Source organism: Canis lupus, chromosome 19 (assembly GCF_048164855.1).
Source record: "Canis lupus baileyi chromosome 19, mCanLup2.hap1, whole genome shotgun sequence".
NCBI classification, from domain to species: Eukaryota; Metazoa; Chordata; class Mammalia; order Carnivora; family Canidae; genus Canis; species Canis lupus.
Genome location: NC_132856.1, coordinates 25,950,451 through 26,223,962, shown reverse-complemented (window position 1 = coordinate 26,223,962; position 273,512 = coordinate 25,950,451). Strand labels below are relative to the sequence as shown.

General features: G+C 38.2%; 1 protein-coding gene and 2 long non-coding RNA genes across 5 annotated transcripts; 2 read left to right on the top strand and 1 right to left on the bottom strand.

Moving 5' to 3' along the window:
- The first annotated feature begins 49,314 nt into the window (after positions 1-49,314).
- On the top strand, positions 49,315-52,966 carry LOC140610022 (uncharacterized). 2 transcript variants are annotated; one of them, XR_012011807.1, is made up of 4 exons: positions 49,315-49,422; positions 49,534-49,749; positions 50,016-50,233; positions 51,598-52,966. It is a non-coding gene; the product is annotated as an uncharacterized lncRNA (long non-coding RNA). The 2 variants fall into 2 exon arrangements; XR_012011806.1 differs by having other exon boundaries at positions 49,363-49,749.
- Positions 52,967-114,453: 61,487 nt separating this feature from the next.
- LOC140610020 (uncharacterized) lies at positions 114,454-215,390 on the bottom strand. Its single transcript, XR_012011804.1, has 3 exons — positions 215,007-215,390; positions 204,629-204,720; positions 114,454-115,832 (listed from the first exon to the last, which is right to left on the bottom strand). It is a non-coding gene; the product is annotated as an uncharacterized lncRNA (long non-coding RNA).
- KBTBD8 (kelch repeat and BTB domain containing 8) lies at positions 172,180-183,892 on the top strand. 2 transcript variants are annotated; one of them, XM_072785459.1, is made up of 4 exons: positions 172,180-172,338; positions 172,979-173,189; positions 176,824-177,938; positions 180,600-183,892. In XM_072785459.1, exons 1-4 carry the CDS (start codon positions 172,323-172,325, stop codon positions 181,061-181,063), a joined length of 1,806 nt encoding a protein of 601 aa, XP_072641560.1. In that variant the 5' UTR covers positions 172,180-172,322; the 3' UTR covers positions 181,064-183,892. The 2 variants fall into 2 exon arrangements, with proteins under 2 accessions (XP_072641560.1, XP_072641561.1); XM_072785460.1 differs by lacking the exon at positions 172,180-172,338 and adding an exon at positions 172,543-172,815.
- Positions 215,391-273,512: the final 58,122 nt, after the last annotated feature.

The following is a 273,512-nucleotide window of genomic DNA, read 5'->3' as shown; positions in this document are numbered from 1 at the left end:
TATTTAACATTCCTGGAACATCACATCACATCTGTTCATATAACTGGGCCAATTCAATTGTCATATTGAGGCCCTATCCTGCCATACTGGTGGGAATCTTCATCTCAGTCATTTTTGGGATTCCTGACTCTTCCATTCCCAGGGCCTACCTCTGAGCCGAGGGGTGGTGTGGTGGGGGTGCCTTCTGGCTGTCAGACCACAGAGATGGTCTTGGGCATACCACTATCGCCCACTATACCCCCAGTGGCTGGTTCTGAAACTTGTGACTGCTTCAGCAGGAAGCTTGGGACACAGGGCTCATCTCCACTGATGCCTCGATGCTCCTCTGAGCCAATTTTCTCTGGGATTCTGAACCCCGGGATTCTGGCCCCATGGCACTTTTGCCTTCAGGTTTCTCCAAGCTCACTCTCAACACTACCCTCTTTGCCTCTGCTCTCAAGAAGGTAAGTTCTCTCTGCTTTCTGCCTTGCCACAAAATTGTATTGGGGGCTCCGAAGCCCAGAATCTGCTATCTGCTTAAATGAGGGAAAAGAGTAAAAGAAAACTGTACATAGAAAAAAATGAATTCATATGTTAAACTACTCTCCAGTCCCACAAACAGGATTTTGCTCCTAGATAGGACTTTGAAATTATTCATCCTATGCCCCTTATTTTACAAACCAGGACATGATGTTTAGAGAGACAAAGTGATTGAACTGATCAGTGTAAAAGGCGGGATATAAAAGAGGGAAATTTCATGTGAATCAGATCACATTTTAAATGTGTTTCATAGCTCATGCTTCAACAAATTCCAGGAAAAATTTTGCTTTGAAGCTAAAAATAAAATAATTCACTTCCTTTTGTTAAGTGAAGGAACATCCCCAATTTCTACCTATTTTATGTGCTTATATTTAGGCATAGAAGGTTTTCTTAGAGTAGGTTCACCTGTTTCCTAAAGAATTAGTTTTATTGGATGTAGCGTGCTCTTTAATTTTTTTTTTTTTTTGCTTTTTAAAAATATTTATTTTATTTATAGAGAGAGTGTGCACTTGAGCAGAGGGAAGGGCAGAAGGGGAGGGAGAGAATCCTCAAGCAGACTCTCTACTGAGCACGGAAAGGGCTCCCACAACCCTGAGATCATGACCTGAGTCGAAATCAAGAGTCACACGCTCTACTGACTGAGCTGCCCAGGATCTCTGATGTAACATGATCTTTGAGATTATTTTCCTCAGTGATGTTGCCATAAAGATGAATTAATGTTCTGTTAATGGTGCAAACAGGTATTGAGATGTGTCTCCTTGCAGAGTTGTTTTCTTTGGTGCTTTCACTACTCAGATGCCAGCATCTCTCAGTAATAATATGAGAAACCCTATAAACTCCACTCCTTGTCCTAGATGGGCATTTGATATTTAATATCCATTCGTCACTTCAACTCACTTACCAATTTGGTGATCTGAATGGAAAACATGGATGTAGCAGTTTGCTTCCAAGTTCCTGGGTGTGCACTTCCTCTGAAGCTAAGATGGAATCCAAGGTGGGAGCCACAATAGGCCTGGAAGATCCGGGCCATATCATTAATACCTCCAAAAGGACACTTGTCCCTTTGTCTAGAGAGGTGGGAGGGATTCCAGGATAGAGCTCCCAAAGCCAAGGGAAGAGAGAGTGTGGTAAGAGATGGTAGTAAGAACAAAATCATGCTTTTTCCTCAAGCAGCCAGCTAGGCTGTGAGAACCAGGGCACATTCCAGGCAAGAACTTACTAGATAGCTATGGATACTTCTAGTGGACCTGATATGACTAGCTTTCTCCTAGGTCAGAATTAGATATAAAAATAATAGATGCCAACTTTTATTCTGCACTTTATTCAGTCAGATACTAGTTAAAAGCATGATCTTTTCAGCCTTAACAATCATCCAATGTTTGGCACTGTTACTATTTCTAATTTATAAACAAGGAAGCTAAGCACAAAGAAGTTGTTACTTGCATTAGGCCAGAGCAGAGCCATTATTCAACCTGAGACTCTGTACCTACCCAGGCAATGGCAGCCTTCACCACCACACTAGATTACCTCCCGCTAGAAGTATTATGGGAGGCCTCCAGGTTGACAAATTTAGTTGTTGATAGAGTCAATGTGAATTTGATACCGAACTCCTTGGAGTTCAGACTTAACTACATGTGCCATTACACTTGGGGGCATCACAAAAGAGTGTTTCTCAACTCCACTTAATAACAGTTTGCACCTTAAAAACACCTCGTAGGTATTCTTTTAATGACTTCCAACATTGACATCTGAGACGATGTCCAGAAGGATGGAGGGAAAACTAAAATTCGTGTGGAGAATGGAGAAAAGCACACTGATAACATTTACCTGGCATGCATAAGGACATAGTGGCCACCCTGTATAAAAATAAACATTAGACCAGTGTGGGGACCCCATTTATAGAACTATCCTCCCGCTCGCTCAACCGTTTAGTGATTCAACAACTCTTTACAGAGTGCCTATCATGTGCCCAATACCGCAAGAGACAGCAGAGCGTGGCAATCAAGAGTGCAGACTTGACCCAGGCTGCCTGGGTTAGAAACCTGACTCTGCAACATATCATCTGCATGGCCTTGGGCACATTACTTCCCCTTTTGTTGCCTTATTTTTCTCATCTGTAAAATGGGGATAAGTCTCCCTATAACTCTTATAGTCCCTAATTCATAGGGAGGATTAAATGAGTTAATACCAAATGAGTTCATATATGTGAAGTGCTTAGAAGTGAACATGGCCCACTGTAAACACTATTTGAGTCTTTCTTATCATAAGAAAATTTACCCAGTTGCTGAGACCAAAATCCTAGGAACATCCTTCATTTTCCTCTTTTTCTCGTCTATACCTCTCCCTTCGGAAAATATTTCATAAACAAGTCCTTGGATCTTTATCTCCAAAATGTATCTCCCCAAACTACTTTTCTCAGCCTCCTCCGCTACCGAGTCTATGTCACTTTGCTCTCCGTCCTGGACCACTGCAATGGCCATGCTCTTACCTCTTTATCATCTATTCTTCAAAATAATCAGAATGATCTTAGTAAAATACAAATCATCCCACTGTGCCTCTGAAAGCCCTACCATTGGCTTCTCGCTGCAGACAGAAAAAAAAAAAAAAAAAAAAAAAGCAAACTTCTTACTCTGGGTGAAGAGTTTCCAGACAAAAACATTTAAATGTGAATTTCAGGAAAATAATAGTTTTTTTTAGTGTAAGTATGTCTCAAATATTGTCCCTGTCCATAGCCTGTGTTTTTATCTTCCAAGCTGCTAGCCACCAAATCCTAGGTAACCTCTTCCATGTTACTCTTGATGGCAAAATTGTTTTGTTATGTACACACCACATATCATCTTCTGAAACACTTGTTTATTATGGACTTCCTCTCACGAGAATTCACGTGCCACAGGGACATGGGCCTTGTCTTTCTGGGTCACCACTGTTTTTTTCAGGACTTAGATCTGTGCCTGGCACATAATAGGTACCCAACAAATACTTGTTGAGTAAAGAGTAATAACACCCACCAATACTCTCTTAGTGCTTGTGAGGTTCTCAGCATTCTGCTAATGACTTTCCATGATTTGCCTCAGTGAAACCTCAAAATAATGCTGTAAGGGGGGTTCTATTGTTACATCCACTTAATAAGGATGTGCTAACAATAATAACAAAGGCTGGGCTGGTTATTAAGCTATTTTAGCTCCAAATCTATACTCTGCTAGTGACTCTGGGGCCATACCCTACAAGCTCCACTTCTGTTTTGCCAGCAGCTTCCCATTAGGTTCGCCCATGGGGCAGGCTAGAGAAAGGATGCAAGGAGGAGAGAGAAGAGACCTGCTCCTGCTGGTTTTGTGTGTTGTTGCTGTCAGCACCTCTCCAGCATTGGGTTTTAAACTTGGCAGCATCCATTGGTTCCAGTTTCAGGTCTTTCCATTCCCAGAACCAGACGCATCAAACTCTTTAGAGATTCTACTACCAGCAAGCACCAAAGCCTCTAAGGACTTAGCTCCAGTGAGGGCGAGGGTGGGGGGGTGGGGGGCGGGGGTGGGGTGGGGTGGGGAAGGGCTCCTCTGCCAAGACTCTTACTTTCCCTCCTTCCCATTCCTTCCCTTCTTCCCACTCTCCTTTCTCCTAAGGGTTTCTATTAAGAGGTAATAACCCAACCTTTTCATTCCCCTAACACCTGGGATGGCAGCAAGCTTTCTACGCTTGGTACCTCTGTGATACCTTAGTGTCCCTTTTGTGCCTTTTTGGTTTCCTTATGCATGGTTAATGGTCCTTTCTGTTAAATTCTTTCTGATAAAATGTTTGAGATCTTGACTGATGCCAGAAACTGAACGCAGAGGATTAACAATCGTATTGCCTGACGGCCAAGCAGGAGTACAACGCTTACACAACTAGCTTCAATAAAAGAAAGTTAGAAATGCCCCTGGAGAGGAACAGACAAAACGAAGACCAATTTGGCAGTATCTATATAACTCTATCATAATGATTCCCAGAAGGCAGGAACATGTTGTATGATCTTGGCAACTACCTCTTGGAGCTGGGCAGGGTCAATTCTTAGAAAAGTGATGTTGGATCAATGATCCAACAAATATTCTTTTCACCATTGTTTCAGATCCAACCCGTACTGCTTCCTCCACAGAACCTGTGGCAGATACCCTCAGGGGCTCCCCAGTGCCACAGAGCTCCTTTTCCCTACCCAGGATTCCATGATAGGGTGGAAAAGTCAGGGTCGAACTCTCACAGCACTCCTCAGGGTGGAGGAGCTTATGACCCATTCTGGCCAAAGAACTGTAAGAAGAAATGACTGAAGGAGGCGTCTGGGGAAAAGTTTGTCCAGAGAGATGCCAAGAGACTGTCTCTCATTAAAAGCCCACCCCCTATTCTCTTTGCTGCCTGGCTACCTCCTGCTTCCTGCTATCCAATGTGGTTGACATGCTTGGAGCTGTGACTGCCATCTGGACAATGTGCGACAAGCCCAACGATGAAGGGTTACTGAGGAGGACAGGAAAAACCTATGTCCTTAATGACATTGTTGAGATGCTGAATCCACTTAGGAATAGCCAGCTTCAGACTTCTTGCTAAAAAATTAAAAATTATGGTTTCAGTCGCTGTTAGTTTTCTGTTTCTTGTGTTTTAACACATTTTACCTGGTATATCTTCTAATCCCCTAGCTGGAAGCATCTTTCCTTTTGGCTCATGAATCCTTCTTTTGAATTTCCCTATAATTTTGTCCTAGAGTCTGTTTAATTTTTATACATGAAAAATATTTATAAATGCATTTTCTTTTTTTCCCCTACTAGACCTCAAGCTATCAAGGCCAGGAACAACTCTAATTCATCTGGATATTCCACACTGCCTCGAGTAGAGCACCTAACATAGGTAAATACTTAATAATATTAAGTATATATCTTGTACCTCTACTTTAGGCAGAAGAGGTAGGATGATGTCTACAGCTTATATTTGCGATTTAGAATTTGTACTGTCAGAGGAAAGTTATCTAAAAGCCCCCAACTCTGGATTCAGATGGAACTGGATACCTACCTTGGCTCAGCTCCCTATTAGCTAGGTGGCTCTGGATAAATTTTTCTATCTTTATATTCCACTACACTCCAAATTCTCATTCAAATACCACTTTCTACATGAAGCAGTCAATGCTCTTGCTCTCTGTCTCTCTCTCCCAAATTTGGAAGTATTATTTTCCTCTTCTTTACTCAACATTCCCTTTTCTGAAATACCGAATTTTAAATTAATTTTACATACATATGATCGTTCTACATACATTTTTTTGCTATGTGATTCTTTTCATTTAATGTGTGTTTTTAAAATTAAGTCAACATACAATGTTTCAATGGTTTCAGGTGTACAGCACAGTGATTTGACAAGTCTATATATTATGCTCTGCTTACCACAAATACAGCTACCATCTGTCACCATACAATGCTATTATAATGGTATTGACTATATTCTCTATGCTGTACCTTTTATCTCCATAACTCATTCATTTCATAACTGGAAGCTGTATCTCTCTCACTTAATGTGTTTTGAAGATCTTTTTAGTTCTACACATATAGATTTACCTTATCAGTATAGCATTTAATGGTATAGGCTTATTAGAATATATTTAATTATTCCAATATCAATGGATATTTGTGTTGTTTCCATTTCTGCACACTATATAAAATTCTACAACTAATGTACATGATTTTTTCCACCAGTGTGAAAGTATTTCTCTAAGAGAGACATCCAGATGTACACTGGCAGATGAATACACATTTAGAAATTTAGCAGACTACACCGAATTCCTTCTAATTAGGTAGTAACCGTTAATAGAAGTCAAAGTCATTCAGGTGATCTTTCTTTGACTTTACTCATCTTCTCAGATTTTGGGACAAGAGCAATTTGGGGCCTTTCAGCTAGTCCAGTGTGTTGCCCTGTTTTGCTACCCATTCCCCTCTATACCCCATCTCTGGGGCAGTGTCAAGATGAGGAGGGAAGAGGACAGGTCTCACAGGCCTCTACATGGCCCTGCCACATTCCAGCTGTGTCACCACAGAAGTGGTTCTAGACCTCTCGGGGCTCTTGGCTGCTTATTTGTGAAACTGGATGAGAAGAGTTCTCACATACTGAGGAGGCAGATAATGCTGAACAACCTTTTCCCCTCATGACCTTCTTCTCCCTTCCTCTATCTTTCTCTGGCATTCTTCAGTTCTTGGAGGTCTATGGGGAGTTTATTGTATTTATATTCCAAATAAGGACCAGTGCAATAAGTTTGAAATAAAGATGAACATTGATCTTCGGAAGAGAATTTCATCCTCTGAGACTCTTTGCTTCTACAACATGAGTGGATGTGTCACATTCATCTTTGAATCGGCCAACATTCTGAGCAAATCCTACGCATTGTAAATCCCCAATTAATAATGGTGGAACAGATAAATCAATTCTCCTTTAACTGCAGCAGTTCCATGATGAGACTCTTCTGGGGACTAGGGGTTTCCAAAAAAATATAAATAAAAGCAAAACCAGTCCCTGTTCACCATTGTGATGACATGATGGATGCTTGAGGCATTATCACTTTAATCTAGGGATGCAAACTTCTCAGCAAAACAAAAGAAAATTTCTGATATCAGCACTAAAAAAAAGAAGAGTGAAACTCAGAAGGATCCTTTGCAATGCCAAGGAGGAAGAAATATATGCCATTTGTTAGAGAGGTCAGATTGAAGAATGAAACTGACCAGTGGGTCTGATAGCAGATAGAGTCCTTCAAAGATGCAAGAATAATAGAAGCATTTTAGAGTCAGGTGCCATACTAAGATCAAGTGAGAGACGTCTGGCTGAAAAAGATGACTTTACAGCCCTTACAACTCTGTGGAAAATGCAACTGGTCAGAGAAGCACTCTATGCAGACAGACAAAATGCACAGACTTTTCTTGAAAAACATCAATACATTAAGAAAAAGATTCAGGGGATCCCTGGGTGGCTCAGCCGTTTAGCGCCTGCCCCTGGCCCAGGGCGTGATCCTGGAGTCCCGGGGTCCAGTCCCATATCAGGCTTCCTGCATGGAGCCTGCTTCTCCCTCTGCCTGTGTCTCTCTGCCTCTCTCTCTCTCTCTCTCTCTGTCTGTCTCTCATGAATAAATAAATAAAATCTTAAAAAAAAAAAAGAAAAAGATTCAGCAACAGCAACGTTCAACTAGCTGAATACTACTTGGGTAGAGGTTGAAAAATCTAGCATATTATGGAAAAACTCCCTGCTGACATTTTAATAACCTCCATATTAAAAATGATTACTTCCTTCAAAGGGAAATCTTTTAATGTAGATTTTTTAAAAACCAAGAATTAGAAAACTTTTCTTAAAAACGATCAAACCACCTCAGAGTGTCAGTTAGAACTGAGCTTACATTTTGAGAAACAACTTAATTTAATTGTACATTTATTGAATACTTAATAATAATAACTGTAACATGATACATATAAACACATAATTTATATAACATATATGATATAATTATACATGATATATAATATGATATAAAATAATAAAAAATAATATAATTTAGTTTTGTTATACTAATAATACCTAATACTTATTTATTTTTCTGATAATACCTAATAATTAGGAAATGCTTCTTATGCTCTGGACCCTTAAGCATTAAAACAGGGAGATACTCTTAAGTCTACACAAGAAAGCCAAGACTTAGAAAGGTTGCTAACTTGCTCAAGGTCATGCACTTCGTAAAGGAGGAAGCTGGGACTTTAATCAGTGTGATGTGACTCCAGAACCCATGCTTTTAACTGTTTGGATGTGAGGTTCTACCTTGAGCGTTTTGATGCACATATGATGCAGACATTAAGCTAACCTATTCTGAAAGATGCTACATCTCATTGGTGAGTTACACACAGACATAAGCAACACCAACACCAGACAAAATAGATAATGTACCAAGCCAAAATTCGGGTAGCAAGCAACAGAAACTGATCACCTGATTTACGCAGTAAAGGAAATTACTGTAGGGATGTTGATAACATCACAGAGTCACTAGACAGACTGATGACCAGTATTAGAGACTAAATGAGACCATCTGAAAGCAAGATGTTCATCAGTGATCTTCCTTCAACCGGATATAACTATGCTTAATACTGAAAGAAGAAAAAAATTGAAAATGTAAGGATTAGTCTTTCTTGGTTTGTTAAACATACAGTATCTAGTGTTAACCTCACTGAGGATGGTTTTCAAGTTTTTTCACTTGTTTGTATAATGGAGAATAAAAAGGAGTTGTAAAGGTCTGGTTGATTTTCACACAAGGGTGTTTTAAGAGGATATATATATATATATATATATATAATTTATGATAGTCACACACACACACACAGAGAGAGAGAGAGAGAGAGGCAGAGACACAGGCAGAGGGAGAAGCAGGCTCCATGCACCGGGAGCCCGATGTGGGATTCGATCCCGGGTCTCCAGGATCGCTCCCTGGGCCAAAGGCAGGCGCCAAACCGCTGTGCCACCCAGGGATCCCAAGAGGTTATATTTTGGATGTCTTATTAGTATCATGAAACTGTCAGAGTTTTCTGTATTTGGGGAGGAAGTAAAGCAAAGCATACAGGAAAGCTACCATCATAGCCCCCCAAAGAATATTAGTGTCTAAATAAGTCTCCCTGACTTTAGTAAACATCTAAAAAATGTCTCCCAGTATTTATAATGGTAAGTCACAGGCCAAATCTGTGATCTTTTTGAGGTAAGAATTTTGTTTCTTTTCAGAGATTATTATGGCACCAGGATGATTGATGCTCAGGAAACTTTAGCAGACGACTCAGGCAGAATGATGACATCAGGTAAATGATTCTCTCCTTGACTTTGAGTCTCTGCCACCCTGGCCATCATACATATTTTATGGACCTGCCAACAGCACCTTCTTCCTTTTTTGAAGAGTATAAAGATTAAATTCACTTCTCTTTCCTTGAGCACACACAGATGGCTTCTCTGTTTTTTTCCCCCCTCTGGGGTTTTAATTGTGTTTTCAAGTCTCCACTTGTAACCTCTCAAAAACCTATCTAAAAATAATCACCAAAGCTGCAAATCCAGATTTTCAGATCAGGAAATATTCTCTGATTTATGAACTGTACAAGTTGGGTGTAACTGACAAAGCCTCGTCACTCATCACAGATTGTTTGTCTCCAGCTCGCTTCTCTCTCCATCTATCTCTGTGCATGGCTCAGAAAATCCATTTAAGATGAGATTACAACATAGTCTCATTAACCTTGGCAGCTGGGCAATCAGCACTGGCCTTTGGTTCTGAGGCCAGCCAATAAGCTCCAATGCCTGGCTATATTGATCGACATGATGTTCTTCCCAACCCAGAGCTGCAGCTTGAACTGCTTTTGGTAAAATTCCATTCCAGGCAAACACCTGGATTCATGCCACTGATTGGACCTGTGCAGACATTTGTCTATCATCTGAGAATTATTCTTCAAATGCTGGAAGACATCAAGGTTTACATATCTCCAAATCCAAAATGAAAAATGAGATCTGGTTTATGTGCTGCAAATTGAAAAGGCCTCCTATCCCTCATACCTGTGGGTCCCTAATCAGAATAATAAGACTTTCCTCCCTTCCTTTTTCTTTTGCTTGATGACTTTATACTCTCTCTCTCAAAGTTTCCCAGTCAGAAGTATACTCAACTTAGAACAACATCCTGCTCCTGATAGGAAGAAAAAAGGCTCTTTGCTTCTCCTGTGGTAAGAGGAGATGAATCTCCCAAGGAAAGAAAAAATCATCTGTCTATGCTTCCCTGACTTGAGAAAGAGCATAACTGGGACACAGTATTCTGACTTGGAATCCATTAAATACACTGGACTTGCAAATTTAATTATCCACAGCAGCCAGATGGGTAATATAAAAAGTGAAGCAGATCATATTTGTCTAATAATGGCACCTGTGGCCAAGATAGTTACTGCTCATCAGATATTCTGTGTGCTCCCTTGGGGTTAGGTCAGGGCCATGTGACTATTTCTGACCAATGGATTGTACATGGAAGCAATTGTATCACTTCTAGGTCAGGGCTGTTAACAGCTGTGTGCCAACTCTATTTCTCTCTTCTTTGCTCTTGTGACTTTGGATTTCAAATCTTCCATGTAAAAGGGAGATAGTCTCTGATCTACATTCGATATTATGCAAGGTAGAAAGAAATCTTTATTGTTAAGCCACTGAGATTTTTCAAGTTTGGTCCAGAATAGCACTAATGCTAATTACCCAAATGTGACATCTTAAATTGTATGTTTGAATACAGATATGCTTTGTTTATCGAACATTTAGACATGTTCCTCACTGTCCCAATGAAATATTCTGGCTCTTACTTTTCTTTAAAAAAATCTAATATTTGTAAACCATACATTATATATGGTGTCCATATCCAAAATACATAAAGAACTCCTATAACTTGGGACATGTGGGTGGTTCAGTCGGTTAAGCATCCAATTCCTGATTCCATCTCAGGTCGTGATCTCAGAGTTGTGAGATTGAGTCCTCAGTTGGGCCTCATGCTGTGCATGGAGCCTGCTTAAGATTCTCTGTCTCCCTCTGCCTCTCCCCACTCATGCTCTATCTCTCTCTAAAATAAATAAATACAATCTTTTTTTAAGAAAAAGAACTTATATAACTCAATAACAACAACAGATTCTATTAAAAAATGGACAGAGGGACTAAATAGACATTGTTCCAAAGGAGACATCCAGATGGCAATAGGTACATGAAAAGATGTTCAACATCACTTGTCATCAGGGAAATGCAAATTAAAACCACAATGTGGTAGCACCTCACACTTGTTAGAATGTCTATCATTAGGAAGACAGAGATAACAACTGTTGGTCAGGTTGGAGAAAAGGGAACCCTTGTGCACTGCTGATAGCAATGTAAATTGGTGCAGCCAGTATGGAAAACAGTATGGCGGTTCCTCAAAAAATTAAAAATAGAACTACCACATGATCTAGCATTCCACTTCTGGGCATATATTCCCACAGAAAAAGAAAACAGGATATTGAAGTGATAACTGTACTCTCATTTTTGTAATAGCATTATTCACAATAGCTAAGATATGAAAACAATCTAAGTGTCTGTCAACTGATGAATGGAAAAAGAATATATATAAATATATAAAAGGAATATCTATGTAAAAAATATATATAAGATGAAATATTATTCAGTCTCAAGAAAAGTAAATCCTGCTGTTTGCTGCAACATGGACAAACCTTGAGGGCATTATGCTGAGTGAGATTAGTCAGGCAGAGAGAGAGAAACTCTATATGCTATCATTTATATGTGGGATCTAGAACAGCCCAATTCCCAAAAACAGAGAGTAGAATGGCAGCTACCGGGGCTTGGGAGATGTTAAGGTTACATACTTGCAACCAGTAGATAAGTGAGTCCTAGGGCTCTAATGCACAGCCTAGTGATTGCAGTTGACAATATTGTATTATAAACAATATTACATTATAAACCTCAAATTGGCTAAAAGACTAGATCTTAATTATTGTAATCACAAAAAAGAAATGATAATTATGTGACACAATAGAAGTGTTACCTAATGCTATGGTGGTAATTATACTGCAATATATAAATATATCCAATCAGCACACCTGGAACCTTCAACTTACAAACTTTACATGTAAACTACATCTAATTGCAAAAGTTAAAAAAAATAATAATGAAGTTGGCTAATATTTGTTTTGTCATCACAATGTCCCTTTATCATCTCTAGTTTACAGAGGAGAAAACTGAGACACAGTGAAGCTAGGCAACTTGCCTAAGGTCACACACCAAGTAGAAGTAGAGTTGGTAGATTTAGCAAATAAAAATACTTGGGACATACTTACACCAAAAAAACAAAACAAACAAACAAACAAAAAAAACGATTCAATGTTTATCTGGAATACAGTTGTAATTGGCTTTCCTATTTTTTCAATCTGGCAACCCTAAGTAAGGAGGGCCTATCAGAATTTGAACCCAGCAGTCTGACTCTAAGTCCACGAGCTTCACCACATGCTACTCTACTTCTCAGGCTATTTTTGGTTCTATACTTTTTATTAAAAACATGGATAAAGGTAGTATTTCGTGTTCCTCTCAACTCTATTCTTGACAGCAAAGAAATGTGAGTGGAGTAAATAAAATGAAAAGAGGCCAATGTGTTGGAACCACAAGATCAGTCATACAACAGGGAGTGGTAGGGACTGTGACAAATTTGAGACAATATGCTTCATCTAAAGAGAACACTTTCTATTAAGTGTTGTAGATTGTTGCCATGTGGGAATTCAGGCTTCTCTAAAAGAAACCAGGAATCTAGATTTTTCTGGGTGATGTTCTCCTATGTTAAGATGTTGGCAACTCAATTAAAGTAATTATAATCTTGCATGAGTCCACATAGTTCAAGCCAAACAGAACAGGTCTACAGGCTGGAATCAAGCTCTGTGTCACTAGGTGTGATTTCTGCATTCACAGAAAGAATGCAGAAATCCGTTGTTGCATTAGATTGCTGGGAACTTTCACCCTCTACATCTACTTTCTTCCTTTGGAGAAACTAGTGTTGAGACTATAATATAAAAATTGCTGTCATAATTATGTGGATATTTCTAAATTACTATACTAAACATTACTATACTAAATTACTATACTAAATAGATATTACCATACTAAAGCCAATGGTTAGTTATTGAGTTTCTGCTCAAGGCATTGGGCTGAGCACTATAGGACTGTGGACACGAGCAGGTTACATGCTCATCTTCTCTCCTATTCCAGAATCCTAAATCGAACACTAGGACAGACTGGGGTGGGGGTGGGGGGTAAGCCATAAAGAGAGGGACAACCCAGCATGAAGTGTATTCAAACAAAGGAGAGGCACCTGATTGAGCCAATTTGGAATAATTTCATAAAGAAGATCTCATTTTAAAAGACTGTGAAGAGGCAGGATTTCAGTAAACAAAGAGGGTTTTTTAAAAAGGGAGCAGTATAGATGAAGGCATGGACTTGAGAAAGCTTTCAGTTTGGCTGATGCAGGAAATGGTTCTAGCATTTGGAGTGAGATCACATTGGAATAGGAGATTGAGGACCAGGCAAAGGGAGATTAAAATCAAAATAGCATGCTTTCATGATATATTTTGAAACCTTGTATCAGGCCGGTTCTCCATATAATCCAAAGTGCTCAATGCTTTTTTTTCTCCACTTGTCCACATGGGTAGCGTAGCTGCTCTGCATCTGGGAACACTGAGAGAGGTTTAATTAGTTTCTTCGAGGTAACGGAGAAAATCACAAAGGTAAGATCAACGTAGAAATCGTCTAGGTTAAGGGCTGGCAAACTTCCTGTCAAGCACTTGGATAACAAAAACTTTCAGCTTTGTGGGTCATTCTGTTTCTGTTGCAACTACTTAACTCTGCCTTTGCTGGGTGAAAGCAGCCACAGACAATCCCAACAGATGGTTGTGGCTATGTGTCAATAAAACTTTATTCATAAAAACAGGAAGCAGCCTGGATTGGGTCATGGCTATAGTTCACTGACACCTGGTCTAAAGTTTTTCATAATATGGTGTCATAGGTGATTTAGGAATGTTTGCTGATTGAAGAAATTCATGTTCCCTGAAACGTAACATATCCATTCACAACCTAATGCAATGCATTTGCTCTGAGAGGCAGCCTTTCTATTGCCTTCTCCTCTGGCCATACTCAATTGCATCAAGTCCCATGGATGATTTTTAAATACCTTTCTCCATATCCATGGTCACTGCTATCATTTTTCATCTGAATGATTCTATCAAATGCTTAGTGTCCACACATATCCACTCCTGTTGCCATCTAATTCAGCCTCAACATGGAAGCCCAATCTAAGAGCAGATACACTTTGCTTAAAACTCAATGGAGGGGGATCCCTGGGTGGCTCAGTGGTTTAGCGCCTGCCTTTGACCTAGGGCGTGATCCTGGAGTCCCAGGATCGAGTCCCATGTCGGGCTCCTTGCATGGAGCCTGCTTTTCCCTCAGCCTCTGTCTCTGCCATTCTCTCTCTGTCTCTCTCTCTCTGTCTCTCATGAATAAATAAATAAAATCTTTAAAAAACCTCAATGGAATACCACTTTATTTTGAATAAAAGCTAAGTTGTTAGTCTAAAGAGTCCACTCATAATCCAGAGGCCCTTGAAAACTCTTTCATCTCATTTGTGACATCCCTGTACCCTTTCCATGCCATTCACTTTGGTCTCTTCCCAGATGAGATGACACTTTCTTGCCACAGGGCCTTTGCACAGTCTTCTCCTCTCCATTCCCCTTTCCTCCATTTGTCTAGTTCAAAGTTCTTTTTGTCTTCAGAGTTCAGTTTCCTGGCTCTCTAAACTGCTCTCTCACACCACCCTTAGAGTCCTTACTACATTTATAATCAAGTAATGAATTACCCAATTCACTGTTCAATGCCTGTCTTCCTGTTGCTTTTGTTCACCCATGTATATCTTAGTACCCAGCACAAGTGTCCTCCAAGTAGCAGGTATTCTATAAGTACTTGCTGAATGACAGTACAGAATCTTAGGTTTGGAAAAGACCTCAGAAATTTAATTAATTGAATCTTCTGTTCAAAGCAACATTCTCAATAATTTCAGGGGATTTATAAGGTACTTGACTTATCCCTTGGCTTCAGTGATCTAAAGCAGCCCCATTTTATTTATCTGGTGAACTCCTTATAGGAATCTTTGTGAAAAATGCTAATCAAAACCCCCAAATGTGTTCAGTCTTATGCAACTATGGGTATCTCCCCTACAGCCAGTGATTTTTCTCCCTCCATCTTCCACTTTTCATGATTTTCCAATTTTTCTATAATGACCACGTGTTACTCTTATGAAGAATAAAAGTTCTACGAAGTCATTTTGAATTTACATATTGTTTTTCCTTCCAGAGACAGTGATGTTTTATTAAAACATTATATAATGTTTAATTATGAAATATTTCAAAAAAAAAAAAAGAAATATTTCAAACCTAAAAAAAAGAGTGAAAATAAAATTTATTAAAACCAAGCCTGGTGTTTTTAAAATGTCTAGTTTTGGGTTTATCCTTATATAATAAAGGAGCAGAAATTATATTCAATTCCATTTTACAGATGGATTAATAAGTCAAGAGAGTGTAGAGGACTCTTCATGGGGATAGAGTTGGAAAAGGAAGGAACTCCGGCCATGTTCAACCCAATTGCAGCACCCATAGGCTGTACCATCTTGTACTCTCCCAGACTCTGCATTACACAAAGAGTAGCTCTAATTTCCAGTTACGATATTGCCAAAAAGTGGTGAAAATTCAAGTCCTCCTGAGGGCATTCTATAAATTGACCTTGAATGGAAAACAGCCTCTTCTCTTAAGATAGCATCACATACAGTGATTCTCTGGAAGGAAGCCACTGTTACTTCTAACTCGTGAATGCAAAAGAAAAACAGAAGCAAAGCACATGGCTTTCTCTGGATGCCAAGATGGCATTTCTAGTAGGTGACTTAGAGGCCAGTTAGCCAAAAGCCTAACTGGTGTTCAGTTGTATATAAAGGGAAAATTTCAACCCTGAATTTAAAATTTCAGATATTAACATTACCTTAAGTGAACTAAAGGACAAAAGGAATACTCTTTATTGGAGATCTATTCACTTTCTTTCTATAGTCTTTTTCTCCTTATCAAGAGGCTAGGGCCAGTTTCTGAGAGGCTCGTTAGGGTATCTTGCAACCGTGTTTGAGGTGCTGAGACGTCAGGACAACCTCCAAGAGTGTAAGAGAAACTTGTTGATAAGTGGTTAAGTACGATTATTCTCACCCATACAAAGTCCGCCTGTTGGAGTTGTATTAACCCTAGCTAAACACACTGGTGCCACCTATTGGAAAAACATATTTTAATAAAAATAAGTTGCAGGCTTGAAGTCTGCAATATTGGAAAAATGTCTCCCTGGATGGCAATTTCCCGTCAAAGGAAAACAGAGTTAAGCCAACTCGCTGAAGGAAACTTACGTGAGCTCTAGGTATTTTGTTTTTTTGGGGGGGGAAAAGGCTTTCATTTTTCACCCTGATAGCAAAGAAAATATTAAATAATAATGAAATAGAAAGCCAACAAATACCATAGTCCAAGAATGTGTTTTTCTGCTGGTTGTCTCATGGGCACTCTCAATGGGAGCTGACTGGGCTCTCTGGGTTCTAAGCACAGATGGCCCTTCCCCTGGGCTAAAGGGGCTTTCTTTCTTTTTCTCTCTCTTTATTTTTTTAAAGATTTATTTATTTATTTATTCATGAGACACACCGAGAGAGGCAGAGACATAGGCAGAGGGAGAAGCAGGCTTCCTGTGGGGAACCTGGTGCAAGATTCCATCCCAGGACCCCGAGATCATGCCCTGAGCCAAAGGCAGATGCTCAACCACTGAGCCACCCAGGCTCCCCTGGGGCTTTCTTTTTTGAGCTGTTATTGAAGGACCCAGATATCTGGAGAAGAGGCAGAATGATCATATCTAACTTCTTACAGAAAAGAAGAAGCACTCTTTTCCCTTTCCTCCCTTCTACTAATCAAGAGCACCATTTATCTGATCACAAATTATAAAATGTTCCCTTTTGCCCTTCTCCCTACTGCCCTGTACCACCAATACCACCAAAGTACTTTTAACACAGTAGTATGGAATCTGTACAAACATCCTGCAGGGCAAAAATGGAACAATGAAGATAAGCAACAAATAGGACAGATTTATGTATGACCTGTTGTGTGTCAATTTGAAGAAGAAAGGGCACCTGGGCGGCTCAGTTGATGGAGCATCCAACTCTTGGTTTTGACTCAGGTCATGATCTTAGGGTCTTGAGATCGAGACCTGCGTGGGGCTCTGAGCTCAGTGGGAGAGTCCACTCGAGATCCTCTCTATCTTCTCAGCCTGCTCTTCCCACCCCCATGCTCTCACTCTCTGTCTCTCTCTCTAAAATAAATCTTTAAAAAATATTTGAAGCAAAAGAGGTGGAGGAAGATGAAGAGGAAGAAGATTGGGAGGAGCAAAGGGAGGAGAAGAAGGAGAAGAAATGAAGAAATAATTCTGGCAAATGGCATAAGCAGTTTCCTGAAAGAAATAAAAAATGAAATGATCAACATGAAAATCTATGCATTGAAGTTACACTTAGGGTAAAGGGGGTTGGGAAGGAGGATTTTTGCATTCCAGTTCATGCTGCTTTTTTTTTTTTTTTTTAAAGATTTTATTTATTTGCTCATGAGAAACAGAGAAACAGAGAGGCAGAGACACAGGCCAAGGGATAAGCAGGCTCCACGCAAGGAGCCTGACATGGGACTCGATCCTGGGTCTCCAGGATCAGGCCCTGGGCTGAAGGCGGCGCTAAACCGCCAAGCCACCCGGGCTGCCCCAGTTCATGCTTCTGTGCTTTCAAATTTTTCTGGCTATATACCTAATCATTTTTGTTAATTAAAGGAAAGGAATGCTGAGACAAAGCTCATCTATGCTGGGAAAAGTCCAGATCAAGCTCGCTCTTGGAAAAGGGTAGTGCCTAGAAGTGGCCAAGGGGACTTCTGGGAGGTTGCTGATGTTTCTCTAGATCTGAGAGCTGGCATCTGTAACAAAGGTGTGTTCAGCTGTGAAAACCCATCAAGCTGTATATTTCTCATTTATGCACTTTCCTGCATGTGTGCTCAGCTGGAATAAAAGTTTCAAAAATGATGCCAGGAGGAATTGTTAGGTAGTAAGATTTTAGACCATTTGTTTCTTTCTATTTCCCTGTATTAAGGTTAACTAATGAATGTTATAAAAGTCAGTGAAAATAGACTCAATTTTGATATTTTTTCCCAAATATATGTTTCAAATACATCTGTCCACACATTGTTGAGGTTAGCAGAGTTAGGAAAAACTCAATACCATCCCTGCTGACACTTTGCTTCTCCCAAGTAGGAGCTCTCCTGGGAAAGTCTGGGAGAGAGCCCCTTGCTAGTGGAGTGTGGTCTTAGAAGTCCTGGCAGGAAGACACACGGCGGGCTCCCTGCCCACATGCCCAGGCTTTCAAGAACCAACGTAAAGATTTCTGCGTCCATCGATGGAAGCCTGTTCCGGGCCCAGCAGGCCTGGTAGCCACACTTCAAATCAGACAAACTCCCTCTCCCTCCCTGGCAAGAGAGCGATTGCTCCCTGTCTGCAGGAACCCAGGTTCAGATTACCTGTTTACCAGTGAACATTTGATGGGCTTGCAGATATCCTGGCAGATAAGTTTTCAAATGATTATGCCTGCCATGCCCTTTATTTGGAAGAGCCACAGTACACCGCTGCAGCTGGCCAACACGTGCGGCGCGTTTCCTATCAGCTTCTGATAAGGGTGAGGAGCGCTGAAGACCCAGGTAGGGTTACGGGCGAACCGTGTACTTGATAAACGTCACAGTGTCAATCTCCCACTTTTTTTCTTTTTTTCTGCATAGTATTATGAATAGTCCAAGAATGTGCTTTTTTGCCAGTTGTCTCATGGGCACTTTCAATGGGAGTGCCCATAGTATTTTTTTTCTGCATTCATAGTATTATGAATTGTGCTGAATGTACAGGTCAGAACTTTCATCTGGTTCCACTCAGGTGGCAGGTAAAGTTGGTGTGAAACCACTAAGGGCTTTTTCTATTATGACCCCCCCCCCCCCAAACCAGTGTTAGGGGCTAGACACTTTGCTTTTGGAAATTTCCACTGCTGTTTTCTTCTAAAAACCAACTGATTAAATTTTAACATGCTCCTGTTGCTGGCAATAGGCATTCCAAAGTGGATGTATAGATTTTACTTATCTTAAAATCTGGCAGATTAGGAAAAAAATCTAGAATTAAAAAAATAATAATGAGGGATCCCATTATTATCCCTGGGTGGGTCAGGGGTTTAGCGCCTGCCTTGGGCCCACATCATGATCCTGGAGTCCTGGGATCGAGTCCCACATCCGGCTCCCTGCATGGAGCCTGCTTCTCCCTCTGCCTGTGTCTCTGCCTCTCTCTGTCTGTCTGTCTGTCTCTCTCTCTGTGTCTCTCATGAATAAATAAATAAAATCTTAATAATAATAGTAATAATAATGATCTATTTCCTGGCGTGGTTTCCTAATTTTCATTTAAAAACAGTGTGGAAGATGGACTTTATTTCAATAACAGTAAGGATTAGAAGCAGTACTAACTAGAGCAGTGGTCATTTTAGGAGCATTTGTTAGCCACCTACCATGTGCCATGTGCTGATGTTCTATTGTAGTACGTGTTAGAGCATTTATTTTTATTTGTTTATTTTCAATTCTTTTTAAAATTAAAGAGAGAGAGAGATAAAGTGTGCACCCTAGGGGTGAAGGGCAGAAGGAGAGGGAGAGAGAGAATCTTAAGCAGGCTCCATGCCCAGCCCGGAACATAATGGGGGCTCCATCTCACCATCCTGACATCATGACCTGAGCCGAAATCAAGAGTCAGAGGCCCCATGTTGGAGCATTTAATTTCCACTATACATTATTCTTACCATGCAAGAGAGGAAATAAGTCCCAAGACATTCGGTAATAACCTGCCCACATGCATCACACAGGTGGCATGAAAGAGGCAGAGGTGGGATTTGACCTTAGATTTTTTTTTTTTTTTTTTTTTACTCTGAGTACCTGCTTGCTTTCTTCATCGGTTATACTGATATATTGTCATTGCCCTTGTCACTTGGAATATTTGTAGCCAAACAGTCTTTGGCTAACTGTTGGCTTATTAGGTACATACGTGTGGGAAACATAGGAATTGGCTTCTTCATAACCAACTCTAGGAAGGTGACAGTTTATTTTATTTATTTATTTTTTTAGTATACTTTTTTAATTGGAGTTCGATTTGCCAACATATAGTATAACACCCAGTGCTCATCCCATCAGGTACCCCCCTCGGTGCCTGTCAGAGGGTGACAGTTTTTGAGCCCAAATCTTTTAACTAGTTCAAGGAACCCTGGTGGGGTTTTGTGTGGTTTTGCCATTTTAGATGCTCATGGGCAGAAAGAGAAGAAGTTCTTACAAAATTGACTCTGCTGGTCTTTGTGGTGATGGTAGTGGGGTGATTTTATAGAACACAGACCTATTGGCTAAGATTGGAAGAGCTGGCTCAAGCCATGTCAGAAGTGTTCGGGAAACCATCTAGTGAGGGAATTCCATTTTTCAGGCTGTCGGCGAGGTGGTGCTGGTGGTGGGAGTCTGTTTTATTTGTTTCCTAAATCTCCAATCTAAAAGCACACACTCCAGGCCCAACTATCTCCTCCCTGGGATTAAATGGTACATATACCAGAGCTGGATATCTAAGGTGAACAGAAGTGTATTAATCTGAAAATGGTGTGTTTTTAAGGTTGTGGTCATTTTTGATAGAGGCTGGCTATCTAACAAGCCAGCAAATAAAAAGGAGAAATGGGAAAACAAATACTCATTCCACTTAATCAATTCTTGGGGAATGGGACCTGTGTGTGTACATATTTTACAGTATTTTCGTCTTGGCTTGGCTTGGCATCCAAGCCGGTGGCGGTACGAACGTTAAGGTCAAGTGGTAATCGGTTCCAGAAGTAGCCATAAGACTACAGCTGCCCACGGAAAGATGAGAGTTTTGAATACAGGATTCCCCAATGCAAGAGGTCATATGAGGCGGACTTTACAAAGTTTACATAACAAAGAGCAATTCTGTTAACTAAAATGATTAATTCCTGTCAGTACACATCAAACAGAACTGTTACAAAACAGTATTGTCTGGGTTCACATTGCATAGTAAGGGTTTTTCACAAATTCCATTTCCAATAACTCTTTTGACAAAGCCAGAGATTTTTTTGTTTTGTTTTTCTGAGGGGGTGGTGGTGAGCGGACATCAATTTCCCCAGGAATCCGTGAATGGGGTCCGAGGAGGCTGCCGTCTTAAGTGTGAGATGTGTCACACTGATGTTGTGGCAGGAAAAAGACAACAGCCCTTCTGAGGACTGGAGGCCTTCCAGGGAGCAGGGCTTGATGAAAAATGTCCTGGCAGTACAAAGCCCGGATTGTCCTTCTCCTCAGAGACAATGGGGTATTTAAAAGGCTCACAGCACCAGAATTTGAACTTACTCCTTTAAGGCATTTTCAAGTTTTATGTCTCACAGATGACAGTAAAAGTGAGTAGAAAAAGCCCGTTTTATAAACTCTCTTGCAATCAAGTAGGCGGCCTTATTTTGAAGATGCTATTTGCCTGCAAGTGTGGTTATTCTTGCAAGTCCTAACAATTTAATGAGCTCATTTTCTGCTACTTAGAAAGTCGCGACGGGGGAGGGGGCTAAGGAAGGGGTGCCCTGAATTCCCAGATGGAAAGGTCTGGATTTGAAGACTGATTCTGTCAGTGTGGGTGACCTTAAGCGTAACAGCTAAGTTCTCCTCACCTCTAAGAAATGGTATCTGTCCCCGAGTCTCTTCTCAGGGCTGCTGTGATAAACAAAGGCAGTGGTCTATGCAAAATTAGTTTATTATGAAGGGTTTTAGAAACGGAGATCATCATTATCACCTAATACTCCTATAGGGACAATTCTGTCCCTTGGAAGATGATTTGGAGGAGGAGGGTTTCAACAGGTAAGCCAGGGCCTTTTTCCTCTGATGAGTCCCCTTCTAGGACTGTTGAATCTATTCAGCTTCTGGGTTATTGGGTGAAATTCCTTGTCCTGAAGTTGATGGCAATAATAGAATAAATTTCTCGAATGAATTCAGTGAATCTTTGGGTGGGAGAGGGGACCCTTATCTCCAAACAGACCCTTGAGTTACCCTCATTCTCCAAAACTAGTACAACACACGCGGATTTCCTCTCTATTTTTCCTCCCGTTGGGCCAACTTTGTAAAAGCAAAGTTGTCAAGATCAAGCGTGACTTTCTGCATGCAAATGAACTGCATCGGCCTTAGCACCAAGGACCTCACAACTCAGTTGCACAATTAAATTTCTAAAGCTGGAAGAAAAATGCTATTGACATTTAAAAGCTGCAGTTTTCTCTTTTGATGCCAGAATATCTATGGCCAGTTATACGGCAAGCAAAACAAATGGTGCATTAAATTTGGAAGCATGTTCCACGTATGTTGTGTGAATCTACATTCGCAGAGCTTCGTAAGGGGAAAGGAACCGACACCAAGTGGAAGAACTGACACCAAAATGGTGCTAGCCCTTAGTTATTTAGAAGTTCTTCAGGAATTGTTTTCTCTTCTCTCTTTCTTTGGCCAGGCACCTTCAAGAATCGAGTGGAAATACCACACCAGACCCTAACTTTATTTCTGGTAGAAATGCACTACCCTCCCCGTGGACCATAAATGGGAAAGTAGAAAGTTTTCTATTTAGGATTTCTAGAATGAATTATGAAAGATGCCTGGGATAAGTCTGAATAATTGTTCAATGTCCTGGCTCTAGTGGAAATGATCCTGGGGAGTCACCTTGCTCAGCATTCAGAAGGGAAGTTGCCTCTAAGGTGAAAAGCAGGTCCCCCCCACCCCTGCCACCCGCCACTCTTTAAAAAAGATTTTATTTATTTATTCATGAGTGACACACACAGAGAGACAGAGACACAGAGACATAGGCAGAGGGGGAATCAGGCTCTCCACAGGGAGCCGGATGCAGGATTCCATCCCAGGACCCCGGGATCACGACCTGAGCCAAAGGCAAGACGTTCAACCACTGAGCCATGCAGGCATCCCTGGATGCTCCCCTTTCTAAGACGGTTTGCAGGCATTTAAGGCGGTCTTCCTAATGAGGTTTTGATAGGTTTTTCCTAATAGGTTCACCAGTGTTCACAAAGGGGGCATAAGAAAACATTTTGTTTGAGAAGTTCTCAGGATCGTAGAACTGACTTGTGGGCAGAGAGGTTTTTGGGGTTTCTAAAAGGTGATAGATGTTTGTACTCAGTGTTGGAGGACTAGCTTCCAGGTTGGGTAATGGCTGAGTGTGTGAATGGTGGAAGTTTTGCTGTAAATGGTCAGCTTGATGACGTCCCTTTAATATCCAGACTAGCTAGGGTCCCCTGATACGGCCTATGGGGGCTTGACTCACAGGTCAATGCTCCCTCTTGTGGTGGTTTGTGGTGTGTGCGCTCAGACAGGAGGTGGGGAGTGGGAGTGAGGGGTCTCCAACATACACCATCTGCAGACGAATATTGGGCCCCCCCAAACCCGAAGGAGGTGGTGACATTCCAGTTACATGTTTATTCCAAATAGTACATATGGCCTACTCCTTTAACTTTGAGGTTTTGTCTTTTTTTAAATTTATTTACTCATTAAGACACATACAGAGAGGCAGAGACATAGGCAGGGGGAGAAGCAGACTCCCTGCGGGGAGCCTGATGTGGGACTTGATCCCAGGATCCCAGGATCACGACCTGAGCCAAAGGCAGACACTCAACCACTGAGCCACCCAGATGCCCTGTCCTTTGAGGTTTTTTTTTGTTGTTGTTTGTTTGTTTGTTTTTCCTTTGAGGCTTTTGAGACAACTGTCACACCGGCTGTTTTAAAATTCTCATGCTTTGAAATTCTTACCTGAATTCTCTCCACCTCACAAATACCTTTTACTGGTTCCATCTCTAATTTGGGGTGAGTGGAGATGAAGTGATGGCCCGCCTGCCTGATGAGGGTCTGAGGTTTCACCAGGTGTCTCGCCAGCTGAACAGCTGGACATGGGTTTTCATGAAAACAAACTATAACGTCCCCAAACTTAACTTCTTTGTTTCTTGTAATGCAATCTTACTTCCCAATATGTTTTAAATGGTTCTGGTGCATAGTTTAAGGCTGTGGGCTATACCTATGCAGAGGGCACTTATCTCATGTTTATTTAATCACAGAAGCAGCTTCCTTTGAAAGTGGAATCAGTGATCAAGTATACCACCTATGGATCAGTTCCTCCAAGTCCTCATTCTGTTTGACCTTACGCCGTGCCTGCCAATATTCATAACAGTTGTTCTAAGCAGCACCGAGACTGTACTAGATGAGAGATAAAGCATATGTTTGGTCTATGACCTTGATTATGACATGCTTTGATGTGAGATATGGATTTACCTTGACTGACATTTGTTTGACCACTGCCACAGATGCTGTTTCAAATCAGAAGAAAATCATTTACATGGTGGGGGGGAAACATCTCATGAGTTTGAGTCAACACTTTGGAAAGAAACCACACTACAACTAGGTGTTTTTTGGTTTTGGGTTTTGGGTTTGTGTGTGTGTGTGTGTGTGAAATCACATAGTAACAAGTCCCATGTCACAAACATGTAACATCAGGGCTAGTATATATATATATACTAGAATATATATATATATATATATATTCATTTCAATTAAGCCAAAATCATTTCTAAGCATCTACTCTGTGGAGGAGAAATCGAAGAACCTTGGTAAACATTGCTTCTTATTGTACACAGCACAGTTTTAGCAAGTGCCAATCAGTATTTGTTTTCCATTCATTAAACACCGAAAGTTCTTTCAGCATGCCATGCAATCACACCTTAATATTTGCCCTTCTCTAGGTTTTACAAAATGTTTCAGACACAGACTATCAAACACTGAGGACTATACAAATGTCTCCCTCTGATATCAGGACTTAGTGGCGACTTGAGTGGCTCCAAGTCCTGGGAAAGTTTCCACTGCCTCCCCAGTGCCCTCCCCGACAGCAGGAACTTGGAGGAGATCCATTGAGTAAGACCAAGGTGACTGTCTTTGTCCTTCCAGCAGGAGTCCTTGGACGGCCCTGTGCCAGCGTTGTAGGGACAGGAGCTTTATGACCACCCATTACCTTAAAGCTCCATTGCCCTCTAGCCCAATCCATTTCTATTACAGCTAGGGAAATTGAGGACCAGAAAGCAGTGCCTTGTGCAAGTTTACACTGCTAATATAGCTCTGTGCCACCAGCAGAGTCCCAGTACCACCGGGCCTACCGCTTCTTTCTTTTTCTTTCTTTCTTTCTTTCTTTCTTTCTTTCTTTCTTTCTTTCTTTCTTTCTTTCTTTCTTTCTTTCTTTCTTTTCTTTTTCCATCTATTTGAGAGAGAGAGAGATCATGAGCAAACAGAGGGGCAGAGGGAGAGGGGAGAGGAGCAGAGGGGCAGAGAAGCAGACACCCCTTTGGGTAGGGAACCCGACTTGAGGCTCGATCCCAGGACGTGGAATCATGACCTGAGCTGAAGGCAGATCTTTAACTGACTGAGTCACCCAGGCACACCCCCAGCCTCCCATTTTTATCCTATCCTTCCCTTGATCTAAGTCCTCTTAATCTCTCAGATTTCTGCATGAGCTATGTCATCTCCATCCTCTGAGTTCTTGCAGACAAGCTGTTCTATCTGCAATTCCACCTTCTCCCTTTTCTACCTTGGACAAGCAACTGATTTATTCTTAAAATCTTAGTTAAAACACCACCTCCTCTAGGATGCCCTTTCTGATCCTCTGAGACTGAGTTAGGTGCCCTTCCTGGGTTTTCTCCTACCATCCTGTACCGAAGCCAATTCCACCATTTCTCACCCTACAGAGGAATCACTTAGGAGCAGCAGGCTCAGTGAGGACAGAGACCTACATCATGCCAGGCTGCATTTTCTGATGTTGAGCAGCACAAGGCCTGGGACTCCCGAACTGTATTGTGAATGGATAAATGAACCAAGGAGCAGGTGTTCTCTCTTAACAAAGCAAGGGCAGAAGGAAAAAAACTAGTGATAGATGGGGATCCAGTTTCAACAGGTGGAGAACTGATAGAAAAGGAAATGGTTCTGTGAAGTCCAGACCCCAGCTAAGCCTTTCTCTGGGACTACTCCTTGAATCTTAGCATGTCTGCTCCTCAAATTCTAGGGATTTGGAGAGGCTTGCCACAGAGCCTTGAAGAATTTAGGAAGGAAAAGAAGAAGAGAAAGAGAAGAACAGCATAATAGGACCCCACATACCACCCAGTTCTCTCTGGGTCTGTCAGAGAACTTCTCCAAGGAGAGACTCAGTTAGGGCATTCTCAGAGGCTCCTCTGGGTTCAGGTGGAAGTGGAGGGGGGGCTTTTACTGCAGGTATGCTGGTTGGTGCCTACTTTTTAAAAAATCCCTATGGATGGTGGGTTCTTGTTCCAACTCACTACCATGGTGGAGCTCACACAGGAAATGAAAGAAAAATATATTCTGATGCTAACATAACCCAGGTGCCCTTGGGGTTCCTAGGATGGGCAGCTTAGTCCTTAGCAGAAGCCTGGACTTTCAGGGTGCCTCTTGGGGCCAGCTGGCCAGCAGGATCATCTTACGTACCTTTTCTGGAAGAATTCTGGCTTTGAGGTTGGAGAATGGGTGTTTTTTGCTGTTTCTAGAGCAGGTATCTTGTTCTAGAGATCAAGGAATCTGAGCTTTTTTCTTGATGTCTCCAGAGGAATAAAGCTCTTGTCCCTGTGGTAGACTTTTTAGCAGTGGCTCATCCATACTTCACGATCGCCTCTCGAAGCCCAGAGTGCTCGAAAAGCCAGGCCTGTAAGAGGAGCCACTGAAATAGGACCATTACTTAGTACTAGTGTTTTAGAGAAAAACACAATCCTTCCTCCCCAAGTGATTTCCCACATATTACTTAGGGCATCAGTTTTCTCATTTGTAAAGGGACATACTTGAGTGAAACTACCTTTAAAATCCATCTCCTAAAATTCTTAGATTTTTATAATCAGAGTTGCTGGTTCCTCTCTCAAAATATTGTCTCTAAAATGCTAGTTTCCCAACCTGTGTGGACATGCCCAAGATGTGCCAGAGGAGAGAGAGAGAGTCCTGAAAGCTCAAACTGAACAGCTCTAAGGGTCTTGTCGTTTCAGAGTCAACTTCCTGTTGTATTATACGAATGACTCAGCGTCTGGCCCTCACTTGTGCACACAGCACCTCCAGCTTCTCCCCAAAGCTTTCCCCACAGTATGTAAGGGAAGACTTTCACGTCCATGGTATCTGAGTGGCTCTAAGCACTTGTCTTGGCTCTGCTGAGTGGGAAGCTCTTCTCCTCCCTCCAGGCCCTGTGAAGTCTGACCTGCTCCTCAGGGATCCAGGTTCTCACCCTAGAAATTTTTAAAAGAGTTTATTTGACATAGAGAAAGAGCAAGAGAGGGAAGAGAGAGAGAGAGAGTAGAAGCAAGTGGAGCAAGAGAGGGAGAAACAGGCTCTCCGCTCTGAGCAGGGAGCCCAATGAGAGGCTCGATCCTAGGACCCTGAGATCATAACCTGAGCCAAAGGCAGATGTTTAACCAACTGAGCCACCCAGGTGCCGTTGCCACAGGATTCCCTGTAAGAGTTGCACTGAGCCCTCCGTGCAACAAAGTTGTGTAACACCCTGGGGTCAGAAGAGAAGAACAGCATATTCTCATTTGTGATGCTCTGTTAATCTAAGGGAGGCCCCAAGGAGGGAGTCTCAACTACTGATTTGACCCCCAAATTTAGAGAAGTAGCATTTTCAGCATCTACTCACAGCCCCTCCCTCTAACACTTGGCTGTGCAGTCAGAGGGCTCCTCCAGAGATGTCACTGGAAGAATGGTCAACATCATTGACCCAGAATCTTTCTGACTCTCTGATGACTGGGTTAATTCCTTTGTTATGCTACTTTTCTTTTTATATTGAGATGAGTCCTCTCAGAGGAAGCTAAAAAGTCCATTCAAAAGAAAATGTACAAAATGAGTTTGACAGACAGGCCCCACTGTATTTGGATCCCAAGAGTGGACACGAGTATGATTAACACTCAAGGCAGAGCCTGGTGGCATCAAGATTTTGGAACTTCTCACAGATTCATAATCATGTCCACTCTAGATCTGTATTTCTTTATCCTGCTCTTCTGATAAATCCCCCATTCTGCACAGTAATTTTCCTTCAGTGACTGATAGACCAAGGACTCATTTTATTCGTTTGGCCACAGGCCTCAGGTGGGTGCCCACGTAAGGTATTCCATGGACCTTTGGAGAAGATCTTGCCACTGGTCCTGTCCTAGAGCAATAGGAGTGAGTGCTTAGAATATGGCCCCACACTTTAGGAGACTAGCCAGTCCTAGAAGGGGAGCATAAGGAAGGGAATGGATATGACTTTGATGTGTCAGCCACAGAAATGCCCTGCTCTAAAGAGTCTTTACATGTGATCATTACTGATTGTAATGATCAGTACTTGATTCACTCATCCAACGAGTATCTGTCAAGTGCCCACTCTGTGCCATCATGGACTGCATTATTGTTCTAGGTGGAAAATAAGATGTGCTAACAAAAACTGGAAATCCAAGGAGGTCTGTAGTGGAGGAAGATCTTGCTGTTGGACTTCAGAGAAGTTCAGTTATGTCAGTGTAAATGTAGAAAGATTACCAACGTGCAGTATTTTACAAGAGAGTCATTCCAGAACTGTGAATATGGGGCCTTGGAAACTATTGCCTGAGGCGACCACATCTAACAGGAAGCACATCAGACAGAAATCTCTGATGTAGGAGACGGATGAGATATCATCTTTTTAGGGAAGGAGCCTGGGAAATCACCTTCATTGAGGATCCTTAAGGAGTAGCATCAGGCTGGGATCATTGTTCTGGCACGTTTTTCTGCTTATGCCAGGCTGTGCTGCCGAAAAGCAGGGTAAGGGCTCTGCACTTGTTTCTGGCAGTGCAAATGGGGTGTCCTTAAGTTTCCTGCCACTGATGACCAATAGCCGAGCTTTCAAAATGGAGGTGAAGGGTGGATTTATCCAACCAATAGGTACAGAGAATAGATTTAACCCCATAGCACTGACTCCATAGATACCTTCAGGATTGCTTGCTGCAACCTCAAAGCGTGCCTACTCATAAGAACTGCTCAAGAAGTGATATAAATGATTGAAAGTGAGGGGAGGCGGAGGCCTTGGGGACATGTACACTTGAAAAATGCTTTGCTGATCAAAGTCAACCGAGTTTCTTTCCCACAGGACTCCTCAGCGTCTTTAATGGGAACATGCACTTTTTGAAGCAGTGGGGTGGAGGACAGGACACAGAGCCTGGAGCAATTTGCAAACATATTTGGAAAAATGGAACCCTTCCCTAGAGGCGCATCACATGGGGCCAGTGTTCTTGGAAAATGCTTTGGAAAACACTGGCTGAGGACTATGCTGTCATCAGGCCCGAGCTATCATTTAGAGCAAAATTAAGGGTGATCTTTGCCTTTTTCTCCATTCACTGAGACTTGCATTTTCTTTTGAAGAAACTTATTTTCTTTAGCATTTAATATTTTTCAAACTGCCATGCTACCCAATAGGGAAATGATTTTAAGTAAAGCACAACAAAAATGAAAAAAAAAAAAAAGCAAACCCAAAACAATCACCACCTTCCCCTCAGTCCCTTGTATTTCAAAAATCCATGTTCCTAATAGGCTTAATAGGGGTTACGTAAAACCTTAACTTTGTTTTTTTAATTACCTTCCAAAAAATATTTGACATTTTTATTGTGGGGAATTTTTTTTTTGAAGTATTGTGGGGAATTTTTTAAAGTTAGCTCGATTCAAAGATCTCTATGTCCATCTATATTTATAACTATGCATTCCTCTATGTGTTTATCAATTATGTTATATAGTCCATAAAGTAAACTTAGTTTAAAAAAAAAAACCAAAAGACATTTTAAAAAGGAAGAAACATACAGACAAATCAGTCTATTTAAAATATAAAGATGGTTTTATGATATTCAAGCCATAATTATTAATGTATTATTAATGATTTGGTAAGACTAGATCAATTTTAAAGCCATCTGGGTGGCTGGTTAAAGGTATCATTTCCTGGGCCTCAGTCCCAGAGATCTGATTCAGTGGGTCTAAGGGAGGCCTGGGAACCTACAGCTTTAATAAACCTCCATGCCCCCGGATAGTTCAGATGCATGGGCATTACCAGGAGAGAAATAGGTTGGAGGGTAAGAAACAATATGGGTTACTGATCCTTTAGATATAATGAACTTGACTACATGCAAATTTAAAGTAGCCAATATATTTTTTAAATTTATTTTCTCTTTATTTTTAAAGATTTTATTTATTTGAGAGAGAGAGAGAGAGTGAGCTGGGGGGGAGGTGCAGAGGGAGAGGTAGAAGCAGACTCCCTGCTGAGCAGGGAGCCTGACATGGGCCGATCCCAGGACCCCAAGATCATGACCTGAGCTGAAGGCAGACTCTTAACTGATTGAACCATCCAGAAGCTCCATTGAAAAAAATATTCTAAAAATATACTTCATTATAAAATATTTCTAGGGAGCTTGGGTATTCTGATGGGTGTTACAGAATAAGCAGATACGGTGGGAGAAATAGTCTGACCATGTGTTTCTCTGTTATTCTTCCTTTGGTGACACAGGATATGTTTCTTGTGTCCCCAGTTTATCTGCTTGGGAGCAAAAGACATTGGTCAATATTTGCAGTTTCTGGAACATTTTGCATCTGCTTCATGTGTTGAGTTTTATGATATACAATATTACAAAGCATTTTCCTCCGTAAACACAGTTATTAGGGCATATTAGATTGGCCCTTCAGACAGATTAGGCAGGTTTTCATGTTAGCCTTTGATGAAATGCAGCAAAGAGCACAAGGGACGCAGTTTTTAAAATATCATCCTAATAAAAGTTTCTGGAATTAGGCCTGGCTCTGCCAGCAGCCATGAGAAGGTTAACAAGTCGCTGGCGCATTACCAGCTATCAACAGCAGTTACTCTTCTGCGCAAGGACGAGGAAAGAGCAACCCCTTTTCTCCTAGAAGAATGGTCGCTGCTGCCTTGTATGAAGGCATCCTACAGCCATCAACCAAAAAAGGAGATACTTGTGAGAACTCAAGGTCGTGCACCCTCCAGAGTGAATCGTAGGTGCCCTCAATTTTGAAAAAGCTTATAAAAGCAGCTTCCTACTCCCCAGTTATACATCTTTGCTTTTCTTTCCATCTGATAATAATGTGAGAAGAAAGGTGGCAGCAGGAGCAGAGAAGAGTTTAGCGTATAGAAGGTGGGAAAAAAGGACTTTAATGTTGTGCTCCCCACATGAGTGCCTGCGCATGCTGATCAGGGACTTCGTTTCATGTGTCATCCGCACAGCCTGGCAAAATATTTTGAAAGCATGATAACGAAGAGAAGATTTGTGTTTTCCCGGCATTACCATTTTTATTTTCCAATACTGTAATTTTTGTGGCAATAGCTCAAAAAACCCATCTACTTTGGAAATTACATTTTTCCCCCCATTTGCCTTAGGGAACTGTTATCTCAGATGATTTTGATCAACTCTTCCACCAGCCATAGTCTCAAGACATGGAAACAACCACTTGGCAGATACTATGCTAGAAATTTAAGTCTGAACAAGAAGAAAAATATGGCTAAGGGTCTGAAGACATATTTAAATTTCCATGCACTGACTAGCTACATTGTTTGAATTCTTTAGCCACTGTTTATATATCCTTTTAATTGAAACTATTGTGAAATAATTGAAGAGTCACATTTGGTTGTAAGAAATACAATAATACCAATTCTGTGTACACTTTGTCTACATTCCTCCAATGTTACAAGAATCTAGTGTAATACACGACAACCAGGACACTGACATAGATAGAATCCACCATGTTCAGATTTCTTGGTTTCACCTGGCTTCATTGTGTCTCTGCATATGTGTTTAGTTCTATACACTTTTGTCACCTGTGTGGGTTCATGTCTCCATCACAATCAAGATACTAAACAAGGCCAGCACCACCAGGACCCATCAAGTTGCTCTTTTGCAACTACACTCGCCTCCCTCCCATGGTTATAATCCTCCCCCTACTCCCCGGTCACCACTAATACATTCTCAGTTCTTTTTTTTTTTTTTTTTTTGAGATTTTATTTATTTATTTATGAGAGACACACAGAGAGAGACAGAGACATGGGCAGAGGGAGAAGCAGGCTCCATGCAGGGAGCCCAATGTGGGACTTGATCCCGGAACCTTGGGATCACGTCCTGAGCCAAAGGCAGATGCTCAACCGCTGAGCCACCCAGGTGTCCCCATTCTTAGTTTTTAGTTTTGCCACTTCAGCAATTTTACATAAATGGAAGCATCAGTGTGTAATCTTTGGGGATCCCCCCCACTCCCGCACTTAGCATAACTCCCTAGAGATTCATCCAAGCTGTTGCTATATCAACAGCTGGTTCCTTTTTATTGCTGAGTAGTATTCCCTAGTATGGATGGACTACAGGTTTTTCCCCATCTATCTGCTGAAGGACACTGGGTTGTTTCCAAATTGGGACTATTATGAAGAAGGCTGGCATGAACTTTCATGTACAGGTTTTTTTGTTTTTGTTTTGTTTTTGTTTTTGTGTTTGAGTGAAGATAAGTGTCTGGTCTGTTTGGGCTGCTATTACAAAGTACCATATGCTGACTGGTTTGTAAACAAGAGAAACCTATCTCACAGTTTTGGAGGCTGGAAGTTGGAGTTCAGGGTGTCAGTGGGGTGTCAAGGAGTCAGGTTGTATTAAGGGCTCTCTCCCGGGTTGCAGAATGCCATCTTCTCTCTGTGTCCTTACACCGTGGAAAGCAAGGAGGGGCAAATGCTAATCCCGTTCCCTGGAGGACTCTAATCCTAATTACTTCCCAAAGACCCTGCCTCTTAATACATTCACATTAGGGAGTAGGGTTTCAACATGGGACTTTTGGGGGTACACACTCAGTCCACAAGAGTAAATTATCATATCTCTGGGATTAATGCCTAACAGTTCAATTTCTGGGCCACGTGGTAATTTCATGTTTAGTTATATAGGGAGCTGCCAAATTGTTTATCAGAGTGAGTAGTGTATTTCCACTAGCAATGTGTGAGTGAACAAGCTTCTCCTCATGCACCTCGAAATTTGGTGGTGTTGCAATTTTTTTTATATCAGCCATTCTTTTTTTTTTTTCCTTTAAGTTAAAAACAACAACAACAGAAGCTTCACTATCTTAAATATACTTTCCATGGGTTCCCCTCTTTTTCCCCTGAACCCTTGGTAATCACTGATCTGTTCACTGTCTCTGTAGTTTTGTCTTTTCCAGAATTTCATGTAATTGAAATTATACAGCACATAGCTTTTCCAATTGGCTTCTTTCATTTAACAATATGCTTTTAAGATTCATTCATATCTTTAAAAAAAAATATTTGAGAGAGAGCAAGCATGAGTTGGGGGAGAGGCAGGGGGAAGGCGGGGAAGAGGGAGAAACAGGCTCCTCACTGAGGCAGGAGCCCAATGCGGGGCTCAATCCCGGGACCCTGAGCCACTCAGGCACACCAGATTCATCCACATCTTCTTTTGGCTTGGTAGCTCATTTCTTATTGCTGCTGAATAATATTCCATTCTATGGATGTGGTACAAAATGTTTATTCATTTACCTATTGAAAGACATGTTGGTTGCCACCAACTTTTGGGAATTATAAATAAAGCTGATAAACATTCATGTACAGGTTTTTATGCGGGCCAAGTTCCCAAATCAGTGGGATGTATAACTAGGAACATGATTGGTTGATTGTATCGTGAGACAGTATTTAGTTTTGTAAACAAACTACCAAAATGTCTTCCACAATGGCCATTCCATTTTCCATTTTCTCCAGCAATGGGTAAGAGCTCTTTCTGCTTCACATTCTTGATGGCAGTTATCGCCAGTTTTCGGTTGTAGCTATACTGATAGGGGTGCAGTAGTATTTCACTGTTTAAACTTGCAATTTCCTGATGACAAATGATGTCGAACATCTTTTTGTACACTTATTTGCCATGTGTATACTTTCCTTTGTGAGGTTTCCATTCAGATCTTTTGCCCATTTCTTAACCAGCTTGTTTGTTTTCTTATTGCTGAGTTTTAAGAGTTGTTTGCATATTTTGGATATAAGTCCTTTCTCAGATATGTGTTTTGCAAATATTTTCTCCCAGTGCGTCTTGTCTTTCATAGACAAAAAATTTTTAATTTGAACAAAGACCAATTTAGCAATTTTTTCTTTCAAATATCTGTGCTTTACAATGCTTTTGTTATTACTATTGTATTTTTGAAGTCATCAGCATACAAGTTTATGACGACTTTCTACTATGTTGTATCAAGAAGTTTTAGAGTTTCATATTTTATATTTAAGTTTATGGTCCATTTAAAGTTTCTGTCTAAAGCGTAACATTTACGTCTAGCTGGATTTCATGTATACATCTATCTCCAATACTACAGCATTGTTTGTCAACATGATTATCCATTCTCTATTAAGCTGTATTTGCTCTTCATCAAACATCAGTTGGCCATATTTGTATGGCCTGTTTTGGGGCAATCTCTTCTGTCATATAGACCTGTATATCTATTCTTTCACTAATACCATCCTGTCCTTTTCAGGTGTTTAGTTTGAGTCTGGTTAGTTAACATACGGTGTTATATTACTTTCAGCTGCACCGTTTTAGCCAACAGGTGTGTAGTTGTAGTTGCATCTCATTGGGATTATAATTTGGACGTCTCTAATGGTCGATGATATTGAACATATTTTTGTGTTCTACCTGTAGATCCTCTTCAGTGAAATGGCTCTTAATGTTTTCAACCTTTTTCTAGTTGGCTTCTTAATTTGTTTTACTGTTGAATTTTGAGAGATCTTCTTGCATTCTAGATGTCTGTTCTTTGTTAGATGTATCCCAGTCTGTACCTTGTCTTTTTTTACCTGCCTTCTCTGGGCTTTACTTTATATTTTGAAGGTTTGCCTCATATACATATATATATATATATATATTTTTTTTTTTGCCTCATATTTTAAAAGTGTCTTTCTGGGGAATTAAAATAACTATGATAGCTACCTTTTTCTTGTGTTAATTAACATTTATTGTTGTTTAAGGGGCTCTCTGCTTGTCTTTCTGATCTGTAACAATAGAACAGAAAGAACTTTTCTCTTCTTCAATGGCTGTTATTAGAGAAATAATATTGGAACATAATGAGACATCATTTTCAGTGAATTTAATATGCTTTAGCAGAGCCAATAAGGAATGTTCTTCTACTACAAAGAAACAAAATGGAAATAATTTCAGCAGAGGAAAACATGCTCGTGTCCCAGACTTTGGGATGCTGGAGATACTGTATAAGGAGAAAGATCTGTATCACAGGAACAACACAAGTTCAAATGGGGTGGGGGGCGGCTTGGAGAGAGAAAAAAAATCTGGTAGTGAGCAAAAAACTGAGAAAGGGCTAGTTATCTAGAAGCTAAGCAATCCAAGGCCTCAGAGTCATCACAGCCATTACTTGGGAAGGAAAACCGATTCTAACAAAGCAGGAAAAGCAGCTAGTCCCTGCTAAAGCATTGAAATTGCTCTGGATTTGGGGACGGAGACTTGTAGAGAGTTTGGTTAACCTATTCGAATTTTAATTTTAATTTCTTGTCTCTTAATTTAGGTTCAAGATTGCTAAAGGATATCTTATTAGATTAATGGCTAGAAAAAAAATCAAATTTGTTATATCATCCTTACCATCCACTCTATGGAAATGTAAGCACATACACACTTATATCCTGCATATCTGGATGATTTTAATACTTATGAGCTTCATTAATAATAGAAAGAATACAAAGCATGTTCAGGTTGTTCTAATATAATTTCCTCACTATGTGAAAGGCTATTTAGAAGAGGTGTCAGTCTGTCTTCCAGACTTGCTAGTTCTCCCCATTCTTTCTCAATGTGAAGACTGCCCTCTAGTGTTCTATCTTTTAAAAATTACTAGATTAAGCTCGTTTGTGAACAATAGCTGGCCCCAAGTAGAGACTTATATTTATATACAAGCTGCTTCAGAGGTGAATTCCACAAATATCTGTCATACACCTACCATGTGCTGATCCCTGATGAAGAAGATCTGTCTTATTCCAGAAATACTTCAAACAGTGCCAGTTATTTCAAATAACCTCTAATAGAGATACATTATCAGACGGGAGAGAGAGTAACAATAGTTAAATGTTTATTCTTGCAAGCCACTCTGTTCAGAGATGAGTTCCCAACCAAAAAGAGTTTCAAAAATATAATTTCTAAAAGATACCAAACATTTAGGATAGTAGATGGGAGTTTTTCATGAGGATGATCTAATGAGATTTTTCAAACTTTGGAGAAAATCGCAAACATTCACAGGAGGAGCATGGCACCCCAACCCCCTCCCACTGCCGCCCTCTGTACCCACTGACCAGCTCAGTCATTGTGGATATCCTACCAATCAAATTTCAACTGCACTTTCCCCCTTCCACTCCAAATCCTTTTACCTCAAGTGATATTTTAATCAGTTTAACTAACTGCCATATTTTGAACATCAAAATCCATTTTTTCAGTGCTTAAAAACCTCTTGCAAAACACTCTCTGATATTCTGACCTCTATTTGCCTGAGGGAAGAAAAATGAAGTTACAGCAGATTTGAAGGCAGTAAAAGTAGGGTGCTATAAAGGTGATATGCAAGTTAGCCTTTAGGTAATGATTAACTATTTATTACTCAGGCAAAAAAAAATGTCATCAAAAGAAAGACAGAAATAGAGAGAAGCACACAGCAAGATGAAGGAAGGGAGAAGGAAAAGAAAAAAGAAAGAATGAAGGGGGGAGTGCCTAAGAATGAACCAAAAATGTTATTTGTGCAGCGACGTCCTCCAAGAAGCCTTCCGTAATGGTTGGAATTAACTGCCCTTTTCACAGCTTGCTTTCTATTGTTTCATTCTGCTTTGTTTTAAATAGAATGCTGCAAAGATCTGTTTTCCCAAGAAAACATTTAGCTGTATATTTGGTGAGAGCTTGAATTATATCTTCCTCTCTGTGTATTGCTTTCTCCTCCTTGGCTCATTCCAACAGTCTTCTTAAGAAGACTCCCTGAGTCTGTTCTTGACCTTTACCTTTACTATTTCTCAGGTAGCAGTCAGAATGATCCTGTTAAAACCTGACTTGGGTCACATAACTCCTTTATTCTAAACACCATGAAGACTTGCCATTTCACTCAGAGTGAAGCTCAAGTCTTTACAAGGGCCTCAAGCAGTCTAGGCATCCTCTGCCTCAGGGCCTTTGCACAGCCTGTTTCCTCTGTCAGGAACATTCTTTCCCCAAATGTCTCCCTAATTCACTCACTGTTCTCAAGTTCTTGCTCAAATGTTATCTTTCACTTCCTTGTTCCAGTACTTCTTACCCTACCCATACCGTACTCTCTTTTTCTCCAAAGCAAGTATCACCAAATGGGTCTGTCTGCCCCATCAGGAGGGACATGGGCTCCACATGCAGAATGTGTTTCCATTGCGTTGCTTAGAGCTTGTCCCCTAGTAGATACTCTCAAAGTATCCATGGGACAAATAATGAATGAATCATGTCCTACATGGTGTGTTGTAGACAGGAGGCACACTTAATAATAAATGAGCCACTAAATGAATTCTGACCCAAATTTGTTCTGAATAACCAAACTGCCTGAGTAAACAGGGGAGAAATACTCAAAAAGTTAGGGCAATTGGAAGTAAATTTTATAACGAAGAACAAGGCAGTAGTTCTATTAACTTTGAAAAATGTAGCTGTGAGCATGGAGTAGGAGTTCTAGAAATCAAATAGAATGTTCTCCCCAGTTCTGTTTCAGCACCCACTTGTCATCCTGAAAGTTGCACGCTAAGTTTTTTCTCCAACCTCTCGCTCTGGTGCAAATCTTTTGAAAAGAGAAGTTAGTAACCCCCATCTCCCCCAAAATTGGCATACCTGAAATCGGGTGTTTCAAAGTAGGTTTCTCTCCTACTAGATGTATTCTGTTTAATTGTTTCTCATGTTAAATGGCAACATATACCCTTTTGAGAAAAAAAAAAAAGGTTTTCATCTTGGTCACCCTACAGCAATATTCTTGGGAACAAAGTAAGTGCAGAAATATCAAGGGAAAAGCACAAAGGCTCTTCTTAAGTGGGTGGTCAATATCACTTTAATTCTTCATTGTAATCCTCACAAACCCAAAGCCCTGTGAACTATTAAATTACTATGGGGATTTCCTCTGGGCTCCTTGCCCCAGCTGGTCTCAGGATGTTCTGGGCAACAGGCAGCTTGGGTAATGTTCTCTGAACACCTGTCACCTGCTTCATACAATAATCTAAATAGAATGTGAATACAAAAGGCCTATTATCAATTATGCAATGATCAGTTTGGCTCAGACTGCATGTCTGTGTGGCCTCCTTTAGAGCATGTTGAACATTCCCTTAGCAGGCACATCAAAACACGTGAAACAAGAAAGGGCATGAAGAGATGGTTGCTAACTCTACTTCCAGTTTCGGTTAAATGAGTCTGGGCATATGGAGGTGATCAGTGGGTAGAGGCAGATGTTTGTGTAATGCTAAAGACAGGGACTGGGCAAGACCTGTGTTATCCAAGCTCTGAAATGTGTGTGCGCCTTGTGTGCGTGTGCATATATTTTGTGAGTCGTTCTTTCTACGCTGAAGTTAGACCAAATGGTATTCAAACCCTGTGTAATGAGACCCTGGCTTCTTACCTTTGTTACCATTTTTATTTAATGCTTGGCAAGTTTGGGGTGACCAGCTGTCTCTATTGCATAGACTGAGGGGGCATGGCATTTGCAGTGTTCAAACTGGGAAAATCTTGGGTAAACTGGGACAAGTTGGTCAACCTCTGTCATAAGTGCTCCATATTTATTTGCGTGGAGTCTCTTGTTTCACTCACCAGTATATACACATGATTCTAAGAGGGATTAAAATCAGTATGAAGGATATTATAGTGCATATTAGAAGAAGAGGCAAGACCCCAGAAGGGATACATATGAAGCCAGTGGTATAGCAGGGGCGGAGGCAGTAGGAGGAGCTCCTCCAAAAACAGATGATAATGGAGTGCACTGTCTGTAGAGAAATTTTACAGCAATGGTAAAACTGGCTAGAAGTCAGCCTGCTTTTAATTATCAGCCTGCACCAGCAATTCTAAATGAAGTCATAGATAAAATGCTCCTCCTGGCTGGGGCAGATAACCCCCACTGCACCTCTCACTCCTGGGTATGTCCCTGTATGGAGCAAAATGTAACCTATTATCTGTAAATGTCTTTTTGTTGTTGTTGTTGAGAGCTTGCTATGGTTATGTTGAGCCCTTTGCATGCTTTTCTCATTTAATCGTCTCACCAACTTGTAAAGAAGATCCTTACTTTAGCCTTTTTGCAGATGAGGTACTAAGACAGTAAGCTGACAATCTGAATCCCACACCTCTCTGAGGTCAAAGATAGTGCTCTCGACCCAGGTACTCTGTTGCCTTTACTCCATGAGGACAAATCTGAAAGCTGAGTCTATAATGGTGCTCACCAATGTCATGGGCAAGGGGGTGGCATTGGTGATTCAGAGATGAGCTGCCTAAAATATATTTACTGAAACACTGAGTGAATGAATGACTACATTGAGTGAAAACTCATGTCTTCATAGAGTTATCAGAATCCAGAGAGCTTAGTGTTCAAACAGGGCAAAATTTTTTGGATTTTTTTTTTATCAACTGGGGCTTGCCAGAGTCTTAAGACTTTAGAACACAGAAGACTGATCTGGTTCCTGTCCTGTCATTCTCCTTTTGGGGGAGATGCTTACATCAATGGACATCAAGTGTTGGTAGATGAGCTGCACCATGAAACACTAATGTCATTGCAAGATTCTTTTTGTTTTTTAAGATTTTACTTGTTTATTTATTTATTGTGCCAGTGGAGGGAAGGGCACAGGGAGAGGGAGAGAGAATCTCAGGCAGACTCCTCCTTGAGTGCAGAGCCCGACACGAGGCTTGATCTCACAACCTCGAGATCATGAGCTGAGACTAAATCAAGAGTGGGATGCTTAACTGACTGAATGCCCCAGGTGCCCCAAGATTCTTCTTTCTAAGATTAATTTATTTCAGCTTATAAGCCATGAAAAATAGAGAACCCAGAACTGAGGTGGATTCTCAAGGCCCTCAAGGCATTGCTCTCAACGTACTGAGGCCATCATTAATGGGGTTCCCAGAAATCCCACTGTGTGTGAATCTGACCTGATGTGCAATGAGGGTGATGCTCCTTGTTCCTACTGGGACAGTCTAATTTGGAGATTTTTCCATGATTTTAGGAATGGGCTCTAACCTAGCAGTTTTATGCTAATATTCTATGGCTGTGTACGTGTTTCATTTGGCCTGTAGTGTTCCCAAATTTTTGAATTTGATACTTTAAAGAATAGGAAGACTTTGCATAAACGCTTGTATTTCTGGTTTTTCCTCAAACATTAGAAAAGCTAGCTATACACCTGCTCAGCAGCACTGACTGGCTGCCTCTTCAACAAGGCATGAGTCTATGAGTCCCACTGTGGTCGATCATTCACTCAACTCACTTCATTCCTTTATGTCACCTGTCTCCTCCCTGCATGAAGCTTGTGATCTCTGGATCTACACTGGCCAATACAGTAGGCACTAACCACATGTGGCTAAAAGTTTGTGTTTAAATTGATTAACATTAATAATATTTAAAATTTGCCTTCTTGGTTGCAGTAGCTATACTTTAAGTGCCTCTTAGCCACATGTTAGTGGCTGCCATATTGGGCAACACAGATCAGAACATTTCCATCACCAAGTGGAGTCTACAGCACTGCTATAGACATGAACTATTTCAGAGTCATGACTGGCACCGCTAACCATCCACCCAATGGATTTTACCCTGAAAATCCTATTATAGCAAGAGCAGAAGGGAGAGAAGGAAAAGGAAGAGGAGGAGGAATTGTTTGTAGAGTACTTACTCTCTGTCGAGCACTGTAATAAGAACATTCCACAAATTAGCTAAATTAATTGCTTAAACAGTCCTATTTGATAAGGGAGATAACTCCTCCTCATTCTAAAGATGAAGAAATGCAGGCTTAAAAGTTAATTAAATTGCTGAAGCTCACATCATTAATATATGGTAGTCTAGGATTTAAATTAAGGTCTGTTTGGTCTTAGAACTGATGTTCCTCACGATCATTCAATAAAGTAGAAATGAATCCACAGCCCATTAGCAGTGAGCCGACTGAAAAGCCAGAGAGGAGGGATGTGGTGTCCTGGTTCCACTGGGATGAGGATTGCACCAAAATAATAAAATTAGATAGCATATTCTTGACCAGCCCTAATGGCCATTTCAGCGAAAAACAGGAAATTGTCTATTTTTCAAGAGGGCAATTATTTTTTTCAGTTGCCTTTGGTTCTAAAGATTTTATTTTATTTTGAGAGAGAGAACACATAAGCAAGGAGAGCCAGATGAAGAGGGAAAGAGAAAGAATCTCAAGCTGAGTGCAGAGACCCATGCAGACCTGAGTTCAGGAGATCATGGGATCACGAGATCATGACTTGAGCTGATATCAAGAGTCTGATGCCCAACTGACTGAGCCACCCAGGTGTCCTACTTTTTTTCATTTCTGTAGCAATTACATTGTACTTCTTTTCCTTGACTGAGAATTCATAGCTGCCAATTACAAGCTGATTTTAAATACAGGTAGCTATTACGTGTATTCATCAAGAAGAGAACATATCTTGACATTCAAGTGAAATGACATTTTTTCCTTTTTAAGGGGGTTTATTGTTAAGTGTGTCATTCCATTCTTATTTAGAAGTGTCATTTTCACAGACTGCACTTAATAATAGCATTGTATGCCTAGAATGGAAAGAAGAAAAACACTTCAGCTTTTGTCTATTATATGGTATCATAAATCACTGATCACTGGAAAGAGGGAGGTGTTGGACTAATTAATTTCATTTTGGGTAAGACTTTTTATTTTATTTTCATGTCTCTAGGCAAAATAATTATGCTCCAGGTGCACAAACATGTTTTTGTTGCTTCTGTGCATTACAAATTCTTTTTGATGATTCTCTTTTTTCCTGCTTTATTTGCAACTTTTTACTATCCCGTGGTTCTTTTTTCACTGGCATTGTTTTCTATTTGCGTGCTTCTTTTTTTTTTTTTTTTATTTATGATAGTTACAGAGAGAGAGAGAGAGAGGCAGAGACACAGGCAGAGGGAGAAGCAGGCTCCATGCACCGGGAGCCCGACGTGGGAGTCGATCCCGGGTCTCCAGGATCGCGCCCTGGGCCAAAGGCAGGCGCCAAACCGCTGCGCCACCCAGGGATCCCTATTTGCGTGCTTCTAAATTACAATTTCCCTTTAAAGAATGCAACATGTAAAATTACATCAAGAGTTACCATTAGCTGGACAGCCACCTGCAGAAGAATGAAACTACACCATCCTCTTACACCATACACAAAGATAAACTCAAAATGGATGAAAGATCTAAATGTGAGACAAGAATCCATCAAAATCCTAGAGGAGAACACAGGCAATACTCTTTTTGAACTTGGCCACAGCACCTTCTTGCAAGACACATCTATGAAGGCAAGGTAAACAAAAGCAAAAAAGAACTATTAGGACGTAATCAAGATAAAAAGCTTCTGCACAGCAAAAGAAACAGTCAACAAAACTAAAAGACAGCCTCCAGAATGGGAGAAGATATTTGCAAATGACGTATCAGATAAAGGGCTAGTTTCCAAGATCTATAAAGAACTTATTAAACTCAACAGCAAAGAAATAAACAATCCAATCATGAAATGGGCAAAAGACATGAACAGAAATGTCACCAAGGAAGACATCCACATGACCAACAAGCACATGAGAAAATGCTCTGCATTACTGGCCATCAGGGAAATACAAATCCAAACCACAATGAGATATCACCTCACACCAGTGAGAATGGGGAAAATGAACAAGACAGGAAACCACAAATGTTGGAGAGGATATGGAGAAAGGGGAACCCTCCTGCACTATTGGTGGGAATGTGAACTGGTGCAGCCACTCTGGAAAACTGTATGGAGGTTCCTCAAAGAGTTCAAAATAGACCTGCCCTATGACCCAGCAATTGCACTGTTGGGGATTTACCCCAAAGATACAGATGCAATGAAACGCAGGGACACCCGCACCCCGATGTTTATAGCAGCAATGGCCACAATAGCCAAACTGTGGAAGGAGCCTCGGTGTCCATCGAAAGATGAATGGATAAAGAAGCTGTGGTTTATGTATACAATGGAATATTACTCAGCCATTAGAAACGACAAATACCCCCCATTTGCTTCGACCTGGATGGAACTGGAGGGTATTATGCTGAGTGAAGTAAGTCAATCGGAGAAGGACAAACATTATATGGTCTCATTCACTTGGGGAATATAAAAAATAGTGAAAGGGATTATGGGGGAAAGGAGAGAAAATGAGTGGGAAATATCAGAGAGAGTGATGGAACATGAGAGACTCCTAACTCTGGGAAATGAACAAGGGGTCGTGGAAAGGGAGGTGGGCGGGGGTTGGGGTGACTGGGTGATGGGCACTGAGGGGGGCACTTGATGGGATGGGCACTGGGTGATATGTTATATGTTGGCAAATTGAACTCCAATGTGTATATATATATATATACAAAAAAAAAAAAGAGTTACCATTAGCTGAAGAAAAGTGAAAAAATTTTAATCAGGTAAAATTATTTTTAAATGTAGAGGGGATACATTCATTTGGTTGGTGTCAACCTTTTATTTTTATTCTATATGTGAAATCATTTTGTAGTTTCCTAAACTATAAACATTTATCAGAAACATTTTAGGACAAGATTTGCTTTGCCAGAACACATAATTATCATCAGCTCTGCTTGCCAATAAAGAAGAATGCTTTCATCTGGATGAATTTATGCATAGGATGTGGATGGTAAATTCGTTTTTGAAGGAGATTTCCATCTATAGCCTAGAGGCTGAGGGAAAAGCTTTTTAAAAAAGTAGACAGAGAATCTGATTCATAAAATTTCCCATTTCAATTACAACCAACATGATGCTGGTTCCTCTACAAATGCAGTGACTGATATTGGTGATATTTTCCATTTTTGGGGATAGAGTTTTAAAAATCTCTGCTTTTCCATCCAGGACCTTATTTGCCAAGCAAATCTCCCACCAGCTTAAGTAGCATTTTCTTAGGATGAAATACAGAAAAAAACAGATGTTAACATTAAAAACTGAGAGGAAAATGATTTCTCATTGCGAATATACCCCCACTTAGTGGTAAATGTTAGACTGAAGAATTTATTTGCTCTTTTAATTAGCATTTGCCATTTGCCCATGATGTGGCCCTCAGTGTGCTTTATGGCAGTACTTATCAATTTTAATGTGCATATGAATCACATGGGATATTGTTCTCATGCGGATTCTGGTTCAGGGGATCTTGGAGATTCTCCATTTCTAATAAGTTCCCAGGTGAAGCCAGCTAGTAAATCTGCTAAGAATCACACACTAAGTAGCAAAACTCTTGGAATCAAAATAGAGATGAACAAAATAAAGCCCCACAATAGGCTCTTCAACAAATGGAAGAGTTGGGTAACTTAAGACTTAAAAAGGAGTGGGAAGGTTCTGTTCTTCTAATGGAGAGGACTATCAACTCAGGGCAAACCAAAAACAAAACAAAGCAAAGCAAAGCAAAGCAAAACAACACAAAACAAAAAACTAACATCAAAAGACATAGGAGAACAACCAGAGGAAGGTAGATACTGTAGGGGAGGTGACAGGACAAAAAAGGAGTGACAGGTGGTCAGTTTCCCATTTTTTAATGGCTTTAGCCAGAAAGCAATCCCAACTGTGCTATGTGGGTTGACTCAAACTCAGAAAATTCTGCAATGTACTGGCTTAATAACCACATGTCAGAGTTCAGGTTATACACAGCAGCTGGAAAGTAAGGAAAGAGAGAGTGAAAGAAGAAAAGGGAAGGAAGATAAAGGAGGAAGAGAGATACAGAGAGGGGGTCCCAAATCTGGTGTGTAAACTGTCCCAATCTGTGGCTAACCTCCAAGTCACATATGCATGAAGACTAGAGAAGACTCTAGGCAATCTAGCTAAGGCTAAAAGAACTGCAAAGATTGCAGTTGCTCCTGATGGCAAAGGAGAAAATGTCTGCAGTTTGAGTTCAGCAAATTAACTTCCTGTTTACAAAAATAATCAATATTTTTCAAAGGAAACTAACAGAATCCAGAGATGCTTTAATGTATTAACCCCAGTGCCTAGGATACAATCAGATTTTATTGTAATATGAAGAAATAGGAAAATGTGACCTATATTCAAGAAAAAAGAATATCAAGATCAAACTGGAGATGAACAGGTATTGGAAATAGCATATTTTAAAGCACCTCTTATAACTATGTTTGAGGACACAAAGGAAAGTTATGCTAAGATAAAAAAAAAGATAGGAAATCTCAGTAGCAAAATAACAAAAAAACAACTATAAAAAAAGACCAAATAGAAATTCTAGAACTGAACAATATGGCATCTAAAAAATAGAATATTCATTGGATGGTCTTAACACAGATTGAAGATGACAAAACAGCCAGTGTGAAGACAGATAGACAGTATCCAATCCAAGAACTTTAAAAAGTGAGCAGACTCTCAGGGATCTGTAATACAATATCTAAGGAAATCACATGTTTATAATTGGAATCCCTGAAGGAGAGGGGTAAGAGAATAAAGCAGACAAAAACATCTGAAGAAATAATGGCCCAATACTTTATAAATTTGGTGAAAGACATGCACTCATGAAGTCAGCTCCAAAGAACATAAAAACAAGACGATCACACTTAGGCCCACCAGAGTCAAACTGCTAGTTATAATGGGAAACAGCATTCCTAGTGCCTGAAAGTACAGACTCTGAGTCAGAGAGCCTTGCCTGGAAGCCTGCATCTGTTGTTTAATGTCCATGTGACCTTGGGCAGATGACTCTAAGTACTGAGCAGATTTTTGGCTCATAGGGTACTTAAGAAGTTAAGAATCAACTGCATTGCTTGTAGGAGTGCAAACTGGTATAGCCACTATGGAAAACAGTATTAAGTTTCCTCAAAAATGAAAAATAGAATTACCATATGATCCAGTAATTCCACTACTGGATATTTACCCAAAGTAAATGAAAACAACAATTCAAAAGGATATATGCATCCCAATGTTTACTGTGGCATTATTTACCATAGCCACCATATAGAAGCAATCCAAGTGTTTATCCATAGAGGAATGGATAAAAAAGATGTGAGTACATATTTAAACACACACACACACACACACACACACAGAGGAATATTATTGAGCCATAAAAGGAATGAAATCTTGTCATTTGCAACAACATAGTTGGACTAGAGAGTATAATGCTGAGTGAAACAAGTCAAAGAGAGAACGGCAAATACTACATGATTTCACCCAAGTGTGAAATTTAAGAAACAAAACAAACAAGCAAGCAAACAAACAAATAAACAAAAAACCCAGACTCTTAAAGAGAACAAACTGTGGTTGCCAGATGGGAGGCAGATGGGGGGAATGGGTGAAACAGGTGAAGGAGATTAAAGAATACATTTATCATGATGAGCACCGAGTAATGTACAGATTGTTGAATCATTATATTGTACACCTGAAACTATTGTAAAGCTGTATGTCAATTATATTTCAATTCTGAAAAAAAATGACCATTAGAAGGATATGGAAGAGAGAATGGGACTTTGGGATAAAAAAAAAAAAGGTAGAAATCATGGAGAGGTTGGTTAACCTATACTTGCTGCTAACTCTGGATCCAAAGACTGAACCAGCATAAATTTATTGACCCAGTTCTGATAGGTTCTCTCCTGCCTAAATTGTCACAAGTTACCACGTGGTCAACTAAAGATCGCCAGGGACCAGTAGCTCCATGAAAGTGACATTATTTCATGACATATGTTCTCTCACACTAACTATGACTTGAAACAGTCATCTCTATTTGTGATGTAGCAAAACAAGAGTGGAGTGATGATATTTCTGAAAGAGTAATTGATGACTTCCCCCCCCCACCTTTCCTGCTTTGCTTTTGTCCTTGCTTTCTTTCATATATCAAGGTGAAGTGAGGCCACTTGGGGCTCATTGATGCAGGGAAGGGACATGTTCCCTGGATGGCAGAGAAAAAGGTGGTTCCTTCCAGGTTTTGACATTTAAAAGCCTGGGTCTTTAGGGAGAGGTCAACAATTCAGGGCCCAGTCCACAGATTTGAGAGACCACGTGATCATTGAAAAGAAGACTATTTTTTTTTAAAATAGGTTTTCTTTTTCTCTTAAGATTTTATTTATTTATTCATGAGATACAGAGAGAGAGAGAGAGAGAGAGAGAGAGAGGCAGAGACATAGGCAGAGAGAGAAGCAGTCTCCATGCAGGGAGCCCGATGTGGGACTCAATCCTATGACTCCAGGATCACACCCTGGGCCGAAGGCAGACACTCAACCACTGAGCCATCCAGGCATCCCGAAGAGAAGATTTTTAAACCTCCAGTTCATAAAATAATTTTGTGCTAAAGTTAAAAAATCTTTGAAGGGGAAAAGCTGAAAACTTGGAAATGGCAGGTCTTGGCACATCCTATCATGTCCATTGTTTTCACCTTACGTCAGCAATCATGATGTCTTGCTTAGATTATTGTGATAGCTTTTCCCAACAGGTGCACCTGCTTCTGCTCTTGCCCCTCATCTGCCCTAGGCCAATCTGCTTTCAGTAGAACAAAGTGTTTCCTGTTGTAGCCTATGTCCTATCAGGCCAATTCCTCTGTGCACAACCCTGCAAAGGCTCCCTGTGGTACTCTCAGTCAAAGCCAAAAAGACCTTTGCAAGGATTACAAGACTCTACACACATATCCTAGTCCCCTTCTGACCACAGTCCTTTCTATTTACACCAGCTTTTCTCCTGTTGCATCATAAATATGTCAGGCATGCTACTGTCTTGGGTACATTGGAATATTCTTCTCCCTGATAACTACATGGCTCACCTCCTTCAGGTTCTTATTAAAATATCACATCCTCAATAGGTCTGCTTGAGACCCTGCATTCCCAATCTATTGCTCTTACTGTATTTTGTTCTTTTTCTATTGTACTTTTAGTATATAATTTACTATATATTTTTAGAATATAGATAATTTACTTAATCTTTTTTTGCTATTATTTATTGTCTGCCTGTCTTTTCAGAATGACAAGGGATTTTTTGTTTTGTTCACTGTGTATCTAAATAGCCTAGCACAGTGCCTGCCATTTGGTAAAAACTCAATAAATAATGAATGCATCCTGGACCTCTTCCCTTTCTTGTCCAGGTTGAGTCCCAAAGAGGGAAAGCAGGACTGGCAGATAGGATCAGGGGATGTGTGAGCAAATGTATGTCCTTTCCCAACCAGGATGTTGTATTAGCAGCATATCGTAGAGAAGAAATGCAGTGTCTAGGTTATGAGTATTTGATGTTGCTGCATGGAGTTTCTATAAATACCTGTGAGCCCAAGAAGGACTGAAGGGACAGAGAGCTTTGAATGATACCCAGAGAGTTTCCCTATTGTGGAGCAGGAGTAGCAAAAATGATTGCAGCAATAGCAGGGAGAATTGCAAGACCCAAAAGAAACTTCTAAATGCAATAAGAAGTTGTACATCAGCTGATGTCTGTTATCTAAGTGGAAAGGTAAATATGTCAGAGGCTACAACCATAACACCTGGAGTTTATACACTACCCCAACCCCTGTCTTTACCAAGGAGTGGCAATCTTTTTCTGTAAAGGGTCAGATGCCAAATAGTTTAGATTTTGTAGGCCATGTTTTGTCTCCATTGCCAAGTCTTGTTTCTTTTCTAAAACAACTCTTTAAAAATACTTTTAAAAACCTCCTAAGCTTGCAGGAAATACAACAACAGGCGGCCCATAGACTGTAGTTCGCTGATTCCAGAAAAAGGGAAAGATTCTCTGATGACACATGTAAATGGAGGAAAAGCTTAAAGCAGAAGTTGTTTGGGAAAAATAAAGACAGTTAAATTTCTTACATATTAAATTTATGGGTTGAGTTCAAATTATGTAGAGTAGCTTCAGGCTAAGAAGGATGTTATCCTTTGGCTCAAGCAACCAGGAAGAGGTATGGTCAGCTGCTTCTCTGGCCCCAGCTTGGCCCAAGGGAGGAACTATGTTTTTTCTGAGGATCTCTTGAGATCCACCAGCCCATGGTAAATTCTGGCAACATTAAAAATGTTCCATTTATTAACAAATAACCGCTATATAACAAATCACTCCAAAACATAGTGTCTCAAGACAACAACCATTTTATTATATTCCAGAATTCTATGGGTCAGGAATTTGGATATGGTTTGACAGGATGGTTCTTCTGCTCTCTGTGGTGTTGACTAAGATCACTTGGTGGTGATACTGGCTGGCAGATGGGCTGGAGGTTCACGATGGCCTTATTCTGTGTGCCGGGAGCCCTGGCTGGAAGGCTGAACTTAGCTGGGACATTGCAAGGAACTCCTCCACATGGCTTCTCCAGCACGCTCAAGGTGAGTTGGATTATTTCATGGTGACTGTAGGCTCCAAGAGTGAGTGTTGTAAGAGAAAAGGTAGAGCTACAGGTCTCTTCAGCACTGGGCTCTCAGACAACAGGTACAGCCAAACTCTCACCAACTTCTCTTGGCCTAAGCAGTCACAGAGCCCAGCCAGGCTCGAGGGAGAGGAGAGGAATCACAGAGCCCAACCCATCTCCCTCTAGATTGGAGAATTATCAAACATTTTTGGCTATCTTTAATTTTCTTTTTTTTTTTTAAAGATTTTATTTATTCATGAGAAACAGAGAGAGAGACAGAGACACAGGCAGAGGGAGAAGCAGGCTCCATACAGGGAGCCCAACGTGGGACTCGGTCCTAGGTCTTCAGGATCACTCCCTGAGCTGAAGGTGGTGCTAAACCGCTGAGCCGCCCAGGATGCCCCTATTTTTAGTTTTCCATCAAGTGAAATCAGCAAAATGTTATCAAAAATAAAATCCTGGTGAGTACTGTTTCCAGGAATGACATTTACCTTCCCTGATGCTACCAAGGCATGGGAAGAATGCCATTTTCCCAGGAAACATACATTTTATTTTCTTAGCCAAAAAGTAAGTCAAATATTTTGTTTCTCCACGTTCTACTGTCATTCTTGACAACTGCCAGTGGGGTAGAAAGAAAGTAGAATTAATTTGGATTGTGATTGAAATTGGGAAGAAAAAGGTAAAGACAAATAAAGAATTTGGTAAAAAGTTTACACAACAGGGAGGGCAGAACAAAATCATTTATTTCAAAGAGAAGCTGAGAGTGTCCTCCGCAGAAAGAGAGGTAAAGCAGCTAACTCATCATAGGGGATACACAGTGGGAGGAAGCAGTAGAGATAGAAAAATAATTTCCAAGTCAGCTGAGTATGGGAAAAGAAGAGATCAGGGCACAAGTGTGCTTGAAGCCAAAGAACAAAAATAAGGTCAAACTTTGGTTCTAAAGATTTCAATCGAATTCGGAATTCTGTAATAGGGGAGAATAAATTCCTGCAAAACATACAGCTAAACTTGAGCAATGTTCCTTTCAGTATGAGTGAATAGGACAAATGTTCCATGTTACAAGAGCAGTTATAATTATTATGTATCTACAGTGGAGGATGAACAACATAGAAACAGCTAGGTTTCCAATCCAATCCAATTTTGAAATACAGAAATGAAAGGACCAAATGCAAACAAATAAGCGCGCCCCCCACAACACACACCACCGCCAAACACTCGACCCATATTTTGTGCAGTCTCACTTTAAAGTCTGTCCTCACAGACTTTCACGCACTGTGAAAAAATGAGGGGAAAAAAATCTATTTTCTGTCTGCCCTATAGGAAGAGAGCTGTTGCTGCTGCATTTTCTTGTAGATGGAAGTGTTTTGTTCTCTGGTGCTCTTAAATATGCATTAGAGCTGTGAAGCCCAAGAAGGTTGGGACAAAAGGACTTTCCCTCTGAAGTGGCTAACACACAGTAGGGCCAGCACAATTCATCTAGGAGCAGCGGGGGTGGGGCAGCCACTGGAACAGCCCCAGAGAGGACAAATCATAAGCAGACAGGCAGTGAGATAGAAAATCCATCCTGAATTCAGAAGAGCTCTGAAAAGGTGACCCAAGTAGGGAGGATATATTCATTTCCGGAACGAGGCACTGTCTGAAATAATCAATGTATGTATTCCTATGCAATAATTCCCTTCACACTCTAATTTTCTCCCTCCCCTTACTGCAGTCCCCTAATATTTTCCCTCAGATCAATATTCAGATCTGAGTGTTTTAAAAGCTTATAATATGCTGGGTTTTTCCACTTCAAACTAAGAGTTTGTGTCTTTTTTATTTAATGCAGAAAGTACTACTACTGTCCACTGCAATCCAAGCCTGTAGCATAAAATCTGACATGTCAAAGGCAAGAGAAGAAAGGAAAGGCAATGAATGTACCTATGGAGGGAAGGACTGGATGTCACAGTAACAGCATTGTGCCTTGGACACAAAAGGATTTGTAGAAGCGTGAAAGCCCCCAAATAAATCTACATGCAAGTAATTTACTAAGTGGCAACCTACAGCCCAAAGAGCTCAATGTGACTCCTACAATTCCAGAAAGAATAAATTTCTCAGCTACAATCTGTATTGGTCTCCAGTATTCCAGTTGGAGACTGGACTGTGGTTAAATCCAGATGGAAACTCATCTATTTTGTGGTAGCAAAAGCAGTTCTGTTTCATATGACTGATTCTTTGGGGGCAGCCCCTAAATGTGATAATGATGGCGTTTTGAAAGACACTGTTATGAATCAGACAGATGAATAAATCAAGCAAATATAAGGAATGGCCTTATATATAGAGCTTATGTACTGAGAGAACCTTCTTCATAAAAAATACTGTATTTTTATAGGTATGAACTGATTCCATGACTCTTTATAAAGATTATCTTTGTAGGATTTGCATAGTATGTCTACTTGATAAACATGACTATCATTTCCTAAGGAAGTGGGGTATGGGTAGGAGAGGAGCATTTAACAGGAGAAAATATGATATGGGGGTTTCAAAGAATTAGAGAATGCTGATATCGGGAAAAAGGGATCTTAGAGTTAATGTAGCTCAGTCTAATATTACTTAAGACCAGAGGTGGTTATTTATTTTCCCAATGTCACACATCTAGTAAGTGTTCAAGCCAAGATTTGAACCTGGGTCTACTGACTCCAAATCCAAGGCTCTTAGACTATCTTAATATTTTAGTCCCAAAACTTACATGATACTGACTGCTTATAGTCTATTAATTGGGCTAGGTAACTAAAAGATTATACAACAGATCAACTCTGAAGTCTCAGAGGTTCAGCAAACAAAGCTCATGTGAAGTCAAGTGCAGCTAAGTGGGGCTTCCCTCTGTCCAGGGAACTAGATGACCAGACTGTCTCTTCAACTTGAACCACCTCCATATCACAGGAGGCTTTAGGTCACTACATTAGTGAAAAAAAGGAATGTGGATTATCACACAAATTCTTAAATGCTTCAACCTGAAAGTTGTATATATTACTTCCACTCACATTCCATTGGCTAGAATTAACTCTAGGGCTCCATCTAAATCAAATGGTTTTGGAAAGTATAATCTCCCCACCATGTGCCCAGGAAGGAGATGAGAAATAGGTGAATACTTTTAACCTCTCTCCCATGTGCATACCTCGTTTTCAAGAAGCAGAGAATAAAGTAATATTACTAAATGAAGTATGAAAATTTTCTGGGTGATCAGGAGGTAAGAATAATACAGTTACTCTTTCTGCTAAACTCTTACTAAAGTATGAAGGCCTGGTAAGAAATACTGAGGACTTATGAATTCATATCTTTTAGTACAGTCATTCTAAATCCCCAAGTCAGACTTCACAGACACTATGATCCAAAATATTGGCCACCTGCTTTATCTGTAAAATTTTACAGATCACAACTCTAAATTGCATCTCTCTTTCCAGGGCATTTGGTAGCTTTCAGTTGGCCCCATGTCACAGGGAGCAGTGCCTCCAATAAAATGGATACAAATATTTGTGAAGCTCATCCACGGCTGCTCCAAAACCAGGCCAGAGCCAGGCCCTGGAAAGCATGTGTTTTGCTGGCACATGGCAGGTCCTACTGATATGGTCCAGGGAGCACCTGGAGACTTTCTAACTCTAGAAAACTGCAGAGATTAGCCATGGGCTGTTACAACGAGTCATCTGCTTCTTGTTTTCCTATTTGTAGTTTTTAGGGCAACATTTGTTCCCTTCTTACCCATTTTGTTGAAGGGAACACTGTAGTTGTGGTTTACCAAATACTAGAATAACAGGAATCTAACCTTTCTGATACAAATGTTTATTGAGTTGGTTGTGATATTGAAGACTTTCACATACGCACACTATAAACTTCTTTAGACTGTAGCTTTGCAATCCTCAGCATGTAAACACTTGCGGGGGGGGTCTTGGTTAAATTCAGATCCTCATCTAGAAAGTCTAGGATGGGTCCTGCAACTGTCTTTCCAACACGCTCAAAGACGATGTCAGTGCTATGGATCTCTCCAGGGGATCTCCTGGGATTCCTTTTTACCAATTTCAGTGTGTCCATTCCCTACTGGTTATCTGTTCTACTGTTAAGGTCTCTGTAAGATTGTCCCTTGGCTATTGTTTATGTATCCCCATTCTCTGAAGTTAGTACCCAGTGACTCACAGGATGGAGAGGCAAAAGCCTAGCCCCCTTGCCAAAAGATGGGAGAGACCCTGGATTGCCATTTCTGCTTCAGGGATGAGGCTGAAGCTAGACTTTACCTAAAACCACATCTTTATCCTATCCTGCTTCCTATTCTTTCTTAAAGGTTTTCTTCACAGAGCACTGCCTTGAACAACCCCATCTTAGGCTCTGCCTCCAGGAAAACCACTTAAGGCATTTGCAAACCGTGCTTTGAAAAGCTAGTTTAGAGTGTTCTAGAATTAGCTGAAACAAGATGTTGACTTGGGATCACACAGATTGGGTTTTCAAAATTTAACCAACACTTTTTTTAGCTTCTTGGATAGAGGAGATGAGGGGCCAAAATTGGTGTCACTGATGGTTGGCCAACTAAAGACATCATGGCATTTGAGAGCTTCCATAGGCTCATGTTTCTTGAGAGTGACTATTTGGTGCTTCATGGATATTTAATGTTTACTTGGTCCTTCCACCCCTTCCTACTATGTTCAGCACGCATGGGCTGTACTTACATTTTCTATATCTGATGCAGATCATATGATACTCATTTTTAATCTTGATTTCAGCTATCTTTTTTTACTTGCTTCTTTACTTTCTTCCTCATAGCAGGTCTGAATGCACTTAAATGATAGGAGCACAAAGAAGGACTCTGACATGTACAAATTAGTTTATAAGAAAGATATTGGCAAAAAAACGAGGTAAGAAGATCTGAAAATGGGATAGTGAGACAACTCAGGGATTAGGAAGAATGGAAGCATCTACTCACCCTAAGGATGATGGACAAGGCAAAGGGCTGCTTGTTCCCAGGATGCAGGAACCAACCTAGCTAGAGGAGGGATGATGGAGGAGATAATTTCTGCTGCAGAGAGAGAGAAAGAGGCACCCTGGCATCCGCCTTTCTCCTATTTCCTTTCTTGTCAGTGCCTGACATGGGCTCATAGAACCAGAGGCCAGTAGGCAACGGAGCCTGAGGAATGTAATTTGCAGAGGCAGACTCCTACAATACAGGGCAGGGCAAAAGAAGCCTGGCGAATGAGGACCTGCACAGTAGCCCAGCGAGGGTTACTGTCAGTGACAAGGTAAGGCACACTGAACAGGGGAACCCAGGGAAACTCTGGCCTTTCTAGATTGTAAACTAAGTATAGAACCACTAGCCTAAGAAGTCAATGAATAGAGCTAATGGCCTACTATTAATGACATAATAATTATTTTAAAGCCAACTGGGTTCTGCTCTGTGTCAGAGTAGACTCGATGACATCTAAGATTTTTATCATCCTGTGATGTATCTCCAAGATTCTGTATTGAATAAAAATTTAGGCACGCCTGCGTGGCTCAGTGGTTGAGCGTTTGTCTGCCTTTGGCTCAGGGTGTGATCCTGGAGTCCCTGGATCAAGTCCTACATCAGGCTTCCAGCATGGAGCCTGCTTCTCCCTCTGCCTATGTCTCTGTCTCTCTCTCTCTGTGTCTTTCATGAATAAATAAAATCTTTAAGTAAAAGAAAAAAAAAAAAAGAAAATTTTACCCTCAAACACTAAAGGAGATTTTTTAAAAGCTGATTCACATATTCATTCATGGTGAACCATTTTACAACTGAGAAGAAATCACTATTTTGAGAAGAGATCATTCAAAGAAATTAAATGCTAGTAGGAAGAAAACGTCTGGTTATATTTATTAAGAAAATAATTCCAATATTAGCTACAGGTAAAATATGTCTTGCATTTAATGATTATGTAGCAATTGGCTAAGGAGACAGAAGAGGAAATTTGAATTTGTGATGAGAACAGCTTCACTTAATTCAAACAAACCAAAATAGGGCAGCCCGGGTGGCTCAGCGGTTTAAGTGCCTGCCTTCGGCCCAGGGTGTGATCCTGGGGTCCTGGGATCGAGTTCCACGTCAGGCTCCCTTCATGGAGCCTGCTTCTCCCTCTGCCTGTTTCTGCCTCTCTCTCTGTGTCTATCATGAATATATAAATAAAATCTTAAAAACAAAGAAATTTTCCAAACAAACCAAAATAATGACAGTAATGATTCACTGGATATATCCTATGTGTCAAGAGCTGTGCCAATTGCTCTAGAGCAGGGTGTTTCAACTACTACATTTTTTAATATTTTGGGCTGGATGATTCCTTATAAAGAGGGCTATCCAGTGCATTGTAAAATGGTTAGCATCAGCCCTGGCCTTTACCTATTTGATGCACTCCATCCTCCAATTGTGACAATCAAAAAGTGTCCAGATATTGCAAAATGCTCTCCACCCCTGCTCCCAGGAGTGGGTGGGCAAAATCGCCCCTGGTGAGAACCACTGCTCTAGAGGCATTAGCCTATAATTACACCCAAGGCACCAAAAGAACAAATGAGGCTTACTAAGGTTAAGTGAACTTGCCCAGCCGCATGCAGAAAGTGAGAGGTGCAAGCAGGATTCAAACCCAGATCCAACTCTAAATCTGCTACTTAATCTCAACGTTGAATCTCCTTTTGTTTTACTCTTTTCTTCCAATTTTCTGAGAAGTATTTGAGAATGTATTTTTTAGTCCAGAGAAAAATATCAGGAGGAGAAGCAGTCATTTTTGGATCTGAATCTACAGCAGGAGAGTAACTGGATGTCTGATGAGATGGTGGTTTTACACTGTTCGAGATCACAGAAATTCAGAAGCGTAAGAAGCCTGGGAGCTCTTCTGCTTCAGAAAATGCTATTGTGGACATGCAAGCCCTTAACAACAGCATCTGACAGCACCTGGTTCATTTCAGCTGAAGAGACGATGTGCTGCAAAGCCTCCCTCTTTTCTGTGTGCTCTAGTTCCTGTTGAATCTCCTTTTTTGTAATGTTGTACCACTGCAGTAAATGATCAATTTCGACTTCATGCCGCCAAGGTCAGGTGTGAGGGAACAACAGGCTCTCTACTAAACCATGTAGGAATGATTTATTGCTTTTTCCAGAAGAGGATTCTTGACATTTCGAAAATGTAATGGAGTGCAGGAGTAATTAAGCCAAAGGTAGACTGCTGCACGATTGATTGGCATTGTCAGGGAAGCCTGATTAGCTTAGATGCTTCAAGAACTGATTTTGCCAGCTATGAATTAAAGGTTAGTAATTAAATTTATGGGCCATGGCCACTGTTTCCAGGTGGCATTTCACATAGGAGTACTTGTGTTTTGAGAGGACAGGCAAATAAAGCAAACATCAGTTGCCTCTTTACTAAGGGCCTTTGCTTAAAATGTCTCCAGGGGGAAAGGAAAAATAATATTGAATCAAACTTGTCTGTAAGTCAAGGTATTACTTATTACATTCAATGTTTTTTAAAAAGCAAGCTGTAGCTTCCTTCCAAATGGCAAATCAAAGAAGGGGAGGACAGTTTAATAAAAGACACTCACATCCATTGTATTTACCTACCAGTGGGCTCTGTGTGAGGGAATATTTAGTTATGGGTTATCTGTTGTTTTCTCCATCCAGCCAGGAAACAACTTTCTGAAAACTGCCCTCTCCCTTCCCTTCCCCATCCTTCCACCAAAATACTTTTGGAAGCAGACAGATTCAAAACACAGCCCAGGGCAGCCCTGGTGGCTCAGCTGTTTAGCGCAGCCTTCAGTCCAGGCCTGATCCTGGAGATCCAGGATCGAGTCCCACTTTGGGCTCCCTGCATGGAGCCTGCTTCTCCCTCTGCCTGTGTCTCTGCCTCTCTCTCTCTGTGTGTCTTTCATGAATAAATAAATAAAATCTTAAAAAAAAAAAACAAATACAGCCCATCTAAAGCATTCAGAATCCTTCCTTAGGGTTTTTTTTTTTTCTCATTCAATGTTTTTTAGTAGATTCATAGCCTATACAACCATCACCAAAATCAACTTCAAAACGTTTTTTTTCACCCTCCAAAACAGCCCATGTCCATTATCAGAAACTCTCCTCTTCTTCCTCTTCCACCTAGGCCTACCCATTTGCTATTGTGTCTCTGTAGATTTGCCTATTAGACGTTTCATATAGGTGTCATCATACAATACTTGGTCTTTTGTGACTGCTTTGTTTCAGTCAGCATGGTTTTGAGGTTCATTTAGGATGTAGGATACAATAGTATTTCATGCTTTTTGTAGCTGAGTAAGATTCCACTGTACAGATGCATCATACCTTGTTTGCCCATTCCTCAGTTGATGGACATTGGGTTGTTTCCACTTCAGGGCTACTGCAAATAATGCTGCTCGCCATAAATATTCATGTATAAGTTTTCATGTGGACATATGTTTTTATTTGTTTTAAGTGTATATCTAAGATGTTGAATTGGTGGGTTCTATGTTTTGAGGAAGTGCCAAACTGTTTTCCAAGGTGGCTGCTCCGTATTAAGCTACCTTCAGCAATAAATGAGGGTTCTAATTTCTCCATGTCCTCACTGGCACTTGTTAGTGTCCACCTTTTTTATTTTAGCCCTTTTAGTTGGTGTGAAGTGGGTTCCTATTGCAGTATTTCTTTGTAGTTCCTTAATAACTAATGAGGTTGTGCATCTTTTCATGTGGTTATTGGCCATTTGTCTACCTTTGAAAATAAATGTCTATTTTAATTCTTTGCTTGTTTTTTGATTGGGCCTTTTTGAGTTATATGAGTTAATTAAAAAAAGAGTTATTTATGTATCCTTGATACAAGTCTCTTATCAAATATGTAATTTGAAAACAATTTCATTCTTTAGTTTGTCTTCTCACTTTCTTTCAGCAGAGAAGCTTAGGTTTTGATTTAGTCTAATTTATCTACTTTTAAATGTTGTCACTTAAGCTTGTTGTGTTTCATGAAGAAACTATTGCCTAACTTATATACTCAGTACCATTTGTTGAAAAGACTACTCTTTCACAGTGAAATTATTTTGGCATCTTATAGAGGGTTAACCGTTAATGTACAGGTTTACTCTGGATTCTAAATTTTATTCCATTGAAGTATATGTCTACCTTATACCAGTACCACATTGTCTTGATTATTGTAGTTTTGTAGTAAATTTTAAAATCAAGAAGTGTAGTCTTCTAACTTTGTTCTCCTATTTCAAGATTGTTTGGGCTATACTGGGTCAATTGCATTTCCATATGAATTTTAGAATAAACTTGTCAATTTGTGCAAAGATGGCATCTGGGATTTTGACAGGGTTTGTGTTAAATCTGTAGATCCACTTGGGAACTATTGCCAACTTAGCAAATATCAAGTCTCCAGATCTATGAAGACTTGGAGGAAGATGGGATGTCTTTCCATTTATTTAGATCTCCTTTAGTTACTTTCAATGTTTTCTAATTTTCAGAGGACAAATTTTTTCATCTTTTGAAAAATTTATTCCTAATTTATTCCTTTTTGAAGCTATTGTAAATGACATCCTGGGAATTTAAATAAGGATTAAGCAATCCCAGGCTCTGTTTGTCTAGTGTTTTGAATGGCAGAAATGTAAATCTAGCTAATGTTGGGAGCCATTTTCTGCTTTGTATTAGAAATACAAAAGCCATAATATAGTCTTAAAAAAAACATGAAATGAGAGATGAAGAAGACTCTCTGGATTTCTAGTGGTACTGAAGACTTTAATTTTAGCTCAGTTTTTAGGCCAGCTGCATCCTTATCCTTTATGACAATCCTTTGCTTTTGCTTGAACTATCTCTAGTGCATTTCTGTCTGCTGTGCTCAACCAAAAACCCAACTGACACACTATCAGCAAGCAGAAAACAGAACCTGCTCTTGTTGTTAGGGAAGAAATGGGTTGCTTCAATGTCATCCCCCTCTCTCAGCCCTCAGTTAATTGCTCATTTTTATCTCAAGTGAAATAAACAACATAATATTTTAACAGTCATCATTTATCCTGTGAAATTACCCAACCACATTAAGCTTTTTGGCACTCTTACTGTGTTAAACTACCCAAATTATAACAGAAGTGCCTAAGCTATGAGAACTGATTTATAGAATTGAACACAGGGTTTGATACTTACCTCTGTTGGAGAGATAGCTTCCCAGAATGTGAGAGTTTTTGGAAATTAGCAATATAAAGTAAAATGGCTTTAGAAATCTTTTAGGAAAGCCACACACCTAAATCCTCTGGTGCTACTGGGCTCTAGACCAATAATTCCCAAACCTGATTTTCATACATGTCTCATCAATTATCTCAAAGGATATTATGAAATTTCAAAACACATCTTGGTATACTTTAATTATTTTAATATACATTTGTAATGTATAGATAATACTTTGGGGGTATAACATAAATATTAAGTCTGATATGTGATTCATAAAACCAGAAAAATACCATTCCAGCCAATGGATTTTATAGAAGCTCAAAAAAGCTTGGATCTTATAGTTAGTGAACACTTCAAATATCTATTAATAAAGCTATATCTGATAGTATTTAAGATTATACTGACCACTCTTTGATATAGTACTCCTATTTCTATAAAATTATTCTAGGGAAATTATCATAGATGTGCATTGAACATGTTTAATATTGCATTACTAATAACATCAAAAGTAGAGAGACTTGGGATGCATGGATGGCTCAGTTGGTTAAGTGCCTGACTCTTGATTTCAGCTCAGGTCTTGATCTCAGAGTTGTGAGTTCAATCCCCATGTTGGGCTCCATGCTGGGTATGGAGCCTACTTGAAAAAAATGTAGAGAGAGACTAAAAGTATAGTAGATATTACATGTATTAACTTTAGCTCATTCACATGATAGAATATTAAAGAGCTATTAAAAGTCATATTAATGACTTTTTAAAAAAATTTTTATTTATTTATGATAGTCACAGAGAGAGAGAGAGAGAGAGAGAGACAGAGACACAGAGACACAGGCAGAGGGAGAAGCAGGCTCCATGCACCGGGAGCCCGACGTGGGATTCGATCCCGGGTCTCCAGGATCGCGCCCTGGGCCAAAGGCAGGCGCCAAACCGCTGCGCCACCCAGGGATCCCATAATGCTATTGCATTCTTTTTTTTTTTTTTTTAAGATTTTATTTATTTATTCATACACAGAGAGAGAGAGGCAGAGACACAAGCAGAGGGAGAAGCAGGCTCCATGCAGGGAGCCGGATGTGGGACTCGATCCCAGGTCTCCAGGATCAAACCCCAGGCTGCAGGCGGCGCCAAACCACTGCGCCACCAGGGCTGCCCATATTAATGACTTTTAATGACTTGGAGAAGCTTTCTCAATACAGTAAATGGAAAAAAGGTAGTACTACATAATATTCCATCTTGGTAAAATAACATTTCCCAATAAATAAAATGCCCCAATATTTATGCACAGAAGAAAAACCAAGAAGGATAACAAATTATAGGAAGGTTATTTTATTCTTGCTCTTTTATATTTTTTTACATAGCATTTATTACCATTCTCATAAGAAAAAGTGAATGTTATCCCCCCAAATTTATTTTTTAAAAAGTGACAAATAATGTAGATGACAACAATCTCTTCAGGAAGCAGAGCACTGTGTTTGATTCTATCTGACTTGAAGGACACAGTGTCCTAGACTTGGCTTAGTTACTGAGAAAACAAAAAACAACTTTGTCTTCTTACGCATGAATTTCCTGTCCTAATAATACCTGTCCTATCTTCCTTTCAAGGATGTATCAAGGAGCCAACTTAAGAAGCTACTTTGAAAAATATAATAAAAGTATAAAATACTATTAATTACCATTTATGGAATAACAAGTAGTAATAGTAATGTAACATTAGTGATTATTTAATAGGCAAGCAGGCTATTATAATTACACAAATCAATCTCAGAAATAATTTTATAAGGCAAGCTAGGTTTTTATGAGTGTTTTGGCAGAATAAGCCTTATTTCCCTAAGATTATTGAGGTTAGAAGAACAAAGAGATCTTGGTCTTCCTTTGTTCCCTTCCAAGGCCAGGGTATTCTCTTGCTTCCTAGGACAAATTTTGTCTCCACAATCCAGACCAAACACAGAGGACTTTTTCATCCACTGCCATGGCCCCACATTAGTGAGAGAGGACACATCAAACAGCCTACAAATCCCTTCCTTTTGGTCTTCAATGACAGATTATGCAAAATCACTTCCAAAGGAGAGGAAAATACTTTCCTTTTTTAGGAATAGTATTTCATCATATTAGGTCATATTGCATCATATCATGATATAATATCAAATCTCTCGCCATGAATCAACAGTCAAGATTCCAGTGTGTGGCAGATCTGACCTCAGATCTTTACATAATTCATATGTCGCCACCAGACCACTGTACCAAATCATCAGTATAAACAAATTACATAAATTCAAACATTTAGTAATAGTATATAACTGAGTGCTAAAAATCATTAAGTTTTTTTTCCTTTTTCAGATGAGAAAACATCCTTTTCTTCCTTTTCAAGAGACCCAGGAACACTTGCCAAAGGTCACACAATTTATGATCTGCAGAGAAAGAATTCAAATAAAGAGTAACTTTATCTTCATGTATGTTTCACACTACTCTTTACACTGATTTTGGGAAACAGCCTGATAGAGAAAGATATTTATTTCTTTTAGAAGGAGATGAGGTGATTTTACTCTGCAGCTGGTCAAAAGAGCAAGGCCATGTATGTTTAATAAATTATCTAAACCAAAAGCCATCTGAATATCCACTCCTAAGTTTCAGTTAGTAAGAATATCAATATTTCACTGGGCTGTAGGGAATTTGGAATTTATTCCATGCAATGTTATAAAGGTTAGATGACATTCAAGGATGTGCCACAACAAGAAGAAAATGTGAGAGTACCATGTGGATTCTCAACACAGTGATAAGTGAATATGTAGAAAATATAAATTTTAAAAAGTGTCAAGTGTAAATACATGGGTTCTGATTCTAGTAATGGCCATTTATCTCTTAACCGACCAACCTTCCTGCCTAAGTAGAAATATAAAAAACAAGTATCTGGAGGCACTAGAAAGTGATGAAAAGCAGGTATATACTGAAGGAAAATCACCACTTGGCAGAAAGGAACAGTAGTGTGAATTTCTTAATCTTTTATAGCTTTCAGCCTGCTGACAAGCTCCAGTTCATGATTTTCTGGATGGTGGAAATTCAGTTAGAATACACCTGCAGTCTTCAAGGTTTGAAGAAGAAGTGAAGGACAAAATTGAAAGCAGTTTAGGTGTTGGAAAATGGTGAAAGAAATCTCCAAAGGAAAGATTTAGAAGGATGATCACCAAGTTTTATATATAAATTCTGCCCAAATCTCTGACCTATCCCTGACTATGCATTTGTAGGACAGATTCCAAAAAGCTTAAGTGGATCTACAAAAATAGTTCATTAGAATTTCAGCCTCAACTCACTGCAGAGGAAACACTTCACGGATTGAGTTCAATCAGGTTACATTGCTTTAGGAAAAAAGAATCAATACTTTTCAGAGGAACATAACAGAATGTAGGGCTTTCTTGGATATAATTTACAATGCTTATAATACTATCTAAAATTATCCAAGATATAAAAACATGAGAAAACATGATCTACTCAAGAGAAAAGAAATAATCTATGGAGATCAACCTCAAAAAGACTCAAATATTGAGTTTAACAGACAGAGTGATAAAGGAAATTCTTTTATTTTAAATATTTTATTTATTCATGAGAGACACACACACAGAGAAGCAGAGATACAGGCAAAGGGAGAAGCAGGTCCCCTGCCGGGAGCCCATGTGGGACTTGATCCCAGAACCCTGGGATTATGCTCTAAACCAAAGGCAGAAGCTCAACCACTGAGCCACCCAGGCATCCCAATAAAGAAAATTTATATAATAAATAAAAGAAAAGGAATCTAGCAGAAGAAAAGGAAACCATAAAAATAAACAAAATATACTTTCAACAATGGATAGATTATCCAAACAAAATTAGTAAGGCAACATTGGACTTAAATTACACATGACGTGAGATGGACAAAACAGACAGGTACAGAACATTCCATCCAAGAACAACAGGATACACATTCTTTTCAAGCACACATGGAATATTCTCCAAGATGGGCCACATGTTAGGTCAAAAGCAAATCCAAATACATTTTAAAAGACTGAAGTAAAATCAAGCAACTTTCCTAAACACAATGGTATAAAACTAGAAATTGATTACAAAAAATAAAACTGACAAATTCACAAATATTTTGACATTAAACAACATGCTTCTGAATAGCCAATGGTTCAAAACATTTTTTTAAAAAGAAATAAAAAATATCTTGAGACAAATGAAAATGAAAATGCAACATACTAAAACTCGGGAGATGCAGCAAAAGCAGTCCTAAGAGGGAAGTTTATAGTGATAAACACATATCTTAGAAAAAAGAAAGATCTCAAATAAACAACCTAGCTTTACCTCTCAAAGAACTACAAAAAAAAAAAGAACAAACTAACTACAAAGGTAATAGAAAAAAGGAAATTACAAAGATCAAAGCAGAAATAAATGAAATAGAAATTTAAAAGATAATAGAAAAAATAATTAAAGAGCTGTTTTTTTGAAAATCTAAACAAAACAGACAAACCTTTAGCTAGACTTACAAAGAAAAAATTGACAAGACTCAGAAAAATAAAATTATAAATGACAGGGGAGATGTTACAACCAATACCACAGAAATATAAAAGATCATAAGATACTATTATGAATAACTGTATGTCAGCAAATGGATAAACTCCTAGAAACATACAATCTATCAAGATTGAATTATAAGTAAGTAGAAAACATGAATGTGATTAGCAGGAATAGAGATCAATTCAGGGATCAAAAATCTCTCAACAACAATAAAAAAGTCAAGGACCAGATGGCTTCATTGGTGAATTCTACCAAACACTTAAAGAAGAATTAATACCAATCCTTCTCAAACTCCCAAAAAGTAAGAGGAGGGAATTTAATGAAGCAAGTAGTCAAGAACACTACAAGAGAAGAAAATTATAGGCTAATTCCCTAATGGACATAGATGCGAAAATCCTCAAAATTTTAGCACATGAATCCATGAGTATGTTAAAAAGATCAAGTGGGATTTATCCCTGGGATGCAAGTATAGTTCAGCACCGTCAAAGCAAACAATGTGATTGATATACCACATTAACAAAATGAAGGATAAGAACCATATGATCATCTCAATACATGCTTAAAAAGAATTTGACAAAATTCAGCATGTTTTCATGACAAAAACTCTCAATAAAGTGGGTATGGAGGAATGCACCTCAACATAATAAAGGCCGTATATGACAAACCCATATCTAACATCAAACTCAATGGTGAAAGGCTGAAAGCTTCTCCCCTAAGATCAGGAACAAGACAAGGATGCCCAATCTTGCTGCTTTTATTCATTATAGTACTGGAATTCCTAGCCAGAGATACTAGGCATTAAAAAGAAATAAAAAGCATCCAAGTAAGAAAGGAAGAAATAAAACTGTCACCATTTGCAAATGACATGATATGTTATACAGAAAACCCGAAAGACCCTATCAAAAAGCTGTTAGAACTAATAAGTGAGTTCAGGATACAAAAATCTAAAAACAAAAATCAATAGTGTTTTTATACACCAACAATGATCTATCAGAAAGAAAAATTAAGAAAACAAACTTATTTATAATAGCATCAAAAATATATACTCAGGAATAATTTAACCAAGAAAGTGAAAGAGGGATCCCTGGGTGGCGCAGCGGTTTGGCGCCTGCCTTTGGCCCAGGGCGCGATCCTGGAGACCTGGGATCGAATCCCACATCGGGCTCCCGGTGCATGGAGCCTGCTTCTCCCTCTGCCTGTGTCTCTGCCTCTCTGTCTCTCTCTCTCTCTGTGACTATCATAAATAAATAAAAATTAAAAAAAAAAGAAAGTGAAAGAACTATACATTGAAAACTTGAGACAATGATAAAGGAACTTGAAGAAGACAACACAAATAAATGGAAAGATATTACATGCTCACAGATTGGAAGAATTAATATTGAATTAAGATGTCCATATTATTCAAAGCAGCCTACATACTCAGTATAATCCCCTATGGCATATTTTATAGAAATACAAAAAACAATCCAACATTTATATGGAACCACAAAAGATCCTGGTTGGCCAAAGGAATCCTGAGAAAGAAGAACAAAGCTGGAAGCAACACATTTCCTGATTTCAAACTATATTATAAAGCTATAGTAATCAAAACATTATAGTATTGGTATAAAATAGACACACACGTAAATGGAACAGAATAGAGTCCAGAAATAATCCCATGCATATGTGTTCAATTAATTTTTGACAAAAAACAAAAAATATATGGTGGATAAAGGATAATCTCCTCAATAAAGAGTGTTAGGAAAAAATGATTTCAAAAGAATGAAATTGATCACCATCTTACACCATATACAAATCAACTCAAAATGGCTTAAAGACTTGAACATAAAATCTGAAACTATAAAACTTCTCTAAGAAAAAGTAGGTAGGGGTAAGCTCCTTGTCATGGGCCTTGGCAATGATTTTTGGATTTGACACCAAAAGCAAAGGCAACAAAAGCGAAAAAAAATGAGTAGGACTACATCCAACTAAAATGCTTTGCTCAAAAAAAAAAAAAAAAATCAGCGAAGTGAAAAGGTAACCCATGAAATGTGAGATTACCAAACCACAAATCTGATAAGGGATTAATATACAAAATACACAGGGAACTTATACATCTTAATGGCAAAAAAATAATAATAATAATCCAATTTAAAATGAGCAAATGACCAGAATTGACATTTTTCCAAGGAAGACATACAAACGGCCAACAGGAACACAAAGAGTACTCAATATCACTAATCATCAGAGAGAACCTGAAGGGCATTGGGCTAAGTGAAATAAGACAAACAGAGAAAGACAGGTACTGCACGGTATCCCTTATATGTTGAATCTGTAAAACAAAAAAGTTGGACAGTAGAAAAGTGGTTACCAGGGAGGGCTAGGAGTTGGGGAAAATAGGGAAAGATTCATAAAAGGGTTTAGTCAGTTATAAAGTGAAAAATGTCTGAGGATTTAATATATGACCTGATAACTATAGTTATAGGTAACACTGTTGTTATATAACTGAAATTTGCCAAGAGAATAGAAATTAAATGTTCTCTCTTACATGCATACACACACAAAAGGACAAATATGTGACATGATGGATGTGTTAATTGACTCAACTGGGGACTCCTTTCACAACGTATCTCTGTATCAAATCATGATACTTACATACATATATCAAATAAAATTATATGTATACATGTATCAAATCATGTTGTATACTTATATATTGGACAATTTTATTTGTCAACTATACCTCAATAAAGTTTGAAGAAATGAACCAAATATAAATTCTATTACTGAAAAATGTCTTATCTGAAATAAAAATTCACTGTCAGAGCTTAGAAGCATTTTGGAGATAACAGAAAAAAGAGTAAATGGTCTTGAAATTTATCAATAGAAATTACCCGCTAAGGAACAGAGAGGGTTGAGCATATGACCTTGGCTCAGGTCAAGATCTTGGGGACCTTGGATCAAGCCCTGTGTTGAGCTCCATGTTCAGCAGGAAGTCTGCTTGTCCCTCTCCCTTTCCTCTGTCCTTCTCTCTTCCTATTTGTGTTCTCTCTCTCTCTCAAGTAAATAAAAAAACTTTAAAAAAAAAAGAACAGAGAAAAAAATAAGTGGAAATATATAAAAAGAACAGAATTTCAGGGATATGTGGGACAACATAAAACTATTTAAAATAATTTGAGTAACATAATTTGAGTCACTGAAGGAAAGGAAACAAAAGGACAAGGATTTTTAAGAAAATAATTATTGAAATGTCCCCAAATTTGGTGAATGAGGATCTACTTATTCAAGAATGTCTGCAAACCAAATGCAGTATAACACACACACACACACACACACACACACACACACGAGGCATATCATAGTCAAACTGCTGAAAACAAAAAGAATGAGAAAATGTTAAAAACAATCTGACAATAATATGTTAGCTACAGAGGAACAATTGTTGACTTCTCATCAGAAAAAATGAAAGCCATAGAATTTCACCTTTAAGTGCTAAAACATTTGAAAAAAAATTCTAGAACTCTAGAGCCAGCAAGATATTCTTCAAGACTAATGGTAAAATAATGACATTCTCAATAAATAAAATAAAGAGATTTGATAGCATCAGACCTATATTATAAGATACGATAAAATAAATTAATCACACTGAAAAAATGATTTTAAGATGGTAAATTAGATCTTCAAGAATGAACGAAGAACACTGGAAGTAGTCTATTTTTCCCTATTAATTCCTTTAAAATACTATTTTTGCATTATACTTTTTTAAAAATACATCTTTTTTGTTTAAATAAGAAAGTATAACAATACCATGAGGGTTGTAATGTGTGTACATATATAATACATAAGTCAATTATAGCATAAGTGATGAGGATGGCAAGGTAAGTATTGCAAGATTCTTATTTTTAATTATATATTGAAAGATAAAATATCACACTAGGTAGACTGAAAAGTTAAGGATATGTATTTTAGTACCTGAAGCAGCCCTATAAAATGTAAAGAGATATAGCTAACAAGCCAATAGGCAAGTTAAGATAGATTTCTAAAAGAATATTATCCAATCAATTCAAAATAAGGCAAGAAGGGCACCTGGATGGCTCATTGGTTGAGAGTCTGCCTTCGGCTCAGGTCATGATCCCGGGGTCCTGGGATTGAGTCTCACATCAGGCTCCCTGTAGGGAGCCTGCTTCTCCCTCTGCCTGTGTTTCTGCCTCTCTCTGTGTCTCTCATGAATAAATAAATAAAATATTTTTTAAAAAAGAAGACATTGATTATGTTGTCAGAAAACTTCAAGCCCAGATATTTTTATAAATTACTTAAGGAAGAAATAGTGTCAATTATACACAAATTATTTTAGTAAATAGTCAACAGAATACTCTTCAACTCCTAAGTCTAGCAAAACTTGTTAATAAAAACCTGACAAAGACATTACAAAGAAAAAAATTGCAAAGAAATCCATCTCATGAATATAGATTTAAAATCATTAACATAATATTAGCAAATTGAATCCAGTAGAGAGAATACTACGTTATGGTCTATTGGGGTTTATTCCAGGAAGGCAAGGCTGGTTTAACCTCAAAAAATAATCAATTACTGTAATTCACTATATATAAGTTAGGTGAGTGGCTTTTCTATGACAGAACATTATATAATCATTGAAAAGACGGCACGTGATTTCTATGTATAATCCTTAAGAGGCAATTTTCATATATTATTAGGTGATAAAGGAGAAAAATAAAATAAGATTTACACAAAATAAAGTCTCACAAGTTAGTATTTATTATTGCTGCTGTCATTAATTTACTAATAACATGTATGTGGAAGAGCTGCCTCCCCTTCAAAATCCAGGTGTATTTTCAGCAATTCGAAGAACATTTATTTCTAAAGGATCTAAAATGATTTGCAAATGAATTACTGCCTGTATGGCATGACTAAAATCTAATCTTTCAAAAAATACTTATTTATTTTCATTGGAGTTCACAAAGAAAGAATTCAAGTTTCTAAAAATTAAAGGCTGATATTGATATACAGAAAGAAAGCAATGTTTCCTTAGTGCAATATGAACAAGTGTGATTCACTTCTCAGAGGAATTCATTCTTTCTTATCTGGTACCAGCTGCTGGTGAAAAGGACAGAAAAAAATAACAGTAACTGATTTATGTACTAATCTGAGCATTCTATATGCACTCATTTCATTTTTCTGTATTCTCACAACAACCCTAATGCCATTATATCCATTTTACAGATGTAGAAAGTGAGGCACAGAGAAGTTTAGTAACTTGCTCAAGTTCCCACAGCAAGTAAAATGGCAGAGCCAGGGTTTGAATCCACACTGCTGGCTCCAGACCCTATGGTGAAAGCAAAACTAACAGTTAGATGTGACTCTGAAAAACATTTTATCCGTGATATTCACATGTCTTTGGTAATTTGGGAATATGTGTTCCCTCAAATTGTAAAAACTAAAGTGTATTATTTTGAATTATAATAATACTCTATCAAACAAGTAATTTAAACACATCTATCCAAACATTTACTTGAGAATGAAATTAACACAATCTGCAACAGGAGTGGTTAAAAGAATGATAAATGTAAGGTGAAATATTTGAAGGAGGCAGAAATGAAAGAAAACAGCTTCCTTGGGAAGAAACTTAAAGAAACTCTGTGAAAGGCATAAGCATATTATAGCAGACTCTTAACTTTCCCAAAGGACAAGGACTGAAATCTTTCAAACACCTCCATTCTATAATGCCACCATGGCCTTTCCTGCAGTCAAGGTGACCAGTCTTTAGAAGTTCTTTAAGACACAGCGGAGTTGATGAAGTCAGAGCGACTGGGTCAGCAGTAGGGAGAGATGGGGATACAGAAGAAAACAATCAGGGTTTCAGTTCAAGAGCAATTCCCTGTTAAAGATGACTTGCTGTTCCCCAAGGCATCTGTGAGGTGTATATTCAGAGTCTTTTAGACATCAGGAATGTATTATCTGCATTAAAATCACTAGGTGAGTTTCAGCTTTCAAAACCATGGGGTATGAGTCAAAATTGAATGTTGGTATTACATTGGGTTTGTGTCTACATTAAATATTAAGATCACATCATTAAATAGGAATTATTCCTTCCCTAAGATTTCTGGTCAACCTTCAGGTTTCAGCATAAGTATAACTTCTCATTATTTCCTTCACAATCTTTATTCAAGTTTACAATTATAGCACCATTTGTCTTATTATCATTTACTTCTTTATTTTTTGTCACCTTTGCACCAGAAACCTGCCAGTCTTATTCAGCACCGTATCCTCCTAACAGCATCTAAATCCTACAACAGTGCCTGGTTTTTACCAGGAGGAGCTTAGCATGACCAAAGGAATGAATGAATAAGTGAAGGAAGGAAGGAAGCAAGGAAGCACAATTTAAAGGTGGATGTAGGGTGATCAATGAGCCTTAGTCACTAGGTAATTGACTCATGCACAAATACTACTTTTGTGGCATACAGTATAATTCTACTGAACAGCTCAGCAAAGTTATAAGAAATTATATTTATATGCCTGCTTCCATAAATTGAATTTTTGAAAGGAAAGATAAAGAGTGTAACTTCTGAAAATTGTGTGTACAAGTTAAATTCTAGTGCATATAAGAATTACCTGGGGAAATCTAAAAACATCCATTCCCAGACTCCACTCTGTCAATGATACATTCAAGTGAAATGAACACCAGACAGAGTCAGGGGACCTGGAATCAAATCCTGATTCTGGAAAGACTACATGAATCTGGGCAAGATGTTTTTCTTTTGCGTGCCTCTCTGCATGAGCAATATGAGAAAAATAGTCTAAATTAAGATCGACTTCCTTTCTTGCTATGGCATTATGTAATTCTGTGGGTCCATATGTATTTGAGCAGTATGTGAGGTCCTGCATGGGATACAAAGATATGTAATTTATAGACCTTCTTCTTAAATAGTAAATTAAACAATATAATAAATCACAATGCCAAATGACAGCTTATGGTTACTACATTTCTTGGGTTCTAAGATGCAAATCTTTCCTCCCCCACTGAATGTTTTAGAAACTAAGACATATCTTACAATAAGTATTAAAAAAGAAAGCTTCAAGGAAGAGGAATAAATTGTGACATAGTTATATTCCCTTGCATATTAAGTGAACAGATCCATTTCTAGAAGGTATACCTCAGGTAGGGTCGTTTGAATTTTACCTGGAACTGGGACACTAGACAGTTGCCTAAAATGTCTTCTAAAATGATAATACTGTGATGTAATACTTCAACAAAATTTTATTGAATAAATCAAGAACTGTCATCTACATAGCAAGCAAGACAATGGGAGGATAATCTACTGAATTTGATAGGAGAACTCGTAGGAGTTCAAAGTGAGGAGAGATTGGCATGTTTGATTATTTATCTTGAAAGGCCATTATGCACTTGCTGAATACCTATCCATCAAAAACCCCTCCCACTTTTAAGGGAAGCTAAATACATAATTAAACACAGGGGAAAGTAAAATGATATGCCAAAAGAAAGACAAATACCATATGATTTCACTCATATCTAGAATTTAAGAAACAAAACAGATGAACATGGGTGGAGGGGAAGAGGGGCAAACCAGAAAACAAGCTTTTGACTACAGAGAACAGACAGAGGGTTGCTGGAGGATAGGTGGGTGGGGAATGGTTTAAGTGAGTGATGGGTATTAAGGAGGGCACTTGTTGTGATGAATACTGGGTGGAATATGTAAGTGATGAATCACTAAATTCTATACCAGAAACTAATATTACACTGGATGTTAACTGGAATTTTGATAAAAACTTGAAAAGATGCAAAGGAACCCCCAATATGTTTCAGTATAACTCAAAATTATTTTTGTTGGGAGGCAACTGGATGGCTCAGTTGGTTAAGCAGAAAGCTCTTGATTTCGGCTTAGGTCATGATCTCTGGGTCCTGTGAATGAACGCTACACCATACTCTGCTCAGTGGGGAGTCTGCTTGAGGATTTTCTTTCCCTTGTCCTCTCCTCCTCCTCATATTCTATCTCTCTGTTTCTCTCTCACTCTCTAAAATAAGTAAATACATCTTTAAAAAAGAGAGAGAGAGAGAGAGAGATTATTCTGTTGGAAAGCAGGCCAGTGGTTGTCTGGGCAGAACTAGTGGAGGGGGCAGAGTGGAAGGGATGACAAAGAGGTACAAGGAAACTTTAGGGGTAATGAAAATGTTCATTACCTTGATTGTCGTTATAGTTTCAGGGGCATATACATATATTAAAGTTCACCAAGTTATTTACCTTAAATATGAGCACCTTGATATATTACAACTACATCTCCAAATACTGAAAAGGGGCTTAGTCTGTCAATAATAGAGCTCATGGTCATGAGGATGGATTATCAAATGCAGCATGGCATGAAATGTCATGCGAAAGTGATTCAGGATAATCCTCAGACTGAGTAATATCTAAATATCACCACCACCTTAATCATCAACACTAGCATTTAGCAAGTGCTTAGTCTTCCCAAAACAGTCACTCTACAAACAAGTTTACTTAAATTATCTCATTTAATCCTTATAGGCACTCTAGGTTTATCATACTATTATCCCCATTTTACTGACAGAGAAACAAAGCTACATAACGATTAAAACTTGACCTGACTCACAGAACTAGTGAGAAGTATATGTAAGATTTGAACTGCTCAGAATCTGTGCTCTTAAACCACTATTCTAGGTACCCTCAGGAATGGGAATAAGATACTTAAAGGTCAAGAGGTACAAGGAAACTTTAGGGGTAATGAATATGGTCATTATCTTGATTGTGATTGAACTTGGTAGGATTTTTCATATTGATACTGAAGGAGAGAATAAGTAACAATGATATTTCTTAAGAAGTTCTGTACCTTGCAGGCCTGCAAAAATATATCAAATCTGAAGAAATAACAACTATTGGCCAGGATGTGGAGAAAAAGAAACATCTATGTACTGCTGGTGGGAATGTAAGTTAGTACAGCCATTGTGGATAACAGTATGGAGAGTCTTCCAAAAATTAAAAATAGAACTACCATATAATCTGAAAATTCCCCTACTGGGTATTTCCCCCAAGGAAAAAAACACTAATTTAAAAAGACACATGAACTACTATGTTTATTGCAACACTACTTAAAATAGCCAAAATATGGAAGCAACCAAGTCCATCAATAGATGAACAGATAGGGATGCCCGGGTGGCTCAGCGGTTAAAGCGTCTGCCTTTGGCTTGGGGCGTGATCCTGGAGTCCTGGGATCAAGTGCCTCATTGAGCTCCTTCCATGGGGCCTGCTTCTCCCTCTGCCTATGTCTCTGCCTCTCTCTCTGTGTCTCTCATGAATAAATAAATAAAATATTTTAAAAAAATAGATGAATAGAAAAAGATGTGGAATATATATATATATGAATATTAACCATTAAAAGGATGAGAGTTTGTCATTTGCAACAACATGAATGGATCTAGAGAGTATTATGCTAAGTGAAGTAAGTCAGACAGAGAAAGACAAACAGCATATGATTTCACTTACATGTGGAATCTAAAAAACAAAGTGCATAAGCAAACAAAAAGCAGAAACAGACCCATAACTACAGACAACAAACTGATGTTTGCTAGAGGGGAGGGAGGTGGGAGATGGGCAAAATGGATGAAGGGGGATGGGAGATACAGGCTTCCAAATAATGGAATGAGTAAGTATGGGAATAAAAGGCTCAGTATAGGGAATAGAGTCAAAAATACTGGAAGAGCAGTGTATGGTGACAGATGGTAGCCACACTTGTGGTGAACATAGCATAATGCGCAGACTTCTTGAGTCACCATTTTGTACATCTGAAACTAATGTACATTGTGTGCCAACTCTCCTTCAATAAAAAAGACATACCAGCTTAAAATAAATAAATAAATAAATAAATAAATAAATAAATAAATAAATAAATATTCAAGTCTGTGGCATATTGTAGGGTAACCACAGATTGAAAGTTTATCTTGAAAACAGTACTTTGTGACTTTTGATGGGTCTGTGGTTTGAGCAGTATGTAGTTAGGGTTTCTAGCTGTGGTGAACAAGGGACAGAACTGCCTAAGGTTTGATTTGGTTATTTCATTACTTTTTTAAAAGAAAGGGTGGTGAATCAGAGCCTGGAGGACTGGGAAACACTTAACATTTCCAAACCTCATACTCTGCGCAAAGTGTATATTCATGACAGTTGCCCTGTTTTATTTTTACTGCGGTAAAATATCCATAACATAAAACTTACCAGTTTAACTATTTTTAAAATGTATAATTTAGTGTCATTTAATACATTTACTGCCTTATTTTAAAAGGTAGTATTTCATTCTGAGGAGACAGCATGCATGGTGGTTAAGGCATGGGTTCTGGAATCAGAGAGATTGGCATTTGGTTTCCATTTTAGCCTCTTACTAGATTATGACCTTGGACAATTTAATAACCTCTCCAATCTTCAGTTTCCTCATCTGTAAAATGGTGATAAAAACCTACCAGATAATACGGTTGCAAAGATTAAGGAATATAATATATGTAAATTACTCAATATAATTCCTGGCATGGAGTAAAGTCTTTCAATATGTTATAGGAAATGTGGTTAAATTTTTATCCAGCATCGCTGCCAAGTCAGAGGTTCTTAACCTGGGGAATGTGAACCTTAGGGGGTTGCAGACTGGGTTTGAAGGGATCTATGAGTATTCTAAATCATAAATCTTCTCTAGCTGAGTGTTTAGGAAACCGGTTTATAGTATTCATCAGATTCTCAAAGTGTTCAGAGTACAAAGGAAAAACCAGAAAACTCACCAGAAAAATACCTATAATCAGATCAGCCTTGTTTCACCTGCTTCTCAGAAGCCTTTGACCATTGACCTAAGTTCTCCTCTCCTCTCTGGAGATTACAGGTGAGCAGGAGAGCAAAATGCTTATTCTTTCTCGGGGCCACGGTATTGAACCTATGAAGGTAAGAGTCACACTCCCTGGAGTTGTGGCCAGCCGTCTGCTTAAATCCACTTACCCGATGCCCCTCCCCCCAACTCTTGGCACCTGTCACTGTAAGCTAAGTGTCCCAGGGACACAATGCTAATTGCCAGCAGGGTTCCTGTGGGAGTATGAAAGACAAGGCAAGGGGCTCCCAGAGCTCAGAAGGCTCTGCTGCCCTGTGCCCTCATGTTATGCCCTTCTGTACCCTACCATTACATACTACATTGCACATGCTTCAAACAGCATTTTATGTGCATTTGAATCACCTGGCAGTCTTGTAAAAATGTTGACTCTCACTCAGTAGGTCCCGGGGGTGGGGCTGAGATTATGTGTTTCTAACAAGTTCTCAGGGACCACACTTTGAATAGTGAGGCTCTAACCTCTTCATGTTGTCATTATTAGTTTACTTGCCTGTCTCATCAGCTGTCTTCTGGGCAAACTAAAGGCAGAGAAGGGACCTTATTTGATTCTATTTCCCAGGGGTTTAGTACAGACAGGACACAGAGAAGTTGAAAGTGAAAGCTTAATAAGTGAATGGTTGAATGAATGTGAGAGGGAGGAGAACTTGTCACTGCAAAACATGCATTTTTGGCATAAGGATTATTTTAGGCTGATTATAAGAAACAGACATAGGAGAGGCTCTGAAAATGAAGCAGAAGTTGCCTTTTTTTTTTAAAGAGACATTTACATTTATAAGGGAACTTTCTATTTGTAAGGCTGTCTTCCATGCTGTAGCAGGAAGAGGATGACTATATTTCTAGCAACTCTTATCAAAGGCTAATTGGCTTAAATCTGTTTAATGACCATAACCTTGTTTACTGTGCTTTGACTAGTAATTTCTCATAACCGGCTTGCCACTCCACCTGTCTTTCTTTTGTCTTTAACTGGAGATGGCATTTAAGCTGGTGGTGTGGGTCATTTCTGGGAATTAGTTTACCTAGGTCTCTCCCATGTATATAGGAGGTACACAAGCTATTAAACTTCTGTTTGCTTTTCTCCTGTTCCTCTTTTATTAATGGAGGAGGGGATTCTCAGCCAAGAACCTAGAAGGATAAAGGGAAGACTACTTTTCCTTTCCTACAAGTGAATGAATGAAACACATCCTAGAAAAGAAAGGAGCTTTTCTCCAGGGGGCATGAAAGTACGCAGTTTGTCACAACTGGACCCATTTTCCAACTACCTTTTTGCCTTGAAGATAAAAGTTCCCTTCCTCTCTGGGCTTAAGAAAAGATCCCCATCCTGAGCCAGCCAAAGAGATGAAAGAGAAGTCACCATTCTCACCACAAATTAAGATACTTACTTTAGTTAGACACCAATTTTGAGAGAATAAGAACATTTACTGTGTAATGAAATTCACTATGTGAAACCTGCCCAGAGCATAAAAATCTACAGGACATAGATATTCATAAGGCCATTTTATATACCTGATTTTAGTGTAGGCTCTTTGACACGCATTACAAGGTTTAATTTATCTAGTTATTTTAGCCTTTACTACTAATGCATGGAAAATAAGGACTCAGGAAAGAAAGCAAAATGTCTTGGGAAGGTGCTTCACCAAGGCAGACACAAAGTGTGGTTGAAAATCCCCATCAACTTGTCACTTCTATTACACTAGGTGGGAACAGCTATAACCCCAGGTGTGATCACGCATTACCTTTCCTGTTCAGAGTCACTGCTACATTGACTTGCAAGCAGATCATTTTGCAGAGAGACAGAATGTGAGTGCCATCAGTGAGAATGCTGTACCCAGATGTCACACTATTTCATCAGGCAATGATGAATCACACTGGAGTTCTCACATCTACTTTCCCATGACCTCTGAGCAACAAGGGAAAGCTGAAGAACAATTCTGGGCATTCGATTTCCCTAACAAAGCAACAGAGGGCCCAGATTAAACTGGCCTCTTTGAAACTTAAAAGGAACCACCATTTGTCACCGTTTAAGGGGGCAAACTGATAAATGGGCAGTGAATAATCACAAGACAATTCAGTGATTAAATGTACGGCCATTGTAAGCGCAGATTCAAACCCCTGGAAAGAAAGAAATGCAGACCCATCTCGAGTTCAGCTGAGTTTGCTTGTAAGTTCAGTATGTTTAAAGAATGTAAAAATTGCAAAAGCAAATTTGAGGAAGCCCTTATGAGACACGTGGGGAAAAGCAACCTTTCAGCACAAGTTGTAAATGCAGTTAGCCTCCTAAACATGGTCTTGTTTGTTTCAATCTACCTGTTCCAAAAAATGGCTACAAAAGCTGGAGAAACAACTCCCCTTTACCAAAATGTCAACACTGACTCAGGGTGTGATGATGGTGATGATGAGGAGGATAGCTAGATTGCCATCAGCTAGGTACTTGAAGCACTCTTCATATATTCAATTGTTTATTCTTCAAAACAATGTAAAATAAATGATTATTTAACTTCATTTTAACAAGGTGTATAGAGCTTAAAATACTTGCTTAAAGTCACACAGCTAGTTTATTTGGGTAATCTGGCTCTAGCCCATGTGCTTCCCACCCCCTCAAGTTTTATTGAGATATAGTTCGCATGTAACATTATATACATTTGAGGTGCAGTGCTGATTTGATACACTTAAATATTGCAATATGATTACCATTGTAGCAGCTAAATCTTTATCACATCACATTATCAGCATTTGTGTGTGTGTGTGTGTGTGTGGTGAGAACTTCTGAGATCTATTAGCAACTTTCGAGTATAATACAGTTATTGTTGGAACACCTGGGTGGCTCAGCGGTTGAGTGTCTGTCTTTGACTCAGGGCGTGATCCTGAGGTCTGGGGATCGAGTCCCACATCGGGCTCCCTGTGAGGAGCCTGCTTCTCCCTCTGCCTATGTCTCTGCCTCTCTCTCTGTGTCTTTCATGAATAAAAGAATACAATCTTTAAAAAATAATAATACAGTTATTGTTATGTATAATCACAATGCTGGGCATTACATGCCTAGAACTACATCATTTTCTAACTGGAAACCTATACTCCTTAACCAACATCTTCCCATTTTCCCTGCCATCCCCCACTTCCCTGCCCCCCAATCCTGTTAGCCACCATTCTATTCTCTGTTTCCATGAGTCTGGCTTTTTTAGATTCCACATATAAAGGATATCATACAGTATTTGTCCTCTTCTGTTTGCCTCATTTCACTTAGCATAATGCACTCAAGGTCCATTCACACTGTCATAAATGGTAGGATTTACTTCCTTCCTACAGCTTAATTATATTACATTGTATATTGTCATATGACAAAACCAAATTTAGTAATGAGTTTGATGCCCTTTATTCAAGAGGAAACGCTCAGATTGGGGAATACAGTGCTTCCCAAACAGTGGCATATTCCTAAGAAATTCTGGGAAAGATTGAATTTTATGAGCATTATAAAAGGCAAGGAGGAAAAGGGGCAGGCTTGACTAGGGGGTTGGAAATTTCTTTATAAGGTTAATAGGTCCTGTTTTCTTGGGTAAACTAGCTAAAGCTGAGTTGGAGGGTTGTGACTGATATGTGTTAGGTTTCCTGGCAGGGAGACATTTCTCTTTAGTGCAGGCTAACTTAGATTCAGATTTGTGATGTGGGCCAGGCCACTAGGGTGGCTTCCTTTTTGAGTCCCAATACTGAATTAACTTTATATATCTTTTTCTGTATATTTATAGATATATCTCACATCTTTTTCCATTCATTTGTTGACAGACACTCAAGTTGTTTCCATATCTTGGCTATTGTGAATAATGCTGCAACAAACATGGGTGCAGCCCATGTGCTTTCAATTCCTCCTAGCATTGATAATGATGACGCTAGCACACTAAAGGCTGCATTTGCATGGCATTGCAGATTCCAGAGTATTTACTTGAACTATCTACAAAGAAACTTGTCTGGTTCTAGTATTCCTGAGACCATGAGCTTTAAAAGGTTATTGAGTGGTTCAGTCCATTGTAAGTAATCAATCAACTAATGAGTACCAAGTAAGTCCTTGTTGCACAATTGAGGAGAGAGGGTGATGGGAAAGTAATAAAAGACACACAGAATGGGGTCCCTCTCTTCATGCCCCATCTTCTAAAAGATATGTTTGAACCAAAGATGCTTAAACCTTGAGAGTCCTTACCAAGATGATGGTATGGTCACCATAAGGGAAGCCAAAGGTGGTGGTGGTAATTTTTGCTGCTCAGCATTCTCTCATACTTCCATTGGTAATAGCACCCTGAACTTTTTTTGAAGCATCTTATCTACTGTTTCCTTATGATGCATAGTCTTGTTCTGATAAGAAGGGGCAGGCAAGTGGCCTGAGTTATGCCACTTGGAGTTACCCTGTTGGGAATTCAAATTTTGAGTAGAATAATGCAAGGACACACACACACACACACACACACACACACACACACACACCCCTCAACATCAACATAAAGTACATACTTATTTGGAGAAGCTGTTGATTTAATTCTGCTACCCAAATCTTCAGATCCTAAAGCTACTCTGGTTTATACCTTTTTGAGTCTTGTTTTTCCGTGTTGCTTAGATTCTGTGTGATCTCCTATATGCCTCTACAAATTCAATTTGGGTCTAAGTTGCCCTATTTCTGCTGCTTGTAACTATATAACCCTAACTAATACATCAAGGCTATATACTCAGTTATTCTATAGACCAGTTAATATTAAACTATGCATATCTTAAGTCACTTTAGAGAAGGACTCTGTAGGTCACATAGGTGAGTGATTAGGTAGGATTTAAATAAACTGACTAATGTAAGTCAGTATGGCCCTATTTTCTTTTTTTTTTTCCTTTCTATTTTAAAAAAATATTTTATTTATTTATTCACAAGAGACACAGAGAGAAAGAGACACAGGCAGGGGGAGAAGCAGGTTCCATGCAGGGAGCCCGACATGGGACTCGATCCTGGAACTCCAGGATCATGCCCGGGGCCAAAGGCAGGTGCTAAACCGCTGAGCCACCCAGGGATCTCTGGCCCTATTTTCTGAAAGACAGATACCACATTATAAATATCCTGCAAACTTTTTTTGCAGTCATTTCATTAACTGTACTAAGCACTGAATCAAAAATCAGAAGTCCTTACTGCTTGACCTAGTTCTGCTACAAAACGGCTATGTATTTGTGGACAAATTACTTTCCTTCTCTGAGCTTATTGCATATCTGTAAAAGTAAGGAGGTGGGGGATCTTCAAGTATTCCACTCATAGGTTGGAGTTCTAAATGGAAAAAATGGAAAAAGATGCTTTGATAATTGAGTAGATGCATCTCAAGACCTCTTTTTCTTGAAAATAATCATTTCCCTCAAATGGATTGGTAAGATGGAATTGAGTTCCATCTTGACTCCTTGAAGTAGACATCTTATGGTATGCATGTTATGATGGAGGATCCAGCACCTTTTTTGTACCTCTAATGATCTTACCATTCAAGAGGAGAGCTCCAAAGGTCAGGATTATTAAATAGCTCTCCTGTCATTTAACTGAAATCTAATTATGGACCAATTCCAAAGAGGTCAGCAACAAATGTAATTTATTTGTTAGCCATTATAAATGAGTTTTAGATTAATTCGGATTGCCAAGGAAAATTTGCGTCAAATAAAAATTCATCATAAATTTTATTGGATTTTTCTTTTGCTGGCAACTATTCAAATTTTCTAGTTCCTAGGTTCATCTGTATAACCGAAGAAGCACAAAGAAAAAATAGATGTCTCATTTAAAATAGTCTGAGTCCTGAGATGTATTTATCTTTTCATCATAGCTCCTCATCTTATATTCCTCTGACCTCCAAAAGCCACCCAAACCACAAATTTTCTAAAGTTACTCCTGACCTATTTCTGCTTTTTCTACAGTACATCTCTTTTGCAATTTAATGACATCATTTTGCAGCCCTGCGGTCAGTGGCCTTGAGCTGAGCACAATGGTCAGTTCATGTGGTGAAAGGGTAAATATCAAAAGATTCAGACCAATTCCCTCTAGCGTTCAATTCATCAGACACAATGAGAATACATAATTAATGGGAAAAACTTACTTCCTCCATGTATCATGGAAACTTAGACATACAAACTTCTAAAACATAAATACTAAGATGTGTATTGGCTATATCAATGTAGTTTTTCTTACAAAAATAATTTCAGAACACATTCCTTCCTCAATTGCTATTTTAAGAAATTTTATCAGTTGGCATCAAGATTAAGGTTAAATGAGATAATATATGGAAAGCCAGGTAGTGCAACATTGGGACTTTTGTACAGGTGTCAGCTCTTGAGGTTTGACACTGAGTTGGGCACTGTTATGAATTATACTCATATCACATTATCTGATACTTACTGTCCCTTAAAATAGATGCTATCATAACTGCATTTTCCTAACAAGGAAATGGAGGCTCAGAGAAGAGTATAAGCCCACAAAGAGCCAGGGAATGGCAGAGCTAGGGTTCATATCAAAGTCTCCTATCGTTCATTCTTTTAACTACCTTACCATGTTTATAATTTCATGGTGAATCTGAAGGAAAAAGAAAGTAGACTGTGGTTTCTTGAAAACTTTGAAATGTTGAGTAAGTATTATGCCAAATGGGGGGGGGGGGGATGTTTTTCTTCTTTTAAATGGCATTGTTAGGAATTACTGCATATGTACGTATGATACCTGATTGTCTTGTCTGTAAGCCACCAGCATACCTCATGATCTTATATTGGAACTGATAGGCTGGGGTCTTCCTGGTGGTGTGGTTTAGAGGGGAAGAGAAGTCACTATCAAAAATGTTAGTTCCTTGTCATTGAGAGGTAAAATCTAAAAGGGTTGTGATCTAAGCAAACATCTTTTTGGATAGCAATCACCACTGGCCTTGCCTAGGGAAGAGATTGCATCCATAAGAGGATCCATCTGTGCTGTCTCCTCAAGAAGGGTCACATATTTATCTCCACACAATTTGACATCAGCCATTTGTCAGCCATGGTCACACGTGCTTGCTGTTGCCACGCTTTATCCTTTTAGTCAAAGCAGTAATTCCTTGTTTTCAGAGAGCAACTGTAGGGTGCCAGGTGTTGATATTTTAGAAACAAACAGCAGGAAGGACAGCTGTGGTGGCAGATTTCAATTTTTGAAGTCAAGCTGGTGACAGCATAGTATGCCCAATAAAATTAAAGAGTTTCAGATGTGAAGTCTTTGCATCTCCACAATAACGTATGATTTGTGATGACCTTTCTCAGAGGCACCCCCTCTGGAATTTACCTTGATTCTGTAGCAGGGAGCTTCAAAGAGTGGCTTCAGTAAGGTACTTACACCTCCTGAAGGCTGTCAAAGATCCTTCACATTTTCCCATGTGGAGGCCCTCTGCCATTGTGCCTGCTCTCATCATCATCATTCATCAATACACCCACTTTCGTGTCAATTCAAATTCAATGTGACATTTGCTTTCACTTTCCTTTGTGGGTCAATGTCCTTCTGAGCCTCACAAATGCTGGCTATGGCATAATTATTACTGCTTTGGCTCATAATCATTTGTTGGTTCTGATTTAATTAAAATAATAATTCAAAGTGGTTTTTATGGAATCTTTTGTTTCTCAGGTAAAAGCAGCACAGAGCTAACAAAATTCAGTCCTCTAGACTCTTCAATAAGTGGTTAAATCAGAACCACAAATAAAATGAAATTACAGTTCCCTATAGGAGTAGTAGGACATTACTTTGATATTTTATTAATAGCTCTGTCTAATGGTTTTAGGAAATGCTGTGTTCACATTGGTACCTGATTTCTTTGAGAATCTTATGAAAGCCATGGCCTCTTCTTAGAAAAAGATGCAAATATGTTCAAGGTTTTGTACATATTTTCAGGTTTCCCCGGATCCAGAGACAGCTTTACAATGTGTGCTCTAGATCTGTGCTGAGAGATCTTTTTGTGATAAAAAATATTCTCTATCTGTACTATCCAATATGGCAGCCACTAGCTACATGTGGCTATCAAGTAGTTGAAATATAGCAGGTGCAAAAAGTTTTGAATTACATTTTGAATTTAACTCAGTTTAATTTAAAGAGTCACATGTGGCTGGTGGCTACTATATAGGACAGCTAGCTAGCCTTGCGTAAGTCATTCTTCATTTTCCCCAATCTCCCCTAGCTCTAGGTGACCATTAATTAATTTTTTTCACCATAGATTTGCCTATTCTGAACATTGTATATAAATGGAATCATACAGTATGTGATCTTCTGTTATTGGTTTCTTTAGATCATTCTGTAAGTAGTTCTTATAATTCTGTTAAGGTTTATCCATGATGTAGTATCAGTAATACTAATCATGACATATTAGTACTTTATCCCTTTATATTGTTGTTGAATAGCATTGTATTATATGAATAGACCACATTTTGTTTATCCATTTACCAGGTGACCAACATTTGAGGTGTTTTCACTTCTTGGCCATTATGAATGATAATGCCATGAACTATTCATGTACAAGTATTTGTATGGATGTATATCTTAATTCTTCGGTATGTACTGAGAAGTGGAATTGCTAAGCTTTATGGTAACTCCATCCATAATATTTTCAGGAACTGCCAAACTGTTTTTCTAAGTAGCTATACCATTTTATATTCCTACCAGAAAAGTATGAAGGGTGCAATTTGTCCACATCCTCAGCAAGGCTTATTTTAGCATCCTAAAGGGGATGAAATAGTATCTTATTGTAGTTTTGGTTTGTACATCCTAAATAGTAAATGATGCTGAGCATCTTTTCATGTGCTTATTGGCCATTCGTGTATCTTCTTAGGAAAAATATTTAGTCAAGTCCTTTGTCCTTTTTTTGATTGGGTTGTCCTTTTATTATTGAATTATATGAATTCTTTATATGTTCTGGGCAAGTACATATATATATATATGTAAAACTATATAAATGTATTTGTAAATACATTCTTTCATTCTCTGGATTGTCTTTTCACTTTTTGAAGTACAAAAGTTTTGAAGTACAAAAGTTTTTAATTTTAATGAAGTCCAGTTCGTTCTTTCTTTCTTTCTTTCTTTCTTTCTTTCTTTCTTTCTTTCTTTCTTTTCTTTCTTTCTTTCTTCTTTCTTTTTTCTTCTTTCTTTCTTTCTTTCTTTCTTTCTTTCTTTCTTTCTTTCTTTCTTTCTTTCTTTCTTTCTTTCTGCAATTGGTGTCATATCAAAAAGAAAAGAACGTTGGGGCTCCAGGGTAGCTTAGTTTTTTAAGTATCTGCCTTCAGCTCAGGTCATGGTTCCAGGGGCCTGGGATAGAGCTCCATGTCAGGCTTCCTGGTCAGCGATTAGCCTGCTTTTCCCTCTCCTCCCTGCTCATGCTCTTTGTTGCTACCCCTGTTTCTCTCTCTCTCTCTCTCTCTCAAATAACTAACTAACTAACTAACTAACTAAATAAATAAATAAATAAAATCTTTTTAAAAAAGAAAAAATGTTGTCTGATACAAGGTCATGATGATTTACTCCAATGTTTTCTTCTAACCATTTTCTAGAATTAGCTCTTTTACTCCAGTCTATAATCCATTTTGAGTTCATTTTTATGTATAGTGTGAGGAAGGGGTCCAACTTCATTTTTTGGATGTGGATATCTATTTGTACCAGTACCCTTTCTTGAGAAGACTATTTTTATTTTTCCTGATGTCCCTCTTGTCAAAAACTACTTGATCATAAACATAAGGGTTTATTTCTGGATTCTCAATTCTTTTCTACTGATTTATCTTAGGCTGGTACCAAACTACTGTAGCATTTACTGAGTTTTGAAATTGGAAAGTATGACTTCTACAGCTTTGTTCTTCTTTCTTCTAGATTGTTCTGACTATTCTGTACCTTTTTCATTTCTCTATGGATTTTAGGATGCATCTGTCAATTTCTGTAAAAACAAATTCAGCTGGGACTTTGATACAACTTTCATTAAATCTGAAGATTAATTTGGGGAGTATTGCCAACTTAACTGTATTGTCTTCTGATCCATGAACAAGAATTCTATATACCCAAATATATTCAATTGAAATTCTTCTCCAGACATCCTTTTTCATTCACTTCAAACTTTTTTATATCCTACTGCTAACATGGAATCATTTTCAAACTCTAACATTATAATGGTATTCATTATGATATTATTTTTTATGAAACCTCAACTTATTCTTTATTTATCTACTCAATACTTTTAATGTGTTTCTATTATATTCCCTGTACTTCACTGAGCATTGACAATTTTAATAATTTTTATCTTTTCTCTCCCCTACCTTTTTTCCTGATTAGCTTAGCTAAAGGAATGTCATTTTGCTGATCTTTTCAAAGAACGAACTTCTAGTCTCAGTCATTTTTTGGCATTATTTTCTAGTCTTTATTTCATTAACTTCTTTATTAATCTCTATTTTTTCCTTCTTCTTGCTTGCTGTAGGTTTAGTTGGCTCTCCTGTTTCTAGTGTCTTAATATGGAAAGTTTATTGATTTGAGATCTTTCTTCTCTATCACTATAGATACTTACAGCTATAAATATCCTTCTGAAAACTCCTTTAGCTGCATCCCATAAGTTTGGTAGGTTATGTTCCTTTTCATTTATCTCAAAGCATTTTCTAATTTCTCTTGTGACATATTTGATCCATTGGTTAATTAGGCATATAGGTTCATTTTGAGGTGTAATTTGGTTCAAAAGATTAATTATAGAAGGGAAAAATGCTAACTTCTCAGCTGCTATGTTTCGATTTTTAAAAACAGGTCATTTGGACTTAGCAAATAAACACATTCTGTACTCATCATGTTAATTTTCATTACTATACCTTTACATTGCTTCTCAAGTTTTAATATGGACATAAGTCACTTGTGGATTGTGCTCATATACAGATTCTGTAGGTCTCTTGGAGCTCTGAGATTCTACATTTTTGACACATTCCTCAGTGCTGCTGATTCGGATGCTGCTTATGCAAAGAACACATTTGGAGTAAGTAGGCTCTATGCAACTGTTTACTCTTTGTGATTAGGTTCAAATGGCCCTTTCTCCCAAACTCCTGTCCTCTGTTCCTCTAGTCAGAGGTGGATATAGGATTTCCTATAACTTCTAATACCTTCCTCATACCTTTTATTTTTTAAGATTTTATTTAGTTATTTATTTGACAGAGAGAGAGTGCCAGAGGGCACGAGTGGGGGGCAGGAGGTGGGAGCAGGAAACAACAGAGGGAGAAGGAGAAGCAGGCTTCTCACTGAGCAGGAGCCTGATGCAGGATGAAGGGCTCTATCCCAGGACCCTGAGATCATGCCCTGAGCTGAAGGCAGATACTTAACTGACTAAGGCACCCAGGTGCCCTCTTCCTCATACCTTTTGTCTGCACTTGTCCCATTCTTGTAATCATTCTGTATGTATTACTTTCTTCCAAAGGACCATGTGACTAAGGAGATCAGATACACTGTTCCTTTCTGTTTCCTTTATCTCTACTGTTTTGGTTTAGTGTCTGACAGCTCAGATTAGATGCTTATTAACTATCCCCTAAACCAGTAATGAAAGTTAACACTTATTGTGTGTATACAATGGGTCAGCACAGTGTCAGATATCTTGTAGTCATCGTCTCATTTAATCATCAGACTAGCCCTATTTGGAAGGTCCTATTATTATATTCATTTTGCAGATGAGAACTGAAAACTTATCCATACCTATGATCAGTCGAGTTTGTCCTGGCTCACTTAGAAAATTACCTCAGTCTCATTTAACTACACTGGCCAAATCTCCGAGGAACATAATACATGCTATATTTTATTTGTGTGTACTTTGGCAGCCAGTTCAGAAAAAGAAAAACAGCAAAAAAACCTTTTCCTCTTTTGCCTACATGGGACAGGGAGATGGGGTTGCAGCCACATGGATATTGATACTCTAGCTCTGCTCTCATTTTTTCTTAATTGGTCAGTGACTTTATCTCTCATCTTATATCTTGCCTTAGACCCCTCTCTTCCATGTTTCCTCTAAACTGTGAATTTGGGGATGCCTGGGTGGCTCAGAGGTTAAGCAGCTGACTTTGGCTTAGGGCGTGATTCTGGAGTCCCAGGATTGAGTCCCACGTTGGGCTCCCTGCATGGAGCCTGCTTCTCCCTCTGCCTATGCCTCTCCCTCTCTGTGTATCTCATGAATGAATATATAAAATCTTAAAAAAATAAAATGTGAATTTGATTATGTCAATGGTTGAAGTTTTTAGTAACTCATAGTTGCCCTATATTATCCAAATCCACTAGTTCAACTGTAAATGCAGATTGTGAATCCTGCAGGCAATTTGTCTAACATCTCTGCCTGCTATATACTTATGCCACAGTATTTCTGGAATCTAGGCTGACTATCCTTTCCTCAAACAGAACATACTTTACTCCTTCGTGTCTTTGCACAATCTCTTCCCACTGCTCTCAATTGTTCTTATCAACCTGCCCCTTATTCACTCATCCTTCAGGAATGAGTGAATTACTGAGAAATAACTGAGAAATAACCTCAGTCCACCCTGGGCTTTAGGCTTCTTCTTTTTGCACTTGTTTAGGATTATATACATAACTCTGATGCCATAGTTGCCATATTGTATGATAATCTATGTCTCCATTGCTAGTCTGTGAGCTCCTTAAGAGTAAGGAATGCCCATCTTCATATTTCTAGCATCTAGCACAAGACTTATCACTCAACAGATGTGGTTGAATAAACAAATTTGTTCAAAATATAAATGGTTTGGGACGAAGACACCAACTGTTAACCTTATCTACAGAGTTCATTCCCATGCATTCCCAAAGCTCTCCATGTGCCCAGTTTCTGCAGTAAATATCACATCTGCTTTGAATTAGTGTGGATTTGTACATGGGATTGTGAGCTCCTCAAAGGGGCTGGCATTGCAGCACCTTCATCTCTGCAGGTCTCGGCTCACATAGGATATTGTCTTGCACACAGAAACCATTCTGTAAAGATTTGCAGAGCTGAAATGAGTTTAAGTAGCTTCTTGGGTTTTAGCTAAGTTATTATAAAGCCTCCCACCACTCTGGGGAAACAATTATCTCCAACACAGGAGTGAAGGATGTATCGCAATGCTGTTTGATGTTTTGTACTCTCACATTCCTATGGCAGGAGAAATCTTCAAACAGATGGGCATACTGTCTATTCTGATTACATTGGTCAAACCTGACACAGATAACAGCAACAGTGAGTGTAAAAAGACGGGAGTCGTTTTAGAAGGCAAAAGTCAATGGAAGAAGTAGTAATGATGTATAGAGGGAAATATATTTCAGTTTAAGACTACGTTCCTAATTCCATCCTCTTTTTCTTTTGTTGTATCAGAAATAAATTTGTGGGTGACTATCAGAACATGGCTCTCTTAAATGACTTCTTCACATAGCCGACTCTGGCTATCTCACACTTATTCTTACTCGTCAATCTGCAAATGTTTATTGACCATCAGCTAAGCAGAAAGCACTGTGCTAGGCACCACTAGGACAGAAGATTAGGTAGAAAAAATACAGAATCAGAAAACCTTATTGGGTACTTTAAAATATCTTCAATATCAAATTTAAGAAAGATTATATGCAAGCAGCAAGATTAATACCAGGCAATATGGGTTTTTAAATTTAAACTTGCTGCTGGATATTGCAAAATCAATGGCTGAGATAATAATTCTAATGGTTATATATTATCAACATTTGCTGCTCTAATTGAAATGAATGCACCTGCTCCTGGGATGAAAACAAATATTAATATGGCCACTGCCTTGTTTGCCAACCTCATCTCCTACCACCAATCACACTCCTCCCCTCCTCCATGCACTTCAGCAGCACTGGCCTTGATTCAGAGTCTTGGACACTTCCTGCTTCCATGATAAAGTTTGCTCATACTGTTCCTTCTGCCTGGAACATTCTTATCTCCCTTCCCCCATTCATATGAGTAATCCCTATTTATCCTTTACATATCAGCTCAATGTCACTTCCTCAAAAAAATGTCACTTCCATGGCTTACAGTTTATATCTTCCTCTTTTTTTTTTTTTTTAAATATATCTTCCTCTTATACACACTCCCTCAGTACCATAATCTCCTTCAGGGTATTTATGGCAGTTGGAATTTTGCTTTTTTAAAAAAAATTCTTGTTCTTTTTTTTCTCATCTGTCTGTCACCTCTTCTAGACTATAAGTTCCATGAAAGTAGGGATATGATTTCTCTGTGTTTACCACTAGCTCCTCAGTGCTCCACAAAAGTGCAGGGATGGCACTCCATAAAAACATTGTTGAATAAATGAATAAAAAATAAGTTGAGGTGTCTTGAAAAATAAAGTTACTCTAGTGATTACTGTTATTATACCAAAGTTTAAAAATGATTCTATTTTAGCAGATAGAGATAAACAGGTGTGAAATGAAGGACAGAAAAAAGCTATGGACAAGATTGTTGGAAAAAAATCTCAGATGACTATATTCAAAGATACAGATTCAATGTGAATTCTGAAAACATGAAGAATGATAGACAAGATGCCTTATATACAAAGGTAATTGATAAATTATAAGAAGCTTCTCCAAAAGCTGTGATGGTAAGAAAAATATGGCCACAGATATTTCATGCTCTAATGATAAGGAAACAAAAACAGGCAAATCATCTTCACATTTATGGTAGAAATGTAGACTTTTCCAGGATTGAGTCAGAGACCCAGAAAATATAACTACTTCAGAGATCAGTCAATCAAAACTGTATCTGAATCCACCCTGGAGACTTCACCAATGTGAACTATGAACTAAGCACATAAATTATGTATCCAAGAGTGAAGTGATGGTGTGAGTATGTGGAAATGAAAAACTGTGATTAATACATACATCAAAAATTAGAATGCTTTGCCAGTTGGTGATTTGCCTTAATCTCCTCTCCCTGAGAGCTCATGTTGCAAAAGATGCCAGTTGTTCAATTTGACACCACCATTTGTTTTTGGTGGACCACCTAGAATTGGGCCTTAGACTCCATTCTGCATTGAAAGAAATAAGGAAATGGCTTCTTTCTTAGCCTCAAAGAAACCATTGAGCTGCCATATGATATGCATGGCCAGGTGAAATACTTAAGTTCATAACTAAACTCTCCTTTATGAAAACAGCCTGTAGAAAACTCTTGGCTAGGAGTGGGGTAGGTGTTTTCCAAAGGTGACTTCCAAAATCTACAAGGACCTAGCACAAAAGAACCTGGTTCCCTCCTTAATAAAGGAATCCCTTAACAGAATAGGCTTGTATTCTGATAAGCTAAACATTGTTTACCTCTGCTTACCAAAAGGAAGCAGTTTGGGGGATTGCCACAATGTGAAGTTCCCAGACCCATGGGAACTGCTTGCTCTGAAAGAACATTCCAAACTGTTTTCTCTGCTTCCGTTCATCTTTATCCTCCATCGCTTCCTAATTCCTGGTACCATGTGTTTTCCTGGCTCTGTTAAGTGGTAGGCTCTTCTGCAACATGACTCTTGTGAAGAGCCCATGATTAATTATGGAAGAGACTAAAGCTTGGATAATCAATTGTGCAATGCACCTGTTCATAACCAATTTCATGGTTGTTCTCACCCTCTTAATGGCACATGGCCAAGTTCTTCAAGGCCTTTGGTAAATCTGAACATGTGGGGTCTATACAAAGTCCTCTGGGCATAATGTTAGTGGTAACAGAGAGTTACTTGGCTATACAATACTTACTAGAATGACAGAGAACCTCTTTTTTTTTAAAAGAAAATTTGGCAATATTCACCAAGCATTAGGAAATGTTCATAGCTTTTGACACAGCATTAACAGTTTTTTGTAAAAACAACTCTAAATAAATAATCCATATACTGAGAAAAACTATATACACAAATACAGGTATTGCTGCACTTGTGTAATAGCAAAGAAATAGAAACAAATCAAATGGGAAACAGAGGAATTGTCAAGTAAAATGTGCTATCTCCACTTGTGGAAATTAAATCCATCATCAATGGCAGTTATCAAGATGAGGAAGCAAAATGAAAAAAAAATCACTCATGACTAATGTGAAAAATGGAATAAAAATTTAAATGTAATTTAAATAGAAACTTAAATTAAATATATATGCAAATTATAAATAATAAAATGTACACACATAATTATAATAAAATGCAAGCAGAAGGCACATTAAATTGTCCCAGGAGACTTTTTAAATTGTGGAATTGCTAGCTGTTTTAATCTTCATCTTTATTTTCTAAATGTACAGTCTTGTGTGATTTTTTTAAAGAGCATTTTATAAAGATATAATTAATGTACTATAAAATTCATTCTTTTCCAGTGTACAATTCAGTGGTTCTTAGCACATTCATAGAGTTGTGCAACTACTACCACTATCTAATTCCAGAACATTTTCATAAGGCCTAAAAGAAACTTGGTACCCATTTGCAAGCATTCCCCATTTTGCCCTCCCACTAGCACATAGCAACTAATCTCCTTTCGATCTACATATATTTGCCTATTTTGGAGATGCTGTATAAATGAAATCACACAATACAGACCTTTGTGCTTGGCTTCTTTCACTTAGCATAACGTTTTGAAGGTTCAAGTTTGTATCACGTATACAATACTTAATTCCTTTCATGGCTGAATAATATTCCATTATATTGCTACAATGCATTTTATTTATTTATTTTTCAGTTAATGAATATTTGGGCTGTATCTGCTTTTGGCTATAATGAATAATGCTGCTATGAACAATCAACTCAGGTGATTATTTTTATTTATTTTTGTTTTATTTATCATTGGTATATATTTAGGGGTAGAACTGCTAGGTCATATAGAAACTCTATGTTAACTTTTGGTGAACTGCCAAACTCTTTACTAAAGTAGTGGCACCATTTTACAATCCCTGCCAGCAATATGTGAAGGTTCCAATTTCTTCACATCCTTGGCAACACTTGTTATTGTCTTTCCTTTTAGCCATTCTACTGAATGTAAAAGGATATCTCATTGTCATTTTGAAATGTATTTCCTTAATGTTTAATGACGTTGAGCACTTTTTCACATGCTTATTGTGCAGTTGTATGTTTCTTTGGAGAAATGTCTATATAAATTCTTTACCCATTTTGGGGCAAAGGTTATTTATTCAGTTTTATTGTTGCATTGTAAGAGGTCTTTTTATATTCTTGATGCAAGTCCCTTATCAGATATATGATTTGCAAATATTTTTTCCACTCCATGGGTTATATTTTCACTTTCTTCATAATGTTCTTTGAAGCCCAACTATTTTTAATTCTGATTTATTTATCTATTTTTCCCTTGTTACTTGTGTTTTTGATAATATATCTAAGAAACCATCACCTGATACAAGGTCTTAAAGATTTACTCCTATGTTTTTTTTCCTAAAGTTCTTATAATTTTAGCTCTTAAATTTAGGTATGCCATACATTTTTATTTAATTTTTATGTATTATGTGAAGAAGGGGTCCAACTTCATTCTTTTATATATGGATATTCAATTGTCCCAGACAGTTTGTTGAACAGATTTTCTTGGCACATTTGTCAAATATCAACTGACCATAAATTAAAGGGTTTATTTCTGAATTTTCATTTGTATTTCACTGATCAGTAATGTCTATCCTCATGAAACAGCATACTGTTGTGAACACTGTAGCTTTTTTTTCTTTGAGAGACTGAAAGAAAGCACGTGTATGGCAGGGGGAGGGCAGAAAGCGAGGGAGAGGGAGGAGAGAGAGTATTAAGCAGACTCCACACTGAGCATGGAACCTGAAGCAGGGTTCAATCTCACAATCCTGATATCATGACCTGAGTTGAAACCAAGAGTTGGACACTTAACTGACTGAGCCACCCAGGCACCCAAACATTGTATCTTTATAGTAAGTTTTGAATTTATGAAATGTGAGTTCTCTAACTTTGATCTTTTTAAAGATTGCTTTAGCTATTCTGAGTCCTTGTATTTTAGGCAAATTTGAGAGTAAGTTTAGCAATTTCTGCAGAAATGGCAGCTAAAATTTTGATAGGGATTCCAGTCAATCTATAAATCAGTTTACTACCTGAGCAATATTAAGTCTTTTGATCCATCAGCCCAGAGGTTTTTTTTTTCCATTTTTTTCATTTTTCTGAATTTCTTTGAATGATTTCTTGTAGCTTTCAGTGTACAAGTTTTTTACTCCTTTTGGTAAATATATTCCCGGACATTTTTATTCTTTTTGATTCTATTATAAAAGAAACTGTTTTCTTAGTTTCATTTTTGAATTATCCATTGTTAGTAGATAGAAATACAATTAATTTTTGTATTTTGTTCTTGTGTTCTATAACATCACTGAACTTCTTTAATATGTGATTTTAAAATCAAAATGAACCATCTAAGAAGAAGGGAGATTTGAGACCCCTTAAATCTTACACAAAGGATGTGGGTACTGTAGGAACCATCATCTACAAGTATGTTGCCTGCTGGCATGAGAAGTAAGTGGGAGCCCAGGAACCTTATTGTGGTGGCCCGATGGTACACTCAACTAGTGTGTCTAGAAATAGTGGATAAAAAGATAATATAACTTGTGTTATGGATTGAACGTTTGTGTCCCCCTCAAAATCTATCTTGAAGCCCTAATTCCCAATGTGATGGTATTTACAAGTGGTGCCTTTGGAAGGTAATTAGATTTAGATGAAATCATAAGGCTAAAGCCCCCTTGATGGGCTTAATATCTTTATTAAGAAGAGACCATGTTCTTTCTCTGCTATGTGAGAAATGAGAATGTTGTAGCCATACAATGAGAAAGTGGCCAACTCCAAATGAGGAAATAGGCCTTCACTGGACATTGAATTTGGACTTCCCAATCTCTAGAAATATGAGAAATAAAATGTTGTTTAGCTACCCAGTCTATGTTATTTTATCATAGCAGCCAGTACTAACAAATTGTTAGTGTATGGCTGAAATTGTAAGAAAGAAGGGCAAATCCCCAAGTTGAAAAAATAAACAACACAGAGTCCAGAGTATCAAACTGTCAGGCAAGTGAGATGACCCTGCACCAGCCCTGAAAGATTCCTGGGCTACTGGGGCTCTCATTTGGCTGTTTATGCTATAGGAACAGAAAATGAGACCTGCGACTTGATAAGGAAGGAAGAGAGAGGCAAGACTCTCAATAAAACTGGGCCTTCCAACAGTAGGACTCTGATGCAAATAGAACAGATGATCACTACCCCAGCGCAAGGAAGTAACAAGGGAGCTTATTTCTGTACCTTGGCTTTAACTGGGAAAAAGTAAAATTAAATTTTCCTGAGATAAATCAGAACTCTGAATTTGTACTCCTTGTGGCTTTTAGAGTCAAACTATATATGACTCAAATATAACAGGAACCCTACCAAATGAGAAAATAATAGAAACTTGTATGGTCAAGTGATACTCCTGGTCTGCCTGAGAAGGGACCATAACACCCACCTTGAAATGACATTTTGGTTACCTAGACCACTACATGGAATTTACATACACATACATAAAACAATCTATAGATAATACAAATACATAGCCATACCTAACAAAACATAAGAAAAAATGATCCATCCTGAGCAAGAATCAGCAAACAAACAAAAACCACCACAAAAACGAAACAGAAGGATTAGAACCATGGGGACTTCTGATAAGGCTACTATAGGATAAAGTAAATCAAATATATTGAAAATGAATTCAGGGATAAAACAAGGAATAAAAATCAAAAGGAAAGCATAATGCACAAAGAAACACCAAGAATACAAGAAAAATAACCCAGTTAAAGACAGGAGAGTAGACTCCTAACAATATGGAGAGAGCAGTGGGTGGAAGGAGAGAAAAGCCATCTAGGCTTATGAAAATGTATCTCTTTCTCAGCAGTCATGTTTAAGTTTGAAGGTATTAAGAAACACAATGTGCTTTTTTGTAAATGGCATCATATTTAAATACTGATGCTCTTCTCCAAATAACTCAAACAGCTGTATTTTTTCAACCATTAGCAATGAGTTCTATAATTAGACCGTCATAATAGAACCTGGATCAGAAGTCAAAAATGGGTAATCAGGTGTCACAATCACTTAGTTCCTCATGATTTGGACATCACATATGACTGAGAATGTCTCCTCACCCCTTTTAATGGCCCAGTTCACCTCAGTTCTGAATATCACTGGCTGAAACCATTCTATTCCTACCTTGCTACTTTCTATTTTGGAAATTAAACAAGGCATAGATGGTGCTCTATTTTTGAGTAGCTTCCTCTTTTAGAAACTGGTACCAAGTCTCCCAACTTGGAAACATATTCAGGTTTCCATTTCAGTATTTTTGTATTTTTGCAACTGATGGAATTCTTCAATGACAGTGATCTGTGTACAGTGATTTATAACCCCTTTTGGCTATTCAGGTCGTTGTCACACATGTCAGTAAATCTGACTTTTTTTTCTTTTACTTTTTTTTTGTACTGTGAATGCTACCACCTTGTTTCTTATATTCTCTTTCCTTTCAAAGTCATTCCAGTCATTTACTTTCTGTTCCAATTAAAAAACAAAAACCGAAAGGACACAAATGCTGGCTATTCTTCAAGAAACTTGTAGTTTCTTATAAATGCATGGAATGTATTTTTCATTTAGAGAAAACCTAAATTTCCAAGTGTTTATTACTGGACAAATCTTAATCCATAAACAAGATTCTCAGCATTTACATTCTCACATTATTTTTCTTAGAAATGTCCCTCTAACAATTCAAATTAATAGATCCTCAGAATTGGTTTCATTATACTTTAAATGAAGACAAAATATATTCTTTCTCCTTAAAAGACATTAAATTCCCTAAGAGTTACAATCTATACTTTTTTTTCCCCCAGATCTTGGTGATTTTCTTATTTTAAAATAAGGCACAGAAGCTAATTGTGTGCCAATGATCAAGCCCATGAGGGTTGAGTATTTGCTATCTGGAGCTAGATTTCTAAAGAACATTTTTGCCCATGGGGCACGCAAGTCAGGCGTTAGGGATCGTTTAGCAACTTGTCCCTACTTTAAAATCATTAGAAGTCACTAAGCTTTCTACTCACAACTGAGTCTTTTCTTTAATCCAACAAGAAGTGGTCCTATTCTGTCAGAGAAGGGCCTGGGTCCTCATGAATCACTTCCTTTGTTTGGCCTATGAATGCATCTGTTGGACCAACTGGTTTCAGACTGTAAAAATAGGAGCACCTGCATAATTATGCTAAAACAAAATGTAGTTGCTTCAATTCTCCATTTAAAAATAACCTGTATAAAAAACTTCCAGAACGATGAAGAGTAAAATCCTCTGAAAATATGTTCATTATAAAACCAATGAGAACACTGGCAAAAAGTGTTCAAAATCAAATTTTCAGAACTCTGGAAATTAACCAAAGGCTTGCAACAATTCAAGGAGCATTTATGCAAGAAGAATGGTGGATGCTTAATTAAGAATATTTTATCTTGCTTCATCCAACCCCCACCTCGGACCAGTTCAACAGTAGCCTTGAAAATTAACAGCCTCACAACTAAGGTAACTGTGAAAATCTGTAGCATAGCAGTCACTGGAGGGGATAGAAAGGGTTTAGAACTTCCCAAATCCTCATTCCTAGAGAATTTTCTATATCTGACCTGCCTGGCATCTTCCTGAGAATCCCCACTTCCAGAACTCTTCTTTATTTGACCTGACTCAGAGCTTGCTTAATGCAAACAGCCTTAGCCCAGAAGCATTTATTGAAACAATCAGTGGTAATTGTTCAACATTACAGCTCTCTGAGGTGAAGGCATCAGTTGGAGCAAACAAAAGAATGACCAAAAAATGTAAAAGGAAAAACAGAAGAATGAGATGTTTCTTGGGGGTTTTAAAGGGTTCCAATATAATTCTAGGAGATCTAGAAGGCCACATATATGTTTAAGGCTGTACTTCTGCACAGAAGAAAACCTCAGAAGACCCTATTCTCTCATCTCTAGTTGACCTTGAGGCTCTTCACAAACAGGAAGTGAAGGTTCAAACAAGGTTGTTCATTGCTTGCTAGAGCATTGAAGGCATGCCCCAGCAAGCATACAGAGCCCCTCAGCAAAGGCTGTGAGATTTGTTTGTTTAAAGAAGTTAAGAGAATTTCTATCTAATCATTAACTGACTACTAAGTTAACCGAGAGAGATTTTTTAAAAAATTTTTATTTATTATTTATGATAGTTACAGAGAGAGAGAGAGAGAGAGGCAGAGACACAGGCAGAGGGAGAAGCAGGCTACATGCACCGGGAGCCCGACGTGGGATTCGATCCCGGGTCTCCATGATCGTGCCCTGGGCCAAAGGCAGGCGCTAAACCGCTGCGCCACCCAGGGATCCCCGAGAGAGATTTCAGTGGCCACATATAACAAAGAATACAAACTTCGTAGCATTAGTTCCAAAAATTACTCAACAAACAACAACAACAGAAAGAACAACAAATAGTAACAAGCAAAGACTCCAAAAAGAGAGAGTTGCCACATTACATTACTCAAAGCATCCAGTTTTCAACAAAAAACTTTATGACATATAAAGTAATAGAAAAGTATGGCTTATACATGGGGGAAAATGTCACTAAAAATAGTCTTTAGGAAGATAGTGGACTTGCAAGACAAAAGGTTTAACTCAGCCAATCCAAATAAGTAAAAAACAGTATCCAAAGGACTAAAAGAAATTATGTGGATAGTGTCTATCAGACAGAAATTATCAATAAGGACAGAAAAATCATTTTAAAAAGAAAGTAGAAATTTTGTAGTTGGAAAGCACAAGAATAAATTTTTAAAAATCACTAGAAGAATTTGGGCAGTCCAGGTGGCTCAGCGGTTTAGCGCCGCCTTCTGCCCGGGGCCTGATCCTAGAGTCCCGGGATCAAGTCCCACGTCAGGCTCCCTGCATGGAGCCTGCTTCTTCCTCTGCCTGTGTCTCTGCCTCTCTCTCTGTGTGTCTCTCATTAATAAATAAATAAAATCTTAAAAAAAAAAAAGAGTCACAGGGACCAGTAGCATACTGCCATGTGTACCAATATATGCATAATGGGAATCCCTTAAGGAGAGACGGGAAAGAAATGGATAGAAAGAATATCTGAAGAAATAATGAATACCTCCCAAGAGGTATTCCCAAGAGAATACCTCCCAAGTTTGATGAAACATGTTAGTTCATACACTCTAGAGGCTCAATGAATCCTCAATAAAATAAACTCAAAGACATACACACTTGGTATGTCATGGTCTATCAAAAGCCAATGACAAAAGTGAAAAACATAAATTGTCAAAAGATAATGACAAAAAATTTTGAAAGTAACGAGAAGTGATTCATCAGAAATAAACAATTCCTAGTAATAGCTGATTTTCATCCAAAGCAATGGAGTCCAGAAGGCAGTGGGAATTCATACTCAAAGTGCTGCAAGAAAAAGACTGTCAACCAAGAATTCTATATCTGACAAAATTATCCTTTAAAAAAAAAAAAAAAAAAACGAAGACATCAGACTTTTTAAGTGTTGGAATTCCTTGCTAACAGACCTACAAAAAATCCTAAAGGCAGTACTTCAGGCTGGAATGAAGGGATACCAGACAGCAGGTTGAACCTACAGGAAGAAATGGAGAGCACCTAACTACATAGATGAATATAGAAGACAGCCATGAATGAATTATAAAAGTGTGTTGATTGGCTTATCATGTATGAAGATGTGATTTTTATTACAATAATAGCACAGAGGAGCAGGGAGGAAATGCTGCTATAAAGGAAAAAAATGTTGTATGCTATTGAAATTAAATTTTTATTATTCCAAACTAGATTTTTATGTTAAGATGCTAATTATAATTCAGGGCAATCACTAAGAAAATTAGGCAAAACACATAATGAAAGAAATAAAAAATTAAAATGGTACACTAGAAAATATCTATTTAACACAAAATAAATCATTAATGGACAAATAGTGAAGTATAAAAGGACATAAAACATATGGAGAGTAAATAACAAAATAGCAGATGTAAATCTCATCGTATCAATAATGATATTAAATATAAATGGGCTAAATGCTCTTATTAAAAGGCAGAAACAGGAACAGGAAGAATGGACAAAACATTATAATCCATCTGTATGCTGCTTATGGGAGAATGGCTTTCAAAAAATGAATAGGTTGAAAGCAGAAGGAAGAAAAAGATATATCAAGCTAACAGTAATAAAAAACATTATTGGGGTTATAGTATTAAAGTAAGTGTTTAATATAAAAAAATATTTTATGACAAAAAAATGTTATTATAGGGGCACCTGGGTGGCTCAGTTGGTTAAGCGTCTGCCTTCAGCTCAGGTCATGATCCATGATCCTGGGGACCTGGGATCAAGCCCCACATCTGGCTCCCTGCTCAGGGGGGAGTCTGCTTCTTTCTATCACTCTGCCCTACTCCCCACCCCTTGCCCACTCACACTTTCTTGCACACATGCTCGCTCGTTCTCTCTTTCAAATAAATAAATAAAATATTTTTTAAAAAGCAACTATAGTGCTTGCTTCAGCAGCACATATAAAAAGCTACTATAGAGCAAGGACATTTTATAATAATGAAGTGATCAATTAATCAGCAATACATAACAATTGTAAACATAATATGCATCTAACAAAAGAACCTTGAAATAGATGATACAAAAAGTGGCAGAACTGAAGGGAGTAATGAATAATTCCATGATAATATTGCAGACTTCAGCTCTTCACTTCCAACAATGAATAAAACAACTAGGAAGAAGACAGAGAAGGAAAAAGAAGACTTGAAAAACACTATATCAAACTAGGACTGTCAGACACCATGCAACATTTCACCCAAGAACAGGAGAACATACATTCTTCTGGAAAGCACATGAAACATTTCCAGGATTAACTGTGTGTTAGGCCATAAAAAAACCTGAGTAAATCAAAAAGGTTTAAAAGTATGTTCTCTAATCACAGTGCAATGTAATTGAATCAATAACCCAAGGACATTTTAGAAGTTAATAAATATGTGGTCATTAAACAACACAGTCTTAAATAGACAATGGATCAAAGAGGAAATCACAGGAAAACTAGAAAATACCTTCAGAAGAACAAAAATGAAAACCCAACAATACATGAAATGTACTTAACAGGAAATTTAGAACTGTAAACGCCTTATTAAAAGAGAAGGCAAGTCTCAAATCAGTAATCTAACCTTGTATATTTAAAAAAATTAAAAAAAAAACGTTAAGACAAGCAGAGGGAAGTAATTAATAAAGATTAAAGTGGAGATGTATGAAACAGAGAATGGAAAAACAAATCAACAAAACCAAAAGTTGGCTCTTTAAAAAGACAAGCAAAAATGACAAGCCTTTAGCTAGATTGACAAAAAAAAAAAAAAAAAGAGAGAGAGAGAGAGAGAGAGAGAGAGAGAAAAGACTCAAAATACTGTATTGGGAATAAAAGAGGGACAACATTACCACTCTTAGAGAAATAATAGGAATTATAAAGGAATACTATGAACAACTTTACACCAACAAATTAGGTAACTTAGATGAAATAGAATAATTCCTAGGAAGACACAAACTACTGCAATAGAAGTAGACACAAACTGAAGCAATAGAAAACCTGAAGGGTAACATAACAAGAGAGAGAATTAATAACCCAATAATTTAATGTGAAAAACTAAGGCTCAGATAGCATTACTGGTGATATCTACCAGATGTTTAAGGAAGAATTATCACTGATATTCACAAACTGTTCCAAAAAATAGAAGAAGAGAGAACACATCCCACCTCATTTTATGTGGACAGCATTACCCGAATACCAAAACCAGATAATGATATGACAAGAAAACTATGGACCAATATCCCTTAAGATTTAAAAATGGAAAAATCCTCAACAAAAAACTAGGAAACCTAACCCAGCTAGATATAAACAAGGATTATACACCACAACAAAGTGCAGTTTATCCCCCCAGGGATGGAAGATAATTCAACATGTGAAACATCAGGGTAATACACTATATTAATAGAATAAAGGACAACACTCACATGATCATCTCAAGAAACACAAATATTTTTTTAATTTTTATTTATTTATGATAGTTACAGAGAGAGAGAGAGGCAGGCTCCATGCACCGGGAGCCCGATGTGGGATTTGATCCCGGGTCTCCGGGATCGCGCCCTGGGCCAAAGGCAGGCACCAAACCGCTGCACCACCCAGGGATCCCAAGAAACACAAATATTTGACAAAACTCAACACATTTTCAGGATAAAATATTGAACAAACAAGAAACAGGAGGCAATTTCCCCAATATGATAAATACTATCAATGAAAAAGTAACAGCTAACATTATACCTAATGGTTAAAGAATGCTTTTACACTAAGATCAGGAACAAGACAAGGATGTTCATTCTTGACACCTTTACTCAATATTGTACTGGAAGCTTTAGTCAGGGCAATTAGGCAAGAAAAAGAAATACAAGATAATTCAAATTAAAAAAAGGAAAAAGTAAAAATATCCCCATTTGTAGATCACGTGACCTTATATATAGAAAATTCTAAGGAATTCATTAAAATTTTATTAGATCTAATAAGTGAGTTATAAAGGCTGCAGAATACAAGCTCAATTAAAAAAATTAATTATGTTTATATGCACGAGTAATGAACAATTATAAAATAAACCACTATATTTATATTGGCATCAAAAATAATAAAATACTTAGAAATACATTCTTTAAAATATTTATTTTAGAGAGAGTGTGAGAGTAAGTGGGGGAAGGATAGAGGGAGAGGAAGAGAGAGAATCCTCAAGCACAATCCCCATGAGCATGGAGCCTGACTTGGGGTTTGATCCCAGGACCCCAACAAATTAGTTGCTCAACTGACTGAGCCACCCAGGCACCCCTATACTTAGGAATAAATTTAATAAAAGAAGTGTAGAACTTAGCACTGAAAAAACCATAAAATATTTTTCAAAGAAATTCAAGAAGACTTAAATAAATGGAAACACATCCCGTGTTCATGGATCACAAGACTTACTACTAAGATGTCAAGACTTTCCAAACTGATCTAAAAATTCAATCTAATCCATCTGTTGCAACTGTTGCAACTGCAAAAATGGACAAGGAGATCCTAAAGTTCATATGGAAATGCAAGGGACACAGAATAGCCCAAATAATCTTGAAAGCAACAATATTTTGTGGTTATGAAATGTTCTGAAATTAATGGTCATAGTTGTACTCTGTGTACATACTTTAAAAACCACTGATTTTTACACCTTAGAAGTTTGAATTTTTTGGCATGTGAAATATATCTCAAAAAAGCTGTTTTTAAGAAAACCTGTGACAGATAGAGCAGTCTAAATGTATTGATCATGGGGAATTTAGTTTGCTTTCCCCCTATTTCTTTCACAGTAAGAGATGTGCAAGTATTTATACTTTACTTGGAATCATTTATCAAGAGTTGTTTTCTTGAAAATAATATTCAATGTCTGAATTCAGGGTAATTGGTCAGTGAAGAAATGGGTGTTTCTAAGGATGTTTTAGTTTGGCCATAACGAGCAACATTCACTAGGTGTGATCATTTCTGGCTTTGTAAATGTTCAATGAAACAATGATTTTAAGGATCTTTACAAAAATTATAAGAGGTCTTCTGATCGCCAAATGTCCGGTATATGATATGACCTTATCAATAGAAGGTCAGTATTGTTACAAGTAGACCAGCTGTCAAGGTTTTTAACCCTCTTGGTTAAAATCAAGAAAGCACATGCAAGCATCTTCTTTATTCTTTTATGCCAGATGTTGGTCTTCGTAAGATCAGCTCATCTGGATTCCTAAATTATGGATTGCTGACTTTCAAAACCCTAGGCTAACAAGTTTCCAAGGATAAGTAATGAAATAAATATTTCACCATGAAGAGCTGCAGGCCTCGAACACTAATGCTAATTTCAGATTCCATTTCCCTGTTTGCTTTCTTTTTGACTTCTTAGATTAAGTAGATGTGAAAAAGAAGAATGAGGGGAAAAAAAGCCTAAGGCTATTTGAAGAAACCAGTTATCACATATTGAAAAATCTTTTTAAGGTGCCTTATGTCTTTTGGAGAAATTATTGAAAGAAAAGTGTTTTGCATACAAAATTTATAGTGGAAATAAACCAATAATCAGGAGTTAGCCATTTATTTTAGCTCTTGATCTTTGGTAAAAATGGTACTGACTTTGAGATAATCCACCCAAACCCCTTTTTTGAGGACAACCGGCACCAGGATCAGAATTGCCTCATAAGACATAAAATTATCTATCAGGAATACCATCTGTATCAGCTAAGGCTAGTGGTGGGGTACATAATCTCAGGAATGAAGGCTGGAATATATATATTCATATATAAATATATATATTCAAATATAAAGTGTGGTATATGTATATATTACCTTATGTGGTAGACGCCATTGTGTCCTTTTTAAAAAGAAAGAAATTGAAGTTTAGGGGGACTTATTAACTAACTCAAGGTAACCAAGTCAGTAAGGTTTTTCTGAGATTTGCACCAGGATATGAGCTTCTAAAGCCCATGCACTTGACCATAATCCTACATTGCCTCCTCAAATTAAAAACAATCTATCATCCAAATAAAAATGGATAGCATGCAGTGAAGACCACTATTAAAAGGACAAAGGCAGAGCATCCTTCATTTGCTTGCCTTTTCCAAGTAACTATGAGTACTGTGTACAATATTCTTTCTTTCCACAAGTATGTATTATGTGCCTACCGTGTGCTTGAAACATACTCTTCAAACCTGTGTTTTAATTGAATGGAAAATTGAATAGGGTGAGAAGTCAAGAGAAAGTGGATTGCATCATTTTAACTATTTTGAGTAAGAACTTTAGCTGGACTTCAAGATAAGAATCTTTTTTGCAGGGATCCCTGGGCTCAGCGGTTTGGCGCCTGCCTTTGGCCCAGGGCGTGATCCTGGAGACCTGGGATCGAGTCCCACATCAGGCTCCTAGCATGGAGCCTGCTTCTCCCTCTGCCTGTGTCTCTGCCTCTCTCTCTCTATGTCTGTCGTGAATAAATAAATAAAATCTTAAAAAAAAAAAAATCTTTTTGCAGATAGGTTTATTACCAACTGCCAAACAAACATATTGATAAGCAAAATAGTCATTTCTGTATCATAATGATTTTTACATATAAATGTCCTCATGTTCACTTGGGTTGTTACCTAAACATGAATCGTTTTCGGCTCACTTTTTTTTTTTTTTTTTGGCTCACTCTTAAAGGACCGCTATTGGTCTTCTGATAGCATGTTAAAGGCAGTCACTAAAAAGAGGTTGATAAAAAAATAATAATAAAATAAAAAGAGGCTGATAGCATTAGCCAATTCTCCTGCAGAGTACCAGCTAAAAGCAAACTGGATACTTGACAACCTTTATTTTGACCATTTTTGTTTTTCTCTATTTCAATTCCTGATAAATGTAAGAGGAAAAATTCTTGGCCCAAACTCGAGCCTGAAAAGATGGAAAGTGCTTTGTGGTGAAACAGGAACAGAAATAATTCACTTATCCTCCTTACAACCCTCTACAGCTTGGAAAACTTCTCACGCACACAGCGGAAGAAATCCAGCTTTTATCTGACAAGCTGTTTAAGAAGTTTGACCTCTGGCTTTCTTTACATTGCTGGAACTTAACTTTTTCATGTAGTAAGTGTCCAGCACATTTTTTTTTCATGCAAATTTTCTTGTCAAAACTACAAACGGACATTTGATCAAAGGTCAGCCCTCCTTCGTATTCCTGTTTGATAAAGAAATTTCTATTTCATCTTTGGCTGTCGGACCAGTTTAAGAACGTGTTACCTGCCAGAGAAATTACTGATGCATTTCTTCCCAGTCCTCTTCAAAGTTTTCCCGCCTCCCCTCATTCTCTTCCTTTAAATTTAATGGGTGTTTTAATTTGAATATATTTTCACTTTTTTAATGGGGTACTTAAGTTAGCTGCAGAAGGAATCAAAGTTTTGCTTGTTAACTGAGGTTAAGTTGCTGATAGAATAATCCTTAACCTTTTTTATCAGCTGACTTAGGACACAGGGTAAAACTTGTCGTTAGATATGCCTAAAGAAGGTAAGTTGTTACCTGGAGCTAGACAAGGACTTTGGTCTCTCCAAATACTCTTTTTGTCTTTATTTCAGATAAGAAAAAGTAAAACAATAAGGAAATTCTTAGTTTCTATAAATATGCTATTATTCTGCAGTCAATTCACACTGCAAGCTCAAGTTGAGCTCAAGTTGAGTTTACAAAGAAGCCGTTTAATCATTTAGGGCATGGGAGTTATGGAAGGGAAGGTTAACGATGTGATCCTGCTCGATGGGCAAAATTCCACTTGAATTTTCACAACTGTCTCAGCTAGTGGTAGGTGGTGTAGAGCCTTGAAGACTTAAGTTGTTAAAGCAGAGCTATTGACAAATTATATTGCAGAAGCAACACTGTAATGATCATGGCTGAAGAGAAAAAGCTCTTGATTATAACAAAACTTCAGACAAAGAAGAAATCACTGAGTGAAAATTGGGTGAATTAAGTGACACTGTGCCACGTAGGATACATCACTGCTTACAGGGACAATGACCCCTGGAAAAAGACACTTTGGAAGGAGACAGATGGGTTTGAACCCCAATTTTGCCAAATCCTAGGTATTTATAAATGAGTTTTCTGTGAGCCAACCAGCTCATTTTTAGGATGAAGATAAAGTTCCTTATGTAGGAGAACTCAGTAGATTCTATTCCTTTCTCTTTTACATATAATAAATATATTTTTATGTAGTAGGTACGTATAAAGCAAATACGGTAATAATGTTGTGGGAAAGGTAGGTGAAAGATTTGTCTTCTTTATCCATGTAAGAAAGGGAAAATGAGAGAGGTTAACTGACCTGCTCAGCATTCCAGAGCTAGGACATGGGTCAAGCCTTCATGCTCAGACCTTCTCTGTCTCTAAGTCAACAATCCCTCTATTAATAGAAACTGGCACAGAAGGACTTTAAGAATTCCTGTGCAATGAGGACTCAGAAACCCTTCTCCAACAAAATACCATGGTTTGTTTACTTATTCAACATCCATTCTAGAAGTTTCATCCACTTAGGTGGAACCTCATGAAGCAAGGTGTTATTGGTCCTGTTCAGTCTTTCTGATTATGAAAATCAGTGCACCAAAGAGAAACCACTTCCCTTTAGGGAAAGGACTGTGTCCTTATATTTTGTCCCCAGGATTCTAAAACCCTCTGCTTGCTACCTAAATACACCACCTAAATGCTTTTAAACAGATCCAAAGGATACTCTTAGGAAGTACTCTAGTCAGTCTCAAGGCAGGGTGGCAGGCAGAGACCTGATGGACTCACATCCCAGCAACTGTCGAGAGCTCAAATCCCTTATTTTTGTCTTTCAAAGCTCAGGAATATAGAGGGACTTCTGTTGCACACCACAATATCCCTTTCTTCCTTTTCTGCTTGCCTCACTTATGCCTCCATGCCACCATGGCGTTCCCTATATACCCTCATCCCCCCACCACCTAGAGGATCTTGCTTTTCTTTTCCACAATATTCCCTTTAGCCCTTTCTCTGTCCTTTATTATGTAGATTTACAAGGCATCTTTTCTCTCTACAGAGTGTTAAGTAGGGAGAACACTACCTATAATTCTGGGATTCTCTTCTTCATGAGCCAGGAGTGTGGGGGAAGGCTGAGAAAAAAGTCCCTTCACACAAGATTGATACAGCCCTTCTGTGCTGCTATATGCATCAGATCTAATTCTGTGAATAAGAAGGAAAACTGCTGGGGATAAAGGTTGTTTAGGACAGGGAGGCACCCTAGAGCAGTCATGACTTAGGAAGGTCACAGGTGGAGAGAAGTCAGGCATTTGCCTCTGCTTAGATGTTTAGGGAGAAATTAATCAAGATATTGAAGTAATAGGGCCAGGAGAAGCTGATACTTAATGGTCTTGCCAACCTAGTCATCTTTCTTTTGCTTGCTGCCCCTCCCCTGGGTGAGCCGAGGCTCATTTTGAGTCCAGATTTTGAGTCCAGATTTTTCTTTTTTTTTTTTTTTTTAAAGATTTTATTTATTTATTCATGAGAGACACAAAGAGAGGCAGAGACATAGGCAGAGGGAGAAGCAGGCTCCCTGCAGGGAGCCTGATGCAGGACTTGATCTCGGGACTCCAGGATCATGCCCTGGGCTGAAGGCAGGAACTCAACCGCTGAACCACTCATGTGTCCCATACAGTCCAAATTTTTCAAAGTTGAAAGGTGTCCTCTCTATCATGTGGCTTCCCTATGGTCAACACATACTGGAAAGCAATGAGCAGCATGCTGGTGGTGGACTGAATTACCCTGCACTTCTTTTCCCATTTGTTTTTGAGAATTAGGACCAAGAGCGTGTACTAGGAGGCAATGTGGTCACTGAAACTGCCTGGAGATATCTGAATGTGGTCCTCTAATCAAGACCATTACTATCACTGGCAGGCATTCAAATGAACCATGCTGCTTTCTTTCAGGGAGATGATTATCTTTCCTCACTTTTTTTTTTTTTTTTTTTTTTACAAGTGACAGAAGAATCTGGCTGCACCCAGAGCTGCTTGCAGGCTTCCTAGCTAATGGATCTTGGTATCCCTATGCCTGCTCAGCAATAACCTAAAAGGCAATACCTCTTGGAACTCCAAGTCCTGCAGCGCGCAAGTGGAAACTAAACACCACTTTATGAACAATTAGTGGCTGTGAATTTTATAAAGAGCAATGGCATTTATCTGCCACTTCCTACATGTTGTGGTGTGTTAGGTTGTCAGACAAATAAGCGAAATACCTCTAATGGGGTTCTTCTTCTTCCATCACAGATTTATTGAGAATATAATCCATATATCATTCAATTCATCTATTTAAGGTACAGGATTCAAAGGTTTGTTTTTTGGTTTTTCTTTTTAGAATATTCACAGAGTTGTGCAAAAATCACCAGAATCAATTATAGCACATTTTCATCACCTGAAATGAAATGAAATCTTGTACCCATTCACTCTTCATTACTCTCTAAGTCCCCAGCCCTAAACACCCTCTAATCTACTTTCTGTCACTATATAGTGGCATTCTTTGAATCCTTGCTTTTTAAACCAATGAAAGAAAATCTCTATTTCAGTGCTGAGGAATCCAGACGGTGTTAGGACTAGGGTCAGAGCTAGACGGTCTTAGTGAATTGAGTAAGAGCTCAGCCTCTAAGGAAGACAGACCTGTCTTTGTGCTGTGTGTCTTCAAATGAGATAACCTCTCTGAATTGATTTTCTCAACTACAAAATGGGAATAACAACGGCTCTCATTTCATGGGTCTATTCTGAATATGAAATGGGAATGCATAGAAAGCACTTAGCTTCAAGAGCTTCCAGCATTCTTGGAATAGCACAAGGGCTCATTACCTGTTAATTCATATTATCATAGTTATTCTTGTTAGACACAAAGCTTTCTGCAGAATGGATTCCAGTTTATGTAACAACTGCTACAGCTTAACGGTTCCACTTTACTTCTTCTGAAGTGACTGGAGTGGTCACTTAACAGTCCCCGTGAGAATGGCTTTAGAGCAGTGGAGACAGATACTGCAGTACAGCAGGCTGGGGCCAGAAGAAAAGCCGAGTGCATGCAGGCTGCAAAAGCAGACGGGTCTATTGAGAAATTGGGCAGCAGCCTCAGGGGGAGTTCTCTGTGTGATGAGGGTTTGCAGGAATCAGAAGACCCTGAGAAGGAAACGATGAAAGGAGCAAGGCTGGCAATGGCACAGAAAGAGGGTCAAGGTCACTAGGACAAGTAAACAGTCAAGACCATCCTGGAAATGGACATAACACAGGAATACAAGGGATTGGCCTCCATTATACAATAATGCCTCCTTCCTCTATGGTGCTCAATTTTACCAAACCTTCTGAGAATCTCATAAAACACATTTCAGAACTGCCTACCTATGGGCAAAAAGGGAAACGTTTATCTCTCATCTCCCTTTCTCCTAGGTCAGAGATGGTTCACTGGATAACTCCTCTGCCTTCCTGGGCTGAGAAACTGTGAATGCCAAGCAGGTTCCCAAGGGTGTCTTCACAATGTGGCTTCCAAGAGGCTTCAGGGCTGAAAGCAAAGGTACAGGGCTCTGGCCCAAGTGTAGGGCTGTGCCACTGTACCTGGGCAAAGCCTGTCAAAACCTGCACGGAGCTGTCACCAAGCAGTGGTGGGGTGGACAGTCCAGGCTGACAGGATACCATAGTAATAGGCAAGAGATGCCCCACATGGGGAGCTATCTTTACTGAACATTTATTATACAGTAGGAACTATTTGAAGCATTTGATATAGCTTGTAATCCTTGCAACTACCTCTCATTGCAAATGAGAAAATTAAAGCACATATCTGAGTGTCCCACTCAAGGTCACATAGCTATTAAATAGCAAAACCAGGGGTCAATGCTCAGCATTAAACTCCTAACCACAGGGCAGCCCTGGTGGCTCAGGAGTTTAGTGCTGCCTTCAGCCCAGGGTGTGATCCTGGAGACCCGGGATCGAGTCCCATGTCGGGCTCCCTGCAGGGAGCCTGCTTCTCCCTCTGCCTGTGTCTCTGCCTCTCTCTCTGTGTGTCTCTCATGAATAAATAAATAAAAATCTTAAAAAAAAAAAAAAAAAAACTCCTAACCACAGCACTGCATGTCCTCTCATAGAAGCAGGCTGGTTGCAGCTGGGGTAAGAAAGTATATTTCTACATGAGGGTTAGGTATCCCACTCATTCACATTTCCCTCACCCTTTCTGGTCAACAGTCCAGACATGACTTCTCCTCACCTCTAGGTTTAATTTACTCCTATCTAGACATTCCAGGATTGTGCTGACTAAATTCCCCAAAGTTGCTCAAAGTAGAAGAAAGCTCAAAAGAGACCTAGCTTGCGGACTCAGGATTAACTGAGTCCCTGTGAGTTGGAAGTTTTCCTGCTCACTTGATCTTCACTGAGTTCTATTAAAATCCTTTGGTCATCACCACCAAGAGTCCCTTCCAAAGTGTGTGTAAAAAAAATTAACTTAAAAAAGAATTGAGGGGCAGCCCTGATGGCTCAGTGGTTTAGTGCCTGCCTTCGGCCCAGGGCATGATTCTGGAGACCTGGGATTGAGTCCCACGATGGGCTACCTTGCATGGAGCCCGGTTCTCCTTCTGCCTGTGTCTCTGCCTCTCTTTCAATCTGCCTCTCTGTGCCTCTTGTGAATAAATAAATAAAATCTTTTTTTAAAAAAATATTTTAAACATTCAAATACACCTAGAACAACAACAACAACAAATTTTTTTTAAGGTAGTCATAGCTACGTTTGACTACTGAGCCCTTGACATGTGGCTAGTTCAAACTGAAGTGTGCTATTAGTGTAAGATACACATCAAATTTGAAGGATTTAGTACAGTAAAAATAGTAAAGTATCTCATTAGTATTTCTTTTATTGATACATGTTCAAATAAAACTGTTAATCGATTGATTGGCGAGGGAGAGAGAAGCTGGGTGTGGAGCCTGACGCATGGCTTGATTTCACAACTCTTAAGATCATAACCTGAGCTGGAATCACCTGAGCCACCCAGGCACCCCCAAATAATACTATTTTAAATATTGGGTTAAATAAAAAATATTATTGAAATTAATTTCTTCTATTTATTTTCCCTTAAAAAATGTAGTTTCTAGAAAAGTTAAAATTGCATATGTGGCTCATGTTATATGTTTACTGGACAATGACATTCTACATAATCCATCTTCTGCCCATTTATTCTCTTTCCCAGACTTATATTCTCACTTTCCCTGTCAATACACTTGTTCTTCTTAAAACATCCAACATGTTCCTACCACAGGGCCTTTGTAGTTGCTGCTTTTTTGGCCTGGAATGTTCTTTCTCCGTGGCTTATTTCTCTATTTCATTCTTGACTTCTTCAGAGGAACATTCCTTAACCCTTCTATGTAGACACTGTCTCTATATGCCTTTACTCTGCTTTATTTTTCATTTCAATAGTTAAACTAGGATTTTATCCTCTGTCATTGTTCTGCTTATATTATAGTAGAAATAAGTGGACAGATGAATGGATGGGTAGAATGAGTTTTTGTATTTTCTCGTAACCCAAGTTTTGGATAATGCCCAATTTAAAAACAAAAACAAAAACGTTTGCCCACCTCAGTGGACTACTTCATCTCTTGGCCTTGACATTTCAAACCTACCTTAGTTCCATCCATATTTGTACCACATAGTTCAGTTAGGTTGAAGCTTAAACAGGCTAGTAGTGTAAAAAACCTTATGAGGTCTTTTCCCTTGGGAAGGATGTGGCCTTGTTTGGCCTTGCAATGAAGTAAGGGATAGGGAATTCCCATCTGGTCCCATTCAGAAATATTCAAGTTGTTTCTCTGCTTTTGGTGACAGTAGAGGGCAGCAGAGTCCTTTCCACCAGAACATTTTGAGCAAAGACTGACTTTGGGCTATGCATAGTTAAAGTAAAGCCCCTTTCAGAGAAGAATAGCTAATGAGTCCTATTATGTCTAGGATGGGACTTACAGCAATGGCATATTTTCTTCCATCTCTAATTATATAGATGATTCAAGCTTCTGAAGATATGGAATTTGCATATTTGGAAGTTAGAGTATTACAGCAACCTTGTCTGAAAAAAGATTGTAATGTTATTTATTTTATGGTTCCTGGCGTCTTTATTAAATATTTATTTTATCTAGGTTTTTATTTCTTTCTTTACTCTTATTATAGCTTAAGGGTTGGTTGAGGGGCTTTAGGACTGGATAAGTGGATATTGGTAAATTCACACTTATTTGGCCTACATCTCATCCAGGACTTTCCAAAATGAAAAGCTGACTTCTTGGGGCTTCTTTCTATATTTACCTGTAATGATAACTTTGAAGTGCAGAGAGTCTTAACTCTAACTTTCCCCATGACCCAGAGGGAAGTGTCTTCACTAATCCATTACCATTAGAGCTCTGAGAATTTTCAGTAAAAAAACAAGTATATAGCACAAGTGGTTAATAACCCCCAGGAATGAGGCCGGCAAAACGCTTGCAAAATTTTTCAATTATGCTAGTCAGTGATACAGATATGCTTCCTAAGAACATAAGGAGATCCAATTTCTCTCTTTTTTTAAGATTTTATTTATTTATTCATGAGAGACACACAGAGAGAAGCAGAGACACAGGCAGAGGGAGAAGCAGGCTCACTGCGGGGAGCCTGATGCGGACTCCATCCCTGGATCCTGGGATCACACCCTGAGCCAAAGGCAGATGCTCAACCACTGAGCCACCCAGGTGTCCCAAGATCCAGTTTATCAAAAGGAGTTTTTAAAAATCTAATTGGTAGTAAGGATGCTTGTAAGGAATTGCTAAGGAATTGTCTTGGTCAATTAGTGACTTTAGAATTAACTCTTAGCTAGAAACTTCCAGTAAATTAGAAGCTTAAGTATAGTTTGCCTGGGATCCCTGGGTGGCTCAGCGGTTTAGTGCCTGCCTTCAGCCTAGGTCTTCATCCTGGGGTCCTGGAATGGAGTCCTGCATCAGGCTCCCTGCATGGAGCCTGCTTCTCCCTCTGCTCTGCCTCTCTCTGTGTCTTCCATGAATGGATAAATAAAAATCTTAAAAAAGAAAACTATAGTTTGCCTGATTAATTTATTTTTATTTTTTAACTTTTGTTACATTTAGCAAAAAAAAAATCACAATTATTTCATCTCTGTATGTCATGAACAAAAAAAACAAAAAGCAAAAAACAAAAAATATAAAAAATAAACAACAAAAAATACAACAGTTAGAAAAGATCACTTGCCCTTGGCATGTAGGTCAAGAGAGTTAGCAGCTAGTGACAGAAGCTTCCTCGATTAGCTGTACTCACTAGGATTCCATCTAGATGCCAGTTTGCTAGTTTGCTGTGTTTCAGTAACAGAATTTTGATTCATATCTGAATTTATTCTCAAATTGTGTCTCACTGTTTTGATACCTAGTACTTACACAGATATCTGCTATCATGTTCTGGTTGCTTTTCTCGCGAATGTTATGCTCTCTAAAAATTCTGTTTAGGAAAAACAGCCCCTAGATGCTTAGGGGTAGAGGAGAGAGACTTGCCTTTGCTAAACTATAATCACAGTTATTATACCAATAGCCACTGGAAGATTTTGTTGCTGTTTATGGCCACACAAATCAGTCTCAGGGTGGATTGTTTGGGCTTTGTTTGAATTTGATACTTAACTTTGAACTCTGGGTTTTGAAAATTTCCACTCAGTCTCAGGGATATAACCTTAGGAAATTGGATTCTCAGGAGATGCCAGAAGATAGTGTTGAGCATGCCTTTTAGATATAAAATAGGATTAAAGAGCTTTATCCTGTTGAAATTATTTACCATTGGAGCCTCTGAATATAAATGTACTCTTAAAGACAGTGAAGCTTAAGGCAGCCATATGAAGGAGAATAAGAAAAGATTTCTATTATTATACATATGAGATACTGAGAAAGAGATGAGAAAAAAACTACAAGGAAAACATAAAATAGTTGGGGGATAGACATTCTGTTTTAAATAGAAGAAGATACCGTCAGGGGAAAATTCTATTTTTACTTATAATAATTCTATGCAACACACATAAACCAACCGACTCCTATTCAAAAACCTAATCCTGGTTTAAGAAGTAAGGAAAAGATTTCTGCGCTCTGAATCTGTCCTTGTAGTGAGAAAGAACTGAATTATGACCAAAACTCTTATTGTTGGATATGAACTCAGGACACTGGAAGTATAAAGAATTCAGTGAACCCACCTTTTTTAAAAAATATTTTATGTATTTATTTATTCATGAGAGAGAGAGAGACAGAGGCAGAGACACAGGCAGAGGGAGAAGCAGGCTCCATGCAAGGAGCCTGATGCGGGACTTGACCCCCGGTCTCCAGGATCACGCCCTGGGCCTAAGGTAGACGCTCAACCGCTGAGCCACCCAGGCGTCCCTGAACCCACCTTTTTAGCAGCTGTGGCACTAGATACTGTTGATGCAAAAATGAGCATGAACAAGAAAGACTATCTTTGGCCTGGCAGTGTTTAGTATCTAGTTGAGGCGACTGAACACATAATTTAACTCATTTATTTAACAAATAATCATAGTACAACCAAACAGGTGCAACAGTCAAAGTATGGGCAAACTGCTGCTGGAGCAGGTACAAAGAGGAAACAACTTGTGAAAAGAAATCTTACATACATATCTATTCAAAACAGTTTGATTTGAAAACAAATCAGCATATCAACATACAAACTTAGGCGACTTGCTTTGCAAGTTCAGCTGAGTTTCAAGTACGATACTTTCCCTGTAATGACAGTCTGAATAATTCAGTTTTTGTGACCACTTGGGATCCAGTTTTATTACATCACAGTAGAACTCTCTCTCAGAAACCATGGGTCTCATTTTACTTATTTTTGGGTTCCTGCACAGCACCAAACACTGGACCAGCAGTCAACAAAAATTTTGGAGCTAAATTCAATTTGCCTATGTTATAAGGCAGATGAAGTAGGAAAAGAGAGGTTACTCATTGGTAATATTTGAAGAAAAATGGATGAGGAACTAAGAAAAAGGAAAACTGGGATGCCTGAGAGGCTCAGTGGTTGGGCATCTGCCTTTGGCTCAGGGTATGATCCCAGAGTTCTGGGATCCAGTCCCACATTGGGCTCCCCACAGGGAGCCTGCTTCCCCCTCTGCCTATGTCTCTGCCTTCTCTCTGTGTCTTTCATGAATAAATAAATAAAGTCTTTAAAACAAAAAAAGAAAAGAAAAAGGAAAACTGTATATATATCCTCTATGGTTATCTGCCAAAACTCTACACTAGAAAACACTATTTAGGACTAAAAAGTTGACCTTACAACTTCCATTATTTGAAACAGATTTACCGTGTTTTTGGCATAAAAAATATATATCAAATAACTCTGATATAAGTAATGGATTTGGCATTTGTTCAAGATATTTTCTTCTTTATACAAATAGTGACTAGATTATAAAGTATGGATTTATCTAAGATGGCCTGTCTTTGGTATGAATGAAGACTTTAAAGATTTTACTAATCAATTGTTTTTTCCCTTGGAGGGAATGTATGACTTTTCATAATTGCATTTTTTAGCTTTGTCTAATTAGGGTAAAGAATGCCCTGCCTGAAGCATCAGCAAGCAGACGGGAAATTTATTTGAGGTAGTTCTCTCTTGGAGCCCTTCTCCCAAAGACATTTCATTGATAAATACCAATCAAGACCAACTGAGATTTGGGCTCTTCAAATAATTCCTTGTTCTTCCAGAAGAGCAACTCTAAGACCAAGAGCTTTCCATGCAAGGAGCTGCCCAAATCACCATGTAACCACCATGGGCTGCATATTGTCCAAAGCCACATATAACTGTCCATGGTGATCAGAGCACTTGCCTTGTTCTGTCACCAGATGTTATCTCATGGGGCTTCAGTAACATCACAGCCGACCTGGTAAATCTCCACTCTTCAGATGTAGAACCAGCTTATTGAAGTTCCTAGAAGTGAAAAACAAGAAAAATAAGCAGGAACTTAGATCGCCCATTAAGTAGTGATGCTGGCCTCATTTTATATTTTTTCCCCTCTGTACATAGTGTTTTATACAGCTGGGAAGATGATGTTTATTTTACAAACTCACCCCTTGTAGGTACTTTACATTGCTAACTATAGTGTAAATAATCACGCAACCAGGGTGGGCACCACTGACAATGATCTCCCATGAGTATACTACTAGCAGGATTTGAGAATTCTAATGTACCCGAATTCTGAAACAAACATTTAGTGAGCATCTACTGCTCTTAAGATAGAGTATTGAAAGCACAGGTACAAAAAAATTATATATATATATATATTTCCATATTTGTATTTCTATATTTGTTTATATATTTGTATATTTGTAAAGCTACAAACATGTATATATATTTATACATATATAAATCTACTTCAAAACCTTTACAATCCACTTGCAGAGACAAATGATATATACAAAAATTTAACCAGTACATGGGGCATATTCAATAAGTCTCAGAGACTGGACCATCAGCTCTAGGAGGGCAGGAAGTTTTGTCACTGCTATATCCTCAGTTTCTAGAACAGTAGAAGGCACCGATTTAGTACTCAATAAAATTTTTTTCTCATGAATGAGCAGCATAGGCAGTAGAGTATGATGGGATGCAGGGGAAGAAACCCGATGGGATTCAGAGCAGAGAGGTCCTCCAATGGCACCATGGAGGAGGGGACTTTCACTCCAAGCATGTAGAGTTTAGGTTGGCTTATTAAATTTAGTGCCTATTTATACATTATCTCCTACAGGGCAGGTCCTGGGGAGAGGGCTGTGCATAAAGCAAATCCTTAACTGACTTTAACTCAGTTTAAAAGTCTGCTGGGGGGGATCCCTGGGTGGCGCAGCGGTTTAGCGCCTGCCTTTGGCCCAGGGCGCGATCCTGGAGACCCGGGATCGAATCCCACGTCAGGCTCCCGGTGCATGGAGCCTGCTTCTCCCTCTGCCTGTGTCTCTGCCTCTCTCTCTCTCTCTCTCTCTCCGTGTGACTATCATAAATAAAAAAAAAAAAAAAAAAAAAAAAAGTCTGCTGGGTATTTCCTATAATTAAAAACATGTATGGAAATGCAAAACTCGAGGTGAAATAATTAAGCAATAGTCTCTATTCTGAAAACAGATGGTGTAGCGGCAGAAAAGGAGAGTGGACAAAGTCCCTTTCTTCTCTGCCATTTCCTTTCTGAATATGATTCAAAAGTTCTGGGAAGGAGTGGAAATGCAGAGGGACAGAAATGCTGCTGTCTTTGTCTCTGCATGCAGAACGGGTGCCTTCGCCTTTGTTGCCCGGCCTGGAGGCTGGCTACACATTAGGCACGGTCGTCCGCTCCCTGCTGTCCATCTCATGAGGAGTCTCACCATGTTCCCTGCTGAGGTCTCAACCCATTCCCAGCCATCACCCCAAAGTCAGTGTAGAATAATACACACACACACACACACACACACACACACACACACACACGTGAGCTGCCTATCTGAATTTCTGGAAAATTTCAGTTTGTTCATCATTTCTCTTGTAAACCTAAAAATTACCCAGGTGACTCTGAGCTTTGCTGAGTTAGGAGCTAACTAGGAGGCCAGGAAAGCAGAGACACTGTGAGAAGGTCGGAGATCTCTCCACCACCAGCTCCCCAAGTGGGAGTCAGATGCACGGTGCCAGGTCTTTGATGGTAGGAATTTCTCACCATTCTTATTGTTCTAGGCAGCTAACAGTGTCATTCAGTGTCTTGGTTGCGGCAATTCAGCACAAAATGTTCTTTCATGTTGCTGGATTCATGTTTTAGAAAACTATCATAAAAATAAATATATGTATGCATATCTTTTGCTCGTACTGCCTTCATTGTATGACTTTACTTGGGAACATGATGAATTCAGGAAGCCTGTGTGGCACGCTGTTAAGACCCTAAACTTTAGATTTCAACACATCTTGGTTTAATCCAAGGTCCTCTGTGTACTACAAATGGTTAAACCATCTGTGTTCCCATCTATATATTGGGGGATGTCAAAACATCCCTCCTAGCATGGCTGTAAGGATTAGAGGGGTCATTCAATGTGTTGCTCATCATCCCTGAGGCAGTATGTGTATTAATAAAAGTAAGCTATTATTATGACTATTCTCTCATTTTCCAGGTTGGGAGTCTTGAGCCTGACCTCAAATTAATTAATTACCTTCTCTGGCCTTCTTTGTCATTTATCCTAATTATTAGGCCTAATACCTGAGAGCGGGATTTCTTAATCTTGGCACTACTAACATTTTGGACCAGATAATTATTTGTTGTGTGTGGGCTATCATGTGCCTTATAGTATCTTTAGCAATATTCCTAGCCTCTACCCACTAGATGCCAGTAGCAAACTGTACCTCACGCCCCCCACTGTGACAACCAAAACTCTCTCCAGACATTGAAACATGTTCCCTGGGGGACAAAATCATCCCTGGTTGAGAACCACTATGTTAGAGCATTCTTGACTCCTCTCTTTTTCCCTACACTCTTCCCCCTAATTCATCAATAAATCCTGCTAGCTTTACTTGGATAATGAACTTTTCTTGCTCTGTCCATTGTTACTACCTTGATCCATGCCACTGACATCTTTCCTGGGCATTACCACCTCAGTTTCTTGCTGGTCTCCTCGGCCCCTAGCCCTCATCCCCAACCTCACTTTGTTCCAGTCACACTGGCCTTCTGGCTGCCCCTTACATGCAGCAGGTCAGCTTCCCACCTTTGCAGTGGCTTCCTTCCAAGGGAACTCCTCTTCTCCTGTTATGTCCATGCTGTATGCCCTCACCATTAGGACTCTGTTCACACATTACCTGGGTGGTCAAGTCTTCCCAACCTACCCCTACATTTGGCAACTCGGACACATCCTATCCCCCTAATCTCTGCTTTTTCTCCAGAGCACTTTTCTCCATTGAATACAGCACATTTTATTCATTTTGCTTGTCTTTCTATACCGTCAACTCCATAAGGGTAAGATTTTTTTGCATATTGGGTTACTGATTGTGTTCCCCAACAGCAGAAGAGTGCCTGGCTCATGGTGACCATTCAAATATTTGTTAAATGAATGAATATACCTATTGTCATCATTTCAAAAAATTTTAAATTGTGGTACAATAGACAACATAAAATTTACCATCTTAATTATTTCTAAATATACAGTTCAGTAGTATTAAATGCATTCACAATGTTGTGCAACCAATCTCCAGAACTCTTGATTTTGCAAAACTAAAACTCTGTCCCCATTAAACAACAACTCCACAACACCCCATTCCACCCTCTTCTCAGCTCCTGGAAACCATTCTATTTTCTTTATGAAATTTGACCACTCTAGGTACCTCATTATAAGTGGAATAAAGTAGTATTTTTCTTTTTGTAACTGGCATATTCCACCTAACAGAACTTCCTCAAGGCTCAGCTATGTGTCAGAATTTCCTTCCTTTTTAAGGCTGAATATTATTCCACTGTATGCATATACCACATTAAAAAAAATCAATTTATCTGCTAGCAGACAGAAGTAGAATTCCTGGATCACATGGCAATTCTATTTTTAATCTTCTGTGGGACAGCCACATTGTTGCCCACAGTGGCTGCATCATTTTACATTCTTACCAACAGTATACAGGGATTCTAATTTTCCTCACCCTCACCAACACTGAGCTTGTTCCTTGTTTGTTTTGACAGCAGTCATCCTCCCGGATATAATCCTGGTATCTCGTTGTAAATGTGGATTAATATTTTCCTAATGATTAGTAATGTTGGGCATCTTTTCATGTGTATCAGCACTGTTTTTAACTATGCTTGGCTTACCCAGGGTCATGTAAATAATCTCTCTCACCTGCTGCCTACTCTACTCTTTGCAACTTGTGCCTTTCGTGTCCGACTTAGACTTTATTCAGCAGAGTTTGCTAGTTAGTGAGGAAGGAGCCTACCCTTTCTCACTTGAGAACACTAGGAACTTGGGATGTAAAGTCCTTTTTTTGTCCTTCTCTCAGTGACATCAATCTTTATGCGTCTACAGGCAATTATCTCAGAGCAGAGTTATAAAAGTAAACAATTACATGTTCAAATTAGGAGGTTCATTGGTGAGACTTTTGGAGGCTGAGTGGATGACTCATTCAGCTGACTCATTTCTACAATCTCAACAGAACACTTGTCAGTCAGATGTTTAACCCGAGAACAGGCTTTCTTTTCCCTCTTTCCATTTTTTTCTCTTTTTGACCTTGCGACATCTCATCTTAGTTATTTACAGTCACTGACTTACCCTAAATATGTCTTGTACCTATTATCCATATTAATTAGTAAAGTCCTCTTAGCTGAAACCTGGAGCATGTTTATGTGTGCTCACTAGACTCCAAGCATAGGGAAAGAATATAGGAGTCTTATCTCCTCTTCTTTTTTTTTTTTTTTCCGTTTAACTCTGATGACTTTCCTCTAAGCAGCTCCAAAATGTCTCCTTCAAGAAATGTTAACTTGTGCAGTATAATTCTGGACTGATCTGCCTGTGGGAGCTCTTTCCAGCCAACATTTGCTATGACCTGTATTGCAACAGTGACCTGAGAGCAATTATATGGTCATATGGCAATATAAATTCGCACATCGCTTGAGCCTCAAGGACATAAGATAATTGACTGTCCAGGAAGTAGATGGTATAGTCATCTTACTTTTCTTTACTGTCTTCCTGTTTTTCCTAACTTCTGCTTGAACTTCTCCTTTGGTTTCCCTATATGCAGTAGTTTTTCATTTTACCTGCTCAATCTCTTTCACGAGTTCCTCTCCTTTTCTTTAGCCTTGAAACTTAGACACTCCTCAAGTCTCTCTGCTCAGTCTTCTGCTTATTCTCTTTGCTGTGTGCCCCATTCATTTCAAACATCCATTTCCACTTCTGTGCATGAGACCCAAATCCACACCACTGCCATAGCCTTTCTTGAGTTGCAGACTGGACTCCCCAGTGCTCACCAGGCATCTTGTCCAACCACATCTCCCTAAACTCTGTCCTTCCCGCCACACCTCTGTTTTTGCATGGTGACTTAAACATCCTACCACACTCAGTTTGTAAAATTTAGATAGCTTCTCAACTTTCATTTCCATTGTGAACAATAGGTATATAGTACTTTAAGCACCTAAAGGAGAGAAAGATTGGGTCTTCAGGCACTCAGGGAGGACACCACAGAAGAAGTGGCTTTTGAGCTGGCCTTTCAAGAATGTGGAGAAAATTAAGTCAGGCAGAGATGAAGGGTAAGGGAGTTTTCAGACAGAGAATGGAAGATGCAAAGAGGCCATGTTTCAAAGGAGAGTTAGATGAACTGGCTAGAACAGATTGTAGAGGGGAAGTGGAATTTAAGAAAGAAATCACGACAATAAAAAGTTGGATTGAAATGAGAAGTCCTGGGACGCCTGGGTGGCTCAGCGGTTTAGCGCCTGCTTTCAGCCCAGGGCCTGATCCTGGAGTCCTGGGATCGAGTCTGCTTCTGCATGGAGCCTGCTTCTCCCTCTGTCTGTGTCTCTCTCACTCTCTCTCTCTCTCTCTCTCTCGAATAAATAAATAAAATTTAAAAGAAATGAGAAGTCCTGAGAACCCAGAAAAGATTTTCTAGTAGGAATAGCATCATGTGAACTTGGAGTCTATTTTATTATAATCTATGTTTTACCTTCCCTGGGAAACTTTAAATCCTTGGGCACATGTTCGCTTACTTGCTCTCTCTTCCTCCTGCCCCCTTCCCCTGATGCTTTCCTATATCTCCCAGCATGTTACCCTGAACAATAGAATTCAGTAAATGTTTGATAAATGGATAAATAAGAGTGCAAGGATGAAGGTACAGTGACTACAGATAAGCTACTGCAAAAATAAATGTTACATTTAGCACTTGAACTTCTTAAGCTTTTAGGCTTCCCCTCTAATCATCCAGCCCTCTCTTACCTATCTCCCCTTTTCTCCCTTGGCTAACTGGTCCTGTTTCCGTGTAGTGTGTCAGATATGACACATGTAACAGAGTAAGACCTTACAAACTCATTTGTGGGCATGAGAATGACATGTACACCAGCTCTGAAATACCCTGCAAAGAAGGCTTTAGGAGAAGAAGGCCTCAAATTATGGAAACACACTGCAAAGAACAAGTAGTTACTTGGAATGACACCTGAGCCACAAAGACCATTTATTCCAAAAATATCTTCTATGTGCTGGTATCCTATATGGGATGTACACTAAGTCAGAACCCCTATTCCTAAGGACTCTTAGTCTAATTAATAGTAAATACTCCCATTTAGTGAGCAACTACCATCATCCTGAGGATGATCTCATAAAGCTTTTATACAAAGAAGTGAAGATTCAGAGAAGACAGATAACTTGCATAGTTGGGTTTGGTGTTAATTCCAAAGGTCATGCTCTGCTTACCCCACAGTGCCCCTAAGAAATATCCAGTAGAAGGATGTCCAAAGTGTTATAAGAACTTAGAAGTGGGGGCAGCTAGGGGAGACTTAGAGCAGTCTGCTTGGAAAAGATGGGGGTAGAATAGCAACAGGATGTCTGTTACCTGTTATTTGCTCTCATGAAAAACATTTTAATATCAAGATCTAATCACCAAGCCTACTATGTGCTCAAAGGAGCCCAGAGGTGTGATTTTACTGTTTTGCTTCCTTTGGGTATCCAAGGTTGTACGTAGAAATGATTTAGGGGTGACATTTCCAGAAGAATTCATTTGCCCCACAGAAGTCTGTTGCATGAGGGCTTTTCTCTCCTATTCTATTGCAATAACAAAAATGCCTGGGGCTGAAAGTTCACTACCTATTGTTATAGAAAACAAAGCTAGAGTACTAAGGAAGATGGGCTCATCTTTTCTTCTCATCCAAACATTGCTCAACTGATACAAATCAATTTATTTGCACTGGGTTTGAGACCAGACATTTGAGCCTTATGTGTATAAAAGGCAAGTCACAATATCCCTACCCTGAATAATTCATGTTGTTTGTAACGGCTCTTTTAAGCCTTTCTGTTAAACTTGAAGATTAACTTTTCTGGTTTTTTCGTCCTTAATCAAAGCTTATTTCGATTCAACTTTGAACAATTCCTCAAGCTGGACTATTCAACTATTTGATTTAGTATTTTCAGGACTTGGAAGCAGGTTGCTGCTGGTTCTTAGGCTTGCTATATTATTCAACGCCTTCGTAAATGATGAATAGGTTCAAAGCCTAGAAGGCTATTTTCTAATTTCTCAAGGGTCTCTTTACCACCTCATTTTCTTTTCATCAGATGTTATTTACTGAGTAACTCCAATCAACTGCTTGGATATTGTAGCTTGCTGTGATTCTACAGATAATAAATGTCAGTATGGGGAGGGTAAGAGATCTGAGTCTTGAATTTAATAATATTGTTTGTTTGGAATTGGCTTCACTTTCATCACACTGAGACTCAAAGGGGGCAAGACCTTTGCTCGGCCATCTTGATAAGATCCCTGGGGTCCCTGTTGGTGTCTCCAGGATTTGCTGTGTTGCAAGAGAAGAAAAGATTTCAAAGATCTAAGAAGCAAAGCAATCTATTATTTGTCTTGAAATTCATATTATATTCTATGTTTTACAGGCACAGTAGGCATATTAATGTACAGTGTATCAAAGACGGGAACAAAGGCATTAAATTAGTAGGTCACATGGAGCCTAGCAAAAAAGAATCATTGCTCCTCAGAAGGTAGGAAGATTAAAGTAAGAAGTCACAGAGGGCAAATACATGGAAGGCAGTCACAGTAGCCCCTTCTACACAACAATAGCCATTGCACTCAAACCAAGCCTTTCATGCTGAATTCAGATGTAGCTCAGAATCCTTCTCAACACAGTCTGGCAGGAAGCCACTGCTGATCCTGAGCCTCCATGCTAGAGGAAAATTATACCCATCCCTGTACTCTTAGGTAAGTTATGTCCAAATGCAAGGTCAGTTATAGGCCAATCCAAGAGGCTGCCTTAGAGATATTCCCTGTTAAATACTGCATTAAAATAATCTTAACGAGGGACACCTGAGTAGCTCAGTGGTGAGCATCTGCCTTCAGCTTAGGGCGTGATCCCGGGTCCGGGGATCAAGTCCCATATCGGGCTCCCTACAAAGAGTCTGCTTCTCCCTCTGCCTATGTCTCTGCCTCTATCTCATGAATAAATAAATAAAATCTTTAAAAAATAATAATAATAAAATAATCTTAAAAATATGGCGGTAGTGGTGGTGGTGGTGGTGGTGGTGGTAGATGGGGCGGGGGCAGACCATTATTTCAGCATTAGTATTATGCCTGGGCTCCTGCCTCTGTGTGTTTTTCATGACAGCTTAGTGTCAGTATTTTATCTCATTAATAGCTAGTTTTCTGCATTGTCAACTAGTTTATTTGATTAATAGCTTTTTTACCTCATTAACAACAGGTTCCTATCTGCTTCGAAGCTTTTGGCCAAGATCTCTGTATTGGCTCTCCTGACTTTTGGCAGTGGCATCCTTGACCTTTACTTTCCAGGGCTTCCAAATTTTAATCCTTAATTTCTATCTCCAATTTTTTTGTACCTGAAAATGAGAAGAATAATTTCTATTTCCCTGTGTGAACTGCAAGCAAACAAGAGATACCACATTTCACTCTTACACTCTAAGAAAAAAACACACAGGTGTTTTCCTAGTCTTTTGAGCTCTAAGTATGATAGCTCTTCATCCAGGTGTTTATTTCTTCAACTGTGACTTGAAGCATGACATTTCATACAGTTATATATAATCTTATGTGAAATATTAGTCACTTTGCTTATATTAAGTCTTGTCCTCATATAAAGGTTTTTAGCTCTTTGACAGTTGAGGCAAGGACTAGACTATCCCTATCTTCATTCTGACCTTGTGGTTTTCAGAATGTGTGAAAAGCCACTTGAGAGAAGACTACCACTTATTTCAAACTAGTGCTAGAAGATATTTTATTATTCAAGTGAATAATATCAAATGTCAACTTCACTCAGAAAGTGATGCAACAGAGACCCAGACATACACATTACCTTCGGTGCTATGAGCTTCTTTTTTTGCCCCCTGCTAATGAAGGAGTACACCAGTCTGTCTCCTGCCAACCTGGCCTCACTGCTAGCCTTACAAGATCTCCTCTGTTTTGTAGAGGAGATGTTAGGGGTTACATCCCTGGGTCCCCATCCTCACATCATTCTGGATTAGAGTAGACACTCCAGAAGCACAAGTATAAGATTTGGAAGATGAAAGAAAAGGAAAATACTTGATTCTGTGAGGCAGCTATAGCCAGACATGTGGTCAGAGATGTTGCAGCAGCTTCCTGGTGAGTTCATAAAAAACATACCTACCTCATTCCTACAGAGGGAGCTCGTAGGAAATTCCCAGAGATGTGAGGATTCCAACAGGGTCGAGGAGCTCAATGGGACCACCTGCTTCAAAACTCTCAGCTGGAATCTGTGTGACCATCCCCAATCTTTACTTCACCAGAACTTCTGATATTTGAATAAGCTCTCAATTCCTATCTTAAATTCATCACAGCTGGGCAGCCCGGGTGGCTCAGTGGTTTAGCGCTGCCTTCAGCCCAAGGCGTGATCCTGGAGACCCAGGATCAAGTCCCATGTCAGGCTCCCTGCATGGAGCCTGCTTCTCCCACTGCCTGTGTCTCTGCCTCTCTTTCTCTGTGTGTGTCTCTCATGAATAAATAAATAAAATCTTTTTAAAAAATTAATCACAGCTAAAATAGAGGGAAGTACCACTGTCCCTGTCTGAACCCTTCCTGATACAAGTAAACGAATAAATGAATGCCTATAATATGTATTATAGATAGTTCATCACACTGTGAGAACAATTAAAATACTAACATTTGCCAAATAGTTGCATTTTCACATATTTCTCATTTTCCTTTGTAGTTAGTAGAGGCCATGTGACTAATACTGGCCATGAGGCCTTATCTGTAAGCAGAGTATGGATTATTTCAGAGCCAAGGCACTTAAGCTACCTGCACACTCAATTACCCTTCCACAGAGCACCCCTGTTATGCGATGGCACAGCTACATAATGGTAGCACTCTCAGGAGCCTGGGTGTCTGAATACAGAGCTGTCTTGTTGAGCTATACTGAACATGTAACATCAGTACAAAATAAACCTTTGTTGTGTGAAAATTGCTGAGATTCTGATTAAATTTGTTACTGAAGCTGACCCAAGCCTAGCCTATTTCACATTCATAAGACCTATTTTTTAAGGTACAATAGAGTCTATTCCTTAATTTCAAAACCACAAATACATCTTCTAAATGAAATGTACTATATTATAATTTTTAAAAATCCCGTGGACTTTGTCAAAGTCACACAAAGATAAGTTAAAAAAAATAGTAAAAGCGAGACAAGAAGCACTATGTGCAAATACATACACACACATACATATATGTAAAACTCTCATTTAATTTTTAATAACTAGGGCACCTGATGGTTGAACATCTGGCTTGGCTCAGATCATGAACCCAGAGTCCTGGGATCGAGTTCTGCATCAGGCTCCCCACAGGGATCCTGCTTCTCCCTCTGCCTATGTCTCTGCCTTTCTCTCTGTGTCTTTCATGAGTAAATAAATAGAATTTTAAAAAATAATCTTTAAGAACTACAAAGTAATTGATAATTGGATAGGAGACATTAAAATATAATTCACAATTAAAATATTAATTCCAAACAGAATATTCTCCTTTACTAGTAATAAATATGCAAACTGAAATAAGGTATCACTTTAAGTTATGAGATTATCAGTTAAATGATCTACTTTAAAGGAAAACACTTCAGGTTTGTTCAGTTATAGGAAAACTTATTCACTCAGGGTTCTGAAGCAGCAGTATAAACATGTTTTTGGAAAATAATTAGGTAAAAAAATGTGATATAAACATGATCCTACTCTTTGCCCTAATAATTCCATTCTGATGAAAAATTGAAAAATAGAGGAAAGCCGTATATATGAATAAGCCTGTTGCCAACATTGTATATAATAACGTAAAAATTGAAATAACAAAACCATGGTATGTTAACTTGATATGATATTACACAGCTATTAAAAAAGCAAATATGAAGCAGATTCTCATACTTGAGCATGCATCAGAATCACACATTGCTAGGCCTCATCTCGTCTTAGATTTAGTAGGTCTGGGGTGAGCGCTGACAACTTACATTTCTAACAAATACTCAGGTGATGCTAATTCAAGGACCACACTCTGAGGACCCCAGAGAAAAGGATTGCATAGTATAAGGCAATATTTCTCATACACTGTTAAGCTTCAGTAATGCAAAAATACATTTTAGTGAAATAGTGATTAAGGGCACAGGATGAGAAATTGGCCACCCTCCATGGAGTTCCAGCTCTAACAGTAGGTGCTATGTGGGCCTAAAGTGCTGGTCCTACGAATTCTTCAAAGTGCTCTAAAAATGCTTTGAGAAGAAAGGGACTAGAAAAATATACAGAGCAAGCTGCAAGATAGAAAGGATTACTTAGGTGTCTAAAAAAAACAAAACATTGGGCTTATCAGTCAGTCGAAAGTCAGCTCTTAATTATATATAGATTTATTTAAAGATGTGTGTACATTGAAATATATTTGCTACCATGCAGAGAGGGGCCTCTAAAAGAAAACTGGCTTTTTTGTCAATAATATTTATACACCAATCAAACCAATCATTTATCAATGACAAAAAAAAAAAAAAAGAAAGAGTCCTGTGTTACCTTCATCCCGTTGCCATCCACACCCCATCTTTTACCTAATGGTGTTGGTTACAGTTTATTTCATGTGGAATCTACTCTCCCCACAATAACCACAGCAAATTAAATCAGATATATCACCAAGTAAAACTCTCCAATGGCTTCCTACAGAAATTTGAAGAAAAGAAAAAATGTCCAAACTATAAGTACAATGACCACACACCCTGGTTTGCCTGGGTCAGACTGGGTTTTAATCTGTTGTCTCACACCAGCTGTTAACAACAACCCCTTCAGTCAAAAGTGCTCTAAATTTTTTTAAGACTTTATTTATTCATGAGAGACACAGAGAGAGGCAGAGACATAGGCAGAGGGAGGATAAGCAGGTTCCCTGCGGGGAGCCTGATGGGGGACTCAATCCCAGGATTGAGGATCACGCCCTGAGCTTAAGGCAGATGCTCAACCACTGAGCCACCCAGGCGTCCTGAAAAAAAGTGTTCTAGTTTGGACTGTAAGGATAAGGATAAGGTTGCCAGATTAAATATAAAATACCTGATATTGCACAAGACATACTTATACTAAAAATGTTTTCATCATTTATCTGAAATTCAAGTTTAACAGTTTCTTCTATTTTTATTTGCTAAAACTGACACCCCATTAGCCCCAAGCAAGGGCCCGGGGCAGGGGGGTGAGGGTTATGCCCCTTCCTACTACTCTGTTGTCACTGCTCCTCCTCCTTGTATGCCCTGAATATCTGCACTCATTCCCTCTTCTGGACTCTGCACCTGCCCTGTGACCTTCCTGTATCGCTTACCTTCTTATGTTCACTGACTCCTGACCAACCAAGTTTCAGCACATGTTAGTTAGTTCAGAAAAACCTTCCAGATCACCCAAGGGAAAGAAACTCCATACGTTTCCCTCTCCTATTACTATAGAAAACAAGAGCATTTGTTTTCATGGCTCTCTTTCTCTCCCATTAGGGTAGATATTCCATGAGATCAGGGGACCTTGTCTTTCTGGATGATGCTGGGGTGGTGTATCCATGCTTAGACCAATACTTGGCATGTAGTAGATAATAAGAATTATTCAATGTTAAATGGACAAATACATGTGCATCAAAGTGCAGTGTCTTTGAGTTTCTTGGCACAGGAGCACACATATTTTCTCTAGAAAGAGGATCACATATCTTTAGAAAGACCACATACTTGAAGCTAAGCTATTTCCAAATGTGCAATGGCAGCGTATATGGTAATGGTTTCATAAAGTATGTTAATCAAGGAACCACAAAAATCATTTAATCTAGAAGGTTTCCTCACCACCATCAAATACTGATTATATTTACATAGAAATTGACTCATTATCATGCAGCTGATAAACATTGCTGAAGGGAGAGCCTGCAGAAGTGTATTTGCCGGGAGAGGATCTCCAATTCCCACTGCTGACAGGAAATAATCATTTTAAAGATTGCCACACAAAAAAAGTGACAGTCCTGTGTCATCACATTTCTTCTCCCTAATAGAAGCAAAGATTAATAAAGTTGGTCAAAAAAAAATAAAGCTGCCATATTAAAAAAATAAAATATTAAGGTGTAGAAATGCATGATGATAGATGTTGTGATGCCTAAAGTGAGGATCAAAAAAGACTATTTCAAGTTCTAAAAATCTATTTAAGATGTTAAGCTGTTAAAAACATTTAAAAGAATGGAGAGTAATGATGAGATCCCGTGCATCATTTAGATGGATGTGTATGTATGGGACCATGCTCTAAGTGCGTATTTTGTAAATAGACACAGATAGATGCACACGCTTGAAGTACAATTTTGCTTTCCATCTAAATTTAAACAAAAGGTATGAAATGTACAGTTAGATATTTAAAGAGCACAGTCTCAGCGTGATTTGCATTCTTCCAAGTACTTAAAATAAGCATCCTCCCTACCGATGCTGCAGAAAATTTTTAATGAGCACAGACGGCCCCGTGTGAACCTGGGCTCCGTCTTGACCTGCAATTGAAACTGGTGCTAAGGCTGTCCCACAGGCTGCTCTCTCTGCCCTGCTCCCCACTTGGGGTTCAGTCCCTTTGGTTAAAGAGCTGCGATGTAGCACACCAGGTAAGGTCTGCTCTGCGCCCATCTTAGGAGTGGAGCCAATTCTACTGCCCTCTCTTGTTCTAGAGAATGTTTTGTGTTGAGGGCCTAATTCCTATGATGCAAAAATTTAAGACTCTTATCTGATAAGATTTTAAAGTTCAGTGAGATCAATATAGTGATTCATTTTTCTTTTTTCTTCTTAACCTCTCAATTTCACTCAGACGCCTGTGAAATTTACTAGCTGGAATGATAATGCTAGGAATGCTTTGCTAATTGGAAGTAATTAGCTGGTGATTTTATACAGAGGGTTTCCACAAACTCTGCCTTCAGTTACATCAAAAACTGTAGTGATAAAAGGCCCAGTAACATGTGAGTAGGAATTAAAAATTGTTTGGAGGCAAGGCAGGAAGAACATTCTGCAATGTAATGCACTGCTCTCCTACCTCAGTTTCCACTCTGGGATAATTACTTGTTAATTTAAAAAGACCCCTCGATTGAATACAGGGTACAGCACTTGAGGATTTCGGGTGGCCTTCATTTGACTCTGGGTAATGGAAGATACTTTTATTTACCCCCTAATCAAGGCAAACCTCTGGCTGACATTGTTAGCAAAGACCGGTCATACTTTAAAGCAGAGATCGTGTCCTGTTTATTTTTATTCTCAAACTACTCAATAATGTAATTATGTTCAGTACAAGGAAAATATCCTGCTTGTTCTCACATGTGGCAGAAACAGCTCTGTCATCATTCATCTGAACCCTACTTAATCTGACTGGGGACTGAGGCACAAGGTAGAGAGAATTCGGCAGAAACGAGGAAAAACTAAGCACGAGCGTTGGCAGATGCAGTCAGGAAAGAAGCTATTTTGAAACTTTATCAAAATTCAAATCTCATATCTAGAGATGTATTTGAGCCCAAGATGGCTTAGTTATATAAGAACTTGCTCTATAAAAGAATGGGGTACTGTGCATAAAGGTAAACTATATGTCAAGAGCATTTTTCCAAAATGACTATATTATAGTCTCAATACCGAATAATCGTTTTTGGCTATTTTTGTATGTCTAATCAAAATTTAGCATGTATTTTTCCAGATTTCATTCATTACTGTAATTAAAATAACAAATTACACTTCATTAGTAGAAGCATTTCGTTTTGCCTGTGTTTTCACTCAAGACTTACACGAAGTCCAATATAATGAAACACTGCAGAGCTTACAACAATAAAAAACACATTCTTTCCAACTTTGAGATATAGCTGACATATAGCCCTGTGTAAGTTTAAAGCGTACCATGTGTTGATTTGATATATTTCTTTCGTTTTTTGAGAGAGAGAGGGAGAGAGAGAGAGAGAAAGAGAGATTGAGAAAAAGCATGTGCACTTGGGGGCACTCACAAGCTGAGAGAGTTGGGGCAGGGAGGGGCAGCAGGAGATGGAGAGTGATCAACTGAGGCAGGCTCCACATCCAGCATGGAGTCCCACCCAGGGCTCAGTCCCATGGCTCTGATACCATGACCTAGAGTCAGATGCTTAATTGAGGGAGCCACCAGGTGCCCCTGATTTGATAGACTTCTATATTGCAAAATGATTACCAACGTAGCCTTAGCTAACCCGTCACATAACTACCATTCTCTTGTTTGTGATAAGAACATGTGCAAGGTACTCTCTGAGCAACTTTCAAGCATATTCTACATATTATTAATAATAATCAGCATATGGTATATTAGATCCCCAGAACTTACTCGTCTTATAATGGAAGTTGGCATGGTCTGACCATCCCTTCCTTTTCTCCACCCCCAACCCTTGGTAATCACCATTTTAGTCTCTGTTTCTATGAATTTGGCTTTTTTAGATTTCACATATCAGTGTTACCATACAGGATTCGTCTAACACATTTTGATCCATATTATACATCACATTTGTTTTTAGTTTTTATCCGGAAACTATCTCAAATGTACAACAGTTTTAAGTATAAGAAGCTTTTTTTTTTTTCTTTTTCTTGAGCCATTTGAGAATAAATTGCTGGCCTGATACCCCTGGTCCTAGAGTGTATTTCCCACAAAAAAGGACATTCTCCTATATAATAATATGTATGCAATATTGGAGAATTCATATTGATTTATTACTACCCTCTAATCTTCAAGCTCTATTCTAGTTCCTCCAATTATCCAAATGTTGTCCATCATAGTAAAAATGGTCCAGGAAATAATGAAATATTGCATCTAGTCATAATATTTCTTTGGTTTCTTTCAGACTAGAATATTTCTTCTGCACTTTTTAACATTTTCTTGACTGTGACTTTTTTTCTTTCTTTTTTTTTTAAACTTTCTTTTTTTTAAATTTTTATTTATTTATGATAGTCACACAGAGAGAGAGAGAGGCAGAGACACAGGCAGAGGGAGAAGCAGGCTCCATGCACCAGGAGCCCGACGTGGGATTCAATCCCGGGTCTCCAGGATCATGCCTTGGGCCAAAGGCAGGCGCTAAACCGCTGCGCCACCCAGGGATCCCCTTTTTCTTTAAATTTAATTAACATACAGTGTATTATTAGTTTCAGAAGTAGAATTTAGTGATCAGTTGCATATAACACCCAGTGCTCATTACATTATGTGCCCTCCTTACTGCCTGTCACCTAGTTACTCCATCTCCTCATTTCCCTCCCCTCCAGCACTCTTCAGTTTGTTTCCTATAGTCAAGAGTCTCTTCTGGTTTGTCTCCCTTTCTGATTTCATCCTATTTTATTTTCCCTCCCTTCACCTATGATCCTCAGTTTTGGTTCTTAAATGTGGAAATATGAGTGAAATCATATGATAATTGTCTTTCCTGACTTACTTATTTTGCTTAGCAAAATACCCTATAGTTTTATCCATATCATTGCAAATGGCAAGATTTCATTTCTTTTGATGGCTGCATAATATTCCATTGTATGTGTGGATGCTTATACCTGTGTGTATCACATGTTTTTTATCCATTCATTTATTTGTTGATGAGCATCTCAGCTCATTCCATAGTTTGGCTATTGTGGACATTGCTGCTATAAACATTAGGGTGCAGGTGTCCCCTTGAATCACTAAGTTTGTATCCTTTGGGTGAATACCTAGTAGTACAATTCCTGGGTCGTTGGTAGCTCTATCTTCAACTTTTTGATGAACCTCCATACTGTTTTCCAGAGCAGCTGTACCAGCATGCATTCCCACCAACACTGTGAGAGGGTTCCCCTTCCTCTGCATCCTCACCAACATCTGTTGTTTTTTGACTTGCTAATTTTAGCCATTCTGACTGGTGTGAGGTAGTATCTCATTGTGGTTTTGATTTGTCCTTCCCTGATGTCAATTGATGTTGAACATTTTTTCATGTATCTGGTGGCCATTTGTATGTCTTTTTTGGACATTTTTAAAGATTATGGAGGAGTTCTTTTGGTGACCTTCCCTCAGTTTGTTTTTGTCTGATGTTCCCCAAGTTTAGACTCAGGTGATGCATCTTTGGCAAGACAGAGGTTATGTTGTTTCCACTGCATCCAATCAGATGTCTCATGATTTCTATTTGCTCCATTACTAAGGATATTTATTTTGATCACTTGAGTAAGTGGTCTCTGCCAGATCTCTCTGAAGTCAAGTTGCTCTTTTTCTCTTAGTAATTTATAAGTATTTGGCAGAGGTACTTTAAACCATACAAATCTATGACTCTTCATTATAGTTTCAATTTATCCATTCCTTTATCAGTATGATGTCAGGTTTTCTGTTTTACTCAGTGGATTATAATCTGTTTTTGACATTCACCTTGTCCCTAATTTGGCCAAAAAGAGTACCTTTGAGCTGACATGCCCTGATCATTCTTTGAGCCCTTTCTTGCTATCTAGCACAACCAGATATCCCAGATTCTTCTACTTTGCCTGCCCAAGCCCTGGAATCAGCCATGTATATAAGAAGCCCTGATTCTTTTTAGTGGAAGATGATATTTAGAAGCCAAGATCTTGGGATGCCTGGGTGGCTCAGCGGTTAAGTGTCTGCCTGATTCAGCTCAGGGTGTGATCCTGGAGTCCCAGGATCAAGTCCCACATCAGGCTCCCTGCTTCTCCCCCTGCCTATGTCTCTGCCTCCCTCTCTCTCTCTCTCATAAATAAAATCTTTAAAAAAAAATAGAAGCCAAGATCTGGGGGCCAGCTGTGCTGTTGCTTGCCAGATTTCCCAATGGGCAGAGCTAGGGAACACAAATGCACACACACACATACCTATACACACAAAATCATGTGTTAATATAAATGTGTATATATATTATATATATCCATCCATTACTAAATATAGATATATATTTACATCTATATAAATGGAACTATGTATCTCTCTATGTTGACTTTAATATCTATGTATATATTGAAATCTATAAATGCAACCAATACATTTAATTTCATTCCAACATCACAGGATTCATTCTAGTCTTCTCCCTTTCCATATTTGTATTTTCCTTGTGAGAGAATGAGAAACCAGACTCCCATAATACTCATTTGATCAGTCTCCCTCTGTGTAACCAATTTTTAATCACTATCACTTCCCAACCCCATTGATTGCCTTCTCAACCCACTTAGGCTGTGACTCTTTGTTGGACCACCCTCTAACAAGGAAGCCCTTTCCACTCAGCTTGGGCTCTAAGACCCCGTTGGCAGACCACACACATGTGGATACCTTCCTCACTCCACATAAGCTCTTGATCCCCATTGGGAGCCATTGCCTCTTCTATATTGTTCTGACACCAGGCTGATTCTTTGAGAGGATCCCTTCTCACCCCACTTGGGCTTCATACCTTGTGCCAGGTCTTTCAGCTTCATGTTTCCATCCAAATTTCAGTTATAATCAAGGAAAGAGCAAACAATCTTCATTACATACTTGTAAATAACACAGTAACACACATAACTCATGAAAATTCGGGCAATTCTGAGGACCTCAGTGTCCCCTCACTGGTTTCACTTTTATGCCTGTACAAACATGCAAGCACAAGCCTCTTTTTTACACACAAATGAGATTATCCTATATTAACCGCTATACCTTTCCTCTTTTCCTACTGAATATATTTTGGAGCTATTTATATAGCAGCATAACACATTTATTTTAATACTCACATAATATTTTTGTTTGAATTAATAATGGATATCCGGTCAGGAACACATGGGTGACTCCGTCAGTTAAGTGACTGAGTCTTGATTTTGGCTCAGGTCATGATCTATGGGTCATGAGATGAGCCCCAGAGCCTCACATCTGGCAGAACAAAGTCTGCTTCTCCCTCTCCCTCCACCTCTGCCATTCCCCCTGCTTGTGCACACACTCTCTAAAATAAATAAAATCTTGCAAAAAAAGAATTTTAAAAATTAAGAATGGATATCAGTCTTTTATTGATGGAAATTTAGGCTGTTTGATATTTTCTTCTTGTGAACAATGTTACAAGGTACATCCACATGGGAATATCTTTGGGTATGTGTCTATCCACATTTTCAATTTTTAAAAGTTTAGTCCTAAGATCAAGTAGTTTGAATAGACAAGAATGTGAAATGCAGACTGTTTGAAGGTCCTCATATCCTATCTTAACTATGAATTAGTATTGTGCCATTGAATGTAAGGTTAAAAGGTTAAAAAAAAAAGAGGTTAAAACAATTTTATTCAAACACTAGATTCTACCTAAATCTCTCTTTAGAGCAGATGAAGGAAGCTTGATAGGGAAAGTCAAAGCAATTTATTGACAAAACCAGTACTAGCACCCAGGAGTCAAACAGGGTTCCACCCAAGTGTAAACACCAGAGGGGAAAATCCCAAACTATAGGCGATGATACTCTATCTTTTTTAGTGTCACCTGCAGTTCAGCTGGTATTACACTGCTCACATTCATGGAGGCTTTAAATTCCCAGATGTACAGTTTACTCATGGACATAAGTGGGACTCTAGAGTTGAAATCTAGTTAAACTTTTTGCTCTTGTTCTATTTGTCTTCCAGTATTAAATCAATGACTTTGTTTTCAACACTTAATTATCTTTATCATCCCCAAATACATCACATGTAATGAAAGACAAGATCAATAAGGAAGAGGAAGATCAATAAAGATAAAACTGAAAACAGGACCTTAAAGATGAAGCCATGCAGGGAAGGGGATAAAAAGACAAAGCAAAAGAAAACAAGGTAAAAACAGTTCAAAAGGGCAAATTACCTTTTTAAGAATTGAGAGAAAAGGCCACAAGGGTGCAGAAGATGCAACAGATAAATTGGAGCCTTATGGAGGTACGTAAATTTCTCAGCTAAGATTGAGAATAAGAAAAACTTGGAAACACCAGGGAAAAAGGGAAAAGCAAAAGCTTTGGCTTGTTCTGCTCCTCAACCTTAAATATTTTCTTATGTGTCAAGTTATTTCCCATCAGTTCTTCTGAAATCTGAAATTGAGCAGTTATATTTGAATTGCATTAATTACCCATTATTGTAAATCACACTAGCAACTATTAGCACTATTAATTATTAACTATTTTGTTCATCACATGTTTGTTTCAACTAAATACAGAGGAAAGAAATAACACAGGAATAAAACACAAAGTATACCCTCACAAGGAAAAATACCCATTGCTATAAAACAACTTAACAAATGAAACTAAATAACTATGGTCTTTCAACTTATGAAAATGGAGATTTGTCAAAATTCTAAAAGCTTTTAATACATATCTGAAGTTCTTTCTTATGTCACAGAAAAAGTAACCTGTGCAATTTTCTGTATGCACAGAAAAAAAGTAATTTTTTTTTTTTACAACTCCACAATATACCAACTTGAGAAGGCACTATTCTTTGTGGTCTTTTTCTCTTCTGCCCACACATTCAAAATAATTCCTTTACTGATAAAGGACCCAATTTCAATGTGCCATCTGTTTCCTCCTTGTAACCCTTGCTGATACAGAATGTGAATGTGGAATGTTCTTTCAGGATGGGTGGCTGTAAAGGGAAAGGCATTGGTAGGTAGGAGTACTGGATGCAACAGGGTGGCATCATTTCTTCATTCTTTTAATCTGTTAGAGCATGTGTGCATCATATCATGTTACTCAGAGTACAAAAACATAAAATTAGTAAAACAATTTTTAATTTAAATTCAATTTAGTTAACATACAGTGTATTATTAGTTTCAGAGGTAGAATTTAGTGTCTGATCAGTTGCATATAACACCTAATGCTCATTATATCTAGTGCCCTCCTTAATGCCCATCACTCAGTTACCCCATCCCCTCACATACGTCCCCGCCAGCAAACCTCATATACCACATCTTTTTTTCCATTTGTAGTCCACAGACATTTGGGTTCTTTCCATAACTTGGCTATTGTTGCTAGTACTGCTATAAATCTTGGGGTGCATGTGGCCCTTCGAATCAGCATTTTTCTATCCTTTGGATAAATACCTAGTAGTGTGACTGCTGGGTCATAGGGTAGCACTATTTTCTACTTCTTGAGGAAACTTCATATTGTTTTCCTGAGTGGCTGCACCAGTCTGCATTCCCACCAACAGTGCAAAGGGTTCCCTTTCTCCATATCCTTGCTAACACCTGTTGTTTCCTGGGTTGTTAATTTTAGCCATTCTGACTGGTGTGAGGTGGTATCTCATAGTGGTTTTTTAAAAATTTGACTTTATTTACACTCAATTAACATATAGTATATAATTAGTTTCAGAGACAGAATTCAGTGATTCATCAGTTGTATATAACACCCAGTGCTCATTAAATCAGAGAGGGAGACAAACCAAAAGTGACTCAACCATAGGAAACAAATTGAGGATTGCTTGAGGGGAGGGGGTGGGGGGATAAAATCATATTTTAAAAAATCCTACAATGACATGTGGCTCTAGCATTACTTGTCAAGATTAGGACTAGTTCTCTAGTTTGAAAGGCTTGAAGGTTCAAAATAATGGGATAAACCCTGAATTTCTGTCCCTGGACATTACTGAGGCAGGTATTCCCTCTCTAGAGCATTATACAATTTTTTTGGAGGTAAGCATTCTCCTGTCTTATCTCAGCTAATGGGAACTTTTGATGAGGATCCCAAGGCCTCAGAGACTACCCCACAGCTGCTCCTCTTTAGCTCTGTGCCCCCTGGGAATCACCATGCCTCAGGCAACAGCATATGTACACCTGGCAGCCTTCCTTCCCTTCCTGGTAACTGAAATCCACTTCTCATCATCTTTAGCCAAGACAACCGAAATGGATGCTCAGTGGATTCCTGATGGGTGGGAAGAATATGCTTTATCTTCCTCTAGTCCATCTTCCAAGTTACCCCAAGAAATGCAATTATAACAATAGATCTGATCACATCACCCTCTGATACTTCATCAACTTTCATTGACATTAAGATAAAATAGAAGTATAAATAGAAGACTCTTCGCAACCCTGCCTCCAGTCTCTCTTTTCCATTCTATCTTTGGTCACTCACTGTCCTTCCTCATCAATCATCTGATGATATTCCAACTTCATGAAGCTACTGATCACTTCTGAACACCCAGGTAACAGAATAAAATAAAGTTAATGAGCATCTATTATGTGTCACTCACTGTGATGACAGTTTAGTATGTATCCCTTTTAATCCCACAACCAAGGAGGAGACTGAGGCTCAAGCACATTAAGTGCTCAACTCAAGGGTTGAGAGCCATTAAGTGCTGAAGAGGTTGCTCATTGGATTCCAGGCTTTCTACATGGTGTGACCTCCATGGTTCAGAGGTACCACTGGCAAAGCTCTCCCAATTTGAATATTCTTTTTCACCCCCTCCACCTAGTAAGACCCTATGCTTCCCTCAGGTCAAGCCTCAATTTTCATCTCTGAATTCTTCCATAGCTACAGTAAACAGAGTTGGTCCCTTCTCTCCCTTGGACCATAGAGCATGTTCATCACATCCTTATCACTGTTCTTATCCCATGCCATCCATGCTATCTGCATTTGTCTCAGTCTGTAATTACTATTTTCAGGGAGATTTAGGCACCAGGGCTGCTGGTATGTTATTCATCTTTGATCCTCAGCTCTTACACAGGACCTGATAAGTATAAGATGGAATGGAAAAATATATATTTTGCCTAGTAAGAAAGTTTCTAACCATAATCTTTAATCATGCCAAGTAATGGGATACAGGGAATAAACATTGTGCTAAAATGTCAATGAAAAATAACATTTAATGAAAAGAATATTAAAAACAGTAATAAAAAGCACATCATGCCAAACAGTTCTGAGATATAAACTCAATTTTCCAAAATGGACCCAGAACATAGAATTCTCTGATGTAAGGTAAGAAGGCTTAGCAGTAAAGATAAATTATTTTTACATAAGGGAAATGATTAAAGTAGACAAACTTGTCAAACAGAAGGCTAAGAGATTAACCACTTAAGATCAAAGGTGACTTCTCTAAGACTCTAAAGTTCAAGTAGGAATTTTAAAAAGTGGATTATAGTGGTTCTATATTATCTTTATGGTGACAGATTAATAACAATTAGCAGAATATAACATAATTAGGATCTAAAACTGTTATGTTCCATGTTCTAATCTAGAATTAGAAGGGAAAATGCAATGTGTATTTAAACACCTGTGTATTAGAAATACAGAGTGTATAGTATTGGTACATTCTCAAATAAGAGATGTGGGATAAGGTAATTTCTTTCTGGGGGGTGGAGTAAAATAAATTTATCCTCCTCAACACACATGAGCCAGGGTTTTAACAAAATTCCTTCAGTTTCGTCTGTATACATTTGTATGAAATATTACAAAACTAAGAAGCTAACTAACATCAAGTCAAAACGCTAAAATAGTAATCATTACAAGGATATAATATTCACAATTCAGTACTCTGTCTTTCCACTGACTGCATTAACCACGAAATAGAAACAATTCTCAGGAAAAAAACATAAATGCTAATTTTAAAAGTTTATGAACAGTGGCCCCAGTAGTTAGAAAAAGGGAATGCTGTTGACCACAACACGAGGTCCATTTAAAGTGATAATTTGTAAAGTTAGATTGCATTGAATTAAAGAGTAAGAGAAGCCAGAAGTATATGTATATATTATTTTAATCCTGCATATACTTAATCAATTAATTTCAAGAATCTTCTTCTTAAAAGTAACCAAGTACAAAACAGGCATATTTTTACTGAGACACTAAGTCCCTGAGCTACTTTCCATAAATTGAACGAGCTTGGAATATACAAAAGATGTGAAAATGTTTTATCCAAAGACAGTTCAAGAACCTGTGTATTAGGAACACAGCTCCTGACTCCAAGGCATTGGCATATGTGCAATGATTATAAAATAAGTATATTCAGGATGCTGAGTAACCTTTCTCTAGTTACCAATTTTGTTCACTAAGACTACACAAGACACCTGGTTTTAGAAGAAATGCCGAAAAGCTATTATCACATAGGTAGTGCTCCATTTTGGGAAGACATTCTGTTGTACATTATTTTATTACAAATTAACTTGATGAAATTCAATCAGCACAGACTGTGTGGTTCAACAGGTCTTATTTCCAAACCTTTTTAATAAGTGATGTTGTAATACACTTAGCTTTTTGGGCGTTAAAACTTAGGATCTAAAAAGAAGATAATTATTCTAAATGCTACTCGCATATTCCTTTCCATATATTCACTAAAATTAGTCTTGGACTTAGCCCTAAACTTCTACAGCCATTCTCTCTAGTAAGGAGAAAGCAGCAGCCTAAAAATTAGTATTTCAAAAGATAGGAAGTGAAGTAAGTTTGTATGATTATTTATGTTTCTAGTTCATTGTTTCTCTGATTTATTCATTCAACTTCTATTTCTCTTAGTGTTCTTGCATTCACAGTGTTCTTCTGAGCACTTCCTTGGGATTTAGGAAGTGTGCTGGGCTGGAGAATAGAAGAGAGCAATTTCCATCTCTGGTCTCATGGAACTTACAGTCTAATGGGGAAGACAAATAGGAAATAGTATTCACACAAAAATGTACTTCTTCCATGCAGGATGGTGAAATGGAAAGCTCTCAAGCTTTGGAACCAGGCCACTTGAAGTCAGATCCTGCCTAGTGGGGAGCTTGTGACCTGGTATTGGCCTTCTTATTTTTAGCAAAATAAGGATTGTGACATCTACCATAGAGAATTCTTCCTCAGACTAACTGGGATAATGTCTGGGAAAAGCCTGACAGTTAACAGGTATTCAAATCATTCCTCTTTCCTCCCTTATTTGCATTCCTCCTAATTTTCCATTCACTTAATACTGGTAACAAAAATGTGACAATGAAAAGCACTCTTCCTCTACCAAATTTAAGAATTTAATAAAAATATTCACTTCAAAACAAAAGCTAAAATAATTTTCCTAGTTAATGAAAAAGTTATCTATAGTGAGAATAAGTTATATATTCACGTTTGTTATCAAGATCCTGGCCTATTTTCATGGCTCATCCAATTTCCTTAAAAATGAAAGCACATACAGAAAAAAAAAAAAAAAACCCAAAAACATTTTCATTGCCTTAGGGAAAACGAGATTTTATATTCAAAACAACAAAGCTCACAGAAAGCAAAGAATAAAGTACACACACTCTGCGCTATTTCCTCTTAGGTATAAGAAAACCAAGCTTATGGAATTAAAATTATTTAGGTCTATTCGATCAATATAAATTTGAACATAGCTAATGCAGTTAAGGCAATTATCAGTAGTTTATAAGAATAACAAAATTCTTTTTGCTTACCAGTAAAATAAAATTAAATTTGTGTGGGTAAAATAAAATATTAATCTTCATTGGAAGTTTTCCTACATATTAAAATTTCTCTAGGGTTGTCTTTTAACTCTATTTTTAAGACATGGAGTAGAAGACTTAATCTTGCATGTGCCATTATGAAGAATGATAACCATACTCATTCTTCAGGTACTGATGGTGCTTTTCTAAACCCTGTAGACTTAAACTCTGAGCGTCTGAATTCATTACATTTCATTTTAATATGACCTTCCTTGGAAGAAGGCTTAACATTTTGCTTATCATCTAAAATTCTGATGAAAAGAATCCTGCTGCCTTTTCTTCTTGAGATATAATGAAAGAAACAGATGTCATAACTCCACAATTGTAGCACCCTGTTGTAGGAAGGGAATTTTAAAGAAATAACTTAGACCAATTACATTATTATATTCATCTGAGATAACTTTGGAGGTTTAAGGTCCTGTTTCAAGCAGTATCTAAGCCAAGACTGGAGCCCCCTCTATGGTTCAGATGTGGGGGTGTCTCTGGCACACACACACGGATGACGAGTGTATGTGTGTGAGAGTCCACAGGCGTGAGTGTACAACCTTGTGTTTACCTATTTCTCCTGTATCCTGAGTTCAAATTAAGCAGTTCAAAATGTCTGCTTTATTGAAAGGTGAGAGGAAGAATTTCACTATTGATCTCAAAATAGTTTTGAATCCAAGTTTTAGGTTTATACATGTCCTGCCAACATTCTGTCATTCTTTTTTAAAACCATTTAAGGGCAGCCTGGGTGGCTCAGCAATTTAGCGCTGCCTTCAGCCCAGGGCATGATCCTGGAGACCTGAAATCGAGTCCCACGTTGGGCTCCCTGCATGGAGCCTGCTTCTCCCTCTGCCTGTGTCTCTGCTTCTCTCTCTCTGTGTCTTTCATGAATAAATAAATAAAATCTTTAAAAAAACCATTTTACAACAATAATTAAAGGAGCAAATCCCATGAACAATGTGTCATGTACCAAATTTTAACACATTAGAAACCTCTAATATGTAACTGGTCACTGCTAAATTAACTCGCTTTTCTGCAAGCCTTACAATAAAGCTGGAGTCCCAAAGAAAATGTCTTCAAGGACCAAGGAGGTAATGTGGGGGACTGCAGGCAGTAAAGACCATGAGGAACTGGAGTGTGCAGCCTCATCCAATCCAAGCAGCTGAGTGGTATCTGAGGACATACACAGCCAATGTTGACGCATCTTGGTTCTTTCAGGTAAATGAAAGAACTCCTTATCTTTACGAAATAAGAAGATAGAAAAATTAAGCTAAGGATCCAACCAATGACTGGCTTCATTATCACCTGCTCTAGTTAACTTCGTTACTAACCATCAGGCAAAAAAGGCAAGTCAAATGGCAGAGGAATAGCACAGCACTAGAGCCAGAAGGTCCTGTCATGCAGGACTGAATGCATCTTTATCATCTAGGAGTTGCTTGACCACTTGCAACTAAAGCCAAAGGGAGTTCAATCTGCATATGTCAAGCAGAGAAGAACAATCCCACCTCATGGGATTGAATGCAAGTTAAATAAGATAATGCACACAGATATTGTGAATAGTGCCATGCATCCAATAAACCTTTCTTATTGTTACTATCATCATTATTATTTTGAGACTGCTTCTTTAGAGCCATACCACATTGAATCAATGCTCTACAATCCCACACAGCAAACAGGTGAACTCATTCTATGTGACAAACAAAACAAAATTAAATTAAAATCCCAAATAAATTCATGTATCTCTTTGTTGTTTAATACAAATGTACCAAATGGTTTTATAAAACAAATTAATGCTTTCAATGTACTTAAAACTGAAAAATTATTGTCATAATTACACAATATGCCCATAAAATAAAATGACAATAGATCTACAGGAAGAAAAATTACAGGATGAGATCCACCCTGACTTAGAAGACTGAGTATCTTTTTTCAGCTGTCATCATTTACGTAGTAATAAGCATCACCTGGCTGAATTCTTGAACCTGCAACTGATGCTGGCCCTATTGGAATCTCTAAAGGCTATCATTTTTAGATGATCTTTTCTGGAGACATTTACACATGATTTTTAATTTTTCTTTAATATCAAATCTTAATAATTTGGGAAGCTTTTCTTCCCCCACCGAAGTACAGATAACCATGTTTCAATAAAGTTGTTCAATAAAATTGTTCCCACTTGTAAGAAGTGACATTTGTTAACATTAGAAGCTCCATAACCCCATTAGAATTTTCTCTTTCAACCAGCTAGTTATAGCTAGGCCAAATCTATTGTGCTGTGGGGTAATTACAAGGCATTATTATATCTCAAGGAGTTTACATGAAGTCAACATAGGAAAATGAGTTGAATGTTCCAAAGATTACTTTTTAAAAAATCTATTATAAATGTTAACTTGTGACTAGAATACTTAATTATAACAGTAAGTTCATTGTGCCACTTCAAAATGATTGAAAAAATACATTCAAAAGATAAAGATTTATACTGTGGTTTTTAAGGCATGCTTCCTAAATAAATATAAATAGACAATAATAATCATCACAGTGATTTCATAGACATACATCCTTTCCTTCGCAAAGCTCAGAGGTCAAGGAAACAAACCTCCAGAGACTTTAATCTCTAACTCTCTTTCCCTTTCACTCTCTCTCTCTCTCTCTCTCTCACTCACACACACACACACACACACACACACACCCTCAGAAAACTAAGAGACTCCAGTAAGGGGAAAATGGAAATTTAGGGGCTTTTCTGTATCTGTAAATAGGAACAATGGCTATATTCTCGTCATTTCTCCCAAGGAACAACTGAAGTAGAGAACATCATCTTTTTCCTCAAAATGCTCCCTGAACCTAGGTATCTAAGACTGAAGGCCAAAGTTCAAAAAATGTCCTGGAGCTTTCTGACTTCATTTTTGTCCAACATCATACTTACTGTATAAAAGGATTGATTTCTGAAAAGCCAGATGACAAAAACCACAGGTAAAATTCTATCAAAGGAGCCTGCATTGTATTGTCAAACACCTGACTCTGAAACTGAAATGGATTCCAAGAAGCTCATATCCATCAAATATATCTGAAATCCACCTCGGTTTAGTTTTATTTCTCGATGCACTGGAGTATCAAAACCCATTTTCTGAATGATCGAGATGTGGCTACATTTCAAAAGTCATGAAAAACACCTAGAGCTGATGAACCTTTACTCTAACACAAAGAATACACCTTGCAAAAGACAACTAGATTCCTACTGTGCAGAAGAGACACTGTCAGGAAAAAGCATTTGAAGAAATACAGCATTCTTTCTTGATTAAAACTCTCCACAGTGTAGGGATAGAGGGAACATACCTTGATATGATAAAAGCCATATACAAAAAGCTCACAGCAAATATCATTCTCAATGGGGAAAAACTGAGAGCTTTCCCCCTAAGGTCAGGAACATGACAGGGATGCCCACTCTCACCACTGTTGTTCAACATAATACTAGAAGTCCTAGCCTCAGCAATCAGACAACAAAAAGAAATAAAAGGCATTTATATTGGCCAAACAGAAGTCAAATTCTCACTCTTTGCAGTGAGACATGACATGATACTTTATGTGGAAAACCCAAAAGACTCCACCCCAAAATGCTAGAACTCACACAGGAATTTAGCAACATGGCAAGACATAAAATCAATGCACAGAAAGCAGTTGCATTTCCACATACTAACAATGAGACAGAAGAATGAGAAACTAAGGAATTGATCCCACTTACATTTGCATTCAAAACCATAAGACACCTGGCAATAAACCTAACCAAAGAGGTAAAGGACCTGTATTCTAAAAACTACAGAACGCTTCCTCAGAAACTGACACAAAGAAATAGAAAAACAGGGGAATCCCTGGGTGGCTCAGCAGTTTAGCTCCTGCCTTCGGCCCAGGGCATGATCCTGGAGTCCAGGGATCGAGTCCCATGTCTGGCTCCCTACATGGAGCCTGCTTCTCCCTCTGCCTGTGTCTCTGCCTCTCTCTCTCTCTGTGTGTGTCTTTCATGAATAAATAAATAAAATCTTTTAAAAAAATAAATAGAAAAAACATGCCATGCTCATGGATTAGAAGAATAAATATTGTTAAAATGTCTATGCCACCCAGAACAATCTACACATTCAACGCAATCTCTATCAAAATACCATAGGCATTTTTCACATAGCTGGAACAATTAATCTTAAAATTTGTATGGAACCAGAAAAGACCTCAAATAGCCAGAGGAATGTTGAAAAAGAAAACCAAAGCTGATGGCATCACAATACTGGACTTCAAGCTGTATTACAAAGCTGTAATCATCAAGATAGTATGGTACCGACACAAAAACATCCACACAGATCAATGCAACAGAATAGAGAAACCAGAGATGGACCCTCAACTCTGTGGTCAACTAATCTTTGACAAAGCAGGAAAGAATATCCAATGGAAAAAGGACAGTCTTTTGAACAATTGGTGTTGGGAAAATTAGACAGCCACATATAGAAGAATGAAACTGGGCCATTGACCGTTTTCTTACACCATACACAAATATAAACTCAACATGGACGAAAGCCCTAAATGTGAGACAGGAATCCATCAAAATCCTAGAGGAGAACACAGGCAGCAACCTCTTCGACCTCAGACACAGCAAATTCTTTCTAGATAGATTTCCAAAGGCAAGGGAAGCGAAAGCAAAAATGAACTTTTAGGACTTCATCAAGATAAAAAGTTTCTGCACAGCAAAGGAAGCAGTCAACAAAATTGAAAGGCAACCTACAGAATGGGAGAAGATATTTGCAAATGACATATCAGATAAAGGGCTACTGTCCAAGATCTATAAAGAACTTATCGGGTGCCTGGGCGGCTCAGCAGGTTAGGTGTCTGCCTTCAGGTTGAGTCACGATCCTGGGGTCTGGGATCAAGCCTGCCCAGCCAGGAGCCTGCTTCTCCCTTTCCCATTTCCCCTACTTGTGCTTCTCTCTCTGTCAAATAAAGAAATAAAATCCTTTTAAAAAAAAAAAAAAAAAAAGAATGTTTCAAACTCAACACCCCACAAACAAATAATCCAGTCAAGAAATGGGCAGAAGACATAAAAAGATATTTCTCCAAAGAAGATATACAAATGGCCAACAGACACATGAAAAAGTCCTCTATATCACTTGGCATCAGGGAAATACAAATCAAAACCACAACGAGATACTGCCTTACACCAGTCAGAATGGCTAAAATTAGCAAGTCAGGAATCAACACATGTTGGCAAGGACGCAGAGAAAGTGGAACCCTCTTACACATTGGTGGGAATGCAAGCTGGTACAGCCACTCTGGGAAAGAGTATGGAGATTTCTCAAGAAGTTAAAAATAGAGCTACACTATGACCCAGCAATTGCACTACTTGGTATTCACCCCAAAGATACACATGTGAACCAAAGGGGTACCTAAATTCCAATGTTCATAGCAGCAATGTCCACATAGTCAAACTGTGGAAAGAGCCAAGATGACCATCAACAGATGAATGGATAAAGAAGATATTGCACACACACACACACACACACACTGAAATATTATATTTCTCAGCCATCAGAAAGGATGAATACTTACCACTTACATTGAGGTGAGTGGAACTGGAGGGTATTATGCTGAGTGGAATAAGTCAATTAGGGAAAGACAATTATCATATGGTTTCACTCATATGTGGAATATAAGAAACAGCACAGAAGATCATAGGGGAAGGGAGGGAAAACTGAATGGGAAGTCATCAGAGAGAGAGAAAAAACCTGAGAGATTCTTAACTATGTGAAACAAACTGAGGGTTGCTGGAGGGGTGGCAGGTGGAGGGATCGGGTAATTGGGTGATGTGATGAGTGCTAGGCGCTTAATGCAACTGATAAATTATTGAACACTACATCTGAAAATAATGATATACTATATGCCGGCTAATTGAATTTAAATTTTAAAAAAGAAAAAGAAAAAAAGAGTAGGAAGCTTAGCTGGGTGAGCCACCCAGGCACCACTCATTAGTACTTTTATTTCTTTATTTTGAAACTGCTTGTTTCAATTTTTGTTCATTTTTCCATTTAGTTATCTGTTATATTCTAACTTATTTATAGAACTATGTAGAACTATTTATTAGGACTAGATCCTAGTCCGTTGTTGATGTATACACATCTTAAACATTTCCTCTATATCTGTGGTATCTTTTCGGTCTTTATAGTGCTGTTTGCTAAATAAATATTTTTATTAAAAAAAAAGGAAGAGAAGACAGTCAGGGACCTTACCTTTAATTTCGACCAACGCTAGGTGGCAGAAGAAAGTCAGCCAGGCGTGCAGGCTCTCCAGACAGCTCTGGCTCGAGCTGCTCTCACCTGTCACCTTCTCCAAGCTTTCAAAGAGAAGCCTTTAGACCAACCCAAGTTCCAAAAGTGGCCTCTGCATTACAGGAAAACTGCTGTGAGCTAAATACAACTATTTGGAAAGTTCATTGCAGCTTATGTGACTGGTAGGATGAAGCCCGCACTAAAGGGACCTACCTGAACAGCCGTGTTCTCTGGTCTAGCAGATCCGGAGTCACCATGCAATGCAGCTCCAGGTCAATAAGAGACACACGATGGGGGGTCGGGGTGGGGAGGTGCTGGGGACCTCTCTCGAAAGAAAGAGAGAGAGAAAGAGAGAAAGAAAAAAAGAGAAAGAGAGAAAGAGAGAGAGAAAGAAAAGAGAGAAAAAAGAAAGAAAAAGAAAAAAGAAAGAAAAGGAAAAAAGAGAAAGAAAGAAAAAAGAAAGAAAAAGAAAAAAGAGAGAAAGAAAAGAAAAAGAAAAGAAAAAAGAGAAAGAAAAGGAAGAGAGAAAGAAAGAAAGAAAGAAAGAAAGAAAGAAAGAAAGAAAGAAAGAAAGAAAGAAAGAAAGAAAGAAAAGAAATAAAGCTGAATTATTTTCAGATGCCGAATCTTGAATCTCAGGAGAAAGCTCCCTTCAGGCACACTATGGGCTGAAACTGGTTTCAACTGAAAAGCTTGATTGGAAGGTCCACGTGAGGGCGGCAGGCACAACAGGAGTGTGTTTGCATGCTATTGCTCTTCGGATGGTGTTCACGAAACTGGAAGAAGAGGTTTTTCTAGGAATTATGCTCTGGTAGCTACCCAACTATCATTTTCTTTTCTAAGCCTTATTTTCTTTGTTTCAAAAGGAAGATAATAACTGTACCTATTTAGAGGTTGTGGTGAGGAGTAAATGAGATAGGTGGTCAATGAAAAGTGCTTTGTGTGGTGCTTCGTCAATAAAGTCCTCAGTAAATGTTGCCTATCCATATTACCACCATCAAGCAAGACAGGCAATGGGAAGGGATTTTAAGTCCAAGGACAGCTGTCATTATCACTATCATCGTTATGGCTCTCCTTATGCCCTCTATGCTTCATCCAAACCAGGTGATTTGGTATTACTGCAGGTGCACGGCAAAATTTCCCTCCTCTCTAGTACCTACAGCATGATCTTCCAGCTTTTGCTCTGGAATCACATAAAGGTTAGTCTGAAATCTGCCTTTGCCATTAATCAGCCATATAACTTTGGGCAACTGATCTCATCTACCGGAGCCTCAGTTTCCCCACCAGAAAAATAAGGATAGTAATCAGACTTTTCCTCCATAGGTTATCAATAAGAATGAGATGCCATGTTGTCAGGTGCAGAGTGAGAATTCACCAGATGTTAGCTCTTTTAGCAGTATTAGTATTCCTATTCACTGGGCTTGGCATAGTCTCCCATATAAAACTTAGTTTCTTTAAGGCTCAATTTTTTAAAAAGATTTTATTTATTTATTCATGAGAGACACACAGAGAGAGAGAGAGAGAGAGAGAGGCAGAGACATAGGCAGAGAGAGAAGCAGGCTCCACGCAGGGAGCCTGATGTGGGACTCGATCCTAGGACTCCAGGACCATGCCATGGACAGAAGGCAGGCACCAAACCGCTGAGCCATCCAGGGATCCCCAAGGCTCAATTTTTAAATCTCCTCTATTCCTCTACATATTCTCTCATGTAACATATATTCTGTGTCTCTTTCATACTCTGGGGATTTAAGTAATGAATAGACTTGGCTCCTGATATCAAGGATCTTCTAGCAAAGAAGAGAAAATAAGTCAGGTGTATAATGTTCTTCGTGCAATGAAGAACGTCAAGTGGTCAAAGAAGCCTTTATTTTAAAGATGGTGTTAATTTCACCTAGGAAGACTCTGGGAAAAGAGACTATGTGCACCATCATGATTAGAAACATGGAGTTTTGTGTTACCGTGATCTGGGTTCAGTCTCAGCTTTGCCATTTGTTAGCTAGATAACTTTGGTTATGTTTTAATATTGTCACAGAGCTTCAGTTTATTCTTCTGTAAAACAGATAGTTGCAGAGCCTATATAATCGAAGGTAAATGAAAGTTCTACATAGAAATCCACTTACAATGCTACAGAAATTTCAATAAAGGTTAGTTCGTATTAGCAGTACTAGTATCAGCATAGGTAATACCATCATCAAGCCTTATTGATGGGGATGCTAAATGTGGTGTTTTAATTAGGAGTAGGATTTGAATATAAGGCTGGGGAACAGGTGAGGAGGAAAGAAGAAAAAGTCGGAAGAGAGAGAAGGGGAAGTTTTGAGGAACCAGAGAGTGCTTCAGTTTGGCCTCATTAAGCACTGAATGTGTACTTAGGGTAACCATCTGTCCTGGTTTGCCCAGGGCTGATGGATTCTCCAGGAAAGCAGTACTTTGAATACTAAAACTAGGTAAGTTCTGGGAAAATCAGGGTGAGTTTATCACCCTACACTTAAAGGACTATCGCCCAGCAAACAAGGATCTTGACCATGTCAAGGGGTTTAGGCTATATTTGTAGAAAATAGGGAGCTCTCGAAAGTTCTTGAGGAAGGGACTAACTGATCAATAGTCTATTTCAGGTAGTTTACAGATGGAAGGTTTTACCTTTCTTTTCTGCCAAATCAGTTTGCTCCTTCCTACTCTTCTCACAGGCATTTACTTGTCTGTCCTCTAGCATTTATCACATGTTAGCTGTGTTACAGATTTGTGCCTGTCCTCATAGTCTTACAATGTAACTTTTTTGCTATCAGGATTGGGTCTTTACTATTTTCTCTTCATGCTATCTTATACATAATATAAGCTCAATATGTATCTAATTAAGTTGATTAAAACCTATGGTTCTTTGCAATACAACATCTACTGACATTTACTGTTTGTCTCAGTTCACAAATGGAACATCAGTTTTCTGTGCACCTAGTGATTATTCTTTAGGGGGTACATAAAGTCAATCTATTAAAATACTGATTGGCAAATATACACACAAAATATTTTTCTGAAACATGTACGGGAGTATTCTCCCCCTATCCATTAAAATTTTAAATTGAAGACATTTTTCTTATTCATTTCCTCAACCATCAAGTATAGCTTAATAGAGCTCTGTGTTTGTTCCTATTCTAGAACCCAAGATACAGGTAAAAAAAAAAAAAAAATTTGAGATCCCTCACCTTATTTGGTGGCCAGTTGCCTGGAAGGTAGAGCACCAGGTAGAGTTTCCATGCAAAGTTCAAATTGGCTCAAGGTCATTTTTATTTTATTTTATTTTTTTATTTTTTTTTTCAAGGTCATTTTTAAATGCGTAACTACCCCCATCGAAAGGTATGTTTTAGGTACTATCAAATCAACAAATCAAGTAAAAGGCATTTATTTTCTATGCATAAGTGACTTTGGAAAAAATCAAGATATATTAGCCAATGAGAAAACATAGCATGGTAGGATCAGAAGACATGGGTTCAAATCTCAGCTTTGCATCTCACATACTTACTCTAACAAAATATTAACCACTTTTGTTCTCAGTTTCTTTATAGCCAAAATGGGAATAAAACATACAGTTATTATAAGAATAAAATGAGATAATATATGTGAGGCACTTAGCATAATGAACACATTTTATGCAAGGAATATGTTCCTGAAGCCCTCAGATAGTAGAAGACTGATCCAGGCAAAGGATGGAGTATGTTTATTGGCTAAACAGGGACTTCTTTGTATTCAGTTCATTCATTAATTGATTCATACATTTATTCACACAGTTTATAACTATTTGCAGACCAATCTTTGAAATTATGTGATTCTTGACAAATTTTGGGTTCCTGAGTTGGGTTGGGTTCCTGGGAGGCAGATTCTGAATAGAGAAGTTTATTAAGGAATGATATTGGGAATCAATACCTACAGGGGAAGGGTAGGGTGGAGTCCTAACAAAGGACCCAGTCAACCCCACAGGATGCTCTTTTAGGACATCCAATGTTAGGGCTTTTCTATTCCTGTTTTAACTGGTCCTTGGAGGGAAGTCCTTTGACCTTAACCGGAGACAGCTCTCTTTAGATGAGGCAATCTCCCAAGAGGCACTGACTTGAGGCCTGTCTGCCCATTTCACTGGTAGAAAGTGGGTGAATAACTCTCAAATATGGAGGATCTTGGCAGTGTAGCACCCCATTCACTACATGAGTGATTGTCAAGATTGCAGGTGTTGTACGTAGGTGAAAGTTTATTTTTAAGTGACAATTTCAAAATTACATACATTGTTACCTCACTGTGTATGTTCCCTATTACTGCCATTGCCATTTTGTCACCTTTAGCTAATTCTTAATTTCTAATCTACTTGATGGTATCGACCTTATAACATTTTGGTGAAGATTAAAAATCATATAGGGTACGTAGGATACTTTGCAAACTTCCTGGCATGCGGCAAATGTCTGGTATGTGTTAGTTGTTTTTATTAAGAGAAGGTCTAGGAATATAGAAGGACTCAGTAATAAGTGAATAAAAGGAAACTATGTCAGAATTCTAAAACTTACAGGCTGACTTAAAGCTCTGAGTCTGTCACTAGCAAAGTTTACATTATGGTATTTGACTAGTGGGTGTCTCGGTCTAGTTTTATGTCAACATTAAATAAAAGCTTGGGTTTTGGCACCTACTGGGAAGTCTCAGCTAGACTTAATGTTCTTCTGTCCCTCTCATGAGAACGTAATTTGAGAATGTTAGAATTACACTCTGTTCCATTTGGGAAATGAACGTGTAAACAATGACAAGAGAGGGACAGAACCAAGATATAATAAAGGATCTAAGTTCAAGATATTGAGCATGTATCTCCCAACTAGGTTGTCATACCAAGCTATTTTTTAATATTTACAATCTTGCTTGAATCAGAACATGAGTTCTCTCAGGCAGAGACAAAATTTCTATAATTGCTTTTTTAGCTTACTGAACATAGTATCAGCACTAATGGACAGATGAGAATGTTCCCTTTGGCTGTCTCAGGAAGGAGAATGGTTATTTTTTTAAGTATATTTCATGCACCTATTTGTAAAGATAGATTTAAAACAAAGTCTTCCTACTGATCTGCTCCTTTCCCTGTCCCTAAAAGAGGGTTCAAATGCTTATTTGGGGATCATAATCACATCCTATTCTGATTTTGTCTCATTTTATGTTTTGGTTTTACCTCCACAGATATCTACAGTCGGTGCTCAATAAAATTTTGTTGAATGAGAAGCACCTGTCTGGCTTAGTGGGTGGAGCATGTGACTCGATCTCAAAGTCATGAGTTCTGGCCCCACATTGGGTGTTAAGCCTACTTTTAAAAAATTGTTTAAAAAAATTGTTGAATGAATTTCAGAGCTGGAAGTAACATTAGAGATAATATAGTCCTTATTTTACAATAATGTTCAGATAAATGGAGGCATATGTAGGAGAGTGCAGAGCTATCTGAGTCAAAGCAAGGCTCTAGGGCTCAGAAACCCCCAGGCAAGGCTCTTACCACCACAGCGCACTTCTGCCTTCTGTGCTCTAAAGACTCGTGTGAATCTACTCAGATCATTGCTTGTCAGTCATTCCTATCCAGGGCATTCATTTCTTGAGATATTTGCTTCTCCAAAGCTAGAAATAAAACACAGCATGCTTTTCTCATTTACAGCCCATCAAGTAATGTTAACATGTCTCAGGTACCTTCACACATTTTTTCTTTCATATCTTTGTGAAATTCCCTTTTATTTGTAGGATGTGTCAGATGTCTTCTTTAATCAATCTCATGATTCCGAGGTTCCTCTTATCTAATTAATTCCACAAGTTCAGAGTAGGTCTAGATTGTACATTAGATACAGAAATGAGGATGGAAGCAGGTTTCTGAAGTATAAATCTTTAGCAAATGTATTATAAAAAGCTATACAATCATCATCAAAAGAGAAAAATATTTTTTGAAAATCATCATCCATGATCTCACTACCCTCACATAACAATGATAATGGTATTTTGGTGAATTTCTTAGCCATATTTTCCCATAGTTATACTCAGAGTATGCTGATATCTGCACAATACATTTTCATTCAACATTATATGGTTAGTGTGTCCATAGCCTTCATGACTATAATTTTCGTTGATTGTACAATGTTCCCTTGAATGCATATATCACAATTGTTGGGGAAGAAGAATTTCCTCTGTCTTTCAAGATCCTTCCAGCTGGACTTAGAATCACATTGACATGAGAAAGATTAATAGAGAAAATCAAATTCAATAGTGTATGTATGGGGAATCCACACAGACAAGGAAATTCCAAAGACAGTTGAAGCAACATAATACTTGTATGAGCTAAGAGAGGGTTATGGGTCAGAGGATACAAAAGAGAGAAAGGCCATTAGCAGGAAGGTGAGAGGAGATGTTTGGAAAACAAAGATTGCCTCTTAAACAGATACATTTATTAGGCAAAGAGGAATCTCTGGTAATAACTCTCTTCCTCATACAAGCAGACAGTTGAGTGGGAGATAAAGAGCTTTTCCTAAATCTGCTAGGTTTTGATTGCTTTGAATTCAAAATAATTTTCATGCCAGAGTGGCTCATCTTGGGGCAACTTTCCCTTGGCCTCTACATCACTGACTTAACTGTTTCCCTAGCAGTGGACCTAAACACTTTTTCTAATCATTTGATATTATAAATCAAGTAGGGATGAGTATTTCAGGTTACACAGCTTTTTCATGTGTTGGATTGTTTCCTTAGGACAAGTTCCCAAAGTAGAATTACTGAGTTCAAGAGAATGGACATTTTTATGGCTCTTCAAGCACATGCTGCCAATTCCTGGGTGGAGGGATAGAATTCTGAGTTTAATTAAATTAGAAAAGGGGGCAGCATCAGAGGTTTCCTGTGATCAGTGTTGCCAGGCAACCAATTGAGTCCAATAGTGTGAACAGAGAGGGTTGATTTGAGCAAGAGTCCATCTTTTCAGCCCAGCCTATGGAGACTCATCAGAACTGTGTTGGGTGAGATAGCTATTTCTTAGAGATCTGCATTTGAAATTTTAGCTGAACTCTACTGCAATATTGACTTTTCTTTGTCCTGTTTTTAATCTATGACAATCATCTAATAAGCAAACAGGAAAAGAAGCCTTTTTAGATAAACACATTTTTGTGTCATTTAACCACAGCTGGAAATTTAAAAAGATGGAGTATTATGGCTCTGAACATTTCTGGAACATTCAATCACACAGTCAGAAGAGGCCCCTAGTCAGATAGGGTCCTCAGGGGCCCTAGTTGATCACTCAATGCACATTGCAGTGAGACAGAGGGTTTGTTCTCTGTCCTCAAGTGGTCATGCTGAAATGGTACCCTTAGAAACACATCTTATTAGTCAGGCAAACACATCTAGATGTCTGAATCAGGAGAAAGGGACCCCCGACTATTCTTCAACTACACACCTAATGGTTGAGTAAATAGGCACTTTCTTTTCTGCATGTTTATTCCTCAAAGCAAAGAAGACTTTATAAGTCTCAGAGAGTGACTACAAGTAGATGAAGAATTAATAACACTTCTAGCATTTGTGCGTGCTTCATAGTTTTACAAGTGCTTTCATACACGGTATGTTCACAAGTGCCTTGAGATACGTGTAGTGCCTTTATTTTCCCCATTTTACAGATAAAACAGTGAAGGCTCAGAAGCATCAATGATTTTCCTTCAATCACTAGGCCAGTAAGAGTCTGGATCATAACTAAAATTCCTGCCTCTGAGCCTAAATCCTGTATGTGCATTGCCCCCATCACCACAAAGCACCAATCACAGAAATACATTAGGTGACTTTTGAAAATCCTGGAGTCATTTCAAAGTAAATCTCTGAACATGAGAATTACAATTAATGGAAGATGCAAAGAAATATTTAAACTTTGGGTCAGAACATTCACAGAGCTCAAGTCAACAGAGAAAACAGGTGTAGCTACCTCTAAAGCCAAAGAAGGCACCATGCTCAGAACAGTTGTGTGTAAAATACCTATACCTTTTCCATTCAAACAGCTTTTCCTCATGCACAATTTCTAATCATTCAGAAGACTGAGATTATACACTTGATCTCACAGCCAAGATTTCATAATTGCATACATTTTGTGCGGTCTTTAAATCATCCATGTGTCCTTTGGAATGTTCTGACAATTTTAAGAGATCTCTATGGATTATCTGAGCCAGCCCTCATTCTGTCAACAAGTCTGGATTATTACCCACATGAGGGAACTGAGGTCTGAAAGGTTGTGACTTGCTCAAGATCCTATATTCAGTCAAGGTAGACAACAGGGAAAGAGTGCGCTCCCTACAGGTAAGGAGCCATAGTTGAGGGAGAACCAACCTTTTCCTCTTCCTACAGTCCTTTCCAGACAATAAAATAGAAATTCCTCCTAATTAGAAAGGTTGAAACTATCACTTTTTCAACACTTCTCATGAGCAGAGAAAGATTTAATGAGATGATAAAAACTCTGCCATCCATGGTCTGTATTTTTCTGCTAAGAAACACTAATGAGTTCAACATTGCTCTGTTTCTGTGGTTTCACTCTCTCCATCTCCCTGTACTCCCTGTGCTAGTAAGACACAGATCTCTCTTCCTCAGGATTTGAGGGGATAGGAAGCCTGGCTAGCTCAGTGGTTGAGCACCTGCCTTTGGCCCAGGGTGTGATCCTGGAGTCCTGGGATTGAGTCCCACATCGGGCTCCCTGCATGGAGCCTGCTTCTCCCTCTGCCTATGTCTCTGCCTCTCTCTGTGTGTCTCTCATGAATAAATAAATAAAACCTTTTAAAAAACAGGTTTGAGGGAAAGCATTCAGAATTCTCTTTTTGCCATTTGTCCATGTTATGTTCTCTAATTAGGCTTGGCCAGATAGAAAGCGAGTACAGTGATCCCCATCTGCTTTTGATACCAAATTTCAGTGTGTTTAGGATCCAGAGAAAGGTGAAGGTTGATTGGCTTCCTTAGGAACTTTAACAATTTCCAAATATTTACTTCCTGTATATTTTGACTAACTTAATTCTTACATACATATAATAGAGGCTCTCTTAACAAACTCCACTTAGCAGCTTGCCAGATCAACTAATGCTCTGTAATCCATGGTTGCTCAACCTCAGCACTATTGACATTTGGAGCCAGATAATTCTTTGTTGTGAAAGGCTGTCCTGAGCATGGTAGGATGTTGAACAGCATTCCTGACCTCCACCAATTAGATGATAGCATCCCTCCCTTAGTTGGGATAGCCAAACATATTTCCAGACATTGCCAAATGTCCCCTGAAGGGCGAAATCACCTCTTGTCAAGAAGCACTGCTCTAAACCATCAGCAACACAGAATGCTAGATAATCAGGGCCTGCTGAACCCTCCAGGTTAGAAGGTTCCCCTCTAAGATGCCCATATCCTCCTTATCCTATTAGTTGAGCTGTGGACTTACCAAGCGTCAGTTATATATTTCAAATATGTTTATGTCAGTTGCACTGTTGTGATTTGTATGTCACATAAATGACATATCATTCAGTGAAATATGAGAGCAAAATAGAAGTTTTATTTCTATTCTAAGTTGAACGATTGATTAGAAAAGACTCCATGTGACAGAAACAAATGATATTTCTTTACCACATCTCTTTTCTCCAGGATATACAACTGACCAACAATTACCAGCCTCCCCTGCAGTCAGGGGAATCAATATGATTGACTTTGGGTCAGTAGAATGTGGGCGAAAACCATGAACACTCTTTCTTTGGCACTTAAAACTCCCCTTGCTCTCTGTTGTTGCACTGGCAAAGAATCCAAGAGGTCTCTGATGTCTTAAGGTGGAGGCTGGCATACTTTTTCTGTGAAGGGCCAGATTAGATTGTAAACATTTTCACGTTTACATATTCTTTCTTTTTCTTAAAAAAAAAATCCTTTAAAAATGTAGAAACCGTTTTTAGCTTGTAGACTATACAAAACAAATCATGGGCTGGATTTGACTTCTGGGCAGTAATTTGTCAAACCCTGCCCTAGGACATAATGGTGCAATACTACTTTCTATAAAGACACTTAAAAAAAATCCTGTCAAATTAGGTATGGCAAAAACAACTGTAAAATATTACAGGGGACTGTAAAAGCCTAGAATGACTCTGCATGTAGTTGTTTTAAATCTCTTTAAATTCTCATTCTATTTTAAAGAAGCTGAAAATAGAAACCATTGACTTCGCATTACAGATACTGTTTAAGGAAGAAAAATAGTGTAGACTCCAACAGCCAGACTCAGTCGAAGGTGAGACTCTGGTTTTACAATAAAAGACTGGTGAAAAGAATATGCTTTGAATTTAAATTAAAAGTTTAAACTCCGTATCATGTTTGTATGACTCTCTATTTTAGTAGACTTTTATTCAAGTAAGAAGGCTTCTGTTTTAACTTTCTTTTGTGTGAAAACCAACTGAGAGGAGATGACAGGAAAGCTTTAAAAGAAATAGGACAGTACCACAATACTGAGTCCTCTGTTCTGGGTCTTGGCTTGGATGTCAGCTCTCCCAGGAATTTATGATAGTACAATTGTGGCAATGTTCTACATGCAGAAATGTTAGAATCTCTAAATGTTTGCTATACAAAGGTGTACAAAAAGAGCGGTTAGTATGGTTTATTTAATATAAATGGACATGGGCCAGGAATAAGAATAATCTAAAGAACATTTAAATAACAAGCCAGTCATCATTCACATGATTCTAATATACTTTAAGTTAAAATAGACCATTCACTATTTGGGAACTTTACACAGTCTACCTTTAGTGTTTAACTAACTATATAGTTTACAGCATCCTTTCTTTTCTGAAATTCCTAGAGACTCTCATAACAAAATGTGTGCAATTGTCGGCGTGGGCTGCCATAGTAAGAGGCCATGAACTGGGTGTCCCTTGAACAACAGGAATTTATTTTCTCTCAGTTCTGGAGGCTGATAAGTCCAAGACCAAAGGGAAAGTGTGGATGGTTTTTGGTGAGAGCTTTCTTCCTGTCTGAGGCATAAGGAAACTATCCAGAATGGGAAAACAGAGTTGTATAAAGGAAAAAAGAATCAAAGAATGTGATAAATATGTGGAAATGTAAGTAAACATTGAAAATATAAAGCGATAATGGTAATGTGAGGTTTAAATTATGCCAAATAAAATTCTTTAAAAAATAAATAAAATAAAATAAAATTTTTGCAATCTTGCCATCTATATCAATAAGGAGGTATGTGGAATTAAAATATTTTTAAGGACCTTACATTTTCTGGAAAAAAGAAACAAGTAAAGAGTAACAGTAGGCCTTTAGAAATCAACAATATATCTTATATGCACTATAGTGACTAAGATTATTACTAAAGAAAAGGAATAGTGCCTATAAGTTCTAAACAAAAGGAAGAAAATGGAATGATAAAAAAATACTTTATCAATTAAAAAAGGAATAGAACAAATAGATAGGAAAATCTGATGTACACACAGTGATGTTAATATTTAAATTAAATACATAGTAATTACAGTAAATCTAGAACTAACTGTTCCATTTCAAAATTTGAATTGATTATAAAATATGTGCTATTCATATTAAAAATACATGCCAACTTAAATGTAAGGATACAGTAAGGTTGAAAGCAAAAGAAGAAAGAGGTTAACACATAAACAGCAATTTAAAAAAACTGTGTGGGGATCCTTGGGTGGCGCAGCGGTTTGGCGCCTGCCTTTGGCCCAGGGCACAATCCTGGAGATCCGGGATCGAATCCCACGTCAGGCTCCCGGTGCATGGAGCCTGCTTCTCCCTCTGCCTGTGTCTCTGCCTCTCTCTCTCTCTCACTGTGTGCCTATCATGAATAAATAAAAATAAAAAAATAAATAAAAAAATAAAAATAAAAAAACTGTGTGGGGGCACCTGGGTGGCTCAGTGGTTGAGTATCTGCCTTTGACTCAGGTCATGATCCTGGGGTCCTGAGATCGAGTCCCATATCAGGTTCCCCACAGGGAGCCTGCTTCTCCCTCTGCCTATGTCTCTGCCTCTCTCTCTGTGTCTCTCATGAATAAATAAAAAAAATCTTTTAAAAATAAATAAATAAAAATAAAGACTGTGGCTATGTTCATATCAGAAAAAATAGACTTTAAGATGAAAGGTATTACTAAAATTAGGAGTGTATCTTTGTAATGAAAAAGGTTGAATTTTCCAGAAAGAAAAATAATTCTTTATTAGTACGTACCCCCAAAATATGGCCAAAAGACATATCAAATTTATTTTAAATTTATTTTAAATGTATTTAAGTTATAAATCTATTCAAGTTTTAATATACATAATATATACCCATAAGCCATTTATCCATATAATTAATATATAATTAATATGTTATTATTAATATATATTTCTATAGGCAAAACATAGAGATTATTTGGTGACAAAGTATGCCAAAATAGGAGAGGATATTTGGTGTTTTATCTCCTTGGTTTAATCTGTGCTTTAACCTACTGAATCTGTTTGATTAGTTTGTATGGCAAGTAAGAATGTAATAGAAGTTTTATATTTTATTTCATACCTTAATCCACCTAGCCACTCCAGACTGTTGTGCACTATGTTTGGCAAGGGACAAGCTCAAAGGCAGCTTCAGATATGTAAAGACAGTGGAAATTGGGTTGGAAGTAGCGAGGGAAAGGGCAGGCTGCCCCAAGATGGGCCACTTTGGCATGCAGATTATGCCAAGCTGAAAACAATCAAGGCCCAAAAGACTCAGGCAGAAACTTTGACTTCTCTCCCTCACCAACAACTGTTGAAAAGAATTTAGACAGAGGACCTGCTCCAGGAAGAAAGCCATTTCCATAGATAACTGCATTATAATATAAACTAGGTATGATAGGGAAAAACTCAGCAACGGCTTTTTATCAAAGATCTCTCTATGCCCTCCTGTTCCTGAATGGCCCAGCAAACATTTGTTTTCCAAACATTTACTCTTTTTCATCTTCCTTTGAATTGCATTCCTTCCCTTTGTAGTCTCTATGTCTCTGCCTTTCTGTGTGTCTCTCATGAATAAATAAAATCTTTTTTAAAAAAATGTCTCATGTCAAAAATGTGATTCAAATACCACCTAGAAGAATCTTAGTAAAATTTTTCCTCCCCAACAAAAGCTGTATTAGTATATTACATTGTTCAGTGTGATATAAAACATATCATGAAACACACTGGAATCATAAATTGAGAATCTTAGTAATTAAGATAGTTTCTTAAGAAATTATTTATGTTTTCCTGTTATTTTTGAGAGATATTTACTGCTATTTCTTTTATACTTTTTCCCCCTGGAACTAGAAATAGGCATAAACTTGGTAATTTTTAGAATAACATGAAGGTATTGAGATTATGAGATAGGCATATAATATTATTCTTTCTACATAACCAGACCATGTTGTTTTTCTAGAGAAAAAATGTTAAAATATACTGTGATTTAATGTTAGTTTATATTGTAATTTCATTATCACCAATCATCTCAGTAATAGAGTGAAAGATTCAAAAGACAAAACTGTTTCCACCTTCCTGTACTAGTTAATGTACAAACATATATGTATATGTGTAATACTCTATAGAATACCTCACTCCAATTAATATGGTAGTTTTAGTCGTAACTGTATTATTGAAGTCTGTAGAACATTAATTCACATTGACAACATGTTATGTTTTGAATAATTATAACTTGATGTTATACCTTATACTTTAACAAAATTTATTTGGTTTTTCACTATGTCTTTATATGGCAGGGAGAGAGAGCATGCAAACTTTCTGGGTCTCTGCTTAAAGGGCTCCAATCTATCATGGGGGCCCCCCTACACTCATGACCTCGTCTAAAACTAATTACCTTCCAAAGGCTTTATCTCCAAATACCTTCACAGTTGGGGGTGTTAAAAAGGAGACTATAGGGAGCAACCAGGTGACTCAATTGGTTGAGCCTGTGACTCTTGATTTAGGCTCAGGTCATGATCTCAGGGTTGTGAGATCTAGCCCTGTGTCAGGCTCCACACTCAGCATGGAGTCTGCTTGACCCTCTCCCTCCCCCTCTGCCCTTCTCCATGCTCACACTCTCTCTAGTTCTCTAAAATTAATTAAATCTTGAGAGAGAGAGAGAGAGAGACAGAGAGAGACACAATAGGGTGGCACCCAAATGGCTCAGTGAGTAGAGCATGTGACTAGATCTCCACATCAGGAGTTCTAGCCTCATGTTGGGGGTGGAGTTTACTTTTTTTAAAAAAGGGAGATGACAGGACCAAATTGGAATCACTTGTGCCATGTCCGTTTCTGCAAATTGAAACTATACCTAACCTAATTGCACTTTCAACCTCTCCAGGAGTATAATCTTAACTGGTCAGTCTGGAATTTCCTGGTTAGCATGAGTGAGGTCCCCCAAAGGAAAGGTGACCTTTCCTGAAATAATCATTTTGTTGTTGTTTATAAATTCCTTGTCTTAAACCCATTCTGCCTTTAAAAACCTTCTCTTTTCTGTAGCTCTTTGGGGTTCCTTTCTATCTGCTAGATGGGATGTTGCATGATACATGAATCATTCATTAAAGCCAGTTAGATTTAAAATTTAGTCAGTTGAATTTTGGTATTTAACAGGGATTATATATGCATTTTGGAGGAACACGATTCATTCCAGAACATCATTCAACAAAGAAGTGTCTAAGGTGCAAACCACTGCAATATTGTTAAGTCTTGAAAGCACTGAGTGCCAATGAAACACTTTTTCTCTCAACACAATCTGTGGCTAGTTGGCCAAGAAGCTCAGAACCTAGTGCTGATAAATCAAAATCAACTCAGACTGAGTCATCCCCTCAAAAAAGCATACCTTTATTTTCATCCTCCTGAGTATGCCTTTTTGTTGGTAAGGAAAGGCACCAGTTGACGTTGTGTGCCTAAATCTGGAATCATCCACTATCACTATTGAAAACATGCCCTGAGAAGAGAAGAATCATTCAGTATCATTTAACAAAGATTTGAATATCGTGTTTTATCATATTCAAATACTCTTTTATTTCTACAGCATTTTCTCTAAGGAGAAAACTAAGACAATTTTTAATACTGTCCCATTTTAAGATTTCAAGCTTAGATAATAGAACTTCCTTCTTTCTACTACCTCACAAATCTGGGTTCTTTGGTCATTTATTTTTACTTTTTTAATTTGGACATTTTAAACCTGAAGGATTACATTTTGCCACTTTTATATTCCTGCGTCTGTGTATACTTTTATACTTATTATTTGTGCCAAACCACTTGAAAAGTAGTTGCAGGAATTGTGACCCATCACTCCTAAAGACTGGAGCCTATATTCTCTTTGAACAAAGACATTTACTGAATAAAGAGAACCCAGAGAATAAAAGAAAAAAAAAATGGTTGGTATTTACCAAGGACAGGTGTGAAAGGGGACATTTTTTTAAATGAAGAATTTGCATAGCAATTAAATTTCCCTTGTGACTGCAGGAACCTCATAAATAAAAGAATTCCAAACTGGGTTTAGGCATGCTCCTTTGACCTATTGTAGTCTGGGCAATTAAGAAAGTGTTTGGATTGTATTTGCACTACAAGCTTCAACCCCCTGAGGAGCCAGTGAGCTAACACAGGTGGAAAAATTAGCAATTTATTGATTTGGTACATTCCACACATAGTTTGGAGACCCCAAACTGGGTGCATTCTTGTAAATGATTGTACTGGCTTCCTCTCAGCCATCAGGATTAACATACTGCTGGGCCAGGGTTTGCCTTTTGATTCACAGATTAACAACCCACAAATATCCTTTTGCCTGGCATCACATCATCCCTCTGGAGCCAGTCATTCTGCAAGCCTCAGGCTTGAGGTTCAGACAGGAAACAAAACGTGCTGCCTGGGAACTAACTTTAAACCCAAATTCAAACAAAGATGACGTTGGAAGGTCAAAATTCCCTCAGTGTAGTTTACTTATAGCTTTCAATCTTCAAGTATAAAGAATTCATTTCACATGCCTCTCTTGATTCTGCATTCATTTGTGTCTGTAAAAAGTTGTCTCACAAAGTCAATTAGTACCCCAGAGCTTTAACACGTCCTCTTTCCTTGGTCACTGGTCGTCCATCATTTCCTGACTACTCCTATCATGGTGGACCAGTTTTAGAGAAAGGTGACCCTGTCAAGGTCTTGCCATAGTTCTGATATAAAGCTTATTATCCATGGTCACCATTTAATCATATCATGCCTTTTTTTTTTCCATTGGGACTAAACCTTGCTTAATTAGGTTGGCATATATATTAATGGTACTGTTTTGAAAAGCAATGCTTTAAATTTGAATTTCAAAGTTTTTTACAAAAAAGAATTGAAAATATAATCAACTCTCTCATGTGGATCTCAAAACAGATGCACCATATGTGCACTTCTGAATAAAAGTACCATACTTGAACATGAAATGTATGATGGTAGGCACACTTGGGCTTCTGGGTACTGTTGTATATAATCTCAACTACAGCATTTGAAAGGCATGATTTTCATTTCAGTGGATTTAGGAGTGGTGTGAGAAAGTTTGAAAATTACCATAACCCAGATTTTTTCAACTGCAGCGCTATCGACATTTGGGTCAGATAATTAGTTTTTGTGGGGAATTGTGCTGTAAATTGTAGGATCTTTAGCAATCTTCCTAACTCCTATGCAACACTCGAAAATGTGGCAACCAAAAATGTCTACTGGGGGACAAATTCCCTGGTGAAGAACCCCTGTGATAGATGGTTTTGGTTCCATATGATGGGGGAAAATAATATTAGCAACTGCAGGTTTGTTTTCAAGTCCTATGTATATACGCTACAGATTCCCTTCTTAATTGCTAGGTCACTGAGAGTACTAGGCGTTATTTATTCTTGTGTCACTAAAGTGTCTAGTCCTTGCATGGTATGTTTCTCATTGATGCTGTTTTCCGCCTTTTCTCCTTCTGAGAATGGTAGAATTGGACTTCCCAGCCTATTTGTACGAGCAGTAAAGGGTGGCCACGTGACTATTTTGGCCAATGGAATGGGAAGGCAAGTAATGCATGTCTCTCCAGATGAAAGTTTTAAAACCCAGTACACAATTTACCACATGCTTTTGTTAGGGAGGAAGAATTTCCTCTGCCCTTTAAGGTCCTTCTAGCTGGACTAAGAATCATATTGATGTGAAACAGATAAACAAGAGAAAATCAAGTTTCATAGCATATGTATAGAGAACCCACACAGATATGAAATTCCAAAGACGGTGAGTTAACAGGATGCTTATATGAGCTAAGAAAGGGGTAGATGTTCGAAAATACAAAGGAGACAAAGACCATTAGCAGGAAGATGAGAAGAGATGTTTGGAAAACAAAGTTTTCCCTGTTATGTAGCTAAATTTCTTAGGTAAGGAGGAATTTTTGTTAATAGTTCTCTTCCTGGTACAAGCAGGCAATTGAGTGGGAGGTAAAGAGCTTTTCTTGAATCTTCCAGGTTTTTATTTCTTTTAATAAAGAATGAATGATGGACATTATTTTGAGCAGGCAGAGCTTGATACCTACATTTTCTTCCCGGTGTAATGACCAAGAACATTTGTAATGGTGGCTGCTCCATCAGTCTGGGTCTCTGAAAGATTGCAATGAACAGAATCCCTGCTTGTTTGTGTTGGACAAGAGTGAATAATGAAATTTTGGTGATGTAAGCTACTTAAATCCCCTACTTTAGTCTATCCTTACATATACATGCTGGCTTTCATGCCACAGACATTTGCATTCACAACACTTATGAGGGTTGTTTGGTTCCTCTTCTCTTATCCTTAGCAAGGCTAGAGATCACTGATGATGAGCCTATGCCACAGGAATATAGCTGCATCCCTAAGTGCCCGCTCAGGTTTAAGTATGAGCAAGCTGCAAATAGGTTATTATACCATGAAAAATTTTAAAGAATTAATTGCAGTCATTATCTGCCATTGTTAATTATATATGTACATATTTAACCATTTTATTTAATGATTTAGTGGCTCTCAACTTGGGACAATTTTTCCCATAAGGGACATTTGAGAATCTCTGGGGACATTTTTGGTCGTCATATCTTTGTGGAAGGTGCCACTGGGAACTAGTGGATAGAGACCAGGGATACTGCTAAATACCTGATAATGCACAGGACAGTCCCCCTCTCCTTCTGCCATGACAAGGAGTAATCTGGCAGCAAATGTCAATCCTGCTGAGATTTAGAAACTCTGTGGTACAACAACCAGAAATAAAAATTAAATATTCTTGCAATTACTGTGGTACACCAACAGATTTGCTTTATAAATATTTGATTATTTGGGGGATTAAAGTACAATTAACTCCTTATCCTCTGTGTTTTCTCTGCTGTGTTTAATGTACTCCTTTCCTATTTCTGATGCCTATTCCACAAGAATTTCATTTCTTGTGTCTACATGTTGAAGACTACTGCCCCCTGATATCCCTTGCCATTTGGCTTCTTAGTGATTTCATGAGCTTAAAAAAAAATTCAGATCATGATTGAGGTTAGAAAGAATCAACAATTATTGTTTAATTTCATTCATTCCATTTGGATTATAAAATAATCTTCAAACAGGGACAGGTGTTGATGTCTCATGTTTGACAGTGGCCTTGGTTCTAACAGTATTTTAAGCTTAAATATTATCAAATAACTTAAAGGTCCAATAGGGTAATTCCATTCAGTCTCCAGTCTTGTACAATAATTCAGTCTTGCAGTAGAATAGTAAAGCATAGTCAACTTAATAAATATTAATGATTAATCATTAATATACATATTTAACCATTTTATTTAATTATTTAGTGGAAAGATAAAAATACTACATTACTATACCTCTAAATCTATCAGTTTAGTCCGACAAAATCAAATTAACAGTATGACTATTTCCCTCTGACTTTAATTTTTTTCTCCCCATTTCTTGGGGGGCATAAAAGTATCTCAAATATATACCAATAGTGCTGTCCATTTATGGTAAATACTAGCAGATAGTAATTGACCATGGTTTGATACAGAACTAGACCTGTGTAATGGAGGAAAAAATATTACACCACCTTTCTTTTTTTAAAAATATGTATTTATATTCATTTATTTATTTGAGAGACAGAGAGAGAGGCAAAGACATAGGCAGAGGGAGGAGCAGACCCCCTGTGGGGAGCCCCATGCGGGGGGGGGGGGGGGGGGGGGGGGGGGCGGGGGACGACTTACTCCCAGGTCTCCAGGATCACTACCTAAGCCAAAGACAGAGGCTCAACCACTGAGCCACCCAAGCATCCCAACACTACTTTCAATTTTTTTTAAAGATTTTATTTATTTATTCATGAGAGACACAGAGAGAGAGAGAGAGAGAGAGAGAGAGAGGCAGAGACATAGGCAGAGGGAGCAACAGGCTTCCCTCCGGGAGCCCGATGTGGGACTGGATCCCTGAACTCCAAGATCAGGCCCTGAGCTGAAAGCAGAGCTTAACCGCTGAAGCCCCCCAGGTGTCCCTCAATGTTCTGTCTTATACCTCAGGATCTTTATATATTGTAGTCAAAAGAGAGTTGCCTTTGGAGCCAAATATCTCTATATGACTATGTACAAATTATTTAAATTCTTCAGGATTTAGTCTCTTCATTTGTAACACTATTCTTATAAAATTTAATTAAAACATGAAATTAAATGAAATAATGTAGATAACACATAGCCATGGACTCCCTTTCTTAGTTTAAGCCCTGAATTAACCACTATTGATGTTAAAGTATGAATGAATAAATGCTTTTTCTTGTAGGTCAAGCCAAGATATAGCAAATGGGTAAGGACATACACTATTCCTTTTGTGAATATTTCTGTGGTGTAGCCTCCTTTGACGTCCAGCTGAAATCCCACACCAGCTGGACAAAATATCATGTCTCTTTGGAAATCTTTTATTTTAATTTTGTGAAATAGTTATTATATTCTAATTAGGGGCTGCCCTCTGTCCTCATTGTTTAATTGATTTTTTCTTGTGAATATTGATTTTCATGTGAAAATGTGAATTTTCATGTTTTATCTCAACAGATAAATCATAAGGTCTTTGAAGTTAGGAATCATATGTGTGTTATATGATATTATACACATATGATTACTATATACCTTATAGCACACATATACACACACTTTAGTATAGTCAGGCTTCTATAACAGAACCATAGATTAGGTGGCTTATCAGCAATAGAAATTTCTCACAGTTCTGGAATCTGGGAAATCTAAGATCAAGGCTCTGGCAGATTTTGTTTCTAGTAAGGTTCTTATCCTGTTTCATGAATAGCTGTCCTCTCTCTGTGTCCTCACATGGTGTTAACTCCCTGGGTCTCTATTATAAGGGCACTAGTCCCATTCATGAAGGCTCTACCTTCATAACCTAATCACCCCCAAAAGGTTGCTCATCAAATACCATCCCATTGGGGATCAGGTTTCTTTTCTTTCTTTCTTTTTTTTTTTCTTCAAGATTTTATTTATTTATTCATGAGAGACACAAAGAGAGAGAGAGGCAGAAACATAGGCTGAGGGAGAAGCAGGCTCCATGCAGGGAGCCCGATGTGGGACTCCATCCTAGGACCCCCGGGATCATGCCCTGATCCAGAGGCAGATGCTGGACCCTGAGCCACCCAGGCGTCTCCTCCTGGGGATCAGGTTTCAACATGAATTTTTTTAAAAAGATTTTATTTATTTATTCATGAGAGACACATACAGAGAGAGAGAGAGGCAGAGTCACAGGCAGAGGCAGAAGCAGGCTCCATTCAGGGACCCTGATGTGGGACTCGATCCTGGATCTCCAGGATCAGGCCCTGGGCTGAAGGCAGTCCTAAACCGCTGAATTTTGAAGGTACACAAACATTCAGTCTCTCTCTACGTAATCGATAATTATTGTTTTGATTTCAGGAACATTACTTTATACAGTGCCTGCCCAGAATGCAGATTGGGGGATGGTAATAAATATTTTTGAGGAATTGAATATCCTTGCCACTAATTTTACAGTCTCTTGTTTTTCATATATGTGCTAAATTTCAAACACTTAAAAGACAAGTTAATGTGTTTTAATATCCCTTAGTATGATCAAATTCAGTGACTCACAAAAGGCAGTCTTCCAGTTACTAATCTGTTGAAGCCTCAAGGGAATTAAAATTAACCTCAAGGGAATTAAAATTAACACACAGGGAGGGGCACCTGGCTGGCTCAGGTGGAAGAGCATCTGACTTTTGATCTTCTTTGATCTCAGGGCAATAATTCTGAGCCCCACAATGGATGTAGAAATTATTTAAAAATGAAATTTCAAAAATTAAAATATAACTGAGGCCAGTAATGTACAATCAGTAAACCTGATGTTACTATCTGCTTAGAGTTTTGTGTTTAAAAGAAACAAAATTCTATGAAGTATATAATGTTCTAGACATTACAAACCCCTTTTTCAGTATGTGATATGTATTACATTTATATTCAAATAATAACTTCTATTGCTTCATTTAAAGCATTAAGTCAGCCAACATAAAAGTCTTTAGCAAGGAAAAATATCTCAGTTTGCTGTAGCTATAGCCTGAAAAGGATAAATACAGGAGGATGTCATTTGTTAAAAGGTAACAGTCACAGGTATTCTCTCTTTACTTTCATTTTACATTGCTCTGGCCAATTTCACAGCTTCAACCAGTACTGAACAGGGAAATTGGAAAACAGCAGAATCGATTTGCAGAGTGGTGTCCTATTTCATTTATACCTTCTTCATCAGGGTTGCTATCATTCTTGTGTGGTATTATTGTCAACAGTAGCCTGGGCACAGCTGATAATTGCTAAAAGTCATTCTCTTAAAGTGGAAGCATAAAAAAAAACTGAAATGAAACAAGGTGACTGTGCGATTTTCTCATTTTCCAAATTTGCTGTTTTCACAATCCTTCATCTTTGCTAGAATTTAATGCAAAGACTTTTCCACTGTCAAACAACCACGATTATAGCAAACTTCTTTCTTTTTAGTTCTTAGGTAATAAATATTAAAATAATAAAGCTTTAAGTATCTAATTTGAACCAATAGAGGTTCATATATATGGTTTGCTTTTTCAATGTTCATTCTTACTACATTTTGCTTTAAATTCTAAATACATGAGAACTTGCTTCATAGGATAATATAGCTCTTAATGCATTAAGAAAACTGGTTTACCTCTGCTGCTGCCTTTCTAGATTGACAGCAAGTTCTTATAAAATTAGAAATTAAAGTCATTTAAAAACAAAGCTGTAGCCTTTGGCTATTTAGTATCAACCCTGAAACAAAATCTCCTTTGTATTCTTAAGGATCATTGAGAATGAATAGTGTGGGACTGTTGGCTCAATTTTTACATTCTCCTCCTTATTCTTTTTTTTTTTTTAAATGTATTTCTAATGATGATGAAATCTTTCTATGTAATGCCATCTGCCCAGTAGAATGGAGTCTATTTACAGTGTCATATAAATGGCATCCTTGTAATTATAAATGTTCACTATTTTCCCCATTTATATTTAGATTAGCCTTGTTCTTCATATTTTGCCATTCCAAATTTTCAGAAATTTTTGTAAGTTAAAAAATCAGGGCAGCCCAGGTGGCTCAGCGGTTTAGCACCTGCCTTTGGTCCAGGATGTGATCCTGGAGTCCGGGGAGAGTCCCACGTCGGGCTCCCTGCATGGAGCCTGCTTCTCCCTCTGCCTGTGTCTCTGCCTCTCTCTCTGTGTGTGTCTCTCATGAATAAATAAATAAAATCTTTAAAAACATTTCAGAAAACTTCCTTTTAATCAATTAAGTAATATTGCCAAGTCTATTAGGTGAGAATGAAATGAAAAAGAAAACTGGCCAAATTTCTTAAAGCTTAGATATATAATGAGGACAGAAACAAAACACAAAGAAGAAAATCTATATTTCAACAGGCTTGAAATATAGAACACCCAATTAAATTTGAATTTTAGATGACAGATATTTCACTTAAATTATGTACTAAATATTGCATGTCCTGTATCTTTGTTTGCTAAATCCCTAAGGACTGATGCCCTCTTTGTCTTAATATCTTCAACATGGTTAAGCGAAGAAACCTCTAGTATTTTCATAACTTAGAAAGCAACAGCATTAAGATCATAAAAAAATGGAAATTTAAAGTTCTGAGTAACAAAAGTTACATCAAGCTTATTCATGCAGAGCCGTACAGACAGGGCTTACAGGGTACTCTCAGAGTGTAGACACAGTGTATATCAATGTTCATACACCCCAGCCCCAAGGAAACTTCAATTCTTGCTAATTTGAATGGAATTATAGCATATATATTTTTTGAGCTCTCAAGTTTTCAGCAGAGCTAGGAGAGCTGGGTTGTTTTTCATCATTCTCTCTTTCTCCATCACAACTTACAATCCAAATTCTTTTTTTTTTTGAGATTTTATTTATTTATTTATTCATGATAGACATAGAGGCAGAGACGCAGGCAGAGGGAGAAGCAGGCTCCATGCAGGGAGCCCGACGCGGGACTCGATCCCGGGTCTCTAGCATCACACCCCCGGGCCGAAGGCGGCGCTAAACCGCCGAGCCACCCAGGGGTCCCCATCTTTCTCCCAAAAAGCTTGCAGCCTATGAAGCAGACGGAATCCTCGTGGTGATTCGCATGGTACAGGTGAAGGCCCTGAGCGCTCAAGAATTAAAAAGTCTTCTCTACTTAGTAAGGGAGCAGCCAGGTCTTCAGGTTCGGGGCACCCTCCAATATTTCTCCAAAGGAAATCCCAGGCTCTCTAGCATCCTAACTCCTCCACTTCCCAGGAGCAGAGAGGAAAGCATCCCGAATCCCCTTGCAGCCTGCTTTCGCGCTCTTGCAAGTGGAACAGGTGTTCTCCGGGCGCTCGAGGAAAGCAAGGCACAGGTGGGAGTTAGAGACCTCGTGCAGACCAAATGAATCTGCAGAAACCAGAGCATTCGGCCGGTGGGGGGGGGGGGGGGGGCGGGGGCGATGCTAGATGCTATTTCAATTGGGTGTCACAGGTGACTCATCAGAGAACGGCTTGCTTTGGGGCCTCTTGATATTTTACTTCAGGGTGGAGTGTCAGATTTCCTCCGCGTTTTTGGACCACAGCCCTCTTGGCCAGGTCCTAATTTTTCTGGTTTCACAGCTCTCACGCAGAGCCCGTTTTCATACCGGAAGCTAGTTGCTGGCGAGAGGTTTGGGGAATGAAGAACAAGGTGCAAGGAAAAAAAAAAAAAAGAGGAAAGGCGAGCCAGGGGCCTGGAGAGAGGCCTAAAATGGGGAAATTTGCACTTGAAGAGCTTTCCCTACCCTAGCCCCTCAGAATGACAGCTCTACTCAGCCAGAAGACTACGTTTCCCGGCAGGCACCGCGCGCCCCACAGACACAGGCTGGCGAGTTCCCAGCTCTCCACCTCCGCCGCAAGCAGCCAATAGAAACCACCGGCGTGGGCCTCCGCCCTTCTCGGACCACGCGGGAGCGGGGGCAATAAAACTACACTTCCCGAAGCGCCTAGCGCGGGTTGTGGCCAATCGGAGCGCAGAACTCGGAGGCTGGGGGCGGAGCCGGATGCCTAGGCCACCCCATTGGCCAGGTGAAGCTTAGAAGAGCCGGAACCCGGGAGCTGGAGAAGCGAAATGACATTTCCTCTTTAAATAGCTGGAGCCGGGGCCCCGTCGAGAAATGGCCGCGTCGGCAGGTGGGTCGTGCGGTGGCTAGGGAGGTGTGTTGCGGGGGGGGCGCGCCGGGGTCCCGGCTCAGGCTGCGAGCTGGGGAGGTGGCGCAGAAGAGGCGTGAGGGAAGGATGGGGATGGGGAGGTGGGGAGGGATGAGGGGAGGGAGGATGGATGGGTGGCGTGGAGGGCGGTGGGCGGTCCGGCCGGGCAGAGATGGGGAGGCCGGGTACCCGCCGCCGCTCCGACCGGTGCAGCAGGCGGTTGAGGGGGTTGAGCGGCGGCCGCCGTCCTTCGAGCTTCCCTCGTGAGGCTCCTGCTCCGCCGCTCCCGGCCGAGCCGCCGGTGCCGCCTGCAGGTCCCTCCGCGAGCACGGGGCAGCGGGCTCGCCGGGCTCCCGCAGGAGCGGAGGGTGTTGGACCCGCATCCCCGCGCCGTCTCCCCCGGATCCCACTCTGCGGCCCCACTGGGTGCTGTCTGTATACACAGATGTAGTTTTGGAGGTGGGGAGGATGTGTGGGGGGGTGGGGGGGAAGGGAGGGGGGAGGGGAGGGGGAGGGGTGGGGGATGGGGAGCCTGAACGCCGTAACTGGCTCCGAACTTCTTGTGTTCGTTCGGTTTGTTTTTTTGTTTTTTTTGTTTTTGTTTTTGTTTTTTTTCTCCTAGATTTGAATAAGGCCTCCCCAACGCCGAATGGGATTCCATCTTCGGACACAGCCAACGATGCCATGGACCCCTTCCATGCGTGCAGTATTCTCAAGCAACTCAAAACAATGTACGATGAAGGACAGTTGACAGACATTGTAGTGGAAGTGGATCACGGGAGAACCTTCTCCTGTCACAGAAACGTCCTGGCTGCGATCAGCCCTTACTTCAGGTATGACGATGATGGTATAGAAGCTTCGCTTTGCTTATCTTCACCGAGGTTGCCTTCATCGCTCGGTATTGCCCGCTTGATGATAAAAAACGGAGAGGAGACCATTAAATGAAACCCACCAGTTTGCCCCCTCCAAGTAAATAACAGGCCCTGCTCTATTGATTGGGCCCCTTGTTTTTGACTTGACGGATGCTTCTGGAACCCAGGTGGCTGGTTTGTACGTTAGTGAGTCTCTCTTTGTTTGTTTCGGGTAAATAACTGCAAAATCTAGACCCTGTGCTGCTCTCAGCATGGCAGCCACAAGCCACATGTGGTTATTTAAACGTCATTGTTTTAAATTGAATAAAATTAAGAATTCAGTCCCCCAGGCAAACTAACCACAGTTAAAGTGCTCAGTAGCCGCATGGAGGTAGTGGCTGCCAATTGTACAGCCCCAGATATAGAGCATTTCCATCACTGAAAGTTTTAGTGGACAGTGCTGGTCTAGAATTTGTTCCAAGAATTTGTCCGTGAGGCACAGATCCCTGGTGCCTGTAACTCTTAGCATTTAAAGCAAAATAGTGCTTTCTTTCGAAAATGAATTACCATTCAGTAGGTGGTTTTAATGCCATTGGGGTAAAAGCAATGAAATAAAAATGAACGAATGCATCTTAAGGCTCCAGGCTAATGATTATTTCCATGGTTTCCAGAAGTGTTTGCGGGTTTTCATTCTCATTACGCTCTTTGTGTATCCGAAAGTTGGAACAGCAATATTTCAAAACTTGGGTCTAACAAAGAATTTTATACTTTTAAGAGGAGAACACTGATAAAGACAATTCCCGTCTTGAGTTCAACTTCTTTTGTTTCAAGTGCTCACTTTTTAAAGTCCTTCAGTGTTCAAAACTGGTGCCCGAATGACAGCTAGATAATCTCAACTACACTCTAAAGGTGGTTTGTTGCTGTTGTTGTTTTTTTTCTTCTGAAGGTGCTTGCCTTTATAAGCATATAGCAGTATACTGTTCCAGGCAGTAGTTTCTGGTTCCTCTTTCTCAGAATACTGGGTTAAATATAGTCACTTCAGTCTGATGCTTGTGATGTAACCATTTAGACTTGCCTAGGGATAGGTCATTGGACTGTTAAGTATTAACCATCACAAGGGAGTGAGCTGGAAGGAAAAAAGAAGAATCTCATGCACAGAAGGTATGAAGTTTGGCCTGGTGAAGTTTGGACTGCTGGTGGGATTCACTTATCCAGACTATCTGTTAGATATGGTTAGTTCGTCTGTGCATTTAAATATATGTCCTAATTAATACTGATCAAGTTCTGGGCTAAGCTTACTTTACATATATTGCTTTACATATCTTTACAATCCCATCTTTACACAGTTATTCCCATTTTACTTATGAAAAACTGAGGTTCAGGGAAGTTAAATGACTGCCTAAGACCTCTAACGACGAAGTGACAGAGGCTGGATTTGATTCCAGAGTCAGGCTTCATAGTCACTATTAAAACTTTTAATGAACAAGAGCAAGCGCCCTTTAAAGTTGCCTTTGAGAAGTTTCTATTGTATATTAGATTTGAACAGTTTTTTAAAAATTGAAGCTTGAAAGTAGGAAAATGTATCTTACTGAAATTTTATACTCTGGCTTGTATCATTTAAATGTCATACTTAACTAAAGTTAGTTTGAAGACTTAGACAAATCACTTTAAAAGAAGTATGCTACAGTTGATTTTCTTGATTACAAGAAATTAAGGAAATGCTTGGAAAACTTTCTAAGCAATAAGATACATGGATTCAGATGAAGGTATTTGGCTGGGAAACTTAGGGATTAGGTTCTTATCTCTTGCTAGAGGTTTTTGTACAGAAGTTTCTTGGCACTGGTGCTGCTCCTTATGTGAGCCTCTAGGAAGACATACTTAATAGTTTCTGAGTCTTGCATCACTGGTGGAAAAAAATAAAAATAGCTTGAAATCTGGCATGGTTGTTTCATGGTCCCAGTGACTTGTCCAAATTAAAATTTGCATGATTATTGGAAACTTTCTGCTGCTCGGGATTGTGCGCGAGGAGGTGCTCCATCTCTACATAGCATTTACAGAAAGATCCTGTTAGAACAGAAGAGAACTCATCAAGTGTCACACTGTGCCTGTGTGTGAGACCAGCCTATTCAAGTCAGTTGAGTTCCCATGATAAAGGAGTATGTGGTAATGTTCTCCTTTGGGAGTTAATCTTTGCCTAATGAAGGGCTTTATTTTTCTTTTTAATTGGTTGCTGTATAGCTGAGTTTTTCAGCACCTGAAATGGAAAACCTGCTCATGCATTGGGAGATCTAGTTTTCAATCATGAAAAAAAGCCATTGTGATATGAAACTTAAAATTTACGTTGTAGATGTCAAAGTAGGACTAAGAGATGGTTAATCCAGGCAGCGAGCTGGATTCTTGTACCCTGCTTATCTCCAGTATTGCTCATTGTATTTTAAAATTAACTATTTAATGGTATTTTCTTATAATTTAGCACTTCAAAATGAGAGGGGTCTGGATCTGTATAAACAACTTTATATCAATCGGTGTTAGGTCACCTTCTTCAACAGACATCTACTAAGCACCCTAGGGCAAACAACCTTTTTCCCTTTTTTTTTTTTTTTTTTAATAACTTTGATTTAATTTTTTGTATTTAATTTTAAAAGCAGCCTACAGGACAGGGGGGAAGGCAAATGATGTATATAAGGGACTAATACTAAAATACAGAGCTAGGCCTTTGACTGCTTAATGTTTTGGCCAAGAAAGTCCCATAAATGCACAGGTATTTTGAATGAGAAATCAATGAATAAAAACTTGCTTTCAAAGGCAAAAGCTGGAGACTTTCAAAATCATTATCTCCAAAGCGTTAATTATTCTTAAATTCTCTTTAGAAGTGTGCATTCTATTAACCCTACATAATCTTTATTTATTTTCAGATGTACATAGGTAAAATGTGGTAGCTTTGAGAACATTGAGTATATTTCCTTAAGCAAAGATTTTCAAAATGTCCAAGAGAAGGTGAAGTGATATTCTTTATATTCCTTATAATGATTAAGGAAGCATTCAAAAGATAATAGTTTTAAAAGGAAGTAGGTAGAGATTATGAACTTCTGAAGAACATCTTATTTTTCTGAGATGAAATTTTTAAAGATTTTTAAAGGACCGGTTGCCTTGTATATTTTCATTGAGACATGAAAAGTTTAATCAGACAGTCTATAAATGCTAACGTATCAATACTATGGGTATTGTTAAATTTTCTGATTGGTCTGGTGAGTTAAGATCTCAGGTCCCCTAAGGCAACTTGACCAAGAAGCCTGGATAGGGGCTCCAAGGAAAACAAGGTGTCCTGGAGTATTCCATGCCATCTTGTGGGGTGCCGTGATTAGGTACACTCTCTTTTTCTCAGAGTTGGCATAAAGTGGACTGGCCCTGAGAATAGGATTTTTGAGATTAGCCAGCCTAAATCCTTATACTAGATGATCAGCTTTTACCCCCATTCAGAATATCAGGAAATCCATAGGAAGTATTTTTCAGTCTCCAAGATTTTCTTGGTGGTAACTGCATACTTTAAAAATTTTGTCACAATAATTTTTTTTTTGGAGTGCACATATACTGTTAATCATTCTTTCCTTCCTAGATCCATGTTCACTAGCGGCCTTACAGAAAGTACTCAAAAAGAAGTTCGAATAGTTGGTGTTGAAGCTGAATCGATGGATTTAGTGTTGAACTATGCCTACACCTCCAGAGTGGTTCTGACAGAGGCCAACGTTCAAGCCTTGTTCACTGCAGCTAGCATCTTCCAGATTCCTTCCATCCAAGACCAATGTGCTAAGTATATGATCAGTCATTTAGACCCACAGAATTCTATTGGGGTCTTCATCTTTGCTGATCATTATGGTCATCAGGAACTTGGAGATCGATCAAAAGAATACATTCGTAAAAAGTTTCTGTGTGTCACCAAAGAACAAGAGTTTCTCCAGTTGACAAAAGACCAACTGATTAGTATATTAGACAGTGATGATTTAAATGTAGACCGAGAAGAGCATGTTTATGAAAGCATTGTAAGGTGGTTTGAACATGAACAGAATGAAAGAGAAGCGCACCTTCCAGAAATTTTTGCCAAATGCATACGTTTTCCCCTGATGGAAGATGCCTTTATAGAGAAAATCCCACCTCAGTTTGCACAGGCTATAGCCAAGAGCTATGTAGAAAAGGGCCCATCCAATACCAATGGCTGTACACAGAGACTTGGAATGACTGCATCTGAAATGATCATATGTTTTGATGCTGCCCACAAACACTCAGGAAAGAAGCAAACAGTGCCTTGTCTAGATATAGTCACGGGAAGAGTGTTTAAACTATGCAAACCACCAAATGATCTAAGAGAAGTGGGGATTCTTGTATCACCAGATAATGACATTTATATTGCAGGAGGGTACCGGCCAAGCAGCAGTGAGGTCTCCATCGACCATAAGGCAGAAAATGATTTCTGGATGTATGACCATTCCACCAATAGGTGGCTCTCCAAACCCCCCCTGCTGCGAGCCAGAATAGGCTGCAAACTGGTGTATTGCTGTGGTAAGATGTATGCAATTGGAGGTCGTGTTTATGAAGGTGACGGGAGAAACTCCCTAAAATCCGTAGAGTGCTACGACAGCAGGGAGAATTGCTGGACCAGCGTTTGCGCAATGCCTGTTGCAATGGAGTTTCATAACGCTGTGGAGTACAAAGAGAAGATCTATGTTTTACAGGGTAGGTGCCTGACTGGTTTATTCTCCAGGAGAGGGTAGCAGGTCAAAAGTGGTTTACTTACTTATACTAAAACAGATGTTTGTTCTTGTTAATTGAGGACTCCTCTGGCTTTCTTATCATAAACTGCTGCAACAGTCTGTTCTTTAAAGGATGTATAAAGGCAATAGATTTTTGAATCAAAAAAGGCAGGCATCTTTAAGTTACTAAAATGATTTTGTAAGTTTTTTATGTTCTTAACTGTGTTTTGACATCCTGTGGAATGAGTATTTTTGAAAACATAATTTAGTGAAATACCAGTTCAACATTTTGGGAAGACTTTCAGAGCCATTTTTAAGACTAGGAGAGAAAGCTTGATACATGACTGTTTTACTCTTCAATAATACATAATCAAAGAGGTGCCTAGCAGGTACTTTTTATGGAACTTACTGGATTAGTTTAAAGGAGAAGAAAGAACAAAGAATTTTGCGATAAGCCTTATGATTGCGAAGGTCATGAAACTTAATTATAAAGAGTTTGAAATTACAGTCTTTAGATTTTAATTTCACTGCAGTGTATGATATCTTCCATAATATGTTTTCAGTTTTTTTTCACTGAAAAGCTTTGAGATGTCCCCTTTTTCTTTACGTTTGTTATTATAAGCATCTATTTATATCTAATATATTTAGCTTTAAAAAGTGTTTTGTTTAAACTATTGAAGGTTAATACTCTGGCAAAGGTGAGTGTAGAGTAGTAGTAGAAAGAAGCACCAAGTAAGTATAAGTAAGATATTTGATCCGGTCTTCTAATTTGTGATACCTAATGTTTTCTCTGTGTTTGGCTCCTTAAACATTTTAGTTGCTTGAATGTTGAAAGCGATGATGATAATACTGGCATCCTTATTCCTCTTCTGGGTTTCTTAATTGCTTATATGTTTTCCTCACACTATTCGTTTATAAAACAAGGAAAAAAGCGATTCTGTGTAAATATACATGATTTTTTAGCTCTTACACCATTTAAGAGTATGTTCTTCGCTCTCATCTTTTATTTGACTAGAAATGCCTGAACCCACTTGTTTAAACTTCAATATCAAGTTAATTCTCCAAAAGGAATATTAACTATCTAGTACCTTACTATAGTTCAGTAGAAGCACGGGCATGATTAGGTTTGCTCGTCTTGCTGAATATGGAAGATAAGACTGGATGTATAATCTGTCCAGGGTGGTTGGACAGGTTATATCATCCAGTATGATGAAGCTTTCTCTACATATACTTTGGTCTTGCTGGCTAACCATTAGATAGAATTAATTAAAAGACTTCCAGTGGGAAGGTAAAGGTTATATATTAATGTAAATACTAAAAGTAACAATGAATTAATAGAATTTCAGGACTGGAATGAACATTGCTTAATCTGAGGTTATATCTTCTATAAGAGAAATCTGAGGCTCTAAAATTTAGTTTTCTTAATTGCTGTCTGGTTTAAGTTATTAAGAGGACTTCAGATTTTAAAAATTAACTTGTGAGTCATCTTTTTATAAGAAATTTGTAGAGAGGTAGTGCATGTTAGGAAGTTTTGTTTTCTATTGTCTTTATTAAGAATCCTGTTAAAACTCAGTGAGGGTAATGTTGGTAAATTGAATTTAAATAAAATATTTTTTTAAAAAGTCAATGAGGGTAGGGTATATATACAACCAAAAGCTGGTGGTTTAATAAGCTCTTCTAAGAAAAATTGAAATTATAGTGTTACTAAGTAGGCAGTTACGTTTGTAGATAAGAGTAAACCTCGTTCAAAACAGTTTTGAAGGGGAAGCTCAATTTAGAAGTAGGTATTTCTAATCTAAACAAAGCTTCTTTATATAAATAAAGTTGATATAAATAGAGGCTTATGCTGCACTATATGCGGCTACTGGAATATCACTTAATGTCCATAAAAGATCCAGATTTTTAAATCAAGGATTTTATACAAATATTATAGCTAGCCAAATTCTTGTAAATCTTCACTAGTTTAATTCTTTTAGACATTTTTATATTGGCAGTCTGACTCAGCCACACCCTTTTATCATCAAAATAGAATTGAAAGTGACCTGAAGTCAACTCCATGAACTGTGTGTTTTCTATCTTATCAAAGCCATGTTTTGTCCTCTTAACGATTTGTGTTATAGCAGCACTAAAGGAAACATATTAATGGCCCATAGACATAAATCTGAACAATTCCATGTGCTATCTTCTAATTAATTAGCATATAAATGTGTAGTGGCTTATTCATGATGAAGCTGTATACATACTTTGATCTTACCGACTAACCATTAGTGATAATGCTCTTTTAGAGCTGGCTTAAAATTAATTTTCTGAAATATACAAGTGAATGGAATAAATGGAGCCAAGCTTTCAACTATTATTCTGCCTCCAAGCCAAAGTAACTCCTTATACCTCCCTACTACAAAGCCCCAAATCAGGTTGACTATAATATTAGGTTATGTTCTGCTGTGGAATGAAGAAGTTTTAAGTTATATTATACTATATAATGTATCTCTGGAGATTATAAAAGAAATATTTTAGAAAGTGAAAGATTCAGAAAATTATGTTTTTCAAAAATTATGCTTTCGGTTCATCTAACCAAAAAGAGACATGTAAATGTATATATTCTTGGTTTTCTTTCTTTCTTTCTTTCTTTTCTTTTTTTTAGGAGAATTTTTCCTCTTCTATGAGCCTCAAAAAGACTACTGGGGTTTTTTAACCCCCATGACTGTGCCTAGAATCCAGGGCTTAGCAGCTGTCTACAAGGACTCTATCTACTACATAGCTGGAACCTGTGGAAATCATCAACGAATGTTTACTGTAGAAGCCTATGATATTGAGCTAAATAAATGGACTCGGAAGAAGGACTTTCCATGTGATGAGTCCATCAATCCATACCTTAAACTGGTACTTTTCCAGAATAAACTGCATTTATTTGTTCGAGCTACTCAAGTGACCGTTGAAGAACATGTCTTCAGAACCAGCAGGAAAAATTCCCTTTACCAATATGATGACATCACTGACCAATGGATGAAAGTGTACGAGACCCCAGATCGCCTCTGGGACCTTGGCCGGCATTTTGAATGTGCTGTTGCTAAACTCTACCCTCAGTGTCTTCAGAAAGTACTTTAATGAGTAGCAGGCCTTAGTGAGCTCACTGGCATCTTGTGCTTGGAGAACTTAGTCTTTCAATGATACAAGAAGTGCTGTCAGTATTTAAGAAGCTGAGAGAGTTTGTACATGGCAATGGGTGCTCTTAAAGATTACAGTGTAGAGAGGGATTTCTTTTCATCCTTGTGATGTTTTCATTTCATTAAGCAAAAGGTAACAAAGTGCAATTATCAGCATTTTTTTTCTGGTATATAGTAATCATTTTCATTCTAGAATTTTGTGATAATTCATCACTGAGATACCAGATGAATCAACAACTATGCACTCTTATAAGAGCAGTTAGGGTATTATGGTTAGAGACATCCAAACTAGTTTGTTGTGACTTTTTATTTTAAATACGGGTAAAAATTTGAGGCAATATCACTAGGACTTTAGCTGTGACCTCTCCAACACAGAGAAGCACTAACTTAGATCCTCATTCTATAATATATTTGTGTACTGTTTTCAAGTGTACTGAGATTTAAGTGTGTTTTTAGAGTAGGTTGATGGAAAACAAATCCGTCTAAGAAAGAGCTTTTACTCTGCTTGTTTCATATTTCCCATGTAACTTTAAGTTAAGCTAAAGTTTTAAAGTAGCAGTTGTTTTTATTGTTGTTGTTGTTGTTGTTGATAACTTTTTCAAGTGCTGACACTGTCTCATTATTTACGAATCCCGAAAAGGGCTTAAATTCGCAGGTGGCTGGTGCTAGTATAAGTGAATTCATGGGTCTAGCTCTATGGGTTGAAGTTGTTTGAGCCTGTGCTTACCTTTCAAGTTGGTATGCTGGTTTTGTGGCATAGTACTTTACCTGTTGAACTCTTGTGATTTCACAAGATTCTCTGCTTAAGTGATAGCAAGATCTCTAACTGGACTCAGTTTTAGAATAGTGAGAACATGACACTCAGTTTGCACTAACATGGGCCATTTTGTTGCCCAACCTCCTTTCCCATCCTCCACCCATCCCTTCATTATCGGTACAGTGAAAGGTAACTTATTTCTCTTCTGCACAGAGCATAATGTGAAGTTTTCTACTTGCTTTTACGATTTTGTTTTCCAGAAACCTAAAACTCCTTCAGTTGATCTAATTTAATGGCTTTTACGTTACATATGACCATTAAAACCTCACTTTTTTTTGTTGTTGTTTTCTCATTTTTGCACTTAGTAATGTATATTTTTACATTGAAAACCTTGTTCTAGCTGAAAGTAATTGAGAAGGAAAGGGTGAGTGAGTATAATCATAGCATTGTAGGTACTAAATCGCTTTTCCTACTTAACGGATGGATTTCTAACAGTCAGTAATAGTGACATAAAGGACAAACCAACTCACTTGTAATACCTAAGGCAGATATTTGGATCAGTAACTTGTTTTTTACTATGCCTAGAATAACTGATAAAGGACATAAGGATAGCCCACAGTCTGTCCTCAAGTAGAACATTTTGATTCTCTTAAAGAAAACAAACTGGCATGGTTTGTATTAAAAACTCTTGCACAAATTGAAATGTGATACTGTGAAACAAATTTAAAACATTGCCTCTTTGCATCACATACCTCGTTTTTCAGAAACTTTCCAAACTGCTTGTCCTTGACCTCTACAAGTAAGGAATGTTTTCTGAAGCAGAATTTAAAGTGGACAGCATTTATAGAATTAACATTTTAAAATCTAGTCTTGGGAAGTTGGATATGTGGTTTCTTATTGGCCTTGATAGTATGTCAATAATCTCTTTATAAACTTTGTCAACCACCTGTTTTTTTTTTTTCTCTTTAGTTTTTCTTTACTTACATGCTGTTTTGGGGCTTTTGCTGTGAGTGTTTTGAAGCATCTTTCCAGTGTTGCATTGCGGAGGGGAGGAGAAGACAAAACTAACTTTTGCAAGAGATGTTCATGTAATTTATTTTTGAAAGCTGTGTTGAATATCTGAGATTTCCTGCCGCTTTTTGACAATCTTCTGTATTTATTTAGAAAAATGTGTTACTTGAAAACATGACATAGAACAGTGAGTTAACAATTTACATGTGCCGTGTGATATATAGGAGTACAATATACTGTGGTTAATTCTGCAGATTTATTCTGTTCATCTGCACAACAGTTGATCCTTTGCTATAACTATTTATACTGGGGGTGTGATCCAAGTATAGTGTGTCAAAGCCAAGGTTTAGAATTTGCTATGGGAGTAGAATATATATTGAATTTTGTATGAAGAACTATTTGTTTAAATTATATAACTGGGATATTTTGCCACTTTTAAAATGATTTCAGAAGAGGTCCTAGAGAGCTAAGATTAGTAATTTGTGTGGGTATATATGTTTAGATATTTAAGGTACATTTGCATAGTATAATGGGAATATAAGTAAAAGGCACAATGGGGACTACAGAAGTAAAATATAGGCTAACATATGCCAGTCCCACTTGAACTTTGTTTTTGCATTTGAAGAATGTATGTAGCACTTTCCTATATATTTTTTACATATTGAAAACTGGACTTGGTATAACTATGTTATAGGAAAGTAGAAACTGTATTCTTTATTTTCCATCTTTGTTTTCTGTTATCCTACAAAGTTGATGCTTAAGCATCTGGCTGATTTCTCTGGTGCATGAGGAGAAGTGGGTGTGCTCTGCAAGGAATCAGATTCCCTATGTGAAGCAGTTTCAAATGGCATTCAATGTTCAGTGCTCAGGTATGGAGTAAGTACTGTAGTCCTTTGGGGGCAAATGTGTAGATATTTTTAAACATTTTGCCATAATTGCACAATTTTATGCATTTTTACTGATGGCATTGTTTCTTATAATAAAACCTTTTCTCATTAAAAACTTCCATTGTTGTAACTTGACCTCTGCCTAGCGAGTTCCACAGAATTAAAAGTTGGTGAAAAACATGAAATACCTTCTGTCATAGTGGAATGAAATAAGATTTTAATCTATCAAATATTTGGCCTCTGGTACAAGATGAACTAGTTAATATCACCTTAGATAATGCTCCTTAAATTCAAAAGCAAGCTTGCATATATCAGTAATTCCTTTGTTCTCTTTGGTTTGGCCTGAACTTGGTCATTCCACTCCTCTCTCACACTTCACATCCAGTCCATCAGAAAATCCTGTTGCCTCTTCCTTCAAAATATACCTAGACTCTGACCACGTACCACTATGCACCACTATCAGCGGAAACTAAACTAGCCTACCTTGTCTGTCTTCTTCGCTTTGAAGTGGTGAAGAAGACAGACCTTTCTATACCCTTGAGTAGTTGTAATCTATTCTCCACACAGTAGCCGGAGCGATCCTGTCAAAACACAAGTCAGATTACATGCTCCTTCTGCTCAAACCAAACCCCTCCAGAAGATGGCTTCCCATCTCCTCCGCTATGAGAGCCAGACTCCTTCCTCACTTGATCTATATACCTCACAACCCCACCCCTGGGACCTCATCCACCATTCCACCACTGTATTCCAGCTGCATGGACTGCTGTTCTTGAAGCATGCCAAGCTCTTCTACATCACTGCCTTTGTCTTTGCTGTATCTTTTGCCAAGAAAGCTCTAACAGCTCACTAACCATTCAAGCCTCTATTAAAATTCCAGACAGGACTTCCCTGATCACCTTCTAAGGAACAGAACACTGTCCTCCCAGCTGCACCCATACCACCTGTTTTTTCCTGCTGCTTTTTTCACATTTCTTCCCCTACTGAAATGTAAGCTCCATGAAGGCAAGAGATTTGTTTTATTCATTATGCACCTCAGATCTAAGCCTAGCATATACTAGGCACTCAATAAATGTTTGTAAAAAGAAATGAATTTTCCGTTAAATCTCAGAACCCTGAGAAGTGGTAGGACCCATACAATCTTCTTTGTTTTATCAGGTAGGACACATAAAGACCAGTGAGTTATTAAAGGTCATCTAACTACTTAGGGGCATGACTGGGATTAGAACAAAGATTCCCACTTTCTTTTTAAAATTAAAAAAAAAATTTTTAAGATTTTATTTATTCATTCATGAGAGACACAGAGAGAAAGAGGCAGAGACACAGGCAGAGGGAGAAGCAGGCTCCATGCAGGGAGCCCGACGTGGGACTCGATCCTGGGACTCCAGGATCACGCCCTGGGCTGCAGGCGGTGCTAAACCGTGAGCCACCCGGGCTGCCCAAGATTCCCACTTTCACTTTAGTTCTTACAAGCTCCATTAGTTCCAAAAAAGAAAACTGATAGAAAAGGGTAGACGCTTTTTTAAGGTAACATGATTATTCCCTAACACCATGACTTAAAACATTTACTGTAATTTTTAACTGCAATTGATTTTTCAATGAGGGAAAAGATGAGGTAGGAAAATACCCTCACTAGGTCATCCCGCCTGGATGCCTCATTTTTATATCCTTCTGCTAGTATACTGCTGTTATGAGTTCTGTCCCTCAAATAAGGTGAAGAAAAACAAGAAGAAATGGCTTGTGAAATATGGATCTAGAGTATTGTTATTTTGGTTCTTAAAATGACTTGCCATTTTAAAATCTTGGTTGTATGCCTGCGTTTTTTATTGGAAAATTATTTGCAAATACAAAAATTCAAAGTAAGTGGTCTAATATCTTTAAGTCTTCATAGCAATGTTGTAAATAGCATCTGCTTAGTCTTTTTGAAGTGAAATTTGGCATTTTATATAATGGATTTAAGTGAGGGGAAAGTATTTTCCCTTCATTTTATGCTTCTAGGAATACTAAAACTTCTTGACTTGGAACTTTGGTAGATAGAGTTTAAGTGGTTTTTAACAGTAAACACAAAGGGGTGGCATTAACTATTACTAGTTCTAATAAGTATCAGGTTGACGAATCCTTATTTTTTTTTTAATTTTTATTTATTTATGATAGTCACACAGAGAGAGAGAGAGAGAGAGAGAGAAAGAGAGAGAGAGAGGGAGAGGCAGAGACACAGGCAGAGGGAGAAGCAGGCTCCATGCACCGGAAGCCTGACGTGGGATTCGATCCCGGGCCTCCAGGATCGCGCCCCGGGCCAAAGGCAGGTGCTAAACCGTTGTGCCACCCAGGGATCCCCTGAATCCTTAATTCTTGTTCTCCACACTTCATTTTGACTCCCTCCCTGTATGTCTCTGGAGAAAGATGTCAGAACTTAGAAGGTTGGGTACCTGGCTCATGGGTCTGCTGGTTTTCCCTTCTCTTTTGGTAACTGGCTTTAGCCCAGACACTGTGTGTATACATAAGGAAGTTACTCTACGCATTTGGATAGGTGAATCAATCTGGCTGCCATTTCAGAGAAAGGAAAAAGTACAGTTACAAAGTAAACATTTAGACATTTACATTGCTATGCCATAAGGGCAGAATTTTAATCCATGAAAGTGTGAAATGTATTATGAATGCTGAGGGGGGCATAACCCAGAATGACTAGGTAACCATGACACAATATTTACTTCTACTTTTCAATCATGTATTTTTTTTTTTTAACTTTATTTACTTTTGAGAGAGAGATTGGTGACGAGGAGGGAGGAGCAGAGGGAGAATAACAAGCAGACTCCGTGCTCAGTGTGGAGCCTGATGTGGGGCTCAATCCTGTGACCCTGAGATCATGACCTCAGCTGAAACCAAGAGTGGGGCCCTCAACCAACCGAGCTACCCAGGCATCCCACAGTCATATATTTTAAAATATTTAAATGGCACAAAATATGCAATAAATTTCTCACTACCCACCTACCTTTATTATTCAAACTCATGCTTAAGAACCCTGCTATCAGATTTTCAGAATCATTGAGATGCCAATCCATGGTCCCTACTACTTTTTCCACTATTCATCAGCCCCAACTGTGGACCCTTCCTGAACTTAGCCAAGGTCAATTCCATGATTCATGCAGAATAATGTTATTTTACTTTTCCTCAGTTATCCTGCTTCTCTTTCCTACTGCCATATTTGCCTGAGAAAAACCAATTCTGAGTGATTCCAGCTATGAGCCTTCTCTGTGCTGACCTTGAGTAGCAGAGATATCCCATGGTCAAGTGGATACACTGTAAATTGATACACCTCCCATGGTTTTTCAACATGGTGTGGCAATTGTTGCCTTTTCTCAGACTGTTGCATTTTTTATCCCTCTTGGTTCTTAGCTCTTTAACTTCGTGATATGTTGAGAAGACAGAAATCTGTCCTATGGGTGCTCCCTCATCTCCCCACCATCTACCCGATTTTCTCTGCTCTTCCTCTTATCAAAGGAGGAAGGGTACTGTTTCTACCCAGGGTTGCTCATGCTCCAGCCCCCACGTACTCTCCCCTCAAAACCTTGGTTCCTTTATCATTCCCTCTTGCTTGGCTCATTTTACTAGAACAAAACAAAATTCCACATGAGTGAAATCATATGGTATTTGTCTTTCTCTGACTGACTTATTTCACTTAGTATAATACCCTCTAGTTTCATCTATGTCTCTCAAATCGCAGATTTCATTTTTTTGATGGCCAAGTAATATTCCATTGTGTGTGTGTGTGTGTGTGTGTGTATACATATATACATATATATATGTATATATACACACCTCTTCTTTATTCATTCATTAGTCAATGGACATTTGGGCTCTTTCCATGGTTTGGCTATTGTTGATAATGTTGCTATAAACACTGGGGTGCATGTGTCCCTTTGATTCTGTATTTTTGTATCCTTTGAGTAAATACCTAGCAGTGTAATTGCTGGGTCATAGAGTAGTTCTATTTTTAACATTTTGAGGAAACTCCAAACTGTTCTTTGGAGTGGTTGCATCAGTTGCATTCCCACCAACAGTGCAAGAGGGTTCCCCTTTCTCCACATCCTTGCCAACACCTGTTGCTCTGTTGTTGCTTATGTTGTTAATTTTTGCCATTCTGACAGGTGTGAGGTGGTACCTCATTGTGGTTTTGATTTGTATTTCCCTGATGATGAGTGATCTTGAGCATCTTTTCATGTGTCTGTTAGCCATATGGAATGGAACACCGTGTTTTGAAAATTCTCCTTTTACTGGCCTTACCCTGATTTACTGCTTCCTTCTTTCCCTAGGTCCTCTTCTCTTTTTCTTATATTTTCTATTCTCTTCTGATCTCATATAATTCTGTGGTGTTAAATGCCATTTGCATACTGATGACTTCCAAATTTGTATTTTCAAACCATACTTCTATTTTTGGCTCCAGACTCATATCCACCTGCCTACTGGATAGGGTTAGTAGAGACATCTCAAACTTAACATTTTTGAATTTTCCATTTCCATCATTCCCTGCATCTGTTCAGGCCATCAAACAGGTCCTAAAAGCTCTACCTGCAAAATGCAATTTCTGTCTGTCCACTCCTCTCCATTTTCACTACTTCTACCTATACTGAAGCCAGTCTTCCGCTGTTAGGACTATAGCAACAGAAACGTAGCAGATCCTACTTCAATGTATATCCACATTCTCAGTAATATGTCCCCAGTATAAGAGCCAGAGTGATCTTAACGAGTGGCATTACATTTCTGCCAAGTGTAGACATAGCAATTGCTTTCCATCAGGTGCTACATAAATGGCCCCTTGCTTACTTCTCCAACTTTACCCAGTATCACTTCCCCCACTTGCTACCCATTCTGTAGATATACTGGCTGTGGCAGACCTTGTGGGTGCGCCTTCAATGTACCCTAGGCACTCACTAGTCCCATGCATATTGACCTGTTTGGCTTCCAGTTGCAACTATTGCAGTTTTTACTGGCTCTTGGACCCAGACTGGTCCACCATAAGGCAGGCTGGAAGTGCCAGAGAGTTAACACCCCTGAGGACTAGACTTCAGCCAATTCCTGATGGGACTCAGTTGATAAAATCCTAGCTTCTTTCCATAGGCGGGATAAATGAGGCATGTTCCACACTGTCTTTTAGAGTTCCCTAGTGTAAATCAATCCTAATAGCCCATAATAGTAACTTGCTTAATAACCACAAGTTCCCTGATTCACTTACCTACTCCCCTTCCAATGCCTCTTGGGCATCCTACTTCCTCTCAATGAACTACTGGCACTCAAATTCTTGTACCAATGCTCAAATCCTTGCTCAGGATTGGTTTCTGCAAAAGCCCAACCTGAGACACTGGCCATTTTTTCAATTCTTCGAGGCTCCTCCTACACTATGGACTTTGTTTACGCTCTTTCCTGTACTTGAAAATTTCTTCTCTTCACCTGTTCTTTGCGTGACCATTTCATTCTCATCTTTCAGGTCTCAAAGAAATCTTCCCTGATAATCCTAGCTAAAATAAGTGGCTGGGCATGCTTGCTTACACCAGCCAAAGTGGTTTCCTTCCCATAACTTTTGTTTCTGTGTCCTCATTAAACAGTTCCATGAGGACAGGGACCAGGTCTATTTGTTATGCAATGTGTCCCCAGTACTGGGAAAAGTGTCTAGCATATAATAGATTTTATAAAAAAATAAATTTTTTTTTGATAAAAAAATTTTTTTAATTTCAAAATAGTTTTAATTTATAAAAAATTTTCAAAGATAGTACGAATTCCGGTATTCCTCATACCCAGTTTCCCCTATCATTAACATCTTCTATTAGTGAGACAATGTTGATTCATTATTATTAACTGAATGCTATAGTTTCAGATATCCTTAGTTTTTACATAATGTCCTATTTATGTTTCAGGATCCCATCCAGGATACACTGAGTTCTCATCCTCTGTAGGCTCCTCTTGGCTGTGACAGTTTCTCAGACCTTCCTTGTTTTTGATGACTTTGAAAGTTTTGATGAGTGCTTACTGGTCAGATGTTTTGTAGAATGTCCCTCAATTGGCATTTGTCTGAAGTTTTTCTCATGAGTAGACTAGAGTTATGGATTTTGGGGAGGAATTTTCCACAGAGGAAGATTACCATTCTATCACATCTCAAGGGTACATATTTTCAATATGACTTAGCACTGTTGATGTTACCCTTGACTGCCTGGCTGGAAGTCAAGTTTCTCCACTGCGTAGTTGTCCCCCACCCCTTATTCTACACTGTACCTTTGGAAGGAAGTCACACGTCAGGAGTGCAAAGTTACTCTCCATTACCTGGAGATGGGGTATCTACATAAATTATTCAGGATCTTCACAGATTTGCCTCTTCTCCCTAATCTATCTATTTATCCCATCACTTGTATCTATATGGACTCATGAATATTAATTTTTTATACTTTGGATTATAATCCACTACTATATTTTGTGGCTTAAATTGTTTTTTTCTTCTCCTTAAAGATTTTATTTTATTCATGAGAGACACACACACACACACACAGACACACACAGAGACAGAGACACAGGCAGAGGGAGAAGCAGGCTCCATGCAGGGAGCCCGATGTGGGACTCGATCCGAAGACTCCAGGGTCAGAATCTGAGCCTAAGGCAGACGCTCAACCGCTGAGCCACCCAGGTGACCCTGTGTCTTAAATTGTTACAGCTTTGGCCATTGAGAGCTCTTCAGTCAGTGCCTGTGCCCCTCTGACATACTCCCATCAACGTGAATGGTTTTGGTTTGTTTTTAAAAGAATTTTGTGGGAGGCAGTTTTCATTTCTGACCTTACAAGATGCTACAGACTCATCTTGTATATTTCCTTCCCCAGTGCTAGAATCAGCCATTTCCCCAAGGATCTCTAGTTGTTTTTATTGGAGATCTGGGCATTAGGTGTGCTTGTTGCTACTGGGATGTCATTGTTTCTAGACCCTCTCAGCTGACTAGAGAAAGATGCATGTACTTTAATCTGGCCACCACCATCCATTTACTTAATTTCAATTCTAGTATACATTGATAGTGCTCTCAGAATTGTTAACCCAATGCCTATAGGAAATCACTTTATCAATGGAGTACAGAGTTTATGTACAATCCCTTTGCCTTTATAGTTAGTGACTCCACTCATTTCCAGAGTTATTCAGGTCAGCACCTGTTCCTTCCATCTACTTTGTGAGGTTGTTTTATGCATTTTTAATTAATTAATTAATTAATTAATTATTTTTGAAGATTTATTATTTTTGCTTATTCATGAGAGACACACAGAAAGAGGCAGAGACATAGGCAGAAAGAGAAGCAGGCTCCCTGCGAGGATCCTGATGTGGGACTCGATCCCAGCACTCCGGGATCATGACCTGAGGCAAAGGCCAATGCTCAACCACTGAACCACCCAGGCTCCCCCTTTGTAATGTCTTTATCTGGGTTTGAGATTAGGGTAATGCTGGTGTCTTAGTAAGAATTAAAAAGTTTTCCTTTTATTCCATTTTCTGGAAGAGATCATGAAAATTTTGTATAATGTCTACCTTAAATGTGTGGTAGAACTAACAGGTAAAACCATCTGGACTTGATACTTTATTTTTGTAAGGTTATTAATTATTAATTCAATTACTTTAATAGCTATAGAGCTCTTACCTATTAGAGTTATTTTATATTCCCACTCAGACAATTCCAAAATCTCTGACATATCTAAGTTTTGTTCTGATACATTTTTCTCTTTAGAATGTTTTTTTTTCTTGTATTTTAGCATGTCATAATTATTCACTGAAAGTCAGACAAGATGAATCAAGTATGAAGAAGATAAATAGAACCTTAGGGTGAGTATTTATGTTAATATTGCTAGGAGGTGGGCTTTGTTAAATGATTGCTGTGCTTATGGTGTTAGAGGCATCAAATTGCTCTAGTACCCTTGTTTCTCTCCCCTTCTTACCTTTGGTCTTCTCTGAGTACTTCTATTCAGAGGGAGTCTGTGTCTCACAACTCTTTCAGCTGTAATGAATCCACTCTTATTATATGGAAGCTTGTTGGTGTGGTTGTATGGCGTGGGAGATAGAGAGCAGTATAAAATCTTCCAATTAAATCTGTCTTTGAGTGCACTTGTGTCATAGTGCTATGACCATCACAGGTGTTTCTCCAGTGGTATCGCTTTTTTTTTCCGCCTGTACCATCCACCCTTCCTGACTGCAGCATTCCCAAACTGTTAACTTGATGCCCTAACCCCTACTGGCTGTATATTCCTTTTTCCCTTAGTTGAGACAGGAGTGCTCTTTCTCCAGCTCTTATCAAGCTGTCAAAGTATTTCTTCCCTGGAGAGGCCTTTGCTATGGAAAAGGCTCTGGGTATATTTCACAATTATTACCCCTCCCCTCTTGCTGGAGCCACTAGCTGATCTTTATCAGATCTCTGCCATGAGACTTTGGTGAGATGATTATAGGTAAAGCCCACAAAACTGTAGGGGCTCCTCTGAGACAATTCCCAGGACGTCTTTACTCATGCTAGTCCATGCTCAGCCTTCAGTAATTCATTAGAATTATCACTTAAGTGTTCTTAACAATTTATGGCTCTTGGGACTTTTGGGCCAGGTAAGCAAATGTTGACTGCAACTGTCTGGTTTCAGCTGTATTCTAGATTTCAGGGTGACTGTTTGCCTTGCAAACAATTTCTCTAGTGGGTCCAAGAAAAGTCACTGATTCTCAGTTTGAACAGCTTTATCTTGTGAGGTTGTGAGTGACAACTTCCAAGCTCTACACGTTCCAGTGCTGAATCTGTAAGTCCCTATAGTAAGCTTCTAATATATATTTGTTACTGAATGAGTTATTCTTTACTTCCTGCATGAATTTATTTTATGCCTTCTTTTACATGTACATTTTACAATAAAACGTCAGTGAAAAAAGTCTCACTTTGTAAAACATGTTCACACACGTAATCATATTTAGGTATCTTTTCTTTGTAATTTACATGGTCATGCAATTATTTAGCATATAGTTCAGTGAGTGGTGACTCTTGAGCACTTAATAACCCAGTTTTCTAGGACCAAATTAAAATTTTGTGATATAATTTAATTAAAATCATCAATCTATTTTGAGATTTTTTATGCTACTATGAAAGCTCATTGAACATTACAATGCAATCATTTTAAATTATCCTTATCACGTATATACAGAACATTTTCTATTGATTAGTTAGAAATAAATGGGATTTAGTAGATCCTTTTCTTCCTTTCTTTCCTTTTCCACCAATAGCACAACTGTATGATTTAGTGGAAAAACGATGAGTATTAACAAATAGAAAATGTTAATATATTTCCTATATTTTATTGGTCTTATGAACAGGAATTATAGTGCTTTTTGGTGAATATGAGCAGATTTCTTAACCTCACGGAGTTTCAGTTTTCTTGTATATAAAATAGGGTTAATAATATAATCCACCTTCTAGACCTTTCATGAGGATCGAATCAGCATGACAAACTTATCACAGTGCTTGGCACATAATGAACACTCTATAAATGTTCAACTAATGTTGTTAGTATTATTAACTATATATAGTCTTTTGGATATACTCAAAACAGTCTCAGTAGAACAAGATATTCTTAATAGCTAATACAGATATGCTAAAGAGAAAGGAAGCCATTTGCAATCTTGTTAATGACATTGTGTCCATAATCCCCATGTGAAAGCAATTGTCACAGTTTTCTGGTCACACAGTTCTCACTTTCCTTTCTGCACTGAGCATTTCTGGAGAATTGAACTTAAATAATATTTAAGGCAAGCTTGTAACCTCTGTCTGCAAAATAAAAATAAGGGTTATTTTTTGTTTTTAAGACCTGTCCTTCTGGTTTATCTTGTCCTCTGTTGTCATTTAGAGATAAGGATCTAATAGAGTTTGAGTCACAGTTCAGTTCTTGAAACCTGTGTTTCCAAAGATCCTTTAAGGATAAAGAGATCTAAGGTCAGAACACCTCACACCAACACTTAGATTAGGATGTTTGATACCCATCCGTAAGTCACGTGGCCAAAGTGAAGTTTTTAAAATTGCACACCGGAAGTAACTTGTACAGCACAGGACAGGATTTCCTTGTCATCAGGAAGTGTCTGAGATGGTGAGAAATCCCCGAATGCTCTCTGACAGTTGGTCCAAGCTTAGGAGTTAGGTCAAAGTGGACAATGAAAATTAGGATTCTGGCACCTACACTGCTGGTTTTAGTTGAATTTGAGTGAATTGTTGCATTATCTAAAGCAGCCAATGAAGAATGAGAAGGAAAAGTAGCTAAGAACAAAATCTGAGAAGTTCAGTGGGAGGGACAGAAGAGAGGGGACCCCTGAAGGAGTAGTCCTGCAGGAGAGAATATAAAAAATGAGATCCAGAGAGAGTAAGGGAAATGCAGGCTGAAAAGGGGCTCCTGGATCTTTCAGTTTTAAAGCCTGAAAATGACAGACCAATTCAGCAGGGTGCTAGGGACACTGCTGTGCACTGAGGTGCACGTTGAATGTGTGAGTGGGTGTGAGTGGGCAAGGGTGCGGCATTCTGCCCAGAAAGCCCGGAGGCAGGGAGATTCGGAGATGGGCAGGCTCTGGAGACGCCAAGTTAAAAAAAAAAAAAAAAAATCAGAGCAATCAGTACCTCTTCAATAAAAATAGGATATGAGAAATACCTGTGCAAAAAGTCATAACCTGTTGCATTTCTAGGCTGTGTCCAGTTGAGAGTTCTGCAGTACCTCCACTTTCCCTAAAGTAATATAAGCTATGGACATGCAGAAATCCACAGGTAGGGCCTGCAATGCTGAAAAAACAAATCCCTAGAAACAGAAGCGGAGCAAAAGACAACAAAGAGAAGACAACATACTTTTTGTGGCCTCTCACATTTGTGCAGGAGCATAATGTGAAACGGGAAGTTTTTGCAACTTTTTGCTACTTCGCCCCACGGGTCAGATGAAATGCAATGGTGAGCCAGATCTGGTTCCCACTCCTGACCAAAACATCTGGTTTGTGATACGTACTCAAAGATCCTGTGTTTTCTAAAGTATGCAGTGGGTGTGGTGACAGCAAGAGCCACCGGACGCAGAATGGATGAGCTAATCAGGGGTCATGTGAAGGTGGGGAGGACCTGAGTCTTTTCAGGTAGTAATGTCATACCAGAGGGGTTAGGGGGGATGGTGCCCATCACCTAAACCTGGCCCCCAGTCCTGCCCAGATTCATGGATTTCACTCATGGTTTCTGGATCTCAACCCCAGGTTGTACAGCATGTGCCTGGGGATTTAGCCCTGGGACAACTGTAGTCCACAGTTTATAAAGCCACTTGATAGCTGGGGTTAGGAAAAGAGGAAGGCAATTTGGCATATGGATATATACTTTTACGGCCATATATAAATGTGATAAATAGCAAAATATGTACATCTATCTATGCATGTCTTTCTCGAAGGTTTCTAAGAGATATGATTTTCCTCTTAAACCTACATTTCACCGTTCCCAAAATAAAATACTACCCACATTTTATTGGGCACTGAGCTGTCTCAAGTCTGATTTGCCGTTCAGCATGACAAACTCTATATTTTAAGCCCGCGTATCCTATTTATCATACTTGTATGTGACAATAGCCTCCCATGTGGAAAATATTTTAATGTTTATGAGCCACCAGCTCACATCCTATTCTTGCACAACACTTTCTACTTTTCAAAATGCTTTTATAGGTTATCTTTTTGGATCCGACTCCCGGTACTGCAGCCATCTGTCACTGCCTCTGTTTTTACTACTGAAGCAACAAACACACGGAAGGGGAATTGTTAAACCTGTGGGATCCCACGGAGCTGGACGGGGGAAGTGGACACATCACATGCTCCCCAGTCCCCAGGGAGTGGGGACCCAGGAAGGTGGCCCACACGGTCACGTTCAAAACCAGCATGCCGGAGGTGTTAGGACTGCAGCCGGCTGGAAGGGAAGCCGGCGTGGGATGCGAAAAGGGTGAGCTCACTTTTGGATGAGCGGCGTGTGGGGGGCCGTGGGAGCAGCATGCACAGATTGGGGCGCAGAGCGGCAGCCAGGCTGGGGTGGAGGCGGGAGGCCGACGCAAGGTGAGACCAGAGGTCAAGTGAAGATGCAGACTTGGCAGCGGTACAAACCCTGATCACCGAGCCTGCACCGAGAGGGGCGCAGGGGGGAAGCCGGGCCTTGGAGGCCCCACGTGAGGCACGGGAGAGGGAAGAGCACCCGGATCCGGGGTTCCTGAGGCCCAGACCATGTGCATTTAATCTCCAGCCTGCCCTGAGCACAGAGCCAGGAGCTGCAGCCTGGAGGCCCTCACCTATGCGGTGACCCCAGGTGACCGGTCCTCTTCTCCCCACCACGGCTTTATTTCTCTTCTCTGCGACTTCCTGACTCCACATTTCCTCCCATGGTTTGGAAGGATACATTTTTCAGGCTTAGGGGTGATGGGCAAACATTTTTTTTTTTAATGTGGGGTTTGGCATTTAAACGTCCGAAAAGTTGTGAAATCAATTTTCTCGGATAAAGATGGACAGATGGAAATGTCTGGTGCTTTTTCTTACACATGTGCAAGTGTGCAGAATGAGATCATTGCTGATTGTGCTACACTGGAACTCTGTTTTACCAGATTTTAGGAAGAGTATTGTCTTTTGTTTTGGAGCCGGAGCGCTGGGGTGGAAATACTGCCTCCTGACTGAAAGGAGAGCTGGGTGTGGAATATTTAGTGGTGTCGAGTTTTCATAGGCTTTTCCCAAACACTTACCAAGTCTCTTTGGAGAATTTAGATTTCCTTTCTGTTCAAACTATGTGCAATTGCACTGATTCCACCTATTGTATCACGTTGTCTGTGACAGAGGGTGAAGAAAATATAAAATTAGCTGAGATGGAAAGGAAAAGGGAACTACTGGTTTTTTGTTTGTTTGTTTGTTTGTTTGTTTTTGTTTGTTTGTTTTGATCACAGGTAGGAGCCTATCTTGGAAACTAAAAGATCTGTGAGCATCATGAAGCAGATAGCAAAACTTTAATATTGTAACTCAGGCACGTGGGGAATAATAATTTCATTATTTTGGATATACCCGAGCAGGCCATCTTTCGGGGTCCCCACTCACTGGGGAGTGGGAGAAAATTAATAAAACATCCACTTTCATTTACAGCTAAGTGAGATCCAGTACGTTTAATAATCCCTTTACAGGAACCCTCAATGTCTCAGATCAACACACTCAGTTTTATACCAGCCCGGCCAGGCTGTCCTACCAAATCAGTGTGGTCATGTCCTGGGTTGGGGTGGCGGCAGCCCCAGGGATGCTTTTGACCGGAGTTGTAAAGTAGGATGAGGCAGGAGCTCTGCCCATGCTGTTGCTACCACATCTGTCTTTTCCTTTCTTCACTGTAGGAAGGAAGCGATGATACAGTCATCCTGACCACTCTGTTCTTGGCCCTCTGTGCTCTCCTCCCTGCTTTCTCTCTGCCCCTAGAGTCCTGTCTTACAGAAACCTCTGCATGCCAGTGAAGAAGCCTGGCACTTGGTAATGTGAGAGTAAACGGGTACAGGAATGGGGAACTCGGCCTCAAAGGAGAAGCTGGGTTTACAAGCTTCTTTTCTTGCCTCGTAATCCTATTTTGCATGCCATACGCTGAGTATTGCTTTATTCTTTGTCTCTGCTGTCTTTCTCTAAAAAATCCCAACCACGCGTAGGAAATAGTTAACCCTTACAGGCCAGGAAAACACTCTTGAATGACAGAAGGAAAACTATTACCCCAATTCACTTCATATACACATTCTTATTTTTTTTTCTAAATGCCATTCATATCACCTCCCCACTACTCCCCCTTCTCCCCTTTTCCTGGAACCCTCAACCCAGTACCAAGCTTCTGCCCCCAGAGCCCATTTCACCTTGTCATTTTACAATGCTTTTCCTACTCTATGGTGCTGGATTTCTTCTTTCTTGACCTCCCCTTAGTTTTATACAAACCCATTGTCTAAATAGGTTCTTTCTTTCATTCTTTCTTTTTTTTAAAAAAGATTTATTTATTTATTTATTTATTTATTTATTTATTTATCTATTTAAAGAAGAACGAGCAAGAGAGAGCACAAACCAGGGCAGGGGCAGAAGGAGAGGGAGGGGCAAACTCCCCTCTGAGCAGGGAGCTTAACTCGTTTGGGGCTGGATCCCAGGACCCTGGGATGATTCCCTAAGTTGAAGGCAGACTCTTAACCGATTGAGCCACCCAGGCACCCTGTAGTAGTTTCTAAAAAAGAAACTTTGGAGGTAAGATGTCCTCATTTTACCTGACATGTGATTGATAAATTTTGAGTACAGAATTCTAGATTGGAAAGAATTTCCCCCACTAATGGAAACCATTGCTTTCTAGCGTTAAGTCCTATCATTGGTAAGTCATAAGTTCGAAGTCCTATGTTCCCTATCCCATCTTCTTTGTTTTTGTGTTTGTGGCATGTGTGTAATACTGTATTATGTATGTGCACAGATACATAAAATTTTTTAAACCATCATTTAATGTAGGCTGAGGGTGGCGAGGAAAGATGTACACATGGATTACATATCATTTTCATGAAAAAGCTACCTTTCTCTTCTTTTCTCCTATATTATTTTTATCAGAGTATCTTTAAGTGATATGTTCATAAAGGTTCATGGGTATGAACCTGTATACAGAATCTGTATCAGAAAATGTTTTTATGTTTTGTATTTTTATTTAACCTCAACCCCTGATTGTGAAAGTTCACAATCCTTTACTCTTAGAGCTTTATAGGTTTTCTCATTATCTTCTAGCATTTAGTGTCATGGAGAAGCCTGATGCTTGTTTAATCCCTATTCATTTGTAAATAATCACTTTTTGCTTCATTCTAAAACAAGTAGGGTTTTAACTTTATTCTGGAAATTTAAAACATCAGGAAAGGTTACCACGGGGCCAGTGGCTATGGGAAAGACACTAGGTCCTCATTACTCTAGCATGAATCAGAAGTAGTGTCAGCCTGCACCCCAATGTTTCTAGCAGCAATGTCCACAATAGCCAAACTGTGAAGGAGCCTCGGTGTCCATCGAAAGATGAATGGATAAAGAAGATGTGGTTTATGTATACAATGGAATATTACTCAGCCATTAGAAACGACAAATACCCACCATTTGCTTCAACATGGATGGAACTGGAGGGTATTATGCTGAGTGAAATAAGTCAAACGGAGAAGGACAAACATTATATGGTCTCATTCACTGGGGAATATAAATAATAGTGAAAGGGAATAGAAGGGAAGGGAGAAGAAATGTGCGGGAAATATCAGAAAGGGAGACAGAACATGAAGACTCCTAACTCTGGGAAACGAACTAGGGGTGGTGGAAGGGGAGGCGGGTGGGGGGTGGGGGTGAATGGGTGATGGGCACTGAGGGGGGCACTTGCTGGGATGAGCACTGGGTGTCATTCTGTATGTTGGCAAATTGAACACCAATAAAAAATAAATTTATTATTAAAAAAAAAAGAAGTAGTGTCAGGACTAGAGAAATGTACTGCCACCGTGCACGGGGGAACATGTTCTTCTGGGTCTCATCTTCCCAGAAAAGGTAAGGCCAAAGAGGGGGTTGTCAGTGTGTTAATTTCAGGACCCAGCTGCAGAGAAAAATATATAGAATGAAGTTGTTAATCCATGTAACAAAGAACTATTAGCTGTCATTCTGATCCAGCTTCTTAGCAAAATGGCCTGTAGACCCTCAACTTTGAGGAGTTCCCTGGCAGAGATTATAAACAGTATCCAATTTGGCAGAACCGACCCTTAAAGGAAGGGATTCAACAAATTCAAAGAGAATATAGAGTATCCAAAATTGCTGACTATGGATGTGCATAGCCCAGGACACTCAGAAGCTGAATGGCTGAACAGATGCTATATACCAGTAATACCCAACTTTTGTCTCATATTTAAAGGGCAAGCTTCAAATGGTTCCCAGGTGAATGTGGAAATGTGGAATCAAAGTAATACCTCATACTAATCTTAGCTGGATATAATCTTTATTTTTTTTCTAAAGAAAGTGAAAATAGTCTGAAGGATCCTCTAAATGAGGATCCTAAATGATTTTCTTATGGGTAGGCCATAAGAAAGAAACCTAGCTATGGGTACCTAACTGCAGAGTAGAAATAGGAGGAAGGGATGGATGAGGAAATCCACGGCCTTGCCATCTCTACTTACTCTCAACTACATGTTTTTCTTATGACCTAGAAGCACAAGAAGGTAAGTGAGAGAGAAGAGAAACAGCTTTGCATGTACTAACCAAATCAGCCGAAAGAGAAGAAAGAAAGAAAGAAAGAAAGAAAGAAAGAAAGAAAGAAAGAAAGAAAGAAAAGAGCAACAGTGAATCACTGGAGGATGTGTGATACAGAAAGCCACCCTAAACTTCTGTTAACCCCAAGTTGAAGAATGCTAGAAAGTGAGGAATGGTGTTGCCTCTAGGGCAGAAGACTCAATTGATTTGATGAGAAAGTATTTAAAAACAAGATATTCAAATTAAAGCTACTGGCAGACAACTGCTTCCCCAAACCATCTTTACTCTGCTCTTAATAGAGGATATTGATTAACTGTCCACATTCAAAGAAGAGTAATATGAAGAAAGGAACAATCTTGGGATCTATGCATTGCTACTACAAAGAGAGAAGGAGGGAGAGGGAGTGGGAGGGAAGAAGAATAAGGGGAAGAAGGAGGAAGAGAAGAGGAGGAAGGAGGGCAAAAAAAAGAAGGGGAGGAGGAGGGGGAAGAAAAAGAGAAGGAGGAGAAGAAAACATAACAAACAACTTGAAGATAGTGAAAACATGACAGAAGAATTACTCCAGGAAACAAAAGAAAATTTCAGACACATACTAATTTTTTTAAAAGATTTATTTATTCATGAGAGACACAGAGAGAGGCAGAGACACAGGCAGAGGGAGAAACAGGCTCCATGCAGGGAGCCCGACATGGGACTCGATCCCAGGTCTCCAGGATCAGGTCCTGGGTTGAAGGCGGCGCTAAACCACTGAGCCACCTGGGCTCCTCGACACATACTAATCTATATTCTACTATTAGTTGAAGAAAACACACTATATAGATGAAAGAGGTCAAAGGGGTGATAAGGAGGCAATAAAAAAGAAAAATATGCTAGAGAACTTACTAAAGAAATGGGAGCTAGTCAAATCACTGCAGAGAACAGAAGAAACAAAGTATAAAAGACTGTTGCCAAGGGTCTGGGGAAAGATTTGAAAATCACAGAGAAAAGCTGTACTCTCACATTAATATATGTAAAATCCAATACTTACAGTGAATAAAAACACTTGATAAGCTAGGAATAGAAATACATTTGCTTTGGTTGGTATAGAATACCTTAGCAGAAATTCATAAAACATCTTTTAAAAGGTTTTATTTATTTATTCATGAGAGACACACAGAGAGAGAGGTGAGACACAGGGAGAGGGAGAAGCAGGCTCCTTGTGGGGAGCCTGATGTGGGACTTGATCCCAGGACCCTAGGATCATGATCTGAGCCAAAGACAGACACTCAACCACTGAGCCACCCAAAGTGCCCCACTCACGTGAAACATTTGTGTTGGAGTAACTATACAGGGATTCCTACTCAAGTCAAAAGAAGAGATACTATTATTTATCCCTGCTCTGGTAGTATAAAATTAGAAAAGGGAGCAACAATACATTTTATGGGCAAGACATGGACAAGATTATTTATCTATGAATGACTGGTTTGACAACATAGAAATTTAAGAGAATCAGAATGGAAAGAATAGAACTAATTAATACGGTTCAGTGAATGGGGCAGGGATTATAGATTATTAATATAGGAATCAAAATGCTGGAACATGCAAATATAAGACTTTTTCAAAATAATGATTTTAAATGAAGATTTAATTTTAATGTTACATTCAAGGTGGTAATTAATAAAATAATATCCCTTTTGGAGGACAATTTATCATTATCTGTTAATATTTCTCAAAACATAGAATCTTGGATCCAGGAGTCCTACTCCTAAAAATTTGTTCCAGAAAAATTCAGCACATGTAAAAATATTTATATGTATAAGAATATTAATTGCTGTATTATTTGTAATAGTACATAGATGTTGTAAAGGCACAGAAACATGTATTTTAGATATTAAGAGAAAAGCTATATACACTCTATATATGTATCCCATTTTTGTAAGAGGGCCTCCTGTAAATGCATGTATAAGTCTGTATGTGTATCTATATACTTAATTCTCAACAGGTTTACTTCCCAAGACTGAGAAAGAGAAGTGCATCTATTTTTCATTTTATATATTTCTTAATAGTTTTTGTCTGTTTCTAAGCTTTTTTTTTTCTTTAAGCAAAGAGAATGTATTATTTGCTATGCAAACTAAACAAAGCTAACACTAAAACTTCCTGAATTGGAGCCTTAGCTCTACCAGTAATTGGTTTGCATGATCTTCGGTAAATTGCTTAAGTTTTCAGAGTCTCAGTTTCCTCATTTTAATAATAGTACCAACCTCACAGAGTTATTAGAGGACTAATGAGTTAATATATGATGGGACATTCTCCAGAATATATCACACACTAGGTCACAAATCAGGTCTCAACAAGTATAAATAGTCTGAAGTCATACCATGCATATTTTAATATATTTATATCAATTATTTATATTTATATATATATAGATTTTCTTTAAATTCAATTAATTAACATTCAATATATTATTGGTTTCAGAGGTAGGGGTCAGTGATTTATCAGTCTTATATAATACCCAATGCTCATTACATCACGTGGCCTCCTTAATGCCTGTCACCCAATTACCCCATCCCCCCCACCGCCCTCTCTTCCAGTGACCCTCAGTTTGTTTCCTATGATTAAGAGTTTCTTATGCATATTTTCTGACCACAATGCTGTGAAACTTGAAATTGACCACAAGAAAAAATTTGGAAAGACCATAAATACATGGAAGTTAAATAACATATTACTAAATAATGAATGGGCCAACCAGGAAATCCAAGAAGAAATTTAAAAAATGGGGTGCCTGGGTGGCTCAATCGGCTGAGGTCACTATCTCTGAGTTGTGGGACTGAACCCCACATCATGCTCAGTGTTCAGTATGGAGTCCTCCCTTGCTTGCCCACCCTCAAATGAATAAATGAAATCTTTTTAAAAAGTACATGGAAACAAATGAAAATGAAAACAAGACAGTCCCAAACCTTTGGGGTGTAGCAAAAGTGGTTTTAAGAGGGAAGTACATAGCATACACATCTACCTTAAGAAGTCTCAAAAAAATAACCTAATTTTACCCCTAAAGGAGCTAGAAAATGAAAAAGCCTAATAGGAGGGAAATGATAGAGCAAAAATAAATTATATGAAAACTAAAAAAGTAATAGAACAGGTCAACAAAATCAGGAGCTAATTCTCTGAAAAAATTAATAAAATTGATAAACCCCTAGCCAGACTTATCAAAAAGAAAAGAAAAAGGACCCAAATAAATAAAATCACAAATGGGGGGGGGGGGGAACAAACAACCGATACCACAGAAATACAAACAATGATAAGAGAATATTATGAAAAACTATATGCCAACAAATTGGATAACCTGGAAGAAATGGATAAATTCCTAGAAACAAAACTACCAAAATTTAAACAGGAAGAAATAGAAAACTTGAATAGACGGGTAACCAACAAAGAAATTGAATCAATAATGAAAAACCTTCCAACAAACAAAAGTACAGGGCCAGATGGCTTCACAGGTGAATTTTACCAAACATTTAAAGACCACCTAGTACCTATTCTCCTCAAACTCTTTCAAAGAATAAAAAACGAAGGAAAACTTCCAAATTCATTTTATGACAGTAGCATTACCCTGATACTAAAACCAGGTAAAGACTCCACTAAAAAAGAGAACTACAGGCCAATATCCCTGATGAACATGGATGTAAAAATTCTCACTAAAATACTAGCAAACCAAAACCAATAATACATCAAAAGAATCATTCACCACTAGCAAATGGGATTTATTACTGGGCTTCAAGGATGGTTTGATATTTACAAATTGATCAATGTGATAAACCACATTAATAAAAGAAAGGATAAGAACCATATGATCCGGGATCCCTGGGTGGCGCAGCGGTTTGGCGCCTGCCTTTGGCCCAGGGCGCGATCCTGGAGACCCGGGATCGAATCCCACGTCGGGCTCCTGGTGCATGGAGCCTGCTTCTCCCTCTGCCTGTGTCTCTGCCTCTCTCTCTCTCTCTCTCTCTCTCTCTCTCTCTGTGACTATCATAAATAAAAAAATAAAAATTTAAAAAAAATTAAAACGTTTAAAAAAAAAAGAACCATATGATCCTCTCAATAGATTCAGAAAAAGCATCTGACAAAATACAGCATCCTTTCATGACAAAAACTCTCAACAAAGTAGGATTAGAGGGAACATACCTGAATATAATACAGGAAAGTCCATATGTGAAAAAAACAAACAAATACACCTAATACCATCCTCAATGGAGAAAAACTGAGAGCTTTTCCTCTATGGTCTGAAATAAGACAGAGATGTCCACTTCCATCGCCTTTATTAACAAAATGTTGGAATCCTAGCTTCAGTAGTCAGACAACAAAAAGAAATAAAAGGCATCCAAATCAGCAAGGAAGGATCAAAGTTTTCACTATTTGCAGATGACATGATACTCTATATAGAACCCAAAAGACTCCACCAAAGAATTACTAGAATTCAGTAAAGTCGCAGGATACAAAATCAACATACAGAGATCTGTTGCATTGCTAAATACCAATAGTGAATCAGAATCAAGGAATTGATCCTATTTACACAGAAATCTCTCTTTGGAATTTAACTTACACGTGCATATCCCAGAGGCCCATCCTTTGACTTCTTCTCAGTGTCTCTGCAGTATTTGATAAAATGGATTGTTCAATGTATAATCGCTCTCCCTTAAAAAAAAAAAAAAAAAAAGACTTGGGATCCCTGGGTGGCTCAGCAGTTTAGCGCTTTCCTTCAGCCCAGGGCATGATTCTGGAGTCCTGGGATCGAGTCTCACATCAGGCTCCCTGCATGGAGCCTGCTTCTCTCTCTGCCTGTATCTCTGCCTCCCTCTCCCTCTCTATCTCATGAATAAATAAATAAAATCTTTAAAAAAAGACTTTATTTTTAGAAAAGTTTTAGAATTATAGGAAATTGAGAATATAGTACAGTGGGTTTCCATAAATACCCTTAAAAAGTTTTCCCTCTTGTTAACATTTGTGTGGTAAAACAAACAAACAAACAAATAAACAAACATTCGTGTGGTATATTTGTTACAATTTTTGAAACATTATTGATGTATTATTATTAACTAAATTCCATATGATATGTAGATTTCCTTAGTTTTTACCCAGCATTTTTTTTTTCCTGTTCCGGGATCCCATCCAGAATATCACACACACAAAAAATATTTACTTGTCATTTCTCCTCAGGCTGCTCTTATCTGCGATGGTTTCTCACATTTTTCTTATGTTTTTTGTTTTTGTTTTTGTTTTTTGTGATGATTCAGTTTTGAGGAGTTCTGGTCAGATATTTTGTAAAATGTTCCTCAATTTGAGTTTGTATGATATTTTCCTCATGACTAAACTGGGATTATGAGTTTCGGGGAAGAATATCACAGAGGTGAAGTGCTGTTTTCATCACATCATGGTGATTTATGATTGCTGAAATCAACCTGATCACCTGGCTGAGGTGATCACAAGCTTGCCAGGTCTCTGCACTGCAAAGTCCCTCCTTTTACCGCCTTTCATACTCTCCTCTATGGAAGCAAGTCACTATGTGCAGCCCATACTTAAGGAGTGAGGATTTATGGTTCCCCTATATTCTCTTCTAAATCTCCTGCCTTGAATATTCTCACAGAGCACAATCTTGGTTTTCTTTTTATCACTTTGATATGCTAAGTATAGGTCTAACCAAATACCCTGTGTCAGTGGTGTCTCCTTTTCCCTCCTCAGTAAATCCCTCCTGTCCACTCCACTCCTCCGTCTTCTGCCTGCCTGCAAGAGGCTCCCAAAGGTGTACTCTTAGCCTGGCCCCTCTCCTGAGCTCAAAGGCCAGATATCTCCACAAGATTCACCTGTAAGCACATGACAGTTCAATCTTCCAAACGCTGACCTCTTCGTCTTCTCTTTCTTCATTTCTACTAATGGCATGTCTGATTACTGAGTTGTCCTGTCACGAAACCTCAGAGCTGTATCGAGTGTTTCTTGCTTGCACTGAATTCAGCCAAATTATCAGTTCTTGAAATCATCCATATGAAATCTCTCCCCTCAATCTCTTCTTTTTTATCCATGGTCACCCAGAGTCAGGACGTCACTTTCTCTCATCTAGATAGTTTCAATGGTGTCCGTTCATATATCTCTTTCTTCACAATCTATTTTGTGCCCAGATGGTTTATTCAATACGGCTAAAGTTATAGTATTCTGAGGTAAACATCTTTAGTGGTTGGTTCCCTGTTAGTGAATATCTCCCTCGTTCCCCTCCTTCTTCCTTCCCTCCATACACCCACTCTACCATCATTGTCATCAACACCACCAATTACTGAATGACAAGCATTTTATTCAATGCTCATGGGGTAGAGACAAATTGTTGAAATGTGGCTACAGTCAACCAAGGTGAGCATACATTCTTCACAGTGACATGTAAGGCACCACATATTCTAATCTCTACCTCCAAATAGATCTTCTGCTGTCTATATAAATGCTGCTTTAAACATATTATTTAATCTATCTAGAATGTCCTATATTCTGAGACATCATTACAAACATACGCAGACATAAACACATACACACACACTGATGTTATCTCTCTTGTCTTCAAATTCAAGTGGCATTCTGTTTATGTTTAACACATGGGGCTTTCCCCACCCCCTAGATTATCATCCTCTGTGTACATGTCTTTTATCCCTCCCCAGACTGGTAGTCCCTTCAAGTCACTGTGGTGCTTCAGTTATGTCTTATCTCCTTTAGTGCTTGCATAAAGCGGACCCTCAGTAAATCATTTTGACAGCTTACCTTGCTTTGTGTTATACAGAAGTCCTTGAAGTGAGAAACAGGTCCTAGATAATTACTGTAAACCTGGCCCTGTGTACCATAGAACACTATCAGAAAGGGGTTGCTGTTTGTATCCAATTTGGTACACGTCAAATAATTATCTGTCTGCCATATAGTACTGTTAGAATTTATTTTCTTTTATCAGTAGGAAAAAACGTTATCGATAACAAACAGTGAAAATCACAGCTCAGGGTATCTGTACCTACTTAAATAGCTTTTACTAAGCATCTGTTAGAATTCCTTGCCAACCAAGATGTTTTAAGCACCTTGCTACTATTTAATTGTGCAAAATAACCACAGTTTTAGGGTTGAATTTCTAAGTGATTTTTCTTTTTTGTGTACTTTCCAGAATTTATTTCAGACATAGTTTTCAATTTTGAATAATAACATTTCAAATCAACCCCAAGGAAAACGTTGTAGGACAACATAAAAAATGAAGTCACTTTTCATGTGTTTCCCATTGGCAAATTACCGTGGTTTTTTTTCTGCCACCAGGCTTCATCTAATGATGTGACCTTTACCGTGCTAATAGACAGCAAACAAAAATCTGCCAAATTGTGATAAAATATAGGTTTTAAATATAAAATGAATTAAGCTAAGAAGATTTATAAAGGTCAAAAGCATGGAAAAATTAAGTTGAAACAGTGATTTGTGTTTGACACATATTGTACCAGATTTTCTCCAAGGTTATTTTCTGAAATCTTAAGGCTTAATAACTGTATGAGGAAATGTACTTTTTTTTAAAAAAAAGTAACACTACAATAGTGTTGGCTAATATTTGTTTGAGCTCAGATATGAGTTTATTCAATAATTATTATATAGCAAATATGCTCTAGGTAATGGGACACACTCAATAAACTCAATAAAGATCCTTAACCTCTTGCAAAATACAGTTTAATAGGTGAGGGAGAGAAGAAAATGTTTATTTCAGGGAAAATGCTGGTGGAAGCTGTACCTCTCTCACTTAGACTTCTAAGAAGATGGAGTCTGCCCTGCACACAGTGGGGGAAGACAACTGCACATAAGTGACATAAAACACATAAAAGTATGGGGGAGAAAAACCGTGTGCTTCTGAAATTGAGAGAACTGAAAGGAAAGTTGCTTATGGTGTGAGAGAAGCTTGAGAGTGTAAAAGACTAAAAGGTGGTGATTCTCAACCAGGGATGAGTTTGGCCCCAGGGACATTTGTCAATGTGTGGAGATATTTCTGGTTGCTGCAACTCAGCGTGTATGGAGGCATATCAGGATCTAGTGAGTAGAGGCCAGGGATGCTACTACCTATCCTCTAATGCACAGGACAGCCTCCTACAACAAAGAATACTCTTGTTCCAGTGTCAGTAGAGCATGGGCCAATGCTGTTATAGATAAGCCTGTAGACATAAATTAGGATTAGGTCACAAAATTAATTGTGAAGGGGTTTGGAATTTGTACTGGGAGTCATGGGGCACCACTGAGGGATGTAAGCACATTTTTTTTTTTTTGTCGTCATTCAAGAGCCACTCTATTATCATGGCTGTTATTAGATATTTGTTTATAGTGAGTCTCACTCATGGGATTGGAAAATAGTGCTTATTATGAATTACTATGAATTTCCACCAGTCATACAAAAGTTGAGAGAGCATCATTGTGGAAAGTTTGCTAGAAGTTTAAAAGCCAGAAGGAAAGATACCTTAATTCTTTGGTCCCTACCAGTCACAGGATAGTCTTTAAAAATGTATATATTTATGTTACTGGAGTCTCTCCTGCCACAGAGTCAAGCATGAGCACCCACTCACACAAATCTGAAGCTGTGTTGGAGATCAATAGAAGACCACAATGAACCATTGTGCAGTTTCAACTGGGAAAAAGAAAAAGAGAGAAAAAGAGAAACCTCATATGTCCAGTGAAAAGAGGAATCATTCAAAGCTTCAGAACAGGCTTATTTTTTTTTTTAATTAAAAAATTTTTTTTAGTCCAGAGCCTTTTGAACATCTGGACAATTATAACCTCTCTTTTTAGAAATACGCACTTATCCTCCCAAATATTGCATCTAATTTCAGGGGTTCGCGGACCCTATAGAGATTCAGTGATTTCTCACATGATGCTAACGTTCCCCAAAATATCTAAAGGCTAGATTTATAGAGACAAAAATTTGCCAAAGGAAATACAGCACAATTTACAATCATCCAGAGAAAGCTTTGCATTTTTTAATCAATGAAGAATTCTTTCCAAAAAAGCTAAGATGCCACTTGTGTCATCTTGCAAAATATAAGTAATATTGCATCACAGCTAAAAAAGTCAATGGAAACAAGCAATTTTTCTTATGATCTATAATGAGGACAATATGTTGCTCTGGTTACAATAACCTCTGTGATGAACAATTTTGTACACCATGAGATTTCTGCTGATTCCTGTGCATGAAATCATTACTTTCTCTAAAAATAGTGATTGATTACAGTCTCAGTGTCTTAAAAATGGGAAGAAAGGGTGAATTGATCTTGCTTGTGCTCATTATTTTTTTTCTCTTCTACATTCAAGTACTGAACTGTCAATTCCCTTTACTCTCTTGCACTACAGATGTCCCAATTGCCTTAGTCAGGAAAGAAATGCCCCCCAAATACCCACACCATCATAAACATACACACATGGATACACACATCTCATCAGTTCTTTGGAGGAGATAATACATGCTTATTTAATGGTTTCTATCTCTAGTGACACCATCACCAATAACCCACTGTATTTTCTCCTTGTTTGTCAATACCCCCTTCATTTGTCTCACTTGTTAGTTTCTACAAAGAATCTGAGCATCTGTTTATCTCTAGTTCTCTCTGGGATTTCCAGTAATTTCTTCACTCAAACCAGATTCCATTATAACAATCTGAATGTCTGCTGGTGCTCTTTAGATTGGGGTTTTGTGGACTTTTTGAATCTAAGGCAGAAGAAGTTAATACCTAGTCAGAATCAAGCTGTCGACTGGGACTCAGGGTCTTCTTATAAGCTGATTGGTTGTTTGCAAAATTCATTTCCTTCTCAAGCTTTTCACATGTCTGGTTCCATCTTTAAACTAGTAAAGGTGGCTAGAATCCTTCTCATACTTCCCATCTCTCATCTCTTTCTGCCACATTTCTCTGACTCTAGCTAAAGAACGTTCTCTACTTTTAAAGGCTCATGGGATTAGACTGGGTAACACAGAGTACTCTCTATCTTACAGTTTCGTTTTTTTAAAAGATTTTATTTATTTATTTATTTATTTATTTATTTATTTATTTATTTATTCATGAGAGAGGCAGAGACACAGGCAGAGGGAGAAGCAGGCTCCTCGCAGGGAGTCCGATGCAGGACTCAATCCTTGGGCCCTGGGATCACCATCTGAGCCAAAGGCAGATGCTCAACCACTGAGCCACCTAGGCATCCCTATCTTAAAGTTTCTAACCTTAATTACTTCTAAAATGTCTCTTTGCCATGTAATATAACATACTTTAGAGTCCATGGATTAGGATTTGGACATCTATGGGGGCGGGGCATGATGCTACAGAAACCTACAGATAAAAATATATCATGGACATTCAGAGGAAGGGTGGGGTGATCAGTTCTAATTAGAACTGTCATGGAAGATCAAAACCACAAAGAGATATCACTTCACACTATTGAAGGGCTGCCATCAAAAGACAAGAGATAATGTGTATTGGCAATAATGACAAGAGAAAGGAACTACTGCACTGTTGGCAGAATGCAAATTGGTGCAGCCACTATGATAAACATGTATGTATGGATTTTCTTAAAAAGAATAGAACTATCATGTGGTCCAGCAATCCCACTTCTGTACATATTATTTCCAAAGGAAATGAAATCAGGATCCCAAACAGATATCTGCACTCCCATGTTCGGTGCAGCATTATTTGCAAGAGTCAAGATATGGAAATAACATAAGGATCCATCAATGAATCCTGAACAATGAACAAAGAAGATGTGATAAATATATATAGTAGAATATTTTTCAGCCCTGAGAAAGAAGGAAATCCTGCCAATTGTGACAACATGGATGGACCTTAAGGGCACTAAGTTCCCTTAAGTAAAGTAAAGTAATTCAGAGAAAGTCAGATAATGTATGATATCACTTATATGTGAAATCTGTAAAAGCTGAACTCATAGGATCAGACAATAGAATGATGGTTACCAGTATATGAGGTGAGGGCAGAGGAAATGGAGAGACACTGGCCAGAAGGTACAAATTTTCAGTTAGAAGATGAATCCATTTTGGGGATCTAATGTACAGCATGATCATATATAATCATATATATGATGATATTGTATTTTATACTTGAAAGGGATTAAGAAAATAGATCTTAAATATTCTCACCACAAAAAAGAAATGGTAGTTATGTGAAATGATGGTGGTGTTAGTCAACTCTAGAGGAGTGATGATTTTGCAACATGTAAGTATATCAGATGAATGTGTCATCCTCCTTAAACTTACACAGTGTTAATATGTCAATTAAAAATAAATAAATAAAGGGATGCCTGGGTGGCTCAGTGATTGGGCATCTTCCTTCAGCTCAGGACATGATCAGGAGTTCTGGGATCGAGTCCTGCATCGGGCTCCTGCATGCAGCCTGCTTCTCCTCCCTCTGCAAATGTCTCTGTCTCTCATGAATAAATAAATAAAATCTTAAAAAAAATAGGTAAAATTTTCTAAAACTGTTAGAAAAAGAACCATTATATAAGAACTATATAAAGGAGGTGGGACCTTGGGTTTCCGGCTGGGCCTTAAGTTTTGAGTAGAATTTTGACTGCTGGAGCTGAAGCTTGAGAGCATAGAGATCTGAACATGGGAAAGTATGAGAGTTTGGAAGAAATAGTGGCTAGTCAAATTTGGGGCATGAAAGATGAAAAAGTAGGTTGGAGCCAGGGAGTGGAGTATCTTAAATTATGGGTCAAAGGTTTACTCTTATTAAGAATATAACCTGTACCTTGAAGATATTAAATAAAAATAAATACTAAAATTAAAAAAAACGCATTTCTTAAGTGCTGCAAGTGAATTCTGAGAAAAGTCAATTTTGCAATGATTAGATAAATTTATCTGCAGAAAGCATAATGTTACTGATATGGTTTGGGTTGTGGGAAGAGTCTGACAATTGAGGAAGCCAAATGCAGAAAGAGCACCTCTTAGCAACTCCTAAATAAGGACTTCCCATTAAGGTTTTAATATTTTCTGTGAAATAAAGGCTTCAGATTTTACAGATGTTCATGTTCAATTATCATTGTGCCTGCTTTTACCACAAATATGAATGACTTGCAGGTTCTTTTCCCTTTTATTCATGAAAATAATCAAATGTGTTGTGATTTGAAAAACCTAGAGATAAAAATATTCAGAAGATGTAATAGAAGATCTTGTTTACAGCAGCAAAAACAAAGATAAAAGGGGATAAACAAAAAATATGCAAGACTTACATAAAGAAACCTTTCAAATGCTATCAAAGAATATGAAAAAAGACTTGAACTGATGGAAAGATGGATTATGTCCTAGATCAAGAAGACTCAATATCATAAAGATATTAATTCTTCCTATGTTAACTTAAAATTGAATGTTATAATACCAATAAAATACTGACAGTCTTCATTATTTTTTAAACTGGACAAACTGAATATAAAATTCACATGGCAAAATAAACAAGAATATCTCCAAATCAAAAACTCTAAAAAAGAAAAATTGAGGTGAAACTAACCATACCAGATAGTAAATCATACCCTAAGTTTCAATAATTTAAGTAATATGAAGATGCAGAAATAGACCCAAATACATGCTAAATGATAAAGAAATCAATGTAGGTTAGTGGAAAAAATGCAAATTCATCAATAAGTTAGTCAAAAAATCCAGTTGTATTGTGACAATTGGATGGCTATCTAGAAAGAAACTTTTATCTATACCTCACGCTGATCTACAGAGTACATTCCAAATGGATCAAAAGTGTAAATGTAAACCATGAAATCATAAAAGCACTAGAGCAATCTGTAAACAAAGTCCTTTGTGATCTTGGAAGATCAGAAGTTATAGAAGAAAAAGTGTGATTATATCAAAATTTTGTTTAGAAATGAAAGTAACATAAGCTAAGCCAAAACCTGTGAATTAATTGATACTATATTTGCAATAACATTTAAAATAATAAAAATATTAGAAACATTTAAGAATTTCCTCTGTGGGAACCAGTTAATCGTGTTTGATTCACATAATGGAATACTATGGGGAGATAAAAAAGAAAAATGGTGTTCTCTATGTATTGATATCAAAAGAGCACCAAGATGTATTATGAAGTGAAAAAAGCAAAGTATAGACCACTGTTTTAGTATGCATCTTGTATATAAAAAGGGGAGACTGAAGATATATATTATTTGCTTGTATAGCGATGAAGAAACTTTGGAGGTATATATGAGAAACCAATAATAGTGCTGATCTTAAGGTTGAGAAATGGAGAGGAGACAATCACAGGTGATTGAGGTGAGGGTAGTATTTTCTTTTGAATCCCTTTTATTTATTTATTTTAATTTTAATTATTATTATTATTATTTTAATTTTTATTATTTTTAATATTTTATTTATTCATTAGAGACACACACAGAGAGAGGCAGAGACCCAGGCAGAGGGAGAAGCAGGTTCCCTGTGGAGGACTCAATGTGGGACTCCACCCCAGGACCCAGGATCATGAACTGAGCCAAAGGCATACATTCAACCACCTAGGTGCCCCCCCCCCCTTTTTTAAAAAAGATTTTATGTATTTATTCATGAGAGACAGAGAGAGAGAGAGAGAGAGAGGCAGAGACACAGGCAGCGGGAGAAGCAGACTCCATGCAGGGGGCCCGATGCGGAACTTGATCCCAGGACCGCAGGATCATGCCCCGGGCCAAAGGCTGGCTCTAAACCACTGAGCCATCCAGGTGTCCCTAGGTGCCCCTTTTGAATCCCTTTTAATACCATTTTATTTTGTATTCTTGATTTAAAATTTTAAATAATAAAAAAGTCTAATAATATCTCTCTTTTTCCAGGCAACTCTAATTCATTTTATTAATTATCATAGGGAATATTGCTAACCACAGAATTCCTTCAAAGGAATGCTTAGTTTGACAAAGGTAAAGTCCTTCTGAGTTTTGGCTCTAATGGCTGTCATACCACTTCTGAATAATTGGTTACACTCTTGAAACTCACTGAATCCATCCACTGAATCCACCTGTAAAATGAAACTTGAGGGATCTGGTGAGCCATGCAGTGAGCTCTGGGGCCAGGAATTACATAAGTCAATCCATGACAAGGATAAAGAGCTGGTCAGTATAAATTACATACTACTCAAAGTTGGCCAGGCTCTGCATTCTGAATTTATTTCTCTCCTTGTCTGGTCTCAGTGAATCTATCTTGACCTCTTGCTTCTCCAGAGCCCTGGGAATTCTGACATGGTACAAAGGAGGGAAATAGGAAATTAAGTGGGGGCCAGAGGTCAGGGGAGGGCAGTTGCCATTCTTCCCTGTTATGTAAATAAATGGTACTTTTTGGTTAATGGGATACGCTGGAGAAACTGCCTTATAGCTCCATTTAAAACCATTTTAATATTGTGCTTAGGTGTCTTTCTTTAAAAAGTAAAATTCTTGGAAAAGAGGCCTGGATCCTTTCAAATAATGGCAAGGTGTGACTCTGAAGACCATTTGTGTGCGTATGGAGAGAAGTGGGCAGGCTTAGAATAAATGAAATTCCATTCCAATTAAAAAGGGATTCTTGGAAGCACCTCAAGCAAGCTAGAATTACTGTCATGCCTGTTGATGTTTTAATCTCTCCTATTCTATTGGCTGAAAGGCCTAGGAAGGAGCAGAGAAATAAGGCAAGTAATCTGAGAAAGCAAATGCTAGTGGATTTTTTTTTTCTTTATAAATTTTAAGTGGAAAGAGGCTGGCTGAAGCTGAGGTGGGATTATGGTATAAATGGTCTGAGAAGAACAAAGACTCTGGTGGTTTTGATAACTGACCATGGTGGATAAGATTTTAATTCCTTAAAGAAGCCCTAAAAAAATGAAGAAATCAGATTGCAAGGAACACACTCAGGCTCTGAAGGGAAACTCAAGGTTAAATAAAGTGAAAGCAACATTGCTGAAGATGAGTTAGAAAATATCCATTCTTACCTGGTGTCTTTCCGTTTTTTCTCCAAATTGTGCATCTTGTTTGAAGCGAGTATTTCTTCATGTTTCTGCTTTCTTGTTTAATAGAGAATTCTATTTCAGGCAAAGCCTGAGTAGAAAATGTAGCAAAATCCGGTGACTGACTTATTCATGCCTGTGGGAAGCTAGCCATTCAGATCTCAAAGCTAAGACAGCGCTCTGAATAGGATGACACTTCAGTCAAACAATGGGCATGGATCAGGAGACATTTAGAGGCCACTGACATGCTAGCGTGAACATGCAAGCCTACAAAATAACCTTGGCAAATACCAGAGAGTGTAAAAATACCTTTTTGCGGCGTCTGTGTCTTAGAGCATCACGCTGAAATGGACTGTTTTTGAGTAGCTGCAGTTTTCAAAATGAGAATGAGATCTTAGGACTTTAGAGCCTAAGTAATAAGAAAAGCAGCAAAAAAAACTTAGGAATGACAATTAAAGTACATTTCATGCTTAACTGTGCAACTTCAAAGCCGGTAATTTTAATCTCTGTATTAACACCACAATTTTCAATAGGTTGAAATGACAGTGGAATTCATTTTTCAAATGTCACCTTTTACAGAATCTGGGTCCATAAAACAAACAAAATAGGGGGATTTTAGTAGTTTTAACCAATTTCATAAGTGCCCGTTTTTATTTATTTATTTATGTATTTATTTATTTATTTATGATAGTCAGAGAGAGAGAGAGGCAGAGACATAGGCAGCGGGAGAAACAGGCTCCATGTACTGGAAGCCCGACGTGGGATTCGATCCCAGGTCTCCAGGATCACGCCCTGGGCCAAAGGCAGGCGCCAAACCGCTGCGCCATCCAGGGATCCCCATAAGTTCCCATTTTTAACAGTTTTTTATTTACTTCTAAAACCAGAGAAAATGACCAGGCTGTTTTGACAAACAGGATCATTTGAATGCCAGGGTTGTGATCTCAAGTAGTTATGACAGAGCCATTTTTATCATCTTTAACACTCTACGGATTTTTGTTTTTTTGTTTGTTTATTTGCAAGATAGAGGGAAAATCCTCTCTTACTAAATCAGAGCAAAGGAAATTAACACTTTTCTAAACTACTCCCTTTGCATTCTCAGCGTAGTGGGCAATTGAGTCTGAAATACAACAGAGGATGCCAAATGCTTTCCTGCATTTACTCAGTAACATTATCTAACTATTGCTCACACGATTAAGTAGATTAAATGCTCAAATTTCAGAGAAGTTGATAAAAATAATAATTTTTTGGAACAAATTGTTTAAAAACTTATAATGTGATGTTTGGTTTGTTTGTTTATTTATTTATTTAAAAAATCTTTTGTATAATGCTTGTCTCTATCAGGGGCACAGGTGGCTCAGTCCATTAAGCTGTCTGCCCTTGGCTGAGTCATGATCCCAGGGTCCTGGGAATTAACTTCCCTCCCCCACTGCCCTGTCAGGGTTCCCTGCTCAGTAGGGAGTCTACATCCCCCTCTCCCTCTGCCTCCCTCTCCACTTATGCTCTCCCTCTCTCAAATGAATAAATAAAATCTTTAAAAAAATAAAGTTTCAAAATAGTAAAATGGATTTCATTTTGTGTGTTAAGATTTGATTTCAGTGCTCATATTGTCTGCTGTTAGAAAGATGTTACTATTGCAACCTGCATAGCCTAATGAATAGTATTCATATTGTAAAAATTATTGGCAAGACACAAAAACTGATGCAAAATGTATAATCTAATGTGATGGACATGCACAGCCCCAAATAATTAATAAAAAAGACATGTATACAAAGCCACATAAAAAATTTAAGATTAATGTTGCATTTACAAGAAGTTCAACTATATGCAAGAACTATCAAAGTAAACATTATTTTGAAATTTTTACCTATATGATTTCATCAGAGTACAAGATCAGACATTGTTCTGTAATGTGTTAAAATATGGTATTAGACACTTTTGAACAAGTGGGTTTGCGGGTCTGTTACAGTTTAAAAACATCTAAAATGTATGAAGTAAGGTTTGACTTCAACAAGTATGCAACGTAGGAAGCACATTTTGAAATATCTTTTAAGATATCTCAATAGTGGAGTTAGAGTTTTGGGACCTAGGGTTGGAAACAATTAGTACAAGCCTAAAATCCTGAGCTTTCATGTTGGTGTATAAATCCCATAAATCTCTTAATCACTCCTAGGGCAAGCTTTCATCTAATTTTCCCAAGAGAGAGTTATCAAAGCAATTCTCTGAGTTGAATTAGGGCATGTTGGAGCTCTTTGGAGGATAGACTTCTTATAGTTCTCATAAATCAATATGTATCCCAGGCTTGCCTAATATAATAATTGTGTTAAATCCATTTTTTTTCAGAATGTTGTGCTATGACATTATCACAAAATGTTACCGCAAAATGGTTGAATTTCTTTTCCAAAAAATATAAAGTTAAGCCTTCTGTAAGTAAATCATAGAGGACATTTTATAAAGCTATCTCATAATATGTTTTTGTGGCTTGGCCTTTAATGTTACCTCTTGTCTATATCAATTAAAGGTATTTTACTTAAGATGTCATGAACTGCAATAATTATTGATGATACAATGCCCTAACTTTTCTCAGCAGGATGGCAATCCAGTCAGAAGCATAGAAAATGCTGATGTGTCTCCTTCCCATACCCAACGTGACTTAAAGAGGAAAATACTGGAGTACATAGTTACAGCCCTATTACAACTTTTACTTTGTATGTCAATTAGCATGAAATGGAACTCACTAAAAAAATGTATTGTCTTCATATTTCAGTGTATTCTCCTTCCTGGTGTTCTATTTCAGAAAAGTGATAAACTCTGGTTCCCATCTCCTAGTCAAACATAAGCAATGCAAAAGCAGTCACTTTCTTCTAAAGCATCCACACTAATGATCAAGCCATTTTTCAGTCTTGACTTTTAGTCACATTTTCTTCATTATGATAATTTATCAAGTAATCTGTGAAAACTAGTATCATAGCTCTTGCATTCTGCTAACTAGATGTGTGAGCTGTATGTACACTTTCCCATCTTCTTCATGTCTTGTCCTTACGTTGATCCGTGAAGTACTAAGGAAAATAAATCTTGAAAAAAAAAAAAAAACCTATTGTGGTAAGAACACCTCGCATGAGATCTACCCCTTAACAAATTTTTAAGGGATCAATACATTATTGTTGAGTATAGGTACAATGTTGTATTCTTTATACCACTGTATTTTAGGAGCCATGCAAGGTTCCTTTTTTTTTTTAACATTTATGTATTTATTACAATTTTTAAAGTTTAAATTCAATTAACCAACATATAGTACATCATTAGTTTCAGATGTAGTATTGAATAATTTATCAGTTGCATATAACATCTAATACAACACCTAGTGCTCATGACATCATGCAAGGTTCCTGACTGGGTATAGTGGATAGTACCATAAGAAGACAAAAAGAAGTTCAGGAAGGTAGGCTCACTGGTAAGGAGCAGGGAATATATATTACTATATTACAGAGTTGAATACAGCTAAAGGACTAAAGGATTCTCTGGACAACCGGATTCAGCAGTCAAGTTTAGCCTTCTTGCTCAGATGTATTTTAGCTGGACAGAAAATTCTTATACAGTATCTATTAAATAAATCCGTCTACTGCCCAGATATGGGAAAACGTTGTGTTAGCAGATTCTCAGTACTGTAGGAACTCCATTTTTCACCAAGGCATAATAAAGAGCTTTCTGCTAGAAAGCTAATCCTTGTTTACTGCTGACCTAGTGAGGGACTGGAAGAAGGTCTGTTAATTCGAATGAGAAAAAGCTGCATAATTATTTATTCTTGTTTTTAGAATGTACTTACACACACACACACATATATATAAATTTGAATTTGTCCTTCATTCTAGAAATGTCCATTACTTTACAAAAATAGTAAAACCACACTAAACTCAATAGTAGTTCGATTATGATTATCTGACTCAAAAGACAACAAATTTATGCTTCTCACTCTTTCTTTGCTGATCAGTTCTTCCAGTGTTAGTGTAGCGTCCCAGTGACTGAAGCAAAGTCACAGCCTTGAAAGAATTGATTTATGTCCTTGCATCTACTAGCCCCCACCTTCCTGGTCACGTAGGGAAAATGAAGTACTCTGCCATATATATTTCAACTTTCAGAAAGAAGAATTATTCACATACATTGGAAAGCTCTTAAATAAGTAGAGCAGATGGTACTGTCAAAAACATTTTGAAGGGATAACTTAGCATGATTCAACAGATATTCTCCAAAGGTAAGGTATCTAGGCTGTGCCTCATTTATCCCATCTTTCACAGGTAACATGGGGGTCTAATAATTTTATCCATTCTTGCTTCCTCATTTGGCTTCACATAACATATAATTTTTTTCCCGGTGGATCAAAGACCTAAGTATGAAAAGCAAAACTTCTAAATTTTTTTTTTAGGAGTTAGAAGAATATTTTTTGATGTTGATTCATAAGGAACAAGATTATGCAAAAAGATTGACAGATTTGACTACATGAAAATGACAACTTGTAAATAAAAAACAACCGTAAACTAAGTTAAAAGACAATAACACATGGAAAGATATTTGCAAGATTTTAACAGAAATAGTGTCACTATCCAGAACCTATACATAATTCCTACCAAACAGTAAGAAGACAACATAATAGAAAGAGGCAAGATACATATGGATAGATAGATCTCTGATGCAAAAACCCAATAAACATGTTAAAAGATGCTCAACTTCACTAGGAATTTGGAGGATGCAAATTAAAACTACAATGACAGGGGGATCCCTGGGTGGCTCAGTGGTTTAGCGCCTGCCTTTGGCCCAGGGTGCGACCCTGAAGTCTCAGGATCACGTCCCGCGTCGGGCTCCCTGCATGGAGCCTGCTTCTCTCTCTGCCTGTGTCTCTGCCTCTCTCTCTCTCTCTCTCTCTCTCTGTCTATTGTGAATAAATAAATAAAATCTTAAAAAAAAAAACTACAATGACATTTCATGCTCTAAAATTTAATAGTTGATTCATACCAGATATTAGCCAGTATAAGGTAAAAGAGGAAAACTTTCCTGAACTCTTGGCAGAAGTGGAAATTAATACAACCACTTGGAAAAGTAAAGTTGGTAATAATTATTAAAGTTGAAGATAAGCATTCCTATTTTCAGGTATCTACCTTAACCCTTGTGCATGAACATATGGAACACATGCAAACCGTCATTACAGCAATGAGAACAACCAGGGGAATGGACACATAAGTGGTAGAAATCTACATGGCAGCTAAAATGAATGAATTTGTCTCATATGTATCAAAACATAATGTTGGGTGAAAATAAAGTCTCATTTAATGAAATTATTAAAATAAGCAGAAAAGTACACAGATTAATATGCTATATATTCAGGTGTCTATGACCCAGAATGTATAGATGTTAACTTTTGCTATGTCTGCTTTAGCAATTATTTTTAAAGAAATAAAATATTACAGACAAGTTTGAAACACCTTTTTTACTTCCTCTGGACCTCGCCCTTTCTGTGTTTCTCTCTCTAGAGGCAGCCTCTTTCCTGAGGATGGTTTGTATCTTATCTGTCCATATCTGTATATATTTGTACATAAATGATATTAAATATTTTATATAGATGGCATATTTTAGTAACTTCATAACTGACAAAATGGTAGCTATTCATCTTAAAGATAAACTAATAATGAGTTCAAAGACACAAATTCACCAACTTTCAAAACTTACCTCCCAAAATAACTATTGATAAAAGAAAATATCTTAAAAATTAAATAACTGACTTTTAAAATAATAAAAATGGAATATTATAGTAGGACTTATGGAATGTGGTCAATATGTTCCTTAGGCAAAAATTGGATGCATTTACCTTAAGAATTAATTCAGAACAACTATTTTAAAACCTGAGGCAAGTAGCTGGAGGGAATGATAAAGATGACTGTAGAAAAAAATTGTTTAAAGATTTTATTTATTTATGCATTAGACACAGAGAGAGAGACAGACAGAGAGAGAGAGAGAGAGTCAGAGACACAGGCAGAGGGGGAAGCAGGCTCCATGCAGGGAGCCGGATGTGGGACTCGATCCAGGTCTTCAGGATCGCACCCTGGGCTGAAGGCAGTGCTAAACCGCTGAGCCACTAGGGCTGCCCAAAATGAGCATTTAAAAAAAAAAAAATCTAAGAACAAAAGAATAAAACCTAGTAAGTGAAATTTTGAAGAAAAAAGATGTAACCATAGAGAAAACAGAATTAAAAATGAACAGAGAATACTATAGAAACTCTCCTATTAGGTTTAAATGGGCATTTTAATGAAATTTAATGCTCATTACCTATTTAAATATCTCTTTAAAACTAATATTCAAACTAATTATCTTTCGTAAATCAACAAGTTTCTATCTCAAATCTGTATCTAATGTCATACATAAGGATGAAATGCTAGAGGCATTTGTGTTAAATTAGAAATGAAACCAGAATTCTATATTTATCATTGTTCTTGAAATTCTAGAAGAGAAAAAAAATCCAGAAAAACGTTGTATATGTGGGGTAAAATAGAATAAATTATTATTTGCAGGTGACGTATTTTTTAATTTTTATTTTTTTAAAGATTTATTTATTTATTTATTTATTTATTTATTTATTTATTTAACAGAGCAAGAGAGTACAAGCAGGGGAAGCAGCAGAGGGAGAGGGAGAAGCAGGCTCCCCACTGGACAGGAAGCCCAATGCAGGGCTCGATCCCAGGGCCCTGGGATCATTACTGGAGCTGAAGGCAGATGCTTAACTGACTGAGCCACCCAGGCGCCCCTGCAGTTGATGTATTTTTATTAAAACAACAACAACAATAACCCAACAGGATCAATTGAAAGTCTCTTAAAGTTGATAACAGTATAATAGCAATTGGAGATACATATATCTCCAATTATATACATCCAATCTTTCTATAAAATACGTATATGTTATATTTACACAAAAAGTATATTTTTACATATATTATGTACCTATACATATGTATATACGTATATAATATGTATCTTAGTATATTTTCAACACATCAGTCAAAAAATATAATTGAAAAAGAAAAAGAATATTATACACACACACATCTACACACATCTCTCTCTCTCATTAAGAACAAGAACACTACCTTGGGATAAATGGCAATATTAATAAAATGTATGGGAAAAATACCCTACTGGTTAAAAGAATCAACTTGTATACACTAAGAAAAAGCAGATATCACATGTTTTTAAAAAGGAGGAATAAATATCGGAAGGGAAATTTTTATTCATGAATTAAAATATTAATACATTCAGTTTTTTCATTTGACAAAATGATTCTAAAATTGATCTTGAAGATTAAATGGGTGAGCCTACAGCCCGGTGCCTAAGGCATGGTAAATACTCCAGCTATTGGCTTTCTTAACATGGCAACCGGCAATATTAAAGTTACTGATCTAGTCTCAGCCAACCTGGACCTGGCTAGAAACAACTGAAGGCACATTCTCTCCAGTCAGACTTGCTCTTGAGAGGAAAACTGAAAAAGGGGTTGTGTCTCATATCCATCAGCAGTAGACCAGAATTTTCACCTGTGGTCATGCCATTCAGAGAATACTCTTTAGCATTGAAAATGAACTAAATGCAGCCATATTCATTAAAGATAAACCTCAAAAGACATAATGGTAGGAAAAAAAGTAACTCCCAGAGGAATCTAAGCAGTATCCTTCCATTTAGATAAAGCTCAAAACAGAAATGCTAAACAACATAGTGTTTAGAGATACACAAATAGAAAGGAAACTTTTAAAGAAGAGGAATGATTATCACAAAAGCCAGAAGAGTGGTTATCTCTGGGAGCAGACTGGGTCTGTATTAACAGTCACATACAGAGGCCTTCTAAGACATTGGCATGTTCACCATCTTGAGTGATCTGTAAATATGTATTTTCTATATTCTTTTGTATGCATGATATACTTTAAATTGGGGGGGAAATGGAGAAATGGTATGAAAAATAAGAATTAGAACATCCTTCTTTCTCTGTATAATATCTGCATCTTAATTTTCCTAACCAAAGCATCACAATTAATTACACCTTTACCTATCTCTTTTGTAGAGATATCAGTTGGTCCCTTTCTATCTTTTGCCACAGTTATTTTTTTTTTTTAAGATTTAATTTATTCATTCATGAGAGACAGAGAGAGAGGCAGAGGCAAGGCAGAGGGAGGCGAAGCAGGCTCAAGACAGGGAGCCTGATGCGGGAATTGATCCTGGGACTCCAGGATCACGCCCTAGGCCAAAGGCAGGCGCTAAATGTCTGAGCCACCCAGGGACCCCCATTGCCACAGTTTTTTTTTTTTAAATTAAAAAATACTATTTATAAATTCACAGGGAGTTGCAAAGATAACACAGAAAGGTTCAGGTATCCTTACCTGTGTTTCCTCAATGGTTATGGCTTAGAGTTAGAGTACACTTTCGAATCAGTAATGAGACAATATATGTAGAGGTCTCCCATTTTATTATAGGTATAGATTTGTTTTTGGCTTTTACAAATAAAACTGCTACGAACAATCGTATATAGGTGTTTGGGTGTATGTACGTTTTAATTTGCTTGGGACAAATACTCAGGAGCATAATGCTGGATAATGTGGCAAATATATGATTTTTTTTTTTAAGACATGGCCAAATAATTTTCCAGAGAGGCTGTACCATTTACATGTATACTAGCAATGTATGGGAGATCCATTTTCTATGGGTCTTCACCAGTCTTGTCATTATTCTATCAAATTTTCCCATAGGTCCACAGTAAGAGCTCACTGCAGTATTAATTTACATTTCTGTAATGGCTTGTTGTGCTATTTTCCTATTGCTGCTATAACAAATAATCACAAACTTAGTGCCTTAAAAGAACAAATTCATTATCTTATGACTCAGGAGGGAGGTCAGAAATCTAAAATGGGTCTGTAGGGCTATGTTACTTCTGGAGGTGCTAGAGGAGAATCTGTTTCCCTCCTCTTTTCAACCTCTAGAGACTGCCTATAATTTCTTGTCTTGGGTCCTTTCTTGTCTTTGAATCTTATCATGGCATCTCTCTTCTCCTTTTTTTTTTTAAGATTTTATTTATTTATTCATGAGAGAGAAAGAGAGAGAGAGAGAGAGAGAGAGAGAGAGAGATTGAGAGGCAGAGACACAGGCAGAGGGAGAAGCAGGCTCCATGCAGGGAGCCTGATGTGGGACTTGATCCTGGGTCTCCAGGATCACGCCCTGGGCCAAAGGCAGGCACTAAACCGCTGAGCCACCCAGGGATCCCCGCATCTCTCTTCTCTTATCTAGGCTCCTCCTTCCCTTGTGATTACATCAGGCCCACCTGCATAATGCAGAGCCACCATATCTCAAGATCTTTGATAACTTAATCACAACTGCAATGTTCCTTTTGAATATAAGATAACATATTCCTCGGTTCTGGACATCAAGATGATGGGCATTTCTGTCTACCAGAGCTCATAATGTTGAGCACCTTCTCATGTGTTCATTTGCCACCCATATATCCTCCTCAGGGCTCTCTTTTGTCATCTTCTACAAAGATTGTTTGGGTTTTGTTTTGTTTTGCTGTTGAGTTACGAGAGTACTTGGTATATTTTAGATCTTGTCAGATTTGAATATGGTCCTTGTCAGATATCTTTGAGTCTGTACCTTGTCTTTTCATCTTCTTAACAGAGTCTTTTACAGAGCAAAGGATTTACAATTGCTTTGATGGAGCCCAATTTATCGATTATTTTTTCTTTAGGAATCATGCTCTTGGTATCAAGTCTAAAAAGTCTTTGCCTACCCCTAGATCATGAAGATTTTCTCTTATATGAAAAAATCTCTTATAGTTTTAGATTTTATGTTTCAGTCCATGATCTGTTTTGACTTACTTTTTTATAGAAGGTGTAAGATTTAAATCATAGTTCTTTTGCTAACACTTTGTTTCTTTGCTGAAACTTTCCATTATTTCATCTGTTTCAAGTGTGTTTGTAATTACTTAGAAATGTTTTCATGATGGCCACTTTAAAATTCTTGTCGATAATTCTAACATCTGTGTCATCTTGGTGTTGGCATATGCTGATTGTCTTTTTTTATTCAAGTTGAGATTTGGTCTTTTGTATAACCAGTGGTTTTTGATTAAAGTCATATTGCCATTCCCTAGGTTTGAGTTCTTTAGCCTGTCTGCCTTTTTCTCTCTACCTTTCAGACTCTTCTTCTGTCTGTTTTATATATTATGTCCACGGGTTGTAGATGTGCTTAGCAGGAGAAACAGAGACAGTTATGTCTACCTTTAAGAAGTGGAAGTCTCCACAAATTACTTTTAATGGCATTTTGGTTATTGAACATCAGTGCACTGGGGTTTATAATTTTGAAATTTACCTCCAAAATCATACGATATAGATGTATTTTGTATTGAAGGAGTTTTTAAAATTAATTAATTAATTTAAAAAAGATTTTATTTATATGAGAGTGAGCAAGAGAGAAAGAGAGAGCACAAGCAGGAGGAGAGGCAGAAGGAGAGGGAGAAGCAGATCCTCCTGCAGAGCAGGGAGCCCGATGCCAGGCTCAGTCCCAGGACCTGGGGACCATGACCTGAGCTGAAAGCAGATACTCAACCGACTGAGCCACTCAGGCACCTCTGGATTGAAGGGGTTTTAGATATTAATAATTAATGCAACTTCCAATATCTTCCTAGATAGTCCTAAGAATTTTCAAAGTCAGTTGATTCAGAAAAAGTTAAGTATTCTAGCATTTTATGTGAATCTCACCCATATAATACCCTAACCCATATATCTTTAACCAGAGTTGTCATGTTTGGTTGTATAGATTGTGTACTGCACAACTCCATGGTGTAGGGTGCATTCACAATGTTTTCTATTGTAAATAGGATACAGGAAAGGAAAAATTATCATAGTACCTGGCTTCTAGTCCACCATCACCTTTTACGGTCTTCAATAATCTTAAGTATTCTTATTTGGTTTACTAGAGCAGAATGACTTGTTCAGAGTTATCCAGCAATCCTCAGGTGCAAAGTTAATTGGATTCTAAATCTCCAATCCTCTCTCTTCCTTCCATACATAAACACATTGCTTAAAAAGGACCACTGGGAGCCCTAGACTTTTTAAAGGCTGCAGTGATAGAGACAAAAGGAAGTAGAGGGAGGGGATTCACAGCTGACAGCAAGGTGATATTTCCATTAGGATTTTCTTCCATTTCAAGTTCCAATTGGAGGCCTACATACGTCTGGCTTGGGTAAGGAGCAAGTAGTTCCCAGCCTCATTTTTAGACTCTCACTATATTCTCATGGGTTGGAGGTTCCATAAGGGAAGTGATAACACTTTACTCCCACCCTGCCTGAGAGGGGGGTCAGAAGAGTTGCCATTGAGGGGAAAGAAATGCTGTGAAAGCCAGCAGTGCAAGAGAAGGCTAAATGTTTTTCTCTTCTCTCCTGTTCAAGTGGTACATAAGTAGGAATATAATCCTTTCATTTTTATCTGTGTGTGTGTGTGTGGGGGGCAATGACATATGGAGTAAAGTATGGGGATAGCATTTATATTTTAAAGCAGGAAGCATAAGCATCTGTACAAAGGACTTTGCATTTTTACCTTAAAAATACAAAAGTACCTGAAGAAGGAGAAATATGTGAGTAAATGTGGTATCTTGATTTTTTTTTTTACTAATATTACTGACAACTACAAACAACACTAAACTAAAAGATCAATTAAATGGAAGTGCCAATGTGTTCTAAATAACTGAATTTATAATGTAAAGTATCGATTTTTCAGGGATATCTCTAAACATTCTTGGAAGAATCAAGTATTTCTTGGCAGTTAAAAAACATTCATTTAAAAGGAATATGACAAATTAATTACAAATTAGTTTTAATTACTAGCACCTAGAGACCCCAAACTTATAAACAGTACCTATTTATAAATAACTAAAATCAAAGAGACTATTTTAATTTTAATTTGTTTAATTTTTAAAAATATTTAATTTATTTATTCATGAGACACAGAGAGAGAGGCACAGACACAGGCAGAGGGAGAAGCAGGCTCCATGCAGGGAGCCTGACGTGGGACTTGATCCCAGGTCTCCAGGATCAGGCCCTAGGCTGAAGGCGGCTCTAAACCGCTGAGCCACCAGGGCTACCCCAAAGAGACTATTTTTAAAGTAGTTTTTGTAAATCATATCTTTCTGGCACTAGCTTAAAATAATGAAATTTTACTTTATCTCAAACTCAAATTCTGATAATGTAGAAGTCAGTTTCTCTGGGTCTCAGGACTATAAAATGGATGCTTGCCTGCTTTAGCCATTTAATAAGATAACTGTGAATGTAAAATCATGTAGGAATTTGGAAAGTATTTTAAAGAAATGTGTAAGTGATTGTCAATTTATGCTATTGACTTAAATATTCTTAAGATTAAGGCCAAAAACGAACATGAACTAGAAAGCATTACACAATCTGGACCCCCTTGTCTACCCTGCCAACATCAACCCCATGGCTCACTCTCTCCGACATGGCACCACTCTATGGCTGGAGCATGTGGGGACCACCTACATGCTAACTCTTTCCTCCCCCAGAGCAGAAATGGTTGTAGGCAAATAATATGAACAATTCTAGGAATTGGCCTCAGAGATATCCTGCACTGAGAATGATTTCAAGAAACAGAAAGAAGAAGGTCATATGTTAATGACATTGCAATGACAAAGTCCAGTGACACTTGGCCTTTATGCTTCCCTTTAACTAATTGCTGTTGCAGCTATTGCTGGAGGGGGTGTTTATCCTCTTAGGTAGAATTCTCCTTAACTGTTGCGTAACAAGGATTCTTTAAGGGCCCTTTAGACTTAAAGAAAGCAAGGCCAATGCCATGGGCAATGGGACAGATGAAACCAAATTTTATCAACTGGAAAAACATATGGCTCCTTTAATATTGATAGTTTTATAGACTTTACATTTTAAAGTATGGAACTCTGCTAATTTTCTTGGTGGGAGATGTGAAGATCACTCTAACTCTTTCCCTTCTGAATTAGCTTGCTGGGGATGCCATAATAAATACCACAGACTGTGTGGCTTAAAGGACAGAAATTAATTTTTTTCACAATTTTGGAAGCTAGAAGTCCAAGATCAAGATATTGGTTGGTTAGTTTCTTCTGAACCTCTCTCCTTGCCTGGCAGATGGTCTTTCCTCATGTCTTCATGTGACATTTCCTCATGTGTGTCTATTCCTATCTTGTCATCATTAAGGACCCTAGTCATATTGGATTAGGACCTACCTTAATGACTTCTTTTCATTTAACTGCCTCTTTAAAGGCCCTGCCTCCAAATATTATCTGAGGTATTAGGAGTTTGGATTTCAACATATGAATTTTGGGGCAACACAATTCAGTCTAATAACACCTTTCAAAGCTATTTCTGATAGGTCAGTTAGGCCATTTCAATGAACCATTCATAGTAACTTCTCAAGCATTAGTACCTTGATGGATATGGTTTCTATTCCTTGGACTTGACTACTGGCAAAATTCTCTTGGTCAGCTTTTAATTCTGTATGACAACAGTATGGTAATTCTGTATTTCAAAATACAGATCTCAAGATCATGTAGATTAGTATAAATTTTCCAAAACCTATACACATTCAGTAGTGTATCGTGTTTTTGTTATAATGGCTTTATAGAGATATAATCCATGTGCCAAAAAATTTCACATTTAAAGTGTAGAATTCAGTGACTTTTAATATATCCACAAAGCTGTGCAACCTAATTCCAGAAAGTTTTCATCCCCTGACCCTGCAAAAAAAAAACCCTCACGTTTGTTAGCAATCACTTCCCTCTTCCTCTTCCTCTAGCCTTTTGTAACTATTAACCTATTTTTCTGTCTTTATAGAGTTGTCTATTTCACAGAAATGGAATCATACAATATGTATGTGACTGTTTTCTTTCACTTAGCATAATGTTTTCAAGGTTCATGCATTTTGTAGCCTGTAACAGTATGTCATTCCTTTTTGTTGCCAAATAATATTCTATTGTATGGATATATGACATTTTGTTTGGATGTATCATATTTTGTTTATTCATTTACCAGGTGGAGGACATTTGTATTGTTTTCACTTTTCGCCTATTATGAATAATGCTGCTGTGAATATTCATGAACAAGTTTTTGTGTGGACATATGTTTTTAGTTATCTTGGGCATAAACTGAAGAGTAGAATTACGAGGTCATATGGTAACTATGTTTACATTTTGAGGAACTGCCAAATTGTTTTTCAAAGTGACTACAGCATTTTACATTTCCACCAGTAAGGAATAAGGGTTCTAAAACCTCCACATTCTTGCCAACACTTGTTATAGCCCATCCTTTTTATTTTAGACATTGTGGTGGGTTTGAGAGCATGCACTATATGATTTCCATTCTTTTAAATTTGTTAAGGTGTGTTTTATGGCTCAGAATGTGATCTATCATAGTGAATTTTCAAAGTGAGCTTGAGAAAAATGTACAATCTGCTGTTAGTGGATGAATTTGTCTATAGATGTCCATTATAGCAAATTGATTGATGGTGCTGTTGAAGTCAACTATGCCTTTATGGATTTTCTATCTGCTGGATCTGTCCATTTCTGATACAGGGGTGCTGAATTCTTCCAGTAATGAGTGGATTTCTCGATTTCTTCTTGAAGTTGTATCAGTTTTTACCTGAGAATTTAGGCATATACCTATTAAGGATTATTATTTTTTAATATTTTATTTATTTATTTATTCATGAGACACACAGAGAGAGAGAGAGAGAGAGGGAGAGAGAGAGGCAGAGACATAGGCAGAGGGAGAAGCAGACTCCATGCAGGGAGCCTGATGCAGGACTCGATCCCGGGACTCCAGGATCATGCCCTGAGCCGAAGGCAGATGCTCAACCGCTGAGCCACCCAGGTGACCCCTTATTAAGGATCATAATGTCTTCCTGGATAATTGACCACTTTATCATTATGCAATGCCCATCTCTATCCCTGATAACTTTCTTAACTTTGAAGTCTTCTCTGTCTGAAATTAACAGAGCTACTTCAGCTTTCTTTTGACCTGAGTTAGCATGGCATATGATTATACTTTTACTTTTAATCCATATGTGTCTTTATATTTCAAGTAGGTAACTTGAAGATACATTATAGTTTGTCTTATTTTTTGACCCACTCTGATAATCTCTTTTTCAATTGGTATATTTAGACCACCGACACTAAAATGATTACTGATATAACTGGTCTAATATCTACCATATTTGTTACTGTTTTCTGCCCTGTTCTTTGTTTCCAATTTTGTCTTCCTTTCTTTTTCTGCCTTTTGTAATTTTAATTAGAGATTTTGTATGTTCGTTTTTCTCCCTTTTCTTAGCATATCGATTCTACTTGCATTTTTTAGCTTCTTTTTTTAGTAGGTGTTCTAGAGTTGCAATATACATTTGCAACTAATCTAAGTCTACATTCAAATAACACTCTACCACTTCATGAGTAGTCCCAAGTTAACATCTATTTCTTTGTGTCCTCTTCAATCTCTTTCATAAGAGTTCTACAGTTTTCAGGGTATAGATCTTTCACTTTAGTTAGATTTATTCATAAGTATCTAATTGTTTGTGGTGCAATTGGGATTGATTTCTTTATTTCTTTTTCTGCGGTTTTGTTATTGGTGCATAGAAATGCAATAGATTTCTGCACATTGATTTAATATTCTGTGATTTTGCTGAACTCATGTATCAGTTCTAGCAATTTTTTGGTAAAGCCTTTCAGGTTTTCTACACGGAGTATCATGTCGTCTGCAAATAGTGGAAGTTTGACTTTTTTCCTTGCCAATTTGGATGCCTTTCATTTCTTTTTGTTGTCTGATTGCTGAGGCTAAGAGTTCTAATACTATGTTAATTAGTAATGGTGAGAGTAGACATCCTTGTCTTGTTCCTGACTGTAGGGGAAAGGCTCCTGGTTTTTCCCCACTGAGGATGATATTAGCTGTGGATCTTTCGGATGTGGACTTGATGATGATGTTCCATCTATTCCTACTTTGTTGAGCGTTTTTATCATGGATGGATGCTGTATTTTGTCAAATGTTTTTTTCTGCATCTATTGACAGGATCATAGGTTTCTTATCCTTTCTTTTATTAATATGGTGTATCACATTGATTGATTTGGGAATATTGAGCTACACTTGCAGCCTAGGAATAAATACCACTTGATCATGGTGAATAATTCTTCCGATTTGCTAATATTTTATTGAGAAGTTTTGCATTCATGTTCATCAGGAATATTGGCCTGTAATTCTCCTTTTTCAGTGCGGTCTTTGGTTTTCGAATCAAAGTAATACTGGCTTCGTAGAATGAGTTTGTAAGTTTTCCTTCCATTTCTATGGAAGTTTGAGAAGAATAGGTATTACCTCTTCTTTAAATGTCTAGTAGAATTCTCCTGGGAAGCCATCTGCCCAGTACTTTTATTTGTTGGGAGATTTTTTATGACTGATTCAATTCCTTGTTATGGGTCTGTTCAAATGTTCTATTTCTTCCTGTTTCAGTTTCGGTAGTTTGTAAGTTTCTAGAAAGCTGCCCATTTCTTTCAGGTTGCCCAGTTGTTGGCATATAATTTTTCCTGCTTTTCTCTTATCATTGTTTGTATTTCTGTGGTGTTGGTTGTGTTCTCTCCTCTTTTATTTGTGATTTTATCTATTTGGGTCCTTTCTTTTTTCTTTTTGGTAAGTCTGGTTAGAAATTTACCAATTTTATTAATTCTTTTGAAGAACTAGCTCTTAGTTTCATTAATCCACTCTACTGGGTTTTTGTTCTTTATCATTTATAATCTTTATTATTTCCCTGCTTCTGCTGGCTTTAGGCTTTATTTGCTATTCCTTTTCCAGCTTCTTTAGGTGTAAGGTTAGGCTGTATATTTGAAACTTCTTTTCTTGAGGTAGTCCTGTACTTTTAGGATTGCTTTGGCCATATCACAAATGTTTTGGGCTGTGGTGCTTTCATTTTCATTTGCTTCCATGTATTTTTTTAATATCCTTCTTTAATTTCCTTGTTAACCCATTCATTCTTTAGTAGGATGTTCTGTAACCTCCATTTATTTGAGGTCTTTCCATTTTTTTTCTTGTGGTTGGCTGTTTTATAGCATTGTGATCTGAAAATATGCACAGTATGATCTTGATCTTTTTCTCCTTGTTGAGGGCTGATTTGTGACCCAGTTTGTGATTTATTCTGGAGAATGTTCATCGTGTACTCAAGAAGAATGTGTATTCTGCTGCTTTAGAATGAAATGTTCTGAGTATATCTGTTAAGTCCATCTGGTCCAGTGTGTCACTGAAAGCCCTTGTTTCCTTGTTAATTTTCTGCTTAGATGAGCTCTCCATTGCTGTGAATGGCGTGGTAAAGTCCCCTACTATTACCATATTATCACCAAATGAGTTTCTTTATGTTTGTTATTAATTGATTTATATAGTTGGGTGCTCACAAGTTGGGGGCACAAATATTTACAATTGTTAGATCTTCTTGATGGATAGACCCCTTAATTATGATATAATACCCTTCTTCATCTCCTGTTATAGTCATTGTTTTAAAATCTAGTTTGTCTGATATAAGTATGGCTACTCTGGCTTTCTTTTGACATCCATTAGCATGATAGATGGTTCTCCATCCTCTCACTTTCAATCTACAAGTGTCTTTGGATCTAAAATGTGTCTCTTATAAGCAGTATATAGATGGATATTGTGTTTCTTAATCCATTCTGATACTCTATATCTTTTGATTGGACCATATAATCCATGTACATTCAGAGTGATTATTGAGCGATAGGAATTTAGTGCTACTGTGTTACCTATAAAGTTGGTGTTTCTGGTGATGTTCTTTGGCCCTTTCTAGTTTTTGTTGCTTGTGATCTCTTTTTTTCTCCACTCAAAGAGGGGAAAATTTTTTTTGCAGGGCTGGTTTAGTGGTCGTAAACCCCTCTAGTTTTTGTCCAGAAACTCTTTATTTCTCCTTCTATTCTGAATGATAGCCTTGCTGGATAAAGAATTCTTGGCTGTTTATTTTCCCCACTCAGCACATTGAATATTTTCTTCCATTCCTTTATGGCCTGCTAAGTCACTGTGGCTAGATACACTGTGAACCTGATCTGTCTTCCCTTGTAGGTAAAGGACCTTTTCTCTTTTGCTGCTTTCAGGATTCTTTCCTTGTCTGTGTATTTTGAGAACTTGACTATAATATGCTTTGGTGATGGCTGGCTTTTGTTGAATTTAATGGGAGTTCTCTGTGCTTCTTGTATTTTGATGTCTGTGCCCTCCAGATTAGGGAAGATTTTAGTTATGATGTGTTTGAAAAAAATTTCTGCCCCTTTATTTCTCTCTTCATCCCCTGGAACTCCTATAATGTGAATGTTAGTACATTCTACTAAGTCACTGAGTTCTCTAAGCCTACCTTCGTGGTCCATTACCTTTCTTTCCCCATTCTCTTTGCCTTCATTATTTTCTATGATTTTATTTTCTATATCACTGATTTGCTCTTCTGCTTTGCCATCTCGTATTTATGGCCTCCATTTGTGTTTGCATCTCAGTTATAGCATTTTTAATTTTGGCCTGACTAGATTTTAATTCTTTTATCTTTTTATCTTCTATGCTTTTCTCAAGCCCAGCTAGCATCCTTATAATGTTTTAAATTCTAGTTCAGACATCTTACTTATATATATATTGATTAAACTCCTGGCTGTGAGTTCTACCTTGAGTTCTTTCTTTTGGAGTGAATTCCTGCATCCTGTCATTTTGTCCAGAAAAGAAAAGAAATAAGAGAAAAAAGAACAATAAAAACAAACCAAAATAAAACAAAAACAAAGAAAAAGAAAACAACAACAACAACAAACCCCAAGAAAAAACAAAAACACAAAATAAGAAAACCAGAAAAAACCCTCAGTCCTCGGTATGTTTTGGTCAGCTGTTAAAAGAATCTAGATCCTAAATGACAAAATAAAATAAAATAAAACGAGAGTAGACAAGTACATATATGTATATATGAAAAATATTTATATTTATATATAAATAAAATTTAAAAAATCAAGAAACAAAAAAGGATCGGAAAATATAAGAAAATAAATGAAAAAATAATAAAAATAAAAGAAATAAAGAATAAAAGTAAAAGGAAGCTCAATCCTATTTCCCCTAGAGCTGAGGCTTTTGTAGCACTCTATGATCAGTTAACCTGGTGGAGCTAGCTGTTTGTGCTGGTCTTCTGGGTGAGGGCCCTGCTCTGCTCAACCTCAGGCTGATTTGTTTCAGTGGAAATGCTTTTCCAGGGCCCAGTGGGGTGGGTCTTGGTATACCTGGCTCTGGCCTCCACTAGGTGGCACTGTTTTGCTCCCTGAAGGCTTTCAGCACTGATGGGCAGGGTGAAAATGGTTACGGCCAGCTCTCTAGCCTTGGAGCTGACAGGTTGCACCCTCTACTCTTCAGTGAGCCCTCAGAGAAAAGCAGTCAATCACCCTAGTGTTTCCTGATTTTCATCTGAACCCTGTGTTCACCCTGCTGTGTCTGAGTATTTTCATCTAAGGTGCGTGCCTGAGGCTCAAAACTCCAAATTTCAGGGATGCCTACAGCACAGACCAGCAGTGGTCCTCTGGGGAGGGTCCTGCCAGGCTTGCCTGCCTATCCCAGAAAAATGGCCTGACAACTGTGAGGCAGTTCACAGTTTATAGTAGAAAGCCGGCACCAAGACCCAAGGCTTTCTGCCCACTTCCTGGCTCCTATGCCTAGGAACAGCGCAGCACCATGGCACCACCCATTCTTCCTGCGATCCAGGGACTCCCCAGACCACCCCGTCACTCCTGGGAGTCTGCCCCTCTTCACCACCTGAGCACCTTTCATCCAGGTATGGCCCCAACCTTAGCGAATTTACAAGTTCAGATTTTGTGTTCCCTCACTTCTAATACTTTGCCTTCTAAGCAGCCTCCCTCCCTCCACCATATTCTCATCTATGTCTCCCTCAAGTGAACTTCTGTACCTCCTACCTTACACGTACTTGTTTTTCTACTTGTAGACTTGCAGTTTTTTGTTCTCTCAGACCTCTGATTGACTTCTTGGGTGTTCAAAATAATTTGATAACTATCTAGCTGTGTTCAAGGGAGGAGACAAGCTCAGGGTACTCCTACTCCTCTGCCATCTTAACTTGTATTTTTACACCCCCCATCAACACTTTATTTCACTTCACTCTCTTCTTACTTGTGTGGTTTCTGAAGAAAAGTCAACCTTTATTTTGCAACTCTATAGGAAGGTGTTTTCTCTTTCTTTTTCTTTCTTTCTTTTCTTTCTTTCTTTCTTTCTTTCTTTCTTTCTTTCTTTCTTTCTTTCTTTCTTCTTTCTTTCTTTCTTTCTTTCTTTCTTCTTTCTTTCCTTCCTTCCTTCCTTCCTTCCTTCCTTCCTTCCTTCCTTCCTTCCCTCCTTCCTTCTTTCCTTCTTTTTGGGCTTCTTTCTTTCTTTCAGTATCTTTCATTTTAGGTGATTTGAATAGGATATACTTAGGTGTTGCTTTTTTTCTCTTCTCTCTCTCTCTCTCTCTCTCTCAGCAATTATGGTGTTCTCTGAGCCTTCTGAAAATGTGGTTGGGTAGGAAAATTCTGTCATTATTCATTCAAATATTCCTTCTGTTCCTTTCTTTCTTCTGTACATGTTAAATATTTTGTAGCTATCCCACAGTTCTTGGATATTTTGTTCCATTTTTTTCAGTCTTTTTTTTTTTTTTCTCTTTGCTTTGTATTTCTGGAAGTTTTTATTGACATATCTAATGAACTCATTAGGTTAGCATTAAAAAAATTTTTTTTCTTAGATTTGCCATCCCTCTACTTACACTACCCATTTGTTCTTACAGGTTGTCCACTTTTTCCATTAGAACCCTTAGCATATTCATCATACTTGTTTTAGATTAACATATGATAATTGCAACATCTCTGCCATATCTAAGTCTGGTTCTGATGCTTGGTCTTTCTTCAAATTGTGTTTTTTAGCCTTTGGTATGCTCTGTAATTTTTTTTTTTTTTTTTTTTTTATTGAAAGCCTGGCATGATGAACTGAGTAAAAGGGATTGAGTAAAGAGACCTTTAGTAATGTGGTGGTAACGTGTTGAGGAGGGAAAGTATTCTCTAGTCTCATGATCAGGTCTTGGTCTTTTAGTGAGCTTTTGCTTTTCAGCTGTGAAGTTTACCAGTGCTTCTTATTTTTTTTGCCCCCTCTTAAGTGGTACAGGACAGCTAAAGGGGGATGGAGTTGGGTATTTCTCTTCCCCCAGGCAGTTAGCCTGTGATAAAACCTGAACAGGTTAAGCTATGGTCAAATGGTTTCGCTGGAGATCAAGTCTTGTTAGGAAGAACAACATGCTGTGATATATTTCAAAATAGTTTTCTTCATCTTACAGATCACTGTGAGAAACTGGAGGTAGAACTCACAAAAATGGGGCCTTTACAAGACTGGATCCCTCTGGAGCTTTTAACTCTCAGAGTTGTCCACATTTAGCCTCCAGCAATTCCTCAATTACAGCTCAGGTTTTCCTATCACAACACTGGAAGTTTCCACTCACAGAGTCTTCTGCTTATGGTTTCTGCTCCAGTAAGCTGTGATTCTCAGTATCCACCAGTCTGTCTTTTAGAAGCCTCCATAGAGGGATGCCTGGGTGGCTTGTTGGTTAAGTGTCTGCCTTCAGCCCAGAACATGATCCTGGAGTCCTAGGATCGAGTCCCACATCATGTTTCCCTGCCTGGAATCTGCCTGTCTCTCTCTGTGTGTCTCTCATGGATAAATAAATAAAATTTTTAAAAAAGTCTCCAGAGAAAATTTTAGCCTCTGAAACCTACAGCTATAGCAAATAGTATAACCGCCTAATTCATGGTCAGGTTAACATAAAATTATATACTAAATGCTTATTTACCTCAATTCTTTTTATCTAATATGTCATGTCTGATCTTCAATTTAAAAGGCTTGCTAAATAATATAATGTGAAATCTCTGCAGATCAGATGTTTTCTCTACTTTTAGGATTTTCTTTTGTTGTCATTATTGTTGCTGCCATTTGCTTGTTTTGTGGCTTTCCTGGTCAAAGTATGTAAAGTCTGTATTCTTTGTCATGTGAAGTCACTAAAGTCTGTGCTTGGTTACCTTAGTAGTTAGGCAATGGTTGGATGGAGATTTCCTTGAACTAGTAAGTCTTCTTGCCTTTGCCATGGGGCTTTGTGCTGTGGCACACTTTTAATGTTCATGGTCAGCCAAAGATGAGAAAAAAAGACCTTTGTATGTCTCTCTTGAGTATGTGCACCACCTTGCACATGCTGTGTTCTAGCTTTCCAGGAGCATATCTGAGATTTTCAAAGCCCCATGGACATCTAATTTTCCAGTTTTTCCCTTTAAGTGTTTTTGTCAGGCTCTTTTTGCCTCAACTGATATCACTGCCACAGGCAAGGGTGATGTTAAACAAATGCTACTGATTATTTATTTATTTATTTATGGTAGTGGGAGGTGAGTGATGCCCTAGTGAGGGGCAGCTTCCACAGAGTGACTTCTGAATCAGGTCAAATAAAGACAAGCCCTGAAAGCAGAGCTTTTCTGGGAAGTTTTCAAACAGATAAATTAATAACAATTCTCTGGGGATGGTGCGTTTTGGAGGACTCCAAATCTGTTCTGTCTTGTCCGGTGGCTGCTAGGCTGCTGGTTTCATAGCTACTGTAGTTATAAGGCTGTTGTTTTTATAGCTATAGTAGAGCAGGGGATATGAAGATGGAAATAGGGAGAAGAAAAAACCATGGAGCTTGCAGTTCTAACTGAGATTCACCTGTTTTTCCTGCATAAGTGCATAAATAACCAAAGGATTGCTATAAGGTTTGGTTAATATCCACAGTTCTGCCAATGTTGATTTTCATGATTTTTACCTGTGTTCTCATTGGCTTTATGAAAGAGTGGGTTTTTCAATGGTTCCTACATATAGAAGTGCTTCTCCTAGATTGTGTTAATAGCATATATTTTGTTGTGATTGATTCACTACCATTTGAAACTCTTCCAGTCATGGTGAGAACTACCTGATATACAAGCACTGCTGGGAATTGTCTTGCTGGGAATGTTTTGCTATCACTACTTGACGTTCGATTTCTCCTCATGTCTCTTTTCTTAAATGTAGCTACAAATGAAGAATAAATGAGAGAGGTACTGCCAGGACATAAAAGAATTTATGCTAAATCAGTAAACCAGAAACTCCCAAGGATGAAACTGATTAGCTTATCAGATCAAAAAAAATTGAAAATATTCCACTGTTATCACTAGCAGGTGGATATAGTTTTCCTTCATAAAGTATTCAAAGTGAAAATACTGTTAATTTTAAAAATGAAACTCATTGCAAGACTCCATGAGTCATGGTGAGGGCAAAGTGATTGCTTTTGCCTTTTTCTTATCTTTAAAATATTCAATAGTCATCTATATTTTCTTCTTAAAATAGCAAGACATTAAGGTAAGATTTTGACTTTAAGTCTGATGTTCACTTTAATTAACATGATTAAACAAATATGTTTTTTTAAGACCAGGCTGGACACAAGGGAATGAATTATATTAAATGTGGGAATAACAATTTATCAATAGTTTTATTTTTATTTATTTATTTATTTTATTTATTTATTTATGATAGTCACACACACAGAGAGAGAGAGAGAGAGGCAGAGACATAGGCAGACGGAGAAGCAGGCTCCATGCACCGGGAGCCCAACGTGGGATTCGATCCTGGGTCTCCAGGATCGCGCCCTGGGCCAAAGACAGGCGCTAAACCGCTGCGCCACCCGGGGATCCCTATCAATAGTTTTAATGGAAAGAAGATTATTGTAGTATTTCCTGTGATTTATGATAGCCAATCTTGCCATAAAGTTGGAGATTGTGGATGCTTTATACTAGATTAGGCATCATTACATACGACACTTCCTATTTATAAGCTAGGAGCAAAGGAAGGTGATAAAATTAAGTGTCTAAATTAATTTTATAGAACAATTAAATTCAGATCATCACAATTTAGAATGTCATTATTTTGACACATATGAGCCAAAGTTCTTCTCTTACCTCCTTATATTAAAAAATGTTTGCAGAGCGAGTTAATTGAATAAAAAAATTCTTAGGAATAAACTATAAAGTGTAAGAACATATGAATCATTAAAATACATGTTTAAATTATTTATCTGTTAAGCAAGTCAGAAAGATTCCCTATTTAGAAACACAATAGCAACTTGCATGAACATATTTATCTGGTCATTCATCCATTCAGTAAACATTTATTCAATCTCAACTATGTGCTAGACATTTATAACACAACATTACAACATAACACTGAAAAGACAGACATGGTCCATGGAACGTAGAAGACCCATCTCTTCTCCCTACTCATCCTCTCTAAAGTAACAGAAATCAAGTGGACGCAATTCAAGATAATGATATAAAAGAACCCAGAGATGCTGATATAGACCTCTCTGTTGTGGAATGAGAAGACTAACAAATGAGAAGACTGACTGGGTGAAGAGAAGCATGTCAGTTCGGTAGGGGGACAGCATAAATGAACGTCCTGACACTGGAGAGAACTTGAATATTCCATGACCTGAAAAAAGGGTCATGATGCATAGTAAGAAATTGGGGGTAAGAGACAGTCAGTAAAAAAGGTAAATGCCATGTGATAAAGATGGGAAAGAGTCCAGATCAAGCAAGGCCTCAAGTCATAGTAAGGGTGAAGTTCAGGGTTTTCCCCTCAAGAACACAGTACTTATATTTATTCACCAAATAAAGCAGGAATATTTGAGGCTAAATGGCAGAATGGAAAACCGTTATGATTTTGTCCCTTTTTTTATTAAAAGAAAAACATTGCTTCCAAAAGTATCTCTGTCAATGAAGCAGATACATTTGCATTCTCTCTTTTGGTAGGTGGAAATATGTGTGTGTTATCTGTGGTAGTTCACAGGACTTCCATGTCAGACTCTCACGGCCTAAAATATCTTGAATATTTTAATAATGAGGCAAGGCAGTTTTAAGCTGAAAATCAAAGATAGTATTCAGTATCTCTTGTTTCCAGTGCTTTATTTGAATTAACTTATTCAATCTCTGTAACCCTACGTCACTTTTATGACTATCCCCATTTTAAACACATAGAAACCAGGAGGAAGAATTCAAGTAACTTGCCCATGGCTATGTTGTTAGAAAGTGGATTTGGGACTTAAACCCAGCCATTCTGTGTCCACAGTACCTCTCTGCCTACCATGAGGGTCATTCTCTGTACTCCAAGTTAGGACTTAGTCATCAGCTTATGAATGGGAAGCTCCAGTGTCCATATGATAAAAGGCTGATTTGTGTCAGTTAGGTGGATCCTTATCATAGTACATCATTGGTTTCAGGTGTACATCATAGTGACTTAATATTTTTAGACATTAAAAATAATCCACAATTAAGTCTAGTTAACATGTGTCACCATTGCCAAAAAAAAAAAAAAAAAGAAAAAAAGAAAAAAAAGAAAAGGTCTTTGCTTTGAAAACCAAGTTAATGTTAGATGACTACCTGGCACACAAACAGAATCTATGAGAAGGAAGATGGTTGCTAAAGTCATCCAACCTTAAACTATAGTCTCTCTTCCAACCTCATGAAATATCCTGGGGCAATTCATAAAGGAGGTGCCACAGAATTATAAGCTTGAAAGTCAGTGCCTAACTAAATTTGCTAAGGAAGGGAAGGAATGCTATTTGACATGAGCATTTAAAAAAAAAAAAAAAACATATTCATGAAATTTCTATTTTTCAAGTGTTAATTGAAAAGCTGTTTCAATTCAGAAATATGTGAATATTTGAGGAATAAGATTTTCTTGCATAATAATATATAAGATGCATATTTCCAGTATATATCAAAACTTTATATTTTAGAAATCCTTTAAAGTTACTTTCACATATCTTTTAAAAGTTAAATGTTAATTTGTAGACTAGTATATTCTATCAATGAATTTTGCAATTCAAAGTGTCTATGTTAAAATATAACCCACTAAAGGAAGACATTAATTTTCCATATCTTTTTCATGTGCTATGCTGACGATCTGCCACTGGAGAAAACACGCAATCACAATATGTGAAGAAGAACCAAAAGAGGTCTTTTAGAAAAAGATATGTAGAAATTTCTTGTTTTCTCTGGCAATAACATTTTCTATCTTCTAAACTTAAATTTTATTTTCTAATTTATAGGCATAATGACAGATTGTTATGCATCCTACAGCTATGTGCTTGTCCTAATATGGTTAGCATATAGAGTTCTATCTAGCATGTAGTAGCTGAATTATATTCTGGAATTTTCTTCTATTTTATGATGGCCTATAACAGAATAATTAAAAAGGAGAGAAAAGAGAGAAATAAAAATGAATGATGAAAGAATACAAGAAGACAAAAACCATAAATCAAAAGCACAAATGTGAATAGTTGAGAAAGATGATAAAAGCAAGCTATAATCTAAAAGGAAATTAAATATATCTCAATTACCTCATTTTAAACATATAATGATGTTAACATAAAATGGAAATTAATTAGTTTCTGAATACTCTGAAACAGAGAAATCTTTTTAATGCCCTAAAATATCATCTTCTTATAATCCACAGTAATTTCATAGTTAAATATGGCTTTATTATCAGTGATTTCTAAAAATGTTAACATTTAAAGTATTAATATTTTTAGAAAAGTATTAACATTTACATGAAAATGATGACATTTTACAAGTATTAGAGATACAGTGATACAAGGAAATCACATGGATTTGGTACTTTATCAATAATTTCATAACCTCTCATTTTTAGGGGATGCCTGGGTGGCTCAGAGGTTAAGCGTCTACCTTTGGCTCAGGGCGTGATCCCTGAGTCCCAGGATTGAGTCCCACATGGGCTCCCTGCATGGAGCCTGCTTCTCCTCTACTCATGTCTCTGCATCTCTCTGTGTCTGTCATGAATAAATGAATAAAATCTTAAAAAAAAATAACTTCCCATTTTTAGGTATCACATGACAAATATGATGTTACTAGAACTATGTTGATTTGAGAAGTATGATACAGGTATAATATTCTCAAAAACCTGGGTTGAGATTAATGTTGAAATTACATGCAGCTAATAACAATTCAGCTGCATCTGTGTGTGAGCCAACAGGTAGCCCTAATGTATCAGAATTGAAGCCATATTATTCCAGCTGGACAGAACCCCAACACCTTAAACCCAGCATTCTAAAACATTCACTATGAATTATTTTAGATTCTAGCCATTTCGAGTTAGTAGGAAATCCTTGAAACTTGGCTAATTTTGACACTATTTTAAGTTTTCTATCCTTTAATATGGTCAACAATTTTAAGTAGTCACTGTTTTTCATTCTAAGTTATAATGTAGTTTGGTACCTTTTTAAAATACATACCCTGATTAGTATTTAGAAATACTTGTCATATGAAATACATGGACACTTTCTTATCATACACGCTATTTTGTGGCTAATCTATATTAACGATGTGAAAAAAACCTATGCATAGTTTCACAAATATCTGATTTACTCTATGAAATGTGACCACAATTTTCCCACCAAAAAATAATTTAAAGTTCTTTTGAACATAAACTGTTCAGAAACGGCTTTGTTAATTTGATTTTTAAAAAATTTTTTATTGTTCAATTTGCCAGTATATAACATAACACCTAGTGCTCATCCCACCAAGTGCCCCACTCAGTGCCCATCACCCAGTCACCCCAACCCCCCTCCCACCTCCCCTTCCACTACCTCTTCTTGTTCGTTTCCCAGAGTTAGATGTCTCTCATGTTTTGTCACCCTCATTGATATTTTCTTTTCTTTTTTTAAGATATTTTATTTATTCATAGAGACACACACTAAGAGAGAGAGAGAGAGAGAGGTACAGAGAGAGGCAGAAACGCAGGCAGAGGGAGAAACAGGCTCCAAGCAGGGAGCCGAACGTGGGGCTCGATCTCAGGTCTCCAGGATCACGCCCCGGGCCGAAGGCGGCGCTAAACCACTGCGCCACTGGGGCTGCCCCTCAGTGATATTTTCACTCATTTTCTCTCCTTTCCCTTTATTCCCTTTCACTAATTTTTATATTCCCCCAATGAATATAGACCATATAATGTTTGTCCTTTTCTGATTGACTTATTTCACTCAGCATAATACCCTCCAGGTCCATCCACGTCGAAGGGTTTTGTTAATTTTAGATTGGCAGCTCAATATGAAGCATATTTGTGGCTAGAAATACAAACGATTCTGGTTAATTGTATTTCTTATAAAAGGTAATCATCACTGCTTTTCAAACTTTATATGATCAATTTTTAAAAAAAGTTTGTGATATTTTGCATTTTGTTTTTCCATTTGTTATTGCAAAGAGAGTTAAGAAGTGTTATAATAATACTGTGTTTTAAAACATCTACAGTAACTGATCTGAATAAAAACAGTGAGCACCATTATTTAAGAAGCTTGATTTGCAAGTAAAGGTAGTAATTATTTCTGTATGTACAAAACAAATTTTTTTCTATTTTTTTTTTTAGGTTTTATTTATTTGAGAGAGAGAGTGGGTGAAAAAGAGAGCACAAGCAGGGGGAGGTGGCAGAGAGAGAGAGAAGCAGACTCCTGGCTGAGCAGAAAGCCTGATGTGGGGATGGATCCTGGGACTATAGGATCATGATCTGAGCCAAAGGGAGATGTTTAACCAACTGAGCCACGCAGTTGCCCCAAAATATAAATTTCTATAAAATTTTCATGAGGAAGAGGTGGAGATACCTTGGTGGAACCTGTATCCAAAGCTAATTTTGACTGGAAAGAAGCCTGAGAAGGACTGTAGAGGAGCAACAAATGGCAGAAAAAGGGTGGGGGGAAATGGCCAACAGCTTGAATTGGTACGAAGTGGGCAGCATATAGGGTAAGCCCGGGACAGAAAAGTAAGCCAGTTACTTACTGCTGGGGGACCTCTTGTTTACCTGAAGCTATAAATGAGATGTGTTGAGGTGCAGAATTAGTCAAACAGATATCTAATGTAAAATAGGATTGAACTCATAAACAGCAGAAAATTTCAATGGCTGTAATCATTCCACAAATATTTGTGTTGTGTAAGGCACTGTTCTAGGTATTGAGAGTGCAGCAGTGAGCAAAATGATAAATTCACTCATGTCACTTACATTCAGTAAGGAAATTATTAGAGTGATCAGAAAAGGCTGCCCCAAGGAGATGAGCAAGATAAGGACTCAGAAGTGAGGCAGGTAGCTGTGTGACTGGGGGAAGAGCTCTCCTGGCCAAGGGCACTTCAAGTGCAAAGACCCTGCAATGACAACATCCTGATAAGTTCCATGACCAACAATGATGCTCATGAAGCAGTTACTAAAAGAGAGAACCGTAGGCAATTAGCTAAAAAAAAGATAACAGGGGTGCAGATCATGTAGGGTGTTTGGATCATGGGACACCCTTGAAGGAGTCATGATCTGATTTATGCTGTAAAGGACCACCATAGATGCTTTGTGGCACATATTCCATAGCTAGAAAGGAGAGAAGCAGGGAGGTGAATGAGGGAGTGACGAAGTCGGCTCAGATAAGAGCGGGAGTAGTAGAGGTGGTGGCAAGTGGCATGACTGGATATATTCTGAAGCCATAGCCAATAGGATTTGCTACAAACTAGCTGTGAGGTGCAAAAAAAGAAGTCAAATATAACAACTATTTTTAGCCTAAGCAAATGGAAGAAAGGAATTTCCATTAATTAAAAAGAGGTAGGCCACAGGAGGAGGGGGCTATGGAAAGAAAATCAGGAGCTCAGTTTTGGACTCTTGGACGACTGTATGGAGATGTTAGGAGGCAGTTGAATATATAAGGCTATAAGGTAGAGGACTGGAGATAGATATATGAGCATGATCATAACATAGATGGCGTTTAAAGTCATGAAAATGGATACATTTGAGTTATGGAGGATTCCTCCTTTAGAGATACGGGAGAAGAAGAGGGACAGGTGAACCTCTGAGAAAGTGGCAAACGGATTGTGAGCCAAGGGTGTTTGCCACATTCCTCGTGCCTCTGGGCACTGTGAAGGATCTGGGTCCTTCTATCCTCATACCTGCAATAAATATGCCCACTCTGGGAATACCAGGAAGAGTAGCTGCTAAGTAATAAAATGATGCCAGTAGCTCAGCTTTGCAGGGTGTTATGTGTGCCAGGCATGGTGTTAAACAAACACAAGGAGTCACAACTATTTCTATCTTCATTTTATACATGAGAAACATGTAGTTTAATGGGATTAAATGACTTGCTTGAGGTCACACCACGAGCATGTGGTGAAAATTGGATTCACATTCAGGCAGTCTGCCTTCAGAGCCTGAGGAAGCTGACAATTAATTAATTGAAACCAAAATTAACCACACTGATCAGGATCATGGCTTTAGTGTCAGGATAACTTGGGTTCTACAATTCACTCATTAATTCTTAAGCTTTGGGCATGTGGTTAACCTTTTGGAACTTTAATCTTATTTGTAAAACAGGCCCACTCTATCCTGCATGGCTGCACAGCATCCAGCAAATGGAATCTCTTCTTATTCCTGAGAATTATCCTTGTGTTCTCTGTCCCTTACCACCCCAAACCAACTAATCCTCAAGTCTCATTGATTCAATCTTCTGTGGCTTGAATATTTCTCTTTCTTTCTATCCCCCACTAGTCCATGTCACCATTCTCTCCTTTCTGGATTTCTTTTCTCCTAACTGATTTCCCTGTCCCTCTTTCTCCAGTCTTTCCAAACAGCAGACAGAGTAATCTTTCTAAAATGCAAATCAGATCAGGTCACCTGCACTGGTTAAAAACCCTTTATTACCTCCCTGTCACCCTCAGGATAAAGTAGTTTGGAGGTCACTTCTTAAAGCTTTTCCTAGCCCAGGCTCTCTTTGCACTTGCCACAAAATGGCACATTAGGAAATGGATTGATACTGTTTGCCAGCCTGGGCCCCTTCTCTCTCGCACATGCCCTCTAGACTAATGTAAATCTCTACAAAGGCAAGAATATGATCTGGATCATATTCCCGTGAATCCCCAATGTCTAGTACAGGGCAGGAAATATTTAAGAATGACACATTATAAGTGTTAGTGATAAAATGACACAAAGCATTGCTGGATGAATGACATGTAATATTGCTGAAAAAGTTAAGAAATGAATAAAAAGGAGCATGCCAAGGCATAAGCTTTTCACTTAAGTTTAATCTGCAAAAGGCAGAAGTCTCAGTGTTTTAGGATGGAAAACTAGAGATGCTTTGAAACCAATGTCAAAATTGCAATTGGTAAAGCATAAGAGAGAGGAGGAAGGTGAAAGGGGCTATGCTATTACACGAACAACTTTTGATCCTAAGGCTGTGTCAGAACCTGAGGTATGAAGCGCCACACGACTGCTCTGGTCTGATATTTTTTGTAATGGATCCTTGAGTTTAAAAGGCACTATAATAAAGCAGGTGTAATCCTTGGTTGCAAGACAGGCTACTTAGTACCAGGTCAAAATACACGTAGCTTTGCACCCCCTACACATTCTCCTTTTACACAAGCATATGGGTTCCATCCCCTTGTGAGACATGTTAAAGCGCTACCTTGCTTAAAGGAAAGGTGAGAGTAAGACAGAGACCACACTAGTCAACCTCAGAGGCCCTTAGGAAATGGTAGTTATGATGACGTAGAACTGGAAATGAATGACACGCCCTGCCTCCTCAGACTGGTGGGGATTGTTCCTGTGTGTATCCAAGAACATCCTCTCAGAAGCAATACTACACTTGAGGTATTCTGTGTTTTCCTGGTGCACCTTGCATGTTTCTAGTTTTTCCACAGGGTGTTCACTTGGTGGCTGAGCATGTTTTGGAGTTTCCTTGAAGCACAGAAAGTCCAAAGATCAGCAGCACTGGCACTCCCTAGGAGTTCATTGGAAATGCACAATCTCTATTGTAGTAAGATCCCTAAGTGATTTGGATGCAAGTCAAAATTTGGGAAGCACTATTTTAGAGGACTGTCAGAGGAAAGCAAGACATCAGTAGCTCTCAAATTGTAGTGCCTGCACCAGTACCATCAACATCACGAGGGAACTTGTTAGAAATGCCATCTTTAGCTCTACCCTAGAACCACTGAATCAGAAACTTGGAGGGGGGTGGCTAGTAATGTGTACTGTAACAAGTCTTTTAGGTGATACCAATGCTTACTGAGGTCTGTGAATCCCAATCTAGGCAGACTGCCAGTAATCAATCAAGGGGCAGTGGGCATGAGGTACAATTGGAGGGCACCGCCTTAACAGGCAGGAGATGAGGAGCTGGATTTCTTGCCAGCTGTGATTAATTAGCTGTGTGACCTTGGGGAAAGAACTTGACTAATTGACTGGATCTAGTTTTCTTAGCTGCAAAGAGAAAAGGATATAAGTTCTTTGGAGTAAGAGTTGTCAAAGTGTGGTTTGCAGAGGTCCAGGTGGTTTAGCAAGGGCCCGGTAGGCAGCTGGCTTATTTCAGAGTTAAAAAATAATAGCATACACAATTTAAAAAAGGAAAAAACGTATTTTGCTTAAATACATGAATTGATTTTGAAATGCAAGGTATGAATGCTACGGAACTGTGACTAAACATCACAGCACACATGCTATGAGGTCTGCACTGAATAAGGTTGACCAGTTTGTCCCAGTTAACTCTTGGTTAACGGGGTCCAGGTAATTTTTCTAATGTGTTTACATATCATTTACATCTTACCATTTACATTTGTGAATTTCCCATTCTTCTTTGTTGCAGTTATATTGTACTAGAATTGCAATTTATCAAAATGGTTCCATGGCTCATAAGTGGTTCATCGATGCATGAAAGTGCCAACACAACAATTACATAAATTCTGTTTCAAAACAACCCTGTGGATGTAATGAATAGCACTTTGGGGTGAACATAGGATTTGAACCTCATTATACAGGGACAAATGAATCTTTAGCATAAGGAATTTACTTAAGCAGTGGGAGTATGAATATGAACTAAGAAAATAATCTAAATATTTTCTCTTTCTCTTCACCACATTGTCTGTTAAGAAAATTTGGGAATACGCCTTCATGTTTGTTGCTTTCCTCACTGCCAAAAAGGGTAAATGCCATACTCTGTCCAAAAAACTTGCAAATACAACATTAATGACATATAATATCTGGGTAGAAAGGAGGAAAAAAAAGCTCTTGGCAGATTCCTTTAGGACAGTGTTGGATAATGTTACAATCCCAGTAATACACAATGTGGAAAAGTAATGACGCATGTATGTATACTAAGTTCGATGAAACCACTAAAATGCAAAATAGAAATCACCTCTGTGAACACATACCTGGTGCATATATGATGAGGGAGTGCTCAATAACTTTTTATTCTGCTTTCCACCTGCCATCCATGCCGTATAAGAAGAGATTTGTCATTTAGCCAATGCTCATTTCACATGCCAGATGTAGACTTGGAAAAGGTACCCTGTGATCAGTGCGGATGGAACAGAGCAATGTAAGAACCCCAAAGGGCAGAGCTCAGGGAAGCAAAGGATGCCAACCAGCACACTGCTTCATTCACAGAGGAACTGACATTCAACAATGTGTCTCCTGGTCTTAATTCAGCACTGATGACTAAAATAACAATTGTGGGTATGATTAAATTATGGTCACTGAGTGAATGCATGTTCAATGGGAGAAGAAATGGCAATGAAGTCAAGAATTTTTTCCCACATTAAATCACTCTGATTACCCATGGCAAAAGTGCTTATGTGATTTTTAAGGTTACGTTTATTGAGGAATAACATGCACACCACCATATGACTGTCACTGTAATCATGGTGTGGAACATTTCTGCCATTCCCCAAAGTTCCCCCTGCTTCTTTGTATTCAGTATATCCCTTTCATCCCCAGTTCCCGATAACTATTGGTCTCTTTTCTGACTTCAGTTTTGTTTTTCCCAGAATGTCATATAGAATGCGCTCTTGGGGGCCAGCTTCTTCTCAATTAAATGTGAGATTTTGGCTGGAGAATGAGATAAAACACTATTTGAATAGGGCAGTGGGGCTTATTTCTTTGATTTCATGTGGTACGATCAAGAGCATATCTCAGTAGGATATTTATATCTCCAATACCTGAATGTATCCCTTCATAGCCAAAATGCTAGGATTCAGAAAGATCAAACTGTGGGACAGATGCCTTGATTGACAAGAGTCTGGCTCTTTCCCACAATTTAGTTGTTTTTTCACTTTTTAAAGTTAGGTTTTAAATTTTAATTCTAGTATAGTTAACATACAGTGCTATATTTGTTTTAGGTGTACAAAAGAGTGATTCGACAATTCTATACGTTGCTCAGTGCTCATCACGACAAGTGTAAGTTTCTTCATTTTTTTGAGAAAAATCAATGATCTTATTGGTCATTAAACACACACACACACACCACTGAAACAGAGTATGAAGAATGTTTTCCAGAGCCCCGTAACAATCAGAGAGTGCATTAAGAATCTATTTGCTCTCATCTTTCAGGTTACTTATTCAATCTTACAGTTTTTGAGTGTGATAATGCATTTGATGGTAAGTGGTTTTCAGTGAGAATCCTGTATATAATTTCTTGGTCTATCCACGTTCAATGAGAATTTCTACAACTTATTTAGACCAAAAATCACTTGTCACCATTTTTACCTTGAGTTTATTGCTCCTATTTTATCCACAGTTTACAAAACTTACTCATCTGTTTAGTTTTTCTTTTATTTATATTTGTATCATCATGATTATTTTTATTATCCTGTGTGGCACAGACTTTTTAGTATAAATCACATGGCCCACAGGGGTTTTCAAAGAAACCGAGTATTTCTTTATATTTTTGAGACTGTTTTCCTGTTTCTATTTTTTTTTCCTATGGACCTAAATAAATGAAGACTCTCAGTTGAGATTTTCAGGAAATCACCCAACTACAGGCTAATCCAATGAGTTGCCATGAGAAATTGAATATGCAAATCATTTTTACACGCACATTTATGTAGGAAAAACACCTGCACATCTGGGTTCCCAGCAGTCCCTGTTGATTAATATGCATGCAACCCAGAACTGCCCATTGCTGGGTAATAAGAATTTTAAATGCACTTGGCTCGTTTTCAAGTAAATCCCTGGGTCTTCAGTATGCAACTGAATGTGCCAGGTTAGATGCTCATTTTATATTAAATAAACTTTCTACCTTATGAAAGAAGCCCCATTTTGTATTCAATATGTATTTTTTCCTTACTCTGGGAAAAACAATGACTCCAGTTAGCAGCAAACAATGGGCTTTACATTGTAAAGAAAACCATCTGGTAAACTAGAATGTTTTAGGGAATGATTAAAAAAAAAGTAGGGGAGATGGCTCCTGCCAAGCAACAGCTGAAAGCCCAAATGTAACTGAAAAACATAAGCCAGCTGGCCAGGTTGCCCCTGATGAATGATATCTCCTTTTTGTGGAGTACTTATAAAATTCAAATTGTACATGGGTTATTTCACTCGGGCATCTATAGAACCTTGGAGGTTGGTAGCGATACGTAGGTTATATTTTGAGGTGGAGAAATCCTTCCAAGTATGAGGAAATAAAGGTCAGAAGTAGAGTTGAACATAAGTCATCTCCTTTGATCAGCATCTACCACCATGCTTGCTTACTCTTCTTTGGCAGGACTCAGTATTGGGTATGTAGATCATTTATTCTATCTTCACTAGAAACAAAAGCTTTAACACACAACCTTTTAATATAATAACATCATTTACATTTTAGTGGGTTTTGTTGTTTTTGTTGCTGTCGTTTTGATTTTTGTGAACAGGTAACCAGGAATTTTCAAGCAGAAAATCTCCAGAAATTAATTACCTACCTCACCAGACTCTGATAAGTATAAAGTTCAAACTGGTTGCTGTTACTTGTGAAGAAAGTTCCAAATAAAAGTCTAAGAAATATTTAACAGCTACACCTGATCTTTTTTGACTGTACCCCAGAAAATAATTACTGTGATTTTGTTATTTAAAAAAAAATTACTCTTTCTGTACCTCAGTAATAGGCATTTAGAATCTATCATTAAAACAGCATTAGTATATGACAATACTAAAAGAATGTGGCATAAACCCATGTTGATTTGGGGAATTATGTAAGTGCTTATGTCAAGCATTACATACTTAATTTCATTTGCTTAATTTAATCATCAGAACAACTTCATGAGATAATTCGTAGTGTTTTCACTTTACAAATGAGGGAAGTCAGATCTAGACAAGGAGAGTGAGTTTCCTGCCACTTCCACCCCTGCCAACTGGGGTGTTCTTTGTCCTATCCCTTCCACTCATTTCACCTTGTATTTACTTAAACATATTTCTGTTCTTCTGGACTCAGGTGAGCATCTATGATATAGTGAAGGAAATTTCATGAAGAAAAGTGGACAATATTGGTTAAAAAAATTAGCAGTCTAGTTAAAGAACATGGACGGAGATGACAAGATCAATCAAATGTTCTAAGAATTGATTCTAGTTTGCTAGTTTTGCTTTACTGGTATTGCTTTACATCTCCGATGACTTTTGGCAGGACTGTTTTGACACCACTTTAGCTACCCATTTAAAACTACACTCTTACATGCGTCAGTGACATTCTCCCACTTCTGCTGCTGCCAATGGAGACAGTCTATGTTCAGATCACAACATCTTCTAGGTTGCCCTGTTCTTCCCAAGTATTCAGTTCTTTATTTCATACTAAGGCTACAATTCTTTCTGGCTGCCCTCCCAGTCTCCTTCCTAATTTTCTTCACTATTGACTGTCTAGCTTAGAATGTGTCTCTCTTCAATCACTATCTTGCAAATTTCCTCAACCTCCTTGACCTCTTGGTCTTCCCTTATATCTGACTAAACCAAAACTCCACCCAAATTTGGATGAGTCCCAGAGGGCACCACCCACATATCCAGATTACTGAGAAGTGCTAGATGGACAGAGCTGTGCAGACTGGGGCCAATACGGGTTTGTGGTCACTGACCCCAGACAGCTGGTGCATTTTCTCCAACAATCCTATTTATACTCTTATTCCATGCCCATTTTCCATAGCACATCAACATTCTCCACTATTCTTAGGCCTTCAATTTCCTGTCTCATTATCATCTTATCCTATATGATATTTTCCTTTCCTGAATTGCCCTGTTGTAGTTCAGGTTCCCTTAAAACTGAAGCTTGAGATGATATTAAAATGTGAATGCTTTACAGGGACATGCAATCCCAAGGCAGTGGGAGTGGGGGAAAAGAAATATAAGTCAAGGAAGGATGGAAAGAACATACAGGGTGGTGCATCACTCAGCATGATGGAAACAGACATAGTCACTTGCCCAAGCAGGTTACCTCTTGAAAGGCTATATAGAATACAGATATTCCAGAATAGTCCAATAGAAAGAAGAATTAAGAGGGAAATTACTAATGGTTCCTGTTCATCTCGTCTTTCACTGGCCAAAGGTTGCCTCATGGGCACCTGTCTCCTCCATACTTCTCTCTTGTGGCACTTTGCATATTTTCAGAGTTTTTCAAATGGGCAGTGGAAACATGGTGGAATAGGAGGGAGAAGGGTGGCCGAGGGTTTGGGTGAAATATGAAGAGAACTAAGAGGTACAAAATTCCAGTTATAGGGGCAGCCTGGGTGGCTCGGCAATTTAGTGCTGCCTTCAGCCTAGGGCCTGATCCTGGAGACTCAGGATCAAGTCCCACGTCAGCTCCCTGCATGGAGTCTGCTTCTCCCTCTGCCTGTGTCTCTGCCTCTCTCTCTCCTGTCTCTCATGAATAAATAAATAATAATTTAAAAAAATTCCAGTTATAAAATGAATAGGTCATGGAGATGAAAAGTAAAGCATAGGGAATATAGTCAATAATATAATAATGTTGTATGGTGATAGATGGTAACTATGCTTACTGTGGTGAGCGTTTCATGATTTTTATAGTTGTTGAATCACTGAGTTGTACACCTAATACTTATATATTTCAACTATACTTCAATTAAAAAATAAACTTTTTTTTCTGTCTTATCCATACTATCCTCTCCTTTTGGGGACTCTGTTTACACATATTTTGGTTGCTTGGAGTTTCCCACAGTTCACTGATATCTCTTTCAGTTTTCATAGCTGTTTATCTCTCTAATATATTTTGGGTGGTTTCTATTGCTGTCTTTAAGTTCATCAATCTTTTTCTCTGAATGTCCAATCATAATTATTTTCCTATTTTGTGTATTTTTCATTTCATACATTGTTGTTTTCATCTCTAGTAGTTTGGTTTGGGTCTTTTTTTTAATGTCTCTATTTAATATATTCAATCTTCCCTCTACCTTTTTATATATATGGATTGGTTAAATAATCGCTCTAATGTCCTGGTCTATTAGTGCATCATTTATGTCATTTCTAGATGCATTTTGAATGATTTTTCTCATCATTATGGATTACATTCTGCTTTTTTTGCAAGGTTGGTACATTTTGATTGATACCAGACATTGGGAATTTTAGCTCATTGGGTGCTGAGTCTCCCCTGCCCCATAAAATTATTCCTTAGCTTTGTTTTGAGACATGGTTAAGTTGCTTGACATGGTGTGATCTTTTTAGGTCTTGTTTTAGGCTTTGTGAGGAAGGAGTAGAGCAGTGTTACTTTTTAGGCAGTTGTGTCCATGGTCTCCAAGAGGTCTCCAAGATTCTATGATTTGTCATACTTACAGCTAAGAGTTTTTACAGCAAAAAGATCAAAATCAAAATCAACCAAGGTAAAATGTTCCTAGGATGAAGGCTAGAGAAAACCAGGTCCAAGGATCTTCCAACGTTCTTCTCTTAGGGTAGCACACAAGACATACTGAACTTTCCCACCAACAAGTTGTGACAACTCATGTGAACTGTAATCTACCAGGGAAACTCATCAGATATTAAGTACCCAGGGTTTTTCCTGGGGGCTGCTCATGTGTCCGGCCTCTGCTAGCATGTGCCAAGGTTTCAGACTCCCAGGAAGAAAGCAGGTATTCAGCATACATTTTTTTTTTAAGATTTTATCTATTTATTCATGAGAGACACACACCGAGAGAGGCAGAGACACAGGCAGAGGGAGAAGCAGGCTCCATGCAGGGAGCCTGACATGGGACTTGATCCGGGATCTCCAGGATCAGGCTCTGGGCTGAAGGTGGCGCTAAACCGCTGAACCACCCGGGCTGCCCAGCATACATCTTAATATGTGTACGAGTAGTTCAGGTAGAATAAGCCATCCTTATCAGAGAATGGTTGGAACTCTCATGAAACTGGTCCAAACTGGTAAGAGGAATTTTAAGGATAACCAGCATCAGACCTGCTATATTTACTCTTCTGGACAGTGCTATCCTTTAAGTTTCCATAACACCTTGTACCCCTCCTCTCAACCCATCTGTTCAAATGTCTACCTCCCACAGATTGTAAGCTTCATGAGAAAAGAAGATACTACTATTTTGTTCAATATCCTGTCTCCTGGGCCTACCATGACAATTAGTATAAGTAAATGCTCAATAAATACTTGTTAAATGAAGACACAAGAATAATACTGTGAAAATATATGGAACCTTTAAAGCTATAAAGAAAAGTGGGTAAGGGACATAAATAAATATTCAGCAGTAAGCACATATATCTATTTAAGAATTGGTTCTTTTCATGTATCAAAGTGAAAAAAATTTAAATGTTAATATAAAAAGTTAAGGATGTGGTTAAATAATAACTGTTACACATTGCTTACAAGAATATGTAAGTCATACAGATGAACAATTTAGTAATGTGTCATCATCATGTCTCAGAAAATTCCACTTACAGTAATTGATTACAAGAAACTAATCAAGAGATAAAGACAATAAATAAAGATGCTAATTGCAGCCTTATTTATAATGGTAAACATTTGCAAACAACATAAATGTCTAATGATAGGAGAAATGTAATAAATTATGGGATATAAATACAGTGAGATAGTAAGAAGTCAAATGTAGACTGTTTTCAAGAAATATTTTATGACATGAAAAAATACTCATAATAAGTGAAGAACTCGGAATATCAAATAGTTAATATGTTTTGAGCCAAATTCTGTGCTGTATGTTGCATTTACATAAATAAATGTACTTTATTTAAAAATATAATAAATATGGGTTATAGATGCTGAAAGATTAACAACCATGATTTTTAAAGAGTCTATTCATGTTATTCATGGGGTCACTGGTCTTTTTCTAAATGTTTATGTGTTTTCTAAAATGGGTATATTTTATAATTAGGATACACATACATACAACTTGCATACATATACATCTATACAAATGAAGATATAGTTCCTAATTTGTTTCACTATTTGATTATTGGACAGTAACTGAATTTGGGGGAAGGACTGTATATTAGATGTGTATGACACACTTGAATGAGGTTAAGTGAACTTGCCAACATGGGCAGACCACTTCTCACATGAGACATTTGGGGAACTCCCAGATTCTTAGCTGGTACTAATACAGTATCGTTTACCATTATCAATATTTTGTTTGAAGATCGACTTCTGACAGTATAATTGTTTCATTTCAATAATTAAATACTTTTCCATCTCTACTTTCTACTCCCTTTCTTTATGACCTCAGGGCTATTTATGTCTATTTCTGAAGCCTCATATATTAAGGTATTCATCAGATATTTTATGTCATCTTTGAAATTGTGATTTTGCTATCTTTCATATTTAAAATTCTAAAGCATTTGCTTTTAAAATGAGAGTGAAATGTACAATCATCAAAGGTTAAATTTCTCCAATTTATTTTGAATATTTATGCAGGATAAAAGGGTTTGAGGACACACACTTAAACACACACACACAGACTTGTAATTGTGGCTCCAAGACCCTCATAAGGAAAGCTATGTAATTTGATGAGAAATGATTTATTAAAAAGAATCTTTCCTGACAAATTGTGTTCTCTGCAACATCTGTCATTTTCTTATCTCATTATAATGTTTGCATTTCATACAAACCATTATAGACAATGGATGTTTTGATGAGTAGATCTGCAATGCTGAATTATTTCTAAAACCAGGCTCTCTATTTTGGTTTAGATTTCTCCTAAAGCAAGCCCTGAGCCAAGGATTTGGCTGCAAGTAACCTATTTGGGAGGTGATCCCAGGATACCTAGTGAGGGCCTGGGAGTAAGACAGGAAAAGGATGAGTGCCACTGAAATAGATGTTAATGATCAGGCTATTTCTAAGGGCAACCAGACCTCATTCTTGCTGGAAACTCTCTGAGAAACTGTGGAACGTCTCTCAGAAATGTCGCACTTAAGGACAGGGAAACTCAGTATGAATCCTATTTAACCATTAATACTTCTCTGTCATTGCTTGAGGGTCATCCCAGGGACATGAACTTTCAGGTATTTCCAGCCAGCCTCTCTCTGTGGGTTGTCTGCAGGAGACAGGTACCAACTATATTCTCTATGTGGAATAAGATGTGGTGAGGCAGAAGAAATAAGACTCTGGTCATTGTTCTTTCATAGAGATTTCAAGGCCCAGAGTCACTAGTTCTAATTTGAGTTCTAGCACCCAGGATTCCTGTGACTCTGAGACAGTTACAGAACCCTCCAGACTTTAGGCTTTCTCATCTGGACTAGGGTTTTGTCAGAAAATATCTGAAACTTAGAAATGAGCAAAAGGTTGACTAGATGGTCCTTCAGTGACCTGTTGGGATTGATTTTCTATTCAGTGGGCTATTTTTTTAAACCCTGGAGGGGCAGAGATTACTACAGATTTTGTTCTGTAGAGATGCAAAATAATTTATTTCCAGTTTTCTTTATTTTTTTGAATATAGTTGATACATCATTTTACATTAGTTTCAAGTGTATAACACAGTGATTCAACTTCTCTATATGCTCTGCTCTGCTCACCATAACTGTAGCCACTACCATCTGTCACCATACCATACTATTACAATATCATTGACTATATTCCCTATGCTGTGCCCTTTATTCCTGTGACTTCTTCACTCCATAAGTGAAAGCCTATATCTCCCACTCTCTTTCATTCATTTTGCTTATCCCTTACTCTACCCCTCTGGCAACTGTCAGTTTGTTCTTTGCATTTATAGGTCTGATTCTGCTCTGTGTTTGTTCACTTGTTTTGTTTTTTAGGTTGCACATGTGAATGAAATTATATGGTATTTTTCTTTCTCAGTCTACTTATTTCACTTAGCATAATACCCTTTAGGTCTATCCATGTTGTTGCAAATGGCAAGTTCTCATACTCTTTTTATGGCTAAGTAATATTCCATTATATATCTGTATCTACATCTACATATAGATGGATTGATACAGATCTATCTATCTCATGTCTTCCTTATCCATTCCTCTATCTGTGGACACTCTTGTTCCTTCCGCATCTTTGCTATTGCAAATAATGCTGCAATAAGCATAGAAGTACATATATATTTTTGAAATTAGTGTTTTAATTTTTTAAGGTAAATATCCAATAGTGGAATTACTGGATCATATGGTGTTTCTATTTTTAATTTTTTGAGGAACTTCTATACTATTTTCCATAGTAGTTATGCCAATTTACATTCCCAACAGTGGATGAGGTTTTCCTTTTGTCCACATCTTCACCAATATTTGTTGTTTCTTGTAATTTAGCCATTCTGACATATATGAGGTGATATCTCACTGTGGTTTTCATTTGCATTTCCATGAGGATTAGTAGTTTTGAGCATCTCTTCATGTATCTGTTGGTCATCTGTATGTCTTCCTTGGAAAAAATCTTATGCAACTCCTGTTCCCATTTTTAAATTGGATTATATGGTTGTTGTTGTTGTTTCTTCTTTTTTTGATGTTGAATATGTCTTCAGTTTTAAAATCTTGCTTTAACTTTGAAGCTCTCCTGTCTAAGCTAAAATAAGACTGGCTGTTTGTAAAACAGTTAAGTAAGCAGGGAGTGGGGCAGAGATGTGCCTTCCTCCAAGCTTCTTAAGAGATGCCAAGTATCCTGCCTAGCTCTCTGAGTGTTACAGGTGCTCTTTTAATGATCCCTAGACTCCTTCTTGCTCTTTCCCCCCTCCCCCAAACTCCTCCTTTATAGAAGAAAAATCTAGAAACAAAGACCCTCTCAAGTGAGAAAAAGAAAAGACTATTTATTCAGAAGTTGCTGTACAAAGGAGTCAGCCACCATCACTTGCATTTAGCAGAGACTGGAAGGCAGCAGAGGAGTGGAAAACTTTGAAGTGGAAAAAGAGAAGGCTTGGTTCAAGTGTGTACTGGTTGGAGGCTGTTGGCATGGGGAAACTAGAGAAGGGCAGGGCATCCTATGGGATTGATTTAGGGGAGCATATTTGGCTTTCGCTTTCTGATCCTAAGTTGGAAGCAAGCACAAATATTGAAGCGATCAGTTATTGATTAAATACTGACTGTTTTGGACCGATTCCTTTAGAAATTGTGGTTTGACTTCCTGGACTGGTTACTGCAGATTGCGGATTGGCGTTCTAGTTTTAGATATGATCTGGCCATTGTCCATTTGTTTATTCAGCCTCTGAAAACTGAGGTTTAAGTATATTAAGTTGCTTAAGGTCTCACACAGTGGCTAAGGTAAGATTCTGCATCTCCCATGAATTCTAGTCTTAACTTCACTATAAAGAGCTAAGGTTTCTTTGGCTAGGAAGTAACACAAATCCCTGAGGCCCAGACCAACTACCAGCTACTAGGAACAACCAGGAGGGCTTGGCAGTAGAGCTAGGGAGCAGCTTGTGAGAAATGTGAGAAAACCCAAGGCCTCACTGAAACTTCAAAGTGAGCAGTGAGGGCTGAAAACTAAGGGGTTGAATTTGGCAAAAGTCTTGGTATTTTTGTGACCTCTAAAACCCGAGGCTAGTGGAACCCATTACAATCAAGATTATATCTACATGTACCCTTGAATACCTCACACTGAACCAGCCATATTCCTTCTCAGGAATCTGCGAACAGCTCTTCAAATCAGAGCTTGGCTTTATCCCTTATCTGAGAACTGCATTACAAGCAGAACAAAAGTAGCTCTTGCAATGGGAACGGATCGAATGACTCTTTGATCAGTCATTCCAGTCACGTGAGACTATCCCTAAACCAGAGATGGTAATGAAAGTAATTTAACATACATCTATAATTAATTTGTTACACTTTTCCTGCTGCTGGCAAATCATACTATTTTAGCAAAGTTCATGGAATTAATCTCCCAGAAGAGAGATGAGATGGAAAACCTTCAGAAATAAATGGTTTTGTTTACTCCCAAACATGTGAGTTTTAAGAGCCAATTTTGGCTACAGGTCAGGGTTAATTTAGTGTTTCAAATGTGTCTTTTAGAGAATTGTATAAAGTCAAAGACCTTCTTCCATACAGGAGATCTGCAGCATAAAAACCATTTTCCTTCTTGAATGATTTTAATGATCTAATAAAGGCAATAGATAATAATTTTTTTAAAAAACATGAAGAAAGTATAAAGATAAGTTAAAAAAGGATGTTACATTTATTTATTCAGTTGTGTGTAGAGAATAAAGAGTAAATGGTACATTCCTGATATAGATATTACTTAAGTGATTTAGATGACAAAGGTACATTCTCATTATGTTTAGAGGTGACCAAGATTTGGCCAGACTGCTAAGTAAGGTGGCCAACTCATCCTAGCTTGCCCAGAACTTTCCTAACTAGCAATGAAAGTCCTATGTCCTATAATCGGGCAAACTGGGATGATGGGTCAGATTGCAGAAGATCTGAGTTTAAATTGATTCAATTTTGAAAAATGATGAGTGATGTAATATGCACTTGAGTCAGAATGAGTCCTAAGCTGTGTCTTTAAGAATGGAAAATAGCTTTCCACAATATGAGATAAGGAAAAGTTGATGGAGAAATACAGGAACCAGAGATATCACAAACTGAAGAGTCACAGAATTGGAGATTTGAAAAAAAATCACTTAAGAGCAACCTCTTATTTCACATACAGCTAGCAATCCAAGATAAGGCAAGGCATGACTGAGATTCCTTGACACTCTTGTTTCTTTCATTCTACTGGATTTTTTGTTTGTTTTGAATAGTATCTGGAGTAGTGGTTCTCAAAGCACATTACTAGACCAGCAGCAACAGCACTACTTGGACACTAACTAGAAATACAAATTCTCAGGCCCCTGAGTTACTGCATCTGAACCTCTGAGGGAACAGCAAAAATCTGTTTTATTAAGCCCTCCAAGTGATTTTGATGTATGCTAAATGTTGAGACCCACTGATCAAGAACAATCTTCCCTAACATTTGCACATCATGGGATACATCATAAATGATCATTTTAAGTACAGCACATGGGGCAAATGGATGAGGCCACTTGAGGTTGTATGAAGGGGCAAACATTGTCACTTTCTTAGCATGCCTGTAATCATGCATTCAGGGTTCATTTTTTCAGCAGACCAGATGAGAAGGGAGTAGAAGTCTACACTTGCCTTTTCTACATGTTTGTCACTCTTTCCCACCTGTTATATAAGCCAATAGCTAGTTACCAACAATGGACTCTTCCATGGTACTGATGCTATTCAAGATGCCACTAACAAGTGACTTCAAAATTGCTTTGCATAGACAAGTCATAACAATTAAGGTAACCTAAATAATAGATCTTTGCCTCTACCATGTTTCCATACCCAGACGCTCTAAATCCTAGGGCATCCTGTGGAACAGTGAAGGATGGACAAGTAGAACAGGTGAGTCCTTATTTTGAGCCATACTGCATTGTGTTTAATCTACTCTACTCTCTCTTATATTTTAGGGAAAAGGATTTGGTTTGTCATTTTTTTCAGCATTGAAAGGAGACTTTGTCCCAAGTGTCTGAGAGGGGGTATTTTACTCATGAACAAAGCTGGAACTTAATCCCAATAAGAGCCAAGACAGGAATCTGTCAATGAGTGTTCAGTGCCCCCAAAAAGCAGTAAATTGGGACAACAGTTCAATAGAATTATAAATTTCTTGTAAGTATCTCAGCTTCATGGAGAAATAAATGACTTGAATGAACTAATTTGTAATTCAGGGTGGATGATGTCAGTATAGTAAGCAATATATTTATAGGAGGAATTGTGTCAGAAAATGCTTACCCTTAATATAAAAATTTAAATAGACTCACATTGAAAAGTTCTGGAAATATATTTTAAATTTCAACAACCACTGCTGACTTTGTCCAGAGAGGCCCATGTTTATTTAGCACATGGCTTTGTAAAGATGTATGCACGTTAGCAACAAAACAGAAATTTTCCCCAATTTGAAGAATTTTTAGGACCATTTAAAATCCTTCAGCTATAAATCAAATTAGACAAATGTCTGTCTAATTAGGAACAACTCCAAAGCATTCTTTTCTTTTCAGAGCATCAAAACAGTATTTTCAAAGTCTCAATAGAGCACATGCATCTTCTAGTATGCTCATTGTTTTGTCATCTGATGTTAATTCAATTGTGGGATAACTTTACTTCCATAAATTTTGCTTTTTCAGAGAATGTTGGCATGGTAATTGCCTTTGAGTGGCTCTAACATTTAAAACTTTAAAGGTGTAAAAATGAATAAAGGAAAATAGTCATTTATAATGGAGTCAGGAAATCCTGAAGGGGGCACTCTCACATGTACCACTCATGGAAGCTTACTTTACATAACCTAACAGGAGGAAGGAAGATTTTCTCCTTGCCCAGCAAAAACCAAGCCACTGAGAATCACTGCAACTCAGCTAATGAAAAGTTTTTAAAAACGTCAACTCCTGCTCTCCTCTTGTGATGGACTTTTATTTCACATAGTCCCTCCCAATTGCCCTATTTCCTCTATAAAATAATATTCTGCTCTCTTCTTCCCTATCTATGCTTTGCCATAGTTTGCATGTTCTGAATCGCAGTTCCTCTGCTATTCTCAAACAAATATTGCTCATAAACTGGCTATTTTCAAGGTTGACAAAGTCAAAGAGGTATACAAGTACAAAGATATATTAATTTCCATAAAAATATTGAATTCCAAAGCTATGCTTATGTTTAATATATGGTGTTTAACCAACATTTTTTTAATAGGCTTAGTGTTCATAAAGGATAATTTTGGCAGGAATGTGGTTTTATTTAAACTTATTTAGAAGTTAATAAGCCTATAGGACTTCAACAAAAATTTAACTTCAAATCTGTCTCCTGAAAAAAAAACAAAAAAAAACAAAAAAAAAAACCCAAATCTGTCTCCTGGACAGTGTGGGTTGTGGAGAAGGAAGGATAGAGTATGAGGAAAAGAGAGAGATTGGGGGAGGGCCTCTCTACAATCAGTCTTTTCTTTCCAAATTCAAATACGTACAAGAGGATTTTTATTTAAAGTAATTTACAATAAGTTACGGACAACTTATCAGGGTTGCTCTCCTTTCAGAGAGAGACAGAGGGTAAAAGAGAAAGATCTTCAGTAAAAGAGGGAGGAAAAGTAACCAAAATGCCAACTTCTCAATTTTGCTCTGCATTTGAACTAGCTAGGTACACCCAAACTAGCATAAGGCATCCAATATTTTCACAAGACAGTTCATCTAAGTAAGATGGCAACTACAATTCTGAGAACAATGATGACTGTTTGATTTAATGCAATGTGATTGCATTAAATATTTACTGAGCACTTACTATGTACCAGGGAAAACACTACTTTACCATCCTATTTAAATCTTACAACTCTCCACAATATCCTTACTATTATTGGACTATTATTATTTCAACTAAGAAAATATAAGTTTTATAAGCTCTTTACATATTTTGGATGCTAACTCCTTATCAGATGTGTCATTTTTAAATATCTTCTCCCATTCTGTAGGTTGTCTTTTAGTTTTTTTATTGTTTCCTTTGCTGTGCAGAAGCTTTTTATTTTGATGAAGTCCAAAAGTTTATTTTTGCTTTTGTTTCCCTTGCCTCAGGAAACATTTCTAGTAAAAAGTTGCTATAGCCAATGTCAACACCAGAACAAACAGTCCAATTAAAAAATAGACAGAAGACATGAATAGATATTTTTTCAAAGAAGATCTGCAGATGGCCAAAAGACAAAAAGATGCTCAATATCACTCATCATCAGGTAAATACAAATCAAAACTACAATGAGGTATCACTTCACATCTGTCATAGTAAGTAAAATCAAGAACAACAGGTGTTGGTGAGGATGTGGAGAAAGGGGAACCCTGTTACACTGTTGGTAGAAATGCAAATTGATACAGGCACTCTGGAAAAATGTATGGAGTTTCCTCAAAAAGTTGAAAATAGAACTATCCCATAATTCAGCAATTTTACTACCAGGTATTTATCCAAAGAATACAGTTTCAAAGGGATATCAACCCTGATGTTTATAGCAGCATTATTAACAATAATCTTATTGTGGAAAGGGCCCAAATGCCTGTCAACTGATGAATGGATAAGGAAGAGATACTACACACACACACACACACACACACACACAATGGAATATTATTTACCATCAAAAAGAATGAAATCTTGCTATTTGCAACAATGTGGATGGAGCTAGAGTGCATTTCATTATGCTAAACAAAGTAAGTCAGAGAACGACAAATGCTGTATGATTTCACCCATATGTGGTATTTAAGGAACAAAACAAACAATCACAGGGCAAAAAAGAGAGAGGCAAACCAAGAAATAGACACTTAATGATAGAGAGCAAACTGATGGTTACCAGAGGGGAGTGAATGGGTAGGATGACTGAAATGGGGTATGGGTGAAATGGGGGATAGGGATTAAGGAGTACACTTGTTCTGATGAGCACTGGGTGGTATATGTAAGTGTTGAATCACTAAATTGCATATCTGAAACTAATTTTACACTGAATAGCAACCAACTGGAATTTAAATAAAAACTTAAAACTTAAAAGAAAAAAAACAGGAAACAGATTTAGAAGCAATAAATAACTCCAACACATAAGAAATAATTGGCAAAACTAGGAAATGACTTGGTGCTTTGAATGAATTGCTGCTCTACCCAAAAGCCAAGGCCTTCCCTTCCCAGGGCTGTGTCCTGCTCAGGGGGCATGAATTGACTGGCTGAGGTGTTAAGAGAAAATTTCAAAGGCCCACAGTTAACAGGAGTTAATTTGCTTTTGAGTCAGAACATACACTAAACTAGGAGGGGGTGGGTGTTTCCTCAAATGGGCAGGACTCTGCTCTCCTAAAAAATTCCAGACCCTAAAAAAAAAAAAAAAAAAAAAAAAAAAAAAATTCCAGACCCTACTCATAAAGCCCTTGATTCAATCCAGAGCTTGTAGTTTGCTCTGCCCCTGGCCCTCTTCCAAGAAGCTGTTATTTACTGGTTCTTCAGGTCTGACCTAATTTGGAAATAGGCAGCATAGTTCCCTGAAATGGTGACCTCTGAGGTTGGTCTTCAAAGCACATTTTGCATCTCTCACAGATACATAGCACAGGTCTCTTGTTCACAGGTATTAGGATGATATTTTATCAGGAAAAGTAAAATAGAGAGTCAAAGCAATTTTCTAAAGCAGCTTAGGCAAAAACTCCACATGAACGATCCAGATACCCTATAGCATTCTCATGAACCAAGTAATTGTCCAATTCTTGACTCTTCCACTCCTTGATGATTTTTTTTCAACTGAATCCACAGAGAGAATTTATACCACTGGGGACAACTATAAACAAGCCAGGAGTAATATGGCTCTGAAAAGAAATTTCAGAGCCCAAATCCAGAAGAATCACTGTTGAGACCTGAACAAAGACAACCTCAAGTCCACTAGGCTATCATTAGACGTATTTTCTTTTTTCTTTTTTTATTTTTTAAAAGATTTTATTTATTCATGAGAGAGAGAGAGAGAGAGGCAGAGACACAGGCAAAGGGAGAAGCAGGCTCCATGCAGGGAGCTTGACTTGGGACTCGGTCCTGGGTCTCCAGGATCACACCCTGGGCCAAAGGCGTCGCTAAACCGTTGAGCCACCAGGGCTACCCGATGTGTTTTCTTTTTGAAGGAGAATTCATCTCCTTTGAAGGAGGAGTCCTATTATCAGATGCAAGTTGTGAGCAGAAAATGTCTACCTTTCTTTCAATCTGAGTTCTCCTATCATCTAAGGATATCTCTATGCAGGGATATTTATCTATGCATCTAAGGATATTTTGCAGGGTAGGATGGAAAAGGAAAAAATAGCATACAATGCCTGATTCAAAGTTTATACTCCTTCCTCTGAATGAGGAATCCAATCCTTTTTCTCCTAAGTGTGCTGTTAAGAATAACTAATGATCATAAACCACCCAGACAACTTAGTGTGCAGCATAAGTGATGGATCCTATTTTTCTCTCATGCCTTTCTTTCCATTTTATATAGAGCACAGAGAGCCTGGATTTTATGTCTGTGCTCTGTTATATGATCCCCGTGGCTTTTTGCAAGTAACAAATGCCCCTCCTCAGCTAATACACACATCAAGCCCCACATGACTGTGTTCTATGGAGACATTTTATAGATGAGGTGACTGTATGTGATTGTACCTTCTGTTGTAATGACCTTGTAACTTTTGAATATGTGAAGAGCAAGCTAATGAGAGGCAGGCCTCAAAATGTATTTCTGCTCCATAAAAACAGCCACCAAGCACAAGAAAAATCCAGAACAGTTTTGAACTAGGTGTCTATCACTGTCAGAGTCAAGGCCTAGGTTTTTCCAGAATCCATTTGGAGGGAAAGAGAACGCTGCTTGGGGCCAACTCCCTTGTTAAACAACAGACGAGTCTCAGAATATCATATAAACATAAATTCACTCAATCTTCTCTGTGGGGAAGTACAGGGAATAGAAAATGAGTCACAGAAGCTGTTTACTAAGGACCTACGTAAACAACCACCTGTGTAACCTCAGGGTTACAACCTTCACAGTACAAAGGAAAGATAATAGGATCCCTTTCCCAAATAGCTGACTGTGAATGGAAGCCCCAAAGGATGGATGAAACAGCTTTTTTAGCTCCCAGTTGTTTATTTCAAAGTAGATTAAGGGTGCAGAAGAGATGGGGATCTGAAGTGTCTCTTTTATGCTATGAAACTTATCCCAGCTCTGTAGTAGGTATGGGGATTTCATTTAAATCTATACCATCCCTTCTGGTTTCAGCTTAGATATGTAAAGAATTTGGGAGTCAACATTCTCATTATTGCAATGGGAAAAATATGGACAAACTGGAAATCAAGGACTTTTGTTGGACCCATCAGAGTATTGAATTTGCAAGGCAACCGGTCACCCCCTATTATGAAGAGACAGCCTTCAACTATGAAGGGACATAGTCATGATCTGCTTATCTGGGGCAGAAGCTGCTGGAGCTATAAACTGGTGAGAACATTTAAATGAAACCTTTGAAGGATTTCTGGAGGCTGAAGTGTGGAGTAGGTTTAGAGTGAGAAACTCCTGGGTACCACAGTATTGGGAGACCCAGACAATTTTGTGGCTTCTATATCTAGAAATCTACCAGATTCTCATTGTGAAAACCTAAGAAAAATATCCTTGTGACTCTGGAGGAGTTAGAGGAAGAATAATTATTGTGGAGTTTGTCTGGAGCCTTCCACAGAACAAAGATCTGATGTCCAGGGGAAAAGACTTTGCCAGAATCTTACCTCAGGATCTTAGTTGTGATAAGAGCATTTCCCTCAGCTCTCTTTAGCTGACTGAAGTGAAAGATTTAAAGCATTTGTTATGGACTGAATGCATTTCCCCAAAATTCATATGTTGAAGTCTTAACTCTTAGCATGGCTATATTTGGAGATGGGGCCTTTAAGGAAATAATTATGGTTATTTGGTTAAATGATGTTATAAGCATGGCCTCTTGGTCTAATAGGATTAATGTCTTATAATAAGAGACATCAGAATGCCTTCCCTCTATCCTTCTCTACCACCTCCATGTGTATGCACCAGGAACAAACCATGTGAGGATGTACAGAGAAGATGGCCATCTGCAAACCAGAAAGAGAACCCTCACTAGAAGCCAAATTGGCTAGAATCTTGATCGTTTGAGTCTTTTTAGACTCAAGTTAAAAGAAAAGGGATGGCAAAAGATGTCCCAAACTAATATTAACCAAAAGAAAGCAGGAGTGGCTAAGTTAATTTCAGACAAGGCAGACTTGAAAGCAAGAAAGATTATCAGGGATAAAGAGGGGTATTATACGCACTTGTAAAAGGGACAATTCTCCAAAAATACATGGCAATCTGAAATGAATATGCATCTATGAAGAGAGCAACAAAATAAATGAGGCAAAACTAAGAGAACTCTGAGAAAAACAGACAAATCCACCATTGCAGTTGGATACTTCAACATCCCTCTGTCAGTAAGTGATAGATCAAGCAGGCAGAAAATCATGAGGATGTAGTTATTTGAACAGCACTTTCAATCACCTTGATCTAATTGATGTTTATAGAATAATCCATTCAACAACAAGCAGAATGTAAGTCTTTCTTACATTTACATGGAGCATTCATGAAGATAAACCACATCCTGGGGCATAAAACAAACCTTCACAAATTTAAAACAATAAAATTTATATAAAATATGTCCTCAGATAACAATGGAATTAAACTAGAAATCAAATCAATAATTTGAAAAAATTCCCCAAATATCTGAAAATTAAACAATGTGCTTTTAAATCAACTATACGTCAAAGAATTCTCAAGAGAAATTTGTAAAAATACTTTGAACTAAATGAAAATAAAAACTTATCAAAATGTGGGATACAATGAAAATAGTTCTTAGAAAGAAATTTATAGCATTAAGTGCACATAGTAGTAAGGAAGAGGACTCTAATATCAATAACCTAAAATTCTGCAATAGAAAACTAGACAAAGAAGTGCAGTTTAAATCTAAAGCAAGCCTAAGAAAAGAAATAATAAAAATCAGAGCAAAAACCAATAAGAGTGAAACATAAAACAATGAAGAAAATCCATGAAATCAAAAGCTAATTCTCTGAAAAAAATCAATAAAATTGATAAATGTCTAGCCAGGCTAACCAAGAAAAAAAGGATAGAAGACACAAATTATGACATCAGAGATGAAAAAAGATTCATCCCTATTGACTCCTTGGACATTTAAAAGATAATAAAGTAATGTTATGAACAAGTCTATGCCCACAAATTTGTTAACTTAGGTAAAACAGGCCAATTTCTTGAAAGATACAAATTACCAAAATGCACATGGATAAACAGATAACCAGAATAGCTCTATATCCATTTAAAAATTTGAATCAATAATTAACAGCCATCTAAAAATCAGAAAAATAGACCTCCAATGAGTTCACTAATTAATTCAAGCAAACATTTAAGGTAGAAATTATACCAATTATTCACAATCTTTTCCAGAAAACACAAGTGGAGGGAATATTTCAAAATTCTGAAATATTCGGAGTCTAGCACTGCCCTTATATCAAGATTAGATAGAGACATTAACCAAGAAAGGAAAACTATAGGCCAGTATCTATCATGAACAGATGCAAAAACCCTTGATAAAATATTAGCAAATAAAAAATATATTTATACACACTTATGTACAAAAATATCTGTATAAAAACTATACATCATGATCAAGTTGGATTTATTCTAGATATACAAGTCCAGTTCAACATTTAAAAGTCAATCAATCTAACCCACCCCATCAAGAGGCTAAAAAAGAGACCATATGATCATATCAATTGATGCTGAAAGAGCATTTGATAAAATTGAATATCAAGTCTCAGTAAACTAGGAATAGAGAGGAACTTTCTCAATTTAATCAAGAACATCTAGCAAAAATCTACAGCTAACATCAATCATATTTATGGTGAGAGACTAGATAATTCCCCTCTAAAATAGGGAATAAGACAGTTTTTTACTGCTCCTATTCAACATGATACCGGAAGTACTAGCTAGTTCTATAAGAAAAGAAAAAGAAATAAAATGTATACAAATTGGAAAGGAAGAAATAAAGTTGTCTTTATTTGCATATTGCATGATAATGTAGTTAGAAAATCTGAGAGAATAAACAAAAAATTAATGGAACTAGTAAGTGAGTTATAGTATAAAAGGTTAAGCAGGGAACCTGCTTCTTCCTCTGCCTCTGTCTCTGCCTCTCTCTGTCTCTCATGAATAAATAAATAAAATCTTTAAAAAAAAAGACCTCTGTTCTGCAAAAGACACTGTTAAGAGAATGAAAAGACAAGCAACACATTTGGGAGATATTTTCAAAATGTATATGAATATTGTATCTACAAAATACGATCATATGTTAAAACTTAACAATATGAAGAAACCCAATGAAAAAAGGAGCCAAAGATTTGAACTAAGCTTCACCAAAAGGATATAGGGATGGCAAATAAGTGCCACGTTGTACATTCCGATGAGAGATGAAATGATTACTTAGAGTCCAGTATCTTGGAACCAAGACAGGTCTGATGGGGCTACACCATCAGGCACCGCCAAGAAGCGCAGGTGCCAAGGTGAAGCCCTAAGTCTGGGTTGGCTCTTGGTTTTATTATTTTAGAATTTAAAGTATTTGGAAATAAGGAAGTAATCATGTGGAGGACAGCAGAGAACTGTGTAGGTGACTATCTACATGGGTCTCAGAGGAGTATTATCAAGGTGCTAAAGGGTTTGGGAGAACCAGCCTCAGCAGGCATGGCTATCTTATCCACCATCATTGCTGTTTTCACCATATCCTGTTTTCAGTATGGACCAATGGCAGGAATAATTGGCTTTTGCCACATGCCTAAAGCTGTTGCCATTTATGCATGTCCCTGTTCTTATTTCATTTACCCACTGATCTTCTACAAATAAGTATATGAAAAATATGTAAATGTCATTTGTCATTACAGATATGCAAATTAAAACAACAATGAGGGCAACCTTGGTGGCGCAGGGGTTTAGCGCTGCCTGTAGCCTGGGGTGTGATCCTGGAGACCGGGAATCAAGTCCCACAGCTCCCTGCATGGAGCCTGCTTGGAGTCGGGCTCCCTGCATGGAGCCTGCATGGAGTCGGGCTCCCTGCATGGAGCCTGCTTCTCCTTTTGCCTGTGTCTCTGCCTCTCTCTCTCTCTCTGAATAAATAAACAAATCTTAAAAAAATAAAAATAAAAATAAAAAAAATAAAACAACAATGAGCTACTACTACATACCTCTTAGAATGACTAAAATAAAAAAAAAAAAAAAAAAAAAGAAGATATCCATGGCTAGCAAAGGATGTGGAGCAACAGGTAGTCTCATTCACTGTTGGGGTGAACGTAAAAATGGTATAGCCACTTTGATAGAGTTTTGCAGTTTCTTACAAAGCTAAAATAGGCTTACTACATGTTCCAATATATTGCTTCTAGATATTTATTGAGCTAATAAGAAAATACATATCCATATAAAACCCAACATGTGAATGTTGATAGCCACTCTATAATCAGCACAAAATGAATGCAACCAAGTAGTCCCTCAATAGGTAAATAGATAAACTGTGATACATCCATACAATGGGATACTACTTGGTAAAAATGAATGAGCTATTACACCACTAGGCTTAGACCTGGAGAGAATTAGGTGTGTGTAGAATCTAATGCTTTAGAACTGGGTTGTCCAATATGATAGCCGCTCGCCACTGTGGTGGTCATTGCACCCTAAAACATGAGCAGCATGATTGAGGAACTGAATTTTAAATTTTATCTTATTCAAATTAATTTAAATATAAATATCCACGTTTCTAGTGGCATTAGGCATTCCAGCTTTTCTAAAACATCAAAGCACTGCTCCCTGCCTCCCTACAATTTTCTCTAACCCAAAGTCCAGTGGCTTTCTCCTTTTCTTTCTATTATTATGAGGACCAATTTAGCTTTTCCTTTCTTAGTTTTTATTTGATGATCTGTCACAGTGGTAGGTGGGGATTTGGGACACGGAGAGTAAGGGTAAGTAGAAAAGCTGACTCAACAAAGACAGTACCCAATTTCTTTTTAGAGTTTTGGTTACTGCTCTAAACATTTTGTGTGGCTTACTTTATTTAATCTTCATAAAAATACTTTATCTAAGTACTACTATTATTTCCATTTTATAAATGCAGCATCTGATGCACAGAGAGCCTTCCAATAGTCATTCAACTAGGAAAGGCCAAAACTGGGCCAACTTCATGTTATAAGCCACTGCCATGGTGCCTCCTGGTATTGCTCTATTTTGTTCAGCCTAAGGACTTGAAGTGTCATTAATTTCCTTCCAATGCTTGAGAGCTTCTGGAATTTAGGCATTATTAATGATTAGTGCCTTTATTCAAATAAGTACCTCAGTTACCCCCTTACATCAGGGACCTCAGGGATTGGGGCATAAAACAGTAAAGGGTTAATATGAGCTGGAAAAACAACAGACATCCATATGCCTCAAACATTTGCATTGATCAGGTCATTCTCTAGGTCAAAAACCTTCAATGATTCCTCATAGTTTCTGCACCAAAAGCACACTAACCTTTGTGACCTTATCTTCTCCTTGGGTACCTCAGTCCTTTGTAACCCATTGATCACTGAGCTCTTTGTGCACCAGTCTTCTTGCTTTCTCAATGTGTAATTGAAGCATCTTTCCCACTGGGATGTAGGATGTTAACTCTATTCACCCATCCCAATCCTTCCTCTCCTTCTAAGGGTATGTAGTTACACCAACCCGGTAATGTTAGGCTGAGTGATTTTCTCCTTTCTATTCCCACTGCCACTGCCCTGGCTATGTCCACATTACCTAAACCACCACAGACTCCTAACTTCTTCCCTATCATCCATCTCCAACAATGCTTCCCACAGACGCTGGCTTGGTTTGCCTAGCACAGCTTAGCAGCTCAGATTCCCACCTTGTTTGCCCAAATCTTTTACCCTTTCCCTACTACACAGTAATAGTAAATGTTTCCTGACTCCCCTGATCCTTGGCCTTCTTGTGTTATCCCAAGTATACCAGTGTGTTTCCATCCCAGAGCCTGTGCACATACTCCTGGGATGCTCCATCTCCAGATGTTTGAGTGGCCAGCTCCTGTACTGCAGGTAAGCCTGTGTTCAAATGTCACCTATCTGAGAGGCCTCCCATGACCAGCCCACCTATTCTAGCTCTTCCTTTATTCTCTTCCCCTGTACTTGGCTTTAGTTCTCTTTGGAACCTTCATTATCACCTACCATTGTGTGTGTAGTTTTTGTTAGTCTCCATATTAGAATATTATACTGTGAGGGCTCACTTGTTATGTTTTATTCACTGCTTTTCCCAGCACCTAGAACCATGCTGAGGCACTCAATAAACATTTGTTAAACAAATGAGAAAATGTTAACTAGAAATCACAGTAGCTCTATTAACCAACCACACACCTGATTACATTGGACAGAAAACTAGGATGGCAAAATTTAACATTTATGAGTGGAAACAATCTCTAAGTTTTATTAGTATTGTTTCTCTAGAGTTGCATTTTCCAAATACCTGCACACTTAGTGGTGAAAAATGTGTCATGGGGACAACAAAGATGAATAAATACTGTTTTTCATACCCAGTTCATGAAGATTTACTATATGATAACCATATTAAAAGTTCTGAGCAGTCCTGCAATAAAGGAACTTGATTAATTTTATCTTAAAATTTCTTAAATAGGGACACCTGGGTGGCTCAGTGGTTGAGCGTCTGCCTTTAAGTCAGGGCCTGATTCCAGGGTCTAGGATCGAGTCCCACATTGGACTCCCTACATGGAGCCTGCTTCTCTCTCTGCTTATGTCTCTGCCTCTCTCTGTCTCTCATGAATAAATAAATAAAATCTTTAAAAAGTAATAAAATTTCTTAAGTATATATCAGTACAGAATCCCTTCTCCAAAGAGTCCTTTAGTAGGGGACTTGAGTCTTGAGTAGACTCAAGCTAGGATGGTCCCCTGTTATGCAATAATTCTACCCTACTTTTTTCTGATACGAACACTTTGCATCCTGACACAAGGGTAGGCAAACATATGACCCATGCTTGGCAAATTATATGCCTTATGATTTGGCTAAAGGGTGGGCACATGAACCAAGCCAGGCCAGTCAGAGCTTATCTCTAAGAATTAAAAGCTGGATCAGGAAAACAGACTTCTCTTGTCTCTCAGGCTGTGACTTTTAAATGTTCTCTTATACACTCCTTGCTACATGGAGAAAGCCTGTCTATGGCAGAAGAAAAACCATCACTCAGCAGAGACTTAGTTGTGAGATGGAGAGAAAAGGAAGAGGGAAAAGTGAATAACTGGGAATAAGAGGGATTCCCAGGATAATAGAGATAAATATGGGATTTAAGTGTCTAAGTCTAGTCATGCTTGACGCCAGATCTGACCCAACCTGATATTTAGATATGTAAGAAGATACATTCCCTATCCCACCTCCCCATTTTAGACTGACACATATCCAATACCATATTCTGCCAAATATGCTCTGGGAAATCCTGCCCCATCGCAACCTCAGCAATAAACCTGAGTTGTTGACCAGCCCACTAAAATTTTAAAGCACAAAAAATAACCATCCA

Coding starts and splice junctions, on each gene's coding strand:
- KBTBD8 (XM_072785459.1), top strand. Junction 173,190..176,823: donor GCGATCAGCCCTTACTTCAG/GTATGACGATGA, acceptor TTTCCTTCCTAG/ATCCATGTTCACTAGCGGCC. Junction 177,939..180,599: donor GAAGATCTATGTTTTACAGG/GTAGGTGCCTGA, acceptor TCTTTTTTTTAG/GAGAATTTTTCCTCTTCTAT.